Genomic DNA, 288,358 nt, shown 5'->3' with positions numbered 1-288,358 from the left:
GAGGAAGCTCCAGGTGTGCTGGGAGAGACAGCAATGCACAGTACATTTCTGTGCAGAGGAGGTGTTATTATCCCCTCTATGGCCATTACCACAATAATATGAACCCCTGTTTACAACTTTCTTGAGTTCAAGCCCCACGACCAAAAAGAAAATGAATAACATTCCAATTTTCCCTGAAGTCTGATTAGAAAAAAATGTCTATTACAACAACAATAATAGCATCAAAGTACTCAGAAATACGTAATAACGAACCATTCATCTGGCAAGAAGCAATCAAACATTAATGGAAACAAAAGACTAATCTGGTAAGAAACAAACACTACTAAGAAAAATGAAATGATATGTAAGTGGAGCTTTATGACATATTTAAAGATCAAAATACTAAATATGAAGATTAAAAATATATGATTCCCCAACATAATTTCAACAAGATTTTTTTTTAAAAAGCTACGCTGACTTTTTTAATTCTTCTGGAAATGCAAAGGTCTTAAAATAACTAAAAGCTGAAAAATAACAATTTTATGCACCAACAGTAATTGATTTTAACAGTTGTGAAGCTAGAATGTGACATAAAAATGAACAAAATGATCAATAGACTAGAACAAAGAGTCTAGAAATAGACCAGCACACATACTGACAACTGTGAAAAATATGCAAAGGCAATTCAGTAGATGAGGAATAGCATATACAATCATTAGAGCTGGAAAAAAAATCACACAATCATATTTTTAAAAATTAAATTTAATCTCTACTTTGCAACACATACAAAAATTATCACAAAATGACACCTAGATCTAGATTTACAGCCAAAAGAAGTCATGAAGCTTTTTAAAATAAACATAGGAATTCACATTTGTAATCTTAGGTAAGGCAAAAAGTTCTTAGATAAAACATTGAAAGGAAGATTCTATAAGCTGGATATAGTCAAAATTGAAAAGAGGTATTCTTAGAGAAAACATTATTAGAAGAATGAATGGACAAATCACAAATCATGATGAACTACTCTCAAAGCACATATCTGATCAAGGTCTTATATACAGAATATATTTTTTGTTAATTCTCCCAAGCCAAAAGTATGAAATCAGACAGATCAAGTGACAAAGATGAGCAAAAGTTTGAATCAGCTCTAGCAACGAAGGGATATGGGTGTCAACTAATCACATGAGAAGCTACTCAACGCCATTTATCTTCAGGCAAGTGCAACTGAAAACCGCAACAACAAACCACTGTGTGCATCTTATGACTGCTTAGATTAAATAGGCTGGTCACAGCAATGCTGGCAAAGGCTCTGGAATAAACTGAACGTCTCCTACATTTCTGGTAAGAAAACGAAAGGGTCGATGGTGCTGGGAAAGAGTTTGATCGTTTCTTAAGAAGTTCACATACATTCTTATCACTGGATGCCACGAATCTTTTCCACACATTAATCCAAGAGAATGAGTTTGCCTCCTCTATAGAATAGAACCCTATTTGTCCCTGTAGGCAGCCAGGTCGAAGCAAAGCCTCTCAGGTTCCAGGCGGGTTGGATGTAGGTGCTTGAGTTGACCATAGCTCCCCTCACAGTAGGTCAATGGCCACCACCTCCAGCGAGGCTAAAACCATCAGCCTTGTCAGAAGGTGAACAAGATGGGGAGACAAATGAAAATGAAAACCCCGAGAGACTCCAGCTGGCAGATTTCACGGGGGGGCAAGAGGTCAAGAACCAAGGGCATGAGGCTAGATGGGTACCACCCAGGGTCTGCTGACCCCGTGATCCTACCTCTTGGTTATGTCTGCTACTAAGCCAAGCACCAAATTGTCTTTAAGACCTCAGGCATCAGACCCTGATACAGGTGAATTCATATGCCTGCCTGATGCTCTGATGTTGTGAGCCTTCTGTCCTGGGCCCTGACCGCCATGTGGCCGTCATCAGACCCACTTCACAGGGGCCAGCAGTGACAATGAAAGGCATGGGAAAGGACATTTTAGGTTTGCAGCAAACGCACGAGATTTGAATACCAGGTTTCCCCCCAATCTTCCAAAACTGAATTTTGCCTAATATGGACACATTCCAAGCCTTAAAATTACCATTAGACAAAAATAGAATAATTGTGATCAAGGGGCTTCATTAAGTAATAGACTACTAATTTACTTTGGAAACAAAGAAGTTGGTCTTAAGATCTCTCCTTCTTCTCCTTCTCCTCCTTCTTTAGCCTCAGATCTCCACCCAATCTTTTTCTTTCTTGCTTGCTTGTTTTTTTCTTTCTTTCTTTCTTCTTGCTTGCTTGCTTGCTTGCTTGCTTGCTTTCTATCTTTCTTCTCCCCTTCTCCTCCCCCTCCTCCTCCCCTTCCTCCTCCTTCTCCTTCTTTGTTCTCTCTCTCTCTGTATATATATATATATATATATATATATATATATATATATATACATATCTTTTATATCTTGCTAGGTCTTACCATGAAGCCTAGACTGGCCTAAACATATATTCCCCTTGATGTCACCTTTCATGTCGTGGGATTGATTATATGCATGGGTCACCCTACACAGGCTAATTGAGGAATTCCACATAATGTCCAGCAGTGATCTAGGCAACAACAACAACAAAAATGAGACAAATCTATGTCCTTGGTTAAACTACCTACCAAACATGCTTTTATCCAAATAAGTGTGTGCAATAAAACTAGGGAAACATCTCTGTTTTAAAATATTTCGGCTTTAAAGATGATTTCATTAAGCCGCATGGAATTTCTGATTTTACCCTCCATGAATAAAGCACTACATGACAAAGCCAGCATTAAAACTTAGGTATGGCAAGCCTCTGATCTAGCTGTTTCCCCCACTCTGCCAGGTTCTTTCCCTGACCACTCAGCATTTTTACAGACATTCAGCACCCACAAAGTCCCTGTGGAACACCACTGTCATGTCCCCTCGCCTCCCGTCTGTCTGTCTGTCTGTCTGTCTGTCTGTCTGTCTCTCTCTCTCTCTCTCTCTCTCTCTCTCTCACACACACACACACACACCCTTATACTGTACAAACAACAGAACGTGTGCCAGGAGTAGGTTCAAGGTGCAATTTATCTGTAGAATATCAGACTCCAAATGCACTCTAATTCTACCTCGTGTCCCCATTTACCCCACAAAGCAAGCTGTGCTGAAATTCTAAAACTTCTGAATTCCCTGTTTGGCATTTTAAATATTCCAGCTGCCCTTCTAACGACCATGCTTCATGACTACCCAATCCTATCCCAGGAAAGTGGGACCAGATGCCCTCCCAAGTGCTTACGGTTTAATAGTAAATAAATGAGTCCCTGGTAGTTCTCTTATAGCTAGCTAGGGAGCCCATTCCCAGCTGCAGGGTCCACTGACAGCTGAATAAATACAGAACCAGAACGGCAGTTAGAGAATTACCACTCGGTACCCATAGCTCTGGACATACGGCCATTCACTTACAGCCGGTGGGAAATTACCAAAGCCCCCACTATGCATTCTCCTCAGAAGTTGTCTGTAAAATGAATTGTTCTACTTATCAGACAGCAGAATTTGAGCTAGGGCACTGTTGATTTAGATGAGATTTACTTAAAATCTTCACTTAAAATCTGTATCTAGGGCCTGGGAAGGTGGCTCAGTGGTAGAGTCCTTGCCTCACATGTATGAGGCCCTGGGTTCAATTCCTTAGTACCACATAAGCAGAAAAAAGTTGGAAATGGCACTGTGGCTCGAGTGGTAGAATGCTAGCCTTGAGCTGAAGAGTTGAGGGACAGCGCCTAGGCCAAGAATTCAGGCCCCACGACCAACAACAACAAAAAAAATCTGTATCTATATACAAGCTGTGGTCTCATTACCAAGTCTAGAGTCGTGGCAGACTTGTTCCTTCCATGTGTATCCATCATTAACAGGTCAGAGGAAGAACAGTAAGCAATCCGTAATATCTGTATGCCTTTATTTGGACGGACACTCCACTCCGGAAAGACTGTATGGCATGTCCAGGGCCATTATGCTCAGTGGGCTGCAGAATGCGGTTTCTACTCTGATAGTATAACAGAGTACAAAAAACTCATGTGGCGTCTTGGTGACATATATCACAGTAGACACACATTCAGGCCAAATCAGTAATGCTTCTTTTGAGGTTCTACAAGGGATTATGGAGCAGGAGGTGCTGGGGTATTTTTTAGGAGTGAAAGTGAACGGGTTGTGAGTGTACCCTGGGGGAAATGTGCAGGGAAATGTCATCCCCCATAGAGAAAGCGGCAGGTAACACAGAACAGAGGAGTAGACACGCATGTGTGTGCAGGAAAGTCCAAGGAGTTGGAGTTGAGATAGAAATAAGGCTGGAAGTCTGGGCGTGAAGCCAGAATTATTATTTATTTATTTATTTGTCAGGCGTGGGGCCTGAACTCTGGGCCTGGGTACTGTCCCTCAGCTCTTCAGCTCAAGGCTAGCGCTCTACCACTTGAGCCACCGCACCACCTCCAGTATTTTCTGCTTATGTGGTGCTGAGGAATCGAACCCAGGGCCTCATGCATGCGAGGCAAACACTCTACCACTGAGCCACCTTCCCAGCTGAGAATTACTATTTTTTTTATCTCAAGTCCTACATTTTATTTCCGTTTCCCATGCATGATTTGCAACACCCCACACAGCTCTTAATACGTGCCCTAGTCTCAACGCAGTGTTGAGTGTCCATCCTTATCAAGTGTCCACTCTCACTATGTTTGAAATCTCAGAGGCCATGGCAAATGTCAGGTGTGCTTCCTGCTGAGCAGCAATGACAATGGCTGTCCTGCTGACAGAGGCTCCCACCCCCTCCAGCCCCTACCACAAGCTCCCACCCCCCTGTCAGATGCCCTCTGTTCCCAGGCAGGGCCTGTGTACCTTCCACGGCTTTGTACCATGTGGTGGTGACATCAGGCCTGGAAAGAAACTTCTTGACAGCATTTCTAAAAAGGTCAGGATGTTGCTTACCACACTCGTAACTGGCACATGTCCCTCGGTGAGGTGTCTGTGCTGCTCTTTGTGGCTTCATCTCTATCGTGGACTAGCGACGTGGAATCCAAAAACCTTGCTCAGGGTCTGCAATGGAAGCCTTGAGGCTTGACGCAATCCACAAAGCTGCTCTGAGTCTGAAAGACTTGGAGAGTGGAAAGGATAATAGCGCCGGTCCTCGCTGTGATTCGGGCCATGGTGAAGTGCGTGGTTCTGACAACAGGGCACATTGCTGATGTCATCCGGGTGTGATGAGGAGGGGAACTACTGTAGCATCGGACAGATGATGCCTTAACAGGATTAACTCCTGTGTGATTAAACCATGTCCATGTCACCGACACGCTGCATCCAGCCACAGCTCAACGCAGGGTGCAAAGGACACTGCAGCCTCCCTTCTGCATGCACCGGGCAGGAAGGAAAATAAGAGGAACATCTGTGTCTCTCCACTTTCCAGATAGGATGCAGAATTTATCCTGAGCAACAAATGCCACAAAGTGAGTAGGACGGTGAATTTCACAAGTGAGGAAAACTTAATGACAGACACCAAGGATTATATTATACCCAAGGTCAACTTTGCTAGCAGCTAACATGGTCTATTTTGCCCTATATGTGGAAAATTATTATCATTATTTATTATATGTCATTATAATTTATTACATTATTATTTCTTATGATAGATTATTATTTGTTTTATATGTGTGTACATTTGTATGTGCGGTATACATATGTGTGTATATAAAATGTGTATGCACACACACAAGGCCGTAGAAGTGTCAAAATTACAGTCAGCCCTAGCCCTGCCATAGGAATGCAGCCAGCTGCCCTGGTGTTGGGCACCGACATCTGGAATTGGGATTCCCCCCCCATGCATCTCACTTAGTGGGTCTGAAGATGATCATAAACAGCTTAGGTGCAGAAGGTGAACTTGCTTTCCTGCATGAGCAATGCAATGATTCCAGGCCTGGTCCGCACACCTGGCACCACACCTGCCGCCATGGGGCTTCTTGGACTAGAATGTCCTTTCTCCCTTGACCAAAGGCTTCTGATCCATAGCCACTTAGCATGGCTCAGTGGCACTCATGTGTCCCTCCCTGGCCACAGTCCCTGAGAGCTTGTTGACCTGCACACCCCTCCCCCTCCCCAACACAGAGGGGAAATCCTGGGTCTGCCAGGGCTAAGTCAGGTGAGGCTTTCTCTTCCCTGGGGCTTGGTTTTGTCCTCTCTGTGACGATTTCCCCATCACAGGCTGGGCACATTATGCTAAAGCTCATTGGAAAAATGCACTGGAAATGCTGAATTTGAGATACTATTGTGAATGACTAAGATGCTGTTGCTATATAAAATAAAGCAATTGGGTTTGTATCCATTATCTGACTTTGTTCTGTCTGGAGTTTAGTGGCATGCACAGCTGAAGGCTGTCTCTGGAAAATACTGAGGGCTCTGGGAAACCCACGAACAGCCCTGCAGGGCACAGTGCTGACCCACTGGGCATTTGCTGGACATGAGGGTCGCCCTCTGAGCTCTGGTCATGGGGAGGGTGGGGGTCAACCACCTTCTGTTCTGGGTTTTATGGCATGTTTTCACTCATTTCCCCCCATCCCAGCCTTCCAGAAAAGTCGACCTTCCTCAGAAAGTGAGAAATAAAATCAGAAGCTAGAGATATTGTCACAGATATACTTATCTCTAATTGAAGCAGTACAAGTAAAATCTAAAGGAGTAGAAAACTTATAATTATCTTGTCATTTTAAAATAGCAAGACCAAATGCTAATGGATGAGATGAGGAGATGAAGAGAACCTTCTCACATGGAGGCCTGAGAATGGGAGCATGGCCCTCACTTCCCACACAGTCCCTAGAATCCTACCCGAGGAATCATTAGCCCATCGAACTTAGGTTGCGTGAAACAGCACTGAGCTTTTGCTATTTGACAAAGTTGGATTCGTCAGTTACCATAATCACCAGGTTTAAGGGTTTGCAGGAATCAGAAGAGGCAAGGATGGTTGTTTTTCTTTACAGTACACAAGAATGGTTTGACATGCAGTATTTCAGGGTGACAATACTGCACTTTTACAACAAATGACAGCCTAGTATTTGCATTTTATGCAAATGAAGATTAAACTCAACATTCTGATCTCCCCAGGCTTGTAACATTTATAAAATAAAAATACCACCTCACACTTGAGTATGTATATATGAGTGTATATAGTATGCATATAAATACATTGTATGTACATTATATATACAGTAGTTATATTAATTGTATTTACATCTTTATATATATCATTAGTTATATTGCATATGCAGTAATTATATGCTATATGTAATATAATTTTTAAATATATCATATATAAGCATATATATGATATATATTTTAAATGTAAAGAATGTGACTATCTCTTAAAAATTCACAGTCACAAAAATACTTTTTGTCTTTTCTTCATTGAAGATGGCTCCAGAACTGGTAGAAGCTTTAAATTAGATAGGAGATTACCTGTAAGATTCAGAATCTGCCTATATTTTACACATGTAGAAACAAATGGAGTGACAAGAAGGAAACTCAATATTTTTCAAGGACTGCTGTACTGTAAGCGAACATAACACTGTCTTACTATGTGTAAGTATAGTAAATTGTGTATGTCTCTAAATAACTCAATACCCAATGCCCCTACTTTACCATGACCCATGGAGAGAACCTGGTCTCCTGAGGCTGTGTACTCATGGTCAGAGCTCAGATTGGCACTCAGGTCTCAAATAGCATCCTGTTATTCTTTTTTGTGTAGCTTGCATAGTGTGCATTTGAAGGCATGAATGGCACAGTGAAAAGACCTCCTGAGGCAAGTATGAAATATATAACTGCAAGACTGTGACTGCTCTTTCTGTGTAATAAGCACAATACATGCTCTTTTTATTCTATGATATTTACAAGTTAAGGAGAAGGATGACCCACAAACAAAATACATAGCATTTCCCTGGTTCTACTAAACATCATTTGCATGATTATGCCTAATTATACCATTTTACATGCCCTGTTTGATTTTCAGTGCATGTCCTCATTTTTTTTTCTACAGCCTATTCATATATCCTACGAGTTCATGAGCAACTTGAAATGTGTCTTTGCCCAAGTCCTTTTCTGAGCACATATTTCCTATGGACAAGGCCTTGAAAGTGGGGAATTTGCTTGTCTTCAGTGGCCTAGGCTTCACTCACTGCCTTCTAAGCAGGAGGTAAATGAGGCCAGGATGGGTTCATGAATCATTTCTTCCACCATCCTTTACGGGGAAATCAAACTGAAAAACAAACCCATTTGGCACTGACTCAGAGTGAAACTTCCTGAAACAGTGAAAGGAAGAGGGAAACGATTTAAAGCCATGTCTTCTAAGACAGAGTTGAGCTATCTGACCTTGCCACCAACTGAACACAAAATACAGCATTTGGAGCACAAGACATTTTCTGGAGAAACACAAAACATGTGCTTGGCCCATCAATTATACAGCCGTTTTTGCTCTATCTTTGTCTACATTCATATTAGAAATTATGTCATATGTAAATACATTCTCTGTATTATGTACTATTTATTTAGAAATCCCATGCCCTGAAATTTCAGCTCATATCTCCTGATGATCAACCAGCTTCCCTTTGAGGAAGGGGTTCATCCAGTGCTTCCTTGTGGATAGCTGAGGAAAACACAGCCACCACTTACTCCATAAGCGAGGTGAACTATGTGGTCCCACTTATTTACTTCTACTTAATTTTTAAAGAGAAAAGCAAAAGATAGAAGCCATGCAAAAATACATGAGAACAGTAGATAAAGGCAAATACATGTAAAAACGATTTAAAAAAAAAACAACAGTATTGTACTTGAGTTCTGTCACTACTTTTTGTGCTTCTGGAGGACTTAAAAGACAAAGTACAGAAGTATAGAAGTCTATGATAATGTCTATGCTATATAAAGATGAGTTCTGTGGTGTCGGTAAGGCAGTGATGCCTTGGAGTGGAGCTGTAGTGTCCTCTGCATAGTTTCCATTGGAAGCAGTTTAGAGGCGATCATTATAATTTTAAGATGTTCTATGTAGTCCCCATGGTAACAACAGAGAAAATATCTATAGGATATACACAAAAGGAAGTGAGGGAGGAAACTGTGTCACTACAGAAACATCTAAACACAAAGGAAAGAAGGCAAGAAATGGAGACAAAAAGGCTTCAAGACATCGGGATAACAAATAACAAAGTGGTGGCACAGAAAGTTCTTCCTCGTTGATAGCCACATTAAATTTAAAGAAAAGAAAAAAGAGAAAAAAAATGTAAATATGGAAAAGACAAGAGTACATTCATAAAAAGGGAGAACAGCCGGGTGCCTATAATCCTAGCTACTCAGGAGGCTGAGATCTGAGGATCACGGTTCAAAGCCAGCCCAGGAAGAATCTCTAATTAGTCACCAGAAAACCAGAAGTGGAGCTACAGCTCAAAGTGGTAGAGTGCTAGACTTGAACAAAAAAAGCTCAAGGACAATACCCAGATCCTGAGTTCAAGTCCAATAACCAATACACACACACACACACACACACACACACACAGAGTACATTCTGACATATTTCAACATAAATGAACTTTGAGTATATCACATTAAGTGAAATAAGCCCATCACAGACACACAAATGATGTCATTTCTGTGAGACCCCCTAGTTAATCTCCAGGCAGGAAGTACCGCGTTGAGACCTCAGGACTGCTAGGTGGGGTGACTGGAGTTATTATATTCTGGAAATTAAGTCTCAGTCTTGGAAAATGGGAAGAGTTCTGGAGATAGATGGTGGTGGTGACGCCACAACAATGTGAATGTACTTAGTGTTCCCCTAAATGGCTGAGCTGACAGATTATGTGTCGTTAATAAAGGACATAAATCTCCCTATCTTCTACTGAATGCATAAAAGAACTATTAATCTCCTTTTATAGAACATTAGCTAAATAATCAAGGGTGCTGGTTCAGAGAAGACCAACCTGGGAAAATAAAGACAACTGAACATGCCCTTGCGTGGGGCTGTTGAGGGCAGATGACCGGGCTGGCAGCACTTAGAGGGAGCTATGGAAAGCACCCCACACCCTGTGAGGACTAGAGAGGATGGGTTCATCCACTAGGGTGGTTTCATCTCATATCTACACTTTACCCTTCTTGACTGACCGATGACAGCTGCTAGCACCACCAAACAAGCCAGGACTTTGAATATGGAAATATTTCTAAAGATACCTCAGTGTATGAAAAGGGCCAGCTGCACACTCTCTGAAAGCTCCTATGTGAGAGGTGGCTGCTTTATGTGGTACTGTCTGTCTATTCCACCTCTGTGGTGATGAGACCTGATTTTCACTTGAGAATGAATTCTTCACCACTGGGGAAGTTCTCACTGGTCTAGCCTGGATGTCAGACTCAACCCAGCCAAACCTTTCCTAGACTTAAGAGCATACAACAGACGCAAGCTCGGACCTCCACGCTGCCCTGCAGGGCACCCAGGCTCGCCTGGCCAGCGGTCCCGCTCCAGAGCCACTGTTGCTCCCTGGATCCTGCCTTTGCCCAGAGGAGCCATGTTTCCACCCACTCTGGGAATCTTCGCAGAGCCTCCCACAGACCTCCCTGGTGAGTTAGCTGGAGGGGTGTCAGATGCGCCCAAGCTGGCATGTGAGCCTCATCTCATTTGCTCATTTACTGACTCACGGGTGCACTTATTCTTTGTGTTTTTCTTACTGTAATTGACAGACAGTAATCGAATGTACTTATGAAATTCAAGGTGATGTTTTGAGCATACACATTATTGAAACATTCAATCAAACTAATTAGCATACCTGTCATCTCTCTGACATGGTATTTTTGTGGTAAGGATGTTAAAAAAAACTCCTTTTTTAATAATTTTGCAATATATAACATATTATTATTAACTGATCAACACACAGTAATACAACAAATCATCAAAATTTATTCCTCATTACATAAAATTTGTACCCTTTGATTAACGTCTTTGCTTTCTCCATCCTTCCATTCTGTTCTCAGCCCTGAAATCTGCCTTTCTCATCTCTGCTTCCATGAGATGGACTTTTTAGGTCCCACCTGTAAATGAGGTCATACAGTGCAGGTTCATTCTTTAATCTCATTCATATGACCACAAATGACAGAAGCCCTTCCTTTTGTAAGACTGTATACTATTCTAGTTTGTAAATGAACTTCATGTATTTGTTGATGGATGCTTACGTTGTATCTATATCTTGGCCACTGTGAATAGTGCTGAAACAAACATTCTTTATTTTTTTATAATCATGTATTCAGCCAATGCTTCCTAAAGACCCTATAATTAAATCAGGCATGGACACTGCTGCTCAGATGATCATCTTGTGCAAAAATACAAGTCTTCTCTGTCATTTCCCATTCTGTTTGCATTGTCCACTCTACCGGCAGTGCCCTGCCTGCCTGCCCTTGCCCCCTCACTCACACCCTCTGCTTTTCCCAAGAACCACTTCCAACTCCAGACCAGGATGGAGAGCTCTTGTCTGGACTGGACCTCCAGCAAGGCCAACAAACACCACGAGTGGCTCCCCCACTAGGGAATTTCATCCCTGGGCCAGGACTTGCACCTCTCTCCCTACATCCTCAAAGCCCTGCCCAGCGTGAGGCCCTCCACGTGCAATCCCTAACAGAAGACGGTGTGGGATGATGGCTGAGATGGACCCGCTGTAAGGCACACTCTGGACAAAGCATTGGTGAAGACTGGGGAAGAGGGGGTGCTTGAGACAAACTTTAAACGATGGAAGAAAGTTCTTAGATAACGAGGGAATAAACAATTGAACAAGTAGAGAACAAACACATAGAAAGTAATACAGTAAGAAGACATCGTAGGTCTGGCATATAGAGTCGCAAGGGTTCAACAAGTTGGGGGACCTGAAGCCTTGGAGGGCCTCCCCTCACCAACCAAGTCCACAGGAGACTCAATGTAAGTGACTTCATTGGCTTGGGCTGATAACAGATTACAGTAGATACAATGGCATAAACAATAGACTTATATTTTTACTTCTTTTATTTGTTCAATTTTTGGAAATACTGGGACTGAAATGCAGGGCTTTGTTAAGCACTCTGACATTTGAGCCATGCATCCGGTCCTTTTTAATATATATTTTTTATTGTAAAGTTACAGTTCAGAGGGTTTACAGTTACATGACCAAAATGATGAGTCCATTTCCTATCGAGCATTGTCACACTCTCCTTTATATTTCCCCTACCATCCCTTCCCTCCCCACCTCCCCAACTCCCCTGCAAAGTTGTAAAGTTCATGTTCAACATGCTTCCTTATACATCCTTATTTCAGCATTTTGTCAACCCCTTTCTATTTTAGTTTATTTTTTAGGTGCAGTCTTGTGCTTTGCTGTCTCATTCTAGCCTCAAATCCCTATCCTCCTAATTTTTCCTTCCAGTAGCTCAAACTACAACCACGTACCAGCATGCTTGGCCCAACAACAGACATTTGTTTTCTCACAGTTTTGGAGGCTGGAAGCCCACGTTCAAGATGTGTCAGGTTCAGTTTGTTCTGAGCACTCCTGCCTTGACACAACTCACTGCTCCTGGTCATCCTCACGAATCCTTCCTCTATACATGCAGGAACACTTCCTCTTCTAAGAAGGAACACAAAGATCTCCATTATAAAGATCTCATTTTCACTTAGTCACATCTTTAAAGAAGAATCTCCTAAAGTGGCCACATGCTTCCATCTGTGCATCGGAGGGGTGGCAGGAACACAACTCAGCAGTAACTGTGACCTCGTAGCCTTGAGCAGTCTTTGGAAATAGACTTACTGGGCTTAGATCCCCACATCTGTGTTGCTCAGCTGGGTGACATGGGAAAAGTTAAACTGTTGTTTCTCCATGCTTTAATCCATTTCCTGTTGTCCTAAGACTGCAGGGTAAGTTACTTATTTCTTATAGCTCTAGAATGTGGGAAGTCTGGGGTTGAAGGGTTTAGCATCTGCTGAGGGTCTTCTTGCTGCGTCCGATGGTGCTGAAAGCTCTCACAGGCAGATAGGAAGCAAGCTTGCCAGCTCAAGCCTCACCTCTTCTTATAAAGCCACTAATCCCACAACAGGGGCCCCACCCACATTACCTCATCTATTCCTGGTTACTGTCCCAATGCCTCACTTCCAAATGCCATTAATACATGCTTTGGAGGCTTAAGTTTGTGAAACACAAACTTTCCATGGACAAACGAACTGTAGAAGCCCATCTGCAAAATAGTATTCATGGCTACCTTTGGGGGTAATTATCAATGAGAACAATGTTCCCTACAATAATAAATAAAAGGAAAAATATTCAACAGAGATGGCCATAGACAGAAGTCACTCTGGTGATAGGAAACAAATGCATTGGCAGTAGAAAGAGTTGAGGCAGGAAATTGAATGATACACGCTGATTCTTATCATGCAGTTAATTATTATCAGAGAAGATTCTGATATCAGTGCAGATGTTGGCACCCATTGGGATACAGAAATCTATAGAGATGTATGTTTTGGGAGCAGGGAGCTGAGTTCAGTTAAAGACATCCTCACTTAGAGGTCTGTGACTGAATCAAGAACTGAGATTGATGGTGATGCTTATAAGTCTGGGGTGTGGAGATCTGAATTGGGGCTTGAAAATAATGAAGATAACATCCATAAATGAAAGAATGGCATCCGTACCCATGGACGAAGAAGGAAACAGAGTGGGAAAACAAATTTCTGTGTGACAGTGACACTCAAGCCATAACTCAAGAGCACAGAGTCACTCCAGAACAGGGAGCCACTTCCGGCATCCTGGCACAAAGCTGCTGCTGCATGGCCAGGACCCTCCCTGCCACATATCATCAGATCTTGATGCCTGCTGACTCGCTGGCCTCCAGTTCCAAGGAAGACAGCCTAGTGTGTTTGTCTGAGTCAAATTTGGAGATCAAAGTTGAAAGCAACCCAGAATAACACACAGACACAGTCATGCACAGTAAAAGGAGTTCATTGTCAGCAGGGATAGACAAGGCCACTTCCCTCATGGGAGAAGGAGAAATAGTGTCTGTCTTTGTTTAGGGGAGATTTTATAACCTAGGGGAGCTAAGGGCAGGGAATTCATGCCGGACATGTGAGCAGAGGATTTCATTATGGTGGGCTAAGACTTGTGGCAGGTGCCCAAGTAGTAGATAAGAGTAATGCTGTTACCATTTATGGCTGTGACTAACCACATGGAATGTGACTTGAAGGTGAGAAGGAGGGAGCTGGTTATCAGCCACCTGCTCCAAAAGGACCCTTTGTCTGCCAATCTGGGCAGTGAAGTGTGTCAGGCTAACAAAACCTATTGTAGGTTTAGTTCACAATTTTCTTCAAGGCCCAGAAGATAAATTGGTAAATTTATCTCCCCACTCCCCAAGGTGTCCTATGTGTCATTATCATATGTAACCGAGAACCAAGCATCTGGGTCCTGAGGGGCAATATTCCGTTCTGAAAACAAACGTATAATAAAAGTCATACTAGCCTTTCTCATCCTTTGATATCCACTGTGTTGGAATTCAGTGTGCCACACCTCTGCCTGCTGTGCTGCCTTTGAATTATACCATGACCAACTCCACCATTTGATAATGCCCGAAGTAGCTCTCTAGTGTCCATGAAGTGCCTGCTCATGGAGAAAGCTATTTCATCACGAACTGTGTGAGAGTCACTTGAGAATGACAGGCATCCTGTGATGGAGGGTTGCATTCATGACAGTGTTCTTCAGTCATGGGACACAGCAGCCCAGCAGAAGTGGAGCCCAGTCTTACAGATGGTTGATTCAGCCCCTCAACCATCTTCAGGTGAGTACGAAGAGTCTGCCTCATTAGTCAAGCATGAGAGGAAGAGGCATGGACTAATAAAAAGCCCACCAGGCCAGGTATCCAGAGACACAGCCCACTCATCATATGAACAAGATGCATTTCCTTTGTCTTCCCAAAGCTTCTTCTCCTCTGCAGAATAAAGGATCTGAACTAGATGCTCTGTTCCAGACTGGAACATTCCCTTAGAGATCATCTAGCATTACCCAGAATGATATGCATGGTTGAAAAATCAATGCACAGCTGGCAAATTAAGGGTCATGCTCCTGTTTCATAGATGGAGATGGTAGAGCTCAGATGCAGTCACTTCAGCTTCAACTTCCCTCTCTCTCCACCTCTGCTCCACTTAGGACCAGCCCCCTCTGTGCCCCTGTGTTAGTGATTCCATCAGATCTTGAATTGTGGAAGAAGGATCTTAAGTCTTCCTTTTTCACTGCATTCTCTTTTTCTTGCCTTGATTCTTGGGCCCCTAAACTTCAGGGAGCTGAGTGGTCAGAGGGACAGAGAAAGATGTTAGCACATCATGGGCCTACAGTGCTGCAGAAAAAATGAAGGGAACCGAACGTGCAATCATTTGAATATAATCTTTCTAGGCAAGGTGCAGGGGCAAGAGTTCTGGAGAAAGGACAAAAATTCTCATTAACTAGAGAGCCCTGGGAAGAAGCACTTTGCCTGCATTTACTCTGTACATTTTAAAAAAGGAAAAGAGAGCTCTGTTATTAATTCAAGCCAGTGTGGGGCTAGCATATTGAAAGGCAAGCCCCCTTCAATGGGTATCATGGAAAACCTGAGCTAGTGGTCCCCACAAGATTCAGCAGAAGGGATGGAAATGAAGAGAAAGTCTCTACTCAAATGATCACAGTGACCCTATGGCTTCCAATGGCACTGTCTGCTGTGGAGTCCAGAGTTTACTTACACACAGTGCCCTGGACATCGCAACCGGCCGTCTGAGCCAGTAGGTTGTCACAGAGCCCATGCTGCCCTTGCTGAGAACTGCCAGACCCAGATCTCCACAGCTGCCCAGGGTGCCCACTGAGCTTCAGCTCTCCACAGCTGCCCGGTGTGTCCTCTGAGCATTAGCTCTCCACAGCTGCCCGGTGTGTCCTCTGAGCTTTATGCCTCCCAGGCCACATGAGAAGGTCCTGGAACAGTGACTTGGGCAAGGACTGAAACACAGACCACCCAGAAGGAGAAGAGAACAGAGTCTACAGTCTACATTGAAAACTCTTCTACTCTAGGTCTGAGCAAAGCTGTTTCTCTACTCCTTCTCTCCTCATCTAAAAACAGAAGTCCAGCAGAGTCATCGAGTGCGGGGTACAGACTTCAGTAGTTCTGAGTTCTGATCCTGGCTCCACCACAGCCACAGCAATGTGGCTCAGGTTTCTATACTTCTCAACGTTGCATTTTCCCCCCTAGTTATCACCTCATAATGTCTGTGGCACAGGTTGTCACGAGAGGCCAGTGGAATCCTGAGAGGAGACATGAGCGTCCAAGTCTCACACATGTGACATTCACTCTTTAAAGAGTTGATTTTCAGGGAAGTTGGGGCAGGAGAGGGAGGCAGTCCCAAGGCCCTGTGCCTATCAGGTCTCTTTGTGCAGGAACCTGAGAAGCGCATGTCTTCTGCACAGGCTGGAGTCTGTACATATTCGGAGAGGAGCAGACACATCCGGGGTTTGTAGAATGGAGGCTCCTTGTTCCCAGCATGGATTCTCTTCCCGGACGCTCACTCTCCAGTCAGCCGAGAGCGAGTGGGCCCAGATCACAGTGTTCGGTACCTCACAGGTCCAATCTGTGCTCTGTCTAGACAGACAGCTGGAGACCGGCAGCAGAGGATACAAACACTCCAGGAAAGAGGGGGCTGCTGAGGCAAAACGTTCTCTTCCTGCCTCCTCAGCCTGCTGGCTTCCACAAGCCAACTGGGAGTAGCTAAGTCCCAGGACTCCTCTAGGAATCCAAGTCTGAAACTCCAGGGGATTGTCTGGCTCCCAGTGCCTTCTCCGCCCTGCCCACCAGTCTCCAAGTTAGCAGGTAGTTCTGTCTCTGATAAGAAGCCCCATGGATGTGCAACACATTGCCCAGACAGAGCTCTGCCCTGATAAACTGCTGTCCTTCCATTTGCCAGCTCATCCCGATATCAGGTCCAGGACTCCTGAGACTTCAGCTCCCACTGGGCTTTGCCTGTGGGTGGCCTCAACTGGCACCAAGAGGAACCTCCATGTCCCAGCCTCTTCTTGCCTTTCCATCTTCCTTGGATTCCCACAGTAGGTGTTACACTTCAACAGCATCTCATTTCACTTTCGCTCTGACCTCATCCTAAGAAGCCATGCCACCTTTTTGGCATCCCACACTGGCACCAGTTAAACAAATCCCTCACTTCTCCTCCAGTCTGGCTTGCTACCAGGTTACATGGAACCTCTTTCATGTAGATCTCTGTCATATGGACCTAGTCATGTGGGCCTCTGTCAGTCACAGGAGCCTCTGTTATATGGACTTCTGTCATGATGCTTGTCAAAATCCATCACTTTCTGGGTCTCTTGAGATGTGATGAGAAGCACTGACCCTTATTCCTCCAAGCTGGAGCTCAATGTGCATATTGAAAAGAAAAGAAAACTTGCAGATTACCGTGGTTCCTTCTAATCCCTGCCCTGGCCACTCACTCGCCACAAGTCAGCCTTTTCATAACACAAGTTCAACCATATGCATGAAGCATTGCAAGAACTTTAAATAACTCTCAGGATAAAGGTCCAAATCCAATTCATCACTTCACAAGTCACATTGGAATTGATCTCTTCCCATTCTACGCACAGAATGCTCCTCCACATTCCTCTCTCTCTCTCTCTCTCTCTCTGTGTGCGTGTGCGTGTGTGTATGTGTGTGTGTGTGTGTGTGTGTGTGTGTGTGTGTGTGTGTGTGCCTTTCTCTCTCTCTGTCTCTCTGCCTTTCTCTCTCTCAGGACTGTGGGCTTTTACTCAACTCTGGACTTAACTAATTTATCTAGGGTAAGCTGTAGGTAAAGAAAGAAGCATGGATGATCTTAGCTGGACTCACCTACATGTCAGGGGCTGGCTTCTGGAGATTGAGCTAAAATGGCCTCAGAGAAACAGCTGGGTCCTTCTCTAAGTGGTCTTCCATTCTGCAGCAGGCTGGCTTTTATTACATGGTGGTGGCAGGTTCTAAGAGAGAGCACAGATAGGGGTGAAGGTCAGGCATTTGACTTTAGTTATGTATTCCACATGATCCTGAAAAATACACTCCAAGATCACCCTTTGAAAATGCTACTTCTTCTCCAGCCAAGCCATCTCCCTTCTGACCCCTAAATATGCCCTGATGTTTCCAGATACAAACCTGCCACTGTTGCCTCTATTCCTGATTAAATTAAATGCACCGCACTTTGCATCTCAGGTCTGAATTTCTTCTGATTTTTCAGAATACCTTTGCTACACCCACTTCCTCCTTTTAATTTCTCTAACATCCTTCACTCTTCTTCTAAATTCTTTTTACAGGTTAATTACTCCATGCCTTCCGTGACAATGATAAACATCCAGAAGTCATCAGATGTATTTAATTTGTTCATCACCATATCCCTACAATTTACCAGGACCTAGCACTTATGAGGAACTCAACAAATATTTATAAAGGGCTTTGAATCTTCATTCAACTCGCTTTCAACTAATATACCTCAGAAGATGCTTTGAGGACTACTGCTTTGAACGAGTGCGAAGTCATTGATGTTTTTTTCTAGGCTGAGCAGGGAATGAGATGTGAGAAACCATGATAACGTGGTCTTCAGGGTGACCTGCAGGCCCCCTAAACAAGTCTGAGTGGGGCGAAGAGAGTGCACCCTACAGGAGGATGCCAGCCCAGAAGGTTGTGTAAAATGTTTGCTCACAGTGGTTTCACCAAGAAGAAATTCCACACACCACAGAAGAAGTTGCCATAGGCAAAGCACCAAAAAATGGAGGAAAGCCCAGGGTAGGCACAGACAAGAGAACAGACAGAATGATGCCTTGGGAAGTCTGGGTTGACTGAAAGCATCGCTGATTTCATAAATGGGAAGGGAGGAACAGAGGGATCCAGCAATTCAGGAATACCAAAAGTACCAAAGGAAAATCCTCCCACAGGGTCCAATACCTCTTTTCTGTTTGGTGTCTAGCTGAACAAGAGGCCTGGAAGGGAGGCCAATTGGAGGATACAGTGAGAGAGCTACTGGATTGGATTTTTCTTAGACCTTGGATAAGCATCTCTCTGCTCACACCTGCCTTTCCTCCCACTGTCTAGAATATCACTGAAGTCAGAAGCACACAGATCAGCCCTACATCCTATCCCATCAAATGTAGCACACTGTCAGTTCTGTCTTCTCCTGAACATGATTTGCTGCTCAACACAATATCTCCTGCAAGTAACCGGGAAGAGATGTCTGCTAGGGACAGAAGGCTCATTATCATTTTTTCCCTTCACAGGTTCAGGGACAAGATGAAAATCCCCATGCCTAGCCCCAGAACTTGTACTTAAAGCCCAGTTCTCCTTAGCAACAATAAACACAGAAGCATATCTCTGCCCAGTTCCCTCATGTTCTAGATCGCAAGATCTATATATTACAATCCAAGGTCCACGAACTCCCAGCCTCGGTGCCCAGCACCTCGCTCTTTCAATCCTGAGACATGAGAAATCAAATTCACTTGATTTTTATGCTTCGTTTGTGAAGGGAAACCTTCATTTCCTATCACACTCACTCAGCTGGAATACTTTTCACATATCCCTCTCTTTCAAGCTTTCTTTTATCTCTCAAAATAGACAGATCAGTGATGAATCCTTCCTGTGTCTCCTTAAGTAAGCTAACATCTCACTGGATTCTCATTACCTGGGACAGAGGCTGACTCATGTGGGGTTCACATATCACTAATCTGGTCCACACTGCCAGGCTCACAGATCCTGCCTCCTCACATTCAAGCCACCCTCCTGCTATCACCCTGACCCCACAGCTCTCTCTTCCTTCCAGACACCCAGAGACACTGCTGGGTGTGCTTGCCTGTCTCCCTGATCAGACACTGTGTGGGAGGCTGAGGAGAATCCTTTTAGCTCAGCGACAGCCACCTTCATATCCCAAATTCATGAGCAAGATCTTCTACTTGTCAGGCCCTGCCATCCTCATGTGAAAGAAAGAGTTTTAATAGCTGGTCTCTAAGTTAGCCACAGGATGTGGGAACTGGGGTGAGCTGTCGGTAGATGTATAATGCTAGCAGTCAGCCTATCATCACACAGTCTATCACCAGAAAAAAGGGAATAAAATGGTCATTTCACCTATCATTCAAGATCAAGTAATCAAGTAGAAGGTCTCCTATTGAATCTAAGTGACACAGTAGCCTGAGGTGTTGGAAGCAGGGTGCAGGAAACCTTTGTTCACATTGTGGCTGCTAAACTGCTCCACTGCTTTCTTGCCCAAGATTACCTCCTCTTCCTTCCCTCAGTTTCTTCTCTTGGAAAGTGGGGATAATAATATCTAGCACATTGAATTATTGTCAGGTGTAAATGATGTCATTCATATAAAGCATCTAGGCTGGAGCCTGCTCCATAAACCTTAATTGACTGTGACTAGAGATGGAGCTGGGGAAATGAATGAAGAAAGAATGACTTGCCCAGAGGCATGCCTACAGCAGATGTTGCCAGAAGTTAGAGAATCAGACATGCCTTGCAAACTTCTGAAATTAAACTTTTAGTATCTGAAATGATGAAGCAATTCAATGCATGAGCTCATTGAAGACGAGAACAAAAACACTCTTAAAGATGAGTGAATCAATGGAAAGTTGCTGAAGAAATAAGATAAACCTAGACCAGCTCACTACAAAGTGTGCAGTGCATTCTGGGAAAAGAGATTTAGTCTGCTACAATTTTAAAGACTAAATTATTGTAAATGGGCTCATGGTGGGGAAAAAACGTAAAATGAAACACTTAGCAAGAAGGATAAACACAGAAAGCCTAGATATTAAATTCAGATAGGAAAAAATGCCTATGATGTATGAAAAGGATATGAGCTGGAAATGGAAGACCTGAGTTCCACCTCTAAATCTCTGCTTTCCCCTTCCATTGTTTGTTTAGGAATGGCATTTATAAATGTCTTTGAAGTCCTGTTTCACTGTGGCTTTCTGGGGTTCTCTCTGCCTCATCCAGTGAGCTGACAGTGGGGATGGAATGAAGAAGCATCACAGGACAGCAAGCATCTAGATTTCCTAAACACCCTGAGAAGGTGCAGGGACCGGTGAGCAGCTGGACTGGGACTGATAAGAGCAAGGCTGAGAACCTGACAACTTCTAAGACAAAGCATGCCCATACCACTGCTCAGTGTCCCGGGATGGTTTTCTGTGTTTCTTCAAGTTGAAACAGAACAAGGTGATGGTTAACCTGAGTGGGCAGTTGGGGAGGGAGAAGAGGGAAACACATTGACAAGACACTTAGCTGGGGTTGCTTACTCTGAAGTCCACTCAGCTCCCCAAGTCAAAGTGGCTGGAAGGCTTTTTATGTCAAAGAATTGATAAAGAGCTTCCCAATGAGTCAAAACACAAAGAATTTGGGGACAGGAATTGAGTTCCCTGGCAAACACACTTTTCTATTTAATCTCTAGCCTCCAGCATGATTCCAAGACAAAAGAGAAGACCAAGACAGAGGTGTTCAAGGTTCTGACAGACCCAAAAGTGGTCATTTATTGTGCCTTGCATCTCTCTGCCTTTCTCAACGCATCCTGGGAGGAGCCATAGGAAACGTGTCACCTCTTGTCTATGATCCCTATGGTGGCCAATCTCCCAACACATTCGTTTCTCCTTTATCCAGCTATCAATATGGTATTCCTTTAAACTGAAATCGCAACCCAAAAGTGACCCATAATACAAAATACCTCCTAGACTCTAGCCTGAGTCTATCACCCTAGAAACAGCACTTCGATTATTCCAAGAGACTTATTCCAGTCTCTTCTAACATGATAAGACATAAGCTTCACATTTGTGAATCCCTGGCTTATTGTGAATTTGTGGTAGAACACATCTTTATTTGTCAGCCTGGAACTCACTGGTTGTCCATTTTCCAGGCAGGCATGCACTCCAAGGAGAGCATGGACGACAGCAGCATTTACTATGAGCCTTACAACATCTTCAATGGTGCACTAGGAAAGAATTTCCTTCAATGATTTGAAGAAAGATAGATAATTAATCCTTACATATAATTGTGCCTGAATGAAACTCTTGGAACTAATGTAGGTCACTTATGTTATAAATATGCTCTCCAAGAACCTCTAGAGTCTCAATGATAGACACAAAAACAAAGAACTGTATCAGCAAGGCAAAATTTACTTCTTCAGGAAGGTGCACCAGGTGCTCAAGGTCTGGCAAACAAGTACTGTGGAGTAGGCAGACTGCTCCTCTATTTATCCCTAATGTAGCAGGCCCTGCCCCTCTGCTCTGATTGGTAGTTAAGCTCAGGTTCACAATCTGCTCACAATTGGCTAGTTTGAAGAAGGGAAGTTATATTTACATAAGCTAACTACTAAAAGATTTTTAAATAAGATTAACAGTACACAAGCAATAACAAAGCACACTCAAACCCTCTGTTACATTTTGGACAATCTGAGGTATGCCTTCTGATGTGTGTCTTAACTCCATCTTGGAGCAACCAGTTAGGACAAAAATCCTTCTCTAGGGCTAGGAAGGTGGCTCAGTGGTAGAGTGCTTACCTTGCATGCATGAAACCCTGGGTTCGATTCCTCAACACCACATAAGCAGAAAAAGCCAGAAGTGGCACTGTGGCTCAAGTGGTAGAGCTCTCTTCTTGAGCTAAAGAGCTGAGAGACAGCACCCCAGCCCAGAGTTCAGGTCCATGACAAAAAAAAAATCCTTCTCTATCCCAAAGTAGTTCCTCTTTTCCTTAGCAGAAAAATCAACAAGAGGCCAGCAGAGGAACTTTGAAACAACCCACTTTAACAGAAGATGGTTTTTCCCCACACTATGACCCAGGAGTGCCTTTAGCTTACACTGTTAGGAGAAATATGGAAAGAACCAAGAGTCCTTAAGGATACCACTGAGCAGCTGAATTCATTGATCCTGGGGGCTGGAACAATTTCTACTTTTTTCTAGTATTTGTCAGTAACAGCCAGCCTGTGGAGCAAAGATCACAAGAACCCTTCTCAACCAACATCTGGAATGGTGGCCCATGCCTGTCATCTCAATTTCCTGAGACACATAAGTAAGTGGAATGTGGTCTAGGCAGGAAGTGAGATTCTATCTCAAACAAAGCCAGTGCAACAAAGGACTGGATGTGTTGCTCAGGACGCTGGCCTGGCAAGCAATAGGCCTTGAGTTCAAACTCCAGTACTTCAAAAAATGTCAAATCAGTAAATGTGGTCTCTCATAGCCACCTTAGCATTTATCGGAAAAGTTCTAATTCTCCTGAGTTTAGTTCTCAAAATGTGTTTTTACCATCTAATATCAACCACCTTTCCAGGTCTTCTTCTCACGAGCCCAGTGACTCAGCAGTGCTAGGTCATCCGTTATTCCCTGAGGCTTCAACAGCCACCATGTGGCCCAGGACACCTTTCCCTGTTACTTTTCCACCTTAGGAAATTCTCTGTCTTATGAGAACCTGGCTCCTCCTCCTGTTCTAGAAATCAGTCACCAGGTTTGAGTGAAGATAGCATCAAAGGTCAGCCTCTTCCCATCATGTGTACTGTCATTGCCTTAAGCAGCAGCAGAATGTTATACCATTGTCTCTCTTGGGGGAGTGGCTAGAATGTTCACATGGTACCACATAGAAGTTGGTCCGGAAGAGTTTGTAACATCTCTCTCCATTTACACACACACACACACACACACACACACACACACACACTCAAGCCACTCAAGAAAATAAACCATCCTATGTTCCCAGGCCAGGCAAAGCCAGTTTTGAAGGTGAATTTCTCATAAAGCTAAGATGAGTTGGTCTAGAACAGTTGTTCTCAGAGTCACCTGGGAGAATGTGGGAGCACTGGATGCCCAGGCTGCATCTGCACTTTTGATTACTCCCTACTGAGGAGTATGTCCCCACAGTGGAACCTGAGAAATTAGATTGTATAGCCACAGAGAAAGTATAATTGAATGGAAGACAGGAAACTAACAAACTGCAGAAGAAAGCAGCTCATCAAAGAGGAGGGTGAGCTATTATGAAGTAATATCTAATAAATATGAATTCTGTTACAAGGATTTCTTGTCTCTCAAAGTCCTTCTTCTAGATCAAAAGTCCTCAGTCCTGACTTCCTATTGCAATTACCAGAATTGTTGTTGAAGAATCACAGTCATGAGGACTAATTTTAAGTGTCAACTTGTCTAGGCCATCATCAGCATCAGTGTTTTTGTGAAGGTATTTTTAGATGAGGAGAACATTAAAGTCAGTCAACTTTGAGTCAGACAGCTTTATCATGTTAGTTGGGGATCTTATACAATCAGTTCAAGACCTTAAGAAAAAAAATGACTTGGTGGGCTTGGAATGTGGCTCAGTGGTAGAGTGCTTGCCTAGCATGCATAAAGCATGCATAAAGTTCGATTCCTCAGAAAGAACTAGAGGTGATGCTGTGGCTCAAGTGGTAGAGCACTAATCTTGAGCACAGAGAACCTCAGACAGAGCCCAGACCCCAAGTTCAAGCCCCATGATTGGAAAATAAAAACGAACTGAATTTCCCCTGGAAGAAAGTATTCTGCTTCCTGGCAGCCTTCAGACATACAACATGATATAACATTGATTTGCCCTGGGGTTCTACCTTGATGATGTGCCAAAAGATGCAAGCCTTTTCAACCTTCATAATTATCAAAGCCAATTTCTTAACAGCTCTCCCCATTTACATACATATACATATACACGTATACATATACTTGCGTATCTAGATAAATGCACACATACATACACTCTGCTACACACATTCGCACACATCCTATGGATTCTGTTCTCTTGAGAATTTTGCCTAACATCTGAGGTTCTTATTGTTCTGGCTTGGCAACCCAGATATTGGTATTTTTAGAAGCTCTCTAAATGATTCTATAGATAGAGCTGAGAACTATTGTTCTAAGTGTTTCTAAGTGACATCTCATTGCAAACAGTCCTTGTGGTTTTCTTATTTAAATAATTCTGCAACGAAAATTCCATTATCAGAATCCTTTCCTTGTTGTTATAGACTGAACTGTTGTCTCCCCAATTTCTTCCCCACCCCAGTGTGACTGAGAGAAGGCCCAGAAAAAGTGAATCCAAGTGTTTAAATACAACTGGTATCCTTGACAAAAGAGATCTACTGTGAGTTCACAGATAAAAGGATGTGGCAGACACAGCAAAGAGCTAGCCATCTGTGAGACATGAGGGTAGGCCTCAGGAGAAACCAGGACTGTTAATACCTTCATCTTGTCCAAAGAAGAATATGGTTTTCTTTTGTTTGTAAGATGTACACCATTTAAACCATCTAGTCTGTAGAATCTTGAAGCCTCCGCTGACTACTTCCCATGTGAGTGATACCTATCTCTTCGCTCAGATAAGCCAGCAACCAAAATACCCATTAACCCCTTCACATTGCATGTGAATCAGCCACATGGTTTTATCTTGGCATGACTGTTTCTCAAGCTGGAGTTAAGTTGGAGGTTTCCAGAATGAATGGGAGTTGAAGTAGAACCAACCCTGCTTGATGCTGACAAAATAAGCTAGTGGCACCTACCGCATGACAGCTTACTGAGTTATCATGGCATCCACTACAGGTTAATCGCAATGGCTGGGACTCTGTGAGCCATTCTAGGAAGAGCAGACTCTGTGTCATATCCCACTCCTTGGCTAGAAAGCACAATTAGAAAACGCTTAGCTCATGCATCTTCCATTGTATCTCCTATTCCATTAGTAGAATTCTCTTCACCTTGGAGAGTGAATCCCTTGGTTACTCAAGAGGCACCAGAACACCTGATGAAGTTCGTTTCAGGATGATGGCACTAGGGAAAAAGACCAAGGCCTTTGCAGCTACACTGACCCAACTCTACTCCAAACCCAAGGAGTGGTGAGCACCTGGAAAACCTTTTTTGAGCCTTGCTTTAATCATATAAAAAACAGGAATAAACATAACATTTATGTAGCTGAGGGAAGGATTAGGTGAGGACATTGTTCAGAAGGTAAACTATCCCTATTTGCAGATGATATAATCCTATATGCAAAAGTCCCTTTAGAATCCTCCCCCAAACAACTCAGGCTTATTAAAAATTTTTGCAAAGTAGCAGGGTGTAAAATCAACCTAAGAAAATCAGTAGCTTTTCTGTACACCAACAATGAGAAGATCAAGACTGAAATCAAGAAAGCAACTCCACTTGCAACAATAATATTATTAAATTAACCAAGGATGTGAAGAATCTCTACAATGAAAACTTGAAGGAAATTGAAGAAGAAATGAGGAAGTGGGAAGATATTGTGAAAATGGGAATTTTGCAGAAAGCAATCTACAAATTAATGCCATGAACATTAAAACCCTAATATTCTTCCATGAGATACAGAAAACAATCTGAGGGCTGGGAAGGTGGCTCAGTGGTAGAGTGCTTGCCTTGAATGCATGAGGCCCGAGGTTCAATTCCTCACCACCACCTAAGCGGAAAAAGCTGGAAGTGGAGCTATGGCTCAAGTGGTAGATGGCTAGCCTTGAGCTGAAGAGCTGAGGGACAGTGCCCAGGCTCAGAGTTCAGGCCCCATGACTGGCAAAAAGAAAAAGAAAAAAAGAAAAGAATCTGAAAACTTATATGGAAGCCCCAAAGGCCCCAAATGGTGAAAACAATCCTGATCAGAAAAAGTAGTATTGGAGGTACAACAATACCAAACTTCAAATTCTACTACAGAGATACAGTATTGAAAACAGCTTGGTACTGGCCTAAGGAACAAAAAAAAACAGGTTATAAAACCCAGAAACAAACCCACAGACCTATACCTATCTAATATTCAATAAGAAAGCCGTAAACATAAGCTGGAAGAGAGCCCCTTCATCAAATGATCCTGGGAAAACTGAGTACCCACATGCAGAAAACTGAAACTGGATCCTTATCTATCACCTTGCAATAGCACCAACTCAAAATGGTTCAAAGACCTCAATGTAACACCTGAAACCATGAAATTATTATAGGAAGAGTAGGAGAAACATTAGGATTCCTTGACACAAGTAGAAATATTCTGAGTAAAAATACAGAGGTACCAAATCAAAGAAAAACTTGATAAATGAGACCATCAAAATAAAAAGTTTCTGCACAGCAAAGGTCAGAGCCAACAAGTGAAAACAACAGCTTACAGAATGGGAGATTTTTGCCAGCTATACAGCAGATAATGGTCTAATATCCAGAATATACAGAGAGCTTAAAATTAAACCCCTAAAGAACCAACAACTCTATTAATAAATGGGCTAATGAGCTAAAGAGAAACTTCTGAGAAGTAAAAATGGCCAACAGACATATGAAAAAATACTCAACATCTCAGGCCATAAAGGGAATACAAATTCAAACAACACTGAGATTCCATCTCACCCCCGTTAGAATGACCATTATCAAGAAAACAAAAAATAACAGATGCTGGAAAATTTGTGGACAAAGGGAACCCTAATACACTGGTGGTGGAAATGTAAACTTCAATTTATCTGGAAAGCAGTATGGAGGTTCCTCATAAAACTAAACACAGACCTACCCTATGATCCAGCAATCCCGTTCCTGAGCCTTTATCCAAAAGATTAAAAACCAGGATACTGTAAAGCCATCAGCACAACCATGTTATTTCAGCATAACCAAGGTATGGAATCAGCCCAGAAACCCCTCAATAAACAAATGGATCAAGAAAATGTGGTTTATATACACAATGGAATTTTATTTTTCCGTTAGAAAGAGTTATATTGTACCATTTGTAAAGAAATGGAAATACCTGGAAAAAATTATGTTAAGTGAAGTAAGTCAGGCTCAGAGAGCCAAAGGTTGCATGTTTCCTCTCATATGTAGAAGCTGGAATTAGCTTATAAACTTACAAATAAATTGGGTGGTACACAAGTGTATAAAATGTACTAACTGAATTATGGTAGATTCAAGGGAGAGCTCAAGTAGTATAATTCCTTAGAAAGGCAGAGTCAAAGTTCAACCAAATAAACACCACGAAATGGGTATGTAGTGAAAGGGGTGGGTTGAGGTCAAAGAGGAAGGGATAGATGAATGAGGAGAAGAGAAGGAGATTCAATACATATCCTACAAAATTAAGGTATGTGAAAGAAGGGATGAGGGGGGAAGGGTAAACTGCTTTGTTGAGTGGCAACTCTTTTGTACAACGACTAAAAAGTAATTAGAAAGAGGGGATGGAAATATGCCTTAGGGGTAGAGTGCCTGCCTAGCATGCATGAAGCCCTGGGTTAGATTCCTCACTACCACATAAACAGAAAAAAGTAGAAGTGGTGCTGTGGCTCAAGTGGTAAAATGCTAGCTTTGAGCAAAAAGAAGCTAAGGGACAGTGCACGCACACACACACACACACACACACACACACACACACACCACCACCACCACCACCACCACCACCACCACCACCACCACCACCATCACCACCCTTAACATAAAAACAAAATAAAAAATGACAATAAAATGTGAAGATTCAAGAAACCATTGGGAAAAGTAGATTCAAGTGTGCTGGATATCACCTTACATTCTTTTCCTTTCTATTTTTTTTTTTTTTTGCCAGTCCCGGAGTTAGGGTTTAGGGGTTGGGTTAGAGTTAGGGTTAGGGTTAGGGTGTGCATGCACACACACCAACACCAAGGCATGAACTTAGAGCCTGGGCACTGTACCTGAGCTGTTTTTACTCTGGGCTGGCACTTTTCCACTTGAGCCACAGCTCCACTTTTAGCTTTTTAATCATTAATTGGAAATCATAGTCACTCAGACAATCTTCACCCACAATCCTCAGATTGCAGCTTCCTGAGTAGCTAGCATTACAGGCATGAACCAGTTCCTGGCCATATTTTGATTTTTTTAACCCAATGTTCAGTACTTGGTCACATTAAAAGATTGCTAAGGTACTGGAGAACAAATGTTTTTCGAGTCTCTGTCCCAACTCATTTTGATTTATAAGAAAGCCACTAGCCCATGATTGCATAGCAAGTAGTTCTTCAGCTAAAACAAGATGCTAGCCTTTCTGGATCCAGCTGGTAACTCTTTCTAGAAGACTTCAATCTGCGAGAGCACACAGAACTAAACTTCCCTTAAATGGATTATTTCCCCAGTTTCATTCTTTCCTACACAAAATCTCTAATTCACCCATTGAATCCTCATCTGCAGTTGACTCATTTTTCAACATTTCTAACATGGACCATTAAGTCACCCTCTGCTTTCTTCATTAGATATCAGTACTAAGTTTATTTTCCCAGTCCCAGGCACCAAAATGTACCTTTGTGATTGAAGATCACCACCAACAAAAGCCATACTTCTTTGTCTTCAGGGGCCTCTTTCATTGCTTAGAGAGCAGATTTTGTTGCTCAGAAAGAATGCTGTTAGAAAAGAGTTCAGCATGTAGTGTATGAAGAAGGCATACTGGGTGAAACATGAAGAACTTGAACTGAGAAAACTTTGTTTCCATAGTTTCATATTCACCTGTCATTGAAACAATTGGCGATTAAGTAGAAGAATCTCAAGCTGGGGCTCTTGCCTGTTCTACATCCTCTCTCCAGTTGTTCTTCCAACTCCCTTCCCCAGTCAGAGACCCAAGCCTGCCTGCCTTCCAGAAGGGAACTTCCTTCCCTAGACTTCATGTTCCCCCACAGCTTTCCTCTTTGCTGGGAATATTCTTCACTAGACGTCTATTCTTCTCTTGCCCAAACTTCTGAGCACTTCTCTCCCGGGGCACCTTCTTTGTCTTCCTCCTTCAAGCGCCATACTTTGCAGATAATCATTAGATGTTATATTTGTCTCACAAAAAAGTAATTTGGGTATTGGGAATGTGGCTCAGTGGTAAAGTGCTTGCCTAGCATGCAAGAAACCCTGGGTTCAATTCCTCAGTACCACATACATAGAAAACGCCAGAAGTGGCACTGTGGCTCACATGGTTGAGTGCTAGCCTTGAACAAAAGAAGCTCAGGGACAGTGCCCAGGCCCTGAGTTTAAGCCCCAGGACTGGCCAAAAATAAAAGTAATTTGGTCTGTTTGTACTCATCTATAATTTCTCAAGTTTTCTATGGGACATGATTCCACAGGAGGAAGAAGGGAGAAGTGGAATTAGTGCTCATTAAAAACTTCAGAAAGGGGGTTGGGAAGGTGGCTCAGTGGTAGAGCGCTTGTTTTGCATGCATGAGGCCCTGGGTTCGATTCCTCAGCACCACATAAGCAAAAAAAAAAAAAACTTCAGAAAGTTTAAATGGCTGTTTTGCTGATGGACAAATGCTCTAATATGGTAACCACATTTCCTGTAGGTCCATGAGGAATGAGAAGGAATTCATGATTCTCCAAACATTTTAATGGAGGCACTTTTAAGGACTAATTCAGGGAAGCCACGAGTCCTCTGAGGGACAAATCTGTCTGACTGAAATCTATCTACATCTCTCCAAAGCTCACCATGGGCTGCTTCTGACCAGGAATGCCTATGTATTGAGCAGAATATACTGAATTCCATCCGATTACTAATTGTCCACTGCAGGGCCAAGAAGAGGCTCTGGGAGTGGGCAGCAGGGCAGGCCCAGCTCTCCTGCCTTTCCAAGAACTGACTAATTCTCTTCAGCAACAGGCAGAGATCTCAGCAGCCCTTACTCTCAGCTACCGCCCCCTCTCACTGACTCACCACAGGCTCCCAAGTGCCTCCCCCAGGAGGAAAAGTGCCTAATATTTTGGCTGGAACTCAACAACCAAGAATCTTACCACCTGCCACACTATTTTTAGGAGTGCTATTAATTTAACAATAGGTGTGTGTGTGTGTGTGTGTGTGTGTGTGTGTGTGTGTGTGTGTGTGTTGTTTTCAATCCTCAAGCAGACTGTTAGGGTCGGAAGAAGAATGGCCCCAGCAGAAGGAAGTGGGGTTCTTTGCAAATAGTTGACAGCAGGGATCCTGTTCCAAGCTTGGTGGTTCCCACATGACCATCTCTCTTGAAGCAACCTGAAGCAGATCTACTGAGAGAGTCCAGCAAATTATACTCAAATGGAACACTTGGCTCAGAGCACGAGCTGGAAGTCCTTGAACAAAGCTCCAAGGCTGGGGTTGGCAGCCCTTCTCCTCAGGAGATCCTGGGTTCTGTTTCACTTGGCGAGGGAGTTGAAGGGGGACTGATTGGAGGGGAGGCTGCTGATAGAAGAGGTCAGTGGCTCTGGGTTTGGGCAAAGACTGTGGAAGGCTTGTTTAAATAGTATGGCTTCATAGAGTCCAAATTGTCTTTCTGAAGGATATGTCCTTTTAATATCAAAACTCAAGCATTTCTTGGGAAATTCAGGCCATATGTTCCCAGCCTGTTTGTCTTCAATACACTCAAATGACATCCTAGAAGAAGAATCTGATTTCAGGAAATCATCAGGAGCCCTTTCCTCGAGGCAGAAATCAGCACAGTTGAGTTTTGTGAATTCCCCCATATTTTCTAGGCCGGAAAGTCTGAAAGTTTGACATCAAGCCCTTAGCCCAGACATTACCAGAAAGAATGCTAGAAAGCAGTCAGGAATGCATCCTTGATGATTGCATATCTATGTGAATTCACAGAGAGCATACTTGCTTATGGATTGTACAGGGAAACCAGGAGTTCATACCTGTCATCCTAGGTATGGAAGAAGCGAACATCTAGAGGATTGTGATTCCAGGCTAGCCCAAGAGGAAAACTCACTGAGGCTCCAACTCAATATTCCCCTCATAGTGCTGACTGCAATTAGCATAAGATCTCCCATGAAGTTCTTTAGAAGACACAGACACTTGAGCATTCTGCAATTAGCATAAGATCTCCCATGAAGTTCTTTAGAATACACAGACACTTGAGCATTCTGCCCTCCTCGGTATTAATGATAGTATACATGCCATAGACTCCAGTAGATACTTGGAGCCATGGATTAAATCAAACACTATCCATGCTTTGAGCTTTCCTATACATAAAGTTTAATTTGCAAAATAGGCACAGTGTGAGATTACCAACAATCACTAATAGCTACAAAAAATGCAACAATATCCCATAACAGATGTTTCTTAAAGCTTATAAATTGTGTACTTCTGGAATTTTCTATATAATGTCATATTGCAGTTCACTGCTGGGAAGCAAAACTGCTGAAAATGCAAATATTTTCTTGGACCTTTACCTATGACGTTGACACAGGAAATTTACCCTATGGTAACTTTAGTGACACAGATTGTCTAATACTCCCTTGGTTATCCAAAGAAGGAATGATAAGTGATCTTCAAGATCCCTGGGTAGCAAGGATCACACCTGTAATCCTAGCTACTCAGGAGGCTGAGATATGAGGATCACAGTTTGGAAAGGTCTATGAGACTCTGCTTTTCAATTAACTATTAAAAATGCTAGGGGCAGAGCTGTGACTGAAGTAATAGAGAGCTAAGTTTGAGAAAAATAGTTCAGGATGGTAGTCAGGCCTTAAGTCCAAACTCTCAATTAGACTAGATAGATAGTTAGATAGATAGATAGATAGATAGATAGATAGACAGACAGACAGACAGACAAATCAATCTCCAAGATAGCTAGTGAATGGACTTGACCACCTCCTCCAGCATGACTCTCTTTCCTCCTCCAGCATGGCTGTCCATCCGCATCCAGAATGACTGTCCTTCCCCCTCCAGCATGGCTGTCCTGCCTGCTCCTGCATGGCTGTCTTTCCCCCTCCTGCATGGCTGTCTTTCTCCCTCCAGCCTGGCTGTCCTTGCCCCTCCAAAATGGCGGTCCTTCTCCCTCCAGCATGACTGTCCTCCCCCCTCCAGCATGGCTGTCCATCCTCCTCCAGCATGGCAGTCATCCTCCAGCATGGCTGTCCTACCTAGTCCTGCATGGCTGTCTTTCCTGCTCCAGCATGGTTCTCCTTCCTCCTCCAGCATCGCTATCCTTCCTCCTCCAGCATGGCTGTCATCCTCGTCCAGCATGGCTGTCCTTCTCCCTCCAACATGGCTGTCCTTCCCCTCCAGCATGGCTGTCCTTCCCCCTCGAGTATGGCTGTCCTTTCCTCTCGAGCATGGTTGTACTTCTGCCTCCAGTATAGCTGTCCTTCCCCCTCCAGCATGGCTGTCCTTGCCCCTCCAGCATGGCTATCTATCCTCCTCCAGCATGGCTGTCCTACCTCCTCCTGCATGACCGTCTTTCCTGATCCAGCATGGTTCTCCTTCCTCCTCAAGCATGGCTATCCCTCTTCCTCCAGCATGGCTGTCCTTCACCCTCAGCATAGCTGTCCTTCCCCTTCTATCATGGCTGTCCTCCAGCATGGCTGTCCATCCCCCTCCAGCATGGATGCCCTCCTGCAGCATGGCTGTCCTCCTGCAGCATGGTTGTCCTACCTCTTCCTGGATGGCTGTCCATCCCTCTCAAACGTGGCTGTCCATCCTCCTCCACAATGGCTGTCCTTCCCCCTTCAGCATGGCTGTCCTTCCTCTTCCAGCATGGCTGTCCTTCCCCTCCAGCATGGCTGGCCTTCCCCCTATAGCATGGCTGGCCTTCCCCCTATAGCTTGGCTATCCATCCCCTTCCATTATGGCTGTACTTTCTCCTCCAGTATGGCTGTCTTTCCCCCTCCAGCATAGCTGTCCTTGCCCCTCCAGCATGGCTGTCCATCCCCATCCAACGTGGCTGTCCATCCTCCTCCACAATGGCTGTCCTTCCCCCTCCAGCATGGCTGTCCTTCCCCCTATCTCATGGCTGTCCATCCCCTCCCATTATGGCTGTACTTTCTCCTCCAGTATGGCTGTCTTTCCCCCTCCAGCATAGCTGTCCTCTCTCCAGCATGACTGTCCATTCCTCTCCAGCATGGCTGTCCTTCCCCCTCCAGCATGGCTGTCCATCCTCCTTCAGCATGGCTGTCATTCCCCCTCTATCATGGCTGTGCTCCAGCATGGCTGTCCTTCTCCTTCCAGCATGGCTGTCCTTCCCCCTCCAGCATGGCTGTCCTTCCCCCTCCAGCATGGCTGTCCATCCTCCTTCAGCATGGCTGTCATTCCCCCTCTATCATGGCTGTGCTCCAGCATGGCTGTCTTCTCCAACATAGCTGGCCTTCCCCCTATAGCATGGTTGTCCATCCCCTTCCATTATGGCTATCCTTCCCCCTCCAGCATAGCTGTCCTTCCCCCTCCAGCATGGCTGTCCTTCCCCCTCCAGCATGGCTGTCCTTCCCCCTCCAGCATGGCTGTCCTTCCTCCTCCAGCATGGCTGTCCCACCCCCTCCAGCATGGCTGTCCCTCCCCCTCCAGCATGGCTGTCCTTCCCCCTTCAGCATGGCTGTCCATCCCCCTCCAGCATGGCTGCCCTCCTGCAGCATGGCTGTCCTACCTCCACCTGCATGGCTGTCCTCCCCCTCCAGAATGGTTGTACTTCCCCCTTGAGTATGGCTGTCCTTTCCTCTCGAGCATGGCTGTACTTCTGCCTCCAGTATAGCTGTCCTTCCTCCTTCAGATTGGCTGTAATTCCCCCTCCAGCATGGCTGACCTTCCCCTCCAGCATAGCTGTCCTTCCCCCTCCAGTATGGCTGTCCTTCCCCCTGTATCATGGCTGTCCTCCATCCTGGCTGTCCATCCCCCTCCAGCATGGCTGTCCTACCTCCTCCAGCATGGCTGTCCTTCCCCCTCCAGCATGGCTGTCCTTCCCCCTCCAGCATGGCTGACCTTCCCCCTCCAACATGGCTCTCCATCCTCCTTAAGCATGGATGTCCTTCCTCCTCTATCATGGCTGTGCTCCAGCATGGCTGTCCTTCTCCTTCCAGCATGGCTGTCCTTCCCCCTCCAGCATGGCTGTCCTTCTCCCTCCAGCATGGCTGTCCTACCTCCTCCAGCATGTCTGTCCATCCCCCTTCATCATGACTGGCCTTCCCCACATAGCATGGCTGTCCATCCCCCCCCCCCAACATGGCTGTCCTTTCTTCTCGAGCATGGCTGTCCTTCTGCCTCCAGCATGGCTGTCCTTCCCCCTCCATCAGGGCTGTCCTTCCTCCTCCATCAGGGCTGTCCTTCCCCCTCCCCCTCCATCAGGGCTGTCCTTCCTCCTCCATCAGGGCTGTCCTTCCCCCTCCCCCTCCATCAGGGCTGTCCTTCCTCCTCCATCAGGGCTGTCCTTCCCCCTCCCCCTCCATCAGGGCTGTCCTTCCTCCTCCATCAGGTCTGTCCTTCCCCCTCCCCCTCCATCAGGGCTGTCCTTCCCCCTCCCCCTCCATCAGGGCTGTCCTTCCTCCTCCAGGATGGCTCTCCTTCCTTCTTGAGGCAGAGTGTTGGATTTACATCCGGGTACCAAGGCTCAGTAGAGACAAGCATCAACATGGCACTTTTATTTCTGGAAAGATCAGTTCTACTGGAAATTTGGAGAAGAGAATTGTTTTTTTAGTACGATAAAAGATAAATACAGAGAAAATGCAGTATAACCTGAATTAAAATAGAACGTGGATCTTACAATGTTGCAAGTTGCAAACAGCAATTTACATGTAATAAGATATTATGAACAGCATCCATACTGAGGGCTTCATATGCTCAGAGCAACACCAAGAGGAAGACAAAAATCCTTAAAGCCAATAAGAATTCAATCTGCCAGAGGGGAAGGAAACAATCCAAGCCACACCAGTCCCAAATGCAGCAGGATTTGAATGCAAGACTCCCTACCATCATGGCCTAGACACTGGACCACTGTGTTACATTGCCTTTCACACTGACATTTACTGGATAAAGCAGCATTCATTCACACTCTCCTGTTGGCTTTGAGTACCCAGTGGAAAATTTCAAGAAGACTTGGATTCTAGCTTCTCCTTTGGCTGCTGCCTGTTATATAACATGCCCATCAGTAAAAGAGCTGAATTGCAAATAGTCTAGTAACCTGGAAGGAATGTCTGAATGACTCCCCCACCACACTAGCGTGGACTCATTTGGGAGAATTTTGTGGCTTTGCTGTGATTTTATTGAAATAAAGGGTTTGGCTATCCTACTTAGTAACTTGAGCATGTCTTTTGATCCATGTAGAAATCACTCATCTGAATGACATTTCCATGTTATTCTTAACTGCCTGTGGAACCAGATAATCCTTTCCCCAGAAGGAAGTCCATAGCCTCCATCTTCTGTGCAAGAAGAACATCCAAGAAGGAACCATGTCAGGCATGTCTCGAGGCAAGATTTCTGGATGGATGACTCACACACTTTTATAATTTTGCTTGCCATTCATAGGCTTTGCTTTTAAAGAGCAATTCAAATGTACAAGAGCTTCATGACTGCGTGTATTCTTAGTGCATTTATTTGAGAGTGCTTTTGCCCACAGATGCAGGATCTGAGAATATGACTAGGAGTTGGGAGGTGATTGGGATTGGATCCTACTGGTGTTTGAATATCCATGTGATTGGGTTGGGTGGAACCTCCTGTTCCAATATGCTAGCTTCGAAACTGTGCCAAGGATGAACAGACCAGGAAAAACAATATGTGTCATCAGCTCAGATCTTGAATTTTCACCAAAGGTCTCACCAAATGGTGTAAAGGCTGAGTCTCTGGGCCAGAGTGTTCTGTGCTGAATGTGAAAGTTCACCATGGAAGAACTCCAAAACGTATGACTAGTCTGAAGTCAGAGGAAAAGTACAGTTCAGGCTCTGATTCATGGGGCACTAGAGGCTCTGCTTGCAAAGCTGGGAGAGAGATCCAGATGTGAAGATGGAGGAGTTGATCCAGGTGTCTGCAGAGACCAACAACGACTATGGCCAGATGCCATCAGGCTGGTAAGACCCCATTGGCTCTTAGAGGTGTCTGTCTTCCATATGGGGACTTGAGAGCCATTTGTTGTGCATGGCTCTTCCTTACCCGGAATCCCATATCTAATGACTAATGACTAATGGCCTCTCCTGTCTTTTTACATTCCTCTGGCCCACCAATCTGCAGTCCTCAGCCTACCTCTCCTTCACCATGGAAGCTTATTTTCTTCCTGGGTCCCTGAGAAATTGAGATGGGGCTGCATGAGGGCCTTATCTCTCTGCTGCAACTCTTGCTCTGCAGAGTGTCTTAGAGCCATCTTTCTAAAAATTCTGAGTATATCTCTGCTCTGTGACCAGAGGTGTTGTCCAGATGCTGAGCATGGCATGCTTAGTTACTGACCAGTAACCTTGGCTTGACCTTCCTTCCTTTCCCTCTTCCCACACCCCCACACTCAGTGACACCCATGGGCAGTGACCACTTGCGACTCTGTCCCCTAGCATGTGTTCCTTTTGTCCGTGACATGTAGTTGTCCGCTCTGATTGACTAGCTATGTCTGTGCTTTCACTTTCTCACAGACAACTGCAATCTGAAAATATAAAATGGTGGAAAAATCCATAAATAAACAATTTGCAAGATTTGAAGTGTGTGTTGTTCTGTATAGCATGATGAACTCTGATGTCATCTCACTCCATCTCCACTGGGAAGTGAGTCACCCCTCTCCCTGTGAATCCATTGGTATAAGTTGCCTGGCCATTAGTTACTTCATATCCATAGGGACAACCACAGCCACTGCTGCTTGCGTGCACAGAGCCTGTGCTTGTGTTCAAGCACCACTTACTACTAAACAATGACACTAAGACACTGCAGAGTGATTGAACAAAGGAAGAAATGTTGCTAAAAACCACCGACAGCAGACTCCCTCTGGTAATGTGGCATTGCTACAGAACACATGGGAAAGCCATGAATATGACTTGGCCCTGTAATTTCAGCCATCTCTTAGGCATGTCCAAGGCATCTTCCATGGATAAGGGAGGACTGCTATTCTCCGACCTCCCATCAATGCTAACTCTTTGAGTCTATTTCTGCCTCAAGAGGCTTCATCTGGTTCCAACATAGTCTGACACCTCTTCCCCTGCACCCAGACAGTCCCTCCCTTAATAGTTGTCCCTGACTGTTCTCTGAGCATTTTCTGCACATTGCCATTTTAACCTGACTGCCTCTCCCTTCAGACGATGAACTTCTCAAGGACATACAGAATCTAATTTGTCCTTGTGTCCCCAACACCTCACTCTGAGCCCAACCCTGAGTAAGTTTGTGGTAAAATCTTTGCTAAGTGGAATGGAATTGAATTTCCTTGATGTAAAATTGAGAGACAGGAGAGATTTAAGCAAATTATTTCTTTCCCAATCACATGCCTGGATTATACAAAAGTTAAAAGGATCTATCTTTTGTGACTGATGACAATTCCATGGCTTGCCCTAGGGCACAACTGCCTGGTCTTCCTGTACCTGTTCTTTCCAGAAGAAACTTCTACAGGCAGGACTGACACAGCCAGCTACCAACTAGTTGCACATTTTATTTAGGAGAAAGGTGGCATTTGGGACTATATGTATGTTTATACAAATTAATGTCACTTTCTTTTAAAAAGTCAGCCTTTCATTAGTCTTCCTTGTCCTTCTGCTCTTCAAAATGGGTTCGTAAATGCATGTGTCAGGCTTGGAGACTAAAAAGAAGTAAGGGTATGCTCTTTTTGCTTGTCCTTCTGCTGTGCAGGTAAGCACGCTAGTGGAGGAGAAGTGAGTTCATTCACCAGTTCTATGTAGTTGACTTCAACCTCAGGATGGTGTACCTAAAAGAGGCAAGGTCAGACCTCCTCTGATCATCTGACTTATCCAAGACACATTCAGATTCTCATTTACATGACAGTCTGTTCAGCATTTTGGGAGGAAGGATGAAGGTAGCTTTGTGATGGATGATTGTGATAAAAGGAGCCAAGTATTTATGGAGACAGTGCCAAGAGCAGGAAAGGACAGAGGCCAGATGTGAGTGACCACCACCATCTTTGAAGCTTGACCATCATTCTTGGAAACCCAGAGAACACATTTTGAAGTCCACAGGGACCTCATTGTCTTCATCTATTCTTGCTTCTATCACAAAAATATCACAAAATCCAGATCGGGCAATTTTGTACATAATAGAAACAGTTCTCAAAATTCTGGAGTTTGGTACAGGTCCAAATTCATGACAGCAGACTCCTTGTCTAGTGTGGAAACTGTGCTTAAACTCTGCTTCCAGGATGGAATCTGGAGGCTTCTCCTCACATGGTGTAAAGGGAGGATGCTCTGTTCCCACAGGATGGATGGGCAAATAGGCAAAGAGGAAGAACACTGGATGAAGCCACTTTTATAAGGGAATTAGTATCATTTGGGAGGATGGAACCCTCATGACCGAGTGCCCCCCAAAACAGCACCTCTGAATACCCTCAAACTAGGAAGTCACCTTCAATGTGCGAATGTGGAGACAGGGTGAATTCAGACCTTACCAATCTTCTAACAGAGGCCTTGAAGAACATGTGTCAAGGTTCTTAATTTACTTCCAGATGTTTTTAATGGAAATTCTTGTTGGTATTCACTGAGTATCCATACATTAGATCCCTAGCTCTGAAATAATGTCATTCAGAGGCAAAGCCTATAGAATGTAAACAGGTTTAGATTACATTGTAAGGGTGAGACCCATCTGATATGAACTTTAGTCATAAATAGACAAAGAAATAGAGACTGAGGGAAAAAGTTATGCATAGTTAAACAGTCGCAGTAAAAGGAGTGTCCAATGGTTGTCAACAGTGACTGGATGTATCATCAAAGGTGGTCTGCTAGTCCAAGGTGAGGACTTGCTATGGTAAGAGCCACTGCTCCCTTGCAAATGGTCTTTTCCTTCCTGTCTCCCAAGATAGCTGTGAAATGAATTTAGGGAAAGTATACAATGGAGCCTGGGATGCCTGGCCTTTGTCCTGCTCCTGCTTAATTCAAGGGCCCAAAAGGAAGTCTATGTTTTTCACACAAAATACTTCTAAGTACCTGTTACAAGTAGGCAGCCATCTACAAGCCAGGAAAAGCCCTTGTCACAAACCAAATCTTTCTAACTGTCTTCAGTACTGTGAGTAGAAGCTTCCATTTAAGCTTCGTGCTCAGGGATATTCTGTTATATCTCTGAGCATAGGGAGATAGTTGGATTAACTTCTGGCACAGAATAAACAGTAAACTTAAAAGCATGTCTGGATGTGGTGAAGGAGCATGGTGAGGACTTCTAACTGAGAAGCTGGGCATAGTTCAGGGCTGTGTGGGAGAAGCTTGTGGAAGTCTTCTAAGTGAGGAGCTGGTTGCCTTCTCTACCTGTTGTATACATGGCTCTTTGCCTCTGAGTTTCAAATTCTTCCTGTGCCATGAGACTGATATCCACTTCATCATAATATAGTAATATTTAATATGGACTCCATATGTAATATGGACTCCTGTTCAGGGTGAGTACAGAGATTCCTCAGAAGGAAGAGAGAGACAGAGAGGAGAGAGGAGAGGTAGATGATGCATGTACATTTAGGAAGAGCAGTGAAAGACCTACAAAAGAAGATCTCAAAGAGTGAAAACTTAAAAGCTACCCTGGTATTTCCCCCCCAGGGGACCATGACAGCTTGGATCCAAATCAAAAGACAAGTTCATGGGTGCTTCCTGAACCCTCTCCTGCCCCTACCCCAGCTAGATAAAGGGTGATGTGTGGGCCTTCTTGCAGGAAGGCACTAAAGTGACATTCCCACCCCACGTGACTCAGGACCAGATGATAACAGGTCAGCCTCATCACAGGATGCACAAGTACTTGTTTTCCTCCTGTATAGCTGAAGGTAAGATTTAGACTGGATGTTTTATGTACAGTAAAGGGACTCTGACATCTACAGAATTCCAAAGAGAGGTCCATATACAGCCACTTCCTCCCTCCCAGAAGCTGAAGGAAGCATGGCTACTGAGGCCCTGACCTGGGTGATTCCAATAGGAATTGAGTTGCTTGCAAAAGTAAAATGGCCTCATTTTTCTCTACCGGCTTCCCTGGGGACTCCGGACTTGTTTAGTCCTCTCTGAAATGAAGCTCAGCCCAGCCCAGGTAAGAAAGAGGCTCTTAGAGTCAAAACATGAGCAGACTCTACTCATCTTCCTTCTACACAGATCAGCCCAACAGGACAGGAAAAACTCCGACCCCAGTAGCAAGACTTGACTGTTCAGTAAGAATTGGCTCTGAAGGTAGCACTTGAATACTAAACTTGTTGTTTAGAACTCAAAAAGGCCAGCTTATCCTTATACCAAACTCAACTCTCAACAGAACCAGACCCCTATCTCTGCTCCTTTCCAATGTTTTAGACAGTGATATGGCAGGAGAGCTCTTTCTCCATCATCATGGATAGCAAGTGACCTTAGGTTTGGGTTACTGATTATGTACTGAAGTAAGGAGACTGAGTCTAAATAATTGTTCTCACATACATCCTGGTGCCTCTTGCTGGGTGGAGGCAGCTCTCCATCCAGTGCTGAGGATCCTAGAGGTAAGAGAGGCCATTCATTGAATTGCAGATGCCCAGCTCAAGGTGAGCTGAGGGAGACTGTGTCAGAGAATTGCAGATGTCATAACCTTAGGATATCTTTGCACAAATAATGCTCTGATTTTGCCTTGATTACCTCCCTCAATGGCTTGAATCACCCGCCTCTGAGTAGCCTTGAAATATAACCCTATATGGAAGGTTGAGTCAGATCTTCCCTAGATGGGAAAGTTCTGCTGGTATGTGAGCTTGTACCTGAGAATGTCCATATCAGGTCTGCTTTTGTTAAGGCTTGTCTCTACCAGAAGCATGTGGATTTTGTCTTTAAACGCTTTGTGTAAGCTCTGTTAGTGGGTGCTGGTCTTTGAGATAACAGTCCACCTGCAGCCACTGGCTCTCCAGTAAAGACTCCCAGTTTGACTCTCAAAATGTAGCTTCTCTGTTTCTCATGGCTGGATTTACCTTACAAAGGTGGTTCTCAATAGTACCTACCCCTGCTCTTTCATCAACATAATATTTATATATTTATTAAACACTCACCATGTGAAGACATGCACTCAGGAGAGAAAAATAAATAAATAAAGACGGTCTCCGAGCTCCAATTCTGTCCTTGAGGGTCTTCACGTTGTAGATTTGGAGCCATATTCTGCTTTTCCTGTTGGCCATTTCCTAGTCTACAAAATGGTAGATCACAGAAGTATTCAGAAGGTAATAAGAAACAAAGATGATCAAGAATGACACTAGTCTCTTTACTCTGGTTCCATCCCTAGTTTGCCTAGCTTTGTTAGGCGGTTGAATATACAATCTCCTACTTTCCACATCAGCATCCTGAAGGAATTAACTGAAGACAGTGGTGCTCTGAGGCAGGCAGAGAAAATTAAGCAGACTGCACCCCTCAATGCTAATTAAGCAAAGTTGGCACATGACACAGGTTGATGGAATGAATATGCCAAACCCCAAAGAGAGACACTGTACATGTGGAAGATGTCCTATACAGGGAAAAAAATGTTTAGATATACTTAGCAGAGCAATGAAAAGACCCCTCCCAAGAATCTTATCAATGTAACTAGACCCGTGTTAATTTTCTAAACAGAAGACATCATGGAAAGGCATGGGGGGAAAAGGGTAGATGAATTTAGAAATATTAGAAGGACTGTACAAGAGATCACATCAGAAGAGAAATTGCCACATGTCCCCAGGCAGAGATGGAATTAGAAGTGGATTTATAAGAGGCCATGAGGATTTATCTAGTCAGTCTAATAATAATGATAATAATAATAATGTCAAAGTCCTTTTGTTTCTAAGTTCCTGCAGTCACTATAATGAGTCTTTGGGATCTGTAAACTGCATGCACCTCTTATTATAAAATTAGATGAAATGCATTCCTTTAATCTCTGTGCAAGAAATTTAAGTGAAAAAGAATGTGTTTGCAAATGGCAGTGCCTGCTGCTCTGGGTGTTCTAAGGCCACATCTGACAGAGTGTCCCAACAGAAACAAAGCAGGAAGTACCAATCATGCCCAGGCATGCCTGGCAGAGGTGGGGAAAGGCTTCTGAGGGAAGCAGGAATGAAAAGCAGGAGCGGGCCTGTGCAGAACTCAGGAGTCTGGGACTCAACTCCAGCTCTTGCATTACTCACTGGGGGACGTGCCTCAGGACACACAGCTGTGGGTGTTCATTGTGTTCAGTCTTTCAGTGGGTTTGTAATTAGGGACTGATGGCTTCCATTCTTAAAATAGGGATGTTCCAGTTCAGATAGATGAAGTGACACCCAATGGTCACAGGGAATCTGTGACCACAGACCCATGTCTTCTGTGCCAGCCCCTTGTAAGCCCTACCCAGTCTAAGGACTGAACAATGAGTAAAGTAGACTCCACTGTCTTTTTGACTATTCATGGTTTCAAAGAAGCTAAATGTGGTCCATGTAATTGTAACCCCTCTGTACAGTATTTTCACAATAAAAAATAAATAAAAATTTTAAAAAAATCCAAAATGAAAAAAAGAAGCTAAATGTGAATGTTTTCAATAGTTAATGTATTTTTTTAAAAAAGCACTTAGAAACGACATGAAAAGCCTTTATATTTCAATAATCAATAATCATTAAAATTTGATGAAGTTGAGTATCACATAGAGGAAGAAGAAGTGATTGAGAGTTTTAATTTATTACGAATATGAACAATACATTGACTATTTATCTAAGCATAACCTGAGCACCGGTTAGGTATGAAAGGAAAAATATTAAAGAGAGATTAAAGTCTTAGAAACTGGCTCCTTGAGTCTGTCTTCTGGAAGTACTCCATTGCTTTGAAATGTAGGAAAATTAGGCACGTATTAGATATTCAGCCAGCTACTCAATGTCAGCAATGTTAATAGAGAGGAAGAAAGGATCAAGAAGGATTATCATTGTCTTCACTTAATCTTGAAGTTCTGATTTACCAGTGTAACATTGCTCACATCCAAAATCTCCTGGAATACCCATGATCAGCTCTGAAGATACATGAGGCAATTTTTTTCCCTTCAACAGATAAAGAAAAGGGATGTTGCTAAATCAAATCACCATCTCCAAGTTCTGTAGTCTGATATCTGTCTCCCTGGTACCTAACCTAATGTGACAAGCAGCACTAGCAAAGGTTTTAATGAATGAATAATTTTCAAATGGGAAAAGCCTCTTCAGGCTGCTATCACCATCCATGTATTTTACACTCTGGGGGAATAAGCATCTGCTGCATGGTTTGGTGAGCAGCAAGGTCCTCAAGGTTTCCTGAGAAATCTCTTTCCACTGAAAACTCTACCATTAGAAATGCTGTGAAACGCTCCCCTTGTTAATGCCCACAAAAAAGAGAATGATGTCTTCTAGAATGTTGTAAATTGAACAAAAATTAAATTGATAACTCCAAGCCTTCTGTACATCACCTTTACAATAATGTAAAAAATAAACATTTTGAAAAGGGAACAAAATTAAATTGAACAAAGACATAAATCACAAAATTTATTTTTAAAAATCATCTAATGAACTACCACCTATGTGCTGCTTCCTTAACCAACCATGAAGAATACCAAAGAAAATGAAGCTCAGTGGTTGCTATCAGGAAATTCACAATCCATAGGTATAAAATAGATAAGGATAAAATGGCGTGTGGTACAACACTGTTGGCATGGTGATAAGACCCTTGCTTACAGAGATGATTAAGAAACCAGAGCAAGGGAGCCTAAATCTTCATAGGGAGACAGAAGGTGTCAATGAATAGCTTTGGGGCCAATACTAGAGTAATTGGTACAAAGTTACCTTCTTTAAGCTGAACATCACTTTGAGATCAAGTCTGACTGAACTTCATCTGACTAACAGACCCTGACAGGGGCACTGAAACATATAAGATTGTATGAAGGCTAACTTCAGTGGAGAATAAAAAGGGTGCAGAGGCTCTTACCTTCACCAGTTCTCGGGCCATATGTGTGTGTAGGATACTGAGAGAGACTGCAGGAGTGGCTTCTTTATTTTACCCTGTGGGGACAGTCCCATAGTCCTCACCAAGGCCATGTGACATATGTATTTGTTCTGTTATGTAAGATAAAGGAAGCAATCAATCACACGAGGATGTACCCAGAATTGAAACCCAGACTTTCCTGCCTCTGAGCCTCTGAGGTAGGCGGACAAATCTATCTCTGTGTGGGATGGAAGCTGGAGATGACAAAAGTCCTCTAGTTCTTTATTCTCTTCCATAGATGGGTATCCCATACTGTAGAGTGAGCTCAGAGCTCTATCTCCTAAGAGCAGTAAAGTCACCTGCCATTGCACTCAGAACCAACCACACTCTTGGATGTGACTCGATCCAGTTTATATACCATGGGAATTGAAGGACATGGCAACTTGCAGGTCATTTGCTAGAGCAAAAAATGGAAGTGATCATTGTGTCCGTTCACCCAGAACCATCAAGCCCCCATGGTCAACAATGATTTCATTACCATTCTGTGGAAAGGAAAGGGATGTGTGAGCAGACTTCTGTTGGCATCTCCCTCGTGGAGATTGTCTTTATTGGGTTGAGGTGGTAAAAACGAAGATCTACATCTCATCTGGGGTGATTTGTTTTGTGTATCTTTCAAGATTCATGGAACAGATTGTGAGAACAGATTTTATTCTTTTCCTTTTTGTTATGTTTTAATACTATGGTATATGCAGTGCCATAGAATGAACCATTTGAAAGCTGCTATATTTTTTTCTTATTTTAAACTGCCTCCCATCTACACATCTACATACATATGGTGCTTGAGACAGTGACATAAGTAAGTAGGTAGCATAAAAACCTCCAGGAAAGATGGCTCTTTATCCAAGTATCTTCACGAGGGCTCCCTCATTACCCAGGAAGCAAATAAACGTGTTCTAACCCATGTGCTCAGATTTGCCACAAAAAGTCAAGTTCCCTTTTACAAGAAATGAGGATGTTGAGTAAATATTACTCTACTATTATAGAAAGTATTGTTATGTTTAATAAATGAACAAGGTATGTGAATATAGATTTATGTTTGGCCTATTTGTGTATGTACACATGCGCATGAGTGCATTCTGCTATCGGAGCTTGAACTCTTAGCTTCAAATTCTTTCTTGTTTTCTTTTTCATTCAAGACTGGAACTCTACCATTTGAAACACACCTCATCTTCTGGCTCTTTTGCTGGTTAATTTGAGATCAGAATCCCTCAGATTCATCTACCTGAGCTGACTTTGAACTGCAATATTCAGATGTCAGCTTCTTAAGTACTTAGAATTATAGGAATGAGCAACTGATGCCCTGAATATTGACTTTTGACATTTAGTCTCTCACACAATGCAAGTGGGATCATTTTTTAAGAAGCAGCTATGTCCAATCACTATGGAAAGAGCAATATGCAAGAACCATGGATGTATCTCAGTCCTTCAGAAGATGGCCAACTGTGAACAAATTTCTCAAGGAGAACTGAACATATCCAGACATGGCTGAGGGTTTGGTTTGTGGATGTGTGTGTGTGTGTGTGTGTGTGTGTGTGTGTGTGTGCGCACGCACGCGCGCGTGTGTGTGTGTGAATGTGTGTGTGTGAGAGAGTGTGTGTGAGTGCATGCATGTGTGCATGCGAGTAATTCATAAAGAACAGAAATTTGTTTCCTCACAGTTCAATTCTGAGATCAAAGAACGAACACAAAGCAACAGCCCTTTTGCTGTGTTATCCCCTAGCAGAAGTTGGAAATGCAAGAAGAGAAGATGAGAGACAGAAAGATGAGGGGGAGTAGGAGAATGCAGGGCAGGGGCACTAAGTTGCCATTTTGTAAGGAGTCAACTACTGAAGTAATTGTGAGGTAACCCTAGTAATCATTCATAATATAAAAAATGGCCTACCCACTTCTCATAAGGCCCTGCCTCCCAGCATTCTTGCCTTTAGAATTAACTTTTCCAGCCAGGTGCCATGGCTCATGCCTGTAATCCTAGCTACTCAGGAGGCTGAGATCTGAGGATCATGGCTCAAAGCCAGCCTGGGCAGGAAAGTCCATGAGACTCTTACCTTCAATAAACCATTCAGAAAACCAGAAACAGAAAACCAGCACAGTGGCTCAAGTGGTAGAGCGCTAGCCTTGAGCTGAAGAGCTGAGGGAAAGCACCCAAGCCCAGAGTTCAAGTCCCATGACCAAAAAAAAAAAAAAAAAAAATTAACTTTTCCAGCACACACTTTCTGAGAACACATTCAAATCACAGCTAGACCACAAGCCGGAAGCCCATGAAGCATGTGGCCTTCACAGCTAACATGGCCGGATCATTCATCCAACAAGAGTAAGGAAAGAATGCACTCTAGCCTTCACAGAGGTGAATCCATACCATTCTGAATAAATTCAATAGCTTTGCAAATGGAGGGAAAGGAACAAGAGCTATCTGCTGAAGTCCAGTGTTCCAACTCTCACACCACCTTGTAAGGACTGCATGCACTGAGTACTGCAGTCCTCACCTGATTGGCCCATGCTACTCCTAGTAGTAGCTCTCCTAACCTCCAAAGCCTCCCTTCATAGAGCACAGAAAAAGAAAGCAAAGGTACCACAAAGCCAATGCAGAAATTATGTTGAAAAGACCTATTGAAAGGAAAGGCAGGAAAAAAAATTGTGAGTGATCCTTAAAAAATAAGAGGTTTTCCAGGGAATGGAAACAAAATCTGAACAATTATTATCCTTTATTTTCAAAACAATTGAAGGGCATATAAAAGTTAAGATTAAAACAGCCATAAGATGACAAAAGGAAAGGTAACTGTTGTTTATAATCACAATTGATAAGGAAAAAAGCAAAGGGAAAAATAGCATCATTGCAGAATTTCTAAAAGGGCATTAAATTCATCCATCAAAAACTAGAATAGATATAACACTACAGAAAGCTAAGACAGTGACCTATAGGTAGAATGAGAAAATTTTCATAGGAAGAAGAGGAAAAAAAGAATGAAGAACAAAAATGAGTGCATACATTGTGATAGTATTTGGAAAATAAATGTAGCAATCATTTGGAAAATTGCTATTATTAATATAGAGGGTAGAATTTATTAAACAAAAATATCAAAATACATAAATGGAAAATTTCTGGAAATGAGTAGCTATAGCCTCATACTAAAAGCATTGTTTGTTCCCAAAAACATTTGTGTAGACTCGACCATGATGCCATGCTTGGATAAATAGCATTTAAGGTAAGGGAAAAAGAAGGATGCTGGTAAGTATCCAGGCATGAAGAGTTGATCTACAGAACCACAAAGCTGGATGGGCTGAGAAATTTCCATCACAGCATGAAGTGATAGAAAACAATAAAATAATTGTCTGTGGAGTTTTGAGTAAAAAGATTTGTGGCCCATGAATTCTGTATAAAACCACACTCTGAGAAATCAAAGGATAAAGAAAAGTTTTCATAAATCCTGCCCTTGAATACATCTCAGACTTTGCTGAACACTGGTGGCTCAAACCTGTAGTCTTGTTTACACAGGAGGCTGAGATAGGAGGCTCAATGTTCAAAGCCAGCTCACACAATCTTCCTCAAGATTCTTGTCTCCAATTAACCAGCAAAAAGCTGAAACTGGAGGACTGGATCAAGTGATAGAACACAATTAGAAGGGAAATGCTTAACTAGAACAAGAAGATCAGAGTTTAAGCCCCAGTACCAGCACACACATGCACATACACACACATAGCAAACACAGAAGCTCTATCTCATCCAATGAAGAAGTACTGCTCATGAAAAACATTGTGCCAATTCACGTGCCAATAATGTATTAAAATGTTAAATATACTACGTTAACATGAGTATTAATTAATAAAGTCACTTTGAAATTAATTCGACGGGTTAAATTTAACCTTAATAGGTTAAATGTTCTTGAACAATCCAATATCGGCATTCTATCTAGGACTTCTAAACTCCTGATAACTATTAACTACATTATTTTATATTTCTTTCCACCAATGTTTATTTCCATAAAGAGTATATGTACTCTGCCTCAGTCTTAAGAATCTAATTGTTGCTAATATACCAAAATAATAAAAATATTAAATGTTTTTATTATACTCTTTCTCTGTAATATGGAGGGGAAAGTAGCTTCCAGCTTCCTAAGGGCTCCTAGTCATCATCCTCTGACTCTTAAGGACTACGCCCCACTGTCAAGCCTGGATGGGAGAGGCTGGAGAAGCTGGAAGAGAGGCTGGCTCTCCTCTCTGGGGTCTTCTCACTGACCAGTGGATCCCAGGGGCACATCTATGCCTTCCCTGCATTGCCTCTGCCCCAGGGAGCGGGATGAGGCTAGCTCATCATTGGCTGCAGCAATTCTAGTTACGCGACAACTGCACTGTGGGCCAGGTGTAGGCATGACAGTGTGTTACGTGTGACTGTAGCAGGGTACCTGAGACTGAGGATTCTTTATCTCATGATTCCAGAGTCTGTATCGTGGAAGATTTGCTTTATTTCTACCTGGGTTCCCAGTGACCAGGGGCCATGGTGTTAGAGCAACTGGGACCATGTGGTAAAGTCAAACTAAAAGAGGTGATCTTGTGTTATAATAACCAGCAGCCATGGTAATTCATCCAGTCCCCAAAGAGAACTAAGTTATTCCTCCAAATGGCTCAACTACCTCTACTATGTGCCCCTTCTCAGAGATACAATGACAATCAAATTTCACTTTTATTGGCTTTTATCAGCTAAGTGGGCAGGGGGAGGGGCTCACTGTACCTCCCATGCTCACACTGCATCCCAATACATCTCACTCCCTCCATCCCCCTCCAAGCACCTGTCCTCTAAGAAATGACATTCCCAACAGGTTTTCTTGTTCCATTTTCATAGCTGCAAATAACCTATTTTGACAGTATTCTGTCTTCTCTGTCTCCCCTCCTCCCAGGCACACAGACTCTCCCTACCTCTAGTCCTTACCAGCCCACACAGTCCATTTCTCTTCCTCTGTTGACCATCAGTTCCTGTTGAGTGTCTCTGTGCTGCCTTCATATATACCTGCAATGTGTTACACAGTTATCCACCCTCTTTATCTTCCCATTCTCCCCTCTCCTCCTCCTGAGCAGCCTCTCTTAGCTTGATTCATACTCTAGGTTGAAGCAGTGAAGTAATTATGTATATGACTTTTTATACATATGCCCATGATCATGAGTATATGAATGATGATGGAATTTCAGAGCAGACCAACATTATTCAAACCACCATGGTGGGTGACTCCCGAATGGAGTACAGCATACAAAAGCATGAATTAAGCCAGAGCAACAGGTCTATAAACCGCAGCCAATTGAAAGGGTTTCCAGGAAGACTGAGCAAAGGAAAGAAAGAAAGGAAGCTTCCATAAATTAACAACCAAGAGTCAACTTTAACCAAGTGACCATTGCTTGCCCTCAGGAACCTGCATTTGTCACCAGATTACATATAGGCAATCATATTCTCAACTACACAGAGATAAGAGAAAAATATTACCAACACATTATGGGAACATTAGAGAAAAAAATTTTCCAAGGCCAATTCATGGCAGTATCCTTGGGTCTCCTCTGTAGAGTTTAACAAGTTTATATTTTTCTAGGAGGCTGACTGAATCAGGTGACCCGGGAAAAGATGTAGAGTAGGACATCTGGCACTCAGCGAAAATAGCTCTTTAGTTCCAAGCAGCTGTTTTGGTTTTGTGCCACAATCCACGAAGGAGACACCGCATCTGGCACTGACCACAAATTATGAAGTGTCGTGGTGAAGAGCCAAGGCCACTCCAGGGCTGAAAACATGAAAAGCATTCTTCAATCGCTTTCAGTTCCTTGTCCAATGACATAATTACATGAAGCCAACCTGGCCCTTTAGCCCTCCATGGCAGGTAGATGCCATCTTTTCAACAACGATTTCCAACTTCATTCTGAGCTGCAAGGACTTGGAAAGTCCACCTTATAAGGAATGACAGAGAAGAATTTGAGGCCCAGAGAAGAAAGAAATTCCAGGGCCAGCAGTAGGCTAGAACTGTCGCTTCTGATCCTTGGAGAAGCAGGCTTTCTACTGACTCTTTTCCCAGTGTGTAATAAGTACATTCTGCATATTTTACATGAATGTATGCAACTTCTCAAGGACAGCGCTGATTGGTCTATGTCCTTAATCCCTGACCCAGAGCTGGATTCAAGCAGGCAGCTGACACTGTGGCAGCAGCTGAACAGTACATAACCCTGGATTCCCTGACAGCCCATGGATGACCTTAACCATAGTCCAAACCCCTCTTCCACCCCTCCACCACCCCTTCACATACTTCTTCCACACCATAAACCACAAAGGAACAAGGCAGTGGGGGGTGACGCTGTCCCAGTATACATAAAAAGACCCCAGGTCTGTTTGCTTTTGTCTGGCAAAACTTGACAACGGTTTCAATCTATTTATCTTCAAAACCCTCAAAGATAATAGCCAGAATTTGCAGGGGGAGAATTAGTCATAGGCAAACATGTTTTTCTGATGTTGCCCCAAGAAAAATACTCTCTTCAAAGTTCTCTAATTTCAGCATAGCCTAATTTATGGAACATTTAAGTTGAGACCCTGAGGTTCTGATTTCATCAGAAATTCTACCATGAAAAACTGCTGAACTGGTGGAGCCTTGCTAGGCGTCCCAGGATGCTTAAGAATTTCTCAACAATTCCATCTTTTATATATGCACATGGGAAGTATGCCACCACCTCCTCCATGGCATTCAAACCTGGAAGGAAATATTACAGCAAAAAAAATTCTGTCTCTGTTTAGGGTACAGAAATGGAAGTCCATGAATGCATATGTATTTGAATCATAATTATATCTTGGTGTCAATACTTTCCCTTCATTCTCTGCGTTTGCTGAGCAGCTATTATGTGCAGACCCTGAAGAAGAGTGACAAATAAAATGCAGCCCTTATCTCCTGGATGTGTACACCCAGCAGCCAAGACTGGGTATCAGATGGCTTCTCAAAAGATATAGTCTGCACTGTATCCAAGGAGTGAATGAAGCTGAATAAAGAGAGGATGGAAGATATCTTACTATTCTAATAGGAATCATTTAAAAACGCACAATTTGAGCATTTTAGATCTAAGATTAGCCATCATCTATCTCTCAGGATCAAGTGACTTGTCAAGAGTGACATAGCTTCACCAGAATGCAAGCATCCTGTCCAGAAATTCATGTGCCCAACAGCCATGCCACCCTGGCCTCTTCTGTCCTCCATGGTAAATGCAAGCTGGCTCGGGACTGGGGATCCAACAGGTGGAAAAACAGTGAAACTCGCTCTGGCTCGGTGCTGTGGGCTGTTTGTGTGCACAGCTCCAGCAGACCTCAGCAAGGCCAGCCCCTTAGCCAGGCTTCCCATCATGCAGCCAAGAAGAATCAGCCCTGCACAAGTCGTACTGGAGAAGCTCAAGTTCACAACGCATCATTGCCACAGGGCAGCTCAACCCAGCCTGCTCAACCTCAAGCCAGTTCATGTCCCATCAAACCACCTCCACCTAGCAACAGAGAGAGTCCAGAAGTTGCATTAACCCCAACTCAAAACAATCACCCTTCAACTCATAGCTCGCATCCCCACCATCCTCAGTATGGCGAAGTCTTTTGAGAGTGACTATGTACAACCCACAGCGTTGATCACGAGCAGCAGTGAATAGTGGAGACACAGATGCCAGCACTTTCATAGTCCTTATTCATAGGACTGTTATGAGTTAAATCCTCTTTATTTAGAAGTCAATACTTATTTTCCCCCCACGATCATGGGCTTTGAGAGCAGACCATATGATTCCAACCAACATTGGACGGCCTCATTCTGAGGGATGATTTTATCTACACAGCAATTGGGAGGGAGGATATATGAGGATGGACTCCATATTCTTAAGATATGGTGATGTGGTGATGGTCGACAGGTGAACACTAATGCAAAGGAGACCACTGTAGTGAGGAAAGAAATAAAGAAAAAAATTAATATAGGGAGAGAGAGAAAAGAAAAGTGTAGATGCCCCAGGTGGGCAGAAATATATCATACATACACACTGCTCTATTGAATCCAGTCAACAATTATTAGGAGTTTTTAGATCTATTTCAACAGATGGGGCAAATGATAGAAGGGGTAACAGCGATCATGATGCATTATAGTCACAGACTGACATGTTGAATTCCATCCCCCTTGTACAACTACTTAAAGATAATAAAAAATAAATAAATAAAACATTGCTACATATTTGAAACAACTGTGGGTGTTTTCATAAAGGGGAGATGGCAGCCAAGAAACCTAGGAGTCATTCTGAGAAAGCTGTCTTCCTTGCTTGACTGAATAGAGGAAGAACAAAGAATGTTTCCTACCAGCAGATCCCAGGGGATCCAGCCAGTGAGTCATGCCTGGGGAATGAGGGAAGGACTGGGAAGGAAAACAAAAAGAAGGCACGCAGGCAGAACAGCCAAGGGAATCAGATACCTCACAACTGCCAGCAGCACCCGTAGGGGCCCTGAGGGCCCTGGGAGAGGCAGGTGTGAGTCTGTGAATTGAGCAAGAGCTCTCCAGTGGTCCAGGTCGGAAACACTGGGCCACCTCTGGTCTCCCCAGGCTTCTGATGATTGGTCCTCACCTGCTGCATACAACTACTGAGGCAGACGCCCTCCTTCATCCTCATCCCTGCCTTTGTTGTACTAGCTCATCCTCCATTGCCTTTCAGTTAGAACGTTTGGTACAACATCCAGACTCCATCCCAAAAGGCACCATCAGATTATTTTCTTAGTACAATACGATCATGGCAACCTCCTATTCCAAACGTCTCCAGACTTCCCTTGGTGCCTAATGCAGCCCTTCCTTACAGATATTCCTTGTGGAGTCTCTGATTCCCTTAAGGGAGACCCTGCTTCCGGGTCTCCATTCTTGTCAGAGCCCTTACTGGATCCCAGTTCCAGTCTGACATACCCTGCTTCCTTTAAACTCTTGCCTGTTTCTGGACATTCTCTCCCTCTGTCCTTCACCAGGACTACCATCCACCCTCTGTCCCAATGGCCACCTTTTCTGCCACATATTTTCCCAAGTCTTGTGAGAATTTTTCTACTATAGAAAATTCTCACAATAATGATCACCAAAATTCTTACAATAATGATCTTTATTGTAAGAAAATTCTTACAGTGATGATCAGCTTCTGTTTTATGTTATGATTACCTATGCAGGTATGCATTTCCCCTTTAACCAAGACTAACTCTGGTTTGAACCAAAAGAGATACACGCTCTTGCACAGCAGCAGGCTACAAGAGTGATGAACAGAGACTTCAGGAAGGGAGGTACGCGGAGGTCTATGATGTTCTCCATTGATGCCACATGCAGGGCAGACTATGAGGGATGGCCATGCTCCTGAAAAGACATGGCAAGCCCTGCTACCTCTCCACATTTACCTCCTGTAACCGCACCAGGTCCCACCTGGCTTTATGTCTATCTCTCCATGGGAAAGATCTGCACAAATGGTCACCATGGCTTTTCTTCTCTTTAAACCACTGAGTACTATCTAGATCTGTACCTACCATACTTAGTCCTTCTCACTTCTTTCTGAAAATCCTTTCACCCTCCACTTCACTATCCCCTCCCTTTTTCTCCCTCTCCTCAAAGGACTTCTATGCTGCCTCTTAAATGCCATTTTCCTTTGGAGTTCCTCTGTTCTCATTGTCAGCTTTCAACTTGAAATTTGTCTGTTCAGAGAACAAAAATTGATTTCTATAATGAAATGAGCCTCACATTTGGAATTCTAGCCCAAATCATTTTCTTTTTTTTTTTTTAGGGGAGGGGGATCCGGTCGTGGGGCCTGAACTCTGGGCCTGGGCACTGTCCCTCAGCTCTTCAGCTCAAGGCTAGCGCTCTACCACTTGAGCCACAGCGCCACATCCGGCTTTTTTTCTTTTTTTTTTTGCTTATGTGGTGCTGAGGAATCGAACCCAGGGCCTCATGCACTCAAGGCAAGCGCTCTACTACTGAGCCACCTTCCCAGCTTCCCCCAAATCATTTTCTCCCCTAAACTCCCGTTACCTAGAGAGCAACTCCACCTGAAGGTTTGCAAAGTTACTTTAATGTCAGCCCAGCGAAGTTCCTCTCACTCCTTCAGTATCTTGTCTCACTGGCCCATGAGGAAAGGTGGCGTCGTGTGAATGGAGAACCCTGTCTGGAAACCTGGGTGACATTCTGGATGCCACGCTCGCCCCGCCCCTGCCTCTGGTCCCACGGGAAGTCCTATGGCTTCTCCTCAGCGGAAGCAGCTCTGCCTGCTTCCCATCCTGCTCTCATCACTTTCGCCCTTCGCGAACTTCGAAGCAGCCTCTGGAAGGGCCACCGCCTGCTGCTCTCAGGGATCAGCAGGCCACAGAGACTTCAGGTCTCTAAAGTCCATGGGAACCTATGAGTTCCTATCACCCAATGACTCATCTCTGCCCCAAGTTTCACTTTGAATTTTAAAGTTCGAATCAGAAACCATGCCCCCTGGTGAACTTAGACCTGAGCTAAGGTGCAATTACAAATATTTGCGTTGTTTCTCACCCCACCATTGTCTATTTCTGTAACCCAACAGCCTCTCTCTTAACCCTGCTATTTAGGGTGACGGTTCGTGGAAATAGGGTGCTTAGGTAGTTAACAAACTCAGGTCTTTGCTTCCTAGAAGCCTCTGCTATGGAAATCATACCAGTTACTAACTTCCTTCCCTGTCAAGATTGTCTTGTATCTATTTGGAGATATTACCAGACTCTGGTAAGGAAGTGACTATTCTTGCTAGTTCTGAGAAGAAAACCTATTCAAATAAGGAGATGCTGACTTTCTAATGTTCCTTCTGTGTGTTTTTATTTTACTGATTTTTTTCTTTGGTTTTTGTTTGTGTTGTTTTTGAAGCCTTTTGTAGTTGTAGATGTTCTGCTAAACAAGTCTGGCACCACAGAGACTTATTCATTCAATGAACATCTACTAGGTGTCAAACATGCATCAGAAATTGCTACAAGAATTGAAGACACAAAGATGAATAGGACTCAGGCTTTGGCCTGAACGCAGCTAACTAAACAACAATAACAAAATTACAGTGAAGTGAGATGAATACAACTCTTCCAGATGACCAAACACATACTTCTGTTATTATACACTGGTAATCTCCTTCCTTATATATAATAAATGCATCCTCATACTTCTCATCCTAGAGCATTGTGAGTAAAAAGATTTTACCAAGGAAAAACTTAAAACTTTTTTCTGGTATTTTAACACATCAGGACTTTGCTCTTGTCTATTAGAGGAAGGACAGCATAACCCGATCTATGATCCCACATTTGGGTCCTATTCTTTATTTGTTGTTTCTCTTCTTCAAAGCTTGAGTCTAAAAGGACAATTGCCTTTGGGGCTGGATGGCACTAGTTGCTCTTCTATTTTCACTGGATGCAGAAAATCCACATGAAGCTAGGAAATTATAGGGAAAGCATTGCATTCATGATTTCAATCTTACTTTTTGTCTCCAAACCAGATTGAAAATCAGAATTCCAATGAAAATGCTCTTCTTTTACAAAGATTGCTGACGCTCAGTGATGGATTATTTACTGTCTCATGTCGTACAGTGATGTCCCACACTTACGGAAAAACACTTGTGTCTTCTTTCCCCAGGCTTTGGGTTAAAAGAGTAGCAATAAAAATGCAGTTGGAGCCATATGAAAAGGTTTTGCATAATTTATTAAAATATTGAAAATTAATGGAAATCTACTAATCTTAAAGAAAATGGACTATTTGCACATGTCCCAACCAGAGTATATTACTGAACTGAGATCCCAGACATTAAGCTAACTGGTAGTCATTTACTCTTGTGGGGTTTAGAAACACATCTCATTCTTAGTCATTATCTCCAGACCATACCACTAGTAAATTACTTCTCTTTAAGGGGATAGAGCCTTTACTTGGGCCAGTGGTCAAACCAGGAAGCTAAAATCATCTTCATGTTTGTTTGTTTCTTCTACAGCAGCTTTCAAATCAGTCCAGCTCCTGTACATTGGTCAGTCTACCTTCCAAGAGACAATGGCCACAGTAAGTTAACTCAGAGGAAGAAAACAAAACCCCATTGCTTGTATCTCAGGATACAATACCTGTCCGTTTTATTCTCCCCTTTCAACTTCCTCTGTCTGTAACAGCCACTTGTATCAGGCAATCTCACTATAAGCCTAGCCCACTGGATCACTGGATTTAAACAAGCTAGAAACCAAACTGAAGGAAATATGCGTGACAGTAGAGCAAGAAAGCAAACATGTGACAAAATAAACAGAGAATCCGAAGAGGAGCTATAACCTAACTAATACCAGCAGCACTCCAGAAGGTTTGTCTTGAGAAAAGACGGCATGAGAAAAATGGTGTTGGAGACAGATAACATGGTGGAGTGACTGAAATTTTCCAGGACTGATGCAAAAGTAAATCTTCATATCCAGGCCTACCTGAAGCATACTTCAACTGGCTCAAATTTAACTTACCTATATGTATCTTAGGGAAACTAAAAGCCACTGAAGGCAAAAAAGAATTATGGAACATCAGGGAAAAGGACAGATTTTCTGTTGAAGAACAATAGCACCAATGCTAACTCACCACCTCCCCGGGAGAGACCAAGAGACAGGAAGTGTCCTCAAAGTTATGATACAAAATACATTCCAAGAATCAGAGAAAAATTTAAAACCTAGCATAATCAAGCCTAATAACCTTCATTACCCTCAAATGTTCACGGCACAAAATACAAAGGTGCAGTTCTTCAGAAAGAAAGAAAATGACCTCATAGGGATGGTCTTCACAGAAAAAGAAATACTGTGATTAAAGAAAATTAGTAAAAGTCAGTCTAAACAGAGATATTGATGGCAAGCATAATAAAATAATTTACTGAGTTTAAATCAAGAAATACTGAAGTAGATAAACTGAAATTAGAGTGATAGCTAGATGGTTGGGAATAAAAATAACACATTGAAGAAAATTGTAGAGAATCATTCTTTCTGGTTTCTATCTTGATTACAATTTCAGTTTAGCAGTTAGTTATTAAAGTTATTTAACTTTAGGCAAAACTATATCTTCAATATTTCAGATTGTCAACCTGGCTGGCAGTTGGTAGTTCTAGGTAAAAAAGTATTTGCTTAAAAGACTTCCAGGTAGTCTAGTGGAGGGGAGGGAAGTAGAGCTAGAGAAGGTAAGTATTCCTTCAAAACATCTTCCCTTGGAAGTCTGGATCTCCTGAAGAATATGGCCAAAGCCATAATTCATGCATCGGGCCCCACAACAAATACTTCACTTGGGGTGCCAAGACATAAGTGTTATTGGGCTTTCTACTTCAAAAACAGGATAAAAAGAGGCTAGGTAAAGGATATATATATATATATATATATATATATATATCCTTTATATATATACATATATATATATCCTTTATATATATACATATATATATATATATATGTATATATAGCCTTTAAAAATACTTTTTTTAGCCAGGTGTCAGTGGCTCATGCCTATAATGCTAGCTATTTAGGAGGCTGAGACATGAGAATCATGGTTCAAAGCCAGTATGGACAGGAAAGACTGTGAGAGTCTTATCTTCAATTAAGTACCAAAAAAGCTGAAGTGGAGCTGTGGCTGAAATGATAGATGGTTAGCTTTGAGCAAAAAAGCTCAGGACAGTGTGCTGGCCCTGAGTTCAAGCCTTAGGACTGGCACCAAAAACAAACAAACAAACAAAAACATAGTGGTAATTCTCTCATATGACTAATGACAACCAACAAATCACAACAAATAATATATCAGCGTCATAATTTTATATAATGTAATAAATAATGGTCTATTGAAGTGATATCTTCCTTTACCATCATCATTTTATGTCTTTCTGCAAATTCATTTATTAGGCTATCAAAAATTATGTATTTTATCTTTATTTTCAATCTATATAATTGAAAGTAACATTCATTCTTGGCAAGTGCAAGATCATACATGATTCTTTTATAATTTTTAATTTTCAGAAGAATCTTTCTGCTGATATAACTGTTACTAGAGCTGGGAAATGTTTTATAGTTATGAGAAAAAATGATAGATTATTTTAAAATATTTTTTGAAATATCAATTTGTATATTTCCAGCTGATGACATCTTCGCTAAAAAGATTTAAAGCCTCCATTTAATCAATTTCATGAAAATTTGAATTTATTTTAAGATGGAAGTTTATACAGTGACTTTTGAGTGTTTTATTTTGACATTTTCTACGACTTGTGGAAGCCATACAACATAACTTTGTGACTTTATGATTTCTAGCTTATTCAGAGTTATCTGTCCATACAATAACTGTATGGCTGTAAATTGCAGAGAGAGATAATGTTATTATTGTCTTACTTGTCACTAGGGGGTCATTTGATGTTACATATGAGAGCATGATCGTTTTCTATCAAGCAGTTATCATTAGATTTAATTTTTATTTCTAAGCCTACGTATATTTGCTCTCTATGGCTGTAGAGTTTTCAAAAACAGTGATTCTAAACTCTTTAAAGGATTCTAGTAAATAGTTTGTTTGTGTACTCCATGTGTACTCTTTCTTTTTTGAGGGAAAATTCACATGCCATGAAATTAACCATTTGACCTTGTACAACCCAGAAGCATTCAGTTCACTCACAATGTGGTGAAACCCTCATTCTCACTACTTTAAAACATTTAGATCATCCTATGAAAACCCCTCACACTCATAAGTAGCCATTTCTCCCTACCCCCATGTTTGGGAAACTATCAATTTACTTTTCTGTCACAATGGATTTCCTCAATCTATATCATCCATATTAAAAGAACAACAAGATACGTTTCTCTTAGAGTCTGGCATCTTTTACTTAGCATAATGCTTTCAAAGGTCATTCCAAATTATATGTGCATCAGTACTTTATGTTTTCTTAGGGTCAATTATCTGTATGTGATTATGACAATGTGTGTATCCATTCATCAACTGCTAGATATTTGTGTTGCTTATATTGTACAAATTAAGCTGCTAGGCATATTTGTGGGAAGATATTTGAATCCCTGCTTTTAACCCTTTGGAGTATACCTAGAAGCAGAACTGCTCGGACAGAGAATAGCACTATTTTTAACATTGTAAACACTGAACTTCAGAGGGCTGCACCATTTTATATTTCCACTAAAAAGATTCTTAACAAAGGCTCAATACAATACAAAGTTTCTTCTTACTCTATATTCTTCCATCTATGTGTGTGTGTGTGTGTATTCTTCCATCTATATGTATATTTAATATATGTACATGCATATATCTATATATATGGAAAATGTATATTTTTATGTTATGTGTAATACTATATATTCTTATATTCATAGATATGAAAAATATACAAAATCTATATATATACTCCAGATCTGGAATATATATATATATATATATATATGAATAAAAAGGATAAAAGCTATCAAAAGGTCAAAGACTGAAGTGGATATTTCTCCAAAGACACATGAATGTTCAACAATCCCATGGAAAACATTAAATAGCACTGGACATTAAGGAAATGCAAATAAAACTAATCATGAGTACTTCACATTCTCTCAGATAGTGCTCTCTCTCTCCTCTGTATTCTTCCATATATGGAATATATATACATATATATGTACATGTATACATATATATACACTCCAGATCTGGAGTATAATGTCCAGTGCTATTTAATGTTTTCCATGAGATTGTTGGACATTCATGTGTCTTTGGAGAAATATTCACTTCAGTCTTTGACCATTTGATGACTTTTATCCTTTTTATTCCTAAATGTTGAATGTTCTTTATATATGTTGTGTATATAATATATTATATGTATTTACTAAACCCTTGCTTCAAATATACAGCTTGAAAGTATTTTTCTTACTATGAGGACTGTCCTTTTCTTTTCTTTTTTTTTTCTTGTTGATGTTGGGGCTTTGAACTCAGGGCTTTGCTCTTGCTCAGCTTGCTTGTTCAGCTGACATTCTACAATTGGAGCCATACCTCCCTGCCTGCTTTTTGCTGGTTATTTTCTTCCTGGGCTGGCTTCATACTACAATCATCTAGATCAGCTTCTGAATAATAAAGATTACAGGTGTTAGCCAGCACCTAGATAATATCTCTTTCTTAATAGAATGTATTGATACATGAAAGTTTTTATTATTTGTTGATTTAGTTCTTTATCTATCTATCTATTTATTTTTGGTGCTATATTGGGCTTAAATTCAGGGCCTGAGCACTGTCCCTGAGTTCTTTTGTTCAAAGCTAGAACTCTACCACTTAAGCCACAGCTCCATTTCCAGGTTTTTGTGGTTAATTGGAGTTGAGAGTCTCATGTCTCATGGACTTTTCCTGCCTCAGCTGGCTTCAACCTTTAATCCTCAGATCTCAGCTTCCTGAGTAGCTAGGATTGTAACTGTGATCCATCAGCACCTGGCTAAAATTGATAATTTAAAAAATTATAATTTAACTATTTTTCTTACATTGCTCATATTTTTGAGATTACTAAATCAGAAGCCATGAAGATTTGAGCTAAGCTTATGTTTTGTTCTAATAACTTTAATGTTTTAACTTTTGTGTTTAGGTTATTGGTTCTTGTAGCCGGGTGCCTGTGGCTCATGCCTGTAATCCTAGCTACTCAGAAGACTGAGATCTGAGGATCTCAGTTCAAAGCCAGCCCAGGCAGGAGAGTCCATGAAACACTTATCTCCAATAAACCAACAGAAAACCAGAAGTGATGCTGTAGCTCAAGTGGTAGAGCACTAGCCTTGAGCTGAAGAGCTGAGGGACAGCACTCAGGCCCAGAGTTCAAGCACCATGACCCACAAAAAAAAAATATATATATATGTATATATATATATATATATATATATATATATATATATATATATATACACACATATTGTAAAGGTAATGTGCTGAGGGATTACAGTTACATAAATCAGGTAATGAGAATATTTCTTTTTGAATAATGTCACCTCTTCCCTCATTTTCTCCCAGTTATTTCCCTCCTGACCCTCCTCCTCCACAAGTTACATAGTTCATTTTCAACAAAATGACTAGTGAGTATCACTGCTGAGGTTATTGCTTCTGTTGAGTTAATTTTTGTGCATGTAATGAAAGCGTCTACTTTTTATTTTGCAGGAAACTTTCTCTTGAAAGGCTTTGCACCATTGTTGTGAATCAATTGGCCAGAGATATTTATTTCTGAACTCTAAATTATATTCCAAACATAAAACTACTCTATGATCCAGTAAGACCACTCTTGGGAAATTATCCAACAGATTACTAGTTAGGATACAGTAAAGACATTCACACACCCATGTTCCTTGCTGAACTGTTCACCATAACCAAGTTATAAAAACAGCCCAGATGCCCTGCAATAGATTGGCAGATCAAGACAACATAAATATATGTGATATATATTTTTATACACAAATGAATTTTGATAATTCATCAGGAAGAATATTTTGTCATTTCCAGGGATATGGATAAACTTGGAAGAATTAAGTTATGTGAAGTAAGTTGGGCTCAGAGAGATAAAAGGTGCTTGTTTTCTCTCAGATGTAGAAAGATAGTTCTAAATTATAAACATATATAAAAACATGTACAGGTTCATATGCAGATATACACACAAACAAATGGGCTAAAATATGTTGTACATAGGGAAGGATTCCAATAATTTAACTCCTTTAAGCAACTTACAGTTCAACAATATAAATACCATGAATATGAAATATGTTTTTCTGGAGAGGAAAAGAGTGAGTGCAAGAGGAAGTGGGTAAATAAAGACGGGATAGACAAACGGAGAGAAAAAAGGTGGTTAGGTACAGTAAAATCTTTGATGTACACTTGTGAAAATAGAATCAGGTAACTTAAGGGGACAAATGGGGATGGGACAGATGAGGTAAAATAATGAGGGGTGACATTGATTAAGATGCGTTGAATTCATAAACTGACATTGAATTGAAGCCCTTTGTTAAGCTACTTAAAGATCATTTTTAACTTAAACAAATTATACTCCATTTATCAATGTCTATCTTTACGTTTATACCTTTATGCAATGTCTATCTCTATGTCACTACTTTTATGCTAGTGCCTAATGATGTCTATATCCCAGTTGTTTGGCAGTAGCTTTTCAAATTGGAAATGCATACGGCCTCCAACTATTTGTTGTTGTTGTTGATGACAATGATGATATTATTTTGGCTATTTAGGGCCCCTTGAAGTTCCCTAATTCCATAAGAATTTCAACATTTGCCTTTACAGTTCAGGAAAAAAAGTCTGCTGCTAGGAATTGAATGGACTCTATGGAGCATGGTCTCAACATTAAGTTTTCTAATCCAGGATCAGAGACTATCGTTTTATTATTCAGCTCTTTTTGTACAGAAATATTTTATAGTTCTCAATATACAAGTTTTTACTTCCTCTCTTAAATTTATTCCTAGCCTATTTGTTGGTTTATTCTTTTGGATATTATTGCAAATGGAAACATTTTCTTGATTTCTTTTTGAAGTATCCATTGTTGGTCCATTGAAGCCTACTAATTTTTGTGTGTTGACTTGTTTATCCCAAAGCTTTGCTGAACTTATCACTTCTGTTTTGTTTTTTAATGGATTCTATGGGATTTTCTACTAAAGATCTATAAACAAAGAAACTACTTCTTGCTCTCCATTTGGATCAATTCTGTTTCTTTTTCTTGCTGGCTGGAACTTCCATTCTGATGTTGACTAGAAGTTTAGAAGGTACCAGAGGATCCAATACTCAGCACCATGTTGTTTTGAATTTCTTAATGCAGCTTATATCCAGATTCCCTATTTACCTTCTGACTGCCTTCTAACAAGGAGACACCTTCCTAATGAAGAATTTTAGTGGATAGCTCATTTATTAATAGATATTTTAAGATTCTACACATTCAGATGAGTTTGTGATAACAATTGATTGTTGTCAGGGAAGACTGACAATTATGAGACATATTTCAATATCCAAACAGTAAAAGGAAAATTTCCCATAATTTCTAATTGGGACAAAATTGTATGTATAAACATTCAAAGGATGCCTTTCCTAATCATATCTGTGTGACTTTATAAAGCTGTAATAACATTCTTAACACATGTTAAATTAAGTAAAATGAGATTCAAATCATATTCCTAATCACCAATTGCAAAGAATTAAACTAAGACTTAAAAAGCATAAGCATAGCTGGTCATATTTTTCTCACTAAAAGTGGTATTAATGAAGTTTTTAACTAAAATGTTCAACTTAGTAGAATAAAGATGTATCTCACCTTTTATATGTGTATTGACAAAATAAAAAATACTCTAAAATACTTAAGTAAGTAATGGCATATCAAGGTATAGACTCAAATATATTTCTCCAAAACTTTTGAGTGATCCCGAGGTTTCAGAAATGATGGTCAGAGACAGATGTGTGCTTTTTATAAATGATTTGTAATACCCACCTACAAACTGAAGAACTTTTCCCTTCTGATCCTTGCCTACTTCCACAGTACAAGTACAACACCTTGCCCTTGGCAAGTGATACATTATTATTTGTTGAACAAATGAAATAATAAATTTTAAAACTATGCTTTCACTGTCCTGTAAATCATGGTTGACTGCTCACTGCTGATTCCTCACAAAACAATTGTTTTCAAACTTACTCACCTGAAAGCTTCATTCTAAGTCAAGAGACCGCGTCCCTTCCTCACACTCAAACCTTCTCTTCCCACTTTCTCTCCACTACAGTATATCCAGCTGACTTGTCTTTAGTATTCCTTGTATCTATCAGGTATTTACTAATTTTTTTCTAATTTAATCCTGCCACAGTCATGAGACATGCTTCAAATATATGTATAGAAAATAAAATAATTTAAAATTAAGTGAATATCTCACAAAAAGAAAAAATGTTTACAATAATGGAATGGATATATTCTCTCCTCTCTTTCAGTTAAAAAAGATTTTCAATATGTCTTTTCACCTTAGTTTTTGAGTGCTGGAAAAGGATACCCTGAACCAAGAGCCCAAACTATGCACCTGCCAAGATGTAAACTTAAAGATGTATATAGGACACAATGCAGTCTGGGAAATAACTCTTCTGGAAAACTGTTAAGCAATGGGCTCCTGTTGGAGGAAAAAGATTTTTCAAAAAAATTTCAAGTACAAATATATAAACTACCTAGAGTGACTTCTCCTTAAAACCTTGTACTTAGGCTTCATTCTCAAGGAAAATATGTCTACAACAAGATTATGTATTTCTAGTATTGAAATCTTGGAATAAGGTCTTCTACTTTCAGTAATAAGTAGTTTAGGTGATTTTAGCCAAATCTTGCCTTATTTTATTTTATTTGGTGCCATTCCTGGGACTTGAACTCAGCACCTGGGCACTGTTTCTGAGCTTTTGTGCTCAAGGCTCTATCACCTGAGTCACAGCTTCACTTCTGGCTTTTTGGTGGTTAACTGGAGATAGGAGTATTACAAACTTTTCTACCTGGGCTGGCTTTGAAATGCACTTCTCAGAGCTCAGCCTCCTGAGTAGCTAAGATTATGGGTGTGAGCCACCAGCACCCAGATTTGACCCAACTCTTATTCCCAAGACAACTTAAAGTTTAGAAGAGATCTTTGAGACATCCTAAAGTGATAAGCTATATGATAGATCTGGTGTCTCTACTTCCCCAAATCATCTACAAAGTTGATTCTATACCAGCAAATACTCTAGGTTTTAAAAGATCCAAATCTGATATCAAATTGTTTCTCAGATGGTCTAGTATGTAGAGCTGTTGAGGTGACTGCTCAGTTCAATGTCTCCCAGGTCTCTGCACTTCCCTTAAGGATAAAACGGGAGCTCCTTAGCATTGTTATTCTGGTCTGGCTTCCAATTCCTTCATCAGCCTGTTCTCACCTTCATGTCACCACAGAGTAGCACCTCCAGGCCTTGGAAGATACTATTACTTGTGAGATTCTCAGTTATCCTCATTGTCCCTCCTTGCCTGGTAGCTCCCCCATGCTCAGCTCCCACAAGGCAGCCTGAGCACTGCATCCTCCCATGATCATGGCCACCACTCTATCCCACCTAGCAGTACTTATGCTCTCTACTGCCACCTCTGGCTACATACCATATATGTGAGAAGAGGATGTCTGGCAAAGGGCTATCACAGGGCAGATATTCAATGCTTACTGAAAGGCTAACAAACAAGGGACTAAATCCAAGCAGAAATAATGTTTTTGATATCAGAGACAAGAGCCAATATGACACAGGAAAGAAAAATTTTCTCTACCAAGTTAACAGTTTCACTTTTTTCTAAATGTTAATCGGTTACATGCATACCATCCATTTTACAAATATTTATTTACTTGCTGTGTCCTGTATGTGTTGTGAGGGTCAACTGAATTGAAATTGCTGGCTTTAGAAGATATTTAATGATTGTAACATGTCTCAACTATATTTCTGTAGGGGAAAGGTGCCATTCTCTGGTCATATCTTTGTGAGAAACTAAACCTTGTGCTTACGCCATTTTAATATGATGTAATAAATACCTCTAAAATGATTCTCTTACAAGTTAGTGAGAATAAAATTCTAGCAGATCTTTGAAACAGTCAGAAGTTTCCCTCAAGCCATCTTATAGGCAATTACTTTCCGAGGCAAGCAATGGGGAGAAGAAAAAAAAATGGTTCCTGTAAACTCATGCAGGAAACATATTCCTGGACTTACCGTCTGGCCAATCGGATGGGGGTATACTTTACAACAAGAAGACTTAGCATGTATTTTAGGAAAGATGTAATGAGTAGTGACATTGTGGCAGGTGTTTTATGGTGACTGAGAACAGCCCCTGTCTCTGCTTAATGAATCTGCAATTTCTGCAGACATCACAGAAAGAAGATGAAAATCCACCCAAAGAATCTGGGAACTGTGATGAGACAATCCCCAGTGGCTTCTGTCACAAATGGCTCTCCAGGTACCTCAGGGCTGCTTTCTGTAGAAAGGTTTTTTTTCCCCTTGTTAAAATTACGCCATAATAGCTCTCTGAATTTCCTTCCAGCCTGCTACCTCACAGACACAGCTGGGTACTTGGAAACAGGTCTGTGTGCCCTCTTTTTATCCCTATCATCCTCACCAGAGTGCTATGAAAATGGAATTACAGGCTTAAAAAGGTTGTTTTACTTCCCAGTCCAAGCAGGAGGTGAGATGAGCCCGTTTACCATGTGCCCAGAGGAAGAACCCAGGAGGACTATGGAAAGAAGGTTTCCTCCCGTAGACACTAGGGTTGTTGGAGCCGTGGCTGGGCTCATGCACACATTCAACAAAGCATCTTGTACTTGAAATTTCAGAATTAGACAGTCATGAGTGTGCATCCATGTGCTGTCATAAAAGTATGTGAGGTAGAATCAGAGTCCAGGATTCACATTCTTACTCTGATTCCTAAACGTTTGTGACTTACACCTCACTAGACTTAATTTTCTTGCCTGAAATATAGGGGAGGCCCATGCCTGTCATAAATAGCTGTAAAATTTCTAAGTAAGACAGTTATTTCTGAAACAACAGAACTCCATGCCTAGTGTATGGTATTTATTAAAAACTCACTCTCCATGAATGTGAGATGAATTCAAATCTACTCAATGTAAATGTTTCTCCCAGCAAGCATTACATGTCTTCAGCAGGTTATGTACATTACAACTTCTTCAAAGGTTATACAGGCTTATTCTGTGAACCTCAGGCAGTGTGAAAAGAGTTGACAATTGTCATTTGAAATTTCACCTGTCTCACCTGTGTCTCTTGGTAGAAACTGTAAAGTGTCTACTAAGCCTGGACTGAAATAATTTCCTATAACTGGCAGAACAGTTGCTATAAATGGGCAAGGGATTGGAACTGCTACTCCACTGCCCTCTCATTATAGGTTTTTTGTTATGGAAGCCTTCAAGATGAAGCATGATATTTGGAGATGGCTATTCTAACTTCTGTAGTATGGAAAGTGAGAGTGTTTTAACTCTTCCTTGTTTGCAAGTTTTCTTTATCATAAATATCCATAACCAAACATCCATGGACAAGAAGCAAAGGCACTCTAAGCCAGGATGTTTTAATGATAGAAGCAGGAGCAGCAATGGAAATCAATTATATACAGTCCTTGCTATATGTGGGACATGTCCAAGGGTCAATAAACAACCATTACAACAGTCATCATGATGCAGGTACAGTCTGACTTCATAATTTCCAGCCCTAAGATGCTAGGAGAAAACATTTTTCTGAGCTGCTCTTTATTTTCTGTAAAAGTGAGGTGAATGATACTGACCCTTTCAAATTATTAAGAAGATTAGGGAACATGGAAGACGCTCTTGGGTACCTTGGAGTCTGTTGGAAATCATTCTGTAGACACATGGCCAATGATACTCTGAATTTATTGCCCAGTTAGAGAAAGACTTAGCAAGGGAAGTGGCTTCAGGAAGCCCAACCAATACAGAGTGAGTTCAGGTAAAGCTGGATTGTTTTGTTCCCCACCACACTGACCCTCTCCTGGGTTTTGTTCTTCCTTAAGAGACATCAAGTAAAGTGGGGGGAGAAGGGGTGTCAGATCATCCTTGTGTCTACCTCTCAGCTATTCTTTAAACTCCCCAAGTTTGACTCCAGGTTATAAAATCACATTAAGTTCTGACAGTTTAAGAAGCATGTCTGGAAAAATAACCAGAGCAGGAAGGAGAGGAAAAGCATTCAAAGGGTGCAGATGGGTTTTGCAGCTGGGTAGGAAAACATTATTAGCATTAGACACAGTGAAACGTTGGCTGCCAAGCCCAAGCTTCCTTCACACAAAGGTCACCATCCCTTTGGTGTGAATAAAATCATGCTGAAGGTATGATGTTGCTTATGCACTTTATCGTTTCTCCATCCTGAAAGGTTTTCAGCTTGGCAGCGTTCTCCTCCGCACTAATCCGACTCTCCTTGGAAAATGTCATTCTGCTTGAATTTTCATAGCTCTACCCTTCACTTGGGCACCTGGGATTTCCGGATCAAAGCTGCAGATCTGGTGAAATGTGGAAGCTGGGGGTGGAGGAGAAGCAATTCATTATAGTAAGTGCCCAAGTGAGTTAATTTCAAAGAAACGCCAAGCCGTTTCTTTTCTGCCTCTTAACCTTCCCCAGTCTGCTTTTTCTTTTTGCATCTGACTCTCTTAGTCAAGCAAGATGATCAACCTCCCTTTGGACCCACTCAGGAAGGAGCTCAAGTCCCAACTGACTTCTCTTAATGAAGAAGAGAGACAGGACAGAACAGGGCCTTGTGCCCTGCCCCAAAGAAAGAACTCCGGGATCATTTGAAGGGGTGAAGGGGCTGAACTTCCCCTTCCCCAGTTTCCACTCCAGACCACTCCCTGCACAGGTGAGAACTAACCAGATTGCCTAACGATATACAGTGAAAAATGAAGTATCGCAAACAATTGAAGGCAAATCCCATTCTGTGTTCCTCATTCATATATTGAGGACAATATGAGACAGATTTGGGGGGACAGTGTTCTGCGAGAAAAATATTTAACATATAATGGAACCAGCTATTGTGTGGACTTAGTAGACTCCATAAAACCTGCCTGCAAGCGTCAACTATACATGACACAGAAATGGTGGATTTAGAGGGACATTCTCAACTCATGCAATAGCTTACTTAGTTTGAGTTTACACAATAACCCCTTAATTAGTTCTCTGTGATCTCATATTGTTGATGTAAGACATGTGCAAACTAGAACTTGGTGAACCAAAAGCTTCCAAGAAGTCCACAATGAAAATTGAAATTTTAAATAAATTCTAAATAAATAGAAAACACCAGAAAAATTTAAAAAGCTACCTATACTTGTAAACTTACAGAATATTATCAAATTGTCCATACTACCAAAAATGGTCTACAGATCCAATGTAACTGCCATCAAAATTCTAATGATGGCCAATTCCAGTGGCTCATGCCTGTAATCCTAGGTGAGATCTGAAGATCGTGGTTTGAAACCAGCCTGGGCAGGAAAATCTATGAAACTCTTTTTTTTTTTTTTGTCGGTCGTGGGGCTTGAACTCTGGGCCTGGGCGCTGTCCCTCAGCTCTTCAGCTCAAGGTGAGCACTCTACCATTTGAGCTACAGCGTCACTTCCGGTTTTCTAGTGGTTTATTGGAGATAGGAGTCTCACGGTCTCTCCTGCCCCGGCTGGCTTTGAACCGAGATCCTCAGATCTCAGCCTCCTGAGTAGCTAGGATTACAGGCGTGAGCCACCAGCGCCCGGCTTCTATGAGACTCTTATCTCCAAGTAATCACCAGAAAACTGGAAGTGGTGCTGTGGCTCACAGTGGTTTAGTGCTAACCTCAGGTGAAAGGAACAGCACCCAGGCTCTGACTTCAAGCCTCATGACTGACAAAAAAAAATCCTAATGACATCCTTCAAAGAAATGGGGGTGTGGATCTTAAAATTTATACAAAAACACAAATGACTCCAAGTAGCCAAAGCAATCTGATGCAAAAAAAAAATGCTGAAGTTATCACATCTGACTAATATCTGACTTCAAATTATACTACAAAGCCACACTAATAATAAGACCACCAATGATATTAACACAAAAACAGACATAAAAACCAATAGAATAGAATAGAGGACCCAAAAATAAGCCCATGCACCTACAGCCATCTATTCTATGATGTTGCCCAAGACACACACTGGAGAAAAGCCAACCTCTTTAATGAGTGGTGTTTAGAAAATAGTTCATCCACATGCAGAAGGTGGAAGCTACAATGCTGTCTCTCACACTGTGTGAAAATCAACCCCCAAATGTTCTGTAACACCCAAGCTCAGAAAGTATCAAAGACTTTATGTAAGATCCCAAACTTTAAAATTATTAGAAGAAATGATAGGGAAACCCTTTATGTAGTGCCTTACGACAGTGTTGATTTTTGAAATGTTGTCAGTCCATAAATTGTGCTCATTTTTTCTTCATGTACATTGAAATACACACTTTTATCTTCCAAAGTAATAGATGCTGTATTGCAAAAGGAACTTGCAAGGTGTTCTTGCAAGTTCAAAGGAACGTGATATGAGAGCTTACATTGTCTTTTTGATGCTTCAGAGTGAAAGGGAATGGAGTGCTATTAGGGTTCAGGATAGCAGAGCAGCAGTTAGATATAGATGGATGAGCAAGGATTTTGAGATTAAACAGACCCAAAATGAAACTTGCTTTTGCCTCCTTGCAAAAGAGTAAGTCACTGAACCTCTTCGAATGTAATTACCCTTACCTAGAAAATAAGGAAGATAAAGTCTACCTCATAGATTTGCAGGATGAATGAAGTACTTATTGTACACAGTAGGTACCTAAAGAATCACTAATATATTCTCTTATCATAGCATGGTTTTTCAAGACAAAGTACTGAGCTATTAAGATTACAGACAGTCGCTACATCAATCTTTCCCTGTTGGTCAGTCTTCCATAAAATCCTCTAGAGTCCTCAAGAAATACACCAAAAAGGAATGGAGATGAAGTTATAGTCTTTTGTGGTTTTATGAAGCTTGATGTTCTCTGACTATACATCCATGAGACTAGACTGAGAAAAAAAAGTGGTGAATGCTAAGAGAAGGAACTGTGTATCATGTTAAATAATCTAAATGAGTTCCAGGCTTTCACGTATGCAATCATCCCTGGCCTTCTCTCACAATGAAAATAGAAGAGTTTGTTAACTGTGATTTAATGTGCTGCTTTACATGTTGGGAAATCATTTAAAGAATGATGTGCTTCAGGTCAATTAAAGGAAAAAGGTTTCAACCCTTTCATTTGAACCAGCTGACATATCTTCTAATTGATAAGTTTTGTAACAACCAAGCACAAAAGAGTGTTTCTCTAAGCTAGCATGAGAAGTAGAATCTATGCCTCCTATTAAGATAAAATTATCTTGTCCCACAAGAATTTATTTATTTAAGCACTAGGATTTAACCTTAGGACCTCATATGTTTTAGGAAGGTGCTCTATCATCTGAGCCACACACTTATCCATTCTTGCTATTATTATACTTTAGATAGGAACTTTTTGTTTTTTGTTTTTTGTTGTTTTTGTTGCTTTTTGTTTTTACCAGAACCTGCTTGGACCATCCTCCTCCTATTAATTCACTTTATACATGTGAAATGACAGGCATGAATCACCATACTCAGCTACTTCTTGGTTTAAGTAGGATCTTGTGCAATTCTGCCCAGGCTAACTCCAAACTCAGTTGTCCCAATCTCTGCCTTGAAAGCAATTGGATTACAGGTCAAAGCCTCCATGCTAGGCTCCAGTAGGGATTTTAAATGGAAAAGCTGCTAAGTTTAAGTCTTATTATTTAAGAGACTCTACTAAAGTTGACACTTGCATTCTTTTATTCTCTAATCATTTCTAATTCACTAAATTAATCTCTCATTTTCCAAAGACCAACATCATATAACAACTAGTCACTTTCTAAGTCATGTTTTACTGTCCTTTTCTGTAAGATAAGAAAAATAGACTTTGCTGGATGTATAAAAACTCAGCTACACCTTGAGTACATTAATATGAATGCTGGATATTTTTATTCCTGATTTTCATTGCTATGATCAAGAATATTTGGTGAAAGAGAAAGGACTTCTATCTCCTCACTAAAGGTTACAGCTGACATCTCAGATTAGTCTGACCAATATTTCCTTAACACTGATCGTGTCAACAGCACAGTTGACAAAGACCCCAGATTTTCACTAACTGTCAAGTGGGATAAGAGACAGGTAAACATATCATTATATGCCAGAGTAAGTATATGGTATGTTAGTAGGAATGTTGATCTCGAATCTGCAAAAACAGTAACTTCATACATTCAATGGAAACATAGATAAGGACATTTTTCTTTACTACAATTAACCTTATCACAACTCCAAAGATTATTCCAAGTCTTACAGCAATTTAGGGAAATTTTTTCAGAAAACACAATGGCTGAAACTCTGTAAAAAGAGTGAGTTCAGCTATGTTCCAATCCCCTGCACGGCTTCTCAGTCTTAAGGCCAATAGTTTAGATGAGAAGTGAAGATGAACAATCTTGTAATGACTTGAATTACACAATGAGCTTACAGCACCCCATGTTCCTTATCCCTAAAGAACTGTTACGATTTGACCAATCTGTAACACAAAACTTCATTCTCAGGAGCTGCCTTAATTTGACTTGCTTTGAGAAAATGAGATTTGCCTTACAGTAGCTGTCAAAAACAGTTGAGATAATTTCCCAACACAACTGCATGAGAGAATAACATTTGTTAGAACTGATAAGAGGTGAACAACAAAGATGTTGGACCCAACCCAACACCTTGGAAATCTCTAAAAAGAGGATAGATAGCAGGACACAGATACATATGGAGGAAAGACCACATGAACATATAAGGACAGGTGGTCTTCTATAAGCTAGTAAAGAAGACGTCAGAAGAACCCAACACTGCTGATGATGGATTCTTGCCCTCCAGAACCATGAGACAATGTATTTGTGCTATTTAAGCCATGGAATCTGTGGTGCTTTGATATGATAGCCATAATCACACATGTGTCATATCAATCAAATCTCATTTTCAAATCAAATTTCAATCCCTATGTGATTCTAAATTTAGTTCATCTGTCTACCAAAGTCTCATTGGCCAGGGACCCTGCCCACATTTGGGAATTGCTGGGTCTAGAGAGGGTATAGTTAATGTTTCATGGATTTGAAATCTGTTTGAGGTCACAGCACTACCAAGGAGGGAAATAAGAAAGGGGAGATTTTCCTGGAGCTGATGATTTCTTTGACTTGCAGCTTATATTTTAATTCAAGTGCTATTTCAAGCAAATGAGATCAGTTCAGCATGGTTGTTTTTGTCACACCCATCCCCACATCTGATTCCATGCAGAGGAATGATAGCTGGTCAGTTGCACATCTCACCTCTCTTTCCTGTGCTCTCTTCAGAGGGAAGAGATTCACAACATGCCTTTAAGGTCTCCATGTAAAAAGGAAGAACTTCCATTGAGAAATGTCCTCCTCATTTCATAACTGGGGCAAGTTTCCAGATCAAGCATATGATTTTCCTTAACAAAAAACACAGTTACCTCTATGAATCCAGAGATGAAGTGAACCACATTCTTGTGATGCTGGGAAAATTACTTGGCCTCTATGGACTTCATCCTTCCTTGAAGTATAAGGTAGTAGATTATACAACCATATCTGGGAAACATACATCATAGATCTCTAAGGTTTGAAACTGCATGCCCTTCCTTAAGTGTCCTCATGAACATGCATTATAATAAAGACTCTGTAAATCTGTTGTCATGTGATGGTTCCATGTTTGGAGATGCATACAGGAACAGAATTTCTCAGACTCTATTTAATTAACTAATTTCTCATTTTTTTTTCTAGAAATGTTCACAGAAAGGTTTCCAGGGTTAGGGGCTCAATAATTTCTTACTGTCACAAGCAGTGGTCACATTGTATGCCCAGGTCTCTGATTGGTGGGAAAGAGTAAGCACCCACCCCAGGACCATAGAATCCTCTGGTGGTCGCTAGATTCCTCCAACTGTCCCACAAATGTTCCCCCCCCCCCCCCAGAGGTATTTGGCAGGACCTGGGCAAGGAGTCTGCTCTAATGTGACAGCACACAGCTGACTCAACTTAATTTGCCAAAAGTCAAGAGGGTTCAGAGCTGTTTACTCTATTCATCTTGTTCTGAAAACTCTAATAGAAACCATAGGGAACAGAGAAACACTGAGCTTGCATGTTCCCATGGGACTCAGTGACTAATTCCAAAGCCACAAAACTTCCCTTGGTGAATAAGATCTTACGTTAGTGAATATACTGGGTCTTTGTGTTAATTAATCTTATGTTTTATTATAAAAGAGGAAAATTAATCGGTTTAAGATTTCTTGTGCATCATTCCCTGTTACATATTTTTTCTTTTAGTTTATATATTAAATATATTAGATAATTACATTAGTATTATATGGATAGTGGTCAAGATTAAAGGGCACTGACTATGTGGTTAGATCTTTGCTGGAGAAAGGGAAGAGACCATGGTGCAGTCTGTGACCCCCCACTAGTGCATGATCAATCAGCTATGAAAATAAGATTCTTAGGAGAGAATTTTGTTGAAGTCAGATCTCCATCACTGTAACAAAGGACCCACAATACATCACCTTATAAAGAGGAAAAGTTTATTTTGACTTATGCTGCTGGGCCATAGTTAGTTGGCCCTGGTGTTTGGGGGCTGGTAATGAGGCAGAACATCATGATAGGGAACATGAGATGGAGCAAAGTGACTTAATTCATGACAGCCAGGAAGCAAAGAAAGAGCTTCAGGAAGGGGTGAGAGTCCCAATAGTCCTTGAAAAGTACAACCCCCAGTGACCTCACTTCCTCTGACTTCCAGCAGTGTCAATGGCTGAGGACCAAGTCCCAAACACCTGATCCTTTGAGGGACATTCCTTTACTAAGGATGAACTAGCAGAAAAACATGAGGGTGGTAGACACTCAGGGATGTCAGATAGTGGTAGGTAAGTTTGGCGTTGAAGTGGGAATCACGTTCATCAGAAGCTAACCTGGGAAGAACGATCTCTGGGACGACAGAAGACACTGCAAGGTAAAATACCATGCTACATGTTGATGACTGTAAATATCTGGAATCCCAGACACCCTCTCAAGGGATGCACCTTTCATAATGGCCGATATTCCCAATGGGTTGCGCCCAGAGTTTCAGGCAGCCTTTATCTTGATAGCAGACATGGGAAAGCCACTCAATTTTCTATCCTCCATCTTGAGTCTAGAGTTGGATTAGAGGGGGGTCCTATGGTCTGTTCCTTCGCAACCTCCTACACAGCCAGACCTTTGCCGTTGGAACATCCCAAGGCTGAGTCTTCTTCTTCCCTAAAACACATGAACTTTGCCTTCCAGTAAACATCTATGACTTCACCTATGTTGGAAATACCCCAGGACAACTCCAAAGAGCCACACCCTGTACAGTTCCCTTCCTTTGAGTCCTAGGGGAGTCTGTAACAAGGGAAGTCACTGTGACTGAATTACATTACAAGACTCCTCCTTAGCAGGCTGGAAAGAAAGGTTCTCCTGCTGGCTTTGAAGAGGGAAACAGCTATACTAACCGGCTTCCCATGGAGGAGGCCACAGGTAGAGAACTCTAGTGGCCTTCGTGAGGCTTCCGGCCTTCAGCCTCCAGCCTCCAGCCAATAAGCTGAAATTCTTAGTCACAGACCTGAAAGGAATTATTATAGATATCCATAATCTGAAGGAAAGTAGAAGATTCTATTGTAGCTGAGTTTTTCCAGGTGAGAATACAAACCAACTAATTCCTTATTTACAAACTTGTCAGACCCAGAGCAGAGGACCCAGAAAAACTGTCTCTGGATTCTTGATGCTCTAATGGTATGAGATAGTTAATATATGACCTTTAAACCACTCTGTGTGGATGTGTGTGTGTGTGTGTGTGTGTGTGTGTGTGTGTGTGTGTGTGTGTGTGTATGGAACTCAGTAACAGAAAATTAATACATCAACCCAGACCTATGGGATAGCACCAACTGCCCAGACATCCAAAGGAATGAACAGTTCAGAACAACCCCTCTCTCCACATACATCACCTTCCCTGAGGGACCCAACTATCATTTAGTGTAAACACATCAGAGATCTTCCTTCCTTTTCTCTCCAGTGGATAAGGAATGTGGGATGGTTAGACATTTTCCTACACAATACTCTATAGGAAAAAAAACATATAGGAAGAGAAACATAACAGCATTGGTGTTATGGGACAGTGAAAAGCAAAATCAACAGAAGAGAAACACCAGTCATTGAAAAGGGAGGAGACAAACTTCAGAGGGCAGAGTCAGTTTCCCCTGAGCAGCTGTGGAACAAAGCTTTATTACTCATCCAAGGTGAGGATCTTCTTTGCTTTGGGTTGGGTTCTAAGTGAGACGAGGGGCAAGAAAGTGGAAAGCAGACAGTACTCTGGCAGACTTTTATCCAATGTGATGTGAAGAAGATCACTCACTCGGCAATAGGCATTTCAGACACACACCCAGGGGAACTCGAATGAGCTTCTCTCATGCCTGGCTTTAAATTTTTGGGCATAGGGCCCCGAGTATGCCAGCAGAGGAAACAGAGAGAGCTCGCCTGTGATCACACAGCACATACATAGAAGGATACAGAAAGGGGAATTCTAGGAGTTTTGACTCCAGAACAGCCTCATTTTTCCTCTAGCACAGTTTTCAATCGTTGGAGTTTGGACCAAAGGCCTCTCTTCAGAGACATGAAACAGCATCTCTGAGCATGGTAGGCTGGAGATGTGGTGAAGGTTTCCCCTCTTCTCTTACTTCTTTCTGTGTTTTGTTTTTTAATTGTAACTTTCTGGGAGATTCTAATCTTTTCAGGTTCACACTGCTCCCATGAGGAGGTAGCAAGTTCCAAAGTCCAGAGTTAAGCTAACAGCAAGAGATATTAGAGGAAGTCAAATAATAGAACTCACTTTCTAGTGTTTCTCTCTTGAAAATTCTTTTCCACTCAGGTTTAAGAAACACACACACACACACACACACACACACACACACACACACACACACACACACACACACACACACAGAGTTTTCCTTGTGCCTGCAGCTTCTTTTCCAAACAAAACAATGTACTATATTGTTTAAAAAAAATGACAAGATACAGAACACATTGGAGTACAAGGGTTCTTTCCTTGACTAAAATCTACTACTAATAAGTTGCACCCTCCTGAGTAAATTCTCCTAATCAGATTAAGTAACCTAGTGTGTAAAATGCAAAGGTCAACTTTGCTAAGCGGAAGTCTGTCTGGGCTCAGAAGTACTGGTAATTACATTTTCTAGTAAAACATATAGGATGTGAAGAGCTAGGCCATCTGTGGCGTATGATGGAAATGTTTTATGGAATCTACATTGCTGATAATTATAATTGAATTGTCTTCCATTTTGTGTGCATGTAAGTCTGTGTGTGTGCATGTTTATCTGGGTGTGTATTTGTCCTTTCATTTTGTCTGTATTTCATATGGAAAAGAAAAGACCCCAAGATCACGTACAGCTCAGCCTGGTGCTGTCTATGTTCACGCACAGAGGCCACACCTGCTGAGCTTAAGAGGAAAGGCTCTAGAGTGACAGCCACCCTCTGCATTAACATCCAACAACCACATGGCCTTGTGAGGCCTTAATCTCTGCTTCTGTATTGATGGGGGAGGAATTACAATAATTCATGACTCAAAGTGAGAATACAAGTTGACTAGACTCTGTCTAACACAATGTTCAATGCATAATATGCAATCAATAAGTTTTAATTATCATTATGTGAATATAACAAATTCATATGTCCCAACAACCCTGAGCTGGTAACAATGATTCAGAGGTGAGCGGTGATCAGAGCAGCCTGGCGCAAGGCTGTCGTCCCAGCACTAAACTGGAGGGAGGAGAGACCATCTCGTGAGCTCAGGAGCCTGTGCAACATAGACAGTCCCAAGGTGAGAGGTGGAGATAATGACTTGACAGAAGTAGGAAACATTTCTAATAGAAAATATTCTCTTATTCTGTATTCTGCCAGGGTCAAAGAATTAGCTAAGCAAGGTGTAGTGGCTAACGCATGTGACATTAGCCTCCAAGGAGGCAGAGATCAGGTGACCATATCCAAGGCCACCGTAGCGTGATGTATTGAAGGAGATTCCCGCTCATTCAAAGACAGGGCATGGTGGTGCATGCCTGTTAGCTACAGGGGAAGTACATTATCTGACTGTGGTAGAAAATGACTGTCATCCCCAGAGATACAGGTAAGTAAAAGTAAAAATATTGAGTCTAGATTTGCCTGGACATAAATGAGACTTTATCTCAAAAATCACCAGTGCAAAAAGAGACCGGGGAGGTATGGCTCAAGTAGTAGAGTACCTGAATTTCAAGCATGAGGCTCTGAGTTCAATACATTAAAAGAAAATTTAACCAGTACGTGTTTTAGGCTAAGAGATATGTTCACTCAGTGAGTCTGCACAAAATTATGATATCTGTGCCCAGAGAAAGAATTTTTACACTAAAGGGGGTGAGGGGAAATTCTACATTTTTCTCAAACATCATGAGAAAATTCAACTCCAAAGTTTTCCACACGTAGTATGGAAATATCTTCAGGGTCTCTGGGATCTCTCTGGGAAAGAGGGGACAAGGGTCAAAGCCACAGTAAAGGAGAGAACTCAGTTTGCTCACACTCTCATGATTTCACAGTGGGCGTCTCTAAAGCCCATGACTAACAATGTTCTGACAGCCTATAGACATTATTCTTGCCTCCATAGACCTTCAGCTTCCATTTTTATTACAGTAAATATCAACAGGTAACAGCTGGCATAAAGCAAAAGATTCAGAACCTTTAGTAATGCTTTAAGGGAGAAAAGATTAAAAAATTGTCGATCACTGCTGCAGCTCATTCAGTCAAGTATACGCTTAATGAGAGGGAAACACCTGCATGCGGCCCCCTGCATCCCAGACCCAGGTCTCCCAGCTCTGCCCTCCCATCGCATTCACTTGGGGAGTCTACAAACTATGAGCACTTGGGTTCTGTGACCCTGCAGGTTCCTTTTAGTTGTTGTTGTTTTGTTTTTTTGTCGGTCATGGAGCTTGAACTCTGGACCTGGGCACTGTCCCTCAGCTCTTCAACTCAAGGTTAGCACTCTACCACTTAAGCCACAATGCCACTTCTGGTTTTCTGGTGGTTAATTGGAGATAAGAGTCTCACAGAAGCTCCTGCCTGGACTGGCTATGAACCATGATCCTCAGGTCTCAGCCTCCTGGGTAGCTAAGGTTAGAGGCATGAGCCACCGGTGCCTGGCTCCCTGCATGTTCTTACTGAATGGATCCAAACTTTTGCAAGGGGATCAAGAAATTTAAAATCTGAGATAATTCTTTTACGCAGCAAAACTTGAGAGCCATTATGGTAGAATAGGTAATGCTAGAGTAGCACTCTGGTGAGCAGGGCAGGGAAGAGGCCATCATCCATCTCTCTGCATTCCAAAGGTAGAACAGAAGTGCAGAAAGACTCTTCGGGCATTCAGAGCTATTCCACAGCCTCTCAAGGAATTAATTCTGAACCTATCCCCTTGGATTGGAATATGAGTCCAACACACTCAATTGTCCATCCAGACTGAATGGTCAGATCAAGTGTGCTTAGTAGGATAACCTTTAGTGGTTCTTTCTCAAATCTTCCCTGCTCACAAACTACAGAGGAAACTCAACCCATTAGTAAGCCTGGTCCTGTTCATCATGCCCCTTTCTCATCTAAATGATCAATTAAATATCCACAGGGGGTAGAATCTTTTTTTGTAGTTATAGAAGACAACACCGCTGCCAAACCCAAGCAGACTGAATCATCTCTGGCAGGTCCTAAGGGGCACTCCCCAGAAATCAAAACCAGGCCTGAAAACTTACTGTCTGAGTGTCAGGAGATAGAAGACACCTGGGCCAAATCCCATGGTTGTCATGACAGCCAAGCCTAAAATAGAATTTCAGAAACAAGAACTGTTTGGCTGACTCTGACCTACATGTAAGCATAAATATTATTCATGTTGGAATAGAAAGTGATCTCCTATTTGGGAAGGTATCCAGAAAGGCAGGCTGAAGATTTTGCTCCAAGAAGATATTGGGAAGTTTAAAAAGGGCTCCTTTATTCTGAAAATGGTCACACTTTGTGGTTTTAGAATAAGGCACTTTTATGAGATGACAATGTTGCTCCTGCACTGCATCCTGGGGGGGCGTGTTGTTACATATTTCCTCTGTGTAGAAAGAAATATGAAGTTGGTATGCCTGGAAATGCACTGTTATAAGCAGTATTACCTGTTCATCCTTTGCTACTTTGCAGCATTTACCAAGAGAAAAGAGAAGAGAACCAAAAAGAAGAGACATGGTATCTGGAGTAGGAAATGGCAGCACTCATCAGTAATCTGGAGTTATGAAATCAAGTATTCTTCATCTTCTTATACTGCTTCAACTCTAAATTTTGTTGTTCTTTTTCCCCTAGACATCACAATTTTACAATTAGCTATAGTATTTTTATAAGCAGTAATTCTGGAAGTCGTGTGCCATAATAGTAGCCTGTAATATTCATACCTGTAACATTAGCTACTCAGGAGGCTGAAATAAAAGGATCACAATTTGAAGTCAGCCTGGACAGAAAAGATTATGAATATTATCTCCAATTTACCAGCCCAAAACTGGAACTAGAGCTGTGACTCAAATGGCAAAGCATCAGTCTTGGACTTTATTAGACAATAAAGCCAAGTGAGAAAGCATGAGATCCTGAGTTCAAGCCCCAGAATCTGCACAAAGATAGTCAAAGGTTGAGTGGTAGTTCCTGTCATTTAAAAATTCTTTAAAATGGGGCTGGGAAGGTGGCTCAGTGGTAGAGCTCTTGCCTTGCATGCATGAGGCCCTGGGGGATTCGATTCCTCAGCACCACATAAACAGGAAAAAAAGCCAGAAGTGGTGCTGTGGCTCAAGTGGTAGAGCGCTAGCCTTGAGCTGAAGAGCTGAGGGACAGCGCCCAGGCCCAGAGTTCAGCCCATGATGAAATCCCCCCAAAAAATTCTTTAAAGTCACTGTTCCCTGTTTCTCCTATGTGTATATACTTATTTGTCAGGATATGTTTTCTCCAATTTTTACATGTTCATATATTGGTATTTTTTCTGTCTTCTGGCATCTTTATCTATTGTAGTGCTGGTTCGTGGTAATAAATTACTTTCGTTTTTATTATCATGATATGTTTTTATTTGCTTCCACTATGAATGACTGCTTTGCTGAATAGAGTATTCTGGCTTAGCTTTGTTAACTTACAGTGCTTGAACTACATTGCTTCAAGCCTTCTTTTCTATAGAGATTTTTGATGAGAAATCTGTTTTTCTGTTGATGGGGTTCACCTTCTAATTGACCAATTTTTCTCTCTTAAACCTTTTAATATATTTCTTAATTCTATATTTATTGTTTTAAGTATAAGATGAAGAGATTCTTTCCTGATCTTGTCTGCTGGTTGCTCTAAAAACTTCTTACTCCTAGGTGGGCTTCTCTTTTTCAAGGTTTGGAAAGTTTTTTCCTATTGGATTGAACAGATTTCCTATGCCTTAGGTAACCTCTATTCTCCTTCAACAATTCTCATTGCTTATATGTCTGGTCTTTTAATGGGGGGTGGTATTGGGGTTTGGTCAAATTCTTTTTGCATTTTTAAATCTTCTTTCTGTATTTTCTTCTTCCTTTTATACTACATCTTTTCTACTTTCAAGTCTTTAAATTCTGTCTTCCATCTACTCTTCTGGAGAAGCTTTCCACTTTATTTTTCATCATTGGCAATCAGATTGACTTAGTACTTCTCTTTCCTGAAATTATTTTCATATATGACATTTACTTCTTTTCCTTAACTAACATATTTATCTGTGTCTTCTTTAATCTCTTACAGCTACTTAGCTATGTTCTCTTTAACATCAGTTAGATCTTCATTCATATTGATTTATAATTCTTTTATATTTTTTATATGTATCCTCATTACATTCTTTATTTCTTGGCTTGTGTTCTCTCTGTGTTTTTATACTTGGTTATAGAGGTCTTAATTTTATTTGACAATTTAATCAATAGTCCTTGTGCTTATTATATAGAGTTTCTGCTACTTTGCTATCCCTGGTCTTTTGTTGTATAATTCTTGTTTACTGGAGATGCTTTATCTCCACGATTCCTCACACTTCTTATATGTTTTTAATCTGTTGAGTTTTACTCATTTTAAGACCTTTTAAGTCTAGGCTTTTAGTTCACTGAAGCCTTCCTGTTGAGTTGTTCTCTGTATTCTCAATGGACTGGGTATTATGTAGGATAATGAACAATTTCAGCCACTGGTGTGACAGTATATCTCACCTCTACTACTTCATTTAATTCAAAATGCAGTGAAATTATTACATACAGTTGACAACATTGGTAGCTTTATTTATGTATTCAGTCATGCTGTGTGTACTGGAGGTTGGGTTTTTGTATAGTACCACTTGGTTTGATAACTAAGCTATTAGGAGAAGAAAGTATTAGGATAGAGATGTGGAGTAAGGAAGACAGTAAAAACAGGAATGGAATGCTGTGGGTGCAGGGATCTTATATACTTGGTGGAGATATATCAGGAGTTGGATATGAGTAGAAAAGAGTACTGGAGTAAAGAAAGAGTAAGATGTAGTAGGTTACTAGGGAAAGCAATGAGACAAAAAGGAAAACAAAAGAAAAAAACAAAAATTAATAAAAATCAGGCACATGAGCACCAAAAAATAAATAACAGAATAGGAGGAAAGGAAGGAAGAGAGGAAGGGAGGAAGGGAGGGAGGGAGGGAGGAAGCAAGCAAGCAAGCAAGCAAGCAAGCAAACCCCAATATAGGACCTTGGTTTTCAGTCCTTGCTGAGTGTAAAATTTGCTGCCAATTGGCCTCTATCATCAGAATAAATCTATATCTATAGTCTCAGATCCAGCTCTGGTTTGAATATGTGCAACCATTTCTGGTGGTATAGATAGCACTCTTTCTCTCTTAAAATCCTCTCTGCCTTGCTTGGGTTGAGCTGGGCATCCTCCCAGTATCCCAGGAGAAGGTAAAATATGGGAAATAGTTTATTCTTCTAGGTTGTTGGGGTTTGGTTTTGTTTTCAGACTACCTCAGCCATGAGCGGTCCTCTCAAATTGCTGTGTTCTCTTGGGAATAAGCTCGTGGCATTCGCTTCTACCACTGCAGCTCTCTTATCTCACAACCCAGACCCACAGCGGCATCAGTGGAGGCTTCACTTCATAAAATGGTACAGCACTTCCTTTTTCAGATCATTGTGTCCTCCCTCCGTAGGACACGGCAACCTGGCTGCAAGACCTCTGATTTAGACATCACTTCCTCCCAGAGGCTAAGAGATGCTCAATAAAAACCTTCAGATGCAGGTCCCCACGCATTCTTAGAGCAGACTGATTCTTCTCCCAAGTTCTTACACTCTTCTTTTCATTGAGATGGGTAACTTCATATCTCGTTTCAAAGTAGAGCTAAACCATCCATTCCTACATCCCTCTCTGCACTGTGACTCATCTGTGATCCCACAGAGCCCTGTCATGTTTCAGCGTAACTGTAATTATCTGTCTCCCCTTATCCAAGATGGGTTATTCAAGGGTAAGAGCCATATATCATTCCTCAGAACTCCTGTTTCTCCATGGGAAACTGGATGTCCTAGTTAGGGAGAAAAGCAAAATGTTGTGTGACTTGGGATTATATTTCTCCCTTTGGAAATGGTTAACTTTGCAGGTAGGCTGAAACAATTTTCTGATTCACTATATCTTTACCCGTTAAATAGTCTCTCGGTACAATTTTATTTGAGAATCATTTTCATTCTTTTCTAAAAAACCATTTTTAAATAGTTGTACAAAGGAGTTGCCACTCACCAAAGCAGCTCATGAATACAATGCATCTGGATCAGTGTCACGCCTTTCAATGGACTGCCCTTCGATCCACCCATTCCCTTCCTTTCTTAATTTTATAGTACATAAAAGAAATGCATCTCTCTTCCTTCCCCCCTTCATTCCTTGACCCCTCAACCCTGGGCTCCACCTCTCCCTCTTGCAGGTACCAATTTCCTGGCACTTATTTTGCTGTACTTAGACTTTGGCTTTCTAAAGAGTTACACTATTTGAGTTCTCCCTGCAGTCTACTATATTTCAGTTATTTAGCATTCTTGTAATCTTTTAAATTTCTCACTAGAAACCAGTGCACATTGGCCTCCTGCATCCTTCTTTCACTCAACAGTTAGTAATAATTTAATTTGGAGGTCTTTCACGTGTGTATAAAGTTGTTGTGCACTTTGCATGCTTTCATCTTACTGATATTATAGACTATCATAAACACTAACTTGTTCTCTAATGAACATTTAGCTTATTTTCAATCTTCTACAATTACAAAATAAAAATGTTGAAGTTAACAGCATTAAATATACATGTGTTCTATGGAAATATCTATTAAGAAGATAAAATTCCATAGGTAAAATTAATGAAATGAATCTCTATTTTATTTGATATTATGATTTTCATTACAATTTTGCAATTGGACTTAAGAAATTATTTTTATTGGCATCAATTAGTTATACAAGAGGATTTCATTTTCACAAGTCCATTTATGTATACAATGTTTTCTGATCATAAAGAAAATATTTTAATTACCAGTATATATAAACTTCTATCAGTAATTTGATAGTGTGTATTATTTCACATATTCACTGACATGATATATTATCAAATATTTTTATTTTAATCATTGTCAATGTTAGGGTAGGTAATGTGTCTATTTGTATTTTTCTTATCATAAGGAAAGTTTAAAACAATCATGTTTTTAAGAGGAACCACATATATTTCTATAAACTAACTAATCTATTATATAATTTTCTCATTAATCTGTTATGTTTTTATATTGGAACTTTTTTTTTGGGGGGGGGTCGGTCGTGGGGCTTGAACTCTGGGCTTGGGTGCTGTCCCTGTGCTCTTCAGCTCAAGGCAAGGGCTCTACCACTTGAGCCACAGCGCCACTTCCGGTTTTCTAGTGGTCTATTAGAGATAAGAGTCTCATGGACTATCCTGCGTGGGCTGGCTTTGAACTGTGATTCTCAGATCTCAGCCTCCTGAGTAGCTAGGATTACAGGCGTGAGCCACCAGCGCCCGGCTTTGGAACTTATATATATATTTTCCTAGTTGGCTGTTTATTTCATCTAGTAAAATAAAGTGATTTTGCAGTTTTTAGTCCCCTCACTCCATGATTTATTTTTAATTTAAAACTTTTTTGCTAGTATAAAATTTTACTTTTTTGTGTATAAATGTTGGATCTATCTATAATTTGTTTTATTCTAAGTGGTGAAAGAACTATCAGAAATAAGTTTTCCAGATGGTTACTCAGTTGTCCTTATATTATTTATGGAATAATTGTTCATGTTCGTAATCATAATTCTCATGTTTATTGTAGTCTTAGTTGTGGAGTTAAAAGTATTTTTTTACCTCTTTTTTTTTTTAATTTTATTTTATTTTATTTGAGAACATACTGTACAGAAGGGTTACAATTACATGGGCAGGATAATGCATACATTTCTTACCAAGCATTGCAGCCTCCTCCTTTGTTTACCCTTCACCTCCCTTCCTCTGTCATTTCTTAGTTTTATCTCCCATTGTTCATAAAATTGCTCTGAGGGTAAAAGTTAAAACCAGCCTTATATGGACTAGATGCTCCATAATTTTGTCTCCATTGTTAACTGAAAGTCTCCTCAAATTATTTCATGTATTTAAGTATATACTTAATTTCCTCTGTTTACTTAACAAAGAGCTATTTTAATAAGCCAACAGAATAATTGTCTTGCCATTTATTATTTGTTATTTAATTAAACAAGCTTTGGAGAATTTACCTAAGTAATGATCCATACTGGTCATGTGGAGGAAGCTAAAATGCCCCATTTATTTATTTATCTCTATTTATTTACTTATTTTTGGTAATGTTTGGGTTTGTACTGAGGGCTTCCCACTTGTTAGGGAATTATTCCACCACTCGAGCTACGCGCCCAGACTAAGGATCCTGAATTGAAAGAGTAAAAGTTCTCCCTGCAAAGATCTTTGTTGTTGTTGTTAATAATAATTTTTAAGTAGTCATACAAAGAGGTTTCAATTCAATGTGTCACGTTGTGAATACGATGCTTCTTGAGCTTATCAGGCCATTTCATTATCAGCCCTTTAAGAACAGACTTACATGGTGGAACAAGCAGAACAGGGCTGCTGAGGTAGAGGAGGAAAGAGCCTGTGAGGAAGAAGAGGAGGGGTTTATTCTTATAGCAGCATTGGTTTAGGACTAATGTAGGTGAGGGCCAGATCCTTGGGTGCTGTACGTGATGGACTCAAACAGGTAGAAACAGTGAGTACCTGCACTAAGACAGCAACACCTGATTCTGAAATGGCCAGAATGGAAAGCAATATACACCAAATAAGATGTGTGTTATTGTACGAGGCTGTGTGCCCAGGTGTCTTTTCCACAGAAGGCTGTCTCTCCAGTGTAGTCTCTCTTCAGCGTAGTCCATGAGAAATCGCACTGTAACTTCTGAGTCTGTGACAAGGCACACAGCTGGCAGGCAACAGAAGGACAGCTGTGTCCAGGGTCCCAATAAGCCAGGGACCTAGTTTCCTTCTTCTAGGTCCCACCTCCTCAAGATCCCACTGCTTCTCAATAGTGTCACCATATTTTCACTGTATGGGTCACCGGGGAACACAGCAATCTCTCTAAGTTCCAGGCAGAAATGCAAGGCTCTACCTCAAAAATAACTTGAAAGCAAAAAGAACCTGGCAAGTCTGAGACTGCAAGTTCAAACCCAGGCAAAAACAAACAACAAAAAACAAAAAAAAATTAAAACAAAAGGAACCAATAGACAGACAATTCTGTACATCAATTGTACACACACACAAAAAAAAAAACAGGATCTGAGCCAAAAGAGAACTCTCTAACTTTATGGGATTTGTAAAAATAAGGTATTTGCATCTGAATTAGCCTTGATCAATCTAACAGGACAGATAAGGAGATGCCATTTAACAAAGTAGGTTGTAAGTATTTTGATCGATGCTACTCCTGTCAATGTTCCCACCAGCCCTCCATTCCCCACCACGTTCCTCACTGTTCGGAGGTTTTTAGGGTGTACATTAGGTTCCTGACTACAGTCTCCCCCTCTTCTCTTCTTCATTAGTCCACCCTTTTCCTCTTGACCTCACCTCACCCCACCCCTTTCACATCCCCATTTCCTGGTACTTAGTTTGTTGAACGTTGACTTTGCCGTGCTAGAATTACACTATTTGAGTTCTTTGAATCTACCATATTTCCATTAACACACTGTGTACACTTGCATACAACCCAATGTATTCAAATCTGTAACTTCTCAAAGTTTTCTTATCTATGAGACTCCGTGTCTAAGAAGAGAACAGGCTATTAATGGGAAATATACTCTTGGAAATCAGTTCTGTACCCTATCTTAGATCTAGGACCTACAAAGTAGGTAACTTGGACTTATGACTACCAAAGCCATCATGTATAAATACGAGTAAGAACTGATCTCAATTTTAAAGACTTATAGGAGGTCTAAAGATGTTTGTGAGTAGGAAAATGCTTTTTTGTGAACTGGGAAATATTTTATATAGTGCCTTTGAAAATTGGAAACCTCACCCCTCATCCTAACTTGAAAAGGAAGTTCCATTCCATCTGAAGATTACTTTGCAGTTTATTAATTTAAAATTTTTGTGAACTGAATTAATAGAGCTCCTAGGTTCTTGAGTTCATGCAATTGAGAGTCAGACCGTGTTCATATCCTTCCTGTATTCAAAGACACCAGAGACGAAGTCTACTGCTTCTCTCTTAAGGCAAGGTTCTTTAAGTTTATTTTAAAAAAATCAAAGATTAACCATTTGCTGCAATTAAAGTGGGGTTGGCAGAAAGCTGCCTTCATTACCAGGATTCTACTATAAACTAAGGATGGTCAGTGACCTAAGGATTTTGTCTGCCTCTTCGTAAGTGACCTACAGCCAAAAACACTCTTTTTGTGTAATTCTTTATTATATGGCAATAATTATCATTGAGCACATTCGGTTTAGAATAAATATAATTCTTCCACATAATTTTTCAATCTGCATCTTCTCATATTTTAATCCCAAAATAACTTTCTTTATTGCCTTCTATCATAATATCTACCTAATAGACCCAGTATCTGAGGCTCAGAGATAGTGAGTCATTTTCTGAAGACCACACAGCATCCAGGTACCTGTATGAGAATAGAACTTTGTGTGACTTTAAGACCAGATAGAGAAATATTAACGATGGAAATATTAATAGCATTTGAAAACTCAGACAGCTTTGTGTGGTTACAAGCATAGGGTTTTAGAACACAACCTGGTTTGAAGTACAATTTTTCTCACTAATAGTTGGAAGTTATGCAACTTTACTTAATTTCCTTTGAACTGAGTTCCTTCATCTGTAAGCTAATAATATCTGCCAACTGGTCCATCTAAAATTCTATAATGCTGCATTTTTGCTGGGCTATGTTGAATGTTTTATACTAGGAGAAATTAATAGCAGCTGCAACCAGCTATCACACAGTTGAATGTCGCTGTTAATCATTCATGTTTCAGAGTGAATAATATGCAAATCAGCTAGAAAATTCCTGGTACAACAATGTCTGGACCACGATTTTGTTTTCAAGTATGTCACTGTCCTTGTAACTCACTGCACAATCTTATGTCATGAAGGACCCTTATAATTAGATGAAATTATTAGTTAGGGAACACCAGCTATTACAACAAATAGAGCTCCAAACTTGAGCAACTCAGCAAAATAGTCATTCATGCCTTTTCTAAACTGCAGTTCTACAGGCAGAGGATTTAGATAAGTGGTAGAGTGCTCTCCTAAAGAGGCCTTGTCTCAATCCAGAGTATTGAAAAAGAAAGTCCTAGAAAGGAAAGAAAGAAAAGAAGGAAGAAGGTAAGGAGGAAAAGGAGGGAGGGAGAGAGGGAGGGAGGGAGGGAGGGAGGGAGGGAGGGAGGGAGGGAGGAAGGAAGGAAGGAAGGAAGGAAGGAAGGAAGGAAGGAAGGAAGGAAGGAAGGAAGGAAGGAAGGAAGGAAGGAAGGAAGGGAAAAATAGGAAAAGAGTTAGGGAAGGATAGACAGCAGAAGGAGAAATATCACTTGTGGGAAGGAAAAATAGAAGAGGAAATATTCTCATTGCTTTGGCTTTGTTTCCACTTAGATTGCATCAGCTAAATGGTTGTCTGAATTGCAGTGGAAAACACTGGCATTGCTGTACAGTAAACTGAAGAGTGGGCAACTCTGTCTCCATCCAACTTTCTGTCCAGATCTGTGGTACCTTCTTTTTCTTTCTAAGAGACACATCCATCAATGGATACTAATCTGCCAACTCACATCTAATACACAGAGTATATCTGGTCTAGTTCACGCACAATAGAGCTTCACTCAGAAAGGGGAGAACAGGGAACCCAAGGCACTGGCTGGCTGAATCATAATGTCCTCCTGCTGGCTGGTGAACAGCTCTCGATCTAGCCGTGGGGGAATTCCCTTAGCCCGACCTGGATGTGCTTCTTGGCAGGGGCACCCTTGTCTCTCTCTCCCTCTCCCTGTCTCAGACTCACAGGTGTTGGGGGCTGGAGCACTCTGCAGTATGCATCCTGCCTTTGTGAGCATTGTGACCCAAATAGTGTTTTCAGTTGTTTTTTTTTAATGATCAGGAAAATGGTTTTCTTGGCAATATAACTTCCTCAAAAACTTCCTATTTTGATAAAGCTCTATCACTTTCAGGAAAATGAGTGGAACTGGAGATCATCACATTAAGCCAGGCTCTGAAAGTCAGAGATACCAGTTTTCTCTTAAACAAATATATATATATATATATATATATATATATATTTACACATATATATGTATATGTGTGTATATCTACATATATGTACACACGAGGATCAGAAAGGAGGAACAAGAGTAGACAGTGGGTGATAAATACAGTCTAAATATACCATTTACATATATGAAAACCCATTATCTTGTGGAATATATACACACAAACAACTTCTTAAAGTTTTTGTTACGAGTTTAATCACCCCACATCTGATCTTCTAACCAAAAGAATATAATCTTTTTTTATTGTGAAAATACTGTACAGAGGGGTTACAATTACATGGGCAAGATTGAGTACATTTCTTATCAAGCATTGTAGCCTCCTCCTTTGTTTACCTTCCCATCCCTTCCCAGCCTCCCCCCCCCCCCGCTTCCCCCCCAATCCTCCCCACCCCCACCAAAGTTGTAAAGTTCATTTTCGACATGACAACTTGTACTTCTCATTGGTAAGCCAAGCCCAAAGAAACATAGGTCCCATGGTTTCCCTTATTTGCAATATCTAGTATATGTATGAGTCAAGCAGAAAAGGTCAGATAAGGTGATGTTAGGAAAATGAACCCTAAGATATGTATTTAAATGTTTTTTTCTTTCATGCATTTGTTTCTAACGCAATTATAAGATTATTTCTTTGTTGCTTTGATTGTCCCTCCCCCACAGTATAACCCCTGCTTTCACTGTATTTGATGTCGGTATAATTTGTGGAGGGGAAGGGGAAAAACAAAAGAATATAATCTTATTTGGAGAAAATATCTTTAGAAAGTTAAACTGAGATCACTGAGCTCCTTATATAAAGGAGAGATTTGGAGACACATTTTCATACAGATTACACCACATGACTATGAAGATGGCCACTGACTAATCAAGAGGAGTGGCCTGAAACAAAGCCTTTCCTTCTGGCTTTCAGAAGCAATCAACTCTGCCCACACCTCGACTTTGGACTATTTGCTCCACAGGGTGTGGCGATGTACTCCTGCGGCTTCTGCAACCCAGGTTCCCGTACTTTGATATGGCAGGCTTGGCAAATTACTTCAGTTCTTCAAAAGGTTTCTGATCTCTTTTCTACTGACCAAGTATAAGACAGGAAAACCTTTTCCAGGCAGCATAATCAGGTTTGTTTTCTTTCTCTACATCTTGATCCTTATCTCTCAACTTAATATTTAGAACCATGCAGCCAGGGAGTTGTCTTCAAAGAAAGAATTTACCCTTCCTCTGATCTTTATCTGGGACTGGTTTTCTTCCATTTTTTAATCTCTGTAGATGGAATAGGTCTTTGCTGCTGTTGTTATTGTTGGTGATGATGATGATGATGATGATGTCGACAACGACGATGTCAACGATGATGACCAGAGCCCTTCTTAAAATTGTATCTCCCACTTCTGGATGTAGTTGACATTCACCTTTCAACCATGTAGAATTGCAGTCTCTGCACTCTGAATCCTTATTCTTTTCTTTTCAATGCATCGGCCCTTTCTGAGACTCATCTCTGTCTTGTAATAATTTACAACTGTAAAGGCCCAAGCACTAAGGTTCTGGCTCTTTCTAACTGATTTCTCTAGCAATCCAACTCAAAAGGAATGTGGTCTATTTGGAAGCAAGAGCTTCATCTCATGACTATAATCACCTCCTAGGCTATATTTTCTGTCTTTGTCGAGGGTCCTGCCTAAGAGTTAAGTTATTACCACCTCCTGCAGGTAGGTACCTAGTGAAGCAACATTTTAATTCTAAGAGAAAATTTTGTATTAGTTATGGCAATGGTAGCAGCTGAAACAAATTAAATCTCAAAGTTTAGTGACATAATAAAACCAAAGTTGATTTCTTCTCACACATGCACAAGTGCCTATGTTATTGAAGTGATTTCTCTTGTTTTGTTTTTGTTTTTCTGTGGTAACTGGAAGATCTCAACTTCCTTCAGACTCAAGTTCCACTAATCTTGGAGGCATCTTCACCCTGAATAACCAGCTGGCAAAAAAAAGAAAAAGAATCTAAAGAAGACACAGTTGCTTCTTCAAGACCTTGTTTGGAATGGTAGACATCACTTCTGCTCCCATTCTGCTCTCTGAAAGTCAGCCTCTTCTTGCTGCAAGAGAGGAGAAGAACTGAGCTCAGCTATGCACTCAAGGGAAAGAATGAATGTATTGCCATGAACAGATGTTTGGAGCTATCAGCTATGCTTTGCGAATCCGAAAACAGAGGTCCTAGAGGGACAATGTACCTTTTTCATGATCACATAGCATAAAAATAATAGAATGGAGAGTTGAATTCAGATTCAAATGTGAAAGATAGATCAGAGCAGGCTAGTATGAGGGGTAATATTCTGGAAGCTAAAAATTCACGAGATTTAGATGATAATAATAATAATAATAAATACTCAGGTTCAACTTGAATTTCAAAGAACTGAAAGACATAGTATAATGATGGCTTATGCAAGCCAGAAGCCTTGCTCAAAATGAGTGCTTCAGGAATTCCAACTAGTAATCAAGACAACATAGATGTGAACATGCAGAACATGATTCAATATACCCATGTAATGCCCAAGAAATTGGTAGTGCTTGAAAACTGCCAGAATTAGATCATTGGCCCAGTTCTAAAGGAGCTGACGATGAAAAAGATCAGTTCTGCAAATGATCTCCTTGTCCCTGAAAATATGAGATTAATCCTCTCTGAGGAACAAACCTGGATGCTTCATTTCTGGGTTATATTTGTATATAATAACTTTCAGTATAAGATGATATTCCAAAATATGTTTGAGTATGACACTAGCAAAAAATACATTCATATATTAAAAGAAGTCATTAGTTGTATTTACAATGTAAATTAAGTATTTCTGTCCTGTAAAAGAAGATCAAAATAATCAAGTAGACTTCATGAGTGTTTGGCTTACAGCCTTTCTCTAAATTATCTCTTACTGGCTTAGTTGATTCAGGTACTGTAAAAAGCCCCACAGACTAATTTATAAACCATCAAAATATATTATTTACAGTGCAGAAACTAAAAGTCCAAGAAGATTGCAGCAGAATTTGTATCCAGTGGTGAATCTTCCCATTGCAGAAGGGCATGAGGGCCAAACAGCCTTTTGAACACAATTTTCTTTTACTGCCAGTCCTGGGGCTTGAAACTCCGAAAGTCAAGTTCTTGCAAGGCATTTTTGCTCAGTGATGGTGCCCAGCCACTCAAGACACCTCCATTTCTGACTTTTCACTAGCTAAGTGGAGATGAAATTCTCTTAGTTTTGTCTGCTCAAGTTTCAAAGTGTGATTATCACATCTGAACCTCCTGAGTAAGATTATAGGTATGGGTCTCAGGAGCTCGGCCTACAGCATGTTTATAAGGGCACTAATCACCTTTCTGAGGGTGGAATAACCTAATGGCCTCATAACAAAAGGCCTTTACTCTTAACACCGTTCCATTAGCGATTAAACTTCCATATAAATTTTGGAAGAATACTAACGTTCAAAACATGGCTATCACCATTTCTCTCCTTCATTACCCACGCGTGTTCTCTCTCTCTCTCTCTCTCTCTCTCTCTCTCTCTCTCTCTCTCTCCCCCCACCCCTCTCTCTCCCTCTCTCTCTGCCTCCTCTCCCTTTTCACACACATTCTCGCTCTCTACTTCTCATTAGTTTCTGTGTGCTTTTGTTTTATGAGCTAGGTTCTCACTGTGTGAGGCAGGCTGGCATCACAGGACTTCCTGTCTCAACCTTCCAAGTACATAACCACCATGGGGGCCTCCATCCTGCCAGTTCCTGATCAAGATGCAATTAGCTTTCCTACCTACTGCATATATTATTTAATACCTAGGGAAGCCTGGCAGGTACTATTTGTACCTGTCACCGATTAGATAAATGGGTTCAGCGTTGTTCCAAGTCACATTCTCATCAGACAGGACTCTTGTGTGGCTTAAAATTGAGTTTGCTTGAGCCTTAATCTATCCATCTCTCCATTAAAGTAATTAAAACTAGCTCTCTGCCCATCACTTTTTATTTTCACCCAATCTGAGACACACATAAACATACAGAACGGCTAGAAGCTGATTACTTTCCAGCAAGGTCATTCGATAAGATGGGTAAATGGGCCCAGCCACCATCTGTGAAGGCTTTGCGTCTATGGTGAACTCAGCTCATCCTCCTGAGCCCCCAAAAAACAGTCACTGAACGTGGTATTTAACGGCAAGTTAGAGATGGTTGGTGAGTGTTGTGTTTGGGTGGTCTTGTCTTTGAGTGAAAGCAAGTTAGGATGGTAAATAATATATTGTCCGATCACAGCAGCAGATGCACTCTTTGGCAAAGGCAAGAGTTGATTAAGCAATCACTTCTAGTCATCAGAAAGGACTCCAGTAAGCCCTCCGGCCCTCTAATAATTTGCTCAGAATGTTTTCTCAATCCTTTGGAAATCCACATGGGCTTTCCATTCTGGCACCACTGCGGTGAGTCATACTTTTATTTTAGCAACACTGTAGACACAAGAGGAGTGAAGGTATAGCAAGAGGATGCCAGGGGTGGGAATGTGGAAAGGGCCAGAGAACAGGCCAACATCATTTCTGACTGTGCAAGAACAAACAGGAAATTTGAATAGGAAATATGTGTTTCATAATTTGCATATTATTTCTGAACAATAAAGGAAGCTACACTTTGCATTTGAAAGTAGTTTCTTCATAAAGTTGTTGTAATAAAGTCTCGTCTGATTTTATCAATAGACTCAGATGTTTACAAACTGCAATATTACTGAATCTGGTCTCCATAATGAATGGTTTTCTTCTTAAAAAAATTATTAGTAAAACTATTGTTCTTTTTCTTAACCTCTGCCAGCTATTTGAGTCCATACTACTTGACAAACTAGCTGATGAGTGCAGAGTTTAAAGAACATATTTACTTTATTTTCATTTTTTCCAGTTTTATTAAGGAAAAATAGAAAACTAAAAATTGAATGTGTTCATGGTATAATGGGATGATGATATATGCACTCTAAGTCAACAATGAGATATTGAAAATGTAAAGACTGCTAGGAGAGCTGACCTCAGCTGTTTACCACAAACACACTACTACATGGAGTTATGCATATGTTAATTTGCTTGTGAGTGGTAATCACTTCACCATGTATACACAACAAATGGAAAATTAGTCACTTTAGGAATCATTGAAGAAGCACCTCAGAGTTCCCTGGATGTGATCCGAAGAACCCATCTCTCATTGAGAAAGTTCTGTAAATGGGCACTCAGTTAATCATGGGCACCAATATTTTAAATTTTCTCTTCCTTTTCCAATTATTTCCTCATGTGTAGGTTGGATGTCTACCATAGAAAAATTAAAATGCATGGCTTTGAATTATCCAGAATGCCTCCCCCATACTATGAGTGGGTGGTTAGGATGGTATATTGAATAAATTAAAAAAATGTCTGGGAAGAAATAGGAAGTAATTGCCAGGCACCAGTGGCTCACCCTGTAATCCTAAGTGTGCAGGAAACTGAGATCTGAGGATTAGGCTTCAAAACCAGGCCAGGCAGCCAACTCAATGAGCCTCTTTTTCTCCCATTAATTACCAAAAAGCTAGAAGTGGAGCTGTGACCCAAGAGGTAGAACACTAGCCTTGAGCAAAAAAGCTCAGTAACAGAGCCCAGGCCTTGAGTTTAAGCCCCAGGACTGGCCCTAAAAGCTAAAAATAAAAAATAGGAAATTATTATCTCATGGTTAACTGTCCCTAAAACTGTGGCCATTTTAATCAGTACGTATGTCAAGCACAAAGATGGGACATTTCTCTGTAATTTGAGGATGAAAAGACATTCTTTTTTCAAATGTTTCAAAGCACTTTGAAGATCTCCTTTAAGGCCCTGAGGTGCTTTGGCAGAATCAGGAGGATTTGCATTCAAATTTCAGCTGAACTTCCAAAAGGCCAGGTGGTAATGGGGAAATGCGCCCCTCTTCTTCTCCCTTGCACACTTGCTGAAGAATGATGCTACTTGAAGGAAGAGTAAAATTAACATATGCAACGAAGCCAGCAAGGTGTCTGACATGTAGGAAACTTGGCAAATGTGACCCAAGTGGTAGATGGTATTTCAGCATTTCTAAAGCAGCTTTGCCATGTTTCTCCTGCTAGCCATTAGTTTGCATAAATTATCACCCTGGAGGAGTATATCTGGAAAAACTACTTATGTTATGCTTATAACATTAATCAAGGTAATAAAATGTGAATGAATATAAAACTTAACTTTGGCATTATGGATTAAAACTTGACTGGAAAAAAACCATTGCCATTCAAACTAAGAGGGAAAAAGGAAAGGTTTTAAAGCATCTTTTTTAAATATCCAATGAGATTGTAAAAAAAATAAAATTCCAAAAGCCCAAAAATAAAAAGGAAGGTAGAAATGGGAGGGTTAACACTTTCACTAATCTCTAAACTACTGAAGTAGCATCTGCTGACCTGGTGGACACAGGCTTAGGAGATGCTCCAGTCCCAAGAGAGAAGCAAGAAATTGATTGAATACCCAAAACAAATTGTTTAAATAGGGATACAGCTTGACCCATTGCAACAATGAGATGTGCAAGACATTATGTCGAAAAACGGGGGGGGGGGGGGGGGGAGGGGATAAGAGGGGGAGGGAGTGTAGTTGTGGAGATGGGTGGGAAGGGATGGTACGGGGAGAAAATAAAGGAGGAGGCAACAATGCTTGATAAGAAATGTACTCATTACCTTTCTCATGTAATTGTAACCCCTCTGTACAGTATTTTCACAATAAAAAACTTATTTATTTTTCAAAAAAAAAAAAAGGAAACACATAGACGTTCTTAGGTCAGGAAGAGATAACCAGGAAGAGCTGATCTCTGCTTCTACCTCCAGTGCTCTGAAGACTTTAAACCTGACAGCCATGATGGTTACAAACTCACTAATGGAGAGGAGCTTTTAAGGAGAGAGGGAAAGCGAATGAGGCTGATGTAGGAAAAATAGGAGGGAAATTGGATTCCTATCTTACACATATTAAACATCAATTTTAAATTTATTCAAGCTGAAAGTTTGGAAAGAAAAACTTGTAAATTACCATAGATGCTGAAGAATAAAATAGAGAAGAAATGAATTCAAAGATTCTGCTCCCTCATACAAGCAACTAAGAAGCAGAATCATCTGGGCACGGGTGGCTCATGCCTGTAATCCTAGCTACTAAAGAGGCAGAGATCTGAGGATCGCGGTTCAAAGCCAGTCCAGGCAAGAATATCTATGACACTTAGCTCCACTTAACCACCAAAAAGCCTGAAGAGGAACTGTGGCTTAAGTGGTAGAGTACTAACCTTGAGCACAAACAGACAGCACCCAGGCCCTGAGGTCACTAGCTCCAAAAAAGTCAAACTTTTTCAAAACTGTAGAAAATAACCAATGGGCCAGCTGCAAGTGGCTCACGAATGTAATCCTAGCTACTCAAGAGGCTGAGATCTAAGGATCCTGGTTTGAAGCCAACCCAGGAAGAAAAAGCCATGAGACTCTTTCTCTCCAATAAACTACTCAGAAAAAAACGAGAAGTGATGCTCAAGTGGTAAAGTACTAGCCTTGAGCACAAAGAGGCTTCAAGACAGTACTCAGAACCTGAGTTCAAGCCCCAGGACCGGCAAAAAAAAAAAAAAGAAACCATCCAATGGCAGTCAGTTTGTGAAACATAATAGAAGAGGTGATTTTGACTAAGATGCATTGTACTCATAACCTGATACCGTAAGTTGAAACCGCTTTATACAACTACTTAAAGAATAGTAGTAATAAAGAAGCATAATAAAGCATAGTCTGCTTGTGACATTTCAAATTGCCCTTATTCCTCTTTACAACTCAGTACCCTATCAAACAAACAAACCTGTGAACTTGCATGCGCGACAGCCAGACACCTAGGAGACACTGGGCGTCCCTGTGGCTATGGTGCTCTCTAAACACACCAGCCCCAAAGATTGTTCACTATCTAACCAGTCTAGGAAGCTTTGCTCTCAACATTTCTCTTTACCTCACCTGATTCACAGCCTACTCTTTGCAAACAGCTATGTTTTTTACAGTGTTTGTCAAACAAATAACCAGACAAAAATCCATAGCAATTGCGCTTTCAAAACAAATTACCAAAGAAAGTAGAACTAGTTGGGGCTAATACATGGCTGAAATTTTGAAGGAACAACTTGAGAAGGGGATTTTGTGAACAGCTCTCAAATACTCTGACAAATCCCAGAGGATCTAGGTGGCATATGCAATAAGGGATGAATACAGGCAGAAATTACAGCTACGGAGGAGTCTTTCACTCTGGTTGGCACTGAGGCCTTGTGGAATCAGGAAATTATGGGTAATCCAGAGTTGTTCTCTCTCCTCAGAAATGCTGAATGCATCCGGAGCCTCTACAAAAAGCAGGGGGAGTAATCAGTGGAAGGCATTTGAAAAAATTCTTAGCTTATCATTAAGCTAACCAAGTAGAAATTCAGTGGTCACAATAAACAATCGCACAGACTTTCCAGAATTGGCCAAGGAAAGTCATAAAACAAGCAAACAAAAAATCTACAGTCTCAACATATTTTGGGGAGAAGTCTGATTTCCAGGTTTACCAAATTATAATATTTTAATGTCTAATTTTCAACAAAGTGATTGTGTGTATGTGTGCTATTCCTGGAGCTTGAACTCAGGGCCCAGGCACTAGCCCTGAGCTTTTTTGTTCAAGGCAGGTACTGTACCACATGAGCCACAGCTCAACTTCAGGCATTTTGATGGTTAATTGGAGATAAGAGTCTTACAAACTTTCTTGCCTGGGCTGATTCAACCATGATCCTCAGATCTTAGTCTCCTAAGTAGGTAAGGTTACAGGATGAGCTATCTGTGCCCAGTCTTCTACAAATATCTTAACATATGTAAAGAATCAGATTTTTTTTTAATTTACAGTAGAAACTGCCATTGAGGAAGCCTAAATAATGGGCTTATTACACAAAACACTGGTTAACCTTATTATAAATATGTTCAAAGGACTAAAGAAAACCCTATCTGAGGACTGAAGGAAAAATACAAGAACTATCTTTCATATGTACACTATCAATAGAAGGGTAGAAATTATAGAAAAAGAATGAAAAAGGAATGTTGGAATCAAAATGTATACTAAGATAAATGAAAAATCCAGACAGCAACTTATAGCAGATTTAAACTGGCAAAAGAAATACTCAATAGAACCAATGTTAAGTCAGAAAGTTCAGTCAGAAAGTTCAATCAGAGGAATAAAGAGAAAGTGAATGAAAACAAATGAGCAGACTCTCGGAGACCTGCATCTTGAGTAACACCAACCAACTGCACCTGAAGCCACTTATTTCACAACAGGAGAATACAACCTACCACAGGGCATTGGGTCATATTCCATGGTAGACTGAGAGCCTTACCATAAAACCTTTCTCAATATATTTAAAGAACTGAAAGTTTACAAATTCTCAACTCAGGGGCTGGGAAGGTGGCTCAGTAGTAGAGCACTTGCCTTGCATGCCTGAGGCCCTGGGTTCGATTCCTCAGCACCACATAAACAAAAATAAAAAAAGCAGGAAGTGGCACTGTGGCTCAAGTGGTAGAGCACTAGTCTTGAGCTGAAGAGCTGAGGGACAGTGCCCAGGCTCAGGGTTCAGGCCCCATGACCAAAAAAAAACAAATTCTCAACTCAATAGAAGGAACTTAGAAATCTATAGCAGAAGTAAATTTAGAAAATTTACAAATGACACACTCCTAAAGAACCAATAGACTGGGGAAGGAATCAAAAGAAAATTAGAAAATACTTTAAGATGAGCCAAAAAGGGAAGACAATATAGAAAAATTATTCAGATGACAATATTTAGAAGAAAGAATTATGGACCAGATGGCAGTGGCTCACACCTGTAACCCTAGCTACTCAGGAGGCTGAAATCTGAGGATCAGAGTTCAATGCCAGCCAAGGCAGAAAAGTCTGTGAGATTTCTTTTTATCTCCAGTCAACCATCACAAAGCCAGAAGTGGCATTGTGGCTCAAGTGGTAGAGGGCCAGCCCTGAGTGAGAAAGCTCAGGAACATCATCTAGGCCCAGTGCCAGGATAAGAAAATAAAAAGGAAATTTTGCAATTACCAACCATGATATAGAGTAGAAATACTGTTAAATTTGACTGGTGACATTGTAAATTGGAGAAAACTGTGTAATAGCTACTATGTGTGAAGATCTGCTTTCCTAAAAACCAACATTTCCTCTGTGAAAATCATACCAAAGAAATTACATAGCCAACAGTAAGTCGGATGTGTAATTGCTGAAATCAGTATAGATTTGAATATCAAGAAGTCAAAATTGACATATGTTTATATCCAAAGAATAATAGTTAAAGAAACTGAACAAAATTAATTTATTGAAATACCATGAAGTAATGAATATAGGGAAACTAGAGCTAATACTATCTATATTTATTTACATAAATATACATAGATATACAGAAAGATTCATACATATTTCTTTTTTTTGTCTGTTGTGGGGCTTGAACTCTGGGCCTGGGTGGTGACCCTGAGCTCTTCAGCTCAAGGCTAGTGCTCTACCACTTGAGCCATAGCGCCACTTCCGGTTTTTTGGTGGTTAATTGGCAATAAGTGGCTCACAGACATTCCTTTCCCACTCTGGCTTTGAACCACAATTCTCAGATTTCAGCCTCCTGAGTAGCTAAGATTAGAGGCATGAATCACCAGTGCCCAGATTTGATACATATTTCTTTGCGTGCTTTATATGTATAGCACAATCTGTATAATTATTTATATATTATTAATTATTAAAACAATTAAAATAAATATTTATATTAATAGAAATATTAATTCTACATAATGCATAATATAATGATTGATATAGTTACAGTAAATATAATAAATATATGTTATATATAACAAAATGAAATACATATCATACCGAGCAAACATTGACCATTCAAATAATGGAGTTCTAAAAATTTTCATTTAGTGTGTAGTCATTCATAGTTCTTAAATGTTCAATAATACCAAAAAGTTTTGTGAGAAACATACATGTATTCCTAAAAGTAAATAGAATTGTACATGAATAATAAATACCTAGTCTCCCTCTAATACTGATTATACTTGATTTAAGTTTGGGATACAAGGGAAGGCCTTAAAGACAGAACCTACAGTGGACTTCAATAAACCCATGAACACATGCTGTAAATATTTCCGTATGACACCAGAATTATTTCATTTTTTAAATTACAAACCTCTGTTGTTGAACTAAATAGATTCTTAGTAAGTAGATACTTATTTTGAAAATAAGTCACACAAAATGGTGGCTAATAATTGTGTCAGAAGCTTGGATAAATTTGGGAAGAAATGGCCTCAGAGTTACTAATAAGAGAAAGAAGAAAGGGAACTAATTCCAAACTTGGGGTAAAAAGGAGAAAGAACAGGTTTGGGGGAGAGAGTGATGAATCAGTCCAGCACATGACAAACTGCGAGACTTACTGGGACAGATAAGCTATTTGGATTATTTTTTAGAGTTCAGATCAATCTGGAAATGCTTATGTCTATGTCACCTGCAAAGGCTAAGAGATGGGGGGCTCAGCAATGGGAATAAATCAGAGTCTTTAAGAAACAGCAACAAATTGGAGAAACCTCAAATCAACACTCTACTGATACACTTCAAGCTCCTTGAAAAACAGGAACAAGCCAAACCTCAAACCAGTAGACAGAAAGAAATAATAAAAATTAGATCAGAAATAAACAAACTAGAGACTAAAAGAAATACATACAAAGAACCAACTAAATAAAGAGTTTAGTTTTCTTTGGAAAACTTAATGAAATTGACAGAACCTTAGCAAATCTGACTAACAACAACAAAAAAATCACCCACTGCTGGGTGCTGGTGGCTCATGCCTGTAATCCTAGCCACTCAGGAGGCTTAGATCTGAGAATCATGGTTCAAAGCTAGCCTAGGTAGGAGAGTCCATGAGACTCTTATCTCCAATAAACCACCAGAAAACTGGAAGTGGCACTGTGGCTCAAGTGTTGGAGTGTTAGCCTTGACTGAAGAGCTGAGGGACAGTGCCCAGGCCCAGAGTTCAAGCTCTACAACAGACCAAAAAAAAAAAAAAAATCACCCCAATACATCAAGATGGAAAGGGAAAATACCACAACAGAAATAGCAAAATTCAGAATATAATAAGGAATACTTTGTAAACAAATTGGAGAATCTGGGAGAGATGGATGCATCCCTAGAGAACATCAATATACCCGAACTGTTGCAAGAAGATTTAAACCAATTAAATAGACCCATAAGAAGTGATGAAATTGAAATGGAAATGAAAGACTTCATGTCCAAGAAAAGCTCAAAGGAGAACTCACTCCAATACTTCTCAAACTCTTCAATGAAATAGAAAAGGAAAGATCACTACCAAACTCACTCTATAAAACCAACATTACACTCATCCCAAAACCAGATAGAAACTCTATCAAAAAAAGGGAACGACGGACCCATCTCTTTGATGAGCGTTGATACAAAACTGCTCAATAAAATTCTGGCCAACTGAATTCAACAATTAACCAAAACAAACAAAAAAATCATACCAAGGTCAAACAGGATTCATCTCAGGGATGCAAAGATGGTTAAATGTATATAAGTCAATTAATGTAATTCAACACATCAATAGAAGCTAGGGCAAGAAATACATGATCATCTCAATAGATGCTTAAAACACCTTTGAAAAGATCTAGAAAGGCTAGGTAATAATGTATAATAAAGTATAATAAAGGCCATATATGACAAACGTACAGCTAGCTTTACACTTAATGGTGAAAATCTAAAATCATTTCCTCTAAAATCAGCAAGGAGACAAGGAAGTCCACTCTATCCACTCTTCTTCAATAAAGTACTAGAATTTCTAGCAAGGGCAATAAGGCAAGAGAAAAGGGTAAAGGGGATGCAAATAGGGAAGAAGAATTGAAACTAACTCGGAGAGTGCAAGGGAAAGGGTGACATTTTCCTAAAAGAAATTTACTTTTTATTTCATTTATGTAACTGAAACCCCTCTGTACTTCACCTTTATAATAACAATAAATAAATTAAAAAAAGAAGTAAAACTATCCTTCTTTGCAGATGACATGATCCTGTATACATTCCTACCCTAAGTTACCAGAGCTGACCCTGAACTTTAGCAATGTAGCAGGTTATAAAATCAACCCACAAAAATCAGTAGCTTACTGTGTGCCAGTAATGAGAAAAGGGAGACTGAAATCAGGAAAGAAATCCCATTTTTAATAGCCTGAAAAAATACCTGGAAATCAACTTAACCAAAGATGTGAAGGATCTCTATTGTGAAAACATTAAAAAAAATCTGAAAAAAGATATTGAAGGAAATTTAAGGGAATGGAAAGACTTTCTGTGCTCCTGTATTGGAAGAAGTAACATCATGAAAACGGCAATACTGCCCTAAGCTGTCTACAAATTCAATGCAATACCCATCAAAATCCCAACAACATTCTTCAATGAAGGAGAAAAAGCAATCCAAACCTTCATATGGAAGAATAAAAGACCTGAATAGCAAAAGTCATCATTAGCAGGAAGAAGAATGTTGGAGAACCATCAATGCCAAAGTTCAAACTCTATTACAAATCCTTAGTAACAAAAACAGCCTGATACTGGCACAAAAATAGGCCTGAGGACCAATGGAATGGAATAGAAGATCCAGAAATGAACCCACAGACTTATAGACACCTTATATTTAATAAGGGAGCCAAAAACACAGGTTGGAAGATAGATAGCCTCTTCAAAATTGGCTATACACATGTATAAAACTGAAGCTAGATCCTTTTATCTCACCTTTCACCATAATTACCCTGTGGATCAAAGACCACAACGTAAGGCCAGAAACTATGAAAAAAATTACAGGATGCGGTAGGGGAAACACTAGGGTTCCTAGGCACAGGTCAAAACTTCCAAAGATCCAGAATCACAACAAACCAAAGAAAGACTGGTAACTGTGATTACATCACACTTAGTTTCTGCATGGCAAAGGACATAGCTAACAAGTTAAACAGAAAGCCCAAAGAATGGGACCCAAAATATACTTAAAGCTCAAGAAATCAAAAAATTAGTCATCCAAGAAACAACAACCCAATTAATAAATGGGCTAATGACTTAAAGAGGGACTCCTCAGAAGAAAATGGCCTATAGACACACATTAAGAAACAGTCAAAATCTCTGGCCATAAAAGAATTGCAAATCAAAACAACATTAGGATTCTACCTCACCCCAGGTAGAATGGCCATTATCAAGAAAACTAACAATAACGGATGGAAAGGATATGGCCAAAAAGGATCTCTATTATACTGTTGATGGGAATATACAGTTATTCAACCACTATGGAAAGCAGTATGGAGGTTCTATGACCCAACAATTCTACTCCTGAGCATTTATCCACTAGAACACAAACAAGGTCACACTAAAGCAACCAGCACAACCATATTCAGATTGCATTGTTTACCATAGCCAAGATAAGGAATCAGCCCAAATGCCCCTCAATGGATGAATGGATCAAGAAAATGTGTTATACACATTTATAAGATTATTTCTTTGTTGCTTTGTATGTCCTTCCCCCACAGTATAACCCCTGCTTTCACTGTATTTGATGTCGGTATAATTTGTGGAGGGGAAGGGGAAAAACAAATCGTTTAAATAGGGATACAGGTGGACCCGTTTTGCAACAATGAGATGTACAAGTCGTTATGTCGAAAACGAACTTTACAACTTTGGTGGAGGGGGGGGGGGGCCGCAGGGGGGAGGGGGGACGGAGGATTGGGTGGGGGCGGGGGGAGGATGGGAAGGGATGGGAAGGGGAAACAAAGGAGGAGGCTACAATGCTTGATAAGAAATGTACTCAAGGGCTGGGAGGGTGGCTCAGTGGTAGAGCGCTTGCCTTGAATGCCTGAGGCCCTGTATTCGATTCCTCAGCACCACATAAGCAAAAAGAAAAAAAGCTGGAAGTGGTGCTATGGCTCAAGTGGTAGAGCACTAGCCTTGAGCTGAAGAGCTGAGGGACAGTGCCCAGGCCCAGAGTTCAGGCCCCAAGACCCAACCCCCCCCCAAAAAAAAGAAATGTATTCATTATCTTGCCCATGTAATTGTAACCCCTCTGTACAGTATTTTCACAATAAAAAAAAAGAAAAGAAAAGAAAATGTGTTATATATACACAATGGAATTCTACACCTCCAAGAGAAAGAATGGCATTGTAGCATTCATAAGGAATTGGAAAGACTTAGGGAAAAACTATATTAAGTGAAGTAAGCCAGACCCAAAGAAACAGGTTGCATGTTTTCCCTCATTTGTGGTAATTAGAATGTGTTTATAAACCTACAAGTAAAGACACACCGGATGGTTTAAAAAAATATATACTGGGACATAATAAATCATACAGGGCTCTAGGCATTCACACACAGACAAAGGAGGATATTCTTCAGGGAGGAACACAAAGACACAATAACTGTGCACCTGGTCATATAATGTTTATCAAAATGAACTCCAGGAAATGGAAACAAGACAGGTTTTTTTCTTTGTTGCTGTTTTTGTTTCCTTTTCTTTTCTTTTTGTCTTGTTTGCTCATTTATCTGTCTTAGGGAAGGGGAACACAGAAATGGAGGGACAAAGGCAGCAGTGGTACTCACTAGACACAATGTCAGAACTAAACTATACAACTTATGGGTGGGGTCAGGAGGGGAAAAGCTGGGAGAGAATGAGGGAAGGGGTGACATTGTTCAAAAAGAATGTGCTCTTTACCTGACTTATATAACTGTAACCCCTCTGTACATCACCTTTATAATAACAATAAAAAATTAAAATTAAACCATAATATTAAAGCCACCAAAAAAAGAATACCACATGCAGAGAGAAAAATACTAGGGCAGGCAACATTGCTTTCCAAGAAGGAGATGCCAAATACTACTTAAGCAAAAACATATTGAAACTACCTAATTCTATTGCTAATATGAATATGTCAGAGTATTTTAGCATATAAAGATGTGAGAACCCCAAGTTACCTTTTGTGATAACAAAATTCCCCAGAATAAAGAGAAATGAAGTAAAATGTTGGAATTTATCACCGCAACAACCATGGAGTTACTCCAAGCTTGGGCATCTCGGAACATGGAATGTTGATCTTTTCACAACATGATCTACTAAGAAAACATTTGACTCAAGGGAAACAGATTCAAATGATTCCAGGAAAATCTTCCTTGGTTTTTCAAAGGTAGTTTGAGGTATCTGACAGTGGCATGCCTTTGTCACCTTTCTGCCTGTTTGACCCTTAGACTTACACTAAGGATACTATGCATATTTTCATTTAAAATACTTCTTTTTTTTAAATCCATGTATAGAAAATGCTAATTTTATGCCTCATAATTATTACTTTAAAATAAGACATTACATATTTCTGTTTGATAAGAGGAAGTGAAATTTATTTTCTTACAAGTTTATGAGCATGAATAGCAATATTAATATTACTTTTTGACTTGGTAGCCTTGAACCACAGGTGAAAAGTTTGATTCATTTCTGTAATTGCCTGAAATTAATGAAGAAAGACAATGGAGACACTCCAAAATTTGACTTGTAAATTACTTTGGCTTAGAAGAACAAATGTGCACATTCTCACTTTTGAAAATGAGTAGATAATGTTTAAAACCCATCCAAAACAATAATTATTACTTATTGTGCTAAAAACCAATAATTAACCTGCTGGGGTTTTTTCCATTTGGTCAGACTAAGCACTCTTGCTATTAAATTTATTTTACAATAATTTAACATAATTATCTTGTTTCATTTGTATTGATCCATGGCATTTCTTTTCATGTTTTTCTAATTTAAGGGCTGATCGGACATGTAGAATAAGATGCCCTTTCATCCCTGCCTCCAGTGCTTTTCCCATGTGCATTTGTACTTAGAAGACCTAAAGGATGTTGTCTTTGAATTTCTTTTAAAGATAATTTTCTTGTGTTTCAACAGATCAGAGGTCCACATGATTCAACCTTCACGGTTCTAGATTTAGACCGATGAGTGAAGACCCACACAGAGGAAGAAGTCAGTAGTATCAGCATAAAATGTTTGAGATAATTCTTCCCCATCCAGAGGTATTATCCTGCCAAAGCACAAGTATTTATAACACTTTTTAAAGATGGCACAGAACACTGTTAAATGGGATCTATGGAGACAGGAAGAGAGACAAGGGTTGAACAATCTTGCAGCACAGGAGAGAGAATGGACTTGGTTCCCAGTGAAACAAATGCAGGTGGCTATTGAGAGCCAACATGCTGGATCGTAGTGATAGTGCATGGCAAATTAAGAGGAAACATGCAGAGGATAATGTCTAAATTGCTTGGTGGGGTTATTCCCGAAGATTAACCAAATCAAAGATATGGATGTTGCTGAATAAGGTATTTGATCAGTTATCAAATGTGGTTGCTTTTAGAAAAGCAACAGCCTAATACCTAATTGAGTTTATCAAAACTTGAGTGCTAACCAAGACAGTGGAGTTGGGCTCCAGGCTCACTATTCTGTTAGAAATTGTGAAAATGTTCACTCTAAATGTGGTTTTACTTATGGTTTAAAATCCCAGAACACATAATGTCTATGACCTAAGAACAAAGGTATTACAATATGAAATGTGCACTGAAGGTACAGAGAATGTAAGGAATGATAGGGTTGTTATGAACTATGAGTTCTACTTTCAGATCAAAGCATAACTGATTATTTGTCAGTTATGTGGGAACTTACAATGACAAGATGAGTTCTAGGCTTCAAACAGGTGTTTGAAAGTATTTAGGAATCTGTAACCCTGTTGATAATGGAGGGAACTTGAGCCATAGCTAAAGGAGAGTTGGGATGGGCAGAGAAATGGAATTAATTTAGTAGAGCTTACCTATCTTTTGAGGGAGAAAGGTTCACTCAGAAGAGGACATGAAAGGTCTCACTTAAAGCAGTCTATCTTCAAAGAAGAGATAGGATGTGAAAATTCCAACAGAAAAAGCTGGGTGCCAGTAGCTCATGCCTGTCATCCTAGCCACTCAGGAAGGTGAAAAGTCCTAGAGTCTCCATCTCAGTGGAAGAAGCTAGGTATAGTGGCAGAGGCCCATCGTCCCAGCTAGAGCAGGAAGCGAAAAGCAGACTGATGATGGTCCAGGCACATGCCCAGGTGGGAAGTAAGAACCTGTCTCAAAAACAACTGTGTAGAAATGATGGGAGGCTAGAGACAGGGCTCAGCAGTGGAAGTCCTGTCTAACATCAAGAGGCCCTAAACTCAATCCTTACTACAACAAAGAAGAAAAAAAAAACAAGTCCAACAGACAATCATTTCGATTCCAAGTCCAAGTCCAACATGACTGTTAGAAAAGTATGATGACAACATAAGGTTGTTTTCAGTCAGATTAGACCCAGTCTTATGATCCATCTGTTGCTTTTTCTGAGGAAACTGCTCACCTCCATGGACTAGGTGAACCTGGAGGGAAGGAAATGATAGAATGGAAGCAATGGTGAGATAATTGAGGAATTCTGCTGAACCACATCCCAGGAAGTTAATTGCACTGTAAGCTTGGAAGGCAACCAAAGTTAGAACAGGAAACAAATGGGTGCCAAGAAGAATGTCTTCAAGATGAGAATGAAACCGAATCCAAGGAATAAATAGAGTGACTAAGAAGCTGGATGAGATCAGTGATTTAGTGGCTCAGGGAAAGGAGTACATATTTCTTCTCCTATCAGGAAAAAGACAAGAGCACAATTAGATCGTCTAGAGAAAACAAAGCATTAGCTATAACAACAAAAATACAGCAAAGTCATAACCCAGATGGGAAGCAAGATAAAATTTGCAGGCTTTTAAGCCATTAGCTGAGTGTAGGAAGAAGAATCCCTCCCATTGGAGGATGCAAAACTTTTCTTTAAGATTACAGAAATTTAGCATTGAGCCCATAGACAGAGAAATTAAAGTCATAACATAATTCATGGTTTTACAGTGAACGTTGCTTAATTAGAAATAATTCTATAACTTTTGTTAGTTTTAAATTTTCTGGACACCACATGGAGGATTTAAACTTTTTTTTTTTAAATACAGCAGTGTGTTGTAGCTCAAGTTGAAAGAGTTAGAGAAATAAGAAGGATAGAGTTAAGGAAACGGTAGACATGGGCAGCCTTTGTGGAAATTCAGTGGAAAAATCAAGCACAGCCTCTTTGGTTGTTTCTTCATATTAGGTCATAAACATTTGTCAATTACACTTATGATTTTTATAATTCACCATAAAATGTGTCCGTTAAGTTTGTGGCTTGTTTTTAAAATAAAGTGAATATTCTTAGAACAATGGAGTGAGTCATAACTTGGGTGCCTCTATAAAAATTCAAGAAAGTCAGCCTGGCATTAGTGGCTCAACCTGTCATCCTAACTACTCAGGAGGTTGAGATCTGAGGATTGCAGTTCAATGCCAGTCTGGGCAGAAAAGTCCATGAGACTCTTTTCTCCAATTAACCAGCAAAAAGCTAAAAGTGGAGCTGTGGCTCAAGTGATAGAAGTCTAGCCTTGATTGCAAAAACTAAGGGACAGCACCAAAGCACAGATACAAAAAAAAAAGAAAAAGAAAAAGAAAAAAATGAGAAAATCATGTTTAGAGACATTCAAATTCGCAAAACCAACCAAGCAACAGAAATTTAAATTACAAGGCAACCAAATGTGCTAGTTAAAATTAGACATGTTTGCAAGTAGCGAAGGCCCAAGATAGCTACAGTTTATATAAGAGAAATGTTTATTCGCCTTTCATAGAAAAATCTAGAAGGCAATCCGGAGCAGACAAGCCAAGTGTCATTTACAAAGTCCTCAGTGACCGAGGTGCGCTTCACTTTCCCTGCTGTGGCAGTCATCCTTCCTAAGTTTACCTCATTGTCCAAAATAGCTGCTTCAGCAATCAAGTCTGCATTCCAGCCAACAAAAAAAAAAGAGAAAGGGATGGAGAAGAAAGCAGATGTGCATATCAAGTCATTTGAAGAAAAGTCCCTAGAAGTCCGTGTAACTCCTTTGAACAACTACCTTAACAGTCTACAAAAGTGAATACCAGAAAGCCGGAACTTGTGCTGTAATAAAGGGGTGTAAAGGGTGGAGCAGATGAGTGGAGAGTGGAAGCTGTGGGCATGTACAGTAACAGTCAATGAACAAGGGTGGAAATGGAAGGCAGGCTGGGGTTGAGCAAGATCAGAGAGAACAATGGAAGGGGTCCACTGAGCTCATAAACTGACGTGTTGAGTTGAAACTCCTTTGCACAAATACTGAAAGGTAACAAATATTATTTAATATGATACAAAGTCCCTAGAAACATGTGCATAACTTTGATTCTTAAATGCTGTGGGCCTAATTATGATCACAGGCTAGGATATGTAATGCTCAATCTATAAACCTGCATTACAAAAAAAGAAAGAGAGAGAGGGAGGAAGGAAGGAAGGAAGGAAGGAAGGAAGGGAGGGAGGGAGGGAGAGAGAGAGGGAGGGAGGGAAGGAAGGAGGGAGGGAGGAAGGGAGGTAACAAAAGAAAGATCTAGATTCTACTGTGACAGTATTAAAGACAATCTGTTTCACCAGTTAAAACCCTGAAGATGGTAGAGAAAATTCAGAAGAGATCTGTGGATAGTACAGCTAATTTTCCCCCAGCTTTCTAAGTGCCAATTCATAGCATGCTGATAACTCACCAATGAAACAGTCTGGAGATAACCAGCAACTAAATCAGGCATTACTTTGTTACTAGAACACAAGACTCGGAGTGGTGCTTCTGAAGTACAAGCATATCAGCAGCTGCATTTAAAATAGAATGCTTTGTAAACTTAAAAAAAAAAAAGAGGAAAACTGTACTAATACTACAAATAGTTCAAATCACAAAAATATCCAACAGACTTGACAAAGAAAACCCCAGCGCCATATTTGCCTAAGGTGAAGAGTAAAGAAAAGGAAGCTATTAATTTAGATCAGTCAGTTCATTAAATCTTTGCATACGAGATCTGCCAGTCTTATACCATCATGTTTTTCCTCTGTCTGGAAAACCTTTAGTTTGTGAATAGTCACATCCTCTTCCAATATGCAGAAGTGAGACAGCGCACAGTATGTGGTATGTCCAGGAAGAAATGGAAAGGCCGTGCCTTACCCTAGTCTCCGGTTTCAGTGACAGAGCCTAGGCTGCCCCTAAATCTCCAAGGACATACTCAACCTAGCCTTCTTGGCATGACACACAACTAGAGTCACAGAAGCATAGATGTTACACCGTGAGTATCACCTGCCTGCTCTACCAATAACCAGAGTGCAACATATATATATATGTATATATATATATATATATATATATACATATATATATATGCTCAGGTATAATAACCAACCTTTCATTCACTTTCACTCTCATATTTCTGTTTAGCAACTATAAAATTCCCAGAGTGGATTATTGACTCTGTTTTGTATTTTTACGTTTAATATGTATCTCTAATTTTTAGAGGAGATACAGTAATACACTTTTACACTCAGTATGAGTACTGAGCCCCACGCAATTTTTTTGTATTTCGTCCTTATGAAGGTTGAAAAAAATCATATTGTTTCTTTCATTTGTATTTTCTAACTAGCAGGAAGAATGAATATCACTTTATATATTTACTATCATCCAGATTCTGTCTCCCCTAAGTTATTTAAATCTTGTGTCCATTTTTCTACTTGGCTGTGTCTTTTGTGACAGCATAGGGAGCTCTCTCTCTATAGAAATAATAAATTCCTCCTATCTGGGTTGCAGATAGTTGCTCCATCATTTGTCTTTTTGACTTTTTAATCGTTTCCTTCAGAAGATCTGTACACATCTTTGTTCCTTTACTGATAGATAGGATTTTTTTTTCCTCTTGATATTTCAAAACCCTCCACATGAATAGAACCTTGAGCATTTCCACCAGAGCCCAAGGACCTTGTCCCAAAAGGCCCAAAAAGGATCCTCTGCTCTAACTCAGGGGAGCAAGCTGACAAAAGCCATCAGAGGTCACTTCATCCTCTCTCACACGAGTTAAGTTAACCAAATCTCCTAGTGCCCGGACTTCTGCATCCTGAGAAGGCACCAGGAGCCAGTGTGGGCCTCGCTGGGGACCCTGCATACCTTACCACTGATGCTTGAGTTACTCACTGAGTTGTAACTACATCTACCCTCTATAGCATCGCCATCCAATGTGACAAGACTGTGGATGTAGTTCAGGGGCAGAATGCCTACCCTACCTCACAGCACTCACTAGCCCCTGGGTTCCGCAGCACCAGAAGAAGAAAAAAGGGCAAATATGACAAATGAACATGTGCATGTCTTCAAACATCCCCTTACACACTGAAATAATGAACTGTTTTACAGTGTGTTATAGGAAAACCATCTTTGAGTAATGGGGCACATTTGTATTGCATTTGTAAATTGCTTTCACACACACACAGAAATCATTTCATCATTCTTCCAGACATCCCAGTGTGTTCCATCATCTCCAATTTTTAGATTCAGAAACTGACATTTACAGAGGTGAGAAATGACATGCTCCAAATAAAACAATAGTGGCCAAGGCTAGATTGGACCCAGCCCCCAGGGTGCCTTCCAGACCTAAAACTTATGCCGCAGAATTCTATGAACTGAAAGAAAGAGGAGAATGAAATACATTTTACTAAGCTCTAAGGACTTCAGAAATGCCCAATTCATTCTTTAGGCAGGTACTCTACCATTTGAGCCACATCTCCGGTCCTTTTATGCCTTGGTTATTTTCAAGGTCATGGTCTTGCTTTATGCCTACATGTGGCTGGGCTTTCGTTCTTCTGCTTGTGCCTTCTCTGTAGTGAGACTAACAGATGTGAACCATTGTGCTCAGCCATTGGCTGAAATGTTCTCTCCAACTTCTACACTTAGGATTGAAGTAGGGAGGTCAGGTCTGGCCGGTGCCATATGGTCACATGGTGAATGGTAGGGTCTGGCATCTTGTCTTCATGCTGGGGGAAGGAAATGCCCCTGCCTTCCAGGTGGTGGGTGTGCCCAGAGCCCTGGAGACAGGGGCAGGCACTTGGCTGATAGGTTACTGAACCTGAAGTCCAGTGCCTGGGACTAGAAATTCCCTGTGGACCTGCCCCGTGCCCTGACCCTATTTAGACCTGGTCTAGCACAGCCGCCATTAGGCCACGCCATGTGTGTCTCCATGGGCATGTCCCATGTCCTGTCACCTGGCTCATCTCCGGTCACCATGGCATCCCAGTTCAGCTCTCCATTGGAGCTGAATTGGTTTGTTGGTATTGTCTCTGCTCTTTCTTTCCTCTCTAGCCTATTTTCTAGCTGTGTTAGGTGTATTTGTGAACCACAGGCCTTTGATACAATGGGCTGCTTGCACACTGCTATGTGATAAAGACCCCAAGATTCTGTCCTTCAAACTGATAAGTTAACAACAGGAAGGCCTTGAAGCTTGGTTCCCTGATCTCCACCCAAGAAGTAGCCAGGATTACAGACTTGGGCGGCCTTACCCAGCCTGAAATGCCCCGTTCTATAGGCAGTGTCCAGCGAGGCCTGGGTAGAGACAGGTTTTTCCACTTTGGTTCTTCTTGCCCTCCTGATCCCATTTCTACCCGTGAACCCGCACTGCCAAGATGCTTCTTAGTGTAGGCTGCAGACATCAGCTGTACACAGGTCTGGGTAATGGTGAGTTGACTTTGACTGTATATGAGATTAGTTTCCAGAATGAATTGGTGACTTGCTATTTACCTTACGCTTTCTGTTTCTCTTCTCCTTTTCTGAAAAAACTTAAGAAAAGAAGTGAGTGCTCAAAGTTAAATACTCTATTGTTGAGTCAAGGAAAGCACAATATGCAAGCAGCGGGCCATTCATTAGGTTCTATGCCGTGCACGCGCATGCGCCTTGACTCTAGAATGAGTGGCTGAGCACTCTCGGGAGCTTCCCTTTGTGCACTTGTAGCTCTGTTCCAGGCCCTGTTCTGCATGGGTTCTTTCACCTGAATATTCACCCACAGGCCCTTTGACAGAGCTGCTGTAAAAGGAAAGTTACAGTAAAGCAAAATGACTGCCATGGGCCCATCTGCACCAAGTTGGGCCTCTGCACATCATTAAATTTTGATCGATATCGAAGCACTGTGGACACTGGGGTGGAATGAAAGAGTACTAAGTAAAGAAAATTGGAATCTACCGGGGAAATGTCCAACTGTACTGAAAGTATGGCCATTATAGCTCAAGATATTTTTTTTTAACAATAACAACAAAAAAAGAAAGAACTCGAGGTAAGAAACTCATTATGCAAGATGCAATCCTTTTGGAAAGAAAAGTATTATTTAACACATTTCCCCATGTGCTACAGCTCCAGATTGGAAGATGACTTTTCTGTATTGGAGTTCACTCAAATCCCATCTTGGGTACAATGTACTTACAGATCGAATTCTAAAATTATCCCTTTGTATTTTGGAACTTATAACTAGTCTACAAAGTGGTAGGGGAAGGTGAAAGTTTCTCGTTCTTCTATTACTCCTAAGTGACCAATGGTAGCACATAATTTATTATCGTTATTTTGCCAGAGGTAGAAATTTTTAAAAACTCATGGAAATTATTTAAGCATAGTATACTATGATATCTCATTTTATAAGAAAGGCCAGCCTCATTTCTGACCATCTATTCTAACACTCCTGAAGATTTTTGTTCATTGATATGTCGCCTAATGACTATCTCGGACCTACTAGCAAACTTCAGAAAACAACACAGGGACCCAAGGGTGGCCACAAGACTGTAAAAGGATCCTGCAATATGGGAAATTGATCTGGGAAAATCAGATTTGGAAACTTTAGGGGTTGTTGTCTTAATAGCAGAATCTTCTTTGTACCTTTCACAGTGGTTTGAATATACATGCCAATCAAAGCATGCCACTCCATTAAAAAAGTTCTCTCTCTCAGATGACTTTTTTTGGAGAAATTATAAAACAAATCCAATCAAACGCACGTGGGCAAGTTTATATCCACTCACGCACTTACAGGAAGGGATTTGTCAACTTGGTTGTCCTTAGTGGACCTATATTTTATAGGGATATGTCCTAGGATAAAATTTATTTTCCAAGTTTAATATAGGCAGCAGGAGAGGCAGTTCTGTTCATTTGCCTATGGCTTTGCTTCTATTAAAATTTTACGAAAATTCAAAGGGAGAAGAGAACTTTGCCCTTGGCATCTATAAACTTTGGATTAATCCTGTTTCCTCCAACATTCGTGGCTACTGAAATAAAAATTAATGTATACAAAATGAAAATCAGAACTCAACTCCTCAGCCATACTAAGCAGTTTTCAAGGACTTTTAAATTATATGTGATCAGTGCCTAGTATGTACAGTATGGATCTGGAAATTTCTCTTTATGTAAAAGTCTATTAGTGGTATTAGATTGGAATCTTTGTGAACACCATGTCTGACAGCCAGCCAGATTTCAGATACTCTTGATCTTATTTTCATCACACTGAGATGAAAATGGAGAGACTCAAATAGTTTAAAAAAAAACTGAAGATCTCATTCTTTAATGATTCTCTCTGATTCAAAATTTTGATTGATTGACTTATGACTTAAAGTAGTCTCTCAGTCAAGACTAACACATTTTATTCAATGCAAGAAAAATAAAAATTTTTTCTTGTGCAACCATTGATGCTGAATCTTGTTTGTTACAGATGTTAGACTTCTCAGACTAATAAAAAAAACTGGCACCGCAGCAAAAACTAACATATGTGGCATCGACGTAGTGATGAAGTAGTCATTATCAAGAAAACCAAACCAGATGCTAGAAGGCTGAAAAGGTCTTTCCCTGGGAGGAAGAAACATCTTCCTACGTGATGTGAAACAGGAAAGCAGCAAAAATGCCCCCTGGACTAGATCAGAAAATAGGTCAGTGGTTTACATTGGATATTTCTGGCTGCTCTTAGAAAGACATTAGATGAAAAACTTATTTGGATGAGAAGTGTCTGGTGTTAAAGAGAATGAAATAAAACCCAAAAAACTCATGTTTGAAGGTTGGTAAGAACTTTTTTTCTAGGCTCAGAACAGTGACGAAATGTTTGAGAAGTGTTTCAAGAGAAATGTTGCTTTGAATTTAGCCCTGTGTCAAAACTCAGATTTGAAGTGTGGTCTTCACGCAAACCTCTTAACTCAGATAGACTCAAGGTAACTCTATTAGGTTGAGAAAGAGGGTGTAGACATCAAAACAAATAAACATAGACAGCTAAAAATCTGTCTAAAAGCTAATTATTTACATGACTCTTGCCATATGGAGACAGCTATAGAACAGAAAGAGTTGCCTGCCAAGTCCTGGAGGGAATGGTATTGGCAAAGAAACCATGAGGATAAACTGTCAGTCATCTAATTTACCAATCAAATGTCTGACTATTTGAGAGTTAAAACAACTTCTGATCTCCAAAATTGCATGATCAAATAATGTACCACCTCAGATTTGTCAATGGAGGAAAAAGAGTCATGGAAGAATTTCCTTTAGACAGATCAAAATGCAATAGTAATAAGAAGGATAAGGGACTGGTCCTTTATGGCCAACGTTTTTATATAAAATGACATTCGCACATAACCTAAACAATCTTCTGATATACTTCAAATCATCTCTGGATTACTTATCATACTTCATGCAATGTAAATTCTTTATAAATAGTTGTATTGTTTAGAGAAAAATTCAATACAGATGTGAGCTTTTTTTTTCTGCTTTCAAATATTCTTCATGTACAGTTGGTTGAACCCACCCTCAGAGAACCCTAGCATATGGAGGGCTGGCTGAATATGTACAGTGGGAGTATTAACTGTTCTGAATGTTTACACTATAAATCTTTTGGTGGTACACAAGTGTATACAAATATGTTAACTGAAATACAGTAGATTTGAGGGAGAATTCAAATATTGTAATTCCTTAGAAAGACAAAGTCGAAGGTCAACAAAATAAACACTAGGAAGCAAGTACTTGATAGGACTAGGTTGGGGTCAAGGGGAAAAGAATAGATGAAGAGGAGAAGAAGGGAAGAATGCCGTCAAAAATTCAATATATATCCTACAAAATTAAAGAGAGTGATGGGAGGGGTGGGTCAGGGAGGGATAGGGCTGACATTGATAAAAATGTGCTGCATTCATAAACTACTTTGTTAAATGGCAAACTCTTTGAACAACTACTTGAAGATAATAAAAATAAGAATGCAACTACTTAAAGACAATTTAAAAAATAAGAAAAATCTGAAAAATTAAGAGGAAAAGCAAACCATAACATTTTGCAGACCTATACAGCTAGGTTGCCCATTTAATTCAAGCAACTTAAATTTTTATGTGGGAAATGAAAAATGACATGAGACGCATCTCATAAGTTCAACCTGGGGTCCTCGCGGGTCTTTCTGTAACCTCTGCCCTCAGCCCCTTCCCTGAGGAGTGGCAAAGCCCTGGGTTCCAGGCACCAGTGCCTTCCACAGGCACCAGTTCCTTCTGACCAATTCCCTCAGAGCTCTGCAAGGAAGACGTTGGCCTGGTTTAGAAACACATCACAAGAAATAGAAATTGTCCAGAAGGGGGCTGGGAAGGTGGCTCAGTGGTAGAGCGCTTGCCTTGCATGCCTGAGGCCCTGGGTTCGATTCCTCAGCACAACATAAGCAAAAAGAAAAAAAAGCCGGAAGTGGCGCTATGGCTCAAGTGGTAGAGTGCTAGCCTTGAGCTGAAGAGCTGAGGGACAGCGCCCAGGCCCAGAGTTCAGGCCCCGCAACCGCCCCCCCCCAAAAAAAGAAATTGTCCAGAAGATAACCCTACTCAAAAACGTAAACCTTTGCTTTCAGATGATGGAGATTTCCAATGATACACAGACGTCACAAATTGACAGTAGGAAAAGTTGTAAGACTATCTATGATCAGGAGGGTGGCAGTGATTCACTTTTTAACTTCACTAATTTTCAAGCAAAAAAAAATGCATTAATGGCTGTTCAGTTCACGTTCTCAAGGCATTCTCTCCAAAACAGCACACTGCCATCTTTATAGCTCTAGAGGTGAGAGTTATTTTTCGCTTCCTTTCTGAATGGCTTCTTAGAGTCTAGCCATAGATTCTGAGTAAAATAAGATGTTTTGACCCCACCGATTTCAAATCTGAGTTAATTTTTTAACTGTGGTACTATCAAGACCAGCAGTTAATATGCCAAATGGCTTTGACTAATCTTATGTCCTTCTGTACATCCATATTTATATACCCATTGGAATCTCAGAACAGGTTGGCATGAGATACGAGCATAGCGGAATAACAGAATGAAGCATGTGTCACAGTTGCACATGATAGATGCCAGCAGCAGCTCCAGGGGAATCCCACACTGTGGGACTAGTGAACCCAGTGGCTGTCCCAGTAGGGCAAGCTTGGGAGACACTAGCACCAGGATAAGCAAAACATGGGAATGTTGGGAAAGCAACATTTGAGGTTTGACCAATGATAGCACAGCAATATTATACTGTAAGAGTGACACAACTCTGCATCGTTCTTCATTTTTGTAGAGAAACTAGAACCTGCATATAAATTATGAGTCTTTGATCTAGCATATAATGACATTAGAAGCAGAATAAAATTAAATCAAAGTAAATGTGATAGGGAAAAGAATGGTTCAAAATGATAAAATTCATTAGCCATTTCAAAAGGACAGAATAAAGTACTGACAACATTTAGATTGGTAAAGGAAACCTAAAAGAAAAAGTTAATCAAAACAACCACCTCTTTAGAGAAAATGAAATGTGTATAGAAAAAGTTGTAGCCTGTAAATTTTTTATTGTAAAAACTGACAGCAAACATAATAGATTCCTGTGAAAATTAAAGTGGAAAATATTGGAAGCAGGTTGAATGACATGTCTGGAACACTGATTAAGAATTAAAATGACTTAATGGAATTTGTTCAGGAATATGCCATCCAAATGAAAATTTAATGATCTTGTTATAATGCTGGATAATTTTAGTCAAAATGTTTATTTTTGAAACATCTTCGGTCTTCAATTATGCATAATGTAATCACCTGTAAGAGTAGCACCATTAGCAAAGTGTTAGAAAGGCAGTCTGTACCAATTTTAAAAGATTTTTCCACCATACCACAGCAAGCCTCTGCCTCCAACAAACTTACTTCTGAATTTCTCCCTTCACACACAAATATTTGATGCTCAAATTTTCATTGCTCTTCTCCCATTCCCTTGCTCTTCATTCAACCTATCACCACAGCCAGATGCTTCTCTCTGCTAAATATCTTTCTAAGTATTCCTTTTTTCTGTTTTCCTTTGGTGCGGTGATCACTTCTCTTCAACCATGAATCTCACTCATCAGGCCATCATCTTACAGATATTTCATCTTCAGCTCTTGACATTAATGATTTGATGCAGAATTAGCCCTCCTCCCCTGAAATACACAAAATAGCTGCCTTAAGGTGACTGTTTGCCACCAACTGGTTTAGTCAGTGTTGGACTGATTCTTTAAAGACTGAAACTTCCTGATGTCATTGTTCAAGGACAATTCAAGTGAGTGAGTGCTGCGGCTGATGAGCTTAGGAGTCAGAGATCAGAGTGCAGAGCTGCTAAGAAAATTGCTCCGTGGGAAGCAGTGGGGGAGGAAGAGCCGCTGACGGGCAGGAAGGCTCCTGAAGTCTGCTCAAGGATGCTCCGCAGGTGACCAAAGGTGGAGATGCACCTGCTCAAGATGAGACCCCAGGACGAGAATTGTGAGCTTGCAAATGGATGAAGGGTCCCGAACTGTGCATCAGAACAGGCAGTGTTTGCAGGTGTTAACATCCTGAAATTAAAATAACACATCTCAACGTTCCCATTGCAAAAGAAAGGTCCAGGCTTCATGCTGAAGGAACCTCCGAACTCGGCTAACAAAGCCAAAAAATGGAACTCTGACAAAATGAAGGAAAACCACTCATAAGTAAACTATTTACAGGGACAAAACTCAACAACACTGAAAAGAAAATGGCACAAGTAGGAAGGATGACAACAAATCAAACAGTGCACCCAAGACAATAAAAAAATACACTTCATTTGCAAGAAGCAAGAAAATGTGACATTGAAAAAAGCACACATCATTTTCAGCATCCTTTGGGGCTAGACATTAAAGCAAGATTTTGAATGACACAAAGGATCAATCTGAAACCTTCTCTGCCCACACTTAGTGCCAGCTAGAATTGTATGTCACCTCACAGAATGTCCCTATCACCCAAGCAAAACTTGTCATTGTGACTTTGTGAGCTTGCAAATGTCATCCCCTCGAACTCAAGTCCTGCTTCCCAAAGTGTGTTCTTCCCCTCCTCCTTCAGGACTCTGTCACTTTCAGACCACAGGCAAAACTGTATTTCCTTCATCAGGGAACATTTTACTTTGCATTAAGCAGCTTTTTTATACTATATCCTTAGACCATTTTCATATAGCCCTGCTACACACACACACACACACACACACACACACACACACACACACACACATCTTTGTGAATGAGAAGGAATCTTGAAGTATGGATTGTTTAAGTTTCAGAATGCTATCACTTCAAGGGTTACAAAATTCCTCTATTTTTTAAAATATTCATTTATAAATGTGTAGAGTTGACCTAAATTGCATGTTCAAATGTACAAGCATTTGGAACATTTATTAAGCATGTGATCTGAAATTTACAAATGTACTCAAAAGAAGAAATACTTATTTCAAATAGTCTATGTTTTGTTTTCCTCTTGGCCACACCGGGGATTGAACTTGAGTCCTCAGCTTTACTATCACTCAGACACTTCACCACCCTCAAATAATCTATTTTTTTATCTTAGTCTTGGAGGCTTTCCCATATACACATGGTACCAGAAACACTTCCACAAGTATCTCCAAAACTTTCACATCCTATTCTGTGCCTCTGTTATCTTCTTTTTCTTTTTTTGTAACTAAATATCATCTATTTACTCAATTCTTGTCGATATAGGAAATTTGTACAAGTGACTTCATATACAAGCACATAAGCAACTTACACAAGGTAAACTTTGTCACATGACACCACCCACATTCAGAATTTGGGTTGTACACCTGGGATCCCATTTATTCCCTAAACTTTGTCATTGATAAGAATACATGGTTGAATACAAGTGGAAACTCATTTTCCGTTATATAATTCATTCTGGAATACATATTCTAAGCAAATTAATGAGCAGTATAATGTCAAATATCAGTGTCCCCTTTGTCCTTTAATGATGCTTCAACAAAATTAAATAAATTTATTAAGTGACCCTTTTTTTCCCCCTGATGATCATGTTCAAGGCACCTTTAACTTCGCTGTTCCTCAAAGTATATAGCAGTGGATTTAGTGTTTATCACTGTATGTGGTAGAGGAGATCCAGTCCTCGCCAGGCAGGCTGGATGTAAGCAGAGAGACCAGGAACATAGAAGAGACAAACTATGAAGTGGGAAGCATACACGGACAGTGCTTTGTGAAGCATGTGTCTGCTAGCTTCTTAGTAAGTGACTTACATCGTGCAGATGAGCAACTTCTGCTGAGGTCCACCCTCCCAGTACAGGAAGATTTTGCAGGATTCCATATTGTATTTTTGCTAGGTGTTTTTCCCCCTCCCGTTGTTGTAACAAATGAACACATATCTAGAAACTTCATACTTTGGTGTCCTATCATCAAATTCTACCAGCCACAGGGCTGCGTGGGGCTGATGGATTCTGACTGCCTTCCCCAGGCTCCTTTGAATGGTTGACAGAACTCAGTCCTCAGGGCTGAAGCCAAGGTTTCCTTGCTGGGTCTCCGTTGGAGCCTTTCTTGGCTCCAGAAAGCTTCATATATGGAGACTCACTCAGAATTCAACTCAGCAACAGCAGATGGAGTCCTTCTCGTGTTTGGAATGTTGGATTTCTCCTCCTGCCTTATCTCTCCTGCTGAGAAATCTTGAGCTTTTCTGGGGCCATATGATTAGATAAGGCTTATCTCAATAATCCTGGGAAATCACCCTTGATGTCTAGGAAGCTTTTTTACATCTGTCCACTTCTTGCTTCCACGTTTATGGTTCCAGGATTGTAACACGGGCATGTCTTTGAGGAATTACTCTCTGTCTGCCACACATAATATTCACAGCCTGGAGCTTTTATTATCTTGTTGAAACAAACTTGCCTGCCCATGTTACCTTCTTTCTACAAAATAGCAGTGGCGGCTTTGCTGGAGTTGGAAACCACACATTTGGCTCATGACATTGGAGCATAAACGAGAGAAGAGGGTATTTCTCTTGATAGCAGTTTTTTAATCAACTTTCTATTTCTATTAGAAAAGGAATGAGGATTGCAAAAAATGTTTATGCATTATTGTCTGACAGACTTCCAATCACATCAGAACTTGGCATGGTGAATACATTTACCCTGGTGCCTAGATTTATTTTTAGTAGTTGATATTAGTTTCTATTTCTCATGAAAAAAATGATATACTTAATAATCTGTTACCAGGATTTGGATTACTAGAATCGAACAGATGAGGTAACAGAGTTTATTGGTCGCTGCTGCAAACAAGTAAGTACAGAAATAAATAATTTCTTTTGGGGGGTGATTTTATTAGGGAATTTAATTTGGTGTTTTCTACTCAAGCTCTCTACCACTTCAGCCACATCTCTAGCCCTTTTTGCACTGGTTATTTGTGTGTGTGTGGGTGTGTGTGTGTGTGTGTGTGTGTGTGTGTGTGTGTGTGTGTGTGTGTGTGTGCGTGCGTGCATGTATGCATGCACTGGTCTTGGGGCTTGAACTCAGGGCCTAGACACTGTTCCTGAACTTTTAGCTCAAGACTAGTACTCTGTCACTTGATCCAGGGCTCCACTTCTGGGTTTTGGCTAGTTAATTTAGTTAATTGGAGATAAACATTGCAGTCTTTCTTCCTGGGCTGGCTTCAAACCATGACCCTCAGATCTCAACCTCCTGAGTAGGTAGACATGCGTCACTGGTGCCTGGTTTGTACTGGTTATTTTTCTCAGGCCAGCTTGGTGTGTGATCCTTCTCTTTATTCTTTCCACTGCAGCTGGGATACCCTCAAACCAGCTTTTTCTGACGAGATGGTATCTCATTAACTTTTTGGCCTGGGCTGTCCTAAAGCCACAATCTTACTGATCTCAGCCACTCATGCAAATAGGATGAAAGATGTATATCCCAATATATAACCACTAGCTAAATCGAGGTCTCATGAACCTTTTGCCCATGTGAACATCAAACTGTAATCCCCTCAATTGCCCCTCCCCAAGTATTAGATGGCAGGTGTGAGCTACGGGCACCCAGTGATTTGTTTGTTCCTTCAACCGACGCACTTGGGTTAGACCTGACTGAGAATCAGTCCTGTGGGAGGTACCGAGGCTGGCTTGAGCTCCTACGATACACGTTGTTAGGCTAAGGTAAGTCAGTTATGCTCTGTGGAGTTTCAGTAATTGCTCAGTGATTTGGCATACTACAGCAAGAACCCCTCCATGCCCATATTACCTGCAGGGAGGATATCTTCTCACTGAACAATCAGGAACCTAGAGAGTCATGTGATTTACCTAGCCTGGAATCCATCCTAGTCTCATGACCTCCAAAGTTAGTAGTCTATGATTCAATTATATTTTACATAAAAAATCGTATTTACCAAACCATATGTGAAAACAGACCAGGCCACTTTTGAAGACATAATAAAGCGTGAAGGAGAAAGCATCTGGACACTAACTCTGAACACCTTTATTTTTAAGCTTTTTATGTGTTCAGGGACAAGAGCAGTGGGAGTTCTGCCTCCACCTCCACTTCTTTGATTCTTATAGACGAGGCTTCTTCAAAGAAATGCAAACATGTGGCATATTGTCATTTTCTCCTGTTTGTGTATGCTTTCCCCCCCTTTAGAACTGAAATGGCATGGAAAATGTGTGTTGTATTCTAGTCTAAAGCACCAAAACACAGCTGCGATCAGCTAGCATATGAACATGTGAGATTTAATTCTGTGCTGTTGATAAGTAGCATCTCCTTATTTTAAAGCAAGTACAAGTTAAGTCCTGTACACACATATCTGAAGTTCACGACTGACTGAACTCTTAAACTCATTGACCTGGGGATAACTTGTTGATTCTCTGCCTTAGACTTCTGCCTAATGCTTGAGCAGCATTGGGCAGTTAGTCCTGATCTTGCTCCTACAGGCAAAGTTTATTTGAGTTTCATTGAATAAAGATCCTCACCACTGTCTTCTCTCCCTTATCCTGAATGTCTCCTGGACCATACAGCCTGCTGATCAGGCCTCCTCCTCTACAGCATCTACCGGCTTCTTCCTGTCTACAGGCACAGCCACATCTGGGATCAGAGGTGAAGTGAAAAGCCAGAGGCTGGATTCCACAGCTGGTGCCTGGTCTTCCTATTAGATTGTCTCTCCCGAGCAACTTTTTCATCATCTCCTTCTCTCCCTTGTGATATCGTGGCTGTATTTTGCCCTTTACACCAAATACAAATGGTCGGCTTGATAACCCAGGCTGGGATTGCGTGGGTGCATCCTTAGCCTACCAACCTCTTCAGATCTCAACTTACAAGCACACACCTTTGAAGCTAACCCACCAAGCATGCAGAAATCAGTAAGATTCCAAGGTTAATTCATCATAAAAGGACCATGGCTGTGTTTTGTTCTACCATCAGTTTTTGGTTTGTGATTTCTTTGAAAGAAAGAAGACAGAGTCAGAATTATACAGCCCAAACCATTATAAACAAGTGATACTACTTGAAATGGGACAGCTTCAAGAGGCTCACTGACACTAAGGCTTTATGATTTTATTTAAGGACTGCAGAAGAGAGACGCCAGTTCATCTTAGGGAGGGAAATGAATGAATGTTTGATCAAAACAAAGATTGTAAAGTGATTCTTCTAATGACTGAATTAAGCCTACCATGGTGTTTTATTGGATTTAATCCTTTGATTCCTTCAGTGACTCAAGTAAGTATCACTGAATGACACCCTGTTGGTGTCATTGTAAATGCTAGAGACACGGCAGTGCACAAAAGAAGCTAACGCCTACTCTTGGGGTGCTTGCATTCTTATTTTGCGGTTGCTATTCCATTTTGTTCTCTTGCAATGCTGGAGATGGAGCCTAGGACCTTGAATACTCTAGGCAACCACTCTACCACTAAGCTATACTGCAGCCCTTGGGGCTTGCACATTTATGTACAATCTGAATGCAACCTATGGTCCATGTACATTCCTCAGTGCTTTGGTCTCATTCCGTCGAGGGATCTCTCTGGAAGATAGACTTCCTCAGCTGGGCCACAACAGACTTCATGTTCTTTATCCTGTCCACTAGGCTTATATATATATATACACAGAGCAGGGTTTGAATTTGTTGTACTCTGTTGTAAAACAAAACTAGCTTTCCCTTCAAATAAAAATAATGGCAATTATTGCTGTCTGTTAGAGGTCAACCATCGTTTTTCTGGGAGAATGCTTCTGTCTAACACGTGATGACTGAATCTCTAATCTATACAAAAGGCTGGGCCTAAAGCCAGGTTTACAGACAGCACTGCATCTCAGCCCATGAGGCCATGGGGCTCTGGACCTCATGGACAGACAAGGTCATGTGACAACAAGGTCATGTGGTAATGGCTGTACTTGCTGAAAATGAAGAGGGAGGGTAAGGAGTTCGTTCTTTCCAGTGCAAGTAAGGAAACGGTCAGAGAACATTAGAGAAAGTGCATGTGTCCTTTGGGAGCAGCCAAAGAGATGGGTGTTAAAGGTATTGCTATTATACTTATGTACAGTATTTCTTTTTAATTGATCTAAAGCCTCCGTGAGAATAGTTTGTTGCTGCCTTTGGGAAGACTGGTTTCTGCAATAATATCTAGCTCTCAGTATTTCAATATTATAAGACACCATACAAAATGTCTAAATTCACTCTACTTCAGATCATCTTAGTTTAGATATTAATAAGCTCTCAAGCTCTGATTTCCTTCAAGTCATGAATGCTTGCTAAATGTCCGATGCACATTTCTTCCAATGCACAAAGGCCATCCCAACTATTGTAAGATCCCATGATACAATTTCTCCTCATAAAGATATGTTGGCTGTGCTTTTCAACAAACATAAAGGATCTCAGCTGCAGACCACAGAGCATGAAAATTCTGAGCTGAATGAATTTCTGAAGTCACAAGTTCCAGTCTCCTTTTCCAGATAAGGCAATTCTTAGAGCATTCCAGAGAGCTGGGATGTCTGAAGACTCCAGGTCATCCTCTCCTGTGGTATGTAGTGGTACTTAATGAAGGGATCCCTCCCTCTGCTTACTAAGCAAACACAGGCTCTGACAGAAGGCCAGTCGCTCCTCATCTAACCTCTCTGGAGAAAGAAAGTTAAGCAAAATCTCCTCCAGAAATACTTTCCATATTTGGAACCATTGTTGTCAGTGGCTTTATGATGCCAAACATCTGACTATAATTGACTGGGCTTGAGTCATAAATATTCTCTTTACTTGGATTTCTACTCTGTTGTCTCCTGGACCATTTAACCCAATATGACCCCACTTCCTAAAGCTGATGGGGAGACCCAATTCTCCACCTAATGTAGCTATCTGGTACCTATTGTAAGGCTTCACTGCTGTGATTTTTATGCATTCTGTTCTGAACGAGGAACTAAAATGTGGGCCTCCTGCTCTGAAAATGGTATAAACTCACACTAATCAAGAAGCTAAACCATTTGACCAAGAGAGGTCCAGGTTCATCCCTTTTAGAAAGATGGCATATGTTGCTTGAAATGGCTGTGGACAGCTACATAGGCTGGTATTTCCCCATTTCTATGGCTCCACTCCATACACATCAAATTCTCATCCATTGCCCCCTAGCTTTACCACTGCTGATCTAGAATCAGCCTTGAGCCCACCCTGTTCTCCTACATAGGTTTTTGCTTCCTTCTTTTCTGAAACTAAAGCAATCCATTGAAAATCCAAATCTGCTCCTACTAGACTCTTGTTTAAAACTAGTCCACTGTTCCAGATGCAAACTTCTTAGCACAGCACATGACATTGTCCATGACAGTGGCCTATTTGCAATTCATTGTCATCTTCCAGTTCCCTCTTGCTGATGGGAACTGCCAGCAATACCAACCTACTTGGGTTCTCCAAGCCTACTTTGGCTTTCTATAGCCTATCCTTTCAACATCCTGTGTTCAGGAGTCTTCTATGCCTATTTCTTCTCTAACTACCTAGTCTGGACATCTCCAACCTGGAAAGCAGTAGATGACTTCACAAGCGAATCCCCTCCCCTCAGATCCCAGTTAGATAATTTTCCACAAAGGGGGGGTGAAGGGGCGGGGGTGAGGAGTTTGTGGTTCATGGCTTCCTCGAGGCTCCATTTTCTGTTACCAAGCTTCCAGAACCCATTTCCTAACAGGATAACCGATCAAAAGAACACTACTGAGAGTACATTGCAACCATTAAGATTGCCAACATTCATCATCCACAGATGCAGATCTACGATTACCTGCCCCAAGTAAAACACATTTCCATGACTGTGGCTTATTTGCCTCTCTCTTTCTGGGATCCTGGTCTCCCTGACCTGCTCTCTGGGATCAGACTAGCTGCTTTGCCTCCCGTGAAAACTCTTGATGCTAAATTCTCATGGTAGAGTCTGCTCTACCATCATTAGAATTCCTTATTCCCAAATTAGTTTCATTCTAGAATGATTTGCAGTGGGAATATCCAGTTTTCCTTTAGGGGAAATCCCGTTTTTCACCCACAAGAGAGTGTGATCCTAAATTATAACCCCAAAGGGAAACGAAAATGACAACAGACCAGCATTGGACCCTAGCAAATTTGGGGGTTTTCAGTTGAGAATACTGTGGGTAGAACCTCAAAGGGAGAGCTGGAAACATCAGCATATGCCCTTCTTAATGGGTTCCAGCTAGAAGTACAGCTTTGCCTGAAATCCTGCAGTCCCCGGGCCCCAGGCTCCCAGTTTCCATGAAGGAATTGTATGCACAGACACAGCAATGGCTTACTCTTCCACAAGCAAACCTTACCTGACCCTAATTCCATCGCTCACATTGCGGAACTACTTTCAAATTCTTTGTGCTTTAGAGAACCCTGTCTTTGCACATGTCATCACAGTTTGAAGAGCCTTCCTTGTTCATGCGTTCAAATTCAGCATGACTTCAACATTCCCCAAAATGAGTACTGTTTGCTTCACTGCATACCTTTTGTAGAAGCAAGAGATGCAAGGTGGTCAGGACAAAAGCCCATCTCATAAGACTGTGACCACTCTAGCCCCTTTGGAGATGCCTGGCCTCTTCTCTGGATGCCCTGTTTTGCTGTGCCTCAGACTTTAACTCCACAGACCCCTTTCTCATTCTTGAAGACAGCCAAGAAGATGATCCTGATACTCAGGAGTCCCACATGCCTCTCCTTTGCCCTGAAACAGGTGTGCAGAGCCCCATCTTTTAAACACCTCTAGGTGACCTGGTGCGTGTTCTCCAGCATCCCCAAGTATATTGGCCAGCCTCTCAATGCTGTGACAAATAACTAAGGAAAAACAATTTAAAGGGAATTTATTATAGCTTTCAGTTCGAGACGATAGCTGGTTGGCTCCATTATAATTAGGCCTGTGGTGAGGCTGAACATCATGTTAGGAAGTACAAGGTAGATTAAAACTGCTCCTCTCCTGGCTTCTGGGAAGCAAAGAAATAGAAGAAGAAGGAGTCAGGATCAGCCACATCTCTCATGACTTAACTTCCCACCCCTTAAAGGTTCCCCCATCTGCCAGTAATGCAGTAGGCTGATGCCCAAGCCTGCAACAGTGGACTATGAGGTATATTCAGGATCCAATCTATGGCGCTAAGCAAGGCAAGCATCATCTCATCAGTTTGTTCTGTGGGACACATGCAACGTCTCTCTTTCCAAGCCGAAACCTGAGCCACACAGCTCAAATCTGACTATCCCTAGAGATTGGCCAGGAAACATTCACTTAATGCACTCTTATAAGTGAAATGATTTTCCCCAAACAACAGATTATTTGGACCCAGAGTTAAATACTAGTTTTGACCTACAAAGTGGCAGGTTGTCCCTTTGTTCTAAGTGTACTTATCTTGTATGTACATTTTTTATTCACAGAAGTATTATTACACTTCTTTTTTCTTTGGGGGAAACGGGACCTTGAACTCAGGACCTCATGCGTGCTAGGCAGCCACTGTCACGCCAGCCACTCCTCCACCTGTTCTTACATTCACTTGACACATTTATTTTCTTTCTGTCTTCCAGCCAAAAGGGATAGAGATAATTTGGTTAAAAATTCCTGTTATGGAGGCTGGCTACCCTCCACACTCCCTGAACCCTGATGGCAAACCTTACCCTCCTTTTGAATCTAGATCCAGTGTGACTTCCTCCACGAAGCCCCCGGGGTTCCCTCCAACCACACATGCCCCCACCCTGGTTGAGACTTAAATCTCATGTTTCTGAAGGATACCATCATGCACTGCAATCATCAGCTGGTACAGGGTTTTCTAACCACAAACTATCTCATCATCCCAGGCTAGCTAGCACTGGTGACAGAGGGGGTGGATTTTTCCTGCTCCTATGAGATAATCATAGGACTTGACTTTTACCAAGAATGTCCCTACGTTCTTTGACATTCTGTCCCCATATTGTGGTGTCTATTTCTAAAATTGAAAATCTGTCCTCAGTGAGAATGTTATCACCACCACTCACATACAAAATCATGCCACTGCTTCTAGTGTAAAATAAAAACCCCTCAGATTTGGGCATCAGCCTGTGTAACTGTCTGCCCTTGATATGACCTTGACTCTGTGACCTTGACTCTGTGTTTAAGCGAGTGGTGCTTAACCCAGGCCACTGTGGCTTCCTACACTTTCTCCTGGGACTTCCTCGCCTGTATTTAGGAAGGCATTCAGTGTGTTGGAGAAACCACCAGCGTTTGTCTAGGGGATGACAAGAGATTAAGTAACAGCTTGTGATTATGACTTCCATATTCTGATCGGAAATTCTCCGGAGTTGGGGCTGTTGTTGTTCTTGCAATGTATTTTCTGATCTGAACGTGCAGAAAATTTGCCTTTTTCTGTCTAGGATGGAAATAACACACAATTCCTTATGCCTTTTTGTGCAGGCTCCAGGCCCATCTTGTGAAATCCGTTATGCTCCAAAAAGCCTCCCTGGAACACCTTCCACTCCAGTTTCAGTACAAACACATTTTTTTGCCATGAAGTGATGCCTAATCTTTTCCCTGGACATTTTAATTTTTTAAACCATTGTGCCTTTAAATAAAGGAATAAAATCAGTTAGTCTATTATTATAACTATGTATGCCTAACCCCATAAGATTATATGTGTGTCTTCAAAAATGGAGGTCTGAACTTACTGTAATTATTTTGCAAACACAGCCTAATTCCCTCCTATCATGTTTACAAATATATTGAATACCCATAATCTCTCCAAAATACTTATCCAGACACGTCCACGAAGTCCCCTAGGAGATATTCCATCCTATATGGTCGCCACCAGTCACATATGGCTATTGAAATGCCAATTCATTGAGACACAACAAAATGAACCATCAGTGCTAGCCCCAGTTCGGGTGCTCAGTAGCCACACAGGGCTGGTGACTGCGACATCTCACAGTGCAAACACCCAGCACAGCAGCAGGTTCTCATGGTCTGTCCCAGACTCCTTGGCTGAGGAAATGAATGAATGGGTGAGTGGATTACAGAGTGACTACATGAATGAGTAACTGGGTGAATGAGTGAGTGAAATAGTGAATGAGTCACGAAGGGGATAAATAGGTGCATGAATGAGTGAATTATTGAATGAATGAGTGAGTGACAAATGAATGACTGCAAACCTCAACAGGAGACTCGCAGGCAAGCCCCTCTGGCCTCCTCCTGTCTTGTGTTCTAGGATGGATTAGACTGTGCACTTGGAACATTTCACCTATTTGGAGATTAGCTTCCCAGTGAGAGCACCACAGCTTGGATTTATTTCAGAGCTAGAAAAGCAGTAACCACAGCCTGCAGAGTGGCTGCCATCTCTCCCTGAACCCATCAGCCACATATGACAGGAATGCTTTCCAGCTCCAATTTGTCTAATTCTCATCTGTTATAATAACAAAGAATGCCCAACCAGAACATGTCAGTCATCTCCACAAAGACCTATTTTTGTAGTTTTTTTCTTCTTTCCAGAACTGCAAAGATTCCCAGCAGAAAATCTTTGTGTGTGTGTGTGTGTGTGTGTGTGTGTGTGTGTGTGTGTGTGTTCCTGTCTGTAAGGCTGCCTGCTGCTGTTCCCAAATGCAATATCAATTCATGTTTTGTGAGCCAGGCATATTTATTATTTTTATTTATTTATCTGGTAATGTGTGAAACTAATCATCTTGATTATGACACACGACACACACACACACACACACACACACCACACATACACACCACACACACACACACACACACACACACACACACACAAAGTGCCTTGAAATCTCAGGGGCTGCGTTCCACCCTTCAGTTTTGCTGTGAGCATGCAGCATTCCTGACGTATTTGTTGCTGGAACTGAATGCAGCGAGACTCAGTGTTGGAATTCAGCTCCATTCCACTAGGCAGCAGAGTCTGGACGTGAGTTGCCTGCACAGTTGGGCTTCTGACTTAGTCTGGCTGGTCTGGAAAACAAAACCAGAGACTCTATTTGGGGAATGCAAACCCAAGAAAGAATGGAGGGAAATAGGAGCTAAGAAGCTGCAAAGTGTGTGTGTGTGGGGGGGGGGGGGGGGAATGATGTGCCTCCACCAGCTGCTTTCCAGCTCCACCCTCGGGGCATCAGATGCTCAGGCCTGACCTGTGTCTTGCACTGCCACTCAGACAGGCAGGAATGCAACTTACCCACCTGGGTCCTCCACCCCCTGATTCCATTGGTCTCTGCAGGAGAAGAGGGAACACCTCCAGGATTCCTGGGATGCCAGACCCCTGAGCCCTGAACAGTCCAGTGTTCAGACATCTGACTGCAGAGTGGGAACATGAACCAGCAGGTTCCAACCTCAGACATCTCAGAGACCTGTAACAGCTAGGAGTTTCAAGATCCTGAAAGTAGGTGGAGCTTCAGGAGGAAGGAGATAGAGAATTGAGGAAATCCAGACAAAGGATTTTTGTTGTTCATATGTATGTATATATATATATATATATATATATACACATATATATATATTATTGTAAGATACTGTACAGAGGAGTTATGATTACATGAGCAAGGTAATGAGTCCATTTCCTGTCAAGCATTGTTACACCCTCCTTTCTTTATTTTCCCCCTACCATCCCTTCCCTCCTCAACTCCCCAACTCCTCCTTCCTCTCCCCACCCCACAGTAGATGAGTGAATGAAGAAAATGTGATATATATATATATATATGTATATATATATATATATATATATATATGGGTTCTATACTTCCATCAGAAAGAATGACACCTCCCCATTTGTTAGGAAATGGAAAGACTTGGAAAAAATTACATTAAGTGAAGCAAGCCACACTCAAAGAAACGTAAGTCTTATGGTTTCCCTTAGTTGCAATAACTAGTATATGTCTAGGACAAGCAGAAAAGGTCAGAAGCTATGTACATATGACCATACAACCTGATGCTAAATGAAATGAACCCCAAGATAGGGACACAAAAGGTTTTATCTTTGTTGCTGTTCTTTTTAATGTACTTATAATGTACTATGTGATTTTTTTTTGTTTCTTTGTATGTTCTTCCCATGGTACAACCCCTGTTGGCACTGTATTTGATTCCGGTGTCCTGCATCTTGTATATACATTTTTCTAATTTTGGGAGGGGAAGGGAAAAAACAAAACTCTGAAATAAGGATTCAGGATGACCCATTGTAACAATGAGGTGTACAAGACACTATGTTGAAAACAGACATGGGATTTCTTGGTCTATGTTATAGAACTCAACTCCAGTGATAGGAATTGAATGTGTGTGTGTGTGTGTGTATATGTGTGTGTGTGTGTGTGTGTTTCTGTCTGTCTGTCTGTCTGTCTGTCTGTATTTGTGTCTGTGTCTGTGTGACTGTGTGCTGATTCTTGGGCTTGAACTCAAGGCCTGGCCCTCTGTCTGTGAGCTTTTATTGCTCAAGGCTAGTGCTCTAACACTTGAACCACAGTTCCACTTCTGGCTTTCTTTGGTGATTAATTGGAGATAAGAATGTCATGGGTTTTCCTGCCCAAGCTAGCTTTGAACTGTGAACTGTGATCCTCAGATCTCAGCCTCCTGAGCTACCCTCTCCAAATGACACACAGACTCAATGACAGAATCTCCCAACCTCTATCATGCCATAAATAAATAAGAAGTTTCCCAGGCACTCTTGGACAAGATACATGAAATAGGTTCCCAAGATAGAATCATGTAGAGAACATGCAATTATTTATGCTTCAGAGAACGAGAGTTATGTGCCCTTTTACACACCTTCAGAAATAAGTGCACAGGATGAGAACTACATAGAGAGCAATTATTTATGTGTCAGGTCTATCTGAGAACACGAGACTTATCTGTGTAACCTTGTGGAGACAGAAATCACAACCCTACAGGCATAGCCTTCAAGGATCTAAAGCCAAGCCCAGACAAGAGCCACAAGTGAAAAGCCAGGATGCTACGCAGAAAGGGAGACAAGCTGTGGGAAATACAGTCATCTATGAAGTCCTTAAAGAAGAACTTTCCAGAGGTGACACTGTTCAAAAAGAAACACACTCATTGCCTGTGATTGAATCCCTCTTTCCATCACCTTTAAAATAACAATTTAATAAAAAGCTATTCAGAAATTCAAAAAAAAAAAAAAAAGAACTTCGCAATTTTGTGAGAGCTGAGACAGGGTGCCTGCAGTGTTGTGATCCAGAATAGACAGACAGGCAGCTGGTAGATGGGGTTCTGTGGGAAAGAAAGGTACTGCGAGCAGGATCTAGGCTTGGAAATCAAGAGCACACTGGAGGAAAGCAAGCGTGTCACGTGATCCTCACCTCCAAGCATAACAAAGCCAGGCAGTCTGTATTACCTGTGTTCTCAGGTAATATGCTGTTACTCTGTCCCTCTAACAAAGGCTTTCCTTTTGCTTATTCTAAATAAGTCCTTAATTAATTATCAATGAGTTAATTTTAATTTAAAAACAACACTGACTCAGTTACTTAGAAACATGTAAATATCTTTGGAGCAACCTGAGTGTATAACTTTCCACTTGTAAATAACAACTTTACTTACAAAAGAAAAAAAAATAAACCAAATCTTTCTAGTGAAAATTTGGCAGCCAAGTTGAGATATGCTATATATAATAATAATTCTGAATTCTAAGGAGTTCGTATGAGTAAAGAATATGACATACCTATCATACATATGACATACAATGACATACATATCATTAGTAATTTTCACATTAATTCCATGCTAATATGAATAGTCTTCAGAATAAACAGATTGAGGAAATTCACTATTACAAGATATTACCTGTTTATTTTTTGTTTTTAAATGTGCCTACTAAAAATTTTCCAGTTACATTACATGCATTGCCCGGTATTGCTGTTGTCGAAAAGCACTAAGCTAAGTCTATGAATTCTATCAGTGTACTAAGGATAAAGTTTAAAATTACATTTCTACTTCAGTGACATCTGAGGTATGAGCAAAATAACCGTAATGAGAATGACCCCAGCAAAACCTGGAGTTATGTTTCAATATTCCGGTGCCTGTATATACACACTTTTGAACACAAAAACCAAAGCTATTCTCCACACAGTATCTTTTCACTACGGAAATCACAAGCACTTTACAAATTTGCTTTCTTGTGGCTTCTGTCACCCATCTCTAACCCTCCACTCATAGAAGTGGGAAAGGCCTTCCTCGTTCAACTCCTGGGGAGTTCCCAGGCAATCACAGGGACTCGTTACACTGAGTTCTGAAGGTTTTCGAGCTGTGGGAAGAATCACCTTCTCTGAAAGAAGGCCTTGGCCTGAGAGCCCATGAACTTGAAACAGCTCAGTGAAGAGGTGGTGGCCATGCCCACCCACAGGGAGGAAGAGGCCTCTCTGCCCCATCAGCACACTGTAATTTCAGCTGCCAGGCCTCTCTCATACCACGCTGCCAGGTCAGCCCCTGTCTTCCCAAGAATGAAGGTTAATGGAGAAGAAATCATGCTTTCTCTTCTCTATATCTGGACTTCACACACATATTTCTACCCGCACATGACCTTTGGCAAATTACCTCACCTCTGGGAAACTCAATTTCTCCAGCTATAAAGTAATATAAATGCACACTCCCAAGTCATGGTGAGGAGATTCATTGTCCTGAGCTTGATTAAAAAAAAAAAAAAAAAGAAATTAAACATGTTTGTCTCCAAGTTGACTTCCATGACCTGCTCCCCCTAGTGGTCCTGTGTGGTAGAACTCCCTCCCTCGGGCTGTGCGTGGAACACCTGGCCTGCTCCAACCAAGAGAACTCAGAGGACTGGATTCCACTTGCACCCTGCACGCACAAGAATGGAATGAACACCTGACAAGGCTCTCTCGGACCTGTTACTTTTGAAGGTAAAAGCAACCACGTCGCCAGCTCCTCTGGTGATCACTGTGTGGTAAGAAATGGGAGGGAGCCTTTGTCATATACCCAGCAAGAAATGTAGGCCCTTGGTTGAGCAAGGATCCCAACGCTGCCAACACCCAAGCGGATCCTTTCACAGCCACGTCCCAGAGGATGTCCTGGCCTGGCTGACACAGAGCTGATTTGCATCAGAGATAACCCATGTCTGGACTCCTGACCCACAGTGAGGGGGATGCTCTGTGCGTGTGTGTGTGTGTGTGTGTGTGTGTGTGTGTGTTTACACATGCGCTACTACAGTTTTGTAGAAGCAGATAACTGAAAAAGCCCAGTCTGTCATCAAGTACTACGTGCTATCCTGTCAGCACTGGTAGGTGAGTGTGAAGGAGTCAATAGGCCTCTAGAAGATCAACTGTAACTTTCAGAATAATTTCAAGGGGGAGAGGATTCAAAAATAAAACCCCCCAACTTTCTTTATCCAAGCTCTGCAGGCAGTCACCACTGGGCTGCTCCACAATCACGTCTTCTAGTGACGTCTTCAGGTTTATCGGTCTATCCAGCATCGGCTCCTGGACTGAGAATAACCACGGAAGCTCATCTACTCTTGGCCTGTTCTCCTGCTTGTCTGGAGCAGCACTTGGATTCTGGAAAGTTCTCAGGCTTTCTGACTCACAGTGTCTTTCCTAGGGATCATATACAGACAGGGTTTTGCCACTACTGTTTCCCTTGCAAGCATGCAAACGTGGTCAGGGAAGCTGGACTCCTTGTGTGAGTGTTCTCCAAAAGTCCTCTGCCTGGCCTCGGCTGGGGGAGGGGTGCTACTGTCCTCCCGCCCTTGGTCAGGAGATGGCCAAGGTTCTATTGGAATGCCTTGTTTACAGTGCCTTGCCAGTCACTTTCACACTACACTTCTGAACTACAAAGGCAGGAGGCTCAATGCTTTGCTTCTGATGTCATTTCCCACAGTGGAACCAGGAACTATTTCCTACTCACTGTCATGTATGACACCCACGCTTTGTATAGTCGAGATGGAGTTGCCTTTGCCAGGTTGTGGATTGTTTTCACTGTATACAACACAACCATCTAATCTTCTCTTGCTTGTTGTGTCAATGTGGAAACAGAGTAAGAATCTAAGCTTAATATAAAGAATGAGGCTCCTCCCGGGAGAATGACAACTTTCACCACGATCACAGTAAATCAAGGCTTTAAGAAGTACCAGATTGCACTGGGGATTGATCGGGACATATTTGCATGTGGACCTACGGGCCTGCCCTTAGGTCTTACCTGTTAAAGTCTCCCAGTCCATCATAGTCTCACCACCTCATACCAAATCCTTCATACTAGCACATTCAACATCCAGACTCTAAGAGCAACTCACCCTTTGCCTCTTGACACTAGTTGTCCTAAGAGATGTAGATGATAGCTCACTTTGATTTGGATCTGCAATGCCCATGCATGGATGAGTGGGTAAAGAAAGCACTTCCAACAGAGGCCTTGCAAAAAGAAGGAAGTGCTACCATATGTGACACCATAGATTAACCTGGAAGACATCGTCCTCAGGCAATTAAGCCAGTTGCCAAAGGACAGTACTGCGTGGTTTCGCTTATGTGAGGTCCCTAAACTAGTCAGGTTCAGAAAAATCAGAGAGCATATAGTGCATGCCAGGAACTGGGCTGGGGTGGGGGTGGAGGGGATGAAGAACTCACTCTTCAATGGGGATAAAGTTTCTGCTATACAAAATCTTGTATAGCTTCTTATAAGCTTCTATCAGACTACTTTAGATGAAATTACTGCATTGTACACTTCAAAAATTACAGATATAAATCTCATGTTTTTTGTTGTTTTTTTTTTAACCAAAATTAAGAAAGAAACATTGAAGAAAAAAAAAAAGACTGACCTCCAAGATAGGGATTGACTTGTGCTGGAATCTTGCAATCCCTCCACTGGTTGAGAGGAAAACCACAGGACCTATCTTAATGGCTTGCTGGGGAGGAGGGTGGGTGGCACTGGGGCGCTACAAACGCAGTGATAACCTGGAGCAGCCTCAGAATCCCTGTGTAGTGCAGTAGCTGGGATCCCGGGGCCTGTTCTCCACATGCTTGCTGACTGAGCTCAGCTCTGCAAGACTGGGAACTCAGTGGGGCAGATTCCTAAACACAGAGACCACCTCCAAGGTAACACAGCATCATCTGTGTCCCCTTAAGCGTGGAGGATAAGAACCGTGAATCTCGGGGCAAGTCTCCTTTAGGAGATGGATATGTCCTTGCAGAGACTCAGACTTAGCACTGCTGAACACCAGCAGAGCTGAAGGATGATGGGAAGAAACAAGGTATCTTGGGGGCGTGGGGGGGGGCGGTTAATGGCTTAGATATAGATGTATATGTATATACCTTGGTAGATAAGTAGATAGAGATAGATAGATGACAGATTGATAGATGATAGAGATAGATAGATAGATAGATAGATAGATAGATAGATAGATAGATAACAGGTATTCCTCTAGGAAAAGTGGTTCTTAACACTGGAAGTATGCCAAGATTCTATAACTGACATTGTTTCCTGTTTTCTACTACCTTCTTGTTTGTGCTACTTTAAATCAGCCCCCAGTCCTGAGTTTGGTTTTGTGCTTCATCCTTCTTGCCCAAAGAGAAAAGCCAAGATATTAACTGTCAGTAATAACTTACAGCTTTTAAAGCACTTTCACAGAGCTGGGGCAGATTCCTCAAGCCACCCCGTGAGGTACGCATTGTCTCTGCGTGCAGATTGGAAAACCGTTACGCAGAAACTTTCAGCAACTGGTTCGAGGTCACTTGTTTAATGGACACCACATTGCGCTCAGGGCTAGGCCTCCAACTCCAACGCTAGACCACTTGGCTCTGGTCTAGTGAGGCTGCTAATTAGAATGAGAGCTGAGTCTCTCTACCCCCTGCCTGGTGACCCCATGCTTCGTTCTGTGAATTATTTCTCTCTCTTGTTCTGGGTTTCAAATTCATCCATCATTTTGCATTCAGTCTGCTTCTGGTTTTCTTCCTTAGACTGTCAAGCCATATGTCAAACTTAACTAATTGACTACACTTTGCCAACATGCAATCCATCAGTGGATGGGGAGGTGTTGAGGGCCCACACATGCAAGGCCCAGAGCAGGCAGAGGGAAGGCAGCAAGAACAGGCCTGAGTGTTCTGGACCCAAGACAGAAACTCTCTTCATAGAGAGAACACTACAGCACCTTGGTCCTCCAAGCAGGGTAGAGACAAGGGAAATGGGAGCAGAAAGAGCAAAGGTGAAGAAGTCTTTGTCCTAGCGGGTCTACAGCAGGGTGACATTCACCCAACGTGTCAAGTTGAAGTAGAGGGATTTGTCAGGAAGGGTTTCAAAGCATTTATTAAAAGGACTGGGCTTCCAGAAAACCTGAAAAATATTTAAAAGAGAGCCATATATCATTTTAGAAAAGGTAAAAAGGCAAAACAAGCAAGATCAAAAGGGACGTAAGTCAGGAAATGCACATGATTTGGCTTAAATAAGATACTGAGCCTTGGGTGGAGGTACTGCTCAAGAGGTTTAAGGGTTTGCCTAGTAAGTACTAGGCCCTGGGTTCAAAGTTCAGTACTGCCAAAAACTTAAAGAAGAACAAAGATTCCAAGCCAAAGTGCTATTGGTAATTTTATGACAATTTCAATATGGTGAACAAGAGGAACTAAGATGTACACATCAAACTGTGTAACAGAAGCTCATCATAATATTTTTAATGTTTCTCAAAACAAAGTATCTGGTTTCACTGTCTTCTACATAGAACCATGTTTTATAAAATTGCATTCTGATCACAGGGGAATAGTTATATCCAATTACATCTAATGAAATAAAAATATGATCAAATCTTGCCTTTCCCAGGGTACTGTCTAGAGCAAGAGGATAAGTAGATCGATAGATAGATAGATACATATATACATACATACATACATTCATACATAGAAATAGATATAATGTATATATCTGTTTATATAATGTGTATATTATGCATACTTGTATATATACATATACATATGTTTATATGTGTACACAGCATAATGAAAGCCACCAAATACTGTGTGAAAATGGAGGAAAAGGAAATAATATAAAGAGGTGAACGTATTCAAAGGACATGCTTCCCCTCTATAAACAACCAAATGCCTTGTACTCTTAATTATGCTAATAAAGAGAAATCTTTTGTTAAAAAAATGTTTTAATCTTGGCCTTTCCCCATTTTGAGAACTCAGAAAAACACTCAGAGCCATTGCTCCATTCCTATCCTTCATTCCTTAAACTGACTAAGCCTTATTTGGCTGTCATTTTATTCAAGTTGATGGTAACCAATTATGTGTTATTCCAGACACTTTTCTAATGTGTTGATGACGGTGTTGCTGGAATATGGCTTGCTATTTCTGACCTTGTACAACGAAAGGTGAGTATTTCCAGTGGACAGATCCAAAAACAACACAAATAACCACAATGATATACTGTGATCCAATATAGAAAATTCACCCTGACTAAGCCATGAAGAATTTTTTTTTCCATTTTTGTTCACACCAAGCACCATCTCTGCAGCTAAGTAAACAAAACAGAGATTCCTGTTTTGGTATTATCCATGAGAACCTAAAAAAATCTCTGCACCTGTTGCTCATCAATTCCTAGTTGCTACACAAAGGCTACTTTTTTGATGTTGTTTGTGATGTGCTTTCTGTTATGTGGAATTCTTCTTAACATCTAAGGTAACAAAGTAAGGTTTTATGTATGTATACTACTACATGGGTTGATATGCTTCCCACATATATGGATATATATACATACATATATATATATATATATATATATATATATTGTGCAACTACTGGATCAAAGCTTTCATTAAAGTGGGCACTGTGACACTGGTGGCTCATGCTGTAATACCAGCTACTCAGGAGGGTGAGATCTGAGATTGAGGTTCAACACCAGCCTGGGCAGGGAATCCATAGGCCCTTATCTCCAATTAATCAGAAAAATGTCAGAAGTAGAGCTGTGGCTCACATGGTAGAGCACCAGCCCTAAGCAAAAAATCTAAAAGACAATACCCAGGAACTGAGTCCAAGCCCTACTACCTACACACACACACACACACACACACACACACACACACACACACACACACACACACACATACACCTTTTAAAAGACTTTGACACCCAAGGAAGCGTAAGAAAAAAAGCACATTGTCTCCACTGAGATGACCATTTTCTAGAACTGATTTTAATAATCAGATATGGCCATTTACAGTGATTCTGCCTCTTTTTCATTTATAATCTTAATTGGTACAGGAAAAGGGCTCTTGAAAAAATTATGAAATTATTCATGAATTTTTGTTTCACTAATTCTAATATAAATGATGATTGAACTTCCTGTAGATTAAGTAGAAAGTTTGAAGGTAAAAAAAGAATGTGAGGAAAAATTGTGAGGCAGACTATTTTTCATTAATATTTAATTGGTTGCAAATTTTGCTGTCTCAAAAAGTTTCAGCTCTTTGCTTCATTAAATAAGTTCTGTCATTGTTCAATGTAATTATAGCTGTGGGGGAAATGTTCCCAATAAAAGCTCAGAAGGGGGAAAAAGAGAAGAATAAAAATTAATGATAAAAGCTTAGCTAATAGTTCTCGGCTTCTAGACCTACTCAGAGTCTGAGCAGTCTCTGTTACTGTGGCCTATCTGGGTGGGTTTGTTGAATGCTCAAAACTGATTTAGGCAAGAGAGAAGGTGTCAGGAAAGGAAGCATATTTTCCCTCATTTAACAGTTTCTCTATATGTCAAGCATTTCCTGAATTCTGGGGTTTACTGGGCTGCTCAGAACATACCACGTACATGGAAATCATCTGCAGATTTCTCTGCTCTTGCCAGTTCTGCAAATGTTTATGCAAAGTTCCAATAGGAGGAAGTCTAGACCCACTTTGGAAAGCATTCACTTTTGACTATAGTGACCCAATTTTGTGAAAGCATTTGAATTCCTGACATTATTGCTTCCTGTGTGCATGCTTTCCACTGTGAAATAATGACTTGAATTCCTTTATGCCTAAGGCCTATTATCTTTTCATGCATAAACCCAATTTATCTTTCTGCCTTTTGGAATGTCTTCTTTGTTTCCCTATATCTTGACTCTTGGGCAATTGCAAATGATTTACCAGCTTACACAAACATCTTCCTACAGCCTTACAAAGACTGGGTGAGCCGGGGTCTGGTGGCTCCTACCTGTAATCCTCACTACTCAGGAGGCTGAGATCTAAGGATCATAATTCAAAGCCAGCCCAGGCAGGAAAGTCCATAGGATTCTTATCTCCAGGTAATCAACAAAAAGCCAGACAGAAGGGGAACCATGGCTTCAAGTGATAGAGCCTTGAATGAAAATGCTAAGAGACAGTACCCAGGCCTTGAGTTCAAGCCCCTGTACTAGCACAATAAAATAAAATAGTCCCACGAATTGCTACCAGTTATATTAGTTATATTACTTTAGAACACAATCAGATTTGTCTCATATCATCTGACATATGAACAAATCATAACAAATATTTGTTAGATAAATGGTCCCTGCTAATTTTAGCAAAATATATGGGTCAAGGCATTTGTTATTATTTATTTTAGTGCAGAAAAACCTATATAACATAGTTCATACAATCGTTATTTGGGTAAGTTGTGAAATGGCTCATTGACTAATGATAGACTTATGTCTTGATAAACCACAGTATATACTGAAAAGAGCATACACTAAAAATGAACTTAATCTTTATTTGGTATCACATTTATAAATGATCACCGCAATGTAATTATTCCCTATGCATATCAAATCTGGTTCTGCCTCTGTTTTTATAAAGAAAGCTTTATTGAAACACAAGTATTCCATGTCATAGCACTATATCCATAACTGTTTTCACAGGCTTTGAGGTTGGAGACATACCTCAGTGGCTGAGTGCTAGCTAAGACTTTCATTGTGAGCTACTGTTCTGTAAAATCACAAAATACTAGACAGTGCTGAGCAATTGCTACATAGATAGGACGAATAATCAAGTATCAAATGCATGCTGTCTAGCCTTCTATGGAAAATGTTTGCCTGCCCCAACTCGAGGCCACAAGACTAATTTTCCAACTTCAGATTCAGTACCACCATACAATTCTAAACTGATATAATTCCAAGACTTTCATAAGCAATATGCTTTGATCCACTTAAGATGAAGTTCAGTTACAACAGACAAATCCCATACTATAAAAGCTGTAAGATGATTAAAATTTATTTCTGGGTAGTGGAAGTATGGCTCAAGCCTGCCTAATATGTGCAAGGTCTTGAGTTCAAACATTTCATGGTACCCAATAAATTATATATACAAACATACATATCACAGAGGCCAGAGTCACGTCAAAGGATAAATCACCTGCTTAGCGCATGTCAAGCCCTGAGTTGAATCCTCAGTACCACCAAAATAAACAAATGACAAAATATACAGTTTGTTTAACAAATAAAAATTTGTTTCTTCCTCAGAAGTAGTCCATGAAGTTCACCCCACTCTGAAACTTTCAGGCCAAGAGCATCTGAGGGGACTATTTTTCTTCCCATCCTAGAAGATCCAAGATGGTGCCTGGGACTCTGGTTGTCAACACAACGCAGAGAAATAGTGCTTAACTCAGCGTGGGAACATTATATTTAATATCTAGTTCATAGGTATGTGTGTTATAATATTATATTTACATGAAGCTAAATGCCCCATTGGATAAATTCTCTCATTTATTCTGACCTATTTTGCACATTCAAACAGTACTGCCTGTGCTAACCAGAGAGACACCTCATATATTCAAAATAGGAGACTGTAGACTCCGTGAAAATTTATGAAGAGTGACTTCAAGGAGAAAGATCAACTTACAAGTAATGTGAGGCTCTTGTTCAGATCCCAAATGGTGATTGTATGGAAAACAGAGAGGCTTTCTTCGAGCTGTCATTTTAAAATATCCACACACTATCCCGTGGGACAACCAGAGCATTTCCCACCAACAGAGACACCCAGAATGCTGATAATTCTTAATGACAAGGTGAGTTTGAAAACAGAGCTCTTTCTTCAGGAAAGGAACTGGGAGGTAGAAACTCCACCTTGGACTGCAACCCACTCAACTTTTCCCCAGTCCTTCTGTTAATAAAACTTTTCTGCCCAACCTTCACAACCTAACCAGCTCTTGTCCTCTTTGACACCCTACATTCGGTTTAGATGTATTTTCAATGCTGTTTCTCCTCCTACAACCTAAGTATCTTGAGAACTGAAACTTCTTTGCTGCACCTTGATTTCCCTGCGAGCTGCTGTACAGAGCCTCACATGTAGCAGCAAAGATGTGACTTGTTTATGCATGTGGAACCAACCAGTCAGCCAAGTTTTCAGGGAAAATGGAGTGGCGGGGGGGGGGAGAAAATGACAGCTAGTAATGGGCTAGGAAGAGAAAAGTGAACTCCTGGAGGAAACGTGAGTCGTGGATCATACCATTTTGCATTATTTAATGCACTAGGTGGCAGGGGGCTGGGACTCTGATCACTGGTGGCCACCCCTGACTTTGGGCAAGAGAGCAGACCTGGCTCTAAGCCAATGTCCTCATCCAAGATGATGGAGAACATGACCCCAGCAGCCTCTCCCAATCTACAGCCCTCTTCTAGGGAGAACAAGGCAGACTTTAAAGTAAGACAGGGGCACCCAGCCTTGGGTAGATGTACCTGCCCCAGAGCATCTGCTCTTCTATTCATTCCATGGTGAACAATTCCCATGATTCCACTTGTTGATTCCTTTACGTTATTGATTCAGTTGAACCTTCCACACCTGCCCCCACAAGCCAAGCACACTCCTAAATTCCTAGAGCCTCCCATTTCATTCTCCTGCCATCTGCCTTTCCATTCCTGCTCTGCTTTACCTAGGCCCACCTACTCTTTCTGACATAGAACTTAACACTTTCCAACGTAATACCATATTCAAGTCTATGTGTGGTTCACAGGGTTTGTGGCTGTTGCCACTGTTGCAGCTCACTGATAAAATCCTAAACACCTAAAACGGTGCCTGACAGTTCTATCTATTCACACAGAGCAAGACGTGCTCAGAGGTTTCTTTGCAATAAAGCAAATCGCAAAAAAATAATGGACTGCTCCTTTCTTTTTCTAAGGAGATATTTGATTTACCTTGCACAACAGAGAGGGAGGGTCCAGCGTTATCACTGACCCAAAGCAGAATCAACTTACAGCAGTCTTCATTTGTCCAGCACCATCAGAGCCATCATCAGATCCCTCTGGGAGATGTGAAGCACAACCCAAACAGGGCCACTTAATACCTTCCCTGGGTAGCTGCAGAGCCAACTCAGAAGCCAGCTTGAAGGAGAAAGAGAAGACTTCACACAGCCCGGTAATGGCAGCCAAAGGGAAGCAAACACAAGTAGTCCTGAATGCTCTGCCCCTACACAGAGAGCAAAAGGGAACAGAAGGGATAAAATGTCTGATCACTAGTATTGCCCCAACTGACTAGTGGGTCGTGCAGTAGCTTTAAGTGTAGTCCACTGCTGAAATATGGTTAGACTAGAGTTTGTTGGACTCTCTTCCAAAAAGGACCGTGTCATGTTGACATGTTCTTGAATATAGAACTCGAAACCATCCTGGTCTTGTAGAAATCTACAAGAGTAAAGGACATGAGTTGTAGAGAGCAATCAGGGCAGTATTTGACTTGATCTCCTTCAGTATTGCATGGCGGTTCCTAGCACATTCATCTTTGGCACTTCAGTCGCTGATGCTCTCGAAGTTCAAGCTGATGCTCCATGGCTAATACTTTGGTCCTGGTATTGTTCATTCATGTGTGCCTCTTGGAGGGCTCGCTAGAGAGTCTAGCTCTTTTCATGTCATAGTCCCTTCTCCAGGAGAATGGAAAGCATCTTCCGTACCAGTTGGACATTCATGAGTGGTCTACCATAAACATTTTTTACTGGTCCCAAGACAAAAGAACCCATGTTTCCCAGCCTCCCAGAAAAAGTAGGAACCCTTGCTTCCTGCCTTCCATGCTCATCACAGGAGTGTGCTTTCCATCCCCAGGCCTCTCAATCATTTATTACAATAAACATAAAGGTGCTCTCTCTCTCTGTCTCTCTCTCTCTCTCTCTCTCTCTCTCTCTCTCTCTCTCTCTCTCTCTCTCTGTGTGTGTGTGTGTGTGTGTGTGTGTGTGTGTGTCTCTGTCTCTGTCTCTCTCTCTCACACACACACATACACACACACATACACACACAGAACACCATCAGGCACTGGTAGCTCACACTTGTAATCTTAGTTACAAAGGAAGCTGAGATCTGTCACAGGACAAAGACAGTCTGGGGTAGAAAGTCTGTGAGACTCTTATCTCCAATTATCAACCCCCCCCCAAAAAAAAAGTCCAAAAATGGAGCTGTGGCTCAAGTGAGGAGTACTAATGTTGAACAGAAAAATCTCAGAGACAGTGTTCAGGCCCTGAATTAAAACCCCAAGACCAGCATTAAAAAAATAGAAAGAAAGGAGGGGGGAGAGAAAAAGAAAGAAAGAGAGAGAGAGAGAGAGAGAGAAAGAAAGAGAGAGAGAAAGAAAGAGAAAAAGAAAGAAAGAAAGAAAGAAAGAAAGAAAGAAAGAAAGAAAGAAAGAAAGAAAGAAAGAAAGAAAGAAAGAAAGAAAGAAAGAAAGAAAAGAAAAGAAAGGAAGGAAGGAAGGGGAGGAGGGAGGAAGGGCAGGAGGGAGGGGGGGAGGGAGGGAGGAGGGGGAGGGACGAAGGAAGGAAGGAAGGCAGGCAGGCAGGCAGGCTGTGTGACCTGTCCAGATAGGCAAGATTCTGAGGTATGTATACAGATTGCGTTTCCTGACAATACAACATCTGAATCCAGCTAGTTAGGGGAATTGCTCCCCAGGGGGACACAAATCCCTCCCAAAGGCACTGTCCTCAATACATTCACCATGCCAGACATGTGCTTTGTCTATTGTCTCTTCATTACAACCTCCTCTGAAGAGCTCTGCTTGGTAACAAATGAGTGCAGACTTCACAAATGGTCTGCAAGCGGCACCTTGTTCTTGGTGAACTCCATAGAAGCAAAGAATGAATTAAAAGACGTCCTCAACCAAGAGTGGTCTTTTTCCTTTCCTTCACCAGCAGCTGGAGAGGAGAGAACAGAGATGCTACAAAAGACCCCACAGCAGAAGAAAGACACCCATAAAGAGGGATTTATCCAGTCCCCAATGCCAACAGTATAAATTTGAGGAAAAACATGTTTTTAATGAGTCTGGTGATTGTTGGTGGACTCTGATGCTTTCCTTACCTTCCTCTTCTTCCTCATTTGCCTCCCCAGAAAGGAGTTGTCCTCTAGTGAAACCCTGGAAGATGACAGTTCTGGCATTCCTATACTCTGTACAGCGACAGATGATTTCTTCTCCTCCCAACATCAGCCTAGGTCACTTCCCACTTGAACTTGCAATTTCCTCTGAGGAAAGATGTCCTCATTAAGTGCTTATTCTGATTCACTACATTCCCATAGATTCGTCATTTCTCATGCACTGTCCATGAGGCCAACATTGCTGGTCCCAAGACTACACCTGAACCCTTTGTCTTGTATACAAGTTTATCCAATTTGGAGAAGGGAAGGGGAATCACAGAAACAGTGGGACAAAGGGTGAACCAATGCAACAGTGATACTCACTAGACACTATGTTGGAAATGAGCTTTACAACTGGGGGAGATGGGACTTGGTATTGGGGGAGAAACTGGGGGAGGGGTAACACTGATCAAAAAGAAATGTTCTCATTACCTTAGCTTATGTAACTGCAACCCCTTTGTACATCAACTTTACAATAAAATTTAAATTAAAAAAGACTACACCTGGTATAGCAAGGTTTGAGGAGCAGACAAGTAGAACGTGCCTTTGCTCTTGGTGGAACCAATTAAGATTTCCCTCCATTATAGACTATTTCTGACATACGATGATTTTGATGGCACTAATTCAATACACTCTGTAGCAGCAGTCCTCTGACTTTGAATGTTAAGCTTTTCCTGGTCTAGTCAAATGTGGCAGACAATGACAGGGAGATGTAGCTATGGGCCAGCCACATAAGATAGTCAGCATTTTATTTAGAATAGGTTTTGCTTTCAATAATCTGCTCAACTATAGGCTAATGTAAGAGTTGGGGCATGCCTGACATAGGCTCAGTCAAGCTTTGATGTTTAGTAGGCTGGATATAGTAAAAGCATTTGCTTTTTCCTGCTTAGTCTTCATTGTTGTTTTTAAACTTAATTTACTGTTAAATTATTATAAAGGTGACATACAGAGGGATTACAATTACACGAGTCACGTAATGAGTATATTTCCTTTTGTACAGTGTCTTCTGTTCCCTCCCTCTCCCCCAGTGCCTCCCTCCCATCTCCAGCCATAAGTTGTACAGTCTACTTTCATCAGTCCAGTGAGCCTCACTACTGAACTTTTCCACCATTTTTCCCTTGAGTTTTGTACCTTCTTCACAACCTCCCAAAGATACACAGGTGAATATACCACACATTAAAAAAAAGAAGACGGAATCACCAAAAAAATTTAAAATTTTTACAAAGGGAGAGATCTGTTGTTTCCATATCTTGGAGTTCATTTCAAGATATAGTTATAATTATATAAAGAGGCTACATAGGCATTGCTTTCTTTTGTTTCTCTCCTAAGTATCCTCCTTTGGTCTCACTATATGTGAGTATGTAGAATCCTGTATAATTTATCATATCCCAGTGTATTTTAGATTTAATTTCCTCCCATCAGAGAGAATATGTGCCATTTGTCTCTCTGAGCTTGGCTTACCTCACTCAATAGGATTTGTTCTAGGTCCATCCATTTCCCTGCAAATGACATTATTTTATTTTTTTTCCTAAGGGCTGTGTAAAATTCCATTGTGTATAAATGCCACATTTTGGATCCATTCATCTATTATGGGACATCTGGCATCTTTCCTTATCCTGACTATTGTGAATAATGCAGCAACAAACATGGATGTGCAGATGTCCTTATCATGTCCTGGTTCATGTTCTTCTTATTTTTCCTCGCTCAGTATAATGTTGGCTGTTGGTCTGTCATACACAGTTATTATTATTTTAAGGAATGTTCCTTCTATTACTACCTTCTCCAAAGCTTTTAACATGAATGGATGTTGTATTTTTGGAAGACTTTTTCTGCATCTATTGAGATGATCATGTGGTGCTTGTCCTTGGCTCTCTTGATGTGGTGTATTACATTTATTGATTTATATATGTCAAACCAGCCTTGCACCTGTGGGATGAAGCTTACCTGATCATAATAATAATGTATGACTTTTTTATTAGTTTCTGGATTCTGTTGGCTAGTATTTTATAAAGGAGCTTTTTATCTGTGTTCATCAGAGAAATTGGTCAATAGTTCTCTTTTTTGTTGGATCCTTGTCTGGTTTGGGGATGAATGCGGTATTAGTTTCATAGAATGAGTTTGTAATTGATCCTTCTGTTTCCATTTCACAGAAAATTTGAGGAGTGTTGGTGTTAATTCATCTTTAGAAGTCTTATAGAATTCAGCCATAAATCCATCAGGACCTGGGCTTTTCCTTTTTGAAAGACTTCTGATTATGTCCTCAATCTTTTTGCGTGTTATGGGCTTGTTTAATTGGTGTATATCTTCTTGGTCCAGCCTTGACAGTTAGTATGCCTCTAGAAATTTATCCATTTCTACTTGAGCATAGGTGTTGAAAGTAGTCCTTTATAATTGTTTGGATTTCTTGGATGGTGTAATGTTTCCTACGGCATCTCTAATTTTATTAACTTGAATCCTTTTCTTCATCAGTCTAGCTGTTCATTTGATTGATTTTTTTCAAAGAGCCAGCTCTTGTTTCATTGAGTCTATGTATAGTTTGTCAATCTCTTTTTCATTCATTTCTGCCCTAATCCTGGCTATCTAGTAGTTTGGGGATTGGTTTGTTCTTGTTTTTCTAGCAGTTTTAGTTGCATCATGAGGTTATTGACTTGAGTTGTTTCTGCTTTATATGTACACTTAGGGCTATGAACTTTCCTCCTAGTACTGCTTTTGCTGTATCCCAGAGGTTACATTTTGATGTATCTTCCTCGACTCTTAAGAACTTTCTAATTTCCTCCTTTATTTATTTGGTGACTCGTGTGTCATTCAGTAGTGTGTTATTCAGTTCCTAAGTGTTGGAGAGTTTTCTGCAATATGTTTGTTTTTGAGAAGTAGCTTGATTCCATGTGGTCAGATAGGATCCTCTTGTGTTTGCTTAGGTTCTTTTTGTGTCCTATGATATGTTCAATTTTGGAGAATGTTGCAGGAGCTGCTGAGAAGAATGTAAATTGGGTCACTGTTGGATAGAATACTGTGTAGATATCCGTTAAATCCACTTGGGCTAGGCTGTCATTTGATTGGGGGATTTCTTTGCTTATCTTTTGTGTGGTTGACCTGTCCTTTGGTGAGAGTGAGTGTTACAATCTCCCATTCTTATTGTGTTAGGGTCTATTATAGTCTGTAAGTCCAATTGTTTTCTGTATTTAGGTGCTTCATTACTTAGTACATAACTATTGACTACTATGATTACCTCTTCATGGGTCATTCCCTTTATTAATGTGCAATTTCCTTCATTATTTCTTTATACTGATTTTAATGAAAACTCTATTTATCTGCCTTCTTAAAAGATGCATTTGCTTGAAAATCTTTTTCCTTCCCTTCACGTGGAATATATTTTTATCTTTTACTGGGACATGAGTTTCTTGGAGACAACAAATAGATGGATCTTGTTTTTTTGATCCAATCTGCTGCTCTCTGTCTTTCGGTTGGAAAATTGAGTCCGTTGGTGTTTAAGGTTACTATGGAGAGATGTGCCACATTCCCTGCCATCTTCTTGTGTTTCCCAAAAAACTCTTCTAATGATTTTTGTCTAATGTCTTTCCTTGACTTTGATTGTTTTCTTTTTTTTTTTTTTTTTTTTTTTTTGGGTCCGGTCGTGGGGCCTGAACTCTGGGCCTGAGTGCTGTCCCTCAGCTCTTCAGCTCAAGGCTAGCGCTCTACCACTTGAGCCACAGTGCCACTTCCGGCTTTTTTCTTATTTGCTTATGTGGTGCTGAGGAATCGAACCCAGGGCCTTGAGCATGCAAGGCAAGCGCTCTACCACTGAGCCACCTTCCCAGCCCTTTGATTGTTTTCTTCAGATTGCTTCTTCCCTTTACTATTCTTTGTAATGCTGGTTTTCTGTTCATGAATTGCTTTAATTTTTGTTTGTCAAGAAAAGTTTTAGTTTCACTGTCAGTTGAGAAGGATATCTTCACTGGGCACACCAGTTTGGGCTGGCAGTTGTTGATCTTCAGGATTTAAATGAACCATTCCTGGTTCTCCTTGCATTGAGAGTCTGTGTGAAAGGTCTGTAGTAATTCTGATCTTCTTTCCATTATAAATATAGCTCCTTCTTTGATTTTGTTGCATTTAAAATTAATGCCTTGTTTTTAAAGAGGTTTCACTACAATGTATCCAGAAGTGCTTCTTCTTGGACCCTGTCTACTGGGTATTCTATATGCTTCTTTCAGATGGCTAAGATTTTCTCTCTTTAAACTGGGGAGCTTTCTGTTATTATTTTGCTGAATAGGTTTTCAGTGCCTTAAGTTTTCAACTCTTCCTCCTCTTGTTTCCCAACTATGAGTAGATTTGATCTTTTAGCTGACTCTACCAATTTTTTGTTTCCCTTTGCTATGTTCTGAGTGTGTTTTTATATGCCTTTGATTTTTTGTTCTAATTCTTGTTTTATCCTCAACTCCTGTTTCACTTATTCTATTCCTTAGCTTCCACCTGTGCTTTTTTTAAAGTAAGGAAATTGAATCTTTCATGTTTCCAAGCTTGTTGTTGAAGTCAGTTCTCAGGGTGTTAACTTCATCTTGTAATGAAGTATGCAGAATTTTTACCTTTCTCTCCATTTCTTTTTGGGTGACTTGTATGTTCTGTGCATTAAATGTATTTTTGATGGATATTGGGTTAATCCAATTATATTACAGAAATAACTATATTCACACTTAAGGCTAACCTCTTCTCAAAACAAGGAAGACCATGTACTAGTGTGCAAGGGAGTGAAAAGTACATCATTTAATTCTGGATCTCCTTGACATGATTTACCCTGGACAATTTAGCCAGGCTTTCCAAAATCTACTTGTTACTATCTCCATACAACAATTAAATGAGATCATGGGTCTTTAATCCCTTATCAAAGATTATTTGGATAATACCTGATACATATGTAATATGAAATCTAGAATCTTTTTAGATTTAAAAATAGTAACATGGTGTCTGTTAAATATATGACAAGTCTAGTGGGTCTGGGACAGAAGCCTGACATCACACATTAATATTTACACAGCCTAATGTATATATATTGCACTAAGCAGAAGAACATAACGATTACCAACAGCTGAATTTCACATCAGGCTTTACTGCCAAATCTGTTCAGATTAGATATGAGTTATAAGTAGACATTCAGTTTCCAGAGATTTTTCTGGACTACACAACTATGACTACAGGGTCTGTGAACCAGTGCTGGGCCTGGGGAAGCATTCTTCTTCTGCTGAAAGAACAGCACAGCCACCTTTCCTCCTATATCATGCAAGCAAAGAAGGCAAAGCCTCTAAGACAAGGACTCGGATGGAGCAGGATCAAACATGAGCATGAGATAACTAAATCTGCTGGATGGGCTCCAAGGTCAAAGCCATATAAGCATCCATGACTTGTCAGTCTTCAAACCATGCATACCCCTTGCACATCGCACACATGTGCATGTGCACACATATGCATACAAATATACTCAGGCAATCAGGGCTCGGAGAATGGCTAAATTCAGAAGTCAGGAAGATGGGGTCAAAAAGTCAAATCTTTCCTAAGAAAACACACCTCAATCCTCCTGTAAGTTCTAAAATTACTGAGAGTTTCTCCACAGAGGCCATTCAACTATACCTCTTGGAAATGTACATTGCAGTATGGGCACTAGACCAAAGATGAAGTCATTTCATAACTCTTCATTTACATGGACAATTTAAAGCCTGCAGGTGTGTAACTCCCTTATCTTGCTTCTGCATTTTGAACTTGATCTCAAAGCCACACCTCTTTGTGCAGTATCTGGAGATGAAAACTTTTCATAACTTTTTCTTTTCTTAAAGTAGAACCTCTTTGTGGTCCAGCTGTACCCACTATTTACCGTCTGCTTATAACCAGAGCTGCAGTGAAGTGTGGAGCCACTTCCAGGATACGCCCTACAAGAGCAGGCCTAGTCTACCCAAACTGCTGGCCAAGGGATTGAGATCTGCTGGTAAGCAGTAGCCTGTGCCCCTGGGAGGTAGTCTATAAAGAAATAATAATAAGCGGGAGGGAATCAGAAGCTCTTTGGTAAATTATGGTAGAAGTGACAGTTCAGTGCCCTGGATAGGAGCTTGGTTTCTGGAGGCAGCTTGGCTGAGCTTGCTGGGTAACTGCATTAGTTGCTAATTTTGTAGCCTTTAGCTACTTGTGTCAGCTCTGATAGTTTAGTCACCCATATGATTCTGATAAGAATAGGAACTGCTTCATAGAATAATTGTGGATAGTAAAATGTATTCATGTATATGGGCCTGAAAAGGACATATAGTAGGATTCTCTGAAGTTGCTGCCATTATATTCACCCAGCTTCTGCTTATAGACTGAATAGTAAGGTGGCAAAGCCATATTTAGAAACCCTCTCTATGTTGTTTCAAATTCCACATTCTCTCCATTCCCCTTAGTTCCCAGAGTGTCTATATAATCTGTAGAAACCCTCATCTAGAAAGCAGAAAGAGACAGACTGGACTGTCACTTTTCTGAGAAGAAGAATGGGACAGGAAGGACATTTGCCATATGCGAAAAAGCCAGCATGACCTACAAATGGCAAAGGAAAAATCACCTGCTCTGTGCTGCCCGTCATGTCATCCGGTCAATAGCCAAAATATGAAAAGCAGAATGTTCTGTCAATCAGAGACCTGAGCTCTAAATCACATGAGTCCAGCTCTCCTTTTTTCTCTCTCTTCCTTTTTCTCACTCACTTGCTGTTCAGTTACATGAAGACCTCCTGTGCAGAACAGAACCTCCTGCCCTGACTCCATCCTGGAAGCCAGCCACTGAGTCTTAATTGCAGACAATTGTTCTATCAACCAATGGCTGATGAAGCCTGCCTTCAGTCTTTGGGGGCACTGGAGTAGGACCTGTGTGGTCCAGCAGAAGGCTCCCTAGGCTGACTGAAGAACAGACACACAAGGTCTCATCTATGTGGCAAGGAGAAGCGTGAAATTTCCTGCATGGATCCGTATTGCTCCTGCTGCCAGCTAGGCAAAGACTTAGAAGCAGCGCCATCACTGAGCTCTCTTCCAAACAAGCAACCCTACAGCCTGCCGGGGCTCTGGCCCCGGAGCCAGCAATCTGGCTGCGAATGAATGAGATCCTTCCCAACAGAGTTCCAAGTTGGAAAGAATCATTTTGGTTTTTTTTGTTTTTTTTTTTCCAAAAAAAAATGTGGCTCTAATTTCTCTGCAGAGAAAGAGACACGTTCGGGGTCATTCTAAAATAGTCTTTTCTGAGGCATCTGTTCTGGTGACAGCTTTCCTCAGCTAAATGAGTACGCAGTGTCTTTGGTTTCCTGTCAAGTTGATCAAAGGGTGTTTGAATGGAGAATGTGCTTTTTAGTAGCCAACCTCTGCTCGGCATGTCTGCAAATCCTAAATGAGAAGTGGGTTGAGGGGAGGGGGCTGATGTGGTGCAGTGCCTGGTTGTGCTAATAGCCTTCCTGTGGCTTCTACAGGCTGGAGGATCCAGAGCCAGGTCCAGGTGACAGGGGTGAGGGAATGTCATGAAACCCATCGCATCTCCCACTTGGCTGGGAGATGACTCACCAGCCAGACTCATTAGCACCGAGTCACCCAGGGACTGAGAGGTTCCTTTCAGAAAAAGAGAAGCAGAGACATCCAGCATTCTGCATGCATTTCAATAAGTCTGTTTGATCCAGGGGAAACGGTTCTGTAAGGAACCTAAATCAGTAAATGCAAAAGATTCATGGCTGCTAATTAGGAATGTTTTCGTGAACTTCTAATAAAGCACAGGGCATGTGAGCATTGGGTGCGTGTATGCGGGGGGAATATCAAGGTACAGTTGCTTCATTTCCTTGGCGCCTCTGTTGTGATTCTGAAGTGTTGGTGACTGTCCCTCACCCACCCACAAGTCTATGTCTGTGAACTCACATGGGACCTGGTTCTCAACAGGACTTGGCTGAACAATCACTGCTCACATTGGTAACAGCGATGCCCCGTGTGCATTTGTGAAATTTTACCATTCGCGGTGCCAGCAAAACACTCAACGCTGACAATAAAAGATGAAACTGGCCTTTTTAGGACATAAATGGCACTGGTGACTCACCTTTTCCTACAGAGCCAAGGCTCAGCATAGCTCTTCCGCCCTGTCTTTCCAGCAGCTGACATTTGAGACCTCCCAGCTCCCCACAACCCCTCCCTCCCTTTCAATGATGCCAGTTATAGCTTGTTCCCGTCCCCCATTCTGATCATCAGTTCCAGATTCCACTTTCTCAGTTCCAAACTCCACTTTCTCTACGTTTCCTACAGGCTGATGATTGTCTGGGTTCTTCCGCTTTTCCACCGTGTTGTACAGGATCTGCTTCGATCTCTACACGGCTTGAACCTGAGATTTACTCTTTGACCGTTTCCCCACCTCCTCTCCCAAATCCTGCCGGTGTCTTACATACCCTCCAAGTCAAGTCATCTGAACATTGAGGGATGATTCTGGCTGAAGCCGCTCATTTCTGTAACTCCTCACACTGAATCTTCCTTTTTTTTTTTAACTTCTTAACATCAGACATCTGTTCCTCTTCATCCCCAAATAGATGAGAACAGCAGTTCCAGACCTCTCATGCCAAGACCACTGCTGGCCTAACAAATGATGTCTCTACCCCAGCTTTACTTCCTCCCATGCTTGCTTAAATACTGTACATAATTCAAATCTGATCACTCTCTTATGAAGCATCGTAAGTATCATGTCCAAGTGTCGTGGCCCATCACACAAGCGCTCGGTGTCCACCCTGTGTTTGGTCTCCTAGCTAGGAGATGCCAGTGTTGAACCCCAGCCAACACAAGTACCTATAATTGTCCTAAACCGCTATGTCATTTCACCCTGTTCTGCCTTTCCTGGAGCTGCAATGCCATTACCTCCTTCCACCTTTCTGCCTTGTTCATTTTCAAACCTCAGTTTCTCTTTTCAATGTCTTCTCCTCTTCTGGAAGAATTTCTTTCTCCTTCATCCCTACTGAATTTCTGTCTCTGATCATAGGGTCTACCAAGCTACTCTGCAGCACTTATTTATCTATGCCATTCTGGCTATGTGATCTTGACTAAACACTTTCTCATTCCGCATATTTCTCACTTCAGAAGCAGTTAAGAGACACTTAGTTATTGGGGCTGTTTCTCTCAAGCTCTGCTCCTTTAGTTATTGCATCTGGAAAAAATAGAGAGATGATATCTAGACATACAGAAAGAGAGATGAATAAATAGACAGGTGATAGATAATAAACAGATATATAATAGAAAAGTGATTGATAGATGATAGACAGACAGACAGATAGATATTCAGTATGTATCTATCCTTTCAGAACTCTAAACATAAATAACTAAACTTACCTTCCCCTCTTCTTCTCTCCCTGAGACCTGGTTATCAGCCATGGCAGTGCACTGAGGAACTCCCTTCAATGTGTACAAATCAAACCTTTGTTATTTCCCACCTTCACTCTCTCTAGGGCCTTTGAACCGATTTCTGCCTATATATGCTTAGAAAGTAGCGCTGACTACAAAATGGCTTTCTATAATTCTGCAAACATAACATTTTACCGCATGGAGCTGTAAATTACTTCCTCATATTCTCTAATATAAGAAAATAAATGAAATAGTAATTCATTATATTAAATACCCACAGGATAACAATATGAATTATTAATACATCATTATTTTTCCAAGTACTTAGCCCTGCTATGGTTACCTCTGATATTCACTTCCATCTGGAACATTGGACCGTCTTACAGAAGGAATACCTCTGCAAATCCCAAGGTAAAAAAACAGCAGTATGTACACCCAAAAACCTAGGCATAGAGCTTCCCTATGACCCAGCAATCCTACTTTTGGACATTTACCCAAATGATCACAAACTAGACCATACTAAAGCTACCAGAACAACTATGTTTATTGCAGCATTATTTACCATAGCTAAAATATAGAACCAACCCAGATGCTCCTCAATAGATGAATGGATCAAGGAACCGTGGTATATATACACAATGGAAATCTATGCCTCAGGAGGAGGAAATGGAAAGACTTGGAAAAATTATATTAAGTGAAGTAAGCCAGGCCCAAAGAAACATAGGTCTCATGGTTTCCCTTATTTGCAATAACTAGTATATATCTGAGACAAGCAGAAACATTCAGACAAGTTGATGTTAGATGAAATGAACCCCAAGATAAGGACTCAAATGGTTTTTCTTGCTTGCTATTGTTTCTAACATATTTATAAGATGATTTTTTTGTTGTTTTGTATGTCCCTCCCCCATGGTATACTTTGTGGGGGTGAAGGGAAAAAACAAATTGTATAAATAGGGATACAGATGGACCCATTGAAACAATGAGATGTGCAAGACGTTATGTGGAAAAACTAACTTTACAACTTTGGTGGGGGGCAGGGGGGATGGGAGGGCAGGGATGGGGAAGGGGAAACAAAGGAGGAGGCAACAATGCTTGATAAGAAATGTACCCATTATCTTGCTCATGTAATTGTAACCCCTCTGTACAGTATTTTCACAATTAAAAAACTTATTAAAAAAAAAAAACCTAGGCAATAATACTTATCTCAGCTTTCTTAATAGAAATGGAGAATAGATAAATAGTTACCATGTACTAAAGAGGGAAAAAGAGGGGGCAGGAGAGAGGGGAATGGGTGTCCCTCTCCAAAGAGCAGTGTTAAGTTCTACAATCTGAATGTCTGTTCCTCCAACATTCATATATTAGACTGGGCACTGGTGACTCACACATCTGTAATCCTAGCTACTCAGGAGGCTGAGATCTAAGGATCATGGTTCAAAACCAGCCCAGGCAGGAAAGTCTGTGAGACTCTTATCTCCAATTAATCACCAAAACAAAAACCGAAGAACAATAATGTTGGAAGTGGAGCTGTGGCTCAAGTGATACACTGTTTGCCTTGAAAAAAAACATGGACCTCAAGGACAGTGCCAAGACCTTGAGTTCAAGACCCTGAACTGGCACCAAAAAAGAAAAAGAAAACTCACGTATTAAATACTACCCCAAACTTATACGCTCAGTGTTACCTGGAGGTGATTAAGGCTCAAAGGGATCCTGGGGTGTGGAGGGCAGATCGTGATAGTGGGTTTATAAGCATTAAGAGTACACTGAGCTAGCAACTTGTCCCACATCACACCTAATACCCTCCACCGTGGGATATTGCAGCAGGAAGCTCACCAGTCGCTGAGCAGACCTTGTGGCCACCCCCTTCTCCCCAACCCCTAGAGCATGAGCCAAACAACCTACTCTCCTTAATGAATTACCCAGCCTCAGTTATTTTTTATAACAATGAAAATCAAATTAAACCCACAGGGATGCTTGTGGTGGCAAGCATATTACAGATAGATATAGATATAAATACACATACACACATGTATACACACACACACATACACACACACACACACATATGGTTGTGATATTGTTCTATAGTATTATAAGCTGTGTCCATTAGTGGAAAACAGCTAAAGGAGCCAACCCCAGGATCTTTGCATATTTCTTACAATTTCATGTGCATCTACAACTATCTTAAATTTTAAAAATTAATTTTATACACTGGAAGACAGTAACAGAAGAGGTATCAAAGACACAGAGGATGGGCTCCCGTGGGATGTGGATGGAGGATGTTCAGTGGGGAGGAGGCAGGTTAGCCCATCCAGAACCAGGGCATACTATGTGCTGCTCCTTGATAGGCAGAGATGGCGGGGAGAGAGGTCAAAGGGAGTTGTGAAGGCAAGAGTGGTCTCATGGGAGTCTGATGCGAGGTCCAGGTGGCTAATATACGCGCTGAATGGCAATATGCCCACCTGAGATGGACACAGAATAGAACCGGACCCTGAAGCCTAGCTGTATGGGCAATCTTTTCCATAAACCAGAGTTTTTCCCTTCTCTCTCTCCCTGTCTGACCCTGATTACTTCTACTCCAGTACCCCTAAACATGCTTGGGGAACACATTTGTTCTCAAAGATATAAATAAATGTCTCTGTCACAGGCCTGAAGTGGGCAGATTCAAACTGCATGGAACTATAACCTTTAAACTGTGGTGAGTGGCTTCTTCATGTCAGTGTTTTACAAAACAGAAGATGGGGCACACTTCCTCTTGGGACCCTCTCTGGACCTTGGATGAGGCCAAGAAGCCCTGGTAACCCCAGAGGCCCAAGTGTCATTAGCCTCATAGCAAATCCACTCTGGCTGGGACCATATCCAGTTCTTCCTGGCATCTGGCTCAGGGTGGACATTCAGAACCTGCCCAGTGATGAATGATTGAGTGGCTCAGCCACACACGCACAGATGTGAGGAAGGGAAAGATGCCTCTCAACCATTCATTGGAGAGACAGTTTGATCCTTCAGTCTAGATGACCAGGCTGTGTGTGTGTGTGTGTGTGTGTGTGTGTGTGTGTGTGTGTGTGTGTGTGTGTGTGTGTGTGTGTTCCTGGAGGGCTGACCTCACTTGCTATTTTTGTCTGAGTCCCTGAAGTGGGCTGTGGAGGGATTTACAGGCTGTGATTATGCAGTCCAGTCTAAAAACACACAAAGCTGGGGAAGCTGGTCATCTGCTATTTGCAACCAGATCAGAAAAATCCCTCAAGGGCAGTGTGTTTTCATTTCCATGCTAAATCACAGAAGAAGAAGAAAGAGAAAAAATACAGCTCAAATGCAAATGGAGGCCCATTTTAAGCATTGGGGTGGGGAAGGGAGAGTTAAGGTCTTTGTCTGAGAGCCAACAGCCTTCTCTCCGTGAAGAACACATGGCATTGCATCAGCCGGCCAGCGCTAAGGCTCAGAGGGAGTCCATAGCTAGAGGCGTTCTCATGGTTGCCAGCGTCACGGAGCCTGTCACATAGCAGCCTTCTCCAAACTCTGAATTCTAAATGGCTCTTACCTCTATAGCTCCTTCCCTGCCTGCTGACTCTGCCTGCGTTAGGCCTCCCTGGTGAAGTTAGGGACGAAGGGCCCTGGGAATGAGTCACCAGATGCCTCTGCACATCACTTTGTGCACCAGCAGTGTCACCCCAGCTTCTCCAGCCTCGCTTCATCTCCAAGGTCCCAGGACCCACAAGCTTCCACCGTCTCCACCCCTTCCCGTTCTCTGAGTGCCAGCTGGCACTCTGTGACATAGCACATTTTCTCCTCAGGTAGCTGAAGAAAAACATCTGTGAAGCTGTTGGGAAGATAAATACAGGAGGGCCTCCCACTCCAATGGGGGGAAGCCTAGTGCATGTAATCTTCTGAGCACCTGGAATGTTCTGCTGAAGGGTCCAGGGTAGGTGGATGATTTATCCCAGGACATACAACTCCACGTGGGAAACCATTCAAAGGGAAATGCCAGGTCATACAGCAAAAGAACGAGGTCGTGTGCAGGATGGAGGACTAACTCCTTGAGAGAGCAGGGGCCTGGACATTCACTAGCAAATAACAGATGTTGGCTGAATTGTCAAGCCCGAAGGAAGTGAGCACAGGTCCTGCCCTGGTCCTCGTTTCAGCCTCCAAACTTCCTCCCCTGCACCACTGATAAAGTGGTCATTTGTTCAGAGTTGGTGGAAGTTCAGGGCCATTGCTGTTCTCCAGTGCCCAGCCATGGGAGTGTTTCCGTGAGGTCCAGGAGAAGATGGTGATATCCTGGAGCCCTACAGCTGATTTAAAACAATCACAGTCCACTTGCAGGAGAACCGGAGGAAAATCCAACTCTTTGATGTGATTATCACGTCACTGAGAAAGAAACCAGGATTGCCCAGCACCAACCATCGGGGAGGAGCAGTGCTATTTCCTCCAGTATGTTACTTCCTCCAGCCTGAGACATCATGGGTGGCGCACAGAATCACGGTCCCCAATTCCAGGAGACTGCAGAACAAGGCCCAGGAGCCTACGGTGACTTCCAAAGCCTGCAGGGTTGATGGAGACCAAGTGCGCTTACAATCCTGGACCTGCTCAAGTCCAAAGCCCAAACGGTCGCTTCCTTCTTTGGGGACCACTTGAACTCTTCTCCAGTCTAGATCTGACTTCTCATGGAATCCACACTTCGTGGTCAGGAAAAGCTGGCTCACCTTCTGAACTACCCAAGCTGAGAGGAATGGAGGCTGGCTGGGAAGTGGTTGACCCTGGGGGCCGAGCCAGTCCAGTCTGACCCATGGCCTGGTCTCCACAGTGCACAGGCCTCTGGCGTCACATTGTGCTGCGCTCAGGAGCCTCACGAGGTGCTGTGCAGGGACTAATGTTCATGGCTAACTGCATGCTTCTCCTCACCCCTCACATTTTATAAACATGTTCCTCAAGGAAACACTTCCAAAGGCAATTTCACGTGGGACTTCACTTTCGAACGGCTGCTGTGCTGTTCCTTCTGTTCAGAACACTGGCCGTCTTCTCTCCACTTTCACATAATCTTGTCATCCAAAGAGCCAGACCTGAGGACCTGGGGTCCTGGATGTGACCTTTGTACCTCTGACCTGTCACCTGACCTCTGCAGCAATGCTCACCTGTGACCCCCCCATACCCTTGCTTTACTCCTGCCTCTCGCTCCCCCTCTGTAACCCCTCACAGTTCCATGAAGATCCCGCCTGAGAACAGAGGAAGCAAGGACCATGTGAGAAGGGCCCAACTAGACTCCATGGGTTTACTTCTCTAGTTCTCGGTATCCGCAGGGGCCTGACACATAGACCTCATAGCAATCACTTTGGCTCTTCGCATGTATGCACATGCGTACAACTGTCATTCGTTCCTTGTCATCAGAGTACCTGGCATGCAGCAGACCTCAGAATTATAATCCTCCGCGCTGCACAAGGAGACATTGTTTCTCAGACAAGGACCCTATTGAAGCCTTGCCGGTGGCCTCTGCCACCTCCCGGAGTAGCCCACGGAAGCAGCGAGGCGGTGCCCAGCCCTTAGCACAGCATGAGCCACAGCAGACAGTCCACCTTGGCTTTGGCTATTTGAGGAATTGATTTTTCTCTGGAATCAATCAGGGGACACTTGAGGATTGAGACAAACGAATAAAACTCACAGGTAACTAGATGAAGCCAAAGAAGAGACTGGTGCACGGTTTGCACTTTCTGCTGTGAACAGAACTCCTAGGCCTGGGCTTCTCCCTGGAGACCACCCACTGTCCTTTTCCCACTAGAAGAAAGGCTCAGCGGGAAACAGCATGGAGCACTTTACAGGAGGCCCACAGTGGTAGTCCAAGGGCTCTGCGCTCGACAGAGACAGAGCACCACTAGGAAAGAATGACAAACCCTGGCTGGCTGTGCAGGTGACCTCTCCTGGTGGCCACCCAGACCTAGTGACAAGTGCTTTCTGCTCTTAACATGCCTGACCCAACACCAGCACTGTCCGCCTCTGAGTGACTGTTATTTGCAGACATAGTTTAATTTCCCAGCCAAGCCATTTCCCTGCGTCTCAATGTGAATGACTAAGAACTGACAAATGACTGATGTTCACACTGTTTCCTGCTCACAAAATGCCTCCGGAGACATTATGGAAGTGATCCATCCTATCTTTGTGCTCTGGGGAAGAGGGTAGTCACTTGCATTAGCACCCAAAGAAACTGAAGTGTCAGACATGCACTCCAAACCAGCAGCTCAGGAAGCAAGAACCAGGATTCAAACTAGGGTCCTTTGATTCCCCCAAATGCCATATTCTTTCCATCCATTGCGTCTGTAAAACCCCTGTTTACTTACATAATGCTTTACCAGGCTCTCATCACCATGCTGAGAGGTTGCATCTGCCATGTTGATCCCAGACAGAGCAGGTGTTCTTTGAGGCTGACTCTGTCTGTCCTCTCTTCTATGGGTTCTAAAAATACCTTTGGGTAAAAGATGAGAGGGAAAAAGAGATCTGATCAATCGTCTCAAATTACACAGCAAAAGCCAGGGACAGACCTTGGTTTTGTGATCCACGTCAAGTATAAAATGACGTCCAAAGCATCTTTCCTATTAGGAGAAGCAGCACCACCCCAACAAATGCCCTCCACCCCCACACCACCTGCACAGAAGCCCACCTCCGTGCTTTCTTGAGCACCACGGCTAGTCTGTTCTCAGCCATTCTTCAGGGAGATAGTGTCCCGTTTCTACATACAAGTAAATCGAATCCTAGAGAAATGATACGGCTGGTCCAAGATCCCAGTGGAGTCAAGATTCCTGGCTGTGATAATATTCATTGCACTATCACACACTCTCGACCAGGAAGAGGAGCATTCACACGGGTTTAGAAATCTACTGGTCTTGTACTTGGTTTTGTTGGCTTTGTTCCTTACATTTCTCAACACTTATGAAGAGATGAAGTTAGTCGGGTCTGCCGCTACAAAGCGACTGAGGAAGAGGATAAATGTGCAATGACAGGAGAACTGGGGTGTAGCTAATGTTCCAAGGAGCCATGATAATTCAAAGCCGGAATCACTGAGATGGTGTAAAAGTCAGGGAAAGCTTCACAGAGACCGTGGGCTTGAAGATCGTGAACTGGAATCATGAAAATCTTCAGCTTCTACTTCTTATTCCTTACAACATAAACCCAGAGAAATGGGGGAAAAAAGAGTCTGGCTGCTAAGGTGATGTGAGGAGCAGATGCACTGATCTTAGACAGTACTGGGCATGGCAGCGGGAAGTTCTTGGAACTCCACAAAACTTGCTATCTGAGAGAATTATTAGACAGCATACCTGAGCATTCAGGCTCACAGCACAGGCCCTTTCTCCTGCCTCTATCTCAAATCCAACCCAAGGAGCATCTCTTACAGGGAAGCCCAGCCTCCTCCTCCACCTCACACACACCTACATTGGTGACTCTCTTCAGGTATAGGAGTCTAATTGGCTTCTCCATGCCATGCCAGGTCCTCCTTGACAGGAGGGACAACTCCTACATCTCTGTTTGCTCAGAGGCAGCACCCAGCCTGGATTCAAGTGCTCTGTGAGTGAAGGATGAACAGATACACTGGAGACTCTAAAATGGGTAAGAAGAGGGACCTGCATTTCATGGAGCTCACAATGTAAGTCTCATACCATCGATATTCATTGTGCACCTCCACCAGGGGTGAGACGAAGTGTTCACATTTTGGAGCAAAAATTCTGCTTGCTTCTATACAAAAGATCCCTGGTCTAGTGGGGGAGCCAGACAAATAAACCAACAACTGCCTCACATTCCAGATTTATGGTTACAAGATGTTGAGGCAAGCCCTTGGGTCACATGATGTGACTCTCCATCTGTGTGAGGGGGATTGGCTTGTAAGGAAATGGCCAGATATCTAAGTCTTCCATCTACTTTAAAAGAAAGACCTAGAACAGGGGGAAAATGTCTAGCTCTGGAGCTGACCCTGCTAAGAAGTGTGAGGACAGAGCCTAGAAGGAAACAAGCTGAGATCCAGGAGATAGACAAAGACAGCCAGCAGGGAGGTACAGATTGGGAAGGCCTGCTGGGAAGAGGTGCAGGTTCCACCGGGAAGGAAGTGGGCAGCTTAGAAAGGAGGAGTTGGGATGGTGTCACGCAAGCGTTGGCCCCTTGACTTCAACGGGGCCTCCTGCCACACAGCAGGCTTGTGGCGCTTCATAGATGATAAGGGGGCATGCAAAGAACTAGTGTTGTCTCTCTGAGGTCCTTCAGGACAGTGAGGTGAGCACTGATAGAAGAAGGCTGGAATGATGCCATAGCCACGAGAGGAGAGCATAGACCACCCCAGGAAGCGAGGGTTGGTGGGTCAGAGCCAAGGTAGGTCCCGGGTAGAACAAGAGGCTCGTGGAGGAGATGTCTGAACTTGCAAAGAGAGGAATGAGAGAGGGAAAAGAGCCTTGTGGAGGACAAGGAAGTCACTCTCCAAGGCCCGGGTACTTACAATGATGGACTCTGGAGGAGGTGTGGAGCCGTGGGATGCAGGCAGGACACCCCAGCCTGGGTAGGGCTCCTACACACAGCGCCAATGTAGGACGTCAGCCACTGATCACAGCAGACTTCGCTTCCTCATCTCCACGTTCTTTCTCTCCTTCCTCCAAGACTGAGAGAGTCCCAGATAAATCACAAGACCACAGGGCCAAGCCTGATATATAGCACATATTTTCGTTGTTGTTGCCGCTGTTGTGCTCACTCCTGGGCTTGAACTCAGGGTCTGGGCACTGTCTCTGACCTTCCTTTTGCTCCGGCTAAAACTCTACTACTGGAACCACAGCTCCACTGTAGAGATAACAGTGTCACAGACTTTCCTGCCTGGTCTAGCTTTGAACTGCGATCCTCAGGTCTCAGCCTCCTGAGATTGGCGTGAGCCACTGGCTCCCAGCTCATAGAATGAATTTAAGGAAATTTGCACAGTGACCGTATGCTAAATGACTAGCGCCATGCTCAGGGTATGTGCGTCAGCTGTCACTAGGCATTCTATCAAATGTAAACTCTTGTTTATGCTTTTCAGATGAATGATTGCTCTGTATTTTTTTGGAAGAGCAAGGAAGACTGTTAGCACAGATTCCACCTCTGAGTTATCCTTCTGCAACTCCCTTGGCTGCCCTTCCTTGCCTCTCCCCCACCCCACCTAACCATCCCAGGCATTCCCTCCAGCCTGGAACACACCCCGCTCCCAAGTTCACCCACAGTGCCAAAGCCCTCTGCAAGGGCTTGTGAGGATAAGGAATCCATGGAAAGTCAACAGAAATATTTATCCCAAGTTTCCTGCATGTCAGGCTATGACAGCTTGCCTTCTGTCTCCAGCACTACGTTCATGTCAATAAATCTGCTAGACTCCCCCCCAGCAACCTGCTCTCTCTTCCCGAGGCAGAGAAGCTGTGAAGAACAGGGCTTCTGTCTTAAGAGAAAAATCCCACCACACCCCAGAATGTGTGTGAAGTGGCCCTTGGATAAAGACCAGACCTTTGAGTGCATTGATGTGTGTGTGGTGGTGGTGGTGGTAGTGGTGGTGGTGTGAGGGGGTGGGATATATGTGCTGTGTGTGGCATACATGTGTGTTTGGTTGCTGTGAGTGAGTGGTGTGTGTAGTTTATGTGTGGTTAGGTATGTGTGTCTTGGTGGTATATCTGCTTTGTGTGTGGTCTGTACATGTGTATTGTGAGTAGGTGTGAGGAGTATGTGGTTTGTGTGTAGTATGTGTAATTTATGTGGTGAGGTATGATGTGCATGTGTGTGGTGTGTGCATGCGCACACGTGTGTGATGTGAAACCTCATCCTCACTTAGCTTGCCACAAAATAGGGGATCCAGATGTCTCTTTAACTTGGAGTGAAGGCCAGAAGTCTGGCATCCTGTGGATCCCTCTACAGGTCTGAAGGTGCACTGCACCCTGGGTTGGGGTAGGAGACACACAGACTGGTGCTGCTTTTGTGACAGACAAGCCCATGTATATCACTGGACCTCACTTTCCAGGTTACAGACTAAACGTAAAATGTAGAAGACACTGAAGGAGTTCAATGACAAAATGGGCAGTAAACACAGACAACAGGACTTCACATAGCAGGTGAGGACCTTGTCCTACCTCATCTGATACAGGGTAACACCCCTCCCTGCACAGAGGCAGGGATGGCTGAGTCCCTTCCCTCTTCCTCTGAGGGCAGAACAAGAATTCATAGGCATTGTTCCTGTCCTCAAGGGCTGGGGCTGCATTGTCAAATACCTCAGAACCTCTCTTTCCTGCAGTGCAGGAAGATGAAGCAGCCTTTCTCTCCCTCCCAGGGCTGAAGCTGCAGTGCCCCCGCCCTGACACCGGGAGGCACTCATCCCAGCCACAGCTGCCCTGGACCATCCTGACATCTCAGCCACTGGGCCCAGTTCTCTGTCTCGGAGTCTGCGGAGACAGAGGGCTTTCCAGCAGCTTTGGGGTACTGAGCTCTTGTGGATGATGGATACCATTCTAATCCTAAATGAAAATCAAAACCAAAAGAACCATGATACAATCCAACCTCCATCGTGACAAAATTCCCTCCTCATGAAATAGTAATAAGCCATTTATATACCTGCCCCCAAATAACCATTTCAGTTCTCTGGACTATTGCAGCCTTTTTTTTTAAAGAACAGCAAGAATGTGAGTCCTCACTCAGAGAAGTTCTGCCCTCATCCTCACTCAGGGCTCTCCCGTGATTGCCCAGATTTGCCACAAGAAGCAGGAAAAATAGCAAGCTAGAGACCTCTGGGCACCCTAGACTTGAAGTTCAGCCTCCAAAGCAGAGCGTGGAATCCTGTCCCTTCCTCAATGACTGTGTTATTATGAAAAACAATGCAATTTGCAGTAGCACAAGAAAGGATAAAATATTTGTGAAGCTCTTTAACAAAAGGTCAGAATCTGTACTCTAACAGCTCTGAGACATTGATAAGAGAAAATGGGAAGACTTGCTATTGGAGAAGTGGCACCTTTTCCTAAACTGTCCTATAGATTCAACAATCCAAGACAAATTACATTTATACAGCAACTGAAAGGGACCAGAAGAACTAAAACAATGTCTGATAACAACCAAGTTGGAGACTAACATCCAATTAGAAAAGTTACTATAATTCTATAATAATCAAGATGGTTTGAAAGGTTTTGCAAAGTCTATTTCTGGTTCCTGGAAAAATATCTTTGATTTATTATGACCAACAATGATGCCAAACTACTCAGTGATCTCTTCAACTTGTGGCAAAAGTGGATGTCATATTGAACAAAAAAGTCAAAAAAAATCCAAATACCGTATGTTCTCATTCATTATAGATCTAGATGATGATAATAGTGGTGATGATGGTAGTGAGGATGATGATGATCATGATACTAGTAGTGGAAACTGGACATGAATGTAGAAAGGAAACTGTGTAGAAGGATTCTTCAGGATGATGAGGAGAAAAGGAAGGGATACAGAAAGGTGAAGAGGACTGAAGAATGATATGTGCGTGTTTATATACATAGATATTTATATGAAATACAGCATAATTAAACCCATCTAACCTTCATGAAGGAGGGAAGAGGGAGGAGAGGATTGGGAGGATGGTGGAGGGGTAAATTTGTTCCAACTACACTGTGATCCTGTATGGAAGCCTCACATATTACAAATCAAATTAGCTCAAACTACAATAGCAACATCAAAAACTATTGACAGATCACCCTGGAAAATGGAACATAAACATGCAACAAAGTAGCTCATAGATGCTTATCTACATACACAAAAACTACTTTCAGTGAATCACGTGTTACCTATAGGAGATTAAGTTATTAAAAAAAAAATTCTTAGCAGTGAGGTTCCAGGATGGTCTCCCGGAATGTTGTCACAAAAGAATTTTAAGGCACCTAGAGCTAGAAGACCAAGGAAGTTTATTAGTAAAGAGAAGCAGAGAATGAACTCAAGCATGCACATCTGGTAAAAAGGGCTGTGTGCGCTAACATCAGGCTATTTATGGTAAAGAAGTGGGCTGAAGGTTTGGCTTAAATTCACCTCAGGATAGATAAGTGTTCCTCTTTGTTCTGGACACCTGGCACATTCAATCACTTTTGCTCTTACAATGTTTGACATTACCAATTGGGCCCAGATATACCAAGTCTGGTTAATTTATAAAATTTGGGTCACCGTGACACAGATGTCCATTTTACTCGAACATCCCTTTAAACAAAGAATGGATTTCATCAGATGCTCCTTTTAAGCCAGGTGTCCTTCCTTAAGATATTTTTTTCCTTCTTTGCAAACACTTCTGTGATCAAAGGAGTTATTTTTTTGAGTGTTCTTTTCTCAGGATAAGTGACCTTTTTTCAAGATATTCTTGCTGAGCTCCCAGAACATAGTAATCATTTGGGCATGCGGACAAGGTCAGAAGGAGAGAGAGTTACTTGTCATTGAATATTGCAGCTCAGCCAGGGAGGGTAAAGTTTAGAATGAAAAGTGCCTTGTGCCTTTCATCAAGTTATTCACTTATGCAAAGCTGTGTCTGAATTCCTGGCTCCCGCTTCCCAGGCTTTATGTCCCCTGATCTATCCTGAATCATTCTAGAATGTATATGAGAAAATCTTCAGGTTGGACACAGATTTCTTAGAAACAATACCAAATGTCTGAGCTGTAATGAGGAGGAAGAAGAACTCAAACTGAACCCCACTGAAATTAAGAACATTTGCACTTCAAAACACACCAGTTTTAAAAAAGTAAACTAAAACACAAGCCACACATTGAAAGAAAGTATTTTCAAATGATGCATCTGATGAAGAATGCACAAGCAGAATGTAACAAAACTTATAGAACCCCCTAAGATGTGAAGCAAGCCCAGTAAAAACTAGTTGAAACATTGGAAAAGAGAGTTCACCAAAGAAGACACCTATGTTTAGTAAGCATGTGACTCAATACTTGATATTAGTAATTAGGCAAATTCTACACCCACTAGGATGGCTATAATAGAAGGCAGACAATGTCAAGTGTTGACAAGGGTTTGGAGTAACTGGAGCCTCCACACTTGGTGGTGGGAAAATGAAATGGTATAGCCACTTTGAAATGCTATAGAAATTTCTTACAATGTGAACCACCAACTTAATGAAATCCAGTAACTCTACTTAGGGGATTATACTCAAGAGGAATAAAAATATAAATTTAATATTTTATATAAAACATAATAATAAAAAATTCATCCTCAGACTTGCCCATGACCATCTATAGTGTCATTATTCATAATAGCCCAAACTAGAAACAACCCAACTATCAATCACAGAGGGTATGAATAAGCAAAAGATATTAGAACCATGTATTAGAACCCTATTCATCGATAAAAAGGAACAGAACACCAAAAACTCCAGCAGCCAAGATGAACCTTAGAAACATTATACATCAAGTCTAAAGGAGTCGGAACAAAAGACTCCATGCTACATTGTTCCATTTATATGAAATAGCCAGAAAGACTAGCACATAGACGCCAAAAGAGCATCCCACTTTGCCTGGAGCTCAGAGTGGGAAATTGAGAACTGCACGCGAGCTTCGGGGGATTTGTGGGAAGGATGGCACTCTTAACACTGGATTGGAGTTGATGGTGCCCAGCTCTATAAATTTCCTAAAGCTCACTGGAGTGTGGAGACTTGCCATGGGTGAATTTTACGGAATGGGAAATATAAATGAAACTGTTAAAAAGTAGAAAACTGATGGGAAGCTCTACAAAGAAAGCAAACAAAACCCACTCCTAGTGAGTATCATCCCCCATGGAATGTCTTCCTTACCAAGGACAGCGTGCCCTCTCTGCCACAGCCTGAAGCAGCCACTGCCCTCTCCTCCAGCACGGGGAAATCTTCAAATCACCCATGGAAATCAAAACGTGCCTCATGCAGTCTCCTTGCCAAGGATGTGAGGTTTTAGGATAGACCAGCCAACCTCAGATACCTGCTCCACCCTTCTATTTCCCAAGCCCTTGTCTGGGGCCGGGGACATGGCTATTGCTTCTGCCTAGCAGACGTACAGCCCTGAGTACATATATCACTACTGCAAAAAAAGAAAAAGAAAAGGAAAAGGAGGACGAAAAGACAAAGCCCATGTCTAGCCTTGCTCTTTGTGTCTCTCACGCTGTGGGTATCTGGGACTTTGGCTCCTCATCTCTGCAGCTTGTCCTTGGCCACTGAAGTTCTCTACTCAGAATACCGCAGCCTGGCTTGCCCCTGAACTTGACGTTCACTTGATAGACAATGCTTTCCTCCATTCGCATTCTGTAATTTATACATTTCAAAGATGATCCTTCGCATACGCCTCTTGGCCGCTACAGGTTCAAGCTGAGCTGATCGTCAGATTACTTACATGCTAACTATTTTATAGGTTAATATTGCTTCCAGCTGCAGGCCAGAGAGTTGCTATTCATTATTGCAAAGTTTACCAGTTACCCTGAGTATATTCGACCCAAGTTAAAAGAGAAGAAAATGCTCTTGGCCTTTTCGGATAAGGATTTTTTTTTTCTCTTTTGACATCAGCAGGGGTGCTTTTTCCATTTCTTCTAGGCAAAGAAAAACACATCCGCAGAAGTTAGAGCTGAGTTTGAGTCTAGCTGACAATAGCTAGATGCAGATTCTGACCCTGAGCTGTGTGACGCATCTCAGCTTTCTGTCCCACACTCCTTTCCCATTGGCTGGATCATCCCACTTCCTAGAAGGACTCCTTTCCCATTGGCTGGATCATCCCACTTCCTAGAAGGACTCCTTTCCCATTGGCTGGATCATCCCACTTCCTAGAAGGTGGTCTTTTCTAAAAATAAATAGGTTCTGTCCTGAAAGCTGATAGGAATGTTAGCCACAGAACCATCCATCCCCAACATCCACCCCATAGCTACAACACACAGGGTACAGGCTGTAGGGAAACGCAGCTGGAGTGCATCTGTTGAGATTTTGCTGATGATTTCACACAGACAGATACTGCCTTCCTTCAAACAAGTCCTCAGTCTTCCTGGTGCTCTAGAGCAGTTCCTCTTCTCCAACTCCACTCAGAAAGAACAACTGAATACAAATGACTCCATATAATTCGTCACTAGTAAGTCATCATCAATCATCACAGGCTCTCCTGGCTCTGGGATGAAATCTAAACAGCAAGTACAGCAGCCAACCCATCACCACATTTCACTGCACCTTCTGCCAGGTTCAGGTTTCATCACACACCTAACAGTCTGAGGTCAGACCAGCCACTTGTCCTAAGCAGCAGCTCCCGTCCATGGGTTGGCTCTCCCCACTCAGCCGTGTCCTCGGCTGGCCATGTTGATGGTTGGTTTATGCTTCAGCTGCAATGGACTCTCCTCTCTGAAAATATTCCAAGTCTCTCTCAACCCAAAATTAGTCACTTCCAACTCTTTGTCCTGGGGAATCTCACAGACACAGCTTTAAAGGCGTCTGTCCCAGGGCAATCTCATCATTGACATGTCAGCACCTGGAGAAGACCACACACTTCTCCAGGGCTGGCACTTCCTTGGCTTTATTTGATGTTGTCCATGAGATAGCACAGGAAGAGCCAGAAGAAATTGGGTAACTCATTAATAACAAGAAATTGAGAGGGAAAGGGAAGAAGGATAAGGGAAGAGGGAAGAGGGAGGAGGGAGGAGGGAGAGAGAAGAGGAGTCATTGTGACTTCTTGAAGCCTTGTAGCAAAGAGAAAGCAGGCAAATTCCTGAGAAGAATGTAGACCCAGAGAAAACTTTGAGGAAGAAGTTGATTCTAATGTGTGGTATGCCAAAGATCTGTGGGCATCCAGGACAGGCAGGGAGCGACCATGCAGGGAGCGGAGTTACCATGCAGGAGGAGAGTTATCAAGTAGAGAAGCACACATTGTTTGAGGCTCAGAAGCAATTTAGAATTTTAAGTTTTCAAACATCATCAGCTTTTGGATATTGATATAAATGTAGTTCTAAATCGATGTGGAACAGGTATAGAGAAATATAAAGCCCTCGTGTTCGTTAATAATATAGCACTGCACGCTGAATATTTTCAAGGGAGATTTTGGATAGTACGCACACACACACACACACACACACACACACACACACAAGAAACAAGCTATCTAAGATGATGAGTATGCTAATTTTCTTAATCTTAGTAATCACTTCACATTATATATCATGCTATGCACCGTAAATACATGCACTAGAAAGTACCATTTTAAAATGTAGACATCAGGAAAATGAGAAGACAAGCCCAAATTGGTAGGAAACGATTACAAGCAAAAAGGAAAGAAAGCAAACCAAAAACTAAAACTACATGCTTAATAATTATCTTTTCCAAGATATTATGAGAGCATTTAAAATTCTGGACAAAAAAAACTAAGCAGACACCTCATGAAAAATGATAGATGTGTGACAGGTGCACACAGAGACATCGCCACATATTCGACATCAGAAGAGAAGTCTGAGTTAAAACAACAATGAGAAGTCAGTACACACACACTAGAATTGCTATAATTCAAAGCTCCGACAACACCAAGTGCTGGTGAGAAGGTGGAACCACCTTAACTCTTGCTCAGGGTTGATAGGAATGCAACATGGAAGACATCTTGGCACTCTCTCACAGAAGTCATATTCTTAACTTGTAATTCAGCAATCACACCCTTTGGTATTTACACAAATTGAGTTGAGAATCTGTCACACCAAAACCTGCACAGAGTTGTTAATATCAACTCTATTCATAATTCCAAAAACTCGGAACCAACCAAGATGTCCTTCAGTAGGTGATTGGTTAAACAAATGATGGGACATCCAGACAATGGAATGTTACTCCATGCTAAAAAGAAGGTACGGAGCCATTTAAATGACATAGAAAAGATTTAAATGAATACTACTGAACCAAAGAAGCTGATCTAAAAATGTTAAATATTGGATAATTCCAACTATAAGACAGTCTGGAAAAGCAAGAAAGCACACAAGCAAGCAAGCAAGAGAGAGAAACAGAGAGACAGAGAGAGAGAGAGACAGAGAGATAGACAGAGAGACAGAGAGACAGAGAAGCACATCATGTACTGATTGAGATGAAGGGTAGAGGATTTTTAGAACTATAATGGTATTTCCTATAATACTGCAATAATAGATGTAGATAATTATAAAACATTATATATTTACTAATTACATTATATATTTACTAATTATCACCCCTAGAATGTTCAGCACTACAAATAATCCCTAATGTAAATTGTGAACTTAAGGCGGCAATAATGCGTCAACCTATTGCAACAATGTGTCACCCCATGGGGTCACTGCCATCTGGGAACACTGGACATGTGTGGGAAACGGGGATGCATGGGAACTCTTTGGGATTTTCCCTCATTTTTGCTATGCTTAAAAAGTGATGCTTAAAAAGGATACCACTTATTATTGAAGAGACAGAAGAATACCAGCCAAGGAAGGGTTCTGAAAGCAGAGATGGAGAAATTGCTCCTGACTCATTCTGTGCAGAGTTCTGGCAGGGGAAGGAGGGCGGTCACCTGTCTGGGCCCAGGATCTGGGAGTTTCAATGCTATTCATGCAGCCTGTCAACCTTTCTGCACCTTCAGCTCCATCTTCACTCCCTCGCTCAGAAATAACTGTTATCTCCACCTCCCCGGCCTCCCTCGGCCTCTCAGGTGCCACCTGCTTTTGCTTTTTAGCTTTTCCCGTTTTTCCCCCTGGATGAAGTTTTTATTTTACAAGTCTGTGAAATTCAATTATCACTTGTCTCTTGGCTTTCCTGATTCCAAGAGGCTGCTGCTACCTTCTCCTTTGCTATCCTGTGATTTTATGCGATGAATGCCATTTTAAGAGAGCTATAGGAGAATGAAGAGGTAAATGTCTAGCTTCAAATGCCATCCGTAATGGGAACTTGGTTTCTTCGCCAGCTTCTCATGAGGCCAGATGGCCCTGTTTCCAACCTCATGGGCTCTCCCCATGCCCAAACCACAGGAATTCTAATTCTGAGATGACTGTAGACATTCAAGAGTTTGCCCACCGAGCTGTGAGTTTCAAGCATGTACCTAACCATTGTGGTAATATCCCGAAATCCGTTATAGATTGACACTTGTTTGTTGCTGCTGATAACCAGAATGTTCTCACCAAATCCTGGCAGACATACAAATCCATATCCAGTCAGAACAAAGGGACTCATCTTGCTCTGTTTTCTGATGCTAAGAATGTAGGTAGCCCTGGTTGTACATATGATTCAGGCTCAATACTCTGGCCCAAGCCAATGAGCCCACACAGTCCAGTGAATTCTGAAGCAGCACAGGGGCATCATATGCAAAGAGAAAAGGGACATAGGTCTGTCTCCTCTGGTCTCATTCTCTTCCTTCCTCTAAAGGCACCTATTCAATGGTAGAGCTCCACCCCAATGGCATTATCCAATCTTCTTCACTTCCCAAAGTCCCTACCTCTGAATACCACAGTTGCACTAATGCCTTAAAACAAACTCCAGTTATGAGTTTCAAAACAACAAACTATATTCAAACTTTTTCAAGACAGACACTCTGTAACAACAGCAGCTGTGAGAGCTCTGAATAGCTATTTTCCTAGCCACCAGTTCAGATGCTTTCTACACATCACCTAATATTCAAAAACTATATGCTAGATAACTCTTAATCCCTCTTGTCAGATGAAGGAAGAAGGAAATAAAAATTGTTGACAGATGACATAGCTCATAGATGGCAAAGAGAGAGAGGGAGAGAGAGAGAGAGAGAGAGAGAGAGAGAGAGAGAGGAAGCACTAAAGTCCCTATTTGTTCTCAGCTAAAACATCAGATTATAAATTAGCAACCAGACAGGATGATCTTCCTTAGTTTGGAATGTGTCTTCAGGCTGTGGGATGTAGCACACTTGTCCTCAACAATGAGGACACTCCCATATGCAAGCTCAACTGAAGTAGAGCTCCCTAAGAAAAGCTCTGAATGGAGTGTTTCATATGACCACTGCTTTTTCTTTTTCAGTCCTGGGGCTTACACTCAGGGCTGGGGCACTGTCCCTGAGTCTCTTTGTGTTCAAGGCTGGCACTCTACTTGAGCCACAGCGCTACTTCTAGGCTTTTCTGAGTAGTTTATTGGAAATAAGAGTCTCATAGGCTTTTCTGTCTGTCTGGCTATGAACCATGATCCTCTTCAGATCTCAGCCTCCTCAGTAACTAGGAGGACAGATGTGAGCCACCAGCACCTGGATATGGCCAATGCATTAGAAAGTGAACTTGGTTTTGTTTGGGTTTTAATTTTGGACAGTGATGAACTTAAGGATATAAAAATGAAGGTTCTGTGGATGCATTTTAGATGTGAGAATATATCAGAAAGGAAACCAAGAATGACTTCCCTCACGGAAATGCCATCCTGACGCACTGAGATCTTAGGAAGGTGGTGAGTCAGAGGAAGTAGCAGGTAGGAACAGGAGCCCTTAGATGCGAGGAAGGACAGGCAAGGGAGGAATGTGTCAAGCCCGTCTCTGCCCAGTGGTCAGAATCCTGGACAACAGACCAGACTCGTTCTCTTTCCATTTTCATTCCTTCCCTTTTTATTTCCCTGCACACAGCTTTTGGAAGTAAAATGTGTTTCAGTGGATCTGCTGGGGAAAAGAGCAGAGTCTCCTCCCACACAGCCCTGGGGGCAGTGGGCAGATGGCCTCCAGAGGGATCCCGGCAGAAGCCCAGCTTCACTTGTCTTCTATAACCACACAGCGTCCTCCTGTGTCTCGATTTTCAAATGAGGAGCCCTGTCCTCACACGGTGGCTGTTCCAGTGAGTCATTCATCTTCCTTACTGCATTTGCAGGTTGGTCAGTCACACTGGAATTTGGAAAACGATCATGACCCATCTTCCCAGAGTATCAATTTTGTTTAATAATAAATATTTTTAAGAATTATTCTTATATCAATTATTTGGAAGGTGACGATCAGGAGAATCTTCCTTTTAGGCCAGCTCAGGCAAAAGTTATCAAGACTCAATTCCCCTCCCTCCAAAATAAAATACATATGGTGGTTCACATCCATAAGCCCAGATACATGAGAAATGTAGGCAGGTGGATCACTGAAGCTTGTCCTGTGCAACAGGCATGAGATCCTATCTGAAAAGTATCCAGTGCAAAAAGTGCTAGTGATATGGCTCAAACAGTAGGGTACTTGCCTAGCAAATGTAAGACCCTGCAGTCAAACCTGACAAAGAAGGGAGGGACGAAGGAAGGAAGGAAATAAATTATTCTTATATGAAAGCCAGAAGAGCTGGGTTATAGATGGAAGCATCAGTAGAATTCCCTGTAACATGTTTTGGTGCCATAGTGGAGCTTGAATTCAGGGCCCAGGCAGTGTTCCTTAGCTTTTTCGCTCAAGGCTGATGCTCTACCACTTGAGCCCCAGCTCTACTTCTGGTCTTTTGGTGGCTAAATGGAGATCAGATTTGCAGGTGCTTTCCCACCTGGGCTAGCTTCGAACTGTAATCCTGGGATCTCAACTTCCTGGGTAGCTATGATTACAGGAGTGAGCCACTGATGTCTCACTGATGAAAGGAATAATTTTATGGATGAAAGGAATAATTCCAATTACCATTTTTATAAGCAGAAACCTGCTCTTTTTCCTTTCAGACAATGATTCATGTATTCATGTCTGCACCTCCAGAATCTCACTGGCTTCCTGACATATACCAAGGTGCTGCTGTGGATGATTGGCATAGAGTTTACACTTGGTTGCAAAAGAGGGTAACATGCTGGCCTCTGGAAAGACACAAATACAGGGGGAGGAACTGTACAGTGATCAGAAAGGAGGCTGCCTTACTGCCACGATTTGAGAACACTTTTGATGAGCAGATGTCACTCAAGGCCAAACCTAAACGTGACAAAAGCTAGTTGAGAGGACCTAGCTTTTCACATACTACATACAAGAACATTATTACAGAGAAATTCATCAATATGCTTTTGAAAGACAATGATCGGATCTAAGTTGCCTGACCCTGCTTGAGAATCTTCATAAGTAGAGCTTGATGGCTTCTAGAACTTTCTCATATGTTTTCCTGGTGAACCCAAACACTTCTCAGACCTCCTGTACTTGGTGCTATGATCATAATTCTTATGCAGCCCTCTGAAGGTCTTTCTGTGACGACATTAGGAGTTGGTACTCTAGGGGGTGATTAGGTCATGAGAATAGCTCCCTCAGGAATGGGTAAGTGCCCTCTACAAAGAGGCTGGAGAGAGCTTTCCCATCTTTCCACCCTGTGCTATGTGAAGAGGCACAAGATGCCATCCACAAAGACCAGACCCTTCCCAGACATTAAATCTGCTGGTAGCTTGATCTTCAACTCCCAACTCTCCCGACCTGTGAGCAATGTATGTGTGCTGTTGCTAAGTTTGGTAGACTATGGTATTTTATAACAGTCACTAGAATGGACTAACACATCTCCTTGGGGCCCTGAAAAGGTGATTCACTCCAGAACAGATAAGATTGGAGTTCCAGGAGAAGGAGCAGAGCCTTGGGGTCCCCCTGGGCTGCCTGTACTCCCTTTGCTTTCTGAAATGAAGTGAAGAACCACAGTGATTTCATTGGGCACCAGCTGCTCTCATGAATTAGCTATCTCTGAATTTAGAAAATTGCTGTGTTGCACCAGACTGTCTTCCCAGCTGCTTCAATGAAGACAAACAGAGACAATTATTATAATTTTGTGCAGTTGTGGGGGTTTTTTCTGCAAAAGTTACAGTATTTCTATATTTTTTACATTAGAGATAAAAAAGAGATAAATGACTTCAATTTCCTTGGGGTTTCAATTACAGGGCTTGAATTGTCTCTGAGATAAGGAAGAAGTTGAAAATTCTGAATCCAAAGTCATCCTATTTAGAGAAAATCTGATCCATAATGTTAGCAGATGTAGGAACCTACTGGATACTCAGATCTACTTTTATCTGCATGGATAGTACGGTTTCCTTCTTGGTATTTTCCAATATTTCAACAAAGGAAGTGTCCAGAGGTGGACCAGAATGTCTGTATGTTCAGTGTTAACAGTGGTGTAACTTCTGAAGGGAATCATCTCCTCCTCAGAGTTTTAACCCAGTTGATCGCTAACCTTTCCTACAAAGAGAATAATGAGAAAGGGAAGCATTTATCACTACCAGGAAACAGAAAAGCAATTTAACCACGACTTGCGATCACACCTTGGACTGTAACAGCTAATGTGTATGTGGCACTTTCACACTTTATATAACGTTTTTTACCAAGCTTACGCCTTGAAACTTCACAATGACCTGAAGAAGGTGGCTACACTGAGGAAGAAAAGTGTCTCAGAGAGATTTGATGTCATCTCCGAGAAGCCAATTTGCAGATGATAGCATCATCTCAATCTACATTCTTTCATGCATTACACTTCACATGGAGATCCGAGCCTGCTTGCTTCATCCTCAACCATATCTGAGAAACACAGTATACCCAATATAGGAGCCTTGAGGAAGGAGGCAAGATCACCTGCTCATGTGGATTTTCCAAACTGGTGTTAGTTAAGGAGAATAAGCAGACAAGGGATGAATTTGTGTCTAAACTGGGTTAACTTTGTACAGAAGAACATCGTGGAATAGATTCATTTTAAATATGCACTGATTAAAGACATGTATTTTAATACATGGTGGCATTTTATGGACTCCTTCAGGGGCTGTATTAACACGTGGGTACAAGCCTTAGCCAGTCTAATTGATCTATGGCTTGATTTTACCAGCTCTTCAGACACTGATGGATTCATAAAGAACTTATGCTCAATCCTTCTGTTCTTGTGTTTATATATGCTTTTTAAAATATTTCTTTACATTACAATGATTTATAGAGGATAGCTAGGAAAATATTGTCACTTTTGTTCTATGGTCACATTATGATAGGGACTCAAGTCTCCAGAAATGCCACTTGATACAGGCTTCACAGGGATGCTCAGCACCTGTGGACATCACCTGGTAAGCCCACTGGGATCCATCCACTATCAGGTGCCCAGTGAGACACTTATGTAAAGTATTTTACTCATTTGGGACAAGCTTTCCTCTCCATCACTGCTATTTTGAATGTTGTGTGACATATATATTGCCCCAAATTATTGGCCTATGTATATTTCTTCTCAAAGTCAGAGGAACCCTATTTCTTAGAATCCACAATAAGGAAGACTTTGAATGCAAAAAGCTAAGTTTTAATGTGCAAACCAGAGATTCATAACTGGAAGTACGTCTATAAACACCTTCAAAGAGACCTGTGATTCCACAAGGTAGGCAGAATGACTAAAGATAATATGAGGGACATCATACCTTCTTAGGGTGAAATTTGTTAGGCACAATGATGTTGCTTTCTTGCCTCTACCTATGTTTGCATACTCTATTTAAGAACTTTCCATGATTTTCTTTTGGTATCTTGTATTTCACCTGAATATTCCATGCTTTTCTAAAGTCAGGGAGAGATTTATTTTCAGGCCTTCCACAAACATTTCAAACACAAACACTGAGTGGGTTTCTACAGAGCTATTTAATGCACAAGCTTAAAGATGAGATAATCTGTATAAAAATTGAACATGAAGAAGTTAGAGAAGAGGTAGCATCTTGCACATATGTATAAGAATGTAAGTATGTATGTATGTTTATATACAAATAGTTGTGTATGAATATATGTGTGTATAATGTTTATGAATAAATATATATGCATGCATACATACATATACAAAAAAATCATCAAGCTGGGCACTGGTGGCTCACGCCTGTAATCCTAGCTACTCAGGAGGCTGAGATCTGGGGATCACGGTTCAAAGCCAGCCTGGGCAGGAAAGTCTGTGAAACTCTTATCTCCAATAAACCACCAGAAAACCGGAAGTGGCGCTGTAGCTCAAGTGGTAGAGTGCTAGCCTTGAGCTGAAGAGCTGAAGGACAGCACTCAGGCCCAGAGTTCAAGGCCCAAGACTGACAAAAAAAAATCATCAAATTTTAGGGGAAGGTTATGGGTACCTCCAAGTTATAACCAGTCAAAAGCAAGGGAGTTCTCTGGTTGCCATGAACATCTGAAGTGGGACATTTTGGCAGCAGTCTTACGGGACTGAGAATTTAACTGTGGAACTCTGTCCTAACTTCAGGCAGATATGTCTAATCAGAAGTGTCATAGAATAACTTTGGGACAGACAGTAATATAATCGGTTAGTATGGGAAAATGCCACATTTCTAGTGAGCTTGGAGAAACAATGTGTTTCACAGGCCTACTAAGGTACATTCCTTGCAGGAGAGCTGTGTTTCCAAGGTGACTTTTTCCTTATGTGTGACTTCCAGATGACAGAGTATATCCAGAGAGCTGTGGAAGATGAGCAAGAAGGAGATGCCAATTGCAGCTGACCATATGCAGATGGGTATCCACATAGGGGCCTTGAGCACTTCCTAAAAGAAATCACCAACTTAAAGGATATTAGAGATTGTCTCCACAAATCTTGGTCCCAGATGTGTAAATCCCAACAGAAGATCACTAAATTCATGAGTAAACAAGGCAATATGTCTCCCTCAAACACCAATAATGCTGAAATAAAATACTAAAGAGATAATGAAAAAAAAACAAAGTCCTAACAATGATCTCAATGAAACAATGATGAGAAAGATAATTGAAATAAAGAAATGGATATTTATTCCCCTGAACGAATCCAAAAAGGAATGAAACAAACAGCAAGATAATATAAACAAATAGCTGAATGAACTTAAGAAGCTAACGTGAAATATGAGAGAGAAATTCAATAGAGATGGAAACTTTGAAAACAATTCAAATCAAAATCCTGAAAATGAAGTGTTCAATTGCTCAAATTTTTAAAAACTCAATTAAAAGCTTTGGTGATAGAACAGAAGAAGTTGAAAGCAAGGTATCATAGTTGGAAAATTTCTTAGACTATTTTATCTAATTTGTTTGATAAACAGCAGTCAGAAAATTGAAAAAAAAAAGCTAAGAAGATAATAAGGCAATTACAAGACCTCTCAGACTCTGTTAAAAGATCAAAGCAATAAAATACGAGGGTAGATGAAAAAGAAATTCTAAAGACACTGTGAATATATTCAACCAAATGACAGAAGAAAAGTTCTTGGTTTCAAGTGGTAAAGTGCTAGCCTTGAGCACAAACAGGCTCAAGGATAGTGCCCAGGCCCTGAGTTCAAGCCCCAGAACCAGCAAAAAAAAAAAAAAAGGCAATAATCATCAACCTAGCCTGCCATACCAAGCAACTCTCTCCATCATAATTGATAGAAAAATTAAATCTTCAATAATAAACTAACTCTAAAAAACTCATAACTACTAAATTAATATTGCAAACAAATACTTAAAAGAAGCCCTACTCACAGAGGAAGAGTATCCAAAATATCAAAATACAGGAAAGAAGAAACTTAACTACCAACAAAGCAGAAAAAGAGTGTAAGGAAAAAACAACAAAATGACAGGAAATACAGCATATTGTTAAATATTAATGTTAGTGCAATCAAAAGACATACAAAGTAACTTGAATCAAAAAGCAATGTCCATCCTTTGTAACCTGCAAGAAACACATCTAACTGACAAAGACAAACATGGGCTTAGGGTGAAAGAATGGTAAAATATCTTCCAAGCAATTGGACCCTGAAAGCAGGCCTGAGTAAAATAGACTTCAAGATCAGTAAATCAATCGATAAAGACAAAGGCAGTCACTTCATATTAATAAAGGCAATGATCCCTGGAGAGGAAATTACAGTAGATAACATATATGTACCAAATAGTAGCACACCCGGCCAGGTTTATTACACAGACACTTCTGGACTAAAAAACACTGACAGAACCCTAGAAAATAATTTTGAAATATACTGCGAGTCTATACAAAAATGAAATTAAGTGGTCTTTTGAGTATACTGGAAGAATCCTTACCCTCCCTAAATTTATACAAGGAGTAGTCTTCTCATAACACTACCTTTACTGGTTCTACAAAATTCCAAAGCTACTTTTATATTGGCAAAATAATAATTCTTTGAAAAGAGACCTCAAAGGGGGAAACTGGGCAAAGTAAAGGCAGAGGTGACATTGTTCAAAATAAGAAGTGTCGTCATTACCTGATGTATGAAATAATAGCCGCTCTTTATAACATACTAATAGCATAATAAAATCATCGTTTAGAAAGAGAGAGACCCCAAGGCACTGGCTCTGCTTCACGACATCACAGCATTAGCTGATGGGCTCCATGATCACTTCACATTTGATGAGCACCCAGCAGAGCCTGCTGAAAAGAGTTTTGCATTTTTAATTTATTTTTTTCTCTCCAATAAAAAAGCACTAGTGCACTTAGCCCTAAATGGTCCAAATAACGAGCTAGCACCTTGATAAAGAGCAGTCATGGTGAATAAAAGAGAAAGGCACTCCGGAAATATGCAACATGTCCTGGATTCCAGCTCCAGCACAACACACAAAATAAAAATAGCAACAACAACAAAGAACCCTACAGTAGAATTTCTCCATGCTCTGAAATCATCATCTAATCTTACTTGTCATTCCCCATATATTGCATTAATAGCTTACAAACTGCATATTCAATACCACTGATGAGAAAACAACTTGAACCTCTGATGTAAACATGTTAGTTGTTACCAGAACCTATACAAATACCTGGAGAATCTACATGGTGAGGGCACTAGGGTATGATGCCATATGAACACACTTCTTAGATGCTTCATAAAAAGCAAAACTCCAACAGCAATCTCAAGTTCTGGAGCAGCCCTCCTCATCTGGTTTGATTTTAGAACAGAGTGAACTAGAGGTCCCCATGGGCTTGTAGAAAATATTAAGAAGATAAATGGCATCTCCTTTAGGAAATAGTCTTTCAGCATGCTCAGCCCTACATCTACTCACACACACACACACACACACACACACACACACACACACACACACACACACACACCCTGACCCAGCTTTACCACCCAACTAAATGCTTAGCAGGTATCTTGGTCTATTAGTACTTTATCTGCCCAAATAATGTGGATCGACAAAAAATAAAATCTCAGAAGTTCATGATAATCGAACTTGACCTGGAAATGTATGATGAAATCCAGAGTCCAGAGATTCAGAGAATGTCTTGATAGACAGTTAGGGTTCCATGATTCATCAGTGGAAGAAAATGTTCTTCATACTGCTTGGAGCTCTGCCCTATAGCCTATGGCCCAGGGCCCACACCACAGCTGAAAGGGGAAGGTCCATGATTCAGAGCTCAAAAGACAGCTCATGCAGAAAGATGAGACAGAATAATGGAGTTTTGTGAACATGATCAAAATACATTACGTGCAGGTATGGAAAGGTCATGATGAAACCCCTTCATATATACAGCTTACTTTATGCTAATAAAAGCAAAGGCCAAATCAAATGCTTCCTTTGTGCGTCCATCCATCCATTTGAAGTGTTGGAAATAGCTCAGGACGTTGGGGTGCTGCATAGGAATATGGATGCCAACTTGAAAGGAACTCTGTGGGCAAAGCTTACTTCTGCAGGAGAGTATGCCACCAGCCAAAAATCTAGCAAGCAAGTACACAAAGCAGGCATGCTGCTCCCTTTTTATCCCTAACCCAGCAGCCCCTGCCCCTCTTCTCACATTGGCTGAGCTCAGGTTCACAATCTGCATAAGGATACAGTTTATTAACAGGACGTAATCAAAATTCAAGGAGCCTCTAACTGGATGACTGAACTGAAATACTCAGGAAAAGTATGTATATAACTAAAATATAATTAACAAGGGCTAAGCCACCTGGCCAAAGCAGACACTTTTCAGTAAAACAATTCTCTCAAGATTAACAGAAAGAAAGCAAACTACTTTGATAGAAAAGATACTTTTCTCAGAGAAGGAATAAGGATACATTTGTTCAAGCTCTGAGGAAGGTTATAATTCAAACCTAAGTTATATACTGTCCTTGCTCCTTGACCTTTGTGCAGTAGAAAAAACAATAAAATCGGGCACATTTAAGTGTCTATGTTCAGTGTGTTCCTTACCTTACCTTTGCTATCTGCAGACCTCAAAACTACATTGTTTTATTTTTCCCCTTTTACTACTGAAGAAAATGAAGCCCAAGAGGTTAAACTCACCATCATCACAAGCTTTGAGTGGCAGAGCATGATTTGAACTAAGTCTATCTACTCTTCTCATCCATTTACTGGCCCGGGGCCTGTAGAGTTCAACAGTAGTACCAGCACTTCCACACTTTTTCCTCACCACTTAAAGGAACAGTGTAGTCAACATGGGAACATAAAAGGGCCAGGTTCCCCATGGTCCAGCCCTCTGTGAAGCTGAACTGTTAAAGACTATGTTCCAGATTTGTCCCATCTAGGAGCCTCATGTTTTGAAATTGGGGTACAGAGGCAGCTCCTTGTATCCAACATCCTGGTCATCAATTCATTTCCTCGTGTTGGGGGACAGTCTATGACAGTCCATATTATTCTCTATGTCCCCCAGACTCCTCTCGTTAATTAGACTGTGGTCCTCAACTTCCTCTTTCTTCTTTCTCTAGGAGGCTAAGGCCCTACCCATGAGCCAGTTAAAGACAAGTTGGACCTATTGGCACAGAGATAACCAGGGGACTCACGTTAGGCCCCCACAGAGATCAACCTCTTCCTCATTTATGCCATGCCGAGCGACCAGAGGATGCCTGTTGTGTGCGGCCTGCGGAGGTCAGGAGGCCTCGGCCCTGGCAGGATGTGGTCCAGCCCGCAGGAAGGAGCGCTTGAGCGAGACAGGGCACAAATAGGGAGCCCCTCCAGCCGCCCAGAGCCCCCACCTCCCACAAGCAGCTTTGATGCTTTTAGATCCCACAAGATCACCCATCCCTTCGATGCCTTTCCCCATTTACATAAATGCCTGAGCTTGTCCCTCCATTCAATCTTGTACACACACGTTGCTGTCTGTTCTGCATCAAGCACTCTTCTAGGTGCTTGGGATACCACAGTGACTACAGCAGCAGACCTCTCTGCCTCCTGGAGTGTCTGTTTTCCTGGAGAGTGGTAAGCCCTGGATATCCTGTCAACAAGCTACTTGTCACAGCAGAAATGGAAGGTGCTACATGAGAAACAGGCAGGGAAGGAGGGACCTGGGAGGAAAGGCCTCCTATGGAAGTAGGTGAGGGAGAAGAGCTCTGAAGATGACATCTCCCACAGGAGTGCTCAAAAAGCCAGAGGACCCACGGAGGCCTGGGGCAACTTAGATGGTGAGAAGGATAAGAAAAGGTGGGGGACAGACAGACAGACAGCTTGGGCTCCAAAAGAATTCTGTGCCGGGGCTCAGTGAGGAGACTATTACCAGGTTTGATTTAAAAAGAGACAGTGTCTGACTTGCTTTTGATCACCATGGTAACAGGACTGAGCGTGGATGAAAAGGCTCAGGAAAGGAACAAGGCCATCAATTATGTGGAGTCAACAAAGTAAGAGCGATAAGCAACTGGATCTGTTGCTACCTTGACGGTGCGGAGATCCGCTCGTATGCTGGGGTGTCTTGAAGGCAGAGTCAAGATTGGCCATGAGTTGTAGGCGGCATAGGAGACCCAGTGAGGTAGAGTTGACTACAAGTCTTTAACCTGAGAACTGCAAAGGATGGAGTTCCAGTTCCTGAGATGTCGGAGAGGCAGGAAATAACAAATAAGATGACTTTGATTGAAGTTAATTATTTGGGCATGGCATAAATGAAATAGAAACTGATCTGTATGTGGGCCTAACATGAGTCTCTTAGCTATCTCTGTACCAATAGGTCAAATTTGTCTTTATCTGGCTCATGTGTAGGGTCTTAGCCTTCTAGAGAAAGCAGAAAGAGGACGTCGAGGACCATGGTCTAACTAATCAGAGGAGTCTGAGGGACATAGAGAACAATATGGACTATGTCATACGGATTGTCCTCAAACACAGGAAAATGACTTGATTACCAAAAGGTTGGATACAAGGATACAAGATGTTGGATACAAGGTATGCTGCTTGCACACTTTTAGTTTGAGGTGACACACACAAGTAGAGGTGACAAGGAGGCTGTCAGATGGAGGAACCCAAAGGCCTAGTGAGAGATTGGCACTAGACATATGAACTTGGGAAATGCCACTGCACTGACGGCATTTAATTCCATGAGACACAACACACCCACCTTGGGTGGAGACACAGAAAGTGTTAGTTCGTCTAATAGGCTCCTTTCCCACAGCTTAGCATGCTCCTTTCCTCCCCAGAACCGGAAGGCACCATTCCCAGAGTGGCCAACACTAAGCCAATTTAGTGCAGGTAGTAAATAATTGGCCTCCTCCCTGCTTACCTTGAGACTCTCTACTGGGTCAGTTATCACCATAAACATAACAGCACCCCTTAAAGTGACCTTCAGCCTGGGCAGCTGCAGACCCCTTATCTACTACTTGAGCAGCTGCCACAAATCCTAGGCAGCCATGATGAAGTCCTCAGCCAGGTCCACGTCTCTATCAAGGTCCCCGCCTCCTAGGCCCCTCTAGGCCAGACATAGACAGGCACTTCTCCCTGTAAGAATTGGCCTTGTCCATCCTTTTGCTGGTAATAAACCTTTCTTTCTTTGTTCTGCATGACTAGGGCGTCTGTGTGATTTTTCTGGGCTGGTGCTTACAGAAAGCAAAGAGGGCCAAGTGCTTGAGGGTAAGGGCTTCACTATGAAAAGATCAAGAAGAGGGGGGAAGAAGGCAGGACTAAGAAGGTAAGGACAATGCCTGGAGGAGGAAGGAAGCGGAGAATGAGTCCACACGTAGAAATAAGTTCAAAGCAAAGGGTAGTGAACAACTGTACCGGCAGCCACTGGGGTTGCAGGCAGAGGGATGGGGAGTGATGTGGCCGCATGCGCTTGTCTGTGAGCTACACAGGAGCTGTGTCAGTGGAGTATGGGCCCTGATGCTTGCAGGCTTACTTCTAGTTCTTGAAGACCCAAGAATGTCACATCTGCTCCATGCAGAGGGTTCCAAATGTCAAGGTCATTCTCTTACTCCTACAAGACCCGTGGTTCTATCAGGACTTCTGTCCAGCCTAAGTGCTCAATTTCTTTCTCTCCACTTCCTCTCTCACTCTCCCTAGCCCTTTAAGTGGCAGAAATAGCCAGGCTCTCAGGCAGCCCTGATGGGGAAGGCCAGCCTCTCAATATGATCTTTGCCCTGAGTTACTGCATCCAAATGAGATGGGTTGTTGTAACTTTTTCCCCTCATAATTGTATCAATTCCTTTCTTGTTTAAGAGATAGAGCCAGTAGATTTTTTTTCCAGTCCAATAAGACATCCACATTTCTGGACTCTGTTTTAATTTTTTTATTTGTTTATGAACTATCTGGTTCATGCTGAGCAATTTTCCTGTGTAATATTCTGGAGATACAAATATTCACCACTCTACACACCTCTACATACATGATTATTTCTCAACTTTAAGAAATTTGATCTCAGCAAACAAAAAGGTTTTACCAAATATTTTGCTGTTATACAGCATAGGTTTCTAGCTCTCTAGAATTATTATATCTACTTTGTATTAGCTCTAAAATTTCCTAGGAATTCAGTGTCCTATCTTTGAGTGCTTTTCTGTTTAGTTGGTAGGTTGGTTTGGATTGGTTCATTTTCTTTGTTAGCGAAATTGACATAAACTTTTGTATGCATCAGGATAACTAATACTAGCAAAGATAACAAAACCTTCCAAATCTCAGTAATTCGGTAAAATAAAGGTTTATGCCATTTCTTCTTCCTGGATATCTGAAATAACACATTTTTCCAACCTGACCATGTGACTATTTGGGAGGTCTGTGTCCTGGATAGAAAATATAGGACTCTGAGCAGAAACAGCTTGTGCTGACTCCAGCCAGCCTGGTCTATACATTAACCCCCGTACATTACACTCATGCATTGCACCTCTGTGGCCACCAATGAGGCTCTAGGTGAAAGATGGAGGCATCGGAGCAAAGAACACAGATGTGAATAAAAGGAACACTCAGTTCATTATACAACCATTCAGTTACAGAAGCATTCCATTATGGAAGTCAGGGAAGGCATACAACACTACAGACATTCATGGGGCAAGGGTCTGACCTGGGCACCATGTAATTGACAGGGCAAAGGGCAGTGATGGAAAGATTATTTGAGTAAGACACAGCCAGGGACCTGAAAGGAACACTCAGGCTCTGAGATCCCACCGGCACTCCGCCACAAACCCCAGGGAGACAATCACATTAGGGTGTGCGTAAATGAAATGTCAACCAACTGTTCATCTGGCAGAGGGGGAACTCTAAGTCCTGAAGGACAACTAATTCTATTTCACTAGCTCTGTCCTTAGGCAACTTCCCTCACTTCTAAGAACCTCAGTCTCCTAATTTGCAAAGGAACATGCATGATAATTGCTCTGCTTCATCTGCTTGTTTATTAAATAGGAATCACTAATTATTGAAGCAGTGCCTAGATCTTGGCACTTGGCAGATGATCATGGTGTGCTACCTGTGGTTACTAAGAACCCGCCCGATGTTCTCTCTCAAGTTCTTAGCACATGTGTTCCCCAAGCCTCCCAACTCTGGACTCAACTTTGGACATCAAGTTTCCAATGGCCTAAGCTCCCATTCTGCCAGCAGTTGAAAGCCAGCACCTGCACCCAGATTTCCATGAACTTTGCTCAGGCTGAGGGTATTTAAAAACATCATGGATCACAAACTTCACTTCTTTGTGTTCTTCAATTTTCATCCAAAGGTAATAATCAAGTCAAGACAGCATAATGCAGATTATTGCTGGACACCACTGTGATATCCAAGTACTAAAATCAACTTTTTCTTTGTTATGCAATGAAGCTATTAACAGAATAATGTATCACAGGAGTGTTTTCTGTCATTCCTCAGTATCAGCCTGAGCCAGGACTATAGCAGGTGGCCTCCTAATAGCTGGATGGCTCCATGTGAGTTTGAGAGCTGAGTTTTAGGAATCTCTGTCCCTCAGCAGGAATTGCATCTGCATGTTCTCTGATGATCTGCATGCCAAATGCCACTGTGGTTGCGTGCCAAGGAAGAGATACCCTGTTGGCTCCTGGTAGATGCAATTGTTTTCTGATTAACATGTTCATGATGAACACTCCTATCTTACTGGAAAATGACATTTGCTATTATGTGTCTCAAAGTATACATAATAATTATCATATTTTTAGCCCATACATAGCAACCACTTTTTAGAACATTTGGGGAGAAAAAATCTCAAGTCTTTGAAGACACATCTAGGTAACAAACCTCTGGATAATTACAAAAGAATTTTCTTTATCTGCCTTACCTCTTTTTTTCATAAAATACAAGCAAGAATGTAAAATATGAAGTGTTTTAGAATAGTGATCATACTACTCAGGCAGAAAGAGTAAAAAAAGAGAGAGAAAAGCAGATAAAGAGGGGGAAAAGGAAGAGAGAGTTGTTTTAAAATACATTTCCAGTGTGCACATGAAATATAATGAATGGGGCTGTCTTGCCCTGGTGGTGTGATGTCATGCCAAGGATAGACTATTTGTGCCCTTCCAAACTATCAAATTCAGATGCCCAAACGAAATCCGCTTTGTATGGTACTAAAAGGTGGGACCTTTGAGAAGCAGGTCATGTGAATGGAACCTTCAAGAATGGGATCAGTGCCCTTCAGAGAAGATATCAGGAAGCTAGCCACTCTCTCCATTACAGGAGGACTCAGTAGGTCATCAAAGGCTACAATCTAGAAGAGTCGTTTCTTGCCACCCCCTTGGTCAGACTGGCACACTGATCTCAAGACTCCCTGCATACAGAATGTGAGAGATTTGTTTCTGATGTTCGTAAGCCACCCCATTTATTGTACTCTACTATCATGATCTGAACTCATATAAAGGCTATGCTTCAACACATAGACTTTCAAGATCACCGTGGTATTCCACGTTGGATTTTTTTTCTGAAACATAATCATTGCCACAGGTTCCATTAGGGAATCAACATTGGTCATCTACTTTTTGCCCTCTAAGCAAAAAGTACCAGTTCTCCATCCATTCATGCATTCAACAATTCAAACCCTACAACTCAGATGTCAAAGATGGAAAGTGAATGTGTGCTCAAAGTGTCCACCACCTAGCCTATTGACTAAATTCATGTGTGTACACAAGGGGAAAGCTACTATCACAGGCAATGCTGATAAGGAAGATGGCTGCTCCAGGAGAATGGACAGGAACCACAGCGTGCTTGACCTCATCATCCTCTAGAACTCTGGGCCTCACAAGGAACTGAACTTCGTCGGCAGCTCAGGGAGCAGAACACAAATCATATGGGGAAAAGTACACTTCTGCCTTTCTGTTATTCCTCGAGTGTGCATCTGTACCTTGCTACTAAGAAAGGTTCACAGAAAGCAGCAACTTCAGGTCATCAGGGAGCTTCTTAGAAATGAAGACTTGAGGTCTTATCTAACTCTATATAATTCAAGCCTGCATTTCAAATATCTACAGATGATTCAAACACGTGGGGAAAGGCTCTGAAAGGCTCTTATTCTTCAATGGAGCCAAACAATGGACTTGCCTAGAGAGTTTTAATAGTGAAAGGAGCCTAGATCTCACCTCAGAGATTGGCTTATTTGGTAATCAATGGAAGAGGGATATCAGAAGATCTTAAAGCTCCCTAGATGATTCTAATATGTACATACAGCTGAGGATTCATGCTGCAGGGAGAGCACAACCTGGTCCTCCCTTTAACCCAAAGGCCCCCAGTATGGAGATAATGAATAGAGATTAGAAGGATAATAAGGGACAATCAGAGTAGAGGGGACCAGGAAAGAGATAGTTCACAAGATAGGGCCAGGAATGATCTCTTATTTACAGTTTCCAACAAGCCCTCACTATATAGCAGGCTAAGCCCAGAAAGAGTTGGTGAGTTTAATGGCCATTAAACAAGATCCAAATAGAAGGTGATTTTGGTGGAGAATGGAACCAACAACATTTCACCATCCTCTGCTATTCACATCCCTATCACCTGTCTTCGGTGGTGGCCATATCCACATAGACCTCCACCTGCCACCTGCATTCATCCCTGCAGTGTAAACTATAGGCTCTCACAGTTGCTATGATTCACCTGCATAGTTGGCTCTAAGCTTAGAAACAGAGGTTAAGGAAAGGTGCACATGCATTCTATATTGTTCATCCAAAAAGGAAGACACCGTCAATACAGGGGAAATGTCCCTGGAAGCCAAGATCTTCCCAGCCCTTACTTTTACAAAAGAGTCCTCGCTTCCAGTTTCATCTAGAAGGAACTCAATGGCCTAATGCATGCTACCTCAAAGACATCCCTACATTAATACTTCTCATAAAGCCATTATAGATATAACATCCTTGGATGTAAGCCAAGGAAATAACATTAAAATTCATAAAAATTCTGCTGGGGACTAAGAACATATGGTTCAAGTGCACAGCTTGAAGCAGGAATAAAAATGAGCATAAATAGAGGATGGGATAAATAGAGTGCCCTTCAAATCAGTCCGCAGGAACATCTCTTCCATCAACCAGGCTCCACAGAAGGCTGGAGATGATGGGTGTTGGATTTGCTGGCTTAACATAACTTTGCCTTGTGTCACAGGCTGAAGTCACAATCCATTTATGAAAACCTATCACTTTACCCAAGACTTGGGGGATGACAAAGGATGATCTGTTTTCTATCAAGTTGGACCAAGACTGCATCAACATGACAATCAATTGGTCAGATCTTGAAATTCCATACACTATGTATGACATAGAAAACGTTTCTCTATCTTTAAATAGTCACAAGAGTCCTGGAGTCTGAGGATCATGGTTGGAAGCCAGTCTGGGCAGAAAAGTCCCTGTGAGACTCTTATCTCCAGTTAAACACTCAAAAACAGGAAAGCGTGCTGTGGCTCATATAGTAGAGCACTAGTCTTGAGCTGAAGAGCTGAGGCCCAGAGTTCAGGCCCTGTGACCAACCAAGAACAAAAATATAAATCTGTTTGGGTATTCTGATTAAAAACATTTATGGCCTAATTTCCAGTCACCTTCCTGTGAGTTGGGGGTATGGCCTTGCTCACCAGGCCAGGCAGCCCCTTAGCACCACAGGGGAATGTGATCTGCCTTTTGGACTTCATTCTGACATGTTTGTCCTGGCCTCAGGCTGTCACCACAAGATCCTATCTTGTGTATGCTCTCCTCACAATCTTGGAGGGTACATTTTCCTCTTCTCAGACCTCAGTGCATGTGTACTTGATCAGGAAGGCCTTCCCAGGTCTGCTTTGCCCAATCCCACCTGTCTGCATTTCAGTACTTATTTTCCTCTTGTAGCACTTACCACATTGTACACTAGTGATTTTGTTTTCAGGCTGTTAATCCAATGTTTAGTCCAATATCTAACAAAAAGTAAATGCTCAGTAAGTATTTGCGAGTTGCTCATGTGCCATGCTCATGAACCAGGTTTTCGTAACTATGTTTTATGGTGTTGGCCTTGCCCTCTGAATTAGGAATGGCCATCTTGATTAAGTACACCAAATTTAGTGACTTATTATCCATTGATCAGATTCTGCCACTCAAGAGTTTAAACTAAGAGATGTTCAAGTCTCTCCTTGGTTAATGGAGTGTTAGTTCTCTAATATTTTTCTAATATTGTGGGTATTGCCAGCAAAGAAAGTTAATAAATAGAGTGGGGGAAGGGAAAAGAAAAATAAGAAGAAATGATAAGTAAGTAGGTTCCAAAGTTAGAGAGAGAGAGAGAGAGAGAGAATATCCTGGCTTTTCTCTCTCTCTCTTCCCCAAATACCCATTGCCCTTCTTTCTGATGTCCTGAAATTACCCATTTTATTTTTTTAACTCACCTTTATTCCAATCAGCAGGTGTAGGTTTATGTTTCTTTAAGAAATAGCTGCTTGCCTGAGATGTTTAAGAAGACTTCAAGCCACAGTGTGTACGTTGGTCTACATCTGAGGGGTGGAGACAGGTGTCTTCCGAAGAGTATTAAGTGTGAAATGACAAGGTCTGAGCCATAAGGTGAGGATGAAGGCAACATTAAAACTATGTTTGTGTAGGTAGAATTGATATGGCAGGTGGGATGAAAGGTGAAGAGAGTAAAGGTGACTTCTAGGGTACTAGCTGCAGGCACTGAGCGATGATCCAACCAGAAGCTGGGGTTCTGACTCAGACGACAGGTTATTGGGACAAAGAAAGAAGATGGGCCTGCCTTTGGCATGACCTCTCCTCTGCAAACCAGCCTCTCCAATCAGACAGGCTGCCCAACAGCTCTCACCACCCTTCCCATAGTCAGCAAAGACTGTCTTCAACCGAAGCTGTCACTCAATGGTTTCCTTCAACTCAATTTGCCCTCACCCACTCTGAACTATGGTCAGCCTTCTCGTCCACCAAACTAATTTCAAGTTTCATCTTGGCTGCAAGAATTTCCCCTCGACCAAAACCATATGGATACTGTGTGACTCCAGGATGTTTGTGACTATTTAGAAAGAGACACAGTTTCTATGTCACACATAGACATTAGGCTGGTCATATTTTGGTTAAGGTCTCATAAACTTGTTGTCTAGGCTGGCCTCAAACCTCAGTCCTCCTGATTTCCACTCCCTGGGTAGCTGAGATTATAGGCATAACCTACTGTGCCTGACTGGATTCACATTTTTTTAAGTAGCTCTGGTTGCTATGCAAGAAAAGAAATCTGGGAGTTGTAAATAGACAGGAAAAGCACTGGAGACATAATTTGCCACAGTTCTGGCAGAGATGGTGGTGGTTGTTACCAGAAAGGACTAAGAGAAGAGGAAGAATGTGGCTAGACCAGGAGGTAGGATGGAAAGTACTGGGGATGCACTGAGTCAAAGAAGGCAAAGAGTAGGATCAGAAGGGTCCCTTCTTTCTAGAGAAGCAATTAGATGGCAATTCCCTAGGTCAAAGGCTGTGGCTGGGATTGGTGAGTCCTTTGGTAGAACACAGGGGCAAGTATTCTGCTGAATGAGTGTTGCATCTGTCTTCTTCATTGGTTTATCACAATGTCCAACATCTTACTGTGCTTCACCATCTAGTGTCAGCCGCCCATCATAGCACCTCCCACACCCATCTCAACCCAACTGTCTGTACTCTGAGGATCTGTCAAGGTGCATTTACTCTCTTGTACCCTTGAATAGGCCCTTGCTTTTCCTAAGCGACATCACCTTTCTGAGCACCTACTCAATTCTTCTGAGCCACAGTCAAATGTCACCCACTGGGATGTCCCACACCATAGTAGTGTCCCTCTTCCATCTCTGCACTACCTCATTCCAGGATGACTGGATGATACATGAGTCCCTCAAGCTTACAGCCATGTCTAATTACATACGATTCATTTCATACCCTGCCAGTGGCCAGTAGGTGTGGATATCACGACTACTGAAGTGAATTGACTAGAAAAAAAAACGCAGAAACATTAACAGGGTATGTTCTACTAACCTTTTCTTCCTCCACACTCTGGGCCTCGGTTGAACTGGGCCCTGGCCATTTCTGTTAACCACCTGCCTTTGTGAATTTCTGGTTAAGAAGCGATTCCTCCTGCTCTAGCACTATCTGGTCTTTTTCTTTCATCTCTGCAGCATAGCTTGTCACTCAGAATGCAGCTCTGTGCTTCTAAAGTCCATGTGGCAGACTATGGTTAGCTCCAGAAGAGAGAGGTTGCCATGTATAATATATTTCCAGAACCCAGGATGCTTCATAACTGAGACTGATGGCTAGTGTACCACCATGGGTCCTTCCTGGTAGCCACGGTGGACTCCCAAGTCCTGATCTTTTGGTACTAGGATGACCAGTGGCACTTTGAGGAAATTGAGGTAACCTATCTGCATACATACTAGGGTGAAAATTGGGCCTAGGTCACACCCTCAGGGAATGAGTCATATGCTAATCAGGATTTATGTATTTTTAAGTCTTTGGAGAAGGAATTTGGAGAGATTAATAATAATACTAATATAGTATTTATTAAATGTGTACACACGTCAGAGGCTGTTGTAGGGATTGAAGAGAGACACTTGGGGGAGAATGATCCCCCAAATGCAGCGTGTGGACTCTGTTTGCCTCTGGTGAAGCATTGACAAATGTGTCTACAAACTCAACATGCATCCATGCTACACAGAATCCCAGGGGGAGGCTGATTGCCACATCTCCCTGTTATTTGTGCAACTCGGCCGATTTTACTGTACAAATGACTCAGACTCAAATAGCACAAGGAGTTGGTGGGGTATTTTTTTTAATTAGAAGACGATTCCAAAATAGAATCATAGCCGAAGATGGAAGAGGTAATTATCCTTTTTTGAAATCATCTGTGAATCCAGAAAAGAAGCACTATCTTTTTAACTTTTTGAAAGTCTCTTTGTTGAAAAAAAATAACAAAGCAGACCAAATGGAAGGATCAATCTAGCCTCTAAGGAGCCAGTGGAAAATGCAAGGTACATAATTACAGGGGGACAAATACACTTCTGAAATGGCCTCAGAGCTACCTGGTGGACAATTAGATACGGATGAAGAGGGAGAAAGAAGTTTTAGGAAGACTTCTGCATTTCTGTGTCCTTCACCAAGATAACAAATAAGGGGAAGAAATGCAAGAAGGAGAAGATGGATTCAATTCTGGAATGGAGGGCCCTGTGGAATTGCAAGTGAGGGTGGCAGTTGGCCATGTGTACAAAAACTAGGCAATGGCCAGGCGTTGGGGCTCACACCTGTCATCTCAGCTACTCAGGAGGCTGAGATCTGAGGATCACGGTTCAAAGCCAGCCTGGGCAGGAAACTCTGTGAGACTCTGATCTCCAATAAACCACTCGTAAAACCAGAAGTGGTGCTGTAGCTCAAGTGGTAGAGCGCTTGCCTTAAGCTGAAGAACTGACAGCGCCCAGGCCCAGAGTTCAAGACCCACCACTGACAAAACAAATAACAAAAAAAGTAGGCAAAACCTTTTGACAGCGGGAGGCCCAGGTGTAAGCGCAGAAGTTGAAGCCCTGATAGTAGAGAGCGTGAGCAGGCATGGTGGGCACCACACTCCTGTGACAGTGGTGATCAGGAGCTTCATCTATGTACTAGAAGAACACAAGGCTGAGAGCTAGGAAAACTTCCACCATTTCTCTTTCTAATACCATGGGAGGTGGGGCAAGGGGTTGTTAAGAAACTCTTTTCCTCTTGGAAGCTCAGTTTCCTCATCTAAGAAAGAGAACAAGAGCTCTCCTAGCCAGAACATTTCCAGAACTGAATGACCCCTAACATAAATAATTGGAGTATAGGAATATATTTTATGAAAAACTGGATGTAACTTTGGTTCTGAGTGCTGAATAGCATTCCATTGTGTATATATTTGACATTTCCTTTTGCTTTCATCTATCAATTGACATCTAGTTTAATTCCAGCTCTTCACTAACGTAACTGGGGCTGTAGTACAAGCAAGTACAGATGCTTTTTCAACTGTTAATTTAGTTTTCTTCCACTGTTGGGTCATCCAGCCATTCTACTTCTAATTGTTTGACAAGCCATCATACTGCTTTCCATAATGGCTACAGTAATTTATGTTCCCACCAATAGTATTTTTTTGCTTTGCTTTGTACCTTCACCAGAGTTTCTTGTTTCTGTCTTTTTGATGCTAGTCGTTCAAACTGGGATGAAATTGAAAGATGTTCTTAACAGTGAGTAATGCATTTACTGACCTACTGCATCCTTTGGTCTCAGTTTTACAGCTATGTAAATGCAGAGCATTCATTTGTCCAAACTGTGACTTCTTTCTGATAGGTATCATGTCTGATTCATATTGGAATCTAGCACAAATGCCTAATGACTGTTCACAACATTAGTAGGTATACAAATGGTAGATTATGTAAAAACTATGCTGTATGAAAGAAAAGGCAATCTTTAGCAATATTTACAGGTGTTAGCCATGTCTAGTAACTTCACAGACTACATAGTACTCTGGTGACTATTAAAAATTATAGGTCAAAATACTCAAAAATGAAATGCTTTACTCTCTCAACTAAGACCTTCCTCTAGTCTCCCCAATTCAGATTGAAATATTCCATTTGAGACAAAGAGAAGATGAAGCTTTCAGAACCCATTTTTCTTTATAACATGGGTCAGTGTCTCAAATTAGCATTTCTCACCTGCCGAGAAAATGAGACTCTGAGGATGTGGAATAGAGGGCAAATCCATTTGACCCAGATAGATGGAGGTGAGAGGCATGCAGAGAAAGTGACCTTCCTTCATTCCCTCCTTTGTCACTCCTTTCCTTTGCCCCCTCCCCTCACCCCCAGAGAGCAGAAATCTCCCTTTCCTGAGCCAACACAGTAGCTCCCTAACAGTTCCATCCACGCTTGCTCCTGTCATGCCACAGTAATATTCCACCATAAGTCAGCCTTTCTTGGAGTAAAGAAGAGAGCATTATAAGCATGAGTAGCTCTGTCTCATTTATCACCATGTCTGTAGCCAATCACTGAGCTTAGCATGCTAGAGAGCAGTGTAGCTGGTCCCAGCAAGTACACTTAAAACTGATTCATGCCCTGCCAAAGCAAATGAGCACAGTGCAGGCCTGCACGACAGTATTTCACTGTAGTAATGTGAAGCTGACCAACCTGTCTTTTCCCAGAGACGCTTCTCCTGCCCCCTCACATTGTTCCTGTTCTTTCTTTTTATATTTTTGCCAGCTGTGGGGCTTGAACTCAGGGCCTACGCGCTGTCCCTGAGCTTTCTTTGCTCAAGGCTAGCTCTACCATTTTGAGCCATAGCGCACCACTTCTGGTTTTCTGGTGGTTAATTGGAGAGAAGGGTCTCACGTACTTTCCTACCTGGACTGGCTGTCCTCAGCTATCAGGCTCTTGAGTCACTAGGACTACAGGCAAGAGCTACCAGCACCTAGCTGTTCCTGTTCTCTTTTAGTGCTAGTTTTCCATGTGTTGCTTGCTTGGGCCACTTGTTTGTTATAACTTCCCTTGATGGTGTGAACCTGTTTTCCCTGGTGTTCTGTCATCTCTGAGAATTGACATCGTAACAGAACACGAAGAAAAACACATTCCTATGGTGCTTGCCATAGGCCAGGCCTTCCCAGGAATGCTTCATTAATTCTCACTGCAACACCAGGTGACATTGGTTGTCCCCGATGTTTACAAGTGAGAAAATGGGGGCTTCTGAGACCTTCAGATGCCACATAGGACATGACACAGTAAGGCCTGGAATTCATACTGAGCTCAGAAGCAATAACCATACAATAACAACTCCTTCCTCTATAGCTTTCAACATGATCCACATAAAGCTTAATAGCAGCAGCCTTGGCAGACCTCACACTCTTCATGACCAGACATGCCTGGTGGAAAGAACCATATCACACACCCTTTGTGTGTCTCAACTCCCATCACAATGCTGAAAAAAGGAACAGACTTGAAGGTAGTAGAGCAGGCCTTCAGTCGCAGCCCAGCCCAGAGAAGTAGCCCTGCACATAGCAACATAAAGCTTCTAACACGGAATGAGCCCCAGTGGAAAGCGGCACATGGACTATTTAGAGATTATCAGCCCAGTTCCTCTGTTCACAGACTCATTTTCATGCAAGCATTTTGCACTCGCGGTACTTCAGGATCAGCTGTTACCTCGTGTCCAGCAGCATCCACACTCCTGCTCTATCATCCCCTCAGAAGGAAAAGTGTCTATGCTGTCAAGGAACTGTACCTTTCATTTCCAGATACAGGAGTCACTGCAGCCATTTGTTCAGGTGTGGTGAGTATGGATGGAACGCTCTAGATCAGGTTGTAACCCATGGCACAAGTTATTAATTGTGGTACACAGCACCTGCACCCCAGGGAAACACAATAAATGAGGGTAAAATGAAGGCAGGCAGGACAGAATTTCCCCTGGAATAGTCCAGAAGAGTGAGGATAAAAAGGATCTGTATATTTCAGTTATTAACACAAGACCATGGAAAATTAACACTTTGGAAGATTTTCTTTTGTTTGTACACTTCTCTTCAGTAAGTCACCAGACAAAACCAGAGATGTATACTATGTTTTCTTGACCCATTCATCTATTGACATCTGGGCTGGTTCCATATCTTAGCTATGGTAAATAGCGCTGCAATGGACATAGTTGTGCTGGTAGCTTTAATATGGCCTTGCTTGTGATCATTCAGATAAATACCCAGGAGTGGGATTGCTGGACCACAGGGGAGTTCTATGTTAGTCTTTTGAGGAGCCTTAACACATACACAATGGAATTTTATGCTTCTATCAGGAAGAATAGCATTGCCCCTTTTGTAAGGAAATGGAAAGACTTGGAAAAAATCCAAAGAAACATAGGCTTTATGGTTTCCCTCATTTGTTATAATTAGTATATGTCTAGGATAGTACTGGCAGAGAATCATAATAGCTCAATGGTTATGTACATATGACCATACAAAATGATGCTAATTGAAATGAACTCTAAGACATGGAAACAACGGTTCTTTTTTTTTTTTTGGGGGGGGGGGGGTTGTTGACCTTGCTGTCACCAATGTACTGTATCAAGTTCTTTCTTCTTATTGTATTTCATTTTTCTTTTTCCATTGGTTTATCCCTGGAAATCACTGTCTTTGACTCTGGTACCCTGTGTCTTGTTATTTTTTGTTTTGTTTTGTTTGGCTCTGGTCATGGGCCTGAACTCTGGGCCTGGGCGCTGTCCCTCAGCTCTTCAGCTCAAGGCTAGAGCTCTACCCTGTGTCTTGTATATACATTTATCTGAGTTGGGGAAGGGAAGGGTAATAACAAAATGCTGAAACAAGGACAAAGGGTGACCCATTGCAACAATGATGTTCACAAGACAGTATGTCCAAAATGAACTTTACTACTTGGCAGGGGGCGGGGGGAGGAGGAATGGTAGAGGAAGGAAAGGATAGTGGGAGAAAAACAAAGGAGTGGGTAACAAAGTTGGACAAGAAATGTACTTATAAAGCCAGCAGCCTGTGGCTCACTCCTGTCATCCTAGCTACTCAGGAGGCTGAGATCTGAGGATCTCTGTTCAGAGCCAGTCCAGGCAGGAAAGTACGTTTTCTGAGAAAACCAGAAGTGGCGCAGTGACTCAAATGGTAGAGTGCTCGCCTTGAGCTGAGGAGCTGAGGGACAGCGCCCAGACCCAGAGTTCAAGCCCTATGGCTGGCAAAAAGAAAGAAAGAAAGAAAAAAGAAATGTACATGTTACATTACTCATGTAACTGTAACCTCTCTGTACAACATCTTTACAATAAAAAAAAAAGAAAAAAGAAAAGATAAATGAAGCAGAGTTCCCAGAGACATGAAAAAGCTGATCTAAGAAAATGTGTGACCTTGTCAGGAAGGGAATAAAAGAAGACATGAACACAACCTCACCTGCAGCTGGAGACCTGAGCTTTTAGCCTGCCTTCGTTGACATGGAAACCTGTCCAGGGTCTGCTAGCTGCATGTGACTTCATTGCAACTCCCAGTTGCAAACCTCGTTGTTGTTAATATGAAGTAAATCAGCCTCTCTATGAACTTCCTCCATTGTTCCCTCTTGCCATCAGACTACAGGAGAGAGACAAACTGATGCATTGAAGAGCTACCTATCCGATGTAGCGATCACTGTGAATCGCAATTCCTGTACAGTTCAGGTCTTAGAATGCAAGCATGGAGAGACTCCATCAGCAACAGCATGGCTTCTGCCTCACCAGCTCTCACTGTTGAGACCGAAAGCCATTTGGGAAGCTACCCAGAAAATGTGATGCCAGCAAAGTGTACCCAGAGACCACCCTGAAGATACTCCCAACCCCTTCCCCTCTCTTCCCTTTCCTTTCGCTTCCCCTCACTTGTGCAAACCACCTGTGATAATTTCTATGCACATCCAAAGATAGAATGCTACCCTTATTTCGTTTGTGACAAATGACAGTCCGAGTTTTATCTAATTATGAACTCCACGCACCTCAGAATGGAGGCTTGAGCTTCCAGTTTCTCTTGTATAAAATGATTTCTAAGGTCTCTTCTATTTCTCATCCTATGTACCGTCTGTCCCCTATTCTGAACTTTGCCAACAGAGCCCAGGTCTCTGCCATGGTTGGCTTGGTTTGCAGGGCTGAATAGCAACGCTCAGGTCCTTCACTGGTTTTCACTCTGTACCTTACCATGGGAAATGAGGAAGCAGTTCTGGTGCAGTCCCTGCCCATGAGATCCAGGAATAATGAGGGTTCTCGGAGACCTTCAACTCCCCATATCATTTCAGATTCTGAATCAGACATCTTGTCTCCACCCCAAGCCAGAGGAAGGCAAGCGTCCACAAGTGGCACTCACGCTATTAAGAGGTCACTCTGGTTATAGATCTTTCAGGGCTCATATTTCAATCTGAAGAATGTGGTGCTTTCGTATTTTCTAATGCCTATGAGCAGAGAAGGATATTTAAGGACTCTGAAATAACATGGCAGGAAATTGAGGTTCAGTTACTGCATACAAAGTGATGGAAAAATCCCCTCTTTCACTATCTCTTTTCCCCTTGGGTCTGTGGTTCACAAACTGCACAGCATAAATTGTAGAGCAAACCATGCTGGAATATCAATAAACCCACATCGACCAAGGCAGGAACTCAGCCTGCGGCATGGGGACTTTTTTTTTAAGATGTTGGTTGGCAGCCAGGTTGATGAAAGGAGAAACAAAGAGAATAACAGCTTTGCTGCTGCAGCAAAAGAAGTTAGAATTCAGGAAATGTTACCCGGGTGCCTCTCTGTAAATTCATGAGCAACGACGTCTCCTGGGGTTGGAAGGGGAAGGTTAATGATGGAAACACCAACACCCTACAGAGGCTACAAATCCATGCAGTACCCAGGGGCTAGGGATTGAATTTTGTGTCCCCTCCAAATCCACAGGCACTGTGTCCTCCTGACCCCCTAGGACCTCAGAATGTGACTGGATGGGAAACGGTGGCCCTACACACAGAATTAACTCAGTTCACTCAGGAAAGTCCTACTCCAGAAGGACTGATGTTCCTGTACAAAGAGAAATTGGACACAGGCCCACATAGATGGAAGTCAGCGAGCACCTGGGTCTGCTTGGTATGAGATGTTTGGGACAAGGGGACACAGTGAGAGATGAGGAGCACGTGAGTTGCTGGATTATGTATAAGCTTGACTGAAATTTCTATTCAATTGAATGGATGTAGTTTCACACATGACCTCAAGCTTGACCCCAGGTTGTTCAACTTTGAGGTTCAGCAAGATGAACTTACGTAAAATCATATAGCTGACCAATAGCAAAGAAGTGGGGCTTAGGAGATCTCCTCTTTCCAGATGCAGGGCCAAGTCCACTGTGTAATAGTAATAATAATAATATTAATAATAGTTGTTTCTTCAAGATACAACATACTTCAAAATGTGTAATGTTTACAACAATCTGATAGAACAGATATTAGTAGTAGCTAGTGGTGGTGGTGGTGGTGGTGGTGACCACACTTTTTCAGATAAAGACACTAGGGCTAGCATTTGCTCCATGTCACCGATCATCCATTTTCCTAGTGTTATAGGTGGTCTCTCTGTATCATCTTTGTGGTTCTTCCATAACGCAAAGGTCAACTTCCCTGATAGGTATGCCATAGGAAAGATGTGACTGTGAAAATTCTTTTTTAAAAATTGTTATTGCAAAGGTGTTGTACAGAGTGGTTAGAGTTACATAAGCCAGGTAATGAGTTCATTTATTTTTGGACAATTGGTTGAGTACTTTCTAAGGCTATCTGTATGGAAGAGAAAAAAAATGTTATTTCACCCTTGTCACTCTAATTGGCAAAAATGTGTACTAACTTCAGAGATGTTCCACATTTATTTCAGTGGCAACAGGAAAGCAGAATCCGAAGGGAATTTCTCTTGTTTACCTGTGGAAGCCACACAGGTATGGCTCCTACGGAGCTTTGGGGCCAGATATTAACAGTATGCTGGTAGATTTCTCTTTGAGTACTGTACTTCAACTAAATCTATTGTGAGATCACATGTAAAAGACCCTTTGAAGAAGGAAAGTGAACACCTTCCTAGATTAATAAGCACAACTAATCAGAAGGATTACATTGGATGGGAGGATTACTCTACACGATCTTGGACTCTTAATTCCTTGTCCTTCTAAATCAAAGATCTAAGAGCACAGTAACTTCAACACAAAGGAATTCAAAGTACCAAGGACTGACAGAAGCAGAGGTTGTTCTGGAAGACTATCTAGGCAAGGGTGCAGAGGTGTTTTGCAAGTGTTGAGTTTGGAAACATGGAGTGTGAGGCTATGGCCATCACCTATAGGATTTTGGATTAAGAGAAATCCAGGACTATGCTAGATCTGGTTAAGGCCAAGGAGAGTGGGTTTCTGCCTGGACTGAATTATGTAAGAGTCGACGGGGACCCAGTGTTCTCACACCCAGCTTTCTGAGTCCAATCTGCAAGCTAACCTGCCATCTGATGCTAAAGCTGGCAATTGCATCCCCCTGCAAACTTTCCCTCTCCTACCACAAGTAAATGACAAGGGATGATTCTGATTGAATGGTTACTTGGAATAGAAAGAGACAATTTCTGTGATCTACTTAGCACAGCTTTGGTCCCAGAGTTAACACACAGCAGAAGTCTCATCCATTTCTACTGTGTGAAGAACTGAGATTCAAACCTGACTGTACAAGATGAGTACTATTTTGCTAGGTAGAAAGAGGTTGGAGAGGAGATTCCAAGGCATAAGATCAACAGTGAAATTGATTTCTCAAGCCAAGAAGAAAAAGTCTTCATTTGTAAAAACTTTCCTTTCTAGCTTAGCTACTGAAAAAGCCAAGCCAAGCCAAGAATTTCATGTAGCGGATAGGATGGGAAATTTTACCTTTCATCCTGAAATCTAGGAGCTCCAAGTTGGAATTTTATTATACTCAGCCAGTCTTTTCTTTCACTTAACTTCCATTCGTACAACTTGACTTCCACCCAGAGTGCCTTGTAAAGCACTTTGAGCAAAGTTAAGGTACTTTACTCTTCCATCAAAAGTGAATTGTTTTGTGGCATAGGCTGATGGAAGGAGACTGGGAACAGAACAGACCAGCCCGTGGCCATTGGTTTGTCATTGTTTATTGGGTTTCTTCTCTGTCCCAAGTATTATGCTCATTATACATGATACAAAAGTACTCACATTATCTTTGGAGAGATATGGGAGTCTGACCAGTGAGGGAGAAGAGGAAGTAATAAGACAGTGACAATGTCAATGGAAAGAAGGAAGAAATAGAGTGTTTGGTAGCGATGAGCCCAGGGTGGAGGGCCAAGGTAAAAGTCCTGTGTCAGCTAAAATCAATACTAACCTCCTGCAAGCCTCTCTGGAAAGAGTGTTGAGTTACAATTGACTGAAATACAGAGGTGGTTCTCTAAGTAGCTCCTGGGCAGAGTCAGGATGTGGGTGGCACACAGCCTGATATATAAACTCTGACAAGCCTCCTCCTCATTGATAACCACTCTTCTGAGAGGCTCTCCCCAGGAAAGAATCTTTTTCCTCCCTCCTGGGTTTCACCCTTTCAATTCCCTCTTTCTTCAGGAAAAAAAAAAGGTTTAATCAGGGCTGAAATAAATTAGAAACATTAATGCTGAGAGCATTGTCCCTGCTCTCAGAAGAATTATCTTTAATAACACATTTCATTCATCAGTCTAAATGCAGTTTTGAACCTGCCACCTCCTGATGTGGTGGACGAGACGCTAGCGCTGGCTTTGTGTCTGAATTTCCCTTCCTGGGAGCAGGCACACACCGAGCCCTCCCACCTCCAGTGGAAGGCAGCACTGGAGCACAATCATGTGATGCTTAACCCTACAGCTGCTGGGGGACTGTGTGATTTAATAAAATGACTCAGCGCTTGAATCCAGCGTGGTGCATTCCCTGTTGAATGACACAGCTCCTAGCAGGACTTGTGGCCTTGGAATCTCCCACCAAAATGTGCTTCATTTGGCTCTTAATTACTTTTCTCATTTAAGAGGCAACTGTCTGGGGCGGGGAGAGGCTGGAAGGGATGGGAAAGGGAAACAAAGGAGGAGGCTACAATGCTTGATAAGAAATGTACTCATTATCTTGCCCATGTAATTGTAACCCCTCTGTACAGTATTTTCACAATTAAAAAAAAAAGTACTGATGAAGCCTAAAAAAAAAAATGAGGCAACTGTCTATCAGTTGCCCATTCTAGAAATGTACACACTAATACAAACTCCATATTTCTCCCTTATTTCTAATGAATTACCCAGATCCACCAACCCTCTTTCCCCAAACGTCCCATATCTGTCCCAACCTCAGTCTTCCATACTGCTCTTCTAGCTCAACCCAATCCTTTTCTCATAAGAAAAACATGCATGATATAGGAAGCCCATTATGGTCTGAGTTCTCCCACTTCATCTCCCTTCTTCTCTTACTTCTCCTGCTCCATCATCATAGGATACTTATCACATGTCAACACTACATGTCAAAGAGTGTTGTGCTTCACATCCACTTATTCCTTCAATTCTGTAACAAAGTTATAAAGAGGTTACTGTATTAGACTGTGAAGTTGGTGAGAGAAAGAACCCATGTGACCATGTTTTATTTAGCTCTTTTGTTTTCCCATGTTCAAGATATGGTCCATAGGAGATAGTCAGTGAACATTTGTTAGATGGATGAAAGACAGATGGATGGATAAACAGGGAGATGGATAATGAATGGATAGAAGAATATTGGATGGATGGATGATGGATAGATAGATGGTAGATAATACATGGATGGATGGAGGTATGGATGATAAATGGGTGATGGATGGGTAAATGGACAGGTTTCAGGTGGATAATGGATGGATGGGTGGATAATGGATGGATAGGTAGATGGGTGGATGATGGACAGATGATAGATGGATGATGAATAAATGGTGAATGGATGGATGAAAATTGATACAATATAGGATAAAGGGATCAAAGACTCATACTCAAAATAATCTAAAGTTAGAATGTTTCAGGAATGAGGAGCAACTGATAAGAGCTCCATCCTCTTTCTCCTAAGTTTGAATCTCTAAAAGTAGTCATATTTTCACCATGTTGTTTATAGGACATAGTTACTTGGAAAATAAAAATGATAGATACGCAATAGTGTCTGTTCTCTCCTTTCCCCTGTCAAGCAACACAGTGAGAAACCACTGTCATGAAATCTGTGTGTCCAATCATTTGAATACAACTAAACCAAGAGAAGTTGACTTGCTACAAAGAATTGCTGTTTCTGGAACCTTTCAGCTATTGGGATGATTTGCATTTTCCCTTCAACATGAACTGATTTTAAGTGGGAGCAAAATCAACTTCTGTTTTGCACTCTAATGGGAGGATAAAAGTTATACAACCATGAATCCCACTGATTAGAGATTCCTGCTCATTTTCTGCTGCCTGCTAGCCATTTGGTAGCATTTTAATTTAACTTTCCACTTGCACATTCTCCATTAATATTTATGAAATGATTACTTGCTACAGCTTAGATTTTTAAGAACCGGATTGGAAGCATTCGGTAAAATACATTTGCTAGTAGTTGTGAACAAATAATGCTATAACAAGCTGTTAGAAGGCTTTTATTTCTTAATGCAGCTTTTTTTCCCCTGAAGCTAAGATAATTAAAAGGCAGTGTGGGCCTAATCAGCAGGTAAAAATTCCAATAATTGCACTAAACCTTGCATATTATGGGAATTCTTAGACCAGTGCAATTCCCAACCTGGAGTAGAATGTGGGGCATCTCCAGAGTTGTCTAGGTAAAGACACTCTGTCCCAAGGCCTATTCTGACATTATAATAGCTAGCATGTGTAATAATCAGCATGATCATGGCCGCTTAGGATCAATGCCAGTTCTGCACTCTCTTCAAACCCTTCCTGTCTATTCTGGCCTCTTTCTAACAACGTCACATCAAAATGGCCTGAGGTCTAGAGCCTGGAAGATCTGAGATGGGTTTCTAGCCATGACAGTTACAAAATCTGGGACTCAGGACAAGTTCTTTCTCATTTTTGTGCCTTCAGTCTTTCATCTGTGCAATAGAGATAACAGACTCTGCCTTAAGCTTTGGAACCAGAGCAAGGGATCAGTAACTACTTGCTTGCATTTTCTCCCTTGGTCTTTTACAATTTGTAAATTTGTTCCCCGATCCAAAGAGAGGCCTGGAGCTGCTGCCACCCTGTGCGCTTCCCATCGGTGTCATTTACACAGAGCACTTAAAGGTCCCTGTCCACAGAGACACAGCCCTGCCAATGTGTGTGCCCCTGACTTTCTATAAGCAAGTGAAGTGCTGTGTTCAGACTGAAATGTGCCTTCCATGGAACATAAGAGTTTATTTTGTTTGGTTGTGTAGGATTTGTTGGGCTTTTTTATCTCAGTGTTTCCACATTTCTATAGTTTTTTCTGAAATCAATAAAGTGACCCCATTATTTTCAATGTTCATTTTGGAGCTTAGGAAAGACAGATGAGTATATTAAAACTGTCACTTAAAATGTTCACAGGGAAGAGGGAAGCACTGTTCATTTCTCACTGATGGATTTGGATGAAGTAGGCCTAGAGCAGTAAGGCATTGATGAGTTACTTAAGGAGGAATGCAATTATGAACTGGGCAGCATGTAAGAGAACTGGATCTCTCCCTCCCTCTCTCTCTCTCTCTCTCTCTCTCTCTCTCTCTCTCTTTCTCTCTGTCTCCCCCCTCCATATATATATGTGTGTACATATTTTATATATATATATATATATATATAATTATCCCCCTCTTCCCTATACTTATATGCAAACAGCAGCATATGGTGAATACTGCACCAAAACTGTGCATTCGTCTCCTCACCCCTGCTTCTTTGCTGAGCTTGGCCGATTTGCTGTTCTTACAGCGCTAGTTCAGATGCCAAGTGGCCTTCCCCTCCTGGGTAAGGCCTGCACCTGGGTAAACGCTGCTGCTGCCCTGGCCTGGCAGGCTGTCATTGCAGACCTGAGCTTTGCAAGCAGCTCTGTCACTTCGTGTCACCTCACACCACCACTGCAGCCTCATGAAAATGGCTCCATTGATCCCCTTCCCAAGCACACAGCACACAGCTTGTGGCCTGGTCCCGTAGGCACACACCACCAGTTGGTTAAAGGTATCAATGAATGGATGACTCAGTGAACAAAGCAAAGAATGAGTGGAAGAGCCCTTATCATGAATCACTTAGTGAAAGACTAGACAGCTTTTAAAGGACAGGCAGCAGTGATCAGTTTGGCTAAGAGGTCAGTGCAGAAAGTCAGCAGGGAATTTACATATCCTACTGAGATTACTTTTACTCCCATGTGTCACTCATGTTTCCATTAGTGGCTACTGTCATGTGCTTTTCATCTTTAAAGGAAAGACATTTTAAAGGTAAGAGATATTTTAAAGATTGAAATATGGTAGAACCATTGTAATACTCAGGGTAATAATAGGGTAATAAATAATCAGGGTAATAAACATTGTCTTGTAATGATCCTGTACACTGGTGCATAGTTTTCCATTTACAGACCGTATTTTAATTCTTCATTTCATGTAACTTTTCCCAGCCCTGAGAAGTTCTGGAACTTTCTTGTGATGGTCTGTGGCCTCCCAGGATCCTTAGACTCAATGTCTACATGGCTATAATCTCCACTGGATTTGACTATGCGGACTTAGTCTTACTGAGCTGAATTGTAGAGAATGACACCTTTTACTCAAAGCTAGTGATTACTACAGGATAAACTTTTGAGGAGTAAATGGTTATGCCCCACTACTGGTAACTCCTGCCTGTAATCTAAGGTACTTGAGAGGCTAAGCATAGTAGTATCGTGGTTCAAGGCCAACTCTTCTGAACCCACAGCTGGGCATGGTGGAGTGTGCCTATCATACTAGCCACATTGGAAAATTAAAATTATTGTGAAAGTAAAGTTTAATGAAGGATAGTATTACTGATACATAAAAAATTATAAGTACATAAAAAGAACATTTGGTTTGGCTCTGTTCTATAAATCCAGCATGTAGGTTTATCAATGAAATGCCTGAACCCATATCCCAGTGAAGGAGAGCTGTGACAGGAGGGGTTTAGTGACAGGTCACAAGCATATACTTGGGTGCATTTTTTTAACCAGGTGGAAGAATGGATTTAAAGAAGGGTTTTGTGTGGTAACCCCAGAAATCTACCCACCACTGCCTACTTGTATTGCTATGGATACCAAGACCTGGTAGATCTAGGGAGCTGAAGACAAGACTGAGAATCCAGGGAACAGCAGCCATAACCAAGACCACACAAGCCGAGGGATGCCAGGGCCCTGCCCTCTCCCCTGCATTGCTGATGAGGAGGCACATATCTCCTTCACCAACAGACAGTGTCTCTGTGGAGGCATGGCCAGGCCATGAGGGATGTCCTGCTGGTAGACAAAGCAGACCCTAGACTCTCAGACCAGCCAGTGGTGGCAGAAATAACATGTCGAGATTGGGCTCCTTGATGGAGCAAACAGTTTCCCCATATTCTCTCTTGGAGACAAATCGCCAAGGCCAAGTCCACTGACTAAATATACTCAGAATGCATGGGACAGCATCACCACAGATGGGTGAGCAGTGGAACTCAGGGCAGAAAAGATTACTCAGGACTGGCTAGATAGGGACGCAGAGTCACTTAATTCTTATATTAAATGTGTCCTCATTTTGTGATTCACAAACCAATGAAGAAAATGTCTTTCCACATTTCTGCAGCACAGCATTCTGCCTTGTTTGCATCGTGCTGTACAGTAAAGATACAAGATCTGGTAAAATTGATGTTGGTAATAGGTATATGATTTCACAGGGGAAAGACCTTTCTTACATCTAGCCACAACAATCTCCTCGCTTAGCCTATCCATGAAATAGCCATAATAGGATGAATTTTAAAACACATGAGTCAAAGGAAAAATAATCAGGAATGAGATGTAAAATCCTCTGGTAGTTTAGATAATGTGTTCTGCAGTAAATTCATTTCAGCAAAGAGTTATTCATGGAAAGAACTGAGTGATACCAAGACATGGTGACTCACAGAGATAGAAACGAAATCCATTTCACACCTTAAATAGCAATGATGCCCGTCAGGATAAAAGCGGCCATGTCAAGTTCCAGGTCACTCCATTACTCTGTAAATCAACCTGCTACTATCTCCAATGCATCCATTTCAGAGCTGAAGAACGCAGCTAGGCCTGGCGAGTGCAGAACCAAGAACGTCAAATGGCAGAGGGAGGGCTAAGCAGAGCTTGGATGCTATAAGTGTGTAACCGTTGGGCAAATGCTTTCCACTTTTGGAATTTTCTTTTAATCTGCTTTGATAACTATTTGGGAACATTTTTGATAAAAGTAGACTTATACAATCTAGTCTGATATAACCAAAGTTATAAATGGAATAATGTATTAGGAAAATCTCATCGTTCTTTATATGCCATATATGCATCTCTCTATTTATGTCTACCTCCATATTTACACTGTAGCTATTTCTACATTTCTGAACATTTCTTTACATGTGTATCTAATCTCTATATTACCTCCGTGTGTGTGTGTGTGTGTGTGTGTGTGTGTGTGAATACTGGGGTATGAAGTCAGGGGCTCATGCACTTGCTTATCCTTCTTGCTCAAGGCTTGTGTTCTACCACTTGAGCTATACCTCCACTTCCCATTTTTTGCTAATTAATTGAATATGAGAGTGTGATAGATGTGTCTGCCTGGCTTGGTTTTGAATTGTGATCCTCAGATCTCATTCTCCTGAATAATTACAATTACAGGCATGAACCGTTGGGACATGGCTCTACATTAGCTTTGTAGTGTACATAGTGTTACTTTATCTTGACACACGATAGCTTATCTATTTATTTTATCTATTTTTAATCTATTTATTTTAAACTGATATGTTTATTCATGGGGTATGGTCTTATACTGTATACATACATATACATGTAATGATAGAATCAGGACAACACGACTAAACTCTGAGAACCTCTAAACCGTTCTTCCAGTGATTTTGAAATGCAGAATTAATAAATATCCAGCAGACTACATGGACTACTCTCTCTAAGCCACCATGGTAATCTTTAGAACATTCGCCCTTAGAAAATTTTGCTATAGATTTTAAACTTAACACTCTTTTATTCATGCACTAATATTTCCCCCCTTCAGAAGACAATATCATCAAAAGTAAAATCAGCCACAGAGGTACGTGGCTGATACACAGCGCTCAACACAGGGTCACTGAAAGCCACTCAGAGAGAGTGCCATTTTGATTGTGTAGATGAAAGATGTTGAAGAGTGGGATCCACCCTTGGGAGGAGGGAGAGAAGAACTGAGGGGGGACCAGCAGGCCACCTAGGAGAGGAAGGGAGGAGACAGGGTTCCAACAAGAAGTTCTACAGAGAGCACAAGAGAAATCTCACTCCCTGAGCAGCACCCTATCTCCTGGCTGATTGCCTTCATACACGCTTGACCGACTGACTGCAGCCCTCAAGATTTCCTGTGCCCCAGAAGACATCAGTCTCTCGTCCTGTGTTTTCACAACCATGGGAGCATGTAGTAAAATCACAGGATGGTGTCCATCCATCCTAAGTAAGACTAGAGTACATTGAGCTAGTACAGAACTTTCTCTTTCAGGTGCAGCCCACTGAGCACTCCTCTGAGGCCATCCCTTTTGCTGGCCTGCATATCTCACAAAATGGCCTCGGTGGTCAGGTTTGGTTCAGATAAACAACAAATACTCACCCAGTCAACAGATGAAGACTAGATTCCAGTAGAGAATACACACAAGTAACTACACAGATGTGTGAGACCATTGTGAATTATAATGAATGTCATGAATGAAAATAAAGTAAGAAAGAACAAGGAGACCATGGAGGACAGAGAAGAATGAAAAGGGGTTGCTTGTTTTAGATTAAAATATCAGAAAACGTCTCACTAAAAAGTGGTATTTTCGGAAAGGCTTTACTGAAAGGAGAGATTGAACCTTAGATAGTCTGGAAGGAAAAGTACAGGAAACAGCACAGGCCACGTTCCTGAGGAAGAAAGGAATCCAGAATGTTCGGTCCAGGATTACGCTGAGCCACAGTGGCAGTGAGGGAAGAAGTGGCTGGAAGAGTGGACAACGCAGCCCCGGGGCCTCACGGCCGGGCTCAGAACTCTCTGTATTTTGTTCAGTCTGTGTCTGGCAGACACTGGCAAGGACTGAGCAAAGGCAGGGGTGGGGTCTCCAAGCTGTAATGCCTTTGTTTCAGCAGAATGTTTGGATCGATGTGGAGATCAATGGTAGTCAGTGTTGCCAGGGGGGTGAATAGGGCAAAAGTGAGAACAGAACAGCTAAAGGTATGTTGTTATTCAGACAAGAGATGGCAGTAGCTTTGATTGCATCCAGTTCGCAGAAGAGCACAACTGCAGCTGTTGGAATGTACATGGTTATCACAGCATTTCCAGCCCTTACACAGCGCTATGATCTCAACCTGTATTTTTTTTTTTTTAACTCGTGGGGCTTAAACTCTGGGCCTAGGTGCTGTCCCTCAGCTCTTCAGCTCAAGTCTAGAGCTCTACCCCTTGAGCCACAGTGCCACTTCCGGTTTTCTGAGTGGTTTTATTGGAGATAAGAGTCTTATGGACTTTCCTGCCCAGGCTGGCTTTGAACTGAGATCCTCAGATCTCAGCCTCCTGAGTAGCTAGGGCTACAGGTGTGAGCCACCGGCACCTGGCTACAACCTTTTTTATTATTATTATTTTTTAGGATTTTTATTTATTTTTTTTCTTGGTGGAGTTGTTTGGGTTTTCTTTTTCTTTTTTTTTTAATTGTGAAAATACTGTACAGAGGGGTTACAATTACATGGGCAAGATAACAAGTACATTTCTTATCAAGCATTGTTGCTTCCTCCTTTGTTTCCCTTTCCTATCCCTTCCCATACCCCCCACCCCCGTCCCTGCTACCCGATCCTCCCCCCACCACCAAAGTTGTAAAGTTTGTTTTTTGACATAACGACTTGTACATCTCATTGTTGCAATGGGTCCATCTATCCCTATTTAAACGATTTGTTTTTTCCCTTCCCCTCCACAAATTATACCAACATCAAATACAGTGAAAGCAGAGGTTATACCATGGAAGAGGGACATACAAAGCAACAAAGAAATCATCTTATAAATATGTTAGAAACAATTGCATGAATGAAAAATAAAACATTTGAATACCTACCTTGGGGTTCATTTCCCTAAAATCAACTTATATGACCTTTTCTGATCACTAATACTAGTTATTGCAAATAATGGAAACCATGGGACCTATGTTTCTTTGGGCCTGGCTTACTTCACTTAATATCATTTTTTCCAAGTTTTTCCATTTCCTAACAAATGGCGCAATGTCATTCTTTCTGACAGAGGCATAGAATTCCATTGTGTATATATACCACATTTTCTTGATCCATTCATCTACTGAGGGGCATCTGGGTTGGTTCCATATCTTAGCTATGGTAAATAATGCTGCAATAAACATAGTTGTGCTGGTAGCTTTAGTGTGGTCTTGTTTGTGATCATTTGGGTAAATGCCCAAAAGTGGGATTGCTGGGTCATAAGGGAGCTCTATGTGGAGTCTTTTGAGGAACCTCCATACTGTTTTCCAAAGTGGTTGAACAAGTTTATACTCTCACCAACAATGTAGTAAGGTTCCCTTCTGTCCACATCCTCTCTAGCATCTGTTGTTACTAGAGTTCTTGATGATAGCCATTCTAACTGGGGTGAGGTGGTATCTCAATGCTGTTTTAATTTGCATTTCTTTTATGGCTAGAAAGGTTGAGCATTTCTTCATGTGTCTATTGGCCATCCTTTCCTCTTCAGAGAAGTTTCTCTTTAAGTCTTTAGCCCACTTATTTATATTTTTTAATCAAACTACAGTAAGTGCTGAGTGCACTTGGCTGGCCAAGTATAAGTCAGTTCACACATACACACACACACACACACACTTGATTTGTCTTGGGGTCTGAAGGCTTTTTGAAACCCAACACAAGCTGGCCTCTATACATCATGTCCCATTAATGATTTATCTTTGATTGATAATATTAATCAAAAAGAAATAAGAAAATATAGCTCCTTCTCTTTTTGCCATGATTAACTTATTACTTCATTTTCAGATGCTACAGTCATAACACTCAATTTATAGGAAAATATTGAGTGTAATAACCCAGAAAAGACACTTACAAGAACAAGTGAAGCAATAACTAATATCCTTAATCAAGGAAGACTGAAACTGATGATTAATATTAAAGCTGCAGATTTAATATCTAGCAGTCCTATCATGCATTGTACTTGACTTACTACATGCTCACAAATGTTATAGCTGATCTTTGGTAGGAGGCTAGATAATGTTACTTCCCTCAGACTATTGGCTAAAAGAAACACAGGCTCACAGAATTTAAGTATGTAAGTTGCTGTGATCGTAAAGCTGGAATAGGAACTAAAGCAAAACCCTGCAATGTCTGAGTTTGGACAGGAAGGAGTGAGTGGTCCTTGTTCTTGTCTCCCCAAGAACAAACCAGAATCAAAGCTGCACGCAAAGGCCAGGTGCCATGTCTCATGCTTGTAGTCTTTCCTACTGGGGAGGTAGAGATAGTCAAATTGTGGTCCAAGCCAGTAAAGTCAGTTTGGGACTACATCTAAAGATCTAACTGAAAGCAAAAGGACTGGGGATAAGGCTCAAGTGGCAAGCACTTTGAATTCAACTCCTAGGACCACACACATACACAAAAACCTGCATGTCACCAGGACCAGTGCAGTAACTGTAAGACAACACTATAGGTAGACATGTGTATGAACTGACTTCTGTGCTCTTGACTTGGATCAAGAAATAGTCATGGTTCCATCAAGAAACTGATTTGAATTGAGATGATCACAATGGAAAGTAATCTTCTAAAATCATGCACAAGTTAATAGATAGGTAGATAGATAACCCACAAAATAGGATTTAATTAGTGGTATGTGTGCATAATTTGTGCAAGTGCACACATGTGTGCATGCGTGTGATGTGTTTTCGTGATTATGTAAATGCACTATACACATGCTGTGTGCCTGCATACATCTGTATGTATTCAGGGTGCCTTGTTTTAGACAAGATCATTGAACATGGTATGGTTGGCACCAGTTCTAACCTCAGCATTAGAGAGACAGAAGATGAAGGATGAAGAAATCAAGGCCAGCATGTGGGCTACATAGTAAGACCCTGAAGACAGAATGAAAGAAAGAAAAAGAGAGAAAGAGGGAGGGAAAGAAGGAAGGAAGGGAGGAAGGAAGGAAGGAAGGAAGGAAGGAAGGAAGGAAGGAAGGAAGGAAGGAAGGAAGGAAGGAAGGAAGGAAGGAAGGAAAAAGAAAGAGGAGAGAGAAGGAAGAGAAGGGAAGGAGGGAAAGAGAGAGGGAGGGAGGGAGGAGGGAGAGGAGAAAGGAAGGGAAGGGGAAGGGAGGGAAGGGGACGGAAGGAAGAAAGGAAAGAAGGAAAGGAAGGAAGGAAGGAAGGAAGGAAGGGAGGGAGGGAGGGAGGGAGGGAGGGAGGGAGGGAGGGAGGATAAGAGACAGAAAGAAAGAAAGAAAGAAAGAAAGAAAGAAAGAAAGAAAGAAAGAAAGAAAGAAAGAAAGAAAGAAAGAAAGAAAGAAAGAAAGAAAGAAAGATAAAGAAAGAAACAAAGAGGAAGAGAGAGAAAAGACAAGAAACAAAGATCAAAACATGGGTGAAAATTATACCCTTTGCCATATTATCCCTTTCTAATTCTCCCTTTTCCTCTTCAATGCGCTGTTCCACTTTTATTCAAATAATTTTATTTTCAAAACTAGTGTTTCTGTTATTCTTCACGCTATTCTATTCCTGCAGATAATTGGAATTTCTCTTGGCCGAGAGATTGGAAGAATTGTCTGAATTCTCACAGCGTATCAATGGGAAATGGTTGGCTTTTTCTCCTCATCTATCATTCATGGTTTTCTGCTATGAGTGGTTAAGCCAGGAGCTTTCAAAAGTGGGACACAATCTTGAGGAAGTAAGCAGAAAAAGACCGCTGCCACAGACAGAGAGAGAGAATCACAGAATCCTGCCGCCCCTTCGTAGGCCAGTGGCAGAATCATCCTGCAGGAGTAGCAGAAAACAAATCAATAATTTCACTTTGAAACCCCTGTGCTCCTCAGATATGGGCGATCCCCGGTGGACTGACCTGTTTGCTTCATTCAGCATAGCAGGACTTTGCCTGTGCAAAGAACAGTATCTGTACTGGCTACATCACAACATGGTGTGTACTGTCTCTTGTACAGACATTAGCATAAAACTCGACTTCCTGCAAGTTGGTTTCAAAACAAATAATATGTAAAGGACACAGGAAATAAGATGCACAAGGAAAGGATCTGCACCATGATAAATTCTTATGTGCATACATCAGATTAACGACAAGGAAATACTGACGCCTTGGGAAAGGCCACTGGACCTGACACAGCCTCTCTGACCTTGCCTCTGTCTGCATGTGAGTGTCTGGACCTCCAGTCTCACACAGCAGATCTCCTCACCCTCATGCAGTGTTAAAGGCCATCTGATGTCCCTGTGAACCTGAATCCCTATGTCCTTACCTCTGCCTGACTGACGCTGACTCCAAGAACCCCTGGATCTCATCAGCACCCCTAGCAGATATGGTGTAGGAACACGCCCTTCCCTTGTCTGTCATTCAGATAAGCTTCCCAGAATGTGAGAGGCTTGTGTGTTCAGGAGAAAGAGAGAGAGATGGTTAGGCAGAAGAATTTGAGGGAGAGTGGCTAGAGACTGTCCTAGGAAACTTATCCTCAGTTCAGACACTCACGTTCTTTTATTTCAGCTCCTTGTTGATACTTTTTAAAATTACAATCTGGGGCTGGGAAGGTGGCTCAGTGGTAGAGCGCTTGCCTTGCATGCTCAAGGCCCTGGGTTCGATTCCTCAGCACCACATAAGCAAAAAGAAAAAAAAAGCCGGAAGTGGTGCTGTGGCTCAAGTGGTAGAGCGCTAGCCTTGAGTTGAAGAGCTGAGGGACAGCGCCCAGTCCCAGAGTTCAGGCCCCACGACCGGACCCAAAAAATAAAATAAAATAAAATTACAATCTACTGGAACTAATTTGGTCCTTCTCATCTAATCTAACTGATCATCTTTTAAGGTGACCACGGTTTAATAGGAAACGATATCCCACACCTCAGGAAGGGAGTCACATCCAACACATTGACTTCCTGACACAGATTTGGTTCCTGAAGTCCTGAGAGCCCATTTCTTCATCCTCAAAACAAGATGTGCATCATTGACACATTCCATATAGGGGTCTCTATGCATAAGTAACTTGGAAATTCTAAACCATATGTGAAAAATCTTGGTTATTTGTGTTTTTATCTACCATTTCTCCAAGTTTCCTGAGGCCATCGTCACTTCTCAGAAGATGTAGGAAAGTAGAGAAGCTGGTTATTTTGAGCCCAAATAAAAACAGTAAAGGATTTAACTAGAGAGAGAGAGAGAGAGAGAGAGAGAGAGAGAGACCAGGTTTGGGGTCTTGTCTGCACACTTCCCTCTCTGAAGGTCCATAGACAAGCTAATGGAGAGTTCCCATTTCTGAAAAGTGGGGTTTTACCCATGCTTCATAGTGATTCAGTGGTTTTAAAAATACTTTATCAACTGCTGTATGTTTTTTTTGGGGGGGGGGGGTCCAGTCGTGGGGCCTGAACTCTGGGCCTGGGCGCTGTCCCTCAGCTCTTCAGCTCAAGGCTAGCGCTCTACCACCTGAGCCACAGCGCCACTTCTGGCTTTTTTCTTTTTGCTTATGTGGTGCTGAGGAATCGAACCCAGGGCCTCAAGCATGCAAGGCAAGTGCTCTACCACTGAGCCACCTTCCCAGCCCTCAACTGCTGTATGTTGTAGAGATGTCAGCTACCATTAATACCATGGGCATTGGCACTGTAGGGTAATTATTAAAAACAATAATAATAAATGTTATCACAATCATTGTTAAAATAATATTCTAATGGAATATTATTCTAACACAATCTACTGTCTTAATAATAACATTCTAAAAGAGTATTATCTTAATATCATTTTATTTTAATATTCTGTTAATACCTATGTGATGCAGAGAGCTGGAGAAGACACTGAGGCAGAGAATGCAAAGGCTCGGGGTAGGAAGCAAATTGCACACTTGGAAACCCAGTGTGTCTAATGTGGCAAGATGGCGGCAAGCAATACAGGAGACAGCAGATCACTGACCTGGGGTTTCCTGGGAGCAGTGGGGTGTTAGGAGGCTTCATTATGACATAGCCATATTTGCTTACAATGCGCCTTGATCAGATTCACCCCATCCATTGCTCTCCTTCCTCCTTCTGCCCCTTCTTAGGGGGCAACAGATTTCATTGTTCAGTTCTCGTACCTGTGTATAAGCACTTCAGCCCAATCCCCAGATCTTAATGGCAGCTCCTCTTCTCTCCGCAAACATCTTGCTTGGCCCCACCTCTTGACTCTGTCTATTTTCTTCCTCGGGGATAGAGCCTGGAATCGGCAGTGAGGCCTGTCATCACAGAAAAGGGAATCACTCAGTGATTCTTGAAGCTTTTGCTTGGATAATGATGCACAAAAATTTCACTTATGATTTATTGACAGAAGCAAGTCTCAAGGCAAAGCCTGAGTTCTAAGAGTGTGACTTCGTGTCCTCTACAAGGAGTGACATCAAATATGGTGAATATCATCATCCTAAAATGTTTTGGCCAGGCTCCAAAGGGTTTAGTAACAAGGTACTTCCTTCCCCTGAGAGCAGAACTCCGCCAATATCTTGCTGAAAGCCTTAAAGTTTACCTATGATCAACACATACATTGTAGCAACTACTTTTAAAGCATTCCATTCAGAAAAGGAATGTTGTCAACTATTGAGATAATGTTTTCTCTGCAAAACTATACCAGAAGTTTTATAAATAGAAAAAAAGCAGAACCTTGAATGATAAAAGTGCCAGTTTTGCATCATAACTGGCAGCAATTCCAAACACCAGAAAAACCGCAGAAGGCTTGAGAGGAAGTAGTCATGTTGGAAAGGTGGATAAGTGCCAAGGGAGAACTTTCTATAAGCTGGAATTGGGCTCAGATATGGTTTTACCCATGTAGTATTCATTCATAACTGTACCTCAAAGAAAGTTCTAATCATAATGACAGCAAACAAAGAAGAAAACCAATGGCAAACTGTTGGCAGAGACTAATTTCAGACATGTTTCACCTTTGACTTTTTCCTGAAGTAGGTGGGAAAAAAGGCCACTCTTTCACGAAATTCTTGAGTTTTCTTTTGCCAGATACAGGGTTTAAACCCAGGACCTCATGCTTGCTCAGCATGGCTGGTGCCATACTACTTGAACTATGTTTTCAGTTCAGCTTTTTACTGCTTAACTGGAGATGGGGATCTCACAGACATTTTTGTCTGGGCTGGCTTCAAGCTCTGATCCTCTAGATATCCTCCTCCTTAGTACCTAGATGTACAGGCACTAGCCACTAGCCCCCACCTGGCTCTCAAATAATTTATCTATGAAATGTCTGTTCAAAGAATTTGCCCAATAAGGAAAGTCAAATAGTTAAAGGCAAGAAATACAGTCCCATTGATCTATTTTTGTTGCTGTTGTCTGTGCTTTTAGAGGTCTTAACCAAAAAATTGTTTTCTAGACTAATGAGATAGAGCTTTTTTTTCCTGCTTTACAGTTGCAGATCTTATTTTGAGGGATTTTTATCCCATTTGAACTTCTTTATATACGTGTGTGTGTGTGTGTGTGTGTGTGTGTGTGTGTGTGTGTGTAATAAAGTTCTAATTTCAGTACTTTGGATGTGCATACTCAGTTTTCCTAAAAGTACCATTTAGGAAACTGTCCTTACCTTGTTGCTTATCCTTGGTACCTTTGTTAAAAACCAATTGACTATAAATACTTTATTTTGGGTTTCCTGCCCTGTTCCATTGGTCCTTGTAGGTGTTTTATGTCAGGCCCACACTATTTTGATAACAATAACTGCATGATGTATTTTGAAATCAAGGAGTACGGCCTCATTTTTTTTTTTTTTTTTTTGCTTAAGATTGCTTTGGCTATTCAGAATATTTTTTAATTCCATATGAGAGAGTACTATATAGCAAAGAAGACAAGAAGAGTAAATAAACACCCTCTGGATCGGGAGAAAATATTTGCAAACCATAATTTAAAGGGCTACTACCCACAATATATAAGAAAGTCAAATAATTCAAGATTTTGAAAAAGCAGATGGCCCAGTGGAAACTGGACATAGGACCTAAACCAACCTAAATGGCCAAAAGGCAATAAGAATAACTCAATATCCCTAACCATCAGAGAAATACAGAATAAAACCACAATGAGCTAATACCTCACATCTATTAGAATGGCTTTTATCAAGAACATAAATGATAGCAAGCACTAATGACACCAAGATGCATAAAGAACTCTTGCGCGCTCTTGGTGTTCATTCATGCAGCCAGATTTTAAAATAATATAGACATGCCTCTGAATCTAAAAAAATAAAACTACCAAATGATCCAGTTGTCCTGCATAATTGTATGTGGGGTGTGTGTGTGTGTGTGTGTGTGTGTGTGTGTGTGTATCCAAAGGAATGGACGTCAGTATATTAAAGAGACATCTGTCTTGTTCCCGTAAGCACTATTCACAAATACCAAGACATAGGTGTAACCCAAGCACCTATCAGGAAATGGGAGAATGAAGAGAATGTGGCATATATATATATATATATATATATATATATATATATATATAATTGAATGCTATAGGGCCTTTAAAAAGAAAGGAAGTGTATATCATTGTAACAACATGGATGGTGTTGGAAGACACTATCCTAAATGAAAGAATACAAGCATAGAAAGAAAAATACCATATGATCTCACACCTAAAATAATTTTTTAACTTTTGTAAAATATGGTTGCATAGAGAGTAGCAAAATGGTATAAAAATGGTTACCAGAAACTGGGAGAAAGGAAATAGCAAAAGAAAATAGAAGACTCAAAGGGTAAAAGGTTGCTACTAAACAAGAGGGGAAAGTTTTAGTAATCTAGTGTGCTGCATGATAACCACCATAAATAATGATGTATGGTATACTACAACATTGCTCATACTATTTTAATATTCTAACCACAAAAGAACCAAGTTGCTAAAATGATGACTGTTAATTAGTTTGAACCTTTTTATAATGTATGCATAGATCAAAACACCATGTTTTATCCCACAACTTTATGGAATTATATTTTGTCAATTGAAAATATTTTTAAGAGCAAAAGAATAAGAGAGTTGATTGAGAAATTTGCAAAACTGAATGCTCAGATATAGAACAGTCACCTAAGGAAACTAACATTGCCAAAGTAAAACCCTGCTGCGGTGCTGGGTTCAGGCATGGCTGTAGTACAGCAGGAAATCTATAGCTCACCTATGAACTCCCCCTCCTACCCAAAAGAAATGAGAATATTCATCCACCGAAAGAACTGATTGGACAGGATTATTCAAGACAAGCTTATTGATGATTGCCAGAGATCAGGAGATAAATACACTGCTCCTTAATCAGAGTGTGAATATGTAAATTGTGCTATATTAAAATGATATATTACCATGTAGCAACACAAAACAAGAAGGAAAGAGACAGGAAACCCAGACACTAATACACATGTGATATGGAAGAATTTAAAAAAACAGATTTTGAGTAGAAGAAACCACACATTAAAAAGTAGGAAATCAAAATGCAATAATAGGGCGGCCTCATGATGATAAAGGGACAGAAAAGAATCTTCATGGGTCTGAAAAGAATCACTATCTTAAGCTGTCTGGTGGCTTTAAAGATGCTCGTAAAACTTTACGAGGTTTTACAAACTAAGTGCCCTTTAAGTACTTAATAAATGTGTCAAACATCAATTAAAAATTGAATCCATGCTTCTTTATCAAAGAATGGAAACTTTGTCAATCCCATTAAAAATAAATTTTCCCATTTCAAAAGTGATCTTGAATTTTGGTAGTTATAAGATTAGCATAGGGCCATGTATACAGGCACAAATTTGCAATCCCAGCTATTCACAGGGGCAGACACAGGAGGCTGAGAATCTAAGACCAGACTAACCAAACAACAAAGCAAAAAGCAATGGAGTATAGCTCACATGGTAGAGTACCTGTCAAGCAAGCACAAAGCCATGAGTTCAAGCCTCATACCACTGTCAGGAGAGAGCAATGTCAGGGGTACATTGTGTCTTTCCACAATGTCAGAATTCACTGAAAAACAATCGATCCACAAGCTACCTCTTTTTTTGTTGTTTTGTTTTTGTTCACTGAGTAATACATATTTCACTTGTTATCTGTGGCAACTGGCAATTGTGGGTTCTTTTAGCAATCTTAATGACTAATTCGACTCTCAGATCATACATTATGCTCACCACAATAATGTATGTAGAATGACCCCCCCAAAAAATGGGGGTGCAGAGTTCACAGAGTTGTACCAAAGGCATTAGTGGAGATGACATGACTCAAAGGAGAGTTTCTAGGGGACCAGGTAAACATTTTATGAACTACAGGCACAGAGCTGTCAGGTGCTGAGTTACCACATAGCAGCTCTGGGTGACAGGACATTTCCTGTGTATGCTATGGGCAGAGAAACTGCTCCAGCCCGATCCCAGGAACTGAGGGATGGAATGAGAGGCCGGGAAAGAGGCGCCAGCAACACAGTCCCAGGAAAACACCCGCACAGCTTCTCGCCTTAGAATATTCTTGTGGATTTCCAGGAAATGAGTGTTATTTCCAGAAAATGAAAAGTTGTTGAACATGCCTAGTTTAGGCATTCATTTGCATCAATTAATATTATACTCTGGAAAAGAAAACGGTGCTCTGTTCTTTCTGAAGATGGAGTCCAGCAGTCTTTCCAAGTTAGCCCAAAGAGGTTTGGCTTGAATCTGAGCATCAGCAACCTAGTCCTGTAAGCCAGGGCTAAGGACTAAGTTAGACATTCACATCCAGTTGTTTTCTCTACAAGCAGCTGCAACATTCTGAGGATGGAGTCTGGCTTCCTATCACCCTTCTGCTGGCCCCTTTCAACTGTCTCTGAGCAAAATGTAGTGAGACCCACACTAGTGATTAGAAAGGCTTTATTCAGCTGGACACCAGTGACTCATTCCCATAATCCTAACTATTCAGGAGACTGAGGTCAAGAGGATCATGGATCAAAGCCAGCCCAGGAAGGGAACACAAAGCTGGGCTAGATATGTGACCCAAGTGGTTGAACAGCAGCCTAGTAAGTGAATCTTTCAACCCAGACCAACAGGCCCTGAAGTAAGCAGGGTACTGATATAAATACACACACACACACACACACACACACACACACACACACACACACACACACACACACACACACACACACACCTTAAACCTTTTGACAACAGACTATTTCTTGAATTCATTATTGTAGCACCTGGCTGACTGTGATGACTGGCTGGGAAGCTCAAAGAATGATTATCTCCATCTCTGGGGAACAGACCAGATGCTATCAGGCCTGGCTTTATGTTATCTCTGTATAACATCTGTGAGTGTGGGGGTGTCTTTCCTTTTTTAGTGCCTAGAGAAGTAGGTCCTCGGGGGAGAGGCAAGCTAAGAACCACAGAGGCTCCACTCAGAGAGGGTACATTGATAGGCATTGATGTCTCAGCCCTGGTGTGGGCTCTCTCTTCCCTGGTTCCACAGAAGCACTCTTCTTGTGGTTTTAGCCTATGTTCTGAAGGAAAGCTTTTACTTCCCCTACCTGCTTGATGTGAGGATAGCTTGGGTCTTTATCTTCCAACTGCCAAACCCTGATAAGAATTGGAACTTCACAGGAGAATTTGTGCATGATTATAGGATTGTTAAAATTAAATAAGATGGGAGAGAAGAAGGAATGATCCTTGATTGCTGCTATTGTCCCGAGACAGGTGAGAACACCCCTCCCTCCCCCCACTGCTCCCTAGCTCTGCCTTCACCGGCAGGCTCTGCCCACACTCAGCCCTCTTGAATAACCCATCTTCCCTGGTCCCCTCCCTGCTGGCTAACCCAATGTATGTAGGCTCTTCCTCCTCCCTGAAGGCCTGCCACTTGGTTTTATACTTATTCAGGTGCACAGCTCAATAGTGGATTTCTTGAGGCAAAGCCCACAGACAATGCAGTCAAATGATCCCCGATCCCTGGAGACTCCCATTAAATGAATGAGCATGGTGTAGAGACCTTTGCAGAAGCAGGGCATCAGGAGAGGTCATGGTGCTCAAGGGGTCACACTTAGTTGAGCACCGTCATAACTCAAATTGGCAAAAGCGCGGTGATGGACAATGCTAAGTACCACCAGAGCCGGGAGGAAAGGTGTCCAAGACAATGTTGGCAAGGAAATTATTGAAAGCATAATCGAAAAATAAAAGAACACAAAGAAGCCATGAAAGGAGACGTCTGGGAAGGGCTGACAACATAACATCTAGTACAGAACATCCCTGCGAGCCTGAAAAGGGAAATGGGGCATTTTGTAGAGGTCTGGGTAGCAAAGCAAACATGTGAGCACATACAACTTCTGTCCTCATTTGTTCTGACAATTCTCTACCTAAGAGAAACCGAGTTATATGAGGAGTCTCGCAGAAATAATAGTTTTACGTTGCAGAAATGGCAGGTCTAAAGGCCTACAAGGGAAATCGCCGAGCCTGGTTATTTATCCCCGAGAAAAATGTAAAGCTTCTGTGTCCGGAAATGCCTGGACACGAACATTTACAGCAACGTTCTTGGTAACAGCTAAAACTTGCAAATCCATATATCCTTAGGCAGGGCGTTAGATTAGCAAATGGGGACTCTCCTTGCCAGGAATACAGCCCAGTAAGACAAAGGAATAAACTGTAGGCAACAGCACCTGGATAAATCCCTAGACATTACACAGGGTGGGGGTGGAGGGGGGAAGTCAGTCTCCAATGATTACACACTCTATATTTAGTTGATTTAAATAATGCCCTTCAAATAGCAGAACATGGAAATGACAAGGGATTCCAGGTCCTCAGAGCTATGGTGAGGAGGACTGAAGAGGCAGTTCAGAAGATGTCTGTGGTGTAGGACCATCTCTGTCCTGCTATAACAGTCTAGTGGTTCTGACATTGTACCATAATTTTACACTGTGTTACCACTGAGGGAAAATGAGTTGACTCCAGAGTTCCCTTATTAAACTCCTTAAGATGCATGTAATTCTACAATTATCCAAAGTAAAATTTAATTTTAAAAAGTGGATAGTTTAAACAATACAGCCATTTTGAAAAATAATTTGGCCATTTTTAAAAAGCAACAAACTTGTTTTTGACCCAGTAAACCTCCATCTATGTATTTACCCAAGAGTAATGAAAACATACATACACAGGAAAACTGGATGCAAATTTTCACAGTAATCCTTAAGACTTGAAGCAACTCCAATGGCCATCAACAATGGAGAAACCACTGTGGTTCACCCCAACACTGAATAATAATATTAAGAATAAACTGGTTACATAGTTAACAATCTGGATGCATCTCAAGCACATTTGGCTATGTGGGAATAAAATCCAGACTCAAACCAGTACCCGTGCTATAATTTCATTTGCCTCAGTATTCTGGAACTGTCACAAATGGATGGATGAGTGGTTCCCAGGGGCTGTGAGTCAGGGGACGGGGGGACGGACCACATTGGAGGCACAAGGGACACTTTGGAATGGTTGAACTGCTCTGGTAATTACAAGACTCTATGCAATTGTTTTTCAAACCTCACAGAACCGTCACACTACAAATAAATCATGTTTCCACAAACCTGACACTAAAGAACAACGGAATCATTAACATTTGCTTGTGATGAAGCAGGAGTCCAGAGAAGTTACAAAACTTAGGCAGCATGGCCAGCGGGTCACATTCACACACGAGGCTGGGGACTCGCTGCTGGTTTGCAGAAGCTCCCGGGTCTACACCGTGACACCGTTGTGCTAATCTGGTGATACCCAACAGATTCTCAGGGCTGGATGCAAGGAGGGAAGCTCAAGAAGGAGAGACGCATGCTGCTAGTCTGTGAAAAGATCAAAAGCCAAATGCGGTTGTAGCTGGGGACCCACATCAGCTGAGCACCATCTGCATACCGCACTGCCGGTGAAACACTCAAGTTGCCAGCTCAGAGAGCAATGGTTGAGTCGGTTGTGGTGTTGGTTGTAAAGAACATCACGTGGACTTGGAGCCCCTCTGCCTGGACACACATGGGCCCCAGGCCTGTGAACTTGACTGCTAAGGCAGCTTTGGACCCCAGGTCCTTCTTCTCTGGGAAGCAGTGCCCAGTTTCCTACCCAGCAGTAGGTAGCGTGGCCTTTGGGAAGCCAGGATCTCACAAGGAAGCAACAGCACAGACAAGGTGGCAGTGGATTAAATGCTTCCATCAGAGGGCAGGGATGGACAGACAGCTGCCGTGTCTCCCTCCATCTCCTCAGCTCAGGGCCAGTCCCATGGACCAGGCAGGGCCCTGGGGGAGCCTCTTGGCCAAGCAGCTAGGGCTAAAGAAGGGAGAGAGGGCTTGAACAACCAGAGGACACAATTGTGGCATCCTCAGGAATGTTGCCCCCAGCGCCTGTTCCCTCCCCAGGGGTTTAGAGGGCCCAGTACGAAGCAGGCAGCTCTCAGGCCACCTATGAGCGATGCTGCTCCCCTCAGGACACTGCCCATTTCGTGCTCTCCCCCACCACCCCAACCCACACAACCCCTCCTTGGTGTCTGCTACTTGTCCCTGGTCTTCATAGGGTTCAAGGCCAAGACTCCCTTTATCCCACAATCTCTACTCCTAACCCAGGGCCTGGAATGGATCAGAAACTCTGTATACATTTTCAAATGAATGGAGGGCAGGCACAGTTAAGGACTATCAGGCCAAGTGTATTACAACTTAGTTCTGGAAGGTCACACAGCTCAAAGGGACATTGGAAATCTAGAGAGGGAGCCATACAGGAATCAGAAATAACAGCACCTTCACAGTGCAATCCAAACATCCTTCAAAATTAAGTTGGAAGTATATTCATTGCTGTGATGAGGAAATGAAAGTCAGAGAGGGTGGATAAAATACCCAGTGCCACACAGCTAGCCAGTCAGATCCAGAGTTTGAACGCATTCTTCTTTGACTCAAACCTGTGCTTATTTTAGTGCATCATGTCAGTTGTCTAGCCTTGCTGTCTGCCCTCTCCCTGGCCTTCCATTTTCTGTCTCTTTAAGAGGTAGAATGAGGGCACAACATAATCTGAACACAGAAAAGAACAAAGTCCCGTCTTCTTGGAAGGCAACTGGGCAGGGCATCTTAATTGAAACAAGATAATCCAAACAATTGCTTCACTCGAAGTTTACAAATTCCATTTCGCTGACTTGTATTTTCACAAACGACTTTCATGCCAAAGTTATTTTATTTTTACAGAAGTTAGGAAAATACAAAGGGAGGACATTTCAGAACAAAGTATCTTACCACACAGTCTACTCCTCTTCGTGTTGTAAGGAAAGCTGACAAGTTTGCAAGATGAAACCCTCAAGCGTTTGACACCATTCCCTGTGGTATAATAGGCCCGAGCAGCTGAGAACGGCAGCCCAGAAGCCAGGTTGCCCTCTCACACCCGCTTTCTTACTTCCAACCCTGGGATTAGCTCTTCTTGAAAAATCAGAAGGAAACAAAGGCAGAGCAACTTGGCCATCCAGTACCAGGTGCAGAAGAGAGATTTGGGGCAAAAAAAGAAAGAAGGAAGGAAGGAAGGAAGGAAGGAAGGAAGGAAGGAAGGAAGGAAGGAAGGAAGGAAGGAAGGAAGGAAGGAAAGAAGAAAGGAAAGAAGGAAGGGTGGAAGGAAGGAAAGAAGGAAGGAAGGAAGGAAGGAAGGAAGGAAGGAAGGAAGGAAGGAGGGAAGGAGGGAAGGAGGGAAGGAGGGAAGGAAAGAAGAGTCAGTACTTCTCTCAGGAAAAGGTTCTAGTTCTAATGAGTAGAGTGCATTGAATCACAGTTTGCACAAAATGAGGGCAGTAGCACCTACCCTTGCAAGGGCCCCCTCTTCTACAGAATGCCCAGTACCCTCTAATCTCTGAACGATCTGGGGGAAAGGGCAGTAAGAGCCCTGGGCTCAGAAAGTCAGGCTCGCTGTGTGGGCTCCAGCTCCCCTTGCCTTGAAGACATCTGTGAAATGAGGGCCACCCTCTATGTCATCTACCATTTTCTCCCCGCCCTCTGCAGCAAGGCCTTGATGCCACCACAGCTGCTCCTGAGGCACACGAGCTCCAACCACGAGCCCTGACTTAATGTCCCTTTGGCAAAGGACCAAGCCGTGTGGAGAAACAAGGTGGAGCCTCCCCCATCCTCCAACTTGAACCTGAGCAAGGATTCAAGTGTACACAGGAAATCTCCAAGGTTTACCGTCACAGAGGAGAGAAAATGGGGGAGCAGAAGGTAATACAGAAGTGGGTAATGAGCAGGAGGGAGGTGGGGGAGCAGGCAATATGGATCTGTCTAGTCTGCTCACTATACCATCTCAAAGGCTCAGCATTCAGAAGGGGCCCTGCTTGACTTAATGATCTCTTGAAAACTCTCTTTTTAAAATTTTTGAACTTCAATACGAAGGCTACAGAATGCGAATTGAGCATTTCCAATGTTCTACATACTCGTTGAAAACTCATTTGCAGTTAAAGCTTATGTTACATATAAATATACTATTCATACTATTGTATATAAATATAGTATATAAATATAGTATATAAATATAGTATATAAATATACTATTCATATAAATATGAATAGTAAACTCATTTACTAATGATCTAAGTTCCAATTCCTTCTTTACTTAGAACAATATTAACAGCAACTTGAAAACCACCGTGACAAGTTGAAGGAGGGACTTGAAAGAAAGGGGAAAAGCCCAACCTTTGAAGACACTGATTTGTTACAAACGGCTTCATGTTTTCACAACATAGCTGGCCCAGGAAGTTATAAGCCAGTTCCCCACAGGAAGGGGGTGATATTTAATAAAGCAAGGAAATTGGGAAGAGTGATGGGAAATGGGCTCAGAGCTCTCCCAGGGGACCTGTGAAGAGCAGGGCATTCTGGAACCTCCACTAAGACTCTTGTCTTTGCAGCCAGGCAGGGAGCAGGTATATCTAATCTGACCACACATAGACACAGAAGTGCTTTAAAAAAAAAAAAAACCTTCAGGCACAGAGCAGCAGCAGGCTGACATCAGAAAGTCAACCAGAATTAGTGGAAATTGGGAGGATCAAAGACCGGGGATGGGTTGTTGCTAGCATCCACTCAGAAATGGAACCTCAGCATCTATAAGCAATGGAGGACCTCAGCCAGTACAAAGGTCATGATTGTGCACCAGAACACAGGGAGAGATCTCAGACAAGCCTGCATAGTCAGAGGACCCAGAGAGGACAGAAAATGCTGGGAATGGGTTTGATAATGAAGAAAGAGAGGAGAGAACTCCAGGAAAGGCTCTGTATTCATTTTCTATGATCATTATAACCAGTTAGCCTAAACTTAGTGACTTCTAACAGCACAACTTGTTGTATCTCGTATAGGTCTCCTTGGTCTAACATCAGAGCATCTATAGACACTTCCCATTCTGGAAACTCTCTGGTAGAATTTGTCTGCTAGTTTATTGTGACAACTGACAGAATATGCTTCTTCCTAGTTCTAGGACTAAGGTTCCTATATGATCGGTGGCTGCCAGTTCAGACCTCTTCTCAGTTTCTAAAGTCTGTCTGTACCCATTGGACAACAGTCCCCTTCCTCCATCTCCACCATCAACAGCAATGAGTTCTTTCATACTCTATCTTTCCTGCTTCTTCTTCTATTGTTGCCTATCTTCTTTTTCTAAGTCAAAGTGAAATCCATGCAAGATAAAAACAGCCACTCTAAGTGAACAATGCAGGGACATTTCTTGCAAGTACCACCTCCATCTAGTTTGAAGACATTCCTACCTCCCCAAATTAATACCCTCCAAAACTACTGAGCAGGAAATCAACCCCTACCTTTCCTCTCTCTAGTCCCCAGCAATCACCAATCTGCTCCCTGATTCTATGGATCTACCTAATCAAGATATTTCATCTGAAGAATCAATAGAGTAGGTGACCTTAGGTGTCAGCTTCATTCATGTACCCTAATGCCTTAGAGGTTCACCCAGGTAGCGGCTTGCATTAGTACTTTATTCCATTTTAGGACCGAATGACAATCCATTGCCATTCATCCACCATACTCCACCAATGAGTTATTTCCATCCTTAGGCTACTGTGAATAGTGCAGATATGATGTGTGTTGGGTTGGCCTAGCTATTTCTAACCCCCTAGGATAGACAGCCTTCTTCCACTCTTCAGGGCTCATATGATCATGCTGGGCCCTCCACCCTGTCCAAGATCGCCTCCCTTAGTTCCACCTGCTAGCATGTGGTGTTGCATTGTTATAGCTCCTCGGCACCAGAGCATAGATGCTTTGGGGAGGTGATTTCCTGCCACCACAAGAACTGTATTATCCAAGTTTGGAGAGAGTACAATGACTGCAGGAAATGTCAAGCACTTTAGTGCCACTTCTACACCATGGCTTCCACAGTTTGAGAAATATACACAACCCATTGAAAGGAAGAGACACTGCTGTTGCTCACATTATGTCCGCCAGCCTCAACATCAGGCTGAGTGGCAACTCAATCTCTGGGTAGGCTTCTGTGATCACTAACCCTAAGACCCTGCATGAAGAATTTTTAAGACAGTCATCTGTCAAACCAGATGCTACTTTTAAGTTGGTTTTTCTTAATATTACCATCCACTAACAACATAAAAAGAAATATTTTAAACTTCTTACCTAAGTTATGTATAAGATTTGGGAGTACAGTTCCCTCTGGATATCAGGGAGTCCCAATGGTGAGAAATAGTTGGCTAGTGATTGGCTGTTTTGTGCATTTCTATCTACTGCCTAGAGAACTACTTAGCACATGAAAGGTACTCAAAAAAGGACTGGTGAATAAGTAAATGGAGTATATAGCCTGTGGGGGTGGCAGATGTGGGGGTGTTGATGGCAAAGGTCCAATATTGTAGACCATGGATGTGTTCTAGAATGTGCTGTAGGCCAATCCTAAGAGTTAACTGGGGATCCTCATTGTTGCCATGTCTCATTGGGGGATTAGCACTTCATATTTTGTCATACTTTTCATCAAGATGGAAGAATGGGATGTGTCTGATCCTTGTGAAGGGAACAAGACAACACCAGGAAAATGTGGATGAGTAGAAATGAAGACGATGAAAGATGCAGCCACCAGCGACCCTCCTCCCACAGCTAAAACCCCTCCCTCCGTTCGTTCCATCTGAGAAAGGGCTGGAAGGGGTTTCACAGAAGACATGAAAGAAAAGGAATTCAGTGAGCCACTCCTAGAGACGGGATTCTCCAAATTATCCATGAAAATTGGATGCAGAATACATAACTCATAGCTCAGGACCTGTTTGGTTGGAGCATCTCAGTGACAAGAGGATAAGTGGGGATCTCTTGACAAATCTCTTAACCCTGATTGGTATTTCTTAGCAGCAATGGTCTCCTGAAATTAATTCAGCACAGGCAGTCAGTGAACCCAGACAGCATTCCTGAATGTGCCTATAAATCTACAAATAAACCCAGTCGGTAGTAAAAGACAAATGATTACACTTGGACATGATTAATTAAACAGCACTCTATAAGCATTCACACAGTGAGAAAAAAGGATATTCTTAGGAAAGGATCACAAGGGCTCCATAGATCATATAAAACAATGCTTATCAAAATGAACTCCAAGAAATGGAAACAAGAAACTTTTTATTATACTGTTTGTGGTTCTTTTTTAATTTTTTCTTTGGTTTATTCCATTTTGTTGATGTGTTTCATTTGTGTATCCTTTGTCTTGTATGTAAGTTTATCTGATTTGGAATGGGGAAGAGGAACAGAAACTATGGGACAAAAGGCAGACCATTCAGCAGTGATACTCACTATTCACTATGTTGGAAAGGAGATATACAACTTGTGGGGCAAAAGAGGGATCAGCAGGGGGGAAACTGGGAGAAAATGAGAGAGGGGGTGGCACAGTTCAAAGAGAAATGAACTCATTATCTGAGTTATATCACTGTAACCCTTGTGTGCATGACCTTTACAATAAATTTTAAAATAAATAAATTACATTAAAAAAAAGAAGAAATGACATTTCATTCCTGAAATGTACATACATACAGCATTTTTCACTTTATTCTTTGTCAATGCAACTTGGCCCTGAAAGCTAATGTTAATGTGTCTAACTGAAAGGAAAGTTTACCTTCACCCAAATGTCAGGATCCTGCAACTAAAAACCCATTCAATGACTAGCCTTTATTTCTTACTCATATAAACACTGCTTTTTCCAGACTGTAAACACTACAAAAACCTTCAGGAACTAAGCTGTTTTAAGATGGCTGCCAATGGGAATAAGATGAGGTTATTGTTAAATATCACAATCCTCCTCTCACAAAGCAACTTTCATTAATATTTGAGTTCAAACTAAAGAATATTAAGGGGAAAAAAGTCTTTGTAACTTGGAAGTTATGAAGTTAAAAAAAAGCACTGTGTTTCCAGACTCTTTAGAGAAAAATCTAAGAATGATGACATTCATACATTCTTTAACTGAGACTACTGATCTCCTCTGTCCTGACCAAGGGCAGCCAGCCACCTGGGGCCAGTCATCTCTCTCTCCAGGATTTGCCTTCTCCAGTGGGATCCAAGGAGACCCTACCAGGATGCTGTGGCTACCTAGAAGCATGTCTGACAAACTGAATTATAATTCTATGAAGCCACTGATGTATTTTATCCCAGAAATATAAACTGGCCCTCTCCTCCTAAAATATACACTTCCATTGGAAAAATAAATCTCTCCTAGGAAAGTAAGGAAGACATTCTCTTTTATAGACTCCTCTAACAGTAGAGTCCTAAGTGATTCCACCTGTGCCTAGTGTGGATTTGGCCACTTAATCAAGGCATGATTATCTGGCTCTGAATTCAGCCAGAGAATGTGTCTGAAAGACATGAAGGGCTGAGCTTTGTGGTTAATGGCAAGGAAGCTCAGTCTCCAGAGAATCCCCTAAAACGAGCTTTGTTGGCAGTGAGCTTTCCGAAGGTCATAAGCTTTGAAGGACAGGCATTTCTGGGCCTGTAGTTAGAAAGAGCTGCCAGCACTGATACACTCCCCAACTTCCTGATCCTTGAGTACCTCACAGATTTCCTTCCAAAATATCTCACCTTCCCCTGAGAATCACTCTCTTGGCTGTTGTGTTTGTTCAGGATTCTAGCTCGCTCGTTCTCTCTCTTTTCATATTAACTTCCCTGACCTCATTTCTCCCCTTTCTATGCCATCCTTCATGGAGCCAGAGTGCACAGGTTACTTTTCCTCTCTGTGACACAATACCTGAGCAAATCAGCTTCAACAAGGAAAGGTTTGTTTGGGTGCACAGATAAAGAGCATCCTGCCTGTAGTCACTTGGACCCATTGCTTCTAGGCTGGGCTGCAGCGGAACATCATGGTGGTGAGTATGTTGGTAGAGCAGAGCTTTTTACCTCATGGTGGCCAGGAAGCAGAGAGAGTAAAAGAGAAAGGTCTGGACAAGATGGACCCTTTGAAGGCACGCTCCAGTGACTTACCTTTTCCATGTAGGACCCACTTCTCAGGAGCCCACTCAGTTATGAACCAATCAGTGGATAAATCCACTGATGAGGTTAGCACTCCTAAATCCAGTCACCTCTCAGCATCACCACAGGCTGGGAACCAAACCATCCACCTGTAAGCCTTTTCTTGGGATCACTTCTTATCCAAACCACAACATGAGATAGTAGTTCTAAAACAGAAGTCATATTACATCACTCTCTGATTTAACAAAAAAAAAAAAAAAACTTTTCTTAGACCACCTATAGGAGTAAAGCTAAAAATCTACTTTTCAAAGAACTTTCAGAGAACCACATAATATGGTCACACTTAGATTTAGCAAATAAGAATACAGGGCATCCAGTTAAATATGAATTTGAAAAAAAGAAACCATATTTTTAGTGTAGCCCTGTCTCACAAACACTCAGGACACGCTCATGCCAAAACTAAATGCATTGTCTACCTGAAATTCACATGACTGTGGGTCCTGTATTTCATGTGGCAACACTAAAATAGTTACCCTAATCATTATCTCTGAAGTCAAACAATGGCCTGCCCTTGTGCATATTCATGACATGTTTCACTACTTAAAAATTCCTATTCATTCTTTGTATCCCAAAATATCTTCTTTGAAGCTCCCTCTGACAGCCAATAATATCATCAGCCTAGCTCACCTTGGTCCTCTCTTTTATCTGCCCTCTGTACTCACCAGGATGCATTATAATGATGCATGAATCATTTTCCTTCTATACTACAGTGAGAGGTCCCCAAAGAGCTATCATTGACCTTCATCCACCTATGGGCCCCAAACCTAACTTAAGACCAGTACAGAACAGAAACTCAAAAAAAGACTTAAGTAGGTGAAGAATAGTCAACTAAATAATAACTATTGGGAATGATTTCAAGTACATTATTTCACTCTCCATCACAGTGGGATCCTAAGAAGAAAATAATATATACTAGAATGACTTAAAATACAAAACAGAAGGCCCTGAAATAGTCTCAAAACAGCCAAATATCTCTCACTCCCCTCAACCCTGGAGGGGCTCAGAAATGGTTTCACTGGAAGGCGGTGCACCTCTGCCTGTCACATCTGTTCTCAACCAAGTCTCACTTCCAAGGGCATCGAAGATTGCTCCAAGGACTGCATCACTTAAATAGCATGACTACCTAGAGCTCTGAAAAGTGGTCTCCCATCTACCCATCTGTGCAGCTCCCACAGATTCTTCTCAGTACTTTAGTTGAATGCATGAATGAATCTTGTTCATTCAAAACAAATCTATTGAAAATCTGCATTGAATTTAGCCTTAGGTATATGGTAATGACTGCCACAGAGTTTCTAACTATAGAGAATTTAAGGTCTGAGACAGAGGCACTAATAGAGTCAATCTCTCTAAGACGTATATTAAGCTTCAAAGATCACTTGTTATTCTACACATGTCAAAAAAAAACACGATGAAATAATGAAAACTTAAAAGGAACTTCCTAGGCTTGGCATGGTAGTATATGCTTATAATCCCAGCAACTCAGAAGCATCAAAGTTCAAGGCCATTCCAGGCATAAAGACACTGAGACTTGTCTCATAAATAAGCTGGTTGTGATGGCACATTCTTGTAGTCTCAGATACTTAGGAGGTAGAGGTAAGAAGATCACTGATCTAGGCCTGCCTGAGCAAAAACTGCAAGATCCTATCTGCAAGCTAAAAATAAAACTGGCTTTGAGTGTGGCAGAGTAACTAGTGTGCTTGCCTAGCAAATGGGAGGCCCTGGGTTCAAGCCCCAGAAACACACAAAGAAGGAATGCCTTAACTCCTTATACATTTTTCCCCAAAGGCAAGCATTCTCTCTGAGAGTCTGGAATCCCTCAAGCCATCTACAGCCCTCACCTTGATAAGCACGCTGAGTTCTCTTGCAGGAAAGCAGAGCAAGGAGTGATGCAGGACAAACGGTCTAGCACAGGTAAGGAATACAGGCCAAGCATCCTCCAATGCCACCACATGCACCACTCTATGTAAGAAGCTGGATGTGGTAACCATGAAAACCCAGTGAAACAAAATGATAAACAGTCTTGGCACTCAGTACTGGGAGAGCTGTCCTGAAAACTCTGCATCTTGAGAAACATGATTAATCGAGCCAGGACCACACTTTATGTTGCATAGTTGCACCCCAAATTTCTAAATATTACTAAAGCAAAAGGCCCAGCTTCATGTACACAGAAAACGTCGGCCAGATCTCATTTGCACCCTATGAGCTCCTGAAGCCTAGTGTCATCATGCAGAACAGGAGAGACCACGAGCTGATGAACACCCTCTGTGTAGCTAATGTTGTGTTGGTCCCAGACACATAGGCCTGCATTGAAATCTCAGAGCTGGCTGCAGACGAGGTACCATCGCCTGCCCTGTGCAGAGAAACCAAGGCTCAGAGAACAAGCGGCTTGTCTCAAATCATATTTCTGGAAAGGACCTGAGGATAACTAAACACTGAGTGGCCCCACCAAAGTTCGTCTTTCTGCTGAAGCCTCCATCTGACAACAGATGAAAATCACAAAGAGCTCCAAAAAAAAATGGCTAACAGGGACTGAGGGTCCTGGAATCCTGAACCCATGCACAAACCCATCAACCAATCAGGTGGTCTTGGGCCACATGGCCTAGTCTATCTTTCCTGGTAGGTGACAGCAGGCTTCCTGCAGTCTCCTAGAATTGTTCTGGACATGGGAATCAAATGTGAAGACATGGTTTGGAAGCGCCACATGCTATAAACTATCACAGCAGTAAATTTGCTTTGGTTTGGAGGTTTTCTAGGGCAGGAAGTAGAAGGGGAACAGGCATGAGGAGGCCTGCCCAGTCGGGGTCCTTCATCCTGCCAGCAAGGCCTCCTGGGTGCACAGGAAGCTTGGTCAGCCCTCTACACCCAGACCCCGCAGCTCTGAGGTAATCATTTGCATCTTCTGTGAGAAGGCGGAAGGCCAAAACCTGCCTGTCCCCACAGCCAGCCTCCCCAGGGCACTGGCCCTGTGGTTGGCCAAGGCTAGCCTCGGGGCCTTGTGGTTACTTCCTGTGGCTTGGCGAACAGAAACAGCGGTGTAGTGAAAACTCCCACCCCCAAACGTACCTCTCACAGTCCGCAGTAAAGAGTCAGAGGGAGCAAAGAGACCTGAACACACCAGGATGACTTCCTTCCACTCATCGCTGCGCCCTGTCCTGGTTGATCTCTTGTGTGCAAGTTTCTGGGGACCTCCAGGAGGCTGTTCCTGGTGAGAAGCTCAGATGGGGAAGCAGAGAGCCAGCTCTAGGGCACTCTGGAAGGGTCAGTTCTCCAACTACTCACTCTGAAACGTAGTGGATGGACCAAGCATCGGGTGCTGCATAGTAACTACGGCCTGCCATACATCATAATTATGTTAGTCCCTCACAGAGCCCTGCCTGCCTGCCTGGAGTCACACTAAGTGCCCAATCTGAGTGATCAGATTCAACCTTCACCACAGCTTTACTTGGGAAGCAGGCCTGGCCATTATCCTTGAGAAAGCTGCAGCTCCAAGGGGGAGAGTAAGTGGTCCCGGGCCATACAGAAGTCAGCAGCAGTGCCAGAGTTCAATTCCATGTCTGGATCCAGCTCAGGGTCCAGCCCTGACCAACAGGGGAAAGTGACAAGCAGAAAAGTAAAGAAATACACAAGATGAGCCAAGGCAGAGGCAAGAAGGACCTCGGGAAGTAGAAGAGTATATAACAGCAGGAGTGGACCCCTCACTGATGAGGACTGTCAAGGGAACAAGCAGCTGCCCCTCCCTTTCCCAAGTCTACCCAGCATCATACAATGCCAGTCCCTCTTTGGAGTTCACAGCAATCATGTGTGTTGAGGAAAATTTAAAAATCCTCCTTAAGGAAGCTAATCAAATCATTCATGTGTTCACTCTGTATGCATCTAGCACCTGCGGGATGCCAGGCACCGTGGAGAAAGGAGCAAGCACTTCAGTTGTGGCTCACTACCTTAATACTGTTAGTCACCTCCTGAGAGAACTACACAAGAAAGCAGATGCTCAGAGAAACAAACATATATCGACATGGATGAACAAAATAGATGTAAAGTGCTCTGCAGAGTCGTCCACCAGAAGCTGGGCATGGTGATACATGCCAGTTATCTCAGTTCAGCAAGTAGACATCAGGAGGATCACAGTTCAAAGTTAGCCTGGACAAAAAGTTAGTGAGACCTACCTGCTGTACTCATGTCGGCTCACAAGCAGGGCATGGTGCCAGCACCCCAGACACACAAGCAGAGGCAGAGGTTGCTCGGCTGCCTCAGTCCTCACAAGCCACGACTTAAACCTCAGTACCTGGAGACACAGACACAGAAAAGCCTGGGGGAAGGAAGGGAAAGAGAGGGAGGGAGGGAGGAAGAAAGAGAAGGTGGGAAGGAGGACTAGGGGTATGGCTATTTGAAGGAAATAATAGAATCAGCAAGTCCAAAGACCAGCAGAAAGAGAGAGGGAGGACCAGAAGGGAATAATAATAATAGGCAGGGATTGAATATGACCGAAATACATTAGACACTTGTATGAAAATGTCATAATGAAATCTATTACTTTGTATAATTAATACATGCTAATATAAAAAAGAATTCAGAGGCAAGAACACATGTTCCAGGTTGAAGGAGACAAGTCGGTCCAAGTGGGCATGTGCCAAACTTTCCATCACAACTTCCCCTTCTCTTTCTCTTAATCCTATAAATTATTTGACTTTCCAAAAGTACTGGGAGACTTAAATAACCTGATCTCTGCTGGTTCTCTTTCATACCTGGCCTAGAATAGACTTTCAGGGAGAGAAATGGAGACAGTCAGAAACAACCATTTATTAATACCTACTATGTGACAGAAACTGTTAGCTACATGTGGTGTCACGATAGCTCTACCGAGTAATTATTAATCCTCATTGTGGAAGAAGAAATGGAAGATGGGGTCATGGTTCAAGTGGTACAGCACCTGCCTAGAAAGCTCAAGGCCCTGAGTTCAATCCCTACTACAAGGAAGGAAGGAAGGAAGGAAGAGAGGGAGGGAGGGAGGGAGGAAGGGAGGGAGGGAGGGAGGGAGAAAAGGCAACAGAAACACAGAGATTATCAGAGACTCCATTCTGAAGTATATTACACCTCCAAAGATCTAGAAGTCTCTGTTCTGTGAATGACTGTGAATTTATTAGCAAATTATTTAGTAGTTCAAGAATCAGCCAAGTCAAAGAGGACCAATGAGGAGGAGGGAAGGGGGACAAGAAAAGATAATGGGGAGGGGGGGTTGAGTGCAATTAAAATATACATATATGAAAATGTCATGACAAATCCCAATATATTGTATAATGAATATTCACAAATAGGGCTGGGAAGATGGCTTAGTAGTACAGTGCTTGCCTAGCATGCATGAAGCCCTGGGTTTGATTCTTCAGTACCACACAAACAAAAAATAAATGAAAGAAATAAAATTAAAAGAGAAATAATTATTTTAAAAAATACACTCATAGAAAAATAAGAAAAAACTATCAGCAAGCCAAATAGATGTAAAGTGTTAGATCTGAAGAAGTGTGCAATTGAATGTGGTGAAGCATGAATTCTTCCTGAAAGATTTTCCATGTGCTAGAAATGTTTCTTTAATCATGGTGGTTTTTTAGTTCTCTGAGGAAAACTTCTAAGACATGAATGATCCTGTTTAAGTTTGTGTCTGTCAGATCCCATGAAGGCAATTATGACAGTCCTTTGATTCATGAATGTGTCGGTGGACATTCCTAAATATTTACACAAACACATTGATTACTTGCATTTATAAGCCAATGGGACATGTGAAGCTATTCTCTATCACAAAATAAGAATTTTTGCAAATACAGTAATCAGTCCATATTCTCTTCTCGTTAGCCTGATGCTTGAAATAATCTTCAGTGGCTTGCAAAGATGTCTCACATCTGCACCGGCACATCTGTGGTGGAGGCAGGGCACATGCACGTTTAGAAGGTGGCGTGCTTGCATCTGGAGGGCCTCACAGCATTTCTGGGCTTGAAACAAAACCCAGTAGCAAGGATCAAAACAAGAGCAGCATCAGAAAAATTGACTCCCAGCAGATGAGCCCCACTTCCCTGTTCCATTAGACAGAGTAGAGGGGCACTGTCACCAGAGGGCTTTGCATCCTTATAGGACTTTTGAGTAGAAGTTGTGTGTGACATGGGTTTTGCAAACAACTGAAGAGATTCTTACAAGCATCAGTTTAGCAAGGAGTGAATATGGGCTGGTTCTGGTATTTGCAAAGAGTCTTATCTTCTCCAATATTGTCTTCTTATACTTACCTCTACCTCTATCTCATTTAGATTCTGATAGCAAAATGCCCTCCAAGCTACCAAATTCCCAGAGGGCAATTAGTACGACTAGATTCAAAGCTGATGGGTATAGACAGCCCTTAATTTCGAGTTCCACCTATTAAAGTGGCATAAACACTTGTTATAAGTTTGCTTGCTGATGCCAATCTGAAGTTTCTACAGTTGTGGAGATATCCCCGTGAGTGAGCAGATAGGAGGAAAAAACAGGAGAGATAAAAGTGAGAATGGAAGATGAATTAGAATCCAAGAAGCATTATTCATCCATAAACTTCCTGATTTTTTCCCAGGCAATGCCACTATTGTATAACCTTTGTCCGTCTCCTCCTAGTATTCTAAACCAGCTCAACAAGGAACAACAACAAGAAAAAGAAAAACAGCTATTGCAAACTTTACCTAGAAATCCCATTGTGGGGAGGGACAATGATATTCTTCCACTGTGGCTGTTTGTGGATTGTAAAGCAAACGCAAAGGAGGTGACTGTGCATGAGTGTGTGTTTGTGTATGTGTGTGTAAGAGATGGGCCAGAGAGGCTGGGAGTAAGGATTTAACACAGGTGTGAAAACATGAATTTAAGTCATAGGGGTGACTAGGTTAAAAACAAGGATTGCTGCCAAACAGGCCCTGGACACACAAGGCTTAGCACCAGAAGTGAAAGCAATCATTTTCCAGTACAGCCTCTGGAAGCAGGTGAAGGTCTGTCCTGGGTGATGCAATTAACAACCTCCAGCCCTGTGCTGGGGTCCCTAGGCTCAGCCTCTGAACTGGAAGCTTACACAGTGGGAACACATTCAGGCAAAAGAAAATGCAGATTGGAGCCAAAGCAGGAATCGAGCGGCGATTCAGCCACCACTGAGTCCTCACGGAGCCTTCCACAGGGGCTCTGACAGTGGGGTGACCCAGCTTGAGGCCCAGAGCCTGTGCCTTCGCACCCCTGTATCATGATAGGAGTGGCCCTCTTGAGGACAAAACCTTAAGGTGAAAGGCAGTTCCTAAAGGGGTGAGCTGCGAGGAGGCGGCAGCAGCTACTAGTCTTGGAAGCCCGGAAGTCCGTCTGTTGACTTTATAGAGGAATCCAGGCTGAACCACACAGGCCGCTCCAAATATTCCCCTGGCATTCAGGTCCACCTGTGTTGAGATAGATTTGTCCCATCAGGGGTCATCTTACTTGAGTTCTGATTTATATGGCTCCTGGGGGCTTGAATGACGGTATCAGTAGTACAAATGGGATCTCCATGGGCTCCGGACAGCACTCTCCTGGCTCTGGACAGCACCTGCTGTCCCCCTCTTCCAGAAAAACAGATACAATGGGAGAAAAAAATCTCTTTGCATTCAAAGGATCGGAAGATCTGCTGTGTTCCCATGGCTTGAGGGCTGCGCTGTACCAGGTTCCAGGCCTGGAACTGATACATAGCTCCTTCCTGCTCCAAAAGGTCAATTTTTGACAACGATGCCAAGAACAGACATTATGAAAGGAAAGATCGGTGCTGAGAGGGATCACATGGCTGATTAAGTCAGTTGAGCTTGGGTTTAATGAAGAGTGTAAGGCTCTGCAGCAAACCTAGCCACTATGGGAAACTTCTCCCAGGTAGCTTCTAATTGATAAGGGTCAGTAGCGTCAGGCCTTCCCAGAGAAATTACACAAACATCAAGTCAACAGGAATCTACAAGCACCTCCCCCGGGGGCTGAGAACTCCAAGGTCCACCACTATAGAGGAAGAGAGTGGATCATGACACATGGAACAATGAGTTTTAGAACTCTGTTGGTGTCCCTTTGGGAAGCAAAGAACAAAGAACACAGACAGGAAGACCTCAAAGCCTAGCAGGCAGCCAAAGCTTCATTCAGAGACAACAAACCAGAGCACCAGTGGTGAGTCTGCTTCCCCCACGCATCATGCCTACAGCTGATCACCATTGCAATGGCTTGGAAAAGGGCAAAGTTTAAAGTGTATTTAAGTCACCAAAGTTAAGTTTCTATCACCATCATGAACAGGAGCCATCCGCACAGCAAAGCAAGAAGATAGGAAAGTCAAGTTGTCAAAAGAAAACAGGTAGCTGCTACCATAAGGGCTGTTAGAATTCAAAAGCAACAGGTGTCCACGGCACTAATAATAGTGAAAGCATCAAGTTTTTAAATGTTACATTTTTCATAAATTAGAAACATTAAAGGTTATCCCTAATATAATGTCACTTGCTGGCATACCAATATGCAATGCACAGTAGGAAGGGAAGGAAGAGAATAGGAATGAAGGGCGAAAGATGGAGGCCAGAAAAGGAATCCAGCTGATATTTTCTGAACCCAGGTCTTGAGCATTATACAGGGCACTGGGAATGAAGCAAGGAGCCAGACACCTGCTTCTCACCTCCACTGTGTCACCTCAAGCAAAAGGGAAAATCCTCCAAGCCAGAGGAGGTACCCTAGCCACCAAGCCCTCAAATGATTCAGAAGTGTGACCTTCAGAGATCACATCTTCTCATTGCATTCTGGAAGACTATTCACATCACATTTGCTTTACTCGCTGCTGCTTTCCAAACCCCAAAAGACCTTTCCCCCACATTCAATTGTGATAATGAGTATGTTTGGCCGATTTTTCTCCCTGCTCAAAATATGGCTGTATTTCAACTGTTAGCTGTTAGGGCTTGCAGAATTCTGCCTGGAGATTATGAGAATGTGTTTCACGATCTTAATGGGGAATACACACACACACACACACACACACACACACACACACACACACACACACACACATATATAAATTAGTGACATTGCAACTGCTGTTGTTTTTTAAATGTTTTAGTTTGATTTTGAGGCTTACACTTCATGTATCTATATTCAGATCCCCTACAGTAAGCCTGGATTCTCTATGACATGTAATATGCACTTGTTCAGACTGAGTTGTCTGCCAGATTTTGTGAGAAAATGTATTTCAGCTGCACCTGACCAGAAACCCATCTATCTTCCTTAGGTACTGAGACACGTGGACATATGGATGCACGCAAGCATGCACACATGGAAGATACCAGGACAGGCCCGGGGAGCTCTACTGCTCAACAGTTTCACTTCCAGAACAGAAATGGTAGGTTTAGGGTAGTGCATGAATGTGCGTCATTCGAAATAAATACTTATTTTGATGGTTTTGTTTTTTCAGAAAAAGTGACAAGCAGTGGAAGGTTTTGAGCGTTAACAAATGATACTCAATTCCTAACTGGGAGTTCTGCACTCTTAGTTATTGGGGGGGGGGGGGGGGGGGGAGGAGCTGACACGGGAACAGATATGTGAGCTTCCAGCCTGGAATGGAACTTAAAATACTAAGAAGTATTATTTCTTCTGCCATAGTCAGTGCCTGCATAGAGACTGGAACACTCTGGAACTCAACAGAGAACAATTTACTCATGGCTACTCAGTACTTCCTGCTGCTATGTGGTTGGCACATACTAATTAGTAAGTACATCTGTGGATAGCAGAAGGAGTATTAGATACCAGCTCCTCACAGACTAAGAGGCTCGTCTCCTTTCCTTTGATTTAGTTACAAATGACCCAAACACTGGGCTCCAGGGGACTCCATTCCTTGAAAAAGAAGACCCTGCCAAACCTTAAAGCTCCAGGGGCCTCAGCTATCACTGTCACTGGAGACGCTGGTAGCTGGCATCAAAGCAACCTCAAAGCCATATCCTGGGCGAAGTTGCCAGTTGGCTGAGTCCGCTTCTCGAATTGTGTGAGCTGCAAATCAAAGACCAGCTGAAAACATGCTTTGTACCTACAGGCATATCCTTATGCCTTCATGGCCATCCAAGGGAAAAAGAACTTTTTGTTTTATTTTGTCACTCTGATCCTGCTTCCAAATAGTTTGTGGGCCAGACGAGCATCAGCACGAAGCAAGGCCGCTGAGCCCTGCACACAGGTGACGAGCACGGGAGACGGGCTCCTCTTGTCCCCTACGTTGTACCGCTTCTTTCTTGCCTGAATCCTCACCATCTCTCTCCCCTTCCAGGGTCCTCCGTGGCTGCCATCTCCATAGAGTAAACAATTGGCACCTACCACACCATGGGCACCAAGACAGAGCAGGTGCTTTCTTTGTATTGACCCCAATTCCAATCCAAACAATGATATCTCAATGTAGACTTTAGCGTCCTCTTTCTACTGGGCAGCAAATACTGGAATTCAAACTTGAAACCAAATAAATCTAACTCCAAGACCATGCATCTCTGAACTCCATTACTTCCAGCAAGAGGAAAGGGAAACCTAGACAGGAGTGGTTACCTTGAGCAAAAAGCCAAGGGAGAATGAGAGGCCCTGAGCTCAAACCCCACGACTTCTCTCCTCTCTCTCTCTCCCTCTCTCTCTCTCTCCCTCTCTTTCCCTTTCTCTCTCTCTCTCTCTCTCTCACACACACACACACGAAACTTCATTTGATCAAGTGTCTCCCATGTGAGAAGAGCATCACTTGCCATTGTTACTGCTATATTACCGTCATCGTCAAGCACCTGTGCAAGGTGCTTAGTCAACACTATTTCTACTACCATAACCCTACAGGGTAGACATAATTACCCTCTCTCTTGTAGCCAAGGAAACTGTGACTCAAGAAGCAAAGTGACTGACGGCAAGGTCACACAGCTAGTAAGCGGCCACATCAGAATCTTCTAATTGAATCTAATCAACATAGAGTCCTCTTCTCAGTCAGAAGTGATAGAGACACTGAGAAAAACAATCAACAGTCCATGAGATTCCTGCGTTCCTTCAGAAGCCACTGAGGGCCAGTACCAAAAGAACTGAGAACTGAAATAAATAGGGAGCCCAAGGAGGAATCCTGGAGAAGCTTCAGGGACAGAGCAAGCAGAATGGGGCCTAAACATATGTAGAACAAAAGAGGCCTTTTAGGAGCCTGTGGAGAAAGGACTTGGGAGAAGCAAGAATCCCACTGGGAAACAGCAACGATGAATACTAACTGAGCATCTACTCTGTCCTACCAATCTTAGCATCCTTGAGTCCTATGAGAACCAGCAGGTCTGGAGGTATCTTTTAATCCATTTTATAAAGAAAGGAGCACAATCGTATAAATAATAAACAGCAGAAACAGATTAGTAAATGCTCTCCATTGCATCTCTGCTGCTGGCGGTGGAGAGACGGACGGGCAGGGTGCACAGCCAAAATGGTTTCACTGTAGCACCACACTTGGCCACATCTTTACTAGGACTTGTCAAGGAGAAGTGATCAGGCCAGCCTCACCTCAAATGTGTCATCCAGCTTCCGGGTTTCATGTTGTCCTGTGTATTTGCCTGCTCAGCTCAGGTAGTAAGCTTCACGTAGAGAACAAAGAGGTCCATTCTTCTTTGGCTCGACATTCTAGGTCATTAATCAACCAGCCTTCCTGCAGCTCATCCAGTCTGTCTCCTGTCATGGATGTTGGGACAAAAGACCAATCGTTCTTACCTTCAAGAAGCTCTCTGACCCGACTCCTAGACTCATGTTAATATGCTGTGCTATTGCCACATAAGTATAATGACAATTGTGCTCTATCTAAACTGTAACATGGAATAAACAGAGCTCAACTGAGTTTCATTGTCAATTCTTCTTAATTGTCCAGTCTGCAACCTGCTGACCACCATACATACTTGCAGTTATTTTCTCTCATCATGCCCAAATCGCTAATTAGAATAATCGCTAAAAGGTAGAGTTTACATGAATCAGGCTGACGTGACACCAATCCCACCCCAGTCCTCATTTTGGTTTCCTCTGGGCTCCTTACTCTTAGTTCTATTTCCCAGGCCAAGATCCACATCCAACACACTAAACTATTTGAATTATCTGATAGAATAGACCATACTCCGCTATCTGTTCTGACGTTAGGTAGGTAAAGTTGATTTTAACAAAAGTGAATGCTTGCATAGATTCATACCTGGAAGGCCAGCTCTCTGATCATTTCCAACTCCCTAGTAAACCATTATACTTGCTCTTCTCTTCTCCTCTAGGCTAATACTATGTCCTATATCCAGACCCAAAGGTTCACTCATCAGCTGCCCTGTCCTGATGGTTCCAGTAGCACGAAGATTTATGTTTAAGGATATCTTTCCTGGCATACAAAGAGAAATCATTAGGGAGCAGTAAAAATACACAGGCCTGTATGACCTGTATTAAGCATAAGGCACCCTACTGACGCTCACTGTCCCTTCAACACACTGAGCCTTTGACTTTCCCCAAAGTACAAGTGTATGTAGCTGTGTCTCAGAACAGAAGACACAGACATGTGGGCACTTTTTAAACTGTGAAGCCCTGTCTAGTTAAAACTGAATGCTTTCACTGTTAAACTCTGAGCAGGTTCTAAATAAAGAAGACATGGTAGAGGACATAATGAAAGAAATACATTCCATGACAGATGCCCTGGTTTGAGAGTTCATTGGTACAGTTGTGCTGCTGCTACTGCTGCTGCTTTGTGGGTGATGGGTTTGTTCTCACAGGAAGTCAATCTATTTTCTCAATCACTTTCCACTCCAGCTCTAACACAGGTCTCTGTGGAACCAGCTGATCTCCTCTCCCCTCTGCCCGCTGTGCGACAATCACTGGCCAACCTGTAGATCTCCACTCGGCTCTGTTCTAGGCATTCCACAGCTTCCTTCCACCCTGTGCCAGCAAAGCACCAGACACAGGCAGCTTCCAGCCCAGAAGTAAATGTATCACAAGACTAAAAGGCCCAAGTTCAGGTTGTCCTAATTTGCACAAACCCCTTCCTCATCTTCTATTCATAATTTTATATTTGTATCTCCACAAAATTCCCACATTGCCAGGTTTTTTGGTTGATGGCACACCCTTCTGCAGAAGTAAACTTTGCCTTGTTGAGGAAAAAAATCTATTATTTATTCCTATAAAGGAAAAACGCATTTAAAAATAGAATGAGACTTGTCTGGTATGGGCACTAAACATTTCTTCTCTCTCAGACTCGTGGAATATCTCTAACAGCCTGACAAAAAAGATGGCGGCATCGTTACTCCTTTTCACCCGATGAGAAACCTGAGGCTAGCCTTTACTCTTTGCACCCAAGGCTCACTATCTAGCAATACATTTATGTATGCAGCTCCTCTTCTGTGCAGTTATGAAATACTTTTGGGTTGCTAGTTTCAAATGAGCAAAACATAGTATTTTACTTAAAATGTTAGTGAGGGATGACACTGATCAAGGTGCAGTGTATTTATTAACTGCTTTTTAACATGGCACCTCCTTTGTACAACTACTTAAAGATAATTTTAAAAATTAAAAATGAGAATATAAATGAGTGTCTATTCTCAATAAACTCTGTGCAATATGTAAAATAAATTCTCTCGGTCTATAGTTCTAGTATTGAAAGACTCAACCCCTTTTGGCCAAAACGTCTTCCCAGTCAGATATTGATTGAGTCATGTTTACCACTCCACCCCATACTTCCCGCAGTACCTCACAGCACAGAGTGCTTCTAACAGGTACAGGGCGGATCTCAACTTCAGTTCTCTCCGCCTCTCACTCTATTGCTGAAAGTTCACTTCAATCCCATGGCCAGCCTGAGTTGGGCCCTGGGCTAAGGTCAAGTACCCTACTACCTCAGGTCCCACCATGAAGGTGTTACCTTGTCTGGACCTCTGCTTGCTTGACCGGGACCCTCTTTGCTCTGCAAGCCTTGTTGGCTCTGGGATCTCTATCATTACTAAGATAACCACCTACCCTCCATCCCAAACAGGGCCTACCTCTGCCTAACAGTGAGAATACAAGTAACTGATCCTTACTGAGCCCGCTTGATGAGGCACTCGGGCTGTGGTCTCCTGAAATCCTATCTATGCTGTGCTATTGGGAGGTGGGTCTTTGAGAGAGGGTTAGGTCATGAGAGAGCATTCATAAACAAAATTAGAGGCCCCAAGAGCCCACTCAGCCTCACAGAGAAAAGACAGCAATCTACAATCCAGACCAGGGTCCTCACCTAAACTAGGCTACACTTCCTGACCTAAGACGTCCAGCCCCCAGGATCGTGAGAAGTAAGTTTCCAGTGTTTATAAGCCATGGGTCCATGGTCTGGCTGTCAGTGGGGCAATGCTATCAGTACAATAGAAGTACTTCTAATCCAAATTTCCTTTAACCTCTACCATTCCTCCAACACTGCAGATGGCGCTCTTGACAGGTTCTACATTCCACCCATGAGCCGTCAGGCAGCCAGGAGCGGAGCGCCTCACCCCCCACCCCGTGTGCCCTGCTGTGTGTGCTGCTGTGGGTCCGGAGCAGACCTTGGGCTCTCAGCCCCGGCTGCCTGGTGCCTCGGGGGCCGGTGCTCTGCGCTGCACATTCTCCCATTCGGTGACACATGGAGCAGGGTCTGCAGGAGCTGGCAGCTCAGTCACCCTGCCTGGGAGACTGCATCCTGGGCTGTGCTTAGCTCGCTCAGCTCAGCTGATAATCCAAGAGGCTGAGGAGACCCAGGAGCCTCCAGGAGAAGGCACATACTTCTGTAAGGAAGGAGGAAATAAGGGCGGGGCAACCCAGGCAGGAGCAGGGATGGGCACCAGAGCCCAGACAAATGTGCGATTGACATGAACCAGGGGTTCCAGGGCTCAGTTAGACACATGGGCCCTCGCTGAGCCTAATCCTCCTAGATCCACAAAGCTTCCATGCTCTCCTCTACCCCAGAATAGCTGGGTCACCTGAGGAGACAACATGTCTTGCAGTAGTGCTGAGATTTAATCTAAATCCAATTGATAAACCCTAGACCTTTTTTTTTAATCCATAAATCTTTAAATGGAGGGGGGAAAATAACGTCTTTTATGTTTCCTACAAAATACATACAAGTTCAATCCTTTCTCAGATAGATGATAGATAAATAAGTGGATAGATAGATGATAGATAGATAGATAGATAGATAGATAGATAGATAGATAGATAGATAGATAGATAGATAGATAGATAGATAGATAGAGCAAGACAAAGGGAGAGAGTGAGAGAAAAGACCAAGAGAGACACAGAGAGAGGTCCTCCAGGGGGGACCTGGAGAGGCGATCCCAAAGGCTCATCGAAGAGGAAAGGCCAGTTAGTCAGCCCAGTCTGGCTCTGAAGGAGCTTGGTCTGAGGGTAAATCATACCTTTGCTTCCCAAACGTGGACCCTGAACTCCCGCTAAGGTCTGTTTGGGGTTTTGACTGATGGAGAGACATGGCCACAGCCCAGGAGCTTGGCTCACTCATTCACACAGCCAAGTCTTGGAAGCTGTTTCGTATTTACAAATCTTTGCACTTGATGAGATGTGACCACGTTTGCACACACAGCCGTCCTGCCTGCTCAGGATTGGGTGTCACTCACAAGCCAGTGGTACCCACACTCTCAACACGTAGATCACATCGGCCCGGCAGGGTCCAAGAGCGTTGCTATGGTTGTTATCATGGCAAGCTGTGGGCTTTCTTTTGTTTTATAAAACCCACAGAATTACTGTTCTGCTTTTCAAACAATGCCAGTTGTGAACATTTTTGAGCCAGGATACAGAACTGGGTGTCAGGCCTAGTTTTCCAGGTAAAAGCTGTGTGAAGAGGGAGAAATTAGCTTGCCTCCCCAAGCCCAGGTTTAACCATCTGCACAATGGGGATGGCAGTGCCTTCCTGCTCTCCTTGGATAAGACTCCATGCAAGCATCCAGGACAGCATAGGTGCGTTCCTTATCAGCCTACACGCATAACATAAGGCCGTGCTCTCAAAGCTGAACTCAATGAAAAATAGTCTTTCCTCAGTATCCATGAGGGTTACTTGAGGATTACAGGATCCACAAGGATTGCAGGACCACCATGACCAAAAAGAACACCTAAGGATGCTCAACCTCTGCCCACAAAATGGCATACAATTTTCATAAAACCAAAGCATCATTTCCCTTATCTTTGAGATTAACTCACTTAGAGATAATGAATGATACTTAATATTGTATAATGTACATAAATGGCTATTATGTTGTACAGTTTAGAAAACATCTATATATGCTCATACAAATGCATTTTGTTAACATTTCCAATTAAGGAAGCATGAAGTTGGTTGAATCTGCAGGCCCAGGGCCCATGAATAGAGAAATGAGCGCACTGTGTGAGGTCAGGTGGCACATGGACACAGGCCTTGACAGATAAATCAAAGCTGGCAGAGCAAAGTCCAACTCAGGATCCACCTCAAGCACAGGCTCCTTCCGATTCACCAGGTTCTCCTAGCTACTGAGACCACAGAACAAGGCAATCATGTTCCACTCGAAGCAGCAGCATGATTAGAATACACATGTGTAAAAACGGCTCCTGTACTGTGAAAAGAATGTTGAAAGGTGAGAAGAATTTTATTATTCTTGTCTTCCTCGCAGATTCGCAAATTGCTAATAAGACAAGTAAATCAATCTACAAACCATGAAGAAAAAGAGAAGGGCAAAAGATGTGCATTTTTTGCACAGAGCTGGATGGGTGGAAAGATGGAAGCACTATACAAAAGGATGACAGCCTGACTGTTGAAGATGTGGGTGTGAAATGTCCCACAAGCAGGCTTACGTGGTGAATGTTTCATTCCCCAGCTGGAAAATTCTGGAAACCTTGTGAGATTGGGTTTAGCTGGAGGAAGTGGGTTGGGCTGGAGGTGGGCCAAAGGGGGTTGTTTGTATCGTGTCCTGGCGGTTTGTCTCTGCTGTTCTCTCTGCTTCCTGCCCGCCTGAGGTAAGCTGCCCCTGCCACTCGCTCACGCTCCCATGATGGTTTACCTCACCATGAACCCAGAATTGAAACACTTCAGACTGAAACCCCAGAGACCAGAGGCAACATAGCTCCTCCCTTACATTGCTCACATCGGTTATGTTCTAACAATGACCAAAAACAGTCCAACACACCAGTCGTCCTGACAATCCTGAATGCCTCTCACTTCAGGAGAGAGCGGGCAGCAGGAGGCTGAGAGGTTTAGGGTCGACAATGCAAGAGTTAGTAAGTTGGTGAGAGGTGGGTCAGAAAGATGTGAGAAAAGGTGTGGCCCCAGTTTTCATACACTTAGGACTGAAGTTGCGCTGGCACCTTCTACTTGAAGCTACTCACTGTACCCCCAGAATCTCCAAAAATGGCTAATCAGTCCCTAAGCTTCTCAGAGTTTCTGTTGTCTCAAATGACAGAGCAGAAGCAAAATACTATGTGTGCAGTGAGGAACCACCCAAATATCCTGCCACAGTGATGGATGGTAGCAGGTCTCCAATAAACTGGGCTGCCTAGGCAGAGGAGAGGAGCCCCTAGGCTGGAAGCCCAAGGTGACAGAATGGCAAGTAAGGGTTAGAGCTGCCACAGATTGTACCGTTCCATTCCTGCATCCCGGCTGGTGACTTTTGAACCATCTTCTCAAGCTCTCTCACTCTCCAGGACAATGAGGGAGGGGGCGGGGGCCGGGCACAGTTGCTGGGCCTCATTCTCTCTGGTGGATGAAGCATCTTAGCCCTAAACCAGAACCATCTGTGCAAAATGACTGTGAGGCACAGAAAGTGCTGGAACCACAAAATTCCAGCTTTTGCTTTTGGCTTCCTGGCAACCGAAGAACAAAATCACAGCTCTTGTTTTTCCAAATATTTCCTGCCACATAGGTCCACCCCAGCCTAAACTTCAGTTCTCCATTAGCAGCCTCTGGTGTTTCTGTGGCCACTCTGTCAACCAGCCTTGGAGAAATTGCTGGAATGCGTGTTAAGGTCAGGGTATTGGCTGAGAATGAAATGATTTTTTTCATAAAGGACTAACTTCATAAACCCTGTCTTGTACACAGGTGTATAGAAGAAACTTCAGAGTTTTTTTTTTTTTTCTGGGTTCAGATCTTGCCAAGACCCAAATATGAAAAACATTTCTTTTTGCACTGAAGGTGTCTGTTCAGACACTGGAAGTAACGTAGAGAGAGGTGAGTGGTGAGCTCCGAGGGCCTCAGCCCAGGGTCCACCAGGCCTGAAAGTCTGTTCCCCACCCAGCATCCACCCAAGCTGCCACGTGCACCACCTGACAAAGACCACAACTGGGCCCAACAAGATCGGGCAGCACCCAGATAGTTACAGAGCAAAAGATTGGAAAATTCACTTTCCTTCACCCCACAGGAAGGCTTAAAGATCCAAACCAAACCGGAGCTCGCTCAAGTGTCAGGAGATGTAAAATACTGTGGTTTGGGGAGTACAAACGTTTTTAACTATAAATACCCTTTAGAGTGTTCCAGTGCACTGAGCCAAAACCTAAATGCTATGAGGTTTCACCCAACCGAGTGGTTCCTTAAATAAACACAATGCCAGGACAAAAAAATTACCAAGATGAACTTGAAAGAAAGAATGACACTAAAATGAACAATCTCACTGAGGAGAGACAGTGGGCGTGGAACTCTGGTGACCAGAGTTAGCTGAGGGCACCAGAGAGGGGTAGCCCTGGCCAAGCACATTCAAATCCATCAGTGTTTTAAATGCTGCAGAAACACCATGAAAAGGTCATTGGTACCTTACACTGCAAAGCTGAGACAAACAAATGCTACAGGCAGATTGGGAATGCAGGCTCTGACTCCCAGGCCTTCCAAGGACCCAGGTGCCTATTACCACATCACTGGCTCTTCATCAGTGTGTGACCTCTGTGAGGGCCAAGGTGCCATCTTATTCACCCAGGAATGTGCAGTGTTCAGGAAGCATCTGATCCTCTGGATGCTGTTGCCTAAGATGCCCAGGACCGCCAAGACCAACTACCACCCAGATAAGAGACCACATATGGTCTCTAACTGCTCTGGAAGCTAAAAGGTATCTGCAGTATTAGGAATACCTCGGCTTTTTGAAGGAGCCTCTGTTCCATGTCTAATTCAGCATCTAGTGGCTTACCACAAGTCTTTGATGGTCCTTGGCTTGTAGACACATCCCTTAGACCTCCATCTCCATCTCCAATCAGCACGATCCCCTTCTATGTAGGGATTGCTCTAATGTAGTTTGACTTCTTGCTCTCTGGTGACCATCCAGCTTTCAAATAAGGCCATAGTCACATGACCAGGAGCTAGGACTTCAGTATACATTTCCAGATGACAAATGATAAACTCCTACACTTATACACTCTGGTGGGAATAAACAACTGCTCTAGAAAGTGGTATGGAAGTTCCTCAAAAAACTAAACATAGAACTATCCAATGATTCAGTAATTCCACTCACAGGTATTTATCCAAAATATTACACACAAGGATACAGTAAAGCTACCAGCACAACCATGTTTATTGCAGCCCTATTAGTCTTCCCAAGGCATGGAATCAGCCTAGATGCCCCTCAATGGATGATTGGATCAAGAAAATATGGTATATACACAATGGATCTGCAAAGAAATGGAAAGACCTAGAAAAAATGTCTATTAAGTGAAATAAGTCAGATCCAGAGAAAGACAAAAGGAATCCTGACCCATGACTCAGGAAGAAGGCTTGCCATGAAAAAAAAAAAAAATCACAGGAGTAAAACTAAACCGCATAAAAATTTCAAATGTACCCATTATTTATATAATACCTATAAGTAAATATATCCAAATTTACACCCATTTAGGCTTCTATTACTCTGGTTGTCATATTTTTTGTCCTGTTATCCTCATAATTAACTGAAATTTTAAAGAAATTGATGACATTCACAAACTTAGCTGCACTTTACTTCCTATCAAACTCTGAGATAATCACAAATGAGATTGTGACTAATAGAAAAACCAGTGATGAGAAAAACATATAAATGTGGTAAACACAAGAGGCAGAGCAGAAGGATCTTGAGCCTGTATCAAGACCTTGTTTCACAAAAAGAAAATAAAGGGAGGGGAGGAGGGTTTAGGGGGAGTATAATAAAGCCCAAATTGAGGAAAGTGTCTTAAGTAGCTCGGAAAATGTAAGCCTATTTAGGCAGAAAGAATTTGCAGGTAGTGTTAAATATAATTCCCACCAGGCAGAGGAATAATTACAGATTAGGAGAAAATGAAGTGCTAACCTTTTCTCAGCATGGCCACCCCTTCCCCTGGTTATGGGGTACTGCTGAGAAGGGTTAAACACCCCCTACAAACACCAGGTGCCTAGCTCTCACCGCCTGCTCTGCTGCTGGTCTGGAAGCAATTGCAGGAGATATTTTGCCCTCCATGTTCTTTCATTGTCTCTGGAAATGGTTCGTTGAAGCCTATATTATGCAGAATAGACTCCCAAGCACCCTGAGTCCTAACACCAAAATCTAACAATGCTTCTTTTTTCCCAGTTTGTTCAGGGATGAATAAATAAGTAGGGAAAAATAGTGTTGAGTTTTATTCCAAGTGTTTGGAATGCTTGGCTTCTAGCCTTCTAGGAAGTACCAGGGATAGCAGAGCAAACTGGCCCAGTACCCCTTTCTTCCCCAGTACCCATAGGTGCAACGGCAGGTTGCATATACTTGCTGTAACCCCACTTTGCATGTGCATACACCCCCTAAAAACATTAGGCTCTGGACACTGTGTGCTTAGCTCTGAGACAGGGTCTGCTACCAAGAGCATAAATCATTACCCGTTGTAAAAAGGAGCAGATGAAACTGGAGGTCACAGTTACCAGGAGAAACCTGGTAGAAACCTTCCAGTAGAAGGACCAGCCTCCAAAACACACATACTTATATACTCATGCATAAACACAAATTAACTAGCGTGGGAAAGTATCTGGTAGAATTGAACCCCTGTGTATGGCTGGCATCACTGTGGAGAACAGGATAGTGGTCCATCAAAATAAATTACATATAGAATGACCATATGATCCAGAAATGTCACTTCTAGGTAAGCATCTATCCAAAGCATTGAAAGCACAGTCTCAGACAACAATTGTACATCCCAAACCATAGCAGATTATTTATAAGAGCAAACCCAGAGCCCATCGGTAGGCAAATGGATAAATGAAATAAAGTCTATCCATGAAACACAATATTATTCAGCTATAAACAGGATGAAACTTCAGACCTGTCCACAAGTTAGATGATCCTTCACAAAAGAACAAAGGCTGTAGGTTGCATTTCCATTGGGGTATATTAAACATTCATATTCAGAAGAAGCAAAGGGAGAGTGGTGAATACTGGGGTCAAGAAGGGAATGAAAAGAGGGACAGGACTTCAATTTGGGACAATGAAGAGCTCTGAAAGTGGGTAGAAGTACAATAGTCTGGATGTTCTTAATGCTAGAGGAATGGTTCACTTAAAAATGGTGACTGTAAGTCCAGACACTGCTAGCTCATGCCTGTAATCCCAGCTGCTCAGGAGTCCAAGATTTGCAGATCATGGTTCAAAGCCAGCCTGGGCAGGAAAGTCCATGAGACGCTTGTCTCCAGTTAACCACCAAAAAAAGCTAGAAGTAGAGATGTAGCTCAAGTGGTAGCCAGGGACAGCGCCCAGGCCTTAGGTTCAAGCTGCAAGACTAGCACAAGAAAAAAAGAAAAAAGATGGATATGGTAGGCTTTATGTGATGAATGTTTTTACCAGAAAGAGAGTCAGAGAGGCAAAAAGATAGAGACCAAAAGGGAAAAGCAGACAGAGAGGGCAGATAGATGTGCAGATTTCATAGAATTCTCCAATAGCCACACGATTTCTGTAGCACCACTGAAACTTTGGCAAGTTGACAGCAGAGCTACCAAGAACCCTGGTAAGTGCTTTAAAATGACAACTTTTTATGGGCGATATAGAGAGAATATGGGTTCTGCTTCATATTCCTGCTCCTCAGATCACCCTAGTTGGCTTCTGAACATACCTGTAACACACAGAGGCACAGGAGGCACACACACTCCCTGACAGCCTCAAAAGTTCATCCCAGTCTCCTTTCAACGGTACCAACAATGTGCTTCACATGTTGCCTTGGCCTGCATACAATCTCTACTTTATCATTTTCTCATAGCCGGTTACATCTTCCCATCTTATTATACATTTTATTTTACATTTACACTTTTTAAGTGTTCATGAGTTGATCCATACTGTGTACACCTTTTTTCTCCTCTCAAAATATTCTTAGGGGCCAGGCACCAATGGCTCATGCCTGTAATCCTAGCTACTCAGGAAGATGAGATCTGAGGATCAGGGTTCAAAGCCAGCCTGGGCAGAAAATTCCCTGAGAGATTCTTTTCTCCAATTAACCACTCAAAAAAACTTGAAGTAGTGTTGTAGCCCAATTGGTAGAGTGCTACCCTTGAGCACAGTGCCCAGGCCCTGAGTTAAAGCCCCACAGTAGACAAACATACATACATACATATATATATATATACATATATATATGTATATATATATATATATATATACACACACACACACACACATATATATATGTATATATATATATATATCTTCTTAGGGATTTTTCTATATTAGGATATACAAAGCTACTTGGTGATTGCTTATTGTTCCAGATTAAAGATGGTGGTTGATTCTAGGCTTGCTTGGCTAGCAAGAATTCATAGCAGTGGAATTGGCAGGTTAAAATAAAAGCAATTTCTATTTAAATGGACATTGGCAAGTTACCCGCCATAATGGTGGTAACAGCCTAATCTCGTGGTCACACCATCGTTAGTCACATGTCACCCCCACTATTTTGCCTTCCTAACAGAGGGGACTAGATTCTGGCCCTTCTCATTCAGATCACTCTGACCAAGAGGTAGAGTGAGCTCCTTTTAACAAGTGTCATATCCATGCTTCTTTTCCTTTATTTGTAAACATAATTTTTATTAACTTTAAGTAGTTGTACAAAAGGATTTGAACTCAGCATGTCGGCTTATGAATAAAACAGACCTTGATCAATGTGACCCCTTCCCTCCTTTTCACCCATCTTCTTTTCCTTGAAATGACTGATTCATAACCATTATTGGCTTTTCTATTATTTCATCTCTGTCTCACTCATAAGCTCTTTACAGATGAAGGGAATTCGCTTTTCACTTGTGTTATGCATTGGAGGCTTTTCCACAGGATTTGTTTATTTTGTTTTGTTTTAGCTCTTCGCTGCCAACCAGAAGTTCACATTTTTTACATAGTTATGTGTATCTATCTTTACCTTTACAGCTTTCTACTCTGCCTAGAAGGCTTTTCTGTCTCCAAGTTTAAAAATATGCCCATGTTTTAAACTTTCAGGCAGACTATCCTTGTTTATGGATTGGGGAGCCAGTGGAAGTACCAGGAGCAGAAAAATGCAAGCCAGTGAAGGAGGTTCCAGCTGGAGAGTGAGGCGAGGAGGGTGGCATTCAGGCCACGGCCAGTAGTTCAGTGAGACAATTCCACGGAGGAAAGCATGGGCTCTCAACCAAGCGCACTGCAGCACACGGGGATTTGCAGAAGAAGATTCACAACAACATAAAAGCTACCAGGCTTCATACTTTCAAACTCAAACATATAAGCCTCCTAGAAGAAAATGTAAATCTTGGTGCCCCCAGATCAGGCAATGGGGCTCTCTTCTTTTTATTTCTTATTAGTATATATTAATGGTTCTAAGAGGTTTCCTTGTGATATTTCTGTGTGTGTATAGAAAACGTATTTAACAGGCTTCATTGTATGTACCAGCAACACAGTGGGGGCCAGAGTGTAGCTTGGTGATACCGCAGCAGATGTTCACCATCTGCCAGGTGTTTGGTTCAGTGCCCAACACCAGAGACAGAGACAGAGACAGAGAGAAAGACAAACAGGATCAAATAACACAAGAAACAAATTGATCAGAATACATTAGACCAAAGAACATCATAATACAAAAATGATGACATTTGATTATAGTGAATCGTCTCCTAAAATGGCCAAATTATATAGAAGCATTTCAAATACATTTTTTACTCTTCTTTTGATGGTGCAAATTCACTAAATTTGAGTCTTCATAAAAGTAAAACTCTCACTGACAGCAAAACAAGAAAGAAAAACAAGAAGGTAGAGGAAGAAGAAGACCACCACTATAATAAAAGTGAACACACTGTCCTCAGAATGAGAGGACATGCTTGCAAATGACACCCACTGCTAAGCGGCTGGTAGCCAGAATATATGTATTCTACTACGTCTCATACAATGCAACAACAAGAAGGGACAAACAGCAAGAGAGTTGGATATCTGTCCCTTCAAAACGATAACATAGATGGCCAGAAAGCACATGAAAAGATAGTCATCATTATTAGTCAATAGGGAAAAGAAAATTTAAAAATACAAAAATACATCTCACACACACACACACACACACACACACACACACACACACACACACACACACACACAAACACACACACAAATTGCCAAAACTAAAAGGCCAAAATACAGTTCAGAAAAACATTTCAAAGCAAAAAAAATTTTAAATACACATTTTTGGTCTACCAGAGAAACTGGAACCATTATTCGCTGTCTGGTGGCATGGGAAAATGGCATAGCCACTTTGAAAAATAGGTTGGCAGTTCCTCAAAATATTACACATGTCTACCACATAACCTAGTCATTCCATTTCTGAATATATATCCAAGATAAATGAAAAATGTGTCCATGTAAAACTTTGTACATGGAAGTCCAAAGTGGTATTGTTCATAATAAACAAGAAATGGAAATGATCCAAGCTTCTATTAACTGATATAAGAAAATGTGGCATATCCATAAATGTAATATTACTCGGTAGTGAAGAAGAATGCAATTCTCGTATAATTTATGGTATCTCAGTGTGTACTTATTTTTTACTATCCAGTGTGTTTACTTGTAGATTTATAGATACATTCTAACTACTACGAATTCACACAAAGGAGGATCTTTTTAGGAAAGGAACACAAAGGCACAATAGCTGTGTGCATATGATCACATAAAAGAATATTTATCAAAATGAACTCCAACAACTGAAAACAAGAAGTTTTTGCTTTGTTGTTATTTTTGTTTTCTTTTCTTTATGTCTTGTTTGTTCACTTATCTGTCTTTGCGAGGGTAAAGGGGTACAGAAATGGAGGGACAAAGGGTGAGCAAATGTAGCAGTGGCACTCACTAGACACTATGTTGAAAATGAACTATACAATTTGTGGCTGGGGACAGGAGGGGAAAACTGGGAGAAATCCAGGGAAGGGGTGACATTGTCCAAAAAGAAATGTACTCTTTACCTGACTTACGTAACTGTAACCCCTCTGTACATCACCTTTACAATAGCAATAAAAAATGTAAGAAGGAAAAAAAGAAGAATGCAATCTTGATTACTACCATAACATAGATGAACTCTGAAAACATCATACTTTGAACAATAAGCCAACCACAAAAGACTATATATATATATATATATATATATATATGAATTCATATATATATATATGAATTCATATATATATATATATATGAATCATGGAGTTCAATTTGTTTGGAACATTCTTAACAGACTCACAATTGATTATAGCCGAAAGTACAGGGGATGGAAGGTGATTCCGAAAAGTGTGAGGATTCTTTGGCAAGATAAATTGCTTTGTGGTAACCACCCATGGTAGACCATGCCCATAATCCTAGCAGTCAGGAGGCAAAGGCAAAACAATTGCTGGTTTGAGATCAGCTTGAGCTACATAGCTAGAGCCTCTATAACAAAAAGAAAAAGAAAAGGAAAGGAAAAAGAAAAAATTTTTTAACGTTGTTCTATGGTGATCATAGAATCACCATAATTCTATGATCACAGCGATCATAGTTGTGTAGCTATGAATACCACTTTAAAAAGTACCCTTTGAATTTTGCCCTTTAAAAGGGTACATTTTATGACATAAAAATCATACCTTAGTAAAGTTGTTTAAAAAACAACAGGTAGTGAGCCACAGTTTGCACATTTCTACCCTGGTCTTTCAATATTTTGTACTTTTTAATATGTTATCACAAAATATGAGGGAAAAAATGGATGGTAATAAATTATTAGGCAGTAAAGTCTGTAAGAGTAACTGAGAATAAGAAAACTTGCAGAGAGCCGGGCGCCGGTGGCTCACGCCTGTAATCCTAGCTACTCAGGAGGCTGAGATCTGAGAATCGCGGTTCAAAGCCAGCCCGGACAGGAACGACCATGAGACTCCTATCTCCAATAAACCACTAGAAAACCAGAAGTGGCGCTGTAGCTCAAGTGGTAGAGCGCTTGCCTTGAGCTGAAGAGCTGAGGGACAGCGCCCAGGCCCAGAGTTCAAGCCCCATGACCGACAAAAAAAAAAAAAAGAAAGAAAACTTGCAGAGAAAGACTTAGGGAAAAACTTGTCTGCCTTCCTTCCTCAGGCACAAACCAGAGGTCATAACTTCCGAGCATGGAGTTTGCAAGGAAGACAGTGTTTGGAGATGAGAACCCAGGGAAGCTGCTTCCAGCGAGCTATGCAGAGGTTCATGGAGCATCGCACAGGGGCCTAGCTTAGTCCACTGATTCCTGAACGGAGAGGCTGTTGCTCGATCTTTGGACCACTCTGAACATCTGTTTCCTTCCCTCCAAAAGTCCTGTCTATATCCATCTATAAGAACTGAGCTCAAATACGTGAAAAACCTCAAGGCAGTATGCAATGTGAAAATCATTAGTATAAAGTTGTCGAAAATCATTGTGCTATCATTGGTCATTTCTTATTAACATTTTTACTAATTAATAGGACTATAAATAAGCACACAGGAGAAGATAAAATTAATATCCATATCTCAAATAAAATTTGAGATACAATTTTGTCTAGTAGACTAGAGTTTCAATCCAATGTCATAATCCTCAACAAGTTACAAACATTACCTGGGTCTGTTTTCTTACCTGTCAAGTGAGGTGAAATGAGGGGAAGTCCAGGTCTGCAGTTCAAGGGTATCAGAGTATCACACATGAGTCAGAGCTAGAATATTCTCCTGACAAAAGAGATGCACCATGCAACTCTGAAGTCCTTGCTTGTCTGGAAGTGAATGTCTGACTCCCAGTAGGAAAAAAGCCAACTCCTACAGAATGAATGCACTCTCATTGGATTAAGTCTTCTTGCCTTGCTCATCCTGTGTGCTGCAAACCAACATAGCTACCAGCAATTTCATCCATAGATACTAGAGCAGAGAATGGGATGGAGAAGACATTAGACCAGCCAATGACTTCAGCACCAAAGTGACCGCTGTGGCCTGAACACTTTTCAGGGTGTACTCTCCTTCTGCAACACCTTGTTTTTCTCAGCATTTCCTTCTTCAGGTAACTTCTACCAGCCTCTGACTTAAGAGTGTCCTCTAAATGCCACTTCTTGTCAGATGTGTATCTTCTGTTTCTGGTCCTAGCTTGTCCTTGGCTTTCTTAGGATTGGCCCTCTTATGTATCTGCCCCAAGACAGCAACTAAAGATGCTATCCGAATTCTTAATCAGTATAGAAAATACAGAATCAGCCAGGTACCAGTGCTCATGACTTTAATCATAGCTACTCAAGAGGCTGAGATCTGAGGATCGCCATTCAAAGACAGACTTTCCTGTGGGACTCATCTCCAACTAACCCTCAGAAAACCATAAGTGGAACTGTGGCTCCAAGTGATAGAGCACCAGCCTTGAGCGAAAAAGCTCAGGAACAGAGTCCAGACTCCGAGTTCAAGGCCCACAACTGACAAAAACAGAGAGGGGTAGAGACAGAGAGAGAGAGAGAGAGAGAGAGGAAAATACAGAGACAATGGACTTACCATGCTGAATGCAGGCTCCTACACACCAACACAGTAATGCCCGTGGCTTCTCTCTCTCTCGTGGAAGAATCTGGGTATGTGCAGCTAGCCGACAGGAAGGCTGGGACATCATCAGCTGATAAGTGAAGGCCCACCATAGCCTGTCTCCATGAGTACTGAGGCCAACAAATGCCATCCATTGGAGCACTGGAAAACAAGGTGAATATTTATGAGAGGCCCCGAAGGCGCATTTATAGGTTGGGACACACACAATGCATCCAAAGCAGACTCAGAACTTTTTATAGCCTGTCTTGAGAGCATTGGGACAGCCTGGGACACAGGCTCCCGACTTTGGGCTGTGCCCACTCGGACTCTCAGGAAGAGGAGATGAGCCGCCTCTGTGGGAAGAAAGCCAGGAGGAGGAACTGGCCTCCAACGGCCATTCCCCGTAAAATCCCACTGCACTGCTGGGGTTCATGTCTGCATTTCTCCTAAGCTTCTAGAACCCCCTGGCTTTTTTAAACCATTCCCAGTTCTTTCCCAGCATTCAATGGAAAAATCCAAGCAGCCTTCTTTCAGCCGTTTTTCTCAGTATCCTGGTAAGCCAAATAGAGCCACTGGAAGAAGATGCAGTTCCCAAAGGAAAACATCTTGGTTTCATTTGTGTAAATCCATTGTTTTCCCTACGTCTGAACTTCAACTACAACCTGAGTACAATTTTCCCCTTGTCTTTAGCACTCATAAGGTAAACCTTGCATCTCACTTGTCTCCTCCATTCCAAATCTGGTGATGTAGGGTTTAATCCTTCTCTGCTGTCTTGATGTATGAGCTCATACCCCAAAACCTCACCTGCCATCTAAGGCACAATGGCTCCTTTGCCTCTCCCAAGGCGATCAATTCAACTTCCCTACTTTTTATCTGCTATTGATTCTTCTTTTTTACATCCTTGTTAGCAGACTGTACTTGGGTTACTGATAGAACTGACCAAAACAATGCAGCCATAAGCTTGGACTGGCTGAGTAGCCCCTTCTGAGGATAACATGGTATCGCATTAAAACCAAGATGGTAGCCAGGTACCAGTGACTTATGCCTGGAATCCTAACTACTAAACAGGCTGAGATCTGAGGATTGTGGTTTAAAGCCAGCAGGGGCAAGAAAGTCCATGAGACCCTTTTTTTTTTTTAATTTTATTTTATTTTATTTGAGAACATACTGTACAGAGGGGTTACAATTACATGGGCAGGATAATGCATACATTTCTTACCAAGCATTGCAGCCTCCTCCTTGTTTACCCTTCACCTCCCTTCCCAGCCTCCCCCCTCCCCCCCCACCCAATCCTTCCCCCCCTCCCCCCCCCACACTGACATTGTAAAGCTCGTTTTTGACATGACATTTTGTACTTCTCATTGTTGCAACAGGTCCACCTGAATCCTTAAACAACTTGTTTGTCCCCATCTCCTCCACAAGTTATACTGACATCAAATATAGTGAAAGCAGGGGTTATACTGTGGGGGAGGGACATACAAAGCAACAAAGAAATAATCTTATAAATGCATTAGAAACACATGCATGAGAGAAAAAAAAACATTAAAATACATATTTAAGGGTTCGTTTTCCTAACTTCACATTATCTGACCTTTTCCGCTTGACTCATACATATACTAGATATTGCAAATAAGGGAAACCATGGGACCTATGTTTCTTTGGGCCTGGCTTACTTCACTTAATATAATTTTTTCCAAGCCTTTCCATTTCCTAACAAATGGGGAAATGTCATTCTTTCTGATGGAGGCATAGAATTCCATTGTGTATATATACCACATTTTCTTGATCCATTCATCTACTGAGGGGCATCTGGGTTAGTTCCATATCTTAGCTATGGTAAATAATGCTGCAATAAACATAGTTGTGCTGGTAGCTTTAGTGTGGTTTTGTTTGTAAACATTTGGGTAAATGCCCAAAAGTGGGATTGCTGGGTCATAGGGGAGTTCTATGTGAAATCTTTTGAGGAACCTCCATACTGCTTTCCAAAGTGGTTGAACAAGTTTACATTCCCACCAACAATGAAGTAAGGTTCCTTTCTGTCCACATCCCCTCCAGCATCTGTTGTTGTTAGAGTTCTTGATTTTTGCTGTTCTAACTGGAGTGAGGTGATATCTCAATGTTGTTCTGATTTGCATTTCTTTTATGACTAGGGATGTTGAACATTTCTTCATGTGTCTATTGGCCATCCTTCTTTCTTCTTCAGAGAAGTTTCTCTTTAAGTCTTTTGCCCACTTATTTATTGGGCAGTTGTTTCTTTGAGGATTTGTTGTTGGGGGGTTTAATTTTTTGAGTTCCAAGTATATTTTAGATATGAGACCCTTGTCTGTTGTTTGGCTAGTAAAGATCTTCTCCCAATCCGTGGGCTTTCTATTGATCTTGCTAGCTATGTCATTTGCCCTGCAGAAGCTCTGCAACTTTATGCAATCCCATTTGTCCAACCTTTCTTTGATTTGTTGTGTTTCCGGGTCTCTATTCAGAAAATTTCGGCCTGAGCCAAGGAGACCAAGGGTTTCTCCTATTCCATCCTGTAATGTTTTCAGAGTGTCTGCTTTGACTCCGAGGTCTTTGATCCATTTGGAGTTGATTCTGGTACAGGGTGATATATAAGGATCTAGCTTTAGTTTTCTACATGTAGTTAACCAATTTTGCCAGCACCATTTACTGAAGAGGCTGTCTTTCTTCCATTGTATTGTTTTAGCTCCCTTATCGAAGATTAGATGGCTATAGGTCTGTAGGTTCATTTCTGGGTTTTCAATTCTATTCCATTGGTCCTGAGGTCTGTTCTTATGCCAATACCAAGCTGTTTTGATTACTATGGCTTTATAGTAGAGTTTGAAATTTGGTATTGATATTCCTCCAGCAGTGTTCTTTCCGTTGAGGAGCGTTTTTGCTATTCGGGGTCTTTTATTGTTCCATATGAATTTTTGGATTGCCTCTTCTATTTCCTTGAAGAATGAGGGTGGAATTTTGATAGGTATTGCGTTGAATTTGTAGATAGCCTTGGGAAGTATTGCCATTTTCACGATGTTAATCTTTCCAATCCAGGAGCATGGGAGGTTTTGCCATTTTTTAAGTTCTGTGTTGATTTCCTTTTTCAAGATTTTAAAGTTTTCATCATAGAGGTCCTTCACTTCTTTAGTTAAGTTAATTCCTAGGTATTTTATTTTTTGTGGGCTATTACAAATGGAGTTGCTTTCCTAATTTCAACCACACTTTTCTCATTGTTGGCATACAGAAAAGCCATTGATTTTGGGGGGTTAATTTTATAACCTGCTACTTTGCCAAAGTTTTGAATCAGCTTGAGTAATTTGGGAGTGGAGTCTATGGGATTCTTTAAATACAAGATCATGTCATCTGCAAAGAGGGAGAGTTTTATTTCTTCTTTCCCTATTTGGATCCCCTTTATGTCTGCATCTTGTCTTATTGCTGTAGCTAGGCATTCTAATACTAGATTGAAGAGAAGTGGAGAGAGTGGGCATCCTTGTCTTGTTCCTGAGTTAAGAGGAAATGGCTTTAGTTTTTCACCATTGAGTATAATGCTGGCTGTAGGTTTGTCATATACAGCCTTTATTGTATTGAGGAATGTTCCATGGATTCCTAATTTTTCCAAAACCTTCATCATAAAGGGGTGTTGGATCTTGTCGAATGCTTTTTCTGCGTCTATTGAGATAACCATGTGGTTCTTATTCTTGCTCCTGTTGATGTGATGAATAATATTAATTGATTTGCATATATTGAACCAGCTTTGCATACCTGAAATGAATCCTGTTTGATCGTGGTGTATGATTTTTTGGATGAATTGTTGAAGTTGGTTGGCCAAAATTTTGTTGAGAAGTTTTGCATCAATGTTCATCAAAGAAATGGGTCTATAGTTCTCTTTCTTTGATGAGTCCCTGCCTGGTTTTGGTATGAGGGTTATGATGGCTTCATAGAATGTGTTCGGTAGTGAGCTTTCTCTTTCAATTTCATTGAAGAGTTGGAGGAGAATTGGTGTGAGCTCTGCTTTGAAGGCCTTGTAAAATTCCACTGTAAAACCATCTGGTCCTGGACTTTTCTTAGCTGGGAGGTCTCTTATTGCTGTTTCTATTTCAATGCTTGATATGGGCCTGTTAAGATAGTTTACCTCATCTTGGTTTAGTTTTGGCATGTCAATATTTGCTAGGAAGAGGTCCATTTCTGTCAAGTTCTCAAACTTATTAGCATAAAGTTTTGAGAAGCATTCCCTTATAATGTTCTGAATCTTGGTTGTTTCTGTGGTGATGTTTCCATTCTCATCTCTGAGTTTATTAATTTGGGTGTGTTCTCTTCTTTTTCTGATAAGATTTGCTAAGGGTCTGTCAATTTTGTTAAGTTTTTCGAAGAACCAACTCTGTTTTGTTGATTCTTTCTATAGATTTTTGGATTCTAATTCATTTAATTCTGATTTAATTTTGATTATTTCTTTCCGTCTACTGGATTGGGGTTTATCTTGCTGCTCTTTTTCAAGGAGGTTTAGATGTGTCATTAAATTGTTAGTTTCAGATCTCTCCAATTTGTTGATGTAGGAGCTCAGAGCTATAAACTTGCCTCTGAGTACTGCCTTTGCTGTGTCCCAGAGGAGTTGGTAATTTGTGTGTTCATTTTCGTTGAATAGCATGAACATTTGAATTTCCTTTCTAATCTCTTCCATGACCCACTCATGATTCAGCAGTGTGTTGTTCAGCCTCCATGTGATACCGGACTTTCTTTGGTGGCTTTTGGTGTTAAGTTCTAATTTTATTCCCTTGTGGTCAGAGAGAATGCAAGGTATAACTTCAATGTTTCTGAATTTAGACAAGTTTGCTTTGTGGCCTAAAATGTGGTCTATTTTAGAAAACGTTCCATGTGCTGCTGAGAAAAACGTATATTCTGATGCTGCTGGGTGAAATGTTCGGTAGATGTCTGTTAAGTCTAGTTGATCTATGCAGCTGTTTAGATCTGCGGTTTCTCTGTTGCGTTTTTGCCGAGCTGATCTATCTAGTGGGGATAATGGTGTGTTAAAATCCCCAACAATTAATGTCTTTGGATCTATATGGGATTTGAGGCGAAGTAGTGTTTCTTTGATAAATTTGGGTGCTCCATTGTTTGGCGAATAGATATTTAGAATTGTAATATCCTCCTGAAGGAGAGATCCTTTAATTAGTATGCAGCGACCTTCTTTATCTCTTCTCACGAATTTTAATTTGAAGTCTATTGTATCTGATATTAGGATTGCAACTCCCACCTGTTTATGGGGTCCGTTTGCTTGGTAGATTTTGTTCCAGCCTTTAGCATTGAAAATGTGTTTGTTTTTACGGGCAAGATGTGACTCCTGCAGGCAGCAGATAGAAGGGTCTTGTTTTTTAATCCAACTAGACAGTCTATGTCGCTTAATTGGAGAGTTGAGTCCGTTAACATTAAGAGATAGGACTGAGAGGTATTTGGGAGTTCCTGCCATGTTATCCAACTTCTTGGGGGCTGCGAAAACTGGGTTCTTCCTATGGTTCTTGGATTCTCAGTTTGGGTGCAGTTTCTTGGCCTTTATTGCGGTCTTGTTGGCTTTCTATGTGTAGGACATCTTTAAGAATCTTTTGTAGGGCTGGTTTGGTGGAGATGTATTGTTTCAATTTTTCTTTGCTATGGAAGGTTTCTATTTGGCCTTCAGTTATGAAGGAGAGTTTTACTGGGTACAGTATTCTTGGTTGATAGTTGTTTGTTTTTAGGGCATGGCATACATCATTCCAGGCTCTTCTTGCTTTGATTGTCTCTGCTGAAAAATCTGAGGTGATTCTAATTGGTTTCCCTTTATAGGTGATTAACCTTTTCTCCTTGACAGCTTTAAGGATCTTTTCCTTGGTCTGAGTTGATCCTGTGTGGATTATAATGTGACGGTGGGATGTCCTATTCTGGTCTGGTCTATTTGGGGTTCTAAAGGCTTCTTGTATCTGAATAGGCCTATCTTTTTGCATGTTTGGGAAGTTCTCTGCTAGGATCCTGTTAAACATATTTCCTAGACCATTAACTTCTGATTCTAGGTGTTCCTCTACACCCATTATCCTTAGATTAGGCCTTCTGATGGTGTCTTCCAGGTGTTGGATAGATCTATCATATTTCTTGGACTTGTCTTGGATGGTTGTATGTTCTTTCTCTATAATATCTAGGCTGTCTTCAATCCCTGAGATTCGATCTTCTGCATGGTCTAACCTGCTGTCAAGACTCTCTACTTTGTTTTTTTATCTCTTTTCCTTCTAATTGGTCAGCTTTGATGGCTTCAAGTTCTTTGTTGAAGCTCTGTTTTAAGTCTTGTATGAATTTCTTTACTTCCTTAATATGGTGTTCAGTGTTTGTTCTCAAATCACTTAGTTGATTGGTTATGGTTTCTTTGGACTCCCATTCCTTCTGTTGGGTTCCATTCAGCATTCCCTTTGTGGTCTCCCTGACTTCCTTCAGCTCTTTGTTAATGGATTCCATGAATGCCTTTAGTGATCTTTGTGTGTTCTCTATCTGGTCTCTCAATTCCTGTATTACTCTTTGATTAGCTTCCTCCCGTTCGTGGGATTCCTGCAGTTCTCTTTCCTCCCGTTCGTGGGCTTCCTGCAGTTCTCTTTGAGTGTTCTCAGCCTGCTCACGCCATTCCTCCCTTTCTCTTTGAGTAATCTCAAGTTGTTCACGCAAATCCTGTATCAGTTTTTGAGTAGCTTCCTCACGCTTATGATATTCCTGTATAAACTTCTGGGATGCCTCCTCTCTCTCCCTATCACGCTCATACAGAGTCCTTTGTAAGTTGTCAAACTTCTCATTTATCATGTTTGCCAGTAGTGTTTGTAGAGCTATTTGGGAACTCTCCTCTGGATTATTCATTATCTGTTCTGACCCCTGATTATCAAGATTGGGAATTTAGATACCCGAATTTGCCATTTTTCTTGTGTTTTTCCGGTTTACTCTGCCCATTTGAGATGAAGATAGCACCAGTTTTGTGATAGAACACTATCTTAAGGCAACCATCAACCAAAGTTTGCATTTGTACAGTCAATAGTCTACAGATACAATCTAGTTCAACAGATACATCTATTCAACATCAAACAGCTATATGTTAATGGGCTTCGAACTGCAGAGAAGAATTTGGAAAACCAGAAATTATTAGGGTTAGGGAGAGATGTGGACAAAAAATAGGGATAGATTGGTGTGGGGAGGCACAGGGAGAGTTAACTATGTCCTAATCACAATGCAGGAAATAGGTTGGGTAGGATGCAAGTAGAGAGAGAGAGGAAAAGAAGAAAGGGAAAGGGGAATGAAAAGAGACCAGAAAAAAAAATAGAAACATAAAAATTAATGTTATTATAGAGATTAAAAGACCATCTATTTAGAGAGGAATGTGAATATATTGAGAGAAGGGGAGGGACATAGAGGAGATGTGAAAAACTTTAAAAAATGCTTAAAATATTATATAGGTATAAAGAGGTAGTACTGCTATTAAGGAATTTAAGTTTCAGAGGTTTTGAATTGAGTAATAAATTTGTGGATTAAGTGTGTACACAATGGGGGATAGGGTCTACTAGTTAACTACGGGTTTATCTGAGGATGTGCAGGACAAGAGTTAAGTCACATAAAGAAGAACAAAAGAGAGGAAAAGGTGAAACGGATAGGAAAGGGAGAAGAAAAGATCAGAAGTTCAGTAGAGCTAGACAAAAAACAAAAAGATAAGAAAGAAAGAAAAAGAGAAAGAAGACAAGAAAAGAAAGGAAAACGCACATTCACGTATTCCTAAAATAAAAATTATAAGAGGAAAAAAAAAAGTTACTGGAAAACAATTTTTTTTCAAAAGAGGCAAAAATTAAAGATTAATAAAAGTTTTAGAAAAGGAAAAAAAATTTTTATATATATAAGGTACCAAAAAAAAAGAGAGAAAAAAGAAGAAGAAAAAAAAAATAAAAAAAGTTCTTTGATTTTTTTGGGGGGGGGGGGGAGGGGTGGGAAGAATCCTATATCTCCCTTTTGTCTGTAACCAGCCTCTTGTTGGAGTCTCTGGTCAGCTTGAGGTCCTGTGGCTTGATTGGTTTCTTAAGTCAGTTTGTTCGAACAGGCAGAAAAATGCTCTGCTTTACCCAAGATTTTGAGATCCCCCTCCCAGCTTAGTTTAATGGGAGGGTGATCTGTTTTGAGAATCACAAAAGAGGGGGATGCAGTGATGAGGCTAGGTTCTGGGTAGAGTTGAGGCCTTTCAACAAACAGTAGCTTTTCCCTGGGGCTATTTTGTGAAAAAACTCACAGAGCCCAGCCTGGAGCCATTCTCAGGGTTTCTGTTTTTCAATTGATTGTGGAGGCTGCTAGAGGGAGGGGCTCTGGTTACCCAGTGAGGAGAGCCACTCCAATGGCTGGCGCCTGAGCTGGGTGACTTTTCCCTGGATGGAACTGAGTCTGTGAGGTCACTTCGCCATTAAGTTCTTGTGACCTGCTAAATGACTCGTTTTATTCCAAGGCCTGAGCTGGAGCTAGCAGCTCCTCCGAGCTTTGTCGGTATCCAAGATGGAGATCACCGGTGCTGGGGGGGAGGGGTGGCCTTCCCTCCTCTGCTCCCTGAGAAGGAGTGAGGACGTCGGGCTTCTACTCACGCCAAGTCTTGGATCCTGGGTCAGCTCTGGTCTGAAAACTGCAGGATGAAGATGTCCACTCCTTGTCGGTTCTTGCTAGTGTTGAGTAGAATCCGCTTGTCCGCTGCGTCTGGCTCCTTCGTCCCAGACTCTCTGTGTCTCAGGTATGACCGCGGCGGCGACCCTGCCGCCGCCGCGACCCTGCCGCCGCTGCGGCGGTTGCTGGCAAGCGCTCAGATGTGTCTCCTTGCCTTGGCTTCCCTCTCTTACTTAACTCTCTGTCCTGTGATGGCACACTTGGTGTGATTCTCTGGCTTAGGACTGTTCACTGGAACTCTAAAACTGCTTTCTATGGGAGAGCTTGTTCAGATTCCAGCTTCTCCTCCGCCATCTTCCCGGAACTCCCTGAGACTCTTATCTCCAATAAACTACTAAGAAACGCCAAAAGTAGAGCTGGGTCTTAAGTGGTAAAGCTTTAGCCTTGAGAAAAAGAATCTCAAGGGTCAGTGCCTCAGAACTAGCATTTTAAAAAAGACAAGAAGGTTGACAGGCTGACTGCTAGGCAGTACTGCTAACCCTGTGGGCCACCTCTGCTCAAAACAGGGACTACTCTTCTCTTCCCAGGATGCATCAGGACCATCCATTCAGTGGACAGAGTTAGATGCTACCTGGAATACTTACTAGAAGTAACACTGTTGGTACTTTCCCTCTGTGCCCTGGCAACCACAGGAAACAGCCTTCAGAAGAGAGAGACTGAGGCCAGATGCAATGATGGTCATTCCAGTGAGTGAGCATTGCCTTACAAGATGAACCTCAAGGAGGCCACCTTGCCATAGGAGAGTAGAGTGGACAGACATCTACTGAGAGACATAAAGCAATAGAAGAGCTGCATCCATTATTACACATACTTTGCAAACCAGAAATATATTTAAGCTACAAACAAAAGAAAATCAGGTAAAGTTGAATAAACTCTCCTAGGAGCCTGGTGAGTCCCATACTCCCCATTAGGGCATGAAAGGGAGGTGTCTGCCACTTACAATCAGAAATGCCATCCTTCATATGGAAATAAATAATAGCACCCTCTTCGCAGCGCAGTTGTGTGAATTAAGTGAGATACTACATAGATAGAACTTAGAACAGTGCCTAGCATGTGAAAATCATTCCATAGTGACTAATTGTTACCAGCTGTTCTAGTCACGCTCTGACCTTGGATAATTTACAAAGAAAGGAAATTTATATTTCCTTCCAGTTCTGGAGGACAGGAAGTCCCAGACCAAGGCCCTGGAAAGTTCGGTTGTGAGATGAAGGTGGCTCTTTGCGTCCAAGATGGGGCCTCTGTTGTGTGTTGAGAAGAGGAGAAACCATGTCTTCACATGGAGCAAAGGCCCTGAGAGGGCTCTTTTCAAAAGGTCTTAGTCCCATTCACAAGGGAAGAGATCCCTCTTAAAGACTCCTTCCTCTCTTAAAACCTTTGAGAATAAAAAATAAATAAACAAAATAAAGTAAAATAGAGACTGGGTAGGCCATCGAGACAAAGGCCTCTCTCTATAGAGGTCCTGAATCCCTCACCATAGCCTTGAGTCATCCCATATGGGCCTCTGGGCACCTATCATGGCCCATTGCCTATGGAAGACAATCTCACTTCTGGGCATTTACCAAACACCACAAATAAATAACCACATAACTAAAGCTATCAGCACAACTCTGTTTATTGCAGCACTGTTTACCATAGGTAAGATATGGAACCAATCAACCCAGATGCCCCTCAGTAGATGAATGGATCAAGAAAATGTGAGATACACACAGACACACACACACACACACACACACACACACACACATTGGAGTTCTATGCTTCCGTCAGAAAGAATCACACCACCCATGTATAAGGAAATGAAAAGACTTGGAAAAAATCATATTAAGTGATGTAATGGCCTCCCTTAATTGTAATAATTAGTATATGTCTAGGATAATCTTAGCAGATGAGCAGAATAGCTCAAATGCTATGTACATATGACCACGTAGGATGACGATATGCAAAATGAACTCCAAGACATGGACACAAGAAGTTTTTCTTTGTTGTTGTTTTTTGTCTTTTTTTATTATTATGAAAATACCATACAGAGGGGTTACAATTACATGGGCAAGATAATGAGTACATTACTTATCAATCATTGTTGTTTCCCCTTCCTATCCTTTCCCAAACCGCCCCCCCCCCCGCCCTACCCCCCCTACCCCAGCCAAAGTTGTTGTTTTTAATGTACTAAGTGATTTCTTTTGTGTTTTTCCCCCTATGGTTTATCCCCTTCTTGTCATTGTATTTGATTTTGGTTCCCTGAGTATTGTATATATGTTTACAGAAGGGAAGGAGAACCAAAAAATGTTGAGATAAAGGAAAAAGGGGGAAACAATGCAACAGTGATACTCACAAGACAATATGTTGGAAATGATCTGTACAACTTGTTGCGGGGGGAAAGTGGGAGAAAATAAGGAAGGGGGTGACAAGTTCAACAAGAAATGTACTCACTACCTTACTTATGTAACTGTAACCCCTCTGTACATCACCTTGACAATACAATTAAAATTTAAATTAAAAAAAAAGAAATGGAGGTCTAAAGTACAGAATGAGGAATTATTCATGTAAGAGTGTCCAGTGACAGAAATCCCAGCACAAGGGGAGGCCCAGATGTGAACACAAGAAAGGACCATGCACTGGCTGCTCACGAAAACATGAAGATTAGGAAATGTGCATGTGTCCAGCCTCACCTGGCCATCATGTGTTCCAGGCCCAGGACTAGAGTTCCTCTTCTGCATAATTGCACCTCAAGCGGTGTGCAAAGTGCAGATTTGCTCAGAGATAAGCTCTCTAGGACTATCTGCTTCTCTGCTGGCTGAGCTCCAACTCGAATTTGGCATTTCCCAGAGTGTTAACAACCACGTCTGTATTTTGGTTCTGTACTCATTAGGAGTTCTCTGAAAATAGCCTCTAGCAATTTCTGATCTGTCGTTCTCAATGTGGGGCTGCAAACACTTGCAGCTGAATCTGATTTTCAACACTTCGTTTCTCCTGGGGAGAATCAGAGTGCTATTCACACAGTTTTCTCAAAGCCAAGAGAGCAGCACCCCTGTTCACGAGGTGCACCCCATAGTCCAACAGTGTAGGGTAGTGTCTGGCTGTAGCATACTGCACACGGTGCCTTTATAGCCAGGCACTGTGGCTCACGCCTGTAATCCCAGATACTCAGAAAGCAGAGATCACAAGGATGACATTTCCAGACCAGCGTGGGCAAAAGGTCATGACACTTCTCGACAAACCAGTTTGGTGGTGCACTTTGTAACGCCAGCTCGGCTGGAGGCATAGGTAAGAGGATTTCAGTTCAGGACTAGCCTGTGGAAAAGCACAAAACTCTACCCAAAAAGAAAGCCACATAAGAATTGAGGGCATTACTTCAGTGGTAGAGCATGTGCTTAGCAACGGCAAAGTCCTGAATCTAAATTTCAGTACTGAACAAAATCAGATAAAAAAGAAAAAGTTTACCACAGCCATCTTTATTCTCTAGAGAAAATCCAAGCAAGCAAGCAATCATAAAATGAGATGGCCAACCTCTGGCCCAATCTTCCTAAACATTGTGTTGAAAATGGAGCTCAATAAGAAGAAAAGGAAAATACTAAAGAATGATGAGTTCATTGAAAAGAACCCAACTAAAGCAGAGGGAGAGCAACATCCATGAAAACCCCTTTCAGTACTCGATGACTGAATTAAATGTTAACAGACTGAGACGATGAAGCCACTCTTCCTTTGATCAAAGGATTGCAGATGTGTGCTAAGATCCAGATGTCAGGCACACAAGCATAGACGTGTGTGTGTGTGTGTGTATGTGTGCACGTGTGCACGCTCATGTGTGTTATTCACAGCACTGGGGGGAAGTTCTTCACACATTGTACAAATGAAGCTCCTCAGGAACCTCCTGAGGAAGCTCCTCAGGTCCTCTCTCCCTCCCATACAGCTCCAAGAAACACAGGCAGGATCATACTCCACTCCTTTGCTGTCTCATGTTCATTCTTTGTGGGACGAGATGGAGATGCCACTCCCTGCTCAGGAGGACAATCTTCTCTGGATTCATCCTTTTCATGAGAAATCCATCAGGCAAGTCCTAAAGCAGATGGGAAGCATTGACAAAAGACATCTCTGCACCCACTCAGATAACAGGGATGCTGGAGTGCTCCCCAAACCACAAGTGGTAAAAACTAAAGGATCAAGAAAATGTGATATAGACACATATATATGTATATAGAGGTGTGTGAATATGTGTATATATATTTACATATGTGTATGTGTATACACACACAGACACACGATAGAATTTTACTCATCCATCAGGAAGAATGATATTGTATCATTTGCAAGGATATGACTGGATCTGGAAAAAATTATATTAAGTGATATAAATCAGATTCTGAGAGACAAAGGATGTATGTTTTCTCACACATACGGAAGTTAGATCTAAAGTATTAAAATATATGGAAGCATACACAGGGCCGTATACACAGACTGACTAAGGTATTGTATTCTCAGAAGAGAATGCCAGCGGTGTAACTCCTTTGAACAACTGGAATGGTGACCAGGAAGCTAGAACATGTGTCATGAGGAGCCCACAGGTCAAGGGAACCGGACAAACGGAGAGAGGAATGGTGGGTGAATGCAGTCATCATAGCCAATGTACACATAATAAAAACCAGGTAGCTTGAGTGGAGGCGTGAGGTCAGGAAAGAGGGAGAGACTGATGAGAGGGGCAGCACTGATCCAAATGCACTGTCCTCACAAACCAACACGCTTCCACGCTGACTGGAAACCCTTGTACAACCACCTAGATAAAAACAAAAGGAAAAAGGAAATAGTGTGCAGAGAGAAGAAAGACCCTCTCATTCCAGCCATTCTCCTATCAGTGCTCTCAGTCCACATGGCAGGCACATTCTGCACAGGTGCCAGCCACCGTACCCCCAGCATTCACACAGCACCCACAGTTACCCCTGGCATTCACACAGTACCCCTGGCATTTACACAGCACCCACAGTTACCCCTGGCATTTACACAGCACCCACAGTTACCCCTGGCATTCACACAGTACCCCTGGCATTTACACAGCACCCACAGTTACCCCTGGCATTCACACAGTACCTACAGCATTCACACAGTACCCCCTGCATTCACACAGTACCCATGGCATTCACACAGTACCCACAGTAATCCCCGGCATTCACACAGTACCCACAGCATTCACACAGTACCCACGGCATTCACACAGTACCCATGGCATTCACACAGTACCCACAGTTACCCACAGCATCCACACAGAGTTACCCCTGGCATTCACACAGTACCCACAGTTACCCCCGGCATTCACACAGTACCCCTGGCATTCACACAGTACCCCTGGCATTCACACAGTACCCACAGCATTCACACAGTACCCACGGCATTCACACAGTACCCATGGCATTCACACAGTACCCACAGTTACCCACAGCATCCACACAGAGTTACCCCTGGCATTCACACAGTACCCACAGTTACCCCCGGCATTCACACAGTACCCCTGGCATTCACACAGTACCCCTGGCATTCACACAGTACCCACAGCATTCACACAGTACCCACGGCATTCACACAGTACCCATGGCATTCACACAGTACCCACAGTTACCCACAGCATCCACACAGAGTTACCCCTGGCATTCACACAGTACCCACAGTTACCCCCGGCATTCACACAGTACCCCTGGCATTCACACAGTACCCCTGGCATTCACACAGTACCCACAGCATTCATAAAGTACTCCTGGCATTCACACAGTACCCCTGGCATTCACACAGTACCCACAGCATTCATAAAGTACTCCTGGCATTCACACAGTATACACAGCATTCATACAGTACCCACAGCATTCATACAGTACCCATGTGCACAATCCAGTCCTATCCATCTGAAAGCAAATGTGGGCACAAAGCAAATGTGGAACAGGCCTACAAGAGTCAGATCTTCCCAGTTGAGCTACATTTTTAGCCTTTCATGAATTAAAGTTGTAACAGACCCTAGACTATATTTTTCCCTCTGATAAATGACTAGGAAAATGAATCATATTCAGGCTCGCCCACCTCAAAGGCAGCAACTCTCACGATTAATTGGAAGGTTAGCCTGCTTAAGCCTCCCATATTTCTTTGGTAAGGAAAAAAAATCATATAATCGTGTGACCTCCAGATTTGGTTCATGACTACCAACAAATCTTCTCTAGCTGCCGTTTCCAAGAATGAATGATTGTGGGCACTGAAATGAAGCGATGGCCATGTTTACAGGGCACTAAATTGTGTGATTCACAAACATGGTTGGACAGCTGTCACAGGAAGTAGAGATGCCAATGTGGATTTGCAAAATTCCTCATATGGCTGCTCAGGCCTGTGTGAGACATGTCCTCTGTGACAGTGACAAAAACACAAGACCAGAGGGAAGAAGAGCTAGGGGACATGCCTGCCACGTGAGGAGGGGAGGGAGATGGGCTACAAAGTCGACTCTCACCATTGGAGATGGGGAAACTGAGGCAAAGGAGAGAAGAGACTTTCCCAAGGTCCTTTGACAGGATGACCCCCACTCTGTTTATGGCCTTACTAACTAACAAGTGGTCCAGAGCCACTCCTCAATTCGGTCTTCCTGTCCCCAGCTTCCTTTACCAAACATCAGGAAAAAGAACCACACACACGCACACAAGAGCTGCATGCAGTAGATGTGTGTCAGATGGAAGAGGCACAGTGCTGAACAGAACTGGCAGATGACACTCTCATTGCTCATCCTTGTGTTTTGCATGGCCTTTGCATCTTTTCTGATTGTTTGAAAACAAACCACCTAAGCCAAGAAAGATCTTTCCAGAGATGGATTTGTGTTGTGCCTCTCCCTCATGTCCTTCTAAGCTCATCTCCACCCGCCAGTACTCTGGGTCTGCGCTTGTGATGTTGAATTCAGGCGTACACATAGCAAAGTGCCACACGGCTTTCTTAATTTTTAACACCCCAGAAACATCATACTTTATGCGCCAGTGTCATGTTTTCCATTCCATTTGTGTCCAGATAGTTATTCGAGCTCCCTCATTGTCATGGGGAGTCACTCATACTATCCAGCATGGCTTGTTAATCCAGTGTCTTCTTAGGATTCCTTCTGTGGCTAATTGACTTGTGATGAGGAAGGGGACTGCTCTGAGTATTTGCATACACGCTTCCTGCTGCGCACAGAGAAGAGTTCCTTCTTCTTACAAGAAAATCTGCTGCGTGCTGGTGGATTGTATGTACAAACGTATAAAAGCAGCCCATATTGCTTTTTCAAAATCATCACAGCAGTTTACATCTTCACAGCCAAGCAGGAAAAGCACCATTGGTCCACATTCCTTCCAAAATAAAGGAATGAGGAACTTCTTGAAGTTTTGCATACACAACTGGAGAGCAAATCTCAACCCTACACGGGTCTCTGTGAGGTTTTTTATCATGGCCGTCTGGTGTTCTATAACAGGTCTGCTGCTGCCTTGCTCACCTGTATTAGACAGTTTATTCTGTATTGTTTGAGGAGCCCCTAGAGACTGGTACCACACAGAGCACCCCCTGATCTGCAGTTTTCTTTTGCACTTCCTTCGCAAGGTCCTTGGAGGGTAACGTCTTAATTTATCATTCTTCATTTGTATGTTACATTCTCTAATCATTGCCAATCCTGAATCTTAGTTTATAGTTTATATATCTTAACTTATTTGGGGGTGTTGTTTTCTTTTGTGTTTTTGTTTGTACTCGGGGTTGGTATTAGGGCCTCACATCTGCTAGGCAGGTGCTCTACCACTGAGCCACGTCTCCGACCCTTTTTTTGACTAGTCATGTTTGGGATAGGTTCTCACTCCTTGCCTGGGCATGCGCCTAGGCCGCGATTTCCTACCTTAGGTTTCCTGGAAGGACAGGCAAGGGCCCCTACCATCAGCTTCTCTCTGTTGAGACAATCTCGCAAGCTAGCCTGGAACCCCAGCCCTCCCAACCCTAGCCTCCCATGCATGGATGACAGGCACTATCCACCACATCTGGCTTTGGGTTGAAAAGATGTCTCATGTAAGTCTACCTGGGCTGCCCTCAAACCACAAGAGGATTACAGGTTTGAGCCAGTAGAACCTGACTACTTCTTGACATATTTGGATCCTAACACCCCAGTTAGTGCGGCTTCGTCATTATCCTCAATTCACGGATGAGGAGTCGAAATCTCAAAGCTGAGCCATTTGTCCAGGTCGTGGCAGCAGTATGGAAAGGAGAGCCCAGGGATCTCAATGTCACATCAATCCTCGCCACAACGATGTCTTTCAAAGTAAGTCGATACCTGCAGTATCACAGTGGCAACCATGCACTGAAGAACCAGCGCTGTCTCTCTGATACTGGACCCAACTCCAACTCTCTTCTTGCTAATCAGGAAATCTTTAGACAGTAGAGTCACAGAGGTCACTGATAGGTAAAATATTCAGCTTTATGTTTTTTGAGAAGTGATTTATAATCAGAGACAATGCATGAGAGAGTAAACAGAGCAGGTCTCTGGGCCTCAAACCCTAATTCATCATCTTGGAAATGGGTACGGAGGACCGGGATGTAAGAACTGTTGTAAGGCATGTTTCAAAATGCTGACTGCTTGGAATGTGGCAGAGAGTTCATTTTGTCAAAAAAGTTATGGTTTAGACAGGACAGAAGTATTCACTTGCTAGGATGACCAAATCAGTGAGACCACAGGATGGGTACCACAGCCTTGCACAGGGTAAACACAGCATGGATTCTCTCTAAATCAGTCAACCTGGATCAAAAGAATATATCTTCCATTCTGAAGAATATATCTTCCATTCTGAAGAATATATCTTCCATGCTGAAGTCCTTGCTCCCCAGCATGTCTGTACTTGAAGAAAGGAGGTAATTAAGCTTATCGGTTCTCTGTCTCAACAAGACAGTGTGCTTATAAGATCTGGATACAGACAAGTGCCTGCGGACATTTGCCCACCTGAGAACATTGCTAGCAGGTGCCACCTGCAAGCCCAGGATGGACCAGCTCTTCAGACACCTCAAGAAGAAACCCATGGTCTGCAGAATTTTATTTCTGCTATTTCTGCAACCCAGTTTGTTCTCAGTTGAGGCGGCAGAGCAGTGTATTTCTCCTTTGCGGTCACTGGCCATCCAAAAGGACACCTAAACGTTCACCAGTTAGGAAATTTGAAATTGGGTTCTCTAAGCTGTATCACGAAGGAAGAAGGAAGAAGAACATCCAGCCAAGCGTGTGTGAGAGCCACTAAGTGAGAGAAGCAACGTGCTTAGAGCCAAACTAGCCGTGTCCACCCCCCACCCTTCTCACTGGGAGGACGGGCCATGCACTGGACACCGGCCTTGTTTGTTATCTAGTTTAGTTACTCACGAAGTGTTATCTAGTTGTGTCACACACCAGGGGTAGGAGTGAGTGTTTACTGAGGAGGAGGAAAAGACTCGGGCTTTCTAAGACTTGCACAAGTCCAAGGCCCTGGTATGGGGCCAGAGCTGGATTTCCAAGACAAGCCTGTCAGACTCCCAAGACCACACACTCAGTCTGGGGCTCTGACCCTAGTCATCGTATTAGTGAAGGGTGGATCTTTTCAAGGAAGTATGGAAGAGGAAAGGTTTCCTAGGCTCTCAGTTTTGGAGGCCACGTTCAGAGGCATCCCCCTCACCTGCTCAGCTCTGGTGAGGAGGCCTTGCTGGCACATGGCGGCAGTGGCCTGCGGAGTGGACACGCACATGCGCAGTGCGCACAGAGCGGCAATGGGCGGGGCCTCACAATCCTTCCGCAGGGCACAATCCAATGACCTCACTACCTCTCCCTGGACGCCGCTCGCTAAACACTGCACCATCTCCCAGTAGCACAATCCAGGGACCCAGACTTCAACACAGCGGTCTTCCAGGGACGTGCAACATTTGAACCAGAGGAGTAACGGAAGAAGAAGAATTGCAGACTGCTTCTTTACAAACAAGGTCTCAGCCAGGCACCTGTGGCTCATGACTGCAATCCTAGCTACTCAGGAGCATCACAGCTTGAAGCCAGCCCAAGAGGGAAAGTCTGTAAAACTGGTATCTCCAATTAACTACCAGTGAAGCCAGAAGTGGAGCTGTGACTCAAGTGGCAGAGTACTGCCTTAAGTGAAAAAGCTAAGGGACAGCACCTAGGCAGTGAATTTAAGCCCCAGTACTGGCACATGCACGCGTGCGCACGCGCACACATACACACACACACACACACACACACACACACACACACACACACAAACAAGGCTGTAAAACCCAGGCTGGCCTTGAACTTCAACTCAGCACCCTCTGAAGTGCTGGAAGTCCAAATGTGCACCCACACTCTCAGAAGTACAAACTCTTAGCTCCTATAGAATGCCCAGGGTCAGTCCAAACATGTACTCGTTTACATACTTCATTGAGTAGATAAAACTCATTTCATCTACCCAAGTTCTCTAAGGTAAGTACCATTGCTATCCTATTGACCTTAGTTACATGAGCAGCATGGTGCAGAGCGCCATCCCTCCATCCTGCTGAGCTCAGAGAGACTGTGACCTGCAAGTCCCTCCACTCCAGTGGAACGGACCATGGTTCACAACTGCTCAAACCCCTTCCCCACCCTGGGTTTTTATTATTCTGACTTGAACTGATACAACAAGACGAAGTGTTAAGGTGGTGACCATACAGAGATTTCTCTCTGATGAAAAGGAAAGTAAACTTTAATCCTCTCCTCCCTCAATACAAAATTTGGCCCATGCTAACCAAAACTGCTTATTTGTGATTTTCACAAAGATGATCTTTGTAGAACACACACCTACCAATAGCTCAGCTGAGTCAGGCATGCCTAACAACCAGGATATGATCTAAGAAAAGTGGTATTAGCTGATTTTTCACTATTCAAACATTACAGTTTCTGAATGCAAACCCAGATGGAAGATATATCACTCAACCTGGCTTCTTTGGTACAATTAAGAAATACGACCATGGGCTGGGAATATGGTTTAGTGGGAGAGTGCTTGCCTACCATGTATGAAGCCCTGGGCTCAATTCCTCAGTATCACATGCACAGAAAAAGCCAGTAGTAGTGTTGTTGCTCAAGTGGTAGAGTGCTAGCCCTTGTGCAAAAGAAGCTCAGGGACAGTGCATGGGCCCTGAGTTCAAGCCCCAGGACTGGCAAAAAAGAAAAAGAAGTATGGCAAGCCACGCACTGGTGGCTCACACCTATAATCCTAGCTGTTTAGGAGGCTGAGATCTGAAAATGGTGGCTTGAAGCCTGTCTGTACAGGAAATTCTTATCTCCAATTAACCACCAGAAAACCAGAAGTTGCACCATTGCTTAAAGTTGTAGAGTGCACCCGGTGCTGGTGGCTCATGCCTGTAGTCCTACCTACTCAGGAGGCTAAGATCTGAGGATTGTGGTTCAAAGCCAGGCAGGCAGGAAAGTCCATGAGATTCTTATCTCCAGTAAACCTCTAGAAAACAGGAAGTGGTGTTGTGGCTCTAGTGGTAGAGTGTTCGCCTTGAGCTAAAGAGCTGAGGGACAGTGCCCAAGCCATAGTTCAAGCACCACAACCAAAAAAAAAAAAAGTTGTAGAGTGCTAGCCTTGAGCAAAATAGCTCAGGGACAGTGCCCAGACCCAACGTTCAAGCCCCATGACAGAAGAAGAAGGAGGAGGAGGAGGAGGAGGAGAGGAGGAGGAGGAGGAGGAGAGGAGGAGGAGGAGGAAGAGGCAGAGGAGGAGGAGGAGGAAAGAAGAAGAAGAAGAAGAAGAAGAAGAAGAAGAAGAAGAAGAAGAAGAAGAAGAAGAAGAAGACAACGACAAAAGAAATAAAGTCAGATTCTAGTAGCTCACACCTGTAATCCTATCTACTAAAAAGGAGATCTGAGTATTTCATTTCGAAGCTAGCCTGGCTAGGAAAGTCTGTGAGATTCCTATCTCCAATTGCCAGCCAAAAGCTGGAAGTGGAGCTGTTGTTCAAGTAGTCATTGATCCTTGGTGATCAAGTGCTGGGTCCTGTATATAACTACAATTCTGGACTCTGTGTGTGTGTGCACACGTGTGCATGCACACATGTGTGTATATATACACACACATGCACACGTGAACCTGTGCACACACATGGTGCTCAGGTATGCCCATGTGTACATGCACCAGTACTGGGGCTTAAACTCAGGGCCTGGTACCTGTCCTTTAGCTTTTTGTACAAAGTGCTCTACCAATTGAACCACAGCCTCATTTCCAGCCTTTTGGTGATTAATTAGAGATAAGAGTCTCACAGATGCTCCTGCCCAGACTGGCTTCAATCCCTGATCTTCAGATCTCCACCTCCTGAGCTGCTGAGGTTCTAGGTGTCAGCAGCATAAAGAATGTGAGCTGACTTCACTCCAAGCAGGATGCAGTGTTGTCAACTCCATTGTGATCTTAAGGGACCACAGTGACTTGGCCAGTCCTTCTGCTGACCAAAATGTCATTGTGCAGCTTGTGAATAAATATTCCACCCCACTGCTGTCCAAAGCTTTCTGAATAACACCACTTTCTTCACAACCAGCTTCCCACCCCGTTCCTCTGAGTGAGGGATCCTGGGACACACAGACAGAGGTTGCCTGGTTCCAGGCTGGTGTGACATCATCCTGACGGAATGTCTGTGCTTAGGCTTTGTTTTATTTAGGTTTATAACATTCCCAAAGACTTAAATCTCATCCAGGGTTGCTTGGAATCCAGGCTTCAGGTGGATTATGGAAGGGATGCGGCAAAATCATCCTCATAAAAGCTGAGCTCAGCGAATGGTTACGCCAGAGCCATTCTGCCCTGAGGTTCAAAGCGAATCTTTCACCTCATTACATTTTCAAGATGGCTAGCAGTCAGCAGCCTCTAGATTTATGTAACCTTAGTTACATCCTGTAAAGCCATGTGCTAGTTACATAAAGAGTGTTCACAGGCATTGGTTAAATTAGGACAGGTCCAGATCATACTCAGAAACCAGGACAAAGAGGCTCCCGGCAGCTTTAAATATATTTTGTTTAAATTCAAAACAAGGGGATAATTTATTTTGTTCTGTCTTCTCCAACAATAACAGACATTTATCAAATGCTTGCAAAATACCCAGCCCTCCTGCTGGCCTGGCTCCTTGCAAGGATCAAAGGCTCTGGAGTTAGGTTAAACTGTACTTGGTATACAACAGCCAGCAAGATTCTCTAGCCTCTGTGTACCCCTCTACTAAGCCTGGCTAGCCCCATATTAGTGTCGCAGTGAAAAGTAAATAACTAATGTGAAATGCTTGATATCAAGTAGGTCCATTGATTTGTGTGTGTGTGTGTGTATGTGTGTGTGTGTGTGTGTGTGTGTGTGTGTGTGCTAGTACTGAGGCTTGAACTCAGGGCCTTGTGCTCTTGCATAGCATTTGTGCTAAAGGCTGAGGTACTACTACTTCAGCCACACCTCCACTTCTGGCTTTTCTTTTAGCTGGCTAATTAGAGATAAGAATCTCTCAGATTTGTCTGCCTAGGCTGGCTTTGAACCATGATCCTCAGAGTTCAGTCTGTTATGTAGCTATGATTATAGGCATGAGCACCAGTACCTGCCAGTAGGTGCCCAGTAAAAGATGGCTTCCTAACCTGCTACCTATGACTGATCTCATTTAATCCTCTGAATAATCCAGGGAACCTGGCATATTATATCCCCAACATGATGAGGGATGTCAGAGCCTAACTCATTAGAGGTGAGCAGGAATCTTGCAATGTACAGGTTAACCCAGTTGTGGTTTGTGCAGATCTTTCGGCTTCTCCCCTTTTCCTCCTGGCTCCCTCCCACTTGGCACCTTCTCTGTGAATTAGCACCTCAGCCACAGTTCAGCAGGGGGAAATCTAAATGGGAAGGCTTGGTTAATAGCTGGATTGTGCGGTTAAGAGCTCTGGGAGAGATTGGAAAACATCAAGAAGCTCGATAAGGAAAGAGATGGCATCTACTCAGAGCCTTTGGAGTCCATTTCTCTGCCATCTGGGCCTCCCACTAACTGGCAATCAGGATTCTCGCATTAGATTTCATTTAAGGTGTCTGATCTGCAGAGAGCTGAAAGGTTATTTGTATGCTGAGGCTGGAAGCAAGAATATTTCTCAAAATCACATCAGAATTCCTCTTGAACTTAGCTGACTCTGCCAAAGGCATTGCCCTGACCTTGGGATGTCTTTCATGGAAGGCTATGTAGAAGTGTTACAGGATGCTGAGCTAGAACACCTGCCTGCTGAGTCTGAAAAGGCCATCACTGCTACTAAAGATGGACGCTGCCCCTCGGGGCTGTGCTGAGGCCTCCTTTCTCGGGGGAAGTTCATGTCTTCGGCCCACACTCACCATCAACAGGTGCAAAAGGCAGCCATCTTTACTGTAGCTTGAAACTCATTTGCAATGTAGATGCGACTGAAGCCACTTGAGAGAAACCCTTTTCAAATCCATTAACACATGTACTCTCAGCCTCAACTTGATGTGGTCTGCACTTGCTTTTGTTTTTCCAGTAAGTTCTTATATAGCATCTTAAATAAGAAAGTAAATTACCTTTCTTATTTTATGAGAGTTCTTTCTGCTCAAGGCTGGTGCTTTACCACTTGAGCCACATTTCCACTGGAGATGAAAGGCTTTTTCTGCCTAGTCTGGCTTCCAACAGAAATTCCGATCTCAGCCACAATAACAGGCATGAGCCACAGGCACAGATAACGGTTGATTTACAAAATCCATTTTTATCAAACACAGCAACAACTCAAATGAAATTCTTAGAGTTTTTATCTAGATAATGGATGACCCTGGGAACTGTGACTGTACCACACATGGGCAGAGACATATTCACTTAATAAATATTTATGGTCCATCTAGTTACGGCAAACTTTACCCAGGTAGATCTTCCTGGGGTAACATCAAGAGGAATAGAGAGCCTGGGTACAGCTATCATGGGAAAGATAACAGGAGTCACCCCCTGATTGTTTAAATAATTCATGATCTAGTCCACCAAGAAAACATTCCAGAGCCACTAAAAACTATGTTGATAAAAATTCAGTGAGAAAAGACTTAGAATGAATTGTTGCACAAATAGATGTGTGCCTATGTCTTGTGCGCACACACACACACACACACACACACACACATACACTCACATATATATATGTCTGTGTGGGTGTGGGAAGATCTAAGAACTTGAGGATGAAGCCTATTGTTGTTGGCAATTTGGAAATGCTGCTGCAGAAATCCAGGCAGATCCCCTACAATGGATAAATGACTAAATATGTGCTGCATAAAACCAGCAAGAAAATCCTAGATGCTAGATAGTGACTTTTGCTATTCAATATGCAGTTCTTTTACCTTTTCTGTAACCTTAAATTTTTCTACCCCAAAATAAAGTGATAGTAGGCACATGGACAAAGAAATAGGTCCATGTGCCAAAGTAGCCACGTGTCAGTGGGGACAGTCCAAATGGCTTTTTATTCTCTTCTTGACAGGTGTATGTTGCCCACACCATACGGGCCTCCTGGTCCTAACTTGTCCATGAGCATCCATCCATCTACAGTGGCACCTACTTGCTTCCCAGAGTTCCCTCAACTACATCCAGGTTACAGGGGAAACTCCTCCAGAGCTATCCCTTACTTGCCAGGGAAGATGAGGCTCCAACTCTGTGACCCAAGGGCTCTGCCTCCCCTCCTCCACATTTTTCGCTTGTTCCCCCATGTAGCTGCATTTCAGCCTTCGTTCTGATATCTGCCAGCTCTGGGACCCTTGTCTAGTAGCTTAGCCTTACAGTGCATTAGATTTATAGCATGTAAAATCTGGAGGAGAAAAAAAAATGTGTATCTAACACATAAGGTTTTTATGAAGACCAAATGAATTCCCCTCTAGGGCTCTGAGTAGTACCTGGGATACAAGGTGCACTGTAAAACTTTTTGATGGTTCCCATCATTCCCACAGCAGTATTACCATCCTGTTTACTACCCATGTGGAACTGAGCCAAAATGGCAATGTGCAGTCAGACAGACCCCATTCTGGGACAATGGAGGAAAGCAATGAAAGCACCCATCCCAGAAGACCACATGGACACAGTCACATAAAAGAAAAGGACTTTATTGCCAGCTGAGGCTGACAAGCCCACTTCCCCCATGGGAGAGAGAGAAATGGTGCCTCTTGCTTTCCCAGAGGGACCCTATGCCATTGGGGCTACAGGTAGGAGGTATTCTGCCTGTGTGCCCAGCTAGTCACTGAAAACAGCAGGGCACAGTTTAGGTCTGGGCAGAGAGCAGGAACAGAACACTTAGGAGAGTTCTCTTTTCTTTGTGAAGGGCAGGGTGGAGTTCAGGCCTGGGTGGAGAGGGTTCCATTAATGCAGCTGGGGGCTAGGGGTAGCATGCCACTCCAGGTAGTAAAGTGGGAGGGATGGCCAGGGCTGAAGGCCAGTTGTAGTTAGGCCTGGCCAGATCAACTGTTTCTGTGGGAGGGGCTGAGGGCCTGAGATGGAGGGTATGCTAACAAGCAGATGCAGACCCCCCTCAACGTCTCTTCTCTAGCCAGGTCCAGGTGCCTAGAGTTCTTCTCACCCGCCATGGCACCACACTAGGTCCTGCTATACCTTATGTTCCAGGAAAGTTTACTTCTACAGCATAAGCCAGGCCTATTTCCTGAGTCCTCAATTCCTGCTTCTGCCCCAGAACTGACATTTCCCAACTAGAACATTCCCTCAATGGAAAACACCTTCTCTATCCACCAGGGTATGATCTGGAGTCTGAAAGCCCTCAAGAGATGATCATAAGATCACATTGGGTCTTATTGTATTAAATATATCTTGCCAACTCGGTGCAATTAAAAGATGTCATTTTTATAATGAAAAGTAGATGGTGGTGATGAATGTCCTCGGTAATATGACAGGGTTCTGCACAGTGAGGAAGTCTACATGGTGGCCACCAGCCATTGTCCCTGGTGTGCCTGACTGTCCCTGTCATAGTTTGCAAGGCTGTAGAAATCGCTTTCTAGGATTTCTTTTTGTTTTTTTTCCCTAAGATGTGAAAACAACACCAATTTGCTATTTTTATCAGTTCCATCTTTCCTGTGTCTATTGTAGTCATTCGTTTGGGATGAAAATAAAAGACTCCTTTTGTATTCAAAATTTACAGGCTCCAAGTCCTAACCTTTGCCAAAAACAAAAACAAAAACTTTCCAGAATGGAAAAGAACTTGGTTTGTAGCACAGGAATGTCATTCAAGCCATTAAATTCAAAATAATTCATGCATTTCCAAGTTCTACTTATTTTCCCAAATAAACAAAGATATCTTACTCTAAATTGTTTCCACCCAGCTTTGAAACATGACTGCTAAACTTCTCAAGTAACATAATTTATGTGTTTCCGGGTGCTGAGAAATGCCAAAGAAAAAAACCAATCCAGGCTGCAAAAAAGTTCACTGATCTGGTTGACAAGTAAGAATAATGACTTTTTATGCCTTCCAGCACATTAAAGTAGAAACTCTCCACGATTCTTCAGATACCTGTTTTTTAGCTTTTAGCCATTAAAGGCATGTGACTCCACTAT

Source organism: Dipodomys spectabilis, unplaced genomic scaffold, assembly GCF_019054845.1.
Source record: "Dipodomys spectabilis isolate Male_0828 unplaced genomic scaffold, ASM1905484v1 ptg000066l, whole genome shotgun sequence".
NCBI lineage: Eukaryota > Metazoa > Chordata > Mammalia > Rodentia > Heteromyidae > Dipodomys > Dipodomys spectabilis.
This window is presented reverse-complemented; position numbering follows the sequence as displayed.